At 40.8% G+C, this 288,358-nt stretch overlaps 1 protein-coding gene across 2 annotated transcripts; it reads left to right on the forward strand.

Annotated features, from left to right (window-relative positions):
* The first annotated feature begins 61,321 nt into the window (after positions 1 to 61,321).
* F13a1 (coagulation factor XIII A chain) lies at positions 61,322 to 234,299 on the forward strand. 2 transcript variants are annotated; one of them, XM_076939184.1, is made up of 15 exons: positions 61,322 to 61,407; positions 64,139 to 64,286; positions 78,638 to 78,826; positions 114,392 to 114,643; positions 130,546 to 130,664; positions 133,858 to 133,965; positions 155,240 to 155,414; positions 157,822 to 157,960; positions 184,590 to 184,693; positions 186,361 to 186,449; positions 196,721 to 196,874; positions 204,221 to 204,508; positions 209,857 to 210,017; positions 223,838 to 223,974; positions 232,496 to 234,299. In XM_076939184.1, exons 2-15 carry the CDS (start codon positions 64,157 to 64,159, stop codon positions 232,647 to 232,649), a joined length of 2,199 nt encoding a protein of 732 aa, XP_076795299.1. In that variant the 5' UTR covers positions 61,322 to 61,407; positions 64,139 to 64,156; the 3' UTR covers positions 232,650 to 234,299. The 2 variants fall into 2 exon arrangements, with proteins under 2 accessions (XP_076795299.1, XP_034367047.1); XM_034511156.2 differs by lacking the exon at positions 61,322 to 61,407 and adding an exon at positions 62,333 to 62,481.
* The last annotated feature ends 54,059 nt before the right edge of the window (positions 234,300 to 288,358 follow it).

Below are 288,358 nucleotides of genomic sequence, written 5' to 3' on the forward strand. Positions count from 1 at the left end.
AGAAGGTGATAGAGGAGGACATGTACTGGTAATATATGTGCACACACATGGATAACACACATACACACACAGACACATACACACATGAGACACACACACACACACAGAGAGAGAGAGAGAGAGAGAGAGAGAGAGAGAGAGAGAGAGAGAGAGAGGAGAGATATCATATGGAATGCTTAACCCAACTGCCAACGGTTGTATACCTTTACTGTGATGTTTGTACAACGATGAAATGTCTAGCAATGCATTTCTCAGAACATGCCCCCATATACCAAACCATCATACTACACACCAAATTTTGTTTGGTTGTTGTTACTGTTGTTGATTAATCCTTCATAAAACCAAAAATTAAAAAAAAAACACATAATACAGAAATTTGACTCTAGCTTCTTCAAAAGCATTAAAGAAACATCAATATGTGTTTCTGGCATTCTTGACAAACCAGGTAAATGAAGCTCCTTCTGGTATATGACTTTTTTTTTTCCAGATTCTCTTTCTGCTCCATGACATCTGACTCCTGAGCTCAGGCTGACATAACAAATGCCACAGACAGAGAGACTTGATATAAATGTATTCCTCATAGTTCTGGATGTTGAAATTCAAGATGAAGGGAAGAACAGGGTTGGCTACTTCTGAGTCCAATCTCATTTACGTTTAGGTGGGCTTGGCTCCCTCTATGGTCACGTGATCTTTTCTCAGCATATATATGCCTCACAATTCTCTGAGACAAATCGTCTTAGCACCTCTCCTTAAAGGCCATTTCTTTAAATAAGGTTCCCTTTGGGGTTAGTGGGAATTAGGATTTCAGCATATGCATTGGGAGTGTAATTGAACCCTCAACAACCTTCATGTGTGATTTAAATTGTATATGCAGGGAATGAAATTAGAATTTAGGCACATCAAAGAACCCCAAACTACCACAGTAGAGGTGAAGAGACCCTTGTCTGTTTTAGTGGCTGAATTGGGACTGAAATGGATGGGCTGTCCTCTGGAATATTCTACAAAGAAGGGAAGAACACAGAGGGCAATCCATTGAAACAAAGACACAGTAGCTTATTCATGTCTACTCAGTGGATGACAGGATATGTCCTTAGCTGTTTTGCAAAGAATCATTGGTTATGTGGACTGTTGAGAGTCATTTTATGACTGAGGTTTTGCAGCCATATGAATCTAGGAAATTGGAAGAAAAAAGGGAAAAGTGAGAAAGGATAGAGAGGGGAGAAGAAAGGTATAGGGGAGGGATTGAAGGAAGAAAGAAGAAAGGCTGGGAAGAAGGGAGGGAAAGGAAAGGAAAGGAAAGAAAGTGAGGGAGAAAATGTATTTGTGGCTTGCTTTTATTTAAAAGTGTTAATCCATCGTAAAGTGTGTCCTATGGATGTGTTCCTCTTGTTTTCTGGATGGGCCCTGCAGTGAAATAGCTGTGTGGGTGGCATTTCCACCTGCGATTCCTGTTTTATGTGGGAAATGAATTTGCCTGTTAGGTGAGAAGCAGTGGGAAAGAAGCAGGCTTTACTGTGCTGTGATCTCACCTTGAAGTCAAGAAGGATAATGGCTCATAAAACTTTGGAGTGGGAGGGACAAGAGAGTGAGAGAGCGCTTCTCCTGATGCTCTGGTTGAGAAATAGCTGAGCATGATGGAAGGCTGCAGTGGCTAGGAGGGCTTATTAAGCTTGAGGTCATGAGCTGAGAGCTGCCTTCAACCATGGAGCACAAACTCATGTTGTTGGGTTTGCAGACTGCATGAGGGGGATGATACAGGAATAATGTGACTCTTGTTGGTCATTTCAAGCAAGGAAGTCTGCCCAACATTTCCACATGCCTCATTACATCTGCCCTGAAGATAGCTATAAACTTAGTTTTCTGGCTGCCCCAGAGCTATCAGATCTTTTTTTTCTTTTCTTTTCTTTTTTTTTTTTTTAAAGAGTCATGAAATCATGTTTTTCAAAACTCTGCTCACCTTGCCTACATTTGGCTGAATAAAAATTAAGACTATAACATGAATAAATTCTGAGAGTGGTGTCCAAGAATCTTAAAACACTTCACATCAACTGGGTTAACATATGAATTTGAAACCTTTTAAATACTGAACCTTGAAACATTTGAGTTTTAATGGTTATAATTAAAAGCAACTTGATGTATGGACGTTTCTTCTTCTTTGTTTCTTTTCTGAAAAACAAAATTATCCTAGAACTGAGTTGATGGAATATGAGTATGAAAAGTGTATCTTTTTATAAGGTCATTTCTTCATTTGCACATTCATTAATTCTAGAGCACAGGAATACTGTGTCACAGGAAGGTCGATCAACTGCCTTGGCTTCTAAGTTGAGAGGACTCATATTCAAATAGAGTGGGTTTATCACCAAGTTTTCAGACAGAAAGTCAATGATGACAGCAATATGCCAGCCAAGTATCAGCAGAACAGTGCCCAAAGCAATGGGCTTTCTCTTACTGCATAGAGCACAAATGAGGCTACTTGTTTATCATTGAATAAACTCCATGTATTTTTTTAAATTTAATCTTTAATTTAAGAATGACTGACTTGCTAAAGTTAATCAGTGAAAACACAGAATATGCCCTGGTGTATTAATTACTTTCCTATTGCTAAGATAAAGACCATGACCAAACAGAGCTTAGGGAAGAGAGAGGCTGTTTATTATTAAACAAAGGGTTGGAGTCTGTGATAGCACAGGGAATGCATGGTTGGCAGGGGCAGGAAGCTGGGGGCTCACATTTTGAACCACAAACATGAGATGGAAAGAGCAAACTTGAACTGGCTGGAGTTTTAAAGTGTCAAAGCTGACCTTTAGTGGTACCCCACCTCCTACTCTGCCACACCTCCTAAGCCTCCCCACCCATTGGTGACTACAAAAGGCAGATCATTCAGACCCCTTCATTTAGCACAATGAAGTCCACGTTTGTATGTTTGATTGCTTTCACTCAAAAATAAAACAGAACAACAACAACAACAACAAAAACTTAAGTTTTGTTTGTTTGCTGTTTGAAAAGTTGTGTCCCAGAAATCATTGGCCATAAGTGAATATTAAAATGACAGTTTTAAAAACATTATTAATGTAATGTAATAGATGGATTGGACAGAACAATAAGAGAGGGAACAGAGAGGAAGAGAAGGAGGAGGCCAACCTTTGATGGGCAGAGTGTATGAGATAGAGCCTGGAACTCTCTTTCAGATAAAGTCAGCATCATTGGCCAAGTCAGTGAAAAACTCCTAAAACCTGTGGTGTGACAGAAACGAAGCCAGGGGATAGTTAGTTAGTCTGTCACATCCCTGGCCATGAGTTATGTAGGGGTCCAGATGGCTTCTGTTTGGTTTGGCTCCTGTCATGTTATAGAGCAGTGGATATCATCAGTTAACTGAAGGAGTAAATCTGAACCCCAAGTTTGTATTACTGATTCCCATTCTATGCTCAAAAGCCACATACACTCAGCATGTGCTCTACCACTGCCATCTCCACAGCTCAGAAGCCACTGGCTTACCTTCAGAGACCTTGAGATTTATTGAAATGGCTCCATCCCACTCACGGTTAACAATCCGCTTGTTTTTAATTTATACACACGTTAACGTTTCTTTTGTTGCTTCTGATTTTCCATGGATTATGCAGGTTTATTTCTTAATCCAAGGGTTTACTTGAAAGTGGATGCAGTCTGTAGAGAAGCAACGATTAATGGTTTCAGTATGGCCGTCTCACACTTAGATCTGCAAAGGAGGCTTACTTTTCCAGACACAGAAATCTATTTCTGGGGATCCTTGTCCACAGAAGCTATGGCTTATGAGTTGTAGGTCAAAGCCCACTGAAGTGATGGAGGTCACAAAGAAATTGTTACACAATTTTGGTTTGGATGTTGAAAAGAACTGGCCTGTGGGTTAGTTATGACCATACTCTGTTTAACTTCATCTACATAATTTCTATTTTTTGTCCACTTCTGTCTGCATAACACTTTTTTGCATTCTGGATCCTCCTCTTAAAAGAGCATCCTTATAATGGGCTTGTAGAACCTACAAAAGAATTTCCTGAGGCAGTCTTTAAAAGTGCAAATTACAGAGCTACCATGTCGAAAATGTCTGCTTTTCCCAGCTCTGTATCCTGAGAGGCTGGCTCCCATCCATTGTGTTCTTGACTCCTTTGCTGTCTTTCTTCTCTTGGCTTCAGTGAAAGGAGGCCCCGGGAAGATGCAAGAATGACAGAGACCAGAATGGACACACTTTTTCCAGGACCGTACACCACAGCAGTGACAGCGGTGTTGTCTTGTCTGCTTTTGTTGGAGGGCCTATAACCAAGAGTCCAACTCTCAGTGGCTTGGGTGACTCAAATTCCATGCCTTGACTCTTTAGACTAAGGGCAGTAATGGCCCTCTGCTGCCTCTGTCTTGGCACTCCTAACAGGGCTTCTAAACCTTGCCCATGTCTAAGGGCTTTGATTTGACCTTTCCTTGACCCACCTGAGATGAGTTCAGTCTTCTTGTATCCTTATCAAACTCAGGTTTGACAAGTCAGACTTTGCTTTGGGCCCCAAATCATTCCTCATTTCCTTTTCTTTTTATTAGTTCTAACTGTGGTGAGATAAAGGAGACAGATTGTCTATTGTCTTAACTGATTTGGAGTGTAGAGGTCAGTGACGTGAAGCGCCTCATGTGGCTGTGCAACCATCACTACCACATTTGGGTGAATTGGACAACTCCATGGTGGTTAAACTGTTCTTTATACCTTATAGCTGAAACATTCTATGTGGCTTAATTAGCATTCGATCTGGGGTGGCTTAAGCTTCATCTGGAAACTGGCAATGTGTGTAGATGCTTTGGGTTGTCACAGCTGGGGTGGGAATACTCGTGGCATCTCGTGGGTAGAGGCTGAGATGTTGCTAAACATTCCTTCGATGCAACAGGACAGCCGGCCAACAGGAGATTTACCCAGGTGCAAATCTTTAGTGACAAGGTTGAGACACCCTGTCCATGGGGAGACCCTGATGCTCGTGAGAAGCATCCAGGCTGTACTTTCTCCATAAGTGTGCTTAGGGAAAATCAAATCTGTGAGCTATATAAGGATATTACAAAAAGAGTGAACAGAGAGCATATGTTGAAATGCTTTCTCCCCCTTGTTCACTGTACACGATTAATGGGAACTACCATTTCCCAACAGGCTTCATTTATGATGATGAAATAAGCTATAAATGAATGTGCTGAACTTCATAGAGAGTAGAAGGGCTCTATTCACAACATCTACCATACTCCTACTAGCTAAATGTCAGCATGAAATGTCTGTCTTCTCAGGTGTGGTCTCTGCATGTACTCTGAAGGTCCATTGTTAAAGAATATCGGAGAGATGACTGGAGAGATGTTACCATTAGTGTTAGACATTTCATCCGAAGGGAAGCTGGCCATGCATGACACTTTTGAAACCTTATGTGAAGGATGGTGGTAGAGCTATTGCTGTGACTTGGCTTCCCCAGATCTTGGCTATAGATTTCATCTGTTGGCACCCTTGACTCATGACAGCCGTAAACACACTGTATACATATATACGTATAAGCTGTAACTCTTCAGGACAGGATGCTGGAAATCTTCTTGTGCAGATGAGTCCTAGGAAATGCCCATGTTCTATGGCAGGGCTCAGCTAATAGGCATTGGTAGCAGTGGGGAGATCTTAGAAGTAAATGTCACCTTCATGCTACTTGGTCTCCTCATCCCCTTTCCTAACGAGAGGCAGGTGGTGACTGAATGCTAAGGAGGTTCGCTCCATGCCAACCTGGATGTGTTTCATGTTTGAGAAGTGCAGGATGGATAGTGGAGGGGGGGGGAGTTAAGAGATACCACAAGCATCCTATTCCCATGCTCCAGTGACCACAGAGACTAATTGCTGTGTTAACAAGAAGCAGGCTTTATTCAGACTTGCTGGATCAATGGGCACATTCAATTTTCTACAAGCACAACATAATTCTGTTTCTGTCATTGCTTGTGCATTCCAAAGAGGCACCAATCAACGGAAGTCCCCAGATAGCAGCAAGTCCCTATTGTACAATCTGGGATACCCCTGCTGCAGAGGAGAGCCCAGTAGCTGGTGGCAGCTAATGTTGTCCTTGACTATTCACTGTTAGAGCTTCTCTTTTGTGTGTCTACCTATAGAGTTTTGGAATTGTTTCAAATTCAAAGTAGATGTGCCAAATGAATCCGGAGAGGCTGCATGAACATCCAGGACCATTAGTGCCAGATGACCACGGGAAAGGAGATCTCGAAGAGGAGTTTGAAAGTAATCGAGAAGAAAGCAGCCAGCATGCAATTTCAAAACAGATCATTTCTCCCCTTCATAGACTTATTTTTTTTCACCAGGTCCCAAATGGTCTCCTAACTCCCCATCTGAGTCCTTCCAGTTTGTTTACTAGCCCAGCCAGGTTCATGATTCCTAAGCCTGAGTCAGCCCAAGTTATTCTTCTGCGCAGTTCCTTACAACAGTCTTATCTAACTCACCAGACTCCCCAAAGCCATTCCCAAGGACTGCAAGACTGTGTGTTCTGGCTTTATCACTTCCTGACCCTGTTTCCTCTTCATTTACTCTGCTATGACTACCTTCCCGTCCTTGGGGTGCAAGCCATCAGAAAGTCTTCCTTGGGAGTCTTTGTACTTGGAGGGTCCTATGCCTGGGGTGCTCTTCTCCTAGTTTTCCACACAACTGTCTTCTTCATTCAGCTTTCCCTCCAAGTTCCCTTTCTCTGAGTCGGCCTTGTACAGCAGCCTATAGCACACAGAGTAGTGGCCTGGCCTGACTTAAGTCTCAGCAGCATCACTCTGGTTGGGCTAGTGAACAGACTGGCAAGGCTAAGATCAAGAGGAGGCCAGTGGGGATTCTTGAACAATACAAGTCAAAGCTGTTGGTAGGCTGGATTGAGGTCAGAGCAATGAAAGTAGAAAACATGGCTGGACTCGGAGAGTACTATCTCCTCAGCTTTTCTTCCCAACAATTCTAATTATAGGATGTATGTGTGTGAGAGGGTGAGAATTGTGTGTGAACTTATTTAGTATGAACTTAGTTTCTTTCTAGGCTCATATGTTAATAGACCTCTAGGCTAATTCTATACATCATTACTGGGGCTAATGTGCTATCCTGGTTTTGCACTATTTGGTTTTTATACCCAGCAGTGGAATGGTTGTCCTCCTTTTAGGTTAACTTTTTTCAGGAATCTCCCCACTGCTTTTGGTAGTGACTGCACTAGTCTCTCTTCACCCAGAGTGTAGGGGGTTCTTTACTTACTATCCTTACCAGTGCTTGTATTTTCCTGAAGCTAGCCATGCACTAGGAGCTTATTGGAAGGGATTTTCTTTACCACCTATATGCTGTTGTTAAAAAAGAATCATGTCCATAAAGGTATCTGTGGACTGTGGAAATCTCAAGATGCCACCAACCTAAGTGCTCACAACCTCTGACACAAGGAAAGACTAGTGACTTCAGAATCCCCAGACAATGGCCAGTTAGACATGACCCTCCCCATTTTCCCTATGGATGCACTAGACTTGGACCAGCTGAAAACACAGTATCAGAGAAGACATTTGAAGGCTGGGCTAGGGACTCAAAAGTCTAGCTTCTGACTTAGATGAGTCATAATCTCTTTGATCCAGGGATTTATTCCCCCATAGATCCACAGTTCTTCTTCATATGCTGACAGCTAGCTTTTAACAACACACAAGGGTAATTTTGTAGTCTAAGTTAATATTTTTTTTTAAAGCATCATAGGTCACCATTTGGTCTTTGCTTATCAAAGGAAAACAAGGAAACCAATTACCTACATTACTATAGTTCAAATTTATCACACCATACATCAAAAATACTTGACAATAAGTAGTCAAGGAAGAAATAATAATGGAGACAGGGAAAGTAATTACTTGGGAGAATTGTAACTTGATTATCTAGCACTGTCTTCAGTTCCCAGATTTCCTTTTGCAGTGAGTCAGCTATGGAACCCAGTGGGTCTAGGCACTTCAATGTTTAAAGAAAGTAGGTTGGATGCTTGAGGTTTGCTGTTGTCATTTAAAACTTGGCATGTGCTGAGCTAGGCTGGAAAGACAGCCTGTTGAATAAAAGTACTGCACAAGGCTGACGAATTGACTTCTATCCCTTCACATATACCTCTCATTAACAACAGCAGCAGCAGCAGCAGCAACAGCATTATCAACAATACAACTAAAATAAGGATTTTAAGATAAAGAAACCTTGGTATGTGCTATTGCATATTAACAGTATGCCATGATTTGAAGATGAGTGCCACACTTGTAGTGTGTCCTAAATGTATCTTGTACCACAGAGCTTTAATTATGTGAGCGTAGTGTACCAAAGTGACCACATCCTATGACGAAGAGGCCACAGGCTAGACTGTATGTACAATAAGGCTGAGTCTTACTATTTCAAGAACTTGCTGTTATAGAAAGCGCTTGTGTCAGATGAGGCTGTTATACTTCCCTGATTTCATTTCCCATGAGCACTTAATTTATTGCTATTCCTCAGATTACTCACTATTTTTAATGGGGCTTTTATTTGAAGAGGCTTGTCCACTGAGGTACTCCAAATTATAATAACCAGTATGATGGCACAGTGTCCTTTAAACAGTTTTAGATCTATGGACTCATGATCTCTCTCTCTCTCTCTCTCTCTCTCTCTCTCTCTCTATATATATATATATATATATATATATATATATATATATATATATATATATATAAAATCTTAGGGGTGGCTGGAGTGATTATTTTACAACCCAAATTAGGCTGAACATCTGTAAGATATGAGGTGAATTTAAACTCCTAAAAGAATCCACCAAAAACCAGAAGATACATTGGTCTCAGTAATCCAAAAGCTGTTCAACAAAGGTGAAGTTTATCCAGGCCTCACACGTGCAGACAAGGGGAAGATCACCTTCATTGTTGCTAGCTTCAGTTTCTGCTGGGAGCATCAGAGCCCCATGTGGCTCTGTCCTAACCCCTCTTCCTGTCCCAACAGTATAGATTGCATTTCATTTGTCAATTACTGCTTCTGAATGTGGTGCCTTTACCTCTGAGGCTCTGTGCAGTTACTACACTTGGCTCATCACTGTCATCAGCATAATATGTATAAGACATTTCTAGAAGATCAGGTTATTTGAGCCTGGCAGTGATAAGTCTTTCCTGAAATGGACCTTGACTAAGCTGGGATGAAGCCTTAGCAGACACTTGAGACTAATTTTTCTTCAGATTGGTTAGAGTTGGAAAGCTATTACTTGTAGTTAATAATTTAAGAGTACCATGTGTAGAAATACAATAATGCACATTTAGGTTTTCTTACCTTATAGAGTGCACCATATGATAAAGAGATGAGAAAAGATTAAGTAAACCTGGACCCATTACCACAATTTTTTTTATGAACCATTTCATATAATCACTATGCTTTTGATCATTTGGAATTTCCTAGAACATGTTTGATAGAAGTCATTGTGCAATGTGAACTAAATACTGGCTGAAAATATACAGCAGCCCCAATCTACTAATTTTTCTGCTTATAATACCCTGAGTCGGCTTACAAATATTTCCCTCAGTCAGTTTGCAGATTCTTATTCAGGAGCAGACAAAGAAGTAAAAGTATGGCAAGCTGATGAGTCTCTCTTGTATAATGTTGTCCTCGAAGCTTCAGAGGACAGATGTGCCAATGTGTAGATAAAGTTCAACACATTGATTCATTCTACCAAAAGCTAAGCTCTTGAGAAACCCTATTTTCTTATTCAATAACATAATGTAGCCTCACTTCATATGCTTCTAAGTGACTTGAATGATCTTGTACTCGGTGTATATACTGTGATTTATTTCAATATGCCCCCTTCTTTATGCAAACAATAATGCAGTTAGCATCTAGGGGAATGTGTATTTACATACTTAAACAACTATTTCTATAGAATAAATTTCTGGAAGACAAATTTGGGTTTTAAGGAAATGTATATTTAAACAATATTAGGCATTACTAAAAATCTTTGTTTCCACATTCTTGTCAACTCTGGATATCGGCATTTTAAATACTTATCAACTAGTGTTTCAAAAACATATTGTTTTTGCTTTGCTTAGCATGTATTTGATTAGTAAAGAGGCTGAATATATTTTCATAAATTTACTAGCTATTTTTTATTTCTTCATTTGAAAGTGACCTATTTATGGTCTTGGTTCATGATCCTATTTTTTTTCCTCACTAAGTCAGGTGAGCTCCTTATATGTTATAGAGAAAATACTATTTTGTTACATATGTTGCAACTATCTTTAAATGATCAAATATTGATTATAATGAAATATTTCTACTAACATCATCCTTACTTGATGTTCTGGACAAGTCCCACATATTTTATGAAAAATTTATTAAGGACACATTAATATCATTATCAACAAGAGGAAAAACTCTTGCCTAAATGTAGAATTAATAAAGAGGTATAAATAACTTTTAATAAGTATGAAAGGCTATGGAAATAACCAGAAGGTTACAACCTTACATTTTCCCTAAAAATTCTTGGAGCATGGACATTTATAAAGACCGGAAGTCTTATATCATTAATGAAGACAGTTCAGCTAAAACAGAAAAATGAAACATAACTGTTAAAAATATATCATTAACCACCATAGGAATGGAATATAGTATGAAAAGGACATGGATCATGCCAACACCGGGCTCAGCACCCATCAGTCATGCCACATGCTCTACATGTATCCATTTCTTCCTCTGCAAAGTACACATCATTATACCTGAGTTGTAGGGGATTGTGACTATCAAATGACAAGTAATGTATAGAATGGGAGTGCACACTCAGTAGATGCTCAGTAACCCCTCTTGTTCCCTACCTCACCTGACATCTTATGAGAAAAATAAGCAGCATGCCTACAGCCACTCGACCGTGACACAGACATTTAAAATGTAATATCACCAGATCAATAAATAGAATAAGTTTTTCCTTGAAACCCTCAGTTGCTGAAACTTCTCTCTCATGGGTACACTGAGCCTGATCTGATTTCCTAGACTGAGGTTGAAATTATAGTCTTTGTAAAATAATTCGCAGCCGCCGTCCATGTTAAATATTTAATGCGAATGCTGAAAATGATAAGTATTATGGTCCATAAACTATTCAAGGAACCCAATAGGCTGACCACAGTCCAGGAAATGGATGAAGGAGCTTGTAGGTATGGCTGGTGCTCCCATAGGCTGTCTTTTGCAGAGAGAGTTAAAGGTTTGGGGGCATTCATCCTCTCAGGGATAAAGAGCAGACACCTGTGATTAGTCACATCAGTTTGTGCTCCTCATATCGAGTGATGAAAGGTACTTCACCTCTGTGGTCTCTCTCTCCAAAACCACAAGCCCTGTCTAACCACAAGGAAACTACTCAGCAAATTGTGACTGAGAGACCTGGCCATATATACCTGGCCAGAGTTTCTTCAAACAGAAAGGGTCACAGAAACTAGAAAAGGTCTAAGAAACTGTCACAGCCCAAGAGAGCCTTGTAATAGATAATATATGTAATAGATATGTAATATGTAATAGATAATAGATGGAATAGATAAATGTGGGCTGTGATGAGCAATCTTACCTAACAACTTAACTGGATTGAAAAGTAACAAGGAGATTTAAAGAGCTCATTTTGTGTGTGTGTGTGTGTGTGTGTGTGTGTGTGTGTATGTGTGTGTGTACGTGTTTCCAGAGATATTAACTGAGCAAGGAGGCATACGATGAATTTACCCAGACAGCATCACATAGCCTGAGGACTGTGTAATAAAATGAGGAAAATGGTCAGAGCATTCTTTCTCTCTGCCTCCTGGTCCTTGTGATAGAAGGTACTCCTCTCCACCATGCCGTCTCTACCATGACTGACCAACACCACTGAAATCCAGCCATAAGCCCAAAGAAATCATCTCTTCTCGATTTATGTCAAGTGTTTTGACACATGCCAAAGTAACTAACTCATACTCAAATAACTCGCATAGGATCCTGCATCAGAGAATGGGTAATTCTAACTAAAGTGGAATATTTAGTTGATACTAAGATAAATATCAATACTGATTCATAAATTATGAGGAATGTAATAGAGTAATATAAATCTTAATCATCGAGGACACTAGGTATGTGGAACACATGCAAATTCTTTTAACATTTTGAAATTTTATCTTCAAGTTTAAAACTATTGAAAACTTAAAATTAATTTTGAAAAGAAAAATGGCTCCTTCAGTTACTATTCTTTTGTTTGTTTGTTTGTTCGTTTGATTGTTTTTTGCTTTTCGAGACAGGGTTTCTCTGTATTGCCTGGCTGTCCTGGAACTCACTCTGTAGACCAGACTGGCCTCGAACTGAGAAATCTGTCTGCCTCTGCCTCCTAAGTGCCGGGATTAAAGGTGTGTACCACCACTGCCCCTGCTCAGTTACTATTCTTTTATTCCACTCCAGTATATTACCTCAAAAACAAACAAAAAGATTTTTTTGCTGATACACCTGTGGACATAGTATGCTTTCAAGAAGGTGACATTCCCTGTTTCAAATGTTTACTTTTCTGATGCCTTCCCACTCTGTGGATTAACCACTGTTTAGAGGGCCTATATCAGTGCAGGGTCATCAGCAGATGCTTCCCAAGAACGTTCAAACGATGGAATGATATGACCACTAAGATCATTCTTAAGCAACCTCTGAGTTCTTGAGCAACCACTGACCTTGTCATAAAGTGACTCAATTTTGCAAGAAGCCAGTCTGGAGAACAAGTGGTGGGTGGGGCCAGTGCCACATTCTGCCAGTCCTTATGTGCAGATCCAGCTCAGCTCAGATTCACATTTACAAAGGTAGTAAGTCAGTTCTGGACAGAGACGATACAGCTATGCAGCCATTCAGACTTGTAACAGTGGCATGGCAGCCTCCTTCTCTTGGCCTACAAGTTATGGTTGGCTCTTGCATGATCTCAAATACAGGCAGAAATAATGACTCAAATTTAAAACAAACAAACAAACAAACAAACAAACAAACAAACAAATCTCTTAGCCAGATAGCATGTGTGGAAACTGACAGCATTCCATTTAAGTTAATGAACCAAAGCATTTATCTGAGTAATTGACTAATGTAAATTTTCACATTCAAATGAGTTCGCATTCCAAGCCAATCTGGCATGCTCTTCATCTGTATACCCCAGAGTACTGTAATGTTTGCAGAGTATGTGAATTATAAAGATGTATCGGCTTTCTCCCATAACACTGTGTCTGTCTGTCTGCCTCTCCCTCTCCCTCCCCCGTCTCTCTCCCCTGTGTGTGTCTCTGTGTGTGTGTGTGTGTGCTCACGCATGTACTAGCAAGTACAGCATGCTGTAGGTGCTTGGATATGTTGATGACTAATAAGGTTGAGTCAGAGGAAAGAAAAGAGGGAAATATTTTGTATTTTCTGGTCTTTCCAAATCAATTTTTAAAAGAAATTGTTGCTTAAGGTTTTCTTTTATGTTGATGATGAGAAATGGTGGGGGTGGTGCATGCATCCTGGCTTCTCAGGTCCTGAAGATGATAACAGAAGGAACTCAGCAGGTCTGCCCACTCCTGTTGTTAATTAAAGTATTTTCACATTCTCCAGGGTGTAATGCACTCTGGGCACCGAGCCCCAGAGAGCTTTGTGCAGCCTAATGATCACGTATTCAAATAAACACAGTTGGGGGCCACTGGGGAGTGGCATGGCTCATCTCCCCCACCTCATTAAGGCTGCAATGCTCTGCAGATATCTGAAATGCATGGGCTCCATTTCTTATGAATAATAAATATGAGGCTCTTGGTTCCTCAGCACTTCAAGGTAGGGTGGATACCTCTTCACCCAGCTGAGACCTTCATGGGGTAGGGAGTGACATTTTCAGCTGCGTCTTCATAGCTGCATTCACCATAAGGTACCTGCCCAAGCAGACTTACTCTCCTGTCTGCATTGCTCTGAGTCTCATCTGTTGGCAGCAACTGTCTGTGTATGGAAGAGAAAAGGATGGGTTTTTCAACATGCAGTGTTCATCCAGACTGCTAAGCTAAACCGCATACAGGTCTCCTGGATACTTGGAATTTCAGTTGAAAGCAAACAGGGCAAGCTTACTATGGAAAAATCCCATAATAAGAAAAACAAAAAAACAATAGCAAAATAAAAATGGGAACCAAAAGACAGACATGATGACAGGATTTTGACACCTTGTTTATAAAAGATTTGGACTCCAGTTTCAGTGACAATAACACAACACAACATAGGCTAACAGGATTTAAAACATAAATCTTATTATATATTTCATGTCACAAAGTGTTATGTATATATGCAAGTCAGTCCTCGTAGTTTTTCTCACTAATTTTGCTGTATGACCTGGAGCTTGTTCCATAGCCTGTCTGGCCTTTATTATCATCATCTGTAAAATAGGGATACGGTAGACAGTTAAAATGTTATGTAGTTTAGAAGATTCAATGGGTTATCACCTATAAAGGTCTTACAATTGCAATATAAGTGTTTGTTGACATATGCAAATACATCTACATATATTATCTCTCTTATTTCATTGGGTTTTATTAAAATATATGCATACATATGTGATATAAAAACTAACAAAGGTGCAATGTATAAAATGTGTAATGTATGCATGAGCTAAGTGACTTAATACAAATATATGGTCTTTGAATGCCTCTGTCTTCTCTCCCCACACCTTATTTACAAGAGAGAATCTCATATAAACACTGGAGATCTAGTGACTGATGGCTTCATCCTGGCTATGGGAACCGAGGGACTCAGATTTAGTATCATGTACTGGTAAGTGCCTGGGAGAAATATCAGATTCAGAAGGAGTGGAGGGCTGGGTGGGAGGCTTGGTATAGTGTCTTGCTGCCTTGCTCAGCCTAGGTTCCATGCAACATTTTCAGTGTGCACACCAATGTTTATAAACTTTCATGCCCAAGGGTCTCCTTCCTCTTGTCCCAAGCTCAGTGACCTTTGCTGGTCTCATGAGCTCTGGGGAGAGACATCTTTATTTTCTCTTGTAGGGCAAAGCTTCAAGTATCTCTACTCACCTTGGCCTCAGCAGTCCTACCCCCCACCTCTACATCACACTAACATCATTTCCAGAGGATAAGGACATGTCCTGGAATCTATAGGGCAAGTCCATAGCCCCATCAGTATGACAGAGAATCTATGGAGAGTGGCTACAACTTGACCTAGAGACATAAAAGTTTTTTTCTAATTCTATGAGAGTTCTCAACAAAATTTTAAAACCTGAGACAGGAGCGTTCCTCCTTCTTGATTCTGTGGGCTAAGCTGAGGACAGAGGGAAGGGAGAGACAGTCCAGAAACAGAGGAATGCCTGTGGGCCCATTGGTGACCCAGAGCATCTGTGCCAACAAGAAGATGTTTCCCTTTCCCCTACCACATGTCTTCTTGAATGCCTCTGCCTTCCTTCCTCACAGGAAGATTGACAGATGGCTACCTGTGTAGGTGTCCTAGCATCTGATATGCCCTCATTTCTGACTTCACCCTGCTCAGTCCACTAGTACTCAGAAAAACACAGCTTTTGGGGTTCTGATGGCTTCATCCTGGTTATGGGAACTGAGGGACTCAGATTTAGTATCATGTGCTGGTAAGTGCCTGGGAGAAATATCAGATTCAGAAGGAGTGGAGGGCTGGGTGGGAGGCTTGGTATAGTGTCTTGCTGCCTTGCTCAGCCTAGGTTCCGTAGGAGGAGGAGGCAGGAACAGAGTCTGCCCTTGGCTCCCAACAAAAAATCAAGGCACACCAAGGTCCTTTCACACAAACCAGCTTTCCAGTGGCAGAAATGAGACCAGCACAACTCTTTGCCATCAGGGGCAGCTGGAGCCAAGTGCCATGAGACTTGTCCTGTAGATATAGTGGATACTACTTTGGGATTTCAAGAATCATTATAGACTCAGAGCCTGAGATCCTAGCTGCAGGAGGCCATGGTGATTGTGTGCTGGGCACACATCCATTTGTAACCAGTGAAACTTCATGGACACCAGCTATCCCCAGGGTCTTTTCTTCTCTCATCAGCCCTCACCAGCCACCCTTCCCTAAGGATAGACAAGACAGAACACAGGGCCTAACAATGTGGGAGAGGGGCAATCCAGCTCTACTTTCTTCCAAAGAAGTCACTGCTCTGTTTTCTAGAAGAAACCTGTGGAAAACTAAGAAACTCAGCTGTTGCACACTAGACATTGCAAGCCAGCTACATTTGCTCTCCCTCAGTGGCCATCATCATCCATGGCTATAGGTATTTCAGAGTCCACAGCCAGAAGCAGGAGGAACACTATGGCCTTGCACGATATGCATGGAGATAGTTCAATGGAACATTTCCAAGAACATGCCCTGGAGCCAGACTGGGTCTGGTTCTCTCATTCTGGTACTACGATGAGCTTGGATGAATTTTGGCCAATTGTTTAACCTGTATGTGTCTCATTTCCCCTCTTCCTATGAGCTTATAAGCTGGAATCTCCTTTTTGACCATGGCAGGGATTACATGTGAGATTCCATGTGCAAATCTGAGGTGAACTGTCCTGAGATCTGAGATCTATTAGTCCCAGTGTGTAAATACCAGCTTGATGACAGGGAAGATATTCTCCTTGACTGTGTGTATCAGAACCAGGTTGTTCTGTGCTCTGAGGTCTAGTTTCCCCAACTCAGGAAATGGGGAATCATAGTGATAAAATAGTGTTTATCTGGAAACTGTCTAGGAGAATACAGAATTATTAACCACTGGGGTGGGGACTTCAGATTAATGATAGAGCACTTGTGTAACATGCCCAAGACTCTGACTTACACTAAACACTAGAGGGGGAAAAAAAAAAAAAGAAAGGAAATTACCAGTAATGAAAAGAAAGCAGAGACTAATTTAAAACCCAAATGTGCCATGTCCTTTTTTAGAATAATGTCCCCAGAAATTCTTCCTACCACTGTCAGCAGGGTCTCCTTTCTGACTGAATGCACTCTCAGTGTAACTGAACCAGAGTTATGAGGGAAAGCAAGCTGCTTCTCTCTGCCCCTTTTGGTCAAGGTCATTCCTGGACAGGCCGCCGTGAGCTTCCTTAGGGAGCTCAGGAGCTCATTGTACACAGTAGGAACCAAGAGCTGCCACTATGTCCGGACAGTGACCAGTGATGTGCTAACTAATGCCCATAGCCATGTCTGTCAGTTTCAACCCCATGTTCACAGTGGGACGGCAGAGTGGGAGAGACAAAATGTAAGCAAGACAGTTTAAACCCATCCTGGACACAGCAGATCGCTGTCCTAGTCTGTAAATCAGAAGGTGAGGCCAACCTCGATGGTTGAAGACCTAGAAGCTGACAGTTCCTGTCTAGTCCACACTCCAGGAGCCTGCTCTCTACTTCCTGACTAGATGGCTTGGTTTTTCAACTAACACTGGACCTGACATAGCCCCTGCTCAAAGCCTTTAGTGAATGAGCTAGGGTGTTTGTTGTGGCCCAAGCTGACCCACATTTAGGGGCCAGAAATGTTGAGAACTGCTCTACCCCACGTTTGGGGTCCAAAATGTCCCGGACCATTCTGTCATTGTTGGAACCCGCACTGCCAAAAGCCTTGGGGGCTAAATTATTAGCCTGCACTGCCCCAAACAGCTTCTGTCTGCGGGTCAGGGTTCAGCAAGAGAGAGAGAGAGTGAGGACGGACTCGAAGAATGGAGACCAGACAGAGTGTAATTCAATCCCGTTTATTCTTCAATCTCTCTTCCTAGTCCAAGTCCCAAGTCTTGAGTTCCTAGTCCCTAGTGCCTCTAAGTTCCAAGTTTCTTCTTCCAAGTGCTAAGTGGCTAATGTCTAATTCCAAGTTCTTCCTCCAAGTGCCTAGTGCCTAATACCTGTTCTTCCAAGTTCTCTAGTCCAAGTGTCTTCTTCCTCAATGCCTAATTTCTACTCCAAGTTGTACTCATAATAATTTCTTCTGTCTGCCTCTCACCTTTTATATGTCTCACTTCTAAGCCATGCCTTTAGGTCACGCCTTTAAGTCATGCCCTTAGGTCTTGTCTCTAAATCTGATCTCTAAGTCATGCCCTTAAGTCACACACCTTTAATCTCACACACCCAAGGAAAGATCCTGGGTATCTAAACCAAGATGTTATCAGAGTGTGCTCAGCTGTTGCAGGCTATTATAATCAAATCTCTTATTAGGGTATATGGCTCAAGATGGCTGCAAAGATGATATCTGCCTTCTGTCGGCTCCCCACAGGTGTTGGCTTGATGCACATTTGTTGTCTCAACAGCTCCTAGAGCCCAAGAAGTTCATGCCAGCCTGGACTATTGATGGAGAACCTGTCTTAAAACCAACATAAGCAAACATAGACCTTTGATAGTTCATTATCCCAAGAGAAGAAATGACAAGGGCATTGTAAAGGTGCCACAAAACGTCTCCACAGTAGCCACATCAGACACCTCCAGTCAGTCGACACTCAACCTGCAATCCAAACACATTAACCTATCCTCCTCTACCTCTGGGGAGAGTGGGAGACTCTGCTCACATAAGTTTCCCCTTCTAAAGGCCCAATTAGAGTGAGACTATGATAGAAAAAAAATCAAATCAAAACAAACAAACAAAAACCCTTAAACTTTATATTACATCAGCATTTAGAAAGCAGAGGCAGGGCGATTGCAGGTCTTAGCCTAGCCTGGATTATACAGCAGGCACCTGTCTCAAAAATAAAATAAAATAAAATAAAATAAAATAAAATAAAATAAAATAAAATAAAATAAAAGTGGACTGGGAGATAGCACAGTTGTTAAGTGCTTCCCTTGAAGCACAAGGCTCATGCATAATCATGACTGAAGTGTTGTCCATAGATGTCTTCCCTGGCCAGACCCGCTGTGGGGAACTTGGTGAGACTCATGCTCAATGGAGAAGAGAGAACCAGACCAGGGCATCCAGGAGCAGCCCTTGGTGTGCAGGATCCTGCTTAATTCAACTTAATGGACCCAACCCTCTCCACACGGGTAAACTCAAAGCAGATGAATTCTGGGAAGTGGGACCTGCTAGATTTGCTTGATCTCGAGCAATTTCTAATTCAGGAAGGAAGTTAACCAGATGAATCAAGTATCACAATGTTACAGAAGACTTTGAGATCAAGAGGTTGCCTGAGTGGCTCACAGATGGCTCCCTAGCATGTACAACTGGACAAACAGGATGGATAAATGGGCCAGCATAGACACTCTGTGCCCTCAGAAGCTCTCTGGTGCTCCTAAATCAGTGGTTCTTAACATTTCTAATGCTGCAACCCGTGTTGTGGTGACCCCCAACTGAAGCAGAAGTTTCTGGATATGTCAGGTGATGCAGACTCATGTGTTGTTTTGCTGAGGCAAGCCCATGGGAAGACATATGATGTTTGGAGAGAGTATAAATGGGACTCAATGGACAGTGACAGCTTGCTTGCACAGCTAGCTTTGAAATGCTTCGTTAGTCTTGAGAGGCACCACAGAGAACTTCTCTTGGCATTTGGTTGCTCCTGGTCACTCCTGCTGACTCATGCATATTTGGTGGAGGCCTAGCTGTTTCTGCTGGATTATACCACTGCTGCTGATTCATGTTTCGTATCCTGACACTACTGCACTGGACTGGTATCCTGACAATGGAGATTGGAATTGCCTCAAAGAACTACTTCTACACATGTTCACACCCCCTTGTCCGATTTACCATCTTTTTTTCCCCTACCTCTGGACAGTGGGCTAGAAGGGGGGCCAAAGCTTTTGTGACCCCTAAAAGTAGGTTTTAAAACCTAAAAGTAGGTTTAAAAAATGTAAGCCTATACCAAAGCATAAAATTGATTTCATTGCTACTTCATAACTGTAGTTTTGCTACTGTTATGAATCATAATGTAAGTATCTATGTTTTCTGATGGTCTAAAAGAGTTCAACCCTTAAAGGGGTCTCAGCCCACAGGTTGAGAATCATTGAGAATGCTTGGAAGAAGAAATAAGTCCTGGGTGGAAGAGAGGTACAGGATGTTCCAAGCAGGAAAGAAGCAGAACCAAGCAATCTGAGAACTGCTGAGAGTCCGAAACCCCTTACGTAATGGAGACAGGAGAGAAGACTGATGAGCCAATGTCAGACAACAAGTCTTCATAGACAGGATCAGGGTGACAGACACCAGGATGAATTTTACCCTAAAGTCAAAGAAAAGCCACTAGCAGAGTGGAGGCAGGGCTCTGAAATGGGCACCTGCAACACTTCCGTGTGTGTGTGTGTGTGTGTGTGTGTGTGTGTGTGTGTGTGTGTGTGTGTTTGATCCTGAAGATGGAAGGTGGAGCTTTGACCAAGCACAATAGGGAAGCTACCCACTGCTCAGCCACCCCAGTGCAGTTTTGCATGGCTTTCCTACTCCACTGCAGAGGAAGGAGTAGAGGGATTGGGATATGGGGTTGGAGATGGTGGTGGTGGTGGTGGGAGGTGAAAACATATAACACACAAGGTCTTCACAGTTTTCTGAAAGAAACTGAAGCCCATAGAACAAAGCTGAGGGGACATAGACAGAAAGCAGTAAGAAGGGAAACCTTCAGCACTTGGTGACAGAAACATGTGTGGGATCTCTTAGGCAGAAGTCTCAATGGAGTCTGGTAGCCACAGGCATGTTGGGTAGAAGCAAAGAAATTATCATCATAGAGGAGGAGATGAAAAGCAGACAAGTACAGACAGCTACCAGGGATACCTTCTCTTGTTCTTAATATATTCAATGAATTCTCCATCACTTTATCCACAAACAACAACTGCTCTGTATATACAATAGGATATAAACAGGGCAATGCAAAACACTTGCACTCGCATGTGCGCATGTGCGTGCATACACACACACACACACACACACACACACACATGGAAGGGCAGTGGGGAGGGGCTTCTGTGTTGGATGGAGTTGTGTGCACAGAGGACATGTGTGGGAAAATTTTGTGAAGAGCCTTGCTGCAGAAGAAACAGCCCAGCCACCTCCTCACTCCTCATCCCCCACACCTGTCCACCCCCCACTCACCCCAGAGGCAGGGTGACAATCTGTCAAGCAGGGCCCCAGGGAAACTCAAAGGAAGCTGGGCTCCCTGGGAACTCTCCAAGTCCTCTGTAGAGTTCAGACCCAATCTTGAAGGCACCAGGGTGCTAGAAGTCATTTCAAACCAGAAAATATCAACAGACTATGAAGAGAAGTTTGGAGGTAGGGAGGGAAGGAAGAAGAGGGGGAAAGGGAGGGAGGGAGAGAGAATGGGGAGGAAACTCACTTATGTATCTGGCCTTAACTCAGTGATGCTCCAGTAGAGATGAGAGAAAACAGCATTCCTAGACTCAAGAGTGTCAGGTCTCAGCTCAAAAGGCAGAAAAACACAAGGGACGAGGACTAGGATATCAAAGCTTGTCACTCTTAACCCAAGGCAAAGTACCTGACCTGGCTTGCAGAGTAAAAAGTGCTAAGAGAATTCCCCCGAGAAAAGATGGAGCTGGTTTTCTGAGTGTGTATGAGGACATGTGGAGGAGACCAGGAGGAGCAGGTATTTGTGACACACAGCAAGGTCTCTGCATATTCTGTCAATCAGACAATGGCAATGGGAAAAGCCAGAAATGAAGAAACTGTTTGTGTATCCACATATACCACCTTCCCAAACCACAAGCCACGAGCTACCGGCCATCGGCCACCAGGCTTGTAGCCTTCATTTGGTCCAGATATACCTGAAGATTTTCTTCATAGAAGAGATGTCTCATAGGGAGATACTGTAAGAGGGTTACAGGGTGATTCTGCTTTATGACAAGAGTATCTCACATCACAGAAAGCCATGGACCATGAAGGAGAGGACCTTATGCCCTCCAATCTAAGACCTTTGTTGTAGCAACTCAAGACTTTTGCATCCCCATATAGATACTTGAGCTGGTCACCATAAAGATGTAATAGTTTCCCCCCTACCACCCAGTTATTCTTTACTCAGTGCTGTGCTAGAACACTGACTCCTGGGTACCTTAGGGGAATGCTGGTTCACATTTCTTTATTACAACCCTATGCCATCTCAGAGTAGACCTTGCAGTCTCCATGAGTCTCCCATTTGTTGTGTGTATGTGGGGGGGGGGGAGAAGAATGTGTGTTGGGGTTCCCAGTTTTTGTTCTTCTAGGTCCCATGAGATGGCTTTGCTGGAGTCAGCTATGTCTCATCAGAGACATGGACCTCTACTTGAGAATGTTGGGAAGTACTGGTGAAGAAAATGACGACAAAGCAGAAAGGAGCATCATGCTCCGATTCCAGACAGAGCCAGGCAAAGATGGTGTAATGTCAGGGAAAGTACTGCTAGCATCCAGCTAGTGGTGTTCCTACAAGTCTGATGATTGAGGTCCAGGGAGAACTAGAAAGAGTCCTGCAGGAGTGGCATCATTTTCTATTTGATGATCTGTGTTTTGAGGCCAAAGCTATATATAGCAAAGGCTCTAAGATGAAAAATAACGAAGCCATCTGTGAACAGCACACTGCATGGACCAAGTCAGAGGAAGTAGCACCAATATCATAAAACATTTTATGTTGTGCCAGTCTAGGCCACTTTCAGCTTTCTAGGACAAAATGGTTCTCTGTCCTCCAGAGATCCGTCATTAGAAAAAACAGAGGAACAACCCAAAGAGCATTTCTCTGGAAAGCCTCACTAATGACTTTGGCAATTATGCCGACTGCAAAAACAGGCGCAGTGAATTCAGACACAGCGAGTAAAGTCACCAACATGCCACTACTAAGAGTTATGATAAATGTGTCTGAGGAAGATCACCAAACACACATGGATCCTGGAAAAGCAGCTGCAGCATATCCATATTGAGTACAAATGTTCCAATAAGTGAAAAAGAACCATTTTAAGACACTGCCCTCCTACCTCAGGGATCTTAGGATTCCCCCATCCTTTTCAGCCTCCAAAAGTCCCTCCCCATGACCCTAAGAAATGTCATGCCAGCTATTTCATCCTGAAGTCGATCTACTTGGCAACAGCATAGCAACCAAGAGACATGGGTCAGAAAAGAGTTCAAAAGAAATCTTCCTTGAACTGGGTATGTTGGTGGGTTTCTAGCCTGCTCATGCTACCAGCATCTCTCATGCCATGGCAGATCTTTGGATTTTTCTCTATTTGCCATCTGCAATAGTGGCAATCTGCCCAAACCCAGCTTGGATATGCTCTGCTGTTTTAATAAAAAAGATACCTTCTCAAAAGCCATCTTTAGGCTGTCCCCAACATGAATTTCTGTAGTGGGCTTAAAGAGAAACTGTATTCTGAAGTCTAAGGACACTTATACGTGAATCTCCTTTTGTCACAGCATTTGTCATACAGAACATTTGGCAAAATACTCCAGGAAACATCTTCTCATCAGATCTCAATGATAACTGGGTATGAGCAGTGTATCAAGGAGATTATGAAGAGAAATGAATACAATCCAAAGGATACTAGACCATTTTCTGCTTGCCAATGTTGTTTTTATAAGGTAATTATTTGGGGGTATTAAACAATATTTAACACAGTGCGTATGGCTCCAGGCATTCTTTGCTTGCTTAACCCAGCCCAGAGTGAGGAAATGAATTTACAGAAGAGCTTCCCCTGGTTGTACAATTCCTGATTGAAAACTGCTGTTGGATATTTAGAGGGAAAAATCCTGTCTGTCTTGGGAAAGGTTTCACTGAGATGTGCCACCAGAGAGAATACCTTAGTCTTGCTTCCAAGTTAGTGATTCCTTTTGAGACAGGAGCGAAATGGGCATGTTGATACTCCATGAAGGAATGAGGTGAAGAAACTAAGCCAAGAAGGCAGAGGAGGAGAACCTGCCTTAACCCTCATGGACATTGAGTGACCTTGAGCAACTCAAGATCGTTTAACCCCAAACAACGTTGATTCAACGATCTCTAAAGATGCAGATATTAAAATGAATCAGTGTACTGAATCCAAGCTGATGACTAGTACTGTAGAGCATAGAAATGTTTCACCAGAGTGTGCCAGGGCTTCATCTGGTACATGTGTACCCAGCTACCTGTCCACAGATGCAGCAGATGCTTCTGAAACCCTGTAGGGACAGTGGTGCTGCTCACAGCCCTGCATCAACTCGATTCAAAGCTTTCTTATCTCAGAGAGGTAACTAGGAAAACTCAAACAAGCTCATCTAGGATGTAGTAGTCACTCAAAAAGAAGAAGAAATTCAGAAATTCAACCCCTCAATGAGGGGTTAGGCATGTTTTCAAGAGAGGTTGTTGACGGCAATGTTTCTAACCAAAGGCACTAAGAAGAAAAGCTTTTCTGATGATGATGAAAGTCATGTGACACTTTTCCCTAAGTTCAAGCTGGTGGTCATTTCTATGACAGGGTCATTTCAGTCACCAACCCTTTAGTGAGGATACACCTGGACAGTCCTCACCACAGATGGAGGAAGTTCTCAAGTATTCAGGGACATAATAAAACTATTTAGAGCCTAACACAGGTGACAGGAACTACAAATGGTCTTATCTCAAGGGCATTTATTCAGAGAAATAGAAACAGTTGTGAAGGTGCCCTCTTGCATGAAGGGGATTAGCTAAGCTGGGGTTTGTCTTTATAGATGGAGGAATGAAAGCTTACTGATCACAGTCTGGTCATTAGGATTGAGCTGAGCAAGATAGTGCCATACTTGACACCAAGCCTTGACCTGAGGGCTTACTCTCCCAGCTTACGTTTTGTAGATGCACCCATAACTGGGTTACCAGCTAATGCTCAGGTGGTGCCTTTTCCTCAGATTTCAGAACATTTTGTATTTAAATCACTGAAATATTTTCCCCAGTATATTGTACTTTTTAGGTGCAAAAGGAAAAGGAAGAACGTTTTCTGGCTTGAATGGTCCAGGCTTTCTGAAATTCTTGTCCCTTGGCAGTTCAGGGCAGCAGCCATATGCATTCTATAAATCTTAATTTTCAGCAAATGGTTGAGAAATAGTTTCCCTAATTGGAGAAAAACTATCCCTTAAAAAGAAAACAAACATCCAGATGAGAGGGAAATAAATCAGGTTTCCTAAGAGGACCTCCAGACTCACATCCACATGTTCCAAGATAACTCTGAGAGGATATATCTTCCAGGAGGCTGAAGGACCCAGAGCTGTGTAGACAACCTACAGAAGCCCATCTTATTCCTATTGTAACTCCTGGAGATACTCCACTCCTCCCTGTAACATCATAGAAAGTAGACCCACACTTTGCATGTAGCCAGCCATGGAAGAAGAGAGAACAGGGTAGCAAGCTTGAGGTCTTGGTTTCAGGGAGGCCTTATCCATCTGTGACTCTGAATGGTATGACCAGGCTCTATGCAGGACTAGCAGTGGAGTCTGATAAAAGAGAAACAAACCTCTACTCAAAAGGATTTAAGTTCAACATAAATCTGATATCAAAACAGGAACTGGGCTAATAATAATACAAGATATTTGTTACCATGATTCCTTTTAATAAGATACCTTGGGTAGATATCATTAAAGATAGTAATTACTAATGCAATCCTAAGCCACAGGAATTCTCCTTACTGGAATTTATACTAAAAGGTTTATCATATAATATCTGAGAGACTTTCTTATTAAAGCATAGGACCAATACTGTTCTGAAATTTTAGAGATACCAGCAGATAGTGAAAGTATCATGGAAGTGGCCTATCTATGCTAGCAATACAAGGGCAGTGTTCTGAGAAGAGCATATCAGAAGCAGAACTGGGGACTGGGAGAGATGAGACAGAACAGAGAAACAGTAAGAAACTACTAATCAAAATGTGAGAAGAAAGCAGGCAGGGTCCTGAAGGAAATCATATACAGTCTTTCCATGAATCTGAGACAGTGACCATTCTGTAGCATCGAGTCAAGTGTCTTTACATGATAATTCTAAGAACTAGCCTTCTGATGTGGCTAGGGTAGAGAAAACTAGAGTGGTCAAAGGCCATGGGTACTATAGCATCATAGTTCCCCCCTCCCCTCCCCGCTCTCATTCATACATACACACACACACACACACATGTATATATGTATACATGTATATATGTATATATGTATATATGTGTGTGTTTCTTTCTTCTTTCTTTCTCTCTCTTTCTTTCTTTCTTTCTTTCTTTCTTTCTTTCTTTCTTTCTATACATTGTCTCACCATATAGCTTTGGCTGTATTGGAACTCACTATGTAAACTAGGCTGGCTTCAAACTCACAGAGATCTATCTGCCTGTCTCTGACTTCTAATTGCTATAGATTAAAGGCATGCACCACTAAACCTAGCTGATACCATAGCTTCTAATGCCTGTCTTGGCTGATTCTTCCTACTGTTGCATTGACATAGAAGGCCCTAGGAAATAATTATGTGGACAAAGAAAGAAATGTTTGCCCATTATAATGACTTTGCAAAGGTGTCTGTGTTAAGAACATGCTCCATAAATGCTATTGGTCCTTTCAGAATGTGTACTTCTGGTAACATTTGCTATCTCTGAGGGAACAAAAAAGTGCCTATGTAAACACCAGAAAAAAGACAAGTTTGTGGGTGACTTTTTCTAGATCATTAGGGTGAAGTGGGGCAGCACAGAGGCACTTTTACACAGAGATACAGCATGTTGACACATTGGTGGCAAAATCTATGCAATGAGAAGGGAGTGTTTTTGCGATGATGTCAGCAAGATGAATGTTACCAATCAGGACACTGAAAAGAAAGGCTTATCTGGAGAAGGAGGAAAATCTGTGACCCTTTTCACTCAAGCCCAAGCCAGGGGCCCTTTCCATAGCATCAAACAGTCATGTGTCCTCCAAGGATAGAGCTGGAAACCACTCCTTTAATATAGACATATCTGCACCCTTCTGGCTGTACACAGCCACTTGCTTAGACATCTTTCCAGACATTCTCTTTCTAATATTTTCATTGATTATGTTTCCTTGCTATATTAGTGTAACAACTGATACCGTCAACAACATACGGTCAAGACACAGCATCACTTGATTAAAGTATTTCCCTGCAGTCCTGATTCTTGGGTTGCGGTCAGCCAGGGGAAGATTACTATGAGTTCTCTTTTCTCTCAATTTTATAAATTTGTGATTGAGAGATGAGTTTAAACGTTTGAAAATTCTAAGGAGTCACAAAACTAGAAGACCCAAAACAGTGACTACCAGGACTTCATGGGTAGTCGATAGCTCTGGTTCTCTTACAGAATTTTTCCACCCTCTTATCCCAAATGACTTATAGCTTAAATAGAGTTTATATCCAAAGACTGCTACATTTCATACACATAGACATTTCCCCTCTCTCTTACTTTATAGGTTACATTGGGGACATTTTCTGACCCATGAATATATTACCATTTCTTGCCAATCATAACATTCAGAGGTGTGCTTCTTCATTTGTTTTAACTACTCACAAGTAGAGAGTTCACTGGAAGAAGGGAGATGGCAAATAACATGCAGGGACCATCTGCTGGACTCTCCAGGGAACAGGCTTCAGGGGAAAGTTGGATAGCAGCTGTCTGAAGAGGTGGATGATGGCTGAGTATCTCTAGTTTTAACAGCAATGTAACACTGGGAACTTTCCAAGGCAGGAGGAAAAGTCCAGAGTGTCCCAGAGAGATTGGCTCAGATTGGAGAGTTCCTTACCCACAGTAAGGAGCAGTGCCAGGAGCCAAGCAGCAGGAGCAACAGCTTCAGACAGGCTTGCTCAAGAAGTCTCCACTTCCCCTTCAGCCATGGATACTCTAAGAGCAGGAAACAAAGGGAAGAACAGACAGATGGGACATGGCAGAGGAAGAAAAGGAACTGTGAAAATCCTCTCTACTGGACATTCACCAGAGAAGATGAGGGTGACATTTTGAAAAGAAGCCTGCGGAGCCAGTACCTGGGTAGCCTAGGTCCCTCTGTGAACTACAGTCCTGAAAACTCAACCAAGAGTCACAGGCTATATGCTGAAACTTGACCTTCAGAATAGTTGTTAACTGTGAGAAAGAGTCCTTAGATCAGAACTAGGCAGCAATCAGCAAAGTGAAAACCTGGTTAGAAACAGAGTTTACAGGACAACAGGTTCGAAGCTGGAGGAAAGGAAGAGGGAAGCACTACGGAGGGGTGGAGCCAGTATTTGCTGGTGTCCCAGGGATTCCTGGAAGACATCTGGTCTTTAGTCTATGTTAGAATCCTGAACATGTTGGATTTAATGTCAGCCACAGTAACAGGACAGATGAATTTGCCAGTGAGAGTAAGGGGAAGTGGGAAAGAAGCAGTTTTCTTCCTCCATGGTCATTTATGTTGGCTGCCACCAGGACTTGTGGCCCAGATGTAGGGTGATTCTTCCAGGTTCAAATAATCAGATTAAGAAAACCCCTTACAGGAGTGTCCAGCAGCACGGGTTTTAGTTGATTCCAAAGGCAGACAAGCTGACAACCAAAATTAGGCATTATACACATAAAATTAATAAGTTAAAAAAGATATTAGACAGATTTTAAGTAAATATATGTGCACCTTAGCTCTTGCTTTAAAAAAAACAAAGAAGGCAAATCACAAGTCAGTAGATAGACATAATGAAGATAAAGTCAGAAACTAGTGAAACGGAAAAGAAAAAAAATCAATACAAAGAATCAATGAAACACAGCCAGATCTTTGGAAAGATAAACATTATTGACAAACCTTTAGTCAAATTAACCAAAATGAAGAACAGGAAGACCCAAATTAATAAAATTGGAGATAAAAAATGATATGACAGAAGATGCCAATTGAGGTAACGACACCATTAGAATATCTTAGGAACCCCTATTTCAGCACACTGGAAGGTCTGAAGGAAATGTATGCATTTTTAGGCTCATAGGACCTACTCAAAGCAAATAGCAATTTTAGGTAGCAGCTTAGCTACATGTACAGTAAGCAACAGGATTGAAGCTGTAACAACAACAATAATAAAATCTCCCAATTGAAAACATCTAGGTCCAGATGGATTTGCTGCTTAATTCTATCACATCTTTTAAGAGCTAACACCAATGCTTCTCAAGCTATACCATCATTTTGAAAGGAAAAAAAATCTATAAAAATCAGTATTACTCCAAATGCTAAAGACACATAAAGATAAAATTTTAAATTCGTAATTTTTGTTTTATATGCGTGGGTGTTTTGCCTGCATGTTTGTTAGTGCACTGGCTATGTACCCAAAGAGACCAGAAGTGGAAGTGAAATCACAGATGGCTGTAAGCCACCATGTGAGTGCTAGGAACAGAACCCACTGGAGGAGCAGCAAGTGTTCTTAACCACTGAGCCATCTTGCTAGCTCAAGATACACTTTTTAAAAAGTAAATCATAAACCAGTCATAGTCAGTTGCACCTATGAACATAGATGCAAAGGTCTCAACAAAATGTTTTCAAATTGAAAACATATCAAAAAGATATCACAAAGATATCCTCCAGTGCAGTCTCACTGGGTATATTAACCACACTTGAGAGTAGGCCCCATGCCCAGTAGTAGATGACGAACACAAAATGGACTCAGTGGTGTTTTCGTCATCACATTGATTTGTTTGGACATTGTTTTTGTCTTACTGGTCTTTTGTTTGTATAGAATGTTTCATGATTTTATGTTTTTTGTGGATTTATGTGTGTTTATTTTATTTTATTTTTTTTGCTTTTAAAAAATAGATTTTGTCTGGATTTTTTGTTTGTTTTGAGAGAGAGAGAGAGAGACAGAGAGAGAGGGAGGGAGAGAGAGAGGGAGGGAGGGAGAGAAAGGGCATATATAAAATTGTGTTTGGGGGAGTGAGGGAAGAGCTCAGAAAGGAGAAACCATGAGCAGAAAAATATGTGTATGAAAAAATTTTTTAAAAAAAGAAAGAAACTTGTATCAGATGCTAGGAAAAATTAGTATGACAAAATAAGGATACTGTATTGTTTAAAGCAGTTTTAGCATTGCCTCTAGGTACTACTTACCACCTGTGGCTGTGGCCTGGATTGTCCTGCCCTTTATAATTAGAGAGCTCGGTGTGCAAAGATTTCCTTTATTACACTGACTATGCCAACCAGATGTGGACCTCACCTCGTAGCTAGTCACCCCCATATTAAGAGTCCTGAGTGTCTACATGAATCTTTTGTGTTACAGTATTTACAGTCAGCAGAGATGCTCCTTATCCTTAGGGCATAGAAGTGTCAGAATGGCAGGACAATGATTTTGGCTTGGAAAGTCTTCTTGGAAGAACTTACTTCTTTACTTACCCAAACCAACTGCAGCCTCGCCCCTTTGATCTTTGCAGGTAGAAAATTACACGCCCGGTCTAAATTAGAATTAAGTAGTTGCTAAGATTCTTTGTCAGTCAGGTTCCCTCTGTTCCCTTCACCTCTGTGGGTACTTTCTTAATATTGTTGTAACGTACTGTATGATCTGCAGATGTGCCACGTGTAATCTTTACTATATTCCACTAACCTGTAATATATTGGACTTATATCTTTATCTAAAACCCTTCATGTTTACAGAATGTTTCTTGACAGAATTTATTGGCATATATTGAACAGTGTATATGTGCTTTTGTTTTTTTATATATAAACCTGGGATGATTTCTTATGTTGTTTGGTTTTCGGGCACTAAATGGGTATGTATGAGGTCCATGCTATTTTTCTATGGAGCTAAAAGAAGAAGAAAAGAACCCTACAGGCCAGAATTGCTGGGATGCAGCTAACGTGTTCTTTACAGAGAAATCATTACATTAAATACTATGACTGCAAAAGAATAATGACAAGAAGTTAATAGACATAAAAAGAAAAATTATATTAGTATTGAGTGTTTGTATCCCCTGAATAATTCATGTTGAGGCTTGATTCTCAGTGCAGAAGTTGAATATTTTCTATCAAATTTGGATTCTTGATAATATGTGTGTGTGTGTGTGTGTGTGTGTGTAGGGATAAGTTATAAAAGAAGGGGTGATTTGTATGGGAAAAGGACAAAATGGAAATGGGGGTGATTATGAACTAATATCAGCTTATTATTTGCTATAATAATGTCATAGTGAAACTCTTTACTCTGTTCAATGAATATATGCTATCAATATATATGTATATATGATATAATTATAGTATTATTTAATATAAATTGACTTATATAATCATCTGTACTATTACAGTATCTTATAGCATATTATATATTACAAATTATTATATAAGGATATATATTTTATTACATGTGTGTGTGTGTGTGCACAGAGTGTAGGGCACACATGTCACACTGTACCTGTGATGGTCAGAGGACAACTTTCAGGAATTGTTTCTTTTTGTTCACCATATGTTCTGGGAGAGTGGACTCAGGTTGTCAGGTTTGGTGGCAAGCACCCTTACCAGCTGACCCATCTTGCCTGCCACAAGGGATACTCCAGAGGCCGGAAGAACAAGAGGAGATCTACATTTTACAGCCTCTGAGCTGTGAGAGTACCTATAAAGAAGTACTTCTGAGCATCTGGAGGACAGAGCCAAAGCTAAGGAAAAACCGCCCAAGAGGCATAGGTCTTAACCTGCTGAAGCCTCTGCCTCTCAGTGTGGCAGAACACACCTTGGCTCCCGAAGAGGACTGTTCTTTTTTCACAGGTTCAGGACTGCTGGGACTCACACCTGCAATTCATCATGACCATAGGCTGAATGATGGCACTTACCCTGCTTTCCTGACAAAGCAGCAGTTTACATGGCTCCTGTCTGAAGAGGTATCTCATCCACTGGAGGACGCCCCCAAGGTGGAAAAATTAGTGACTCCTACACTCACAGACTACAAGTCTTTCCATCACTAATAGACACCTGCTCCCAACCCCCAACCCCACTGTCTATCAGCTTTCCTGAAATCAACCGTTCATAAGTGAGAGAAATATCAGAAACTGCTGCTTCCACAAGGATGGTTGCATATGGTATGGGTACCTCAGAGATTCATACCCTATAAGGATCGGGTATGGTATACATGAATGTGTGAAATGTATGGCACAAGATGTGTGCCTATGTGACGTGTATATGTTTGGAGGATAGATGTGTGGGCTGCGCATAGCATGTATGCATATTTGATATGTGGGCAGGATGTGTATGATAGTGGGAATGTATATATATATATATATATATATATATATATATATATATATATATATATAGTGTGTTGCACGTGAGCATGTTGTGGTATGTACTTCACATGTGTTTGCATGGTGGCTCTGCAGGAATTTCTGTGCTTTTTTCATGTTAAAGAATTTGGCTTTTTCCCGACTGACCCTTTAGTTCATACAGGCATCGCCCAAACAGCTCTCTAGCACCTGAGGAAAAGAGGCTTCTGCTTGTACCCTCCCCATTTCCTGGATATCAGACCTTGAAGTATTTATCAAATCTACAGTCACCCTCATACCATTCAAGGCAATGACTCAGGACTTGCTTAAAGGATCTGTGCAGAGCAGACATGACTCTGCTTTCTCACCAGTGCTTGGGTACCATTGGAAAGGAAAGCTGGCCGGAACATAGGATAACAACAGCATAACAAAGGATAAGTATTTAAATTGCTATGCTACCCGAGGTTGGAGCATGCTACCTAGGGACAGCGGTGCTGACAGATATGAATGGATGGATACAGATATGGGTACCGGTGTGGACAGTTTCTTCTCTGCCTGTCTCATCCAGCCTCAGTCCTACCTTCTTCTCCTCATGAGCCTTCCCTCTCTGCATCTTTTCAAGTGAGTAGCCCCTTTCTCTGTCTCTACACCCAACCTTTTCCCTTTTCTTCCTCTTGTGAGTCCTGCTTCAGGGACTCACTTTATAGCATGTTCACTTTCTTGTCAGGGACTTGATCATGTCGGAAGCTCACACTGACAGCATTTGGGGAAATCCCCTGAGTTACAGCCACCTCTGCACCCATTTTCTTAGGACAGATGGTATTTTGTGACAGCTGCCAGGTTTACCAAGACCTTCTGAGACTTGGGAAAGATTCAAGTAAAAGCAGAAAGCCTCCCAGGGAGAGGGTAATGTCACTGGTCTCAGTTCTCTCAGTTTAACAGCAGATCTTTTTGATTCAGTGCCCGATGGCCCCTCCTGTGCCTGTCTCTTTCTATCCATATGCTCTGGGGGAAGCACTTTGAAAAATTCCAAGATCTTTTTTTTCATTTAATTGGGAACAATTTCCTTCATCGTGTTTACTGTACATTTCCACTTTGGCTGTGTGACATGCTGTTCTCAACTTCCTTCTCAGGGGATTTTCAATTCTGAAAATGAATAGGCTTCTTCTCCCTTACTTTCTTTTAAATAAAAATGATTCTGCAGTATCCCCCAATTTGCATCTTGTATGAGTCCTATACTGTGGATCACAAACACTTCTTATTTTGACCATCTACGTTTATGAGACTGTCTCCAGCACCCTCTTTGAGAGTTTGGGAGGTCATGTGTCCCACTCTGTTTTGTGTTGCCATGGCAAAATACTTCAAACTGAGTGGTTTTTTTTTTTTTTTTTTTTTTTTTTTTTTTTTTTGAAGTTCATTTAGTTCATAAATTCTATAGCTTCAAGAGGATGACTCTAGTACAGGCCTCGAGATGGATAAGATGACATGGGGGGAAGACCACAAAAGAAAAAAATAGAGGTCTAATGATGAGAGAGGGAGAAAGAGTGTGCTTCAGTCAAGTTACCTCTTTGGTAAGCAATCCATTCTCATGGAAATTAACCTCATCCTGAAAGGACACCATTAATCCCTCCAAGTGTGGTGCTTTCCTGACTTAATTATCTCTTATAGGACTACAACCTAAGCATCATCAAGTGGGGACATTTCTAGCATATTAACTTTGGAGGAGGGGAGAATGATGTCCAAAACATGACATCCTGAGATGTTCCAGATCATCACTAACTAAAGTGATCTTTTACAACATTTGGACCAATCCCATGAGTCTTTCTACTCTTTGTATTGTTGGGGGGCTTGTCTGAGAGCCGCCTCTTATTTTGTCACAGACAAGTAAGGACAGTTTGCTGTATGACTGAACAATCATTTAAAGATCTTGACTGCCGGGCGGTGGTGGCGCACGCCTTTAATCCCAGCGCTTGGGAGGCAGAGGCAGGAGGATTTCTGAGTTCGAGGCCAGCCTGGTCTACAGAGTGAGTTCCAGGACAGCCAGGGCTACACAGAGAAACCCTGTCTCAAAAAACCAAAATAAATAAATAAATAAATAAATAAATAAATAAGATCTTGACTAAAAATGTCCTTTCAAGCCTATATTGTCAGCAATAAAACAAGCAATATTTAGAAAGCCACTTGCTAAACAACTGTGATTTACAAAAGCACCCGTAACTGTGAATACAGCACACACACATAGAAATAGTAGTGATTAGAAATAGGAGCTGTAGGACCCAGATGATTGATATCAGCAGCATAAATTGGACTCATTTCTAGTCTTTTAACCCTAAAGCTGGTTCTTGGCAGGATTTTACCTGGAATAAAGGTAGGTCTAGAAATATTTGGCATCAATACCACAGTCACTAATGTAGTACTGTTTTTGTTGTTGTTTCGTTTTGTTTTCCAACTCCAATGTAGTATTCTCAAAGTTCTTGACCTTTAAGACCTAGACCCCATGGAAATAAAAGAACCACATTATTCTAGTTCTCAACTTCAAAAGATTGGAAAACTTTTCTGCTTAAAAGGGATAGGGCCTCTGCAGGAGATGATACCTAGAGGTTAATTTTGTTTTGAAAGCCTTCATGTATATCAGAATGGAAAAAGAAGCAAGTAAGCATTCTGATTGTATTTTAAACCCACTGGATCTGTTTATTTATTTTTTTTTGTAAAACGTGGCATGGAATGTTGGCAGACTTCTTCTCATTCTGTAGCACACCACACAGACTATTCTCTGGTTTTCAGAATAACCAATCACGTAAGGATGATGGGGTTGGGTTCATCAAACACACCAGTTCACAGATTTCATAAACTTAACTGAGACAACCACCAACCATGTGTTCTCAGAAACAATGGGGTGAGGAAATACATGTGTAGCAATAACCAGACAAAAATTGGTATTGTTAATGGGCATTACACTAAAATGAGGTGAATTTTGAACCACTAGGAAAAGGCATTGATTTATTGTAATCCCAATTTTACTTCCTGGGAACAATCTTCTGAAATCTTAAGTCTTGAATTACTATCTTTCAAAAGATATATAATTTATTTTTCTATATTCTTTTGACCACCGGCATATTTTTTTAAAGTTCAAAAGATTAAGAGTGGTCCTGTGAAGAATGTGCCCCTCCACCATCACAAGCAATACCATGCTCCAGTGATGGTCACCAGAATTATTTTCTTTTGCCTTTCATTCAAATTTAGTGCCTGCAACGAAGCCCCAAACTATAGGTTTAGTTTCATCCATTTTCTAGCTTTGTGCAAAGCTTTTGTGTCTTTTTTCATTAGAAAACTACAGTTCATTCCCCCATCCCACCTGCTCCATCTGTGAACACACTGTAAGTTTCTCATGGGCATAGGGAGTCTAAGTTTGGGCAATTATGACTGGTCCTTCTGTACACGTACTTTGGTACATGGGCTCTTGCAGTCCTTTACAGTTGAGAATTGAATTGCAGTGGGTAGGGCTTCCGGGCAATGTTGCTGTGCTAGGTGTTACTGTTATCAGTTGCTTGCTGGGGGCGGTCCTTCTGTTGCATATCTATAATGTTTTCACCAGTTTTGTGGGTAGATGTTATTATTGTATTTGGATATTATTGCATTGGATTGAATTTTTAAAAAAAAAAAAGTAATAGCAATGTTGAATATCAATTCTTGTACATAAGAGGGTCCTCTTTGTAATACAGTACTGGGGAGCTAACCCAGCGCCTCAGGCATGCTACAAAAGTACTCTCCTAGATAGTTACAACCCCTGTATTATGCCTTCTAGTCTAAAATGCTTGTTCAAATATTTTGACAGCTATTAGTTAGATGACTTTGATCTAAAACAGTTCATAACAACTTTGTATATTTTATGTTTTATCACTTGTATGTGTAATCATTTTTCCTCTGGCTCAGTATTTTTAATCTTTTTTTAAAAAAAGATTTATTTAGTTATTTTATTTATATTGAGTATGCATGTGTGCATGTGTGTATGTGTGCACGTGTATGCATGTGTGAGTACATGCATACTCTCTTGTGTATATGCATGTAATTACAAAGACAAGGAAGGGGCAGTCAGATTCCTTTAAGCTAGAATTATAAGCATTTGGGGGCATCTCATTGTGGGTGCTGGGATCTGAATTTCCATTCTTTGGTAGAGTAGTAAATTCTTTAAACTGCTGTGTCATTGCTCTATGGGCATATGGATTCTAAGTTTGAGGGGGAGAGAGAGAGAGAAACAGAGAGAGAGAGAGAGAGAGAGAGAGAGAGAGAGAGAGAGAGAGAGAGAGAGAGAGAGAGAATATGAATCTAGGAACCTATTATGAAGATTCTCTTATTTTTCTGAAGCTTTCTTTTTTCCAGCATTGACATGCACATTTTTACTTGTCATTGGCTGGATCTCAAGGAGGATTCCATTTCATTTTCAGTTCCGCATGGGTGTCCAGTTGGTTCCTTACGTGCATTCCTGGAACTCAATCCTCCCTGCAGCTTCAGCTAATGCTTCCATCCCTGACACTCACGCCTTGGTTCTGGATCTGGTTTCTGGATTGGACTAAGCAGGAAACACCCCCTTCAGAATCTTCATTTAAGGGGTGTGTGTGAACTGTATTCTTTTAGCTGTGGAAGGGGTCCACAGTGAATATCCACCTTTGATGCATTTACCTTGGCTTTTGTTTTTTGAGAAACAACACGCTATTTATTGTGACTTCCAAGGTGAGCATGTAGCTTGAGTAGAAAGGTGTGGACCTGAGAACATTAAGCACCTCAAATCTGGAGGCAGGGCAGCAAGGACCTTCTAATTACCTGTGCAACTGACTCCACAGGATCCTAAAGGAAAATGCATGGATTTTCTCCATAGTAACATCACAGAACTCATCTCTTGGCTGCTTTCTACAACATCAGTCATGGTTCTAGGAACAGCCACTGTAAAAGGCCAGCTTCAATAGGTCTGGGGAAACTGAGGCAATGTTGACGATTGATCACTCATCAGACTTTTCTCTAAGGGAATAAAGCTTGACTCGCTGGGGCTGGCACTCCTTGTGACCAGTGAGACTCCTTGAACTCTTTTGGGGCAGCAAGAAGGAAAAAAGAAAAGGGGTGGGGGAGAATCATAAATATACATACACACTCGTGAGTGAAACAAGACATGCTCCAGCAACTTCACACACATACACACACACACACACACACACACACACACACACACACACACACACACAAATTCACACATTGCATGGATGGAGCAAGCCTCTAACCACTTTACAGACACATCCATGCATTTTGTGGATGGATGGGACAAAGTTTCAACAATTTCATTTTTTCTCCACAGCTTATATATCTCAACAAAATCTTTTAAGCAAAACAAAATCACAGTGTGGTGGCATTCTATTTTTCTTTAATGAGTGATTATTTAAAAACAGTATGTTTTCCAATACCTTTACACAAATTGTTTTTATGTATTACAGGTGAAGAAAAAGACAAATTATACCCAAGAACCTACATACATTCATAACTAAGCAACGTAGATCAACAAGATGTAATCAAGCAAGGTAATTTTCTCAGTCAGTTTCTCCTTACTGGCAGGCTGAAATTTGTAGTTGCAAAGAAAGAATTAATTATTTTAGTATTATCTTAGAAAATAGTCTTATAAAAAATCTTAAAAGAATCACAAATCTAAACTTGTATATAAAAAACAATCAGTTATTTCTTCTTTAAATCCTCAGGGTGCACATCTACTCATTAACAAATTTTTAATTAAAACATACCAGGAAGCCGAGGGCAAAAATGGGGACAAGGAATTAATCATCACCTTGATTACCAGACTGGCCTCAGCAAAAGAGTCATGTCAGCCAGTGCTAGTCAGGATGCCATTGTTCTCTTCTTCTCTGACCTTAAAAAATCCCTAGCTCATCTATTAAGAGTGTGCCTTTCTGAAGTTCAAATTGTTTTTCTAAGATTTTCTACATCAGAGCCATTAAAAAAAAAATCTTAACCTAACTAATAATTTACTTCTCTAAATTCTTTCTATAGGTGGTAGTCATTGCTAATAGTCTACATCTCCAAGCCCTTTTCAAGGGTAAAGATTGAATCATTAATATGTTCCAGCAGCAGTGTTTCAAAAAGATCAAATACTATTATTGTGAGTGCCAATGATACTGCCCAGTGATGGGGCTTAGAATCTTCGAACAACATGTAGATTGTGAAGGACTTGAAGACCAGGAGAGCCAGCTGAACAATGCCCCATAGCAACATGAAGTCTTCAGGACATCCATCATGATTGTGCTAGATAGTAGCCCACATTCCATGGGTTCTAAAGACCTTTCTTGTTCCTCTTGCTCTGGCTTCGACAAGCCACCTTCTATGACTAGGGTTTCTTGCAAAGGTCCTTCTCCCATAGCAGGAGTGGTAAGTTCCCGAGGTCTATTGCTGGCTGTGGTTTTAGGGACCCCCAAACAGGTTTGTCTCTTTGCTTCTCTCTAGACCTGAGGATGAGGTATGAAAGCTTATGATTAGTCAGCTTAGGTTCCTAGGGGAGGGATTGAAACAAGGATGAAGACCCACACTAGCTATGCGGGCTGTATGTTTGCATCTATTGTTCCTGATTTGATGGCCAATTAAAAAGCTATGGGAACTTCTATGTGCAGACTTGAAAGTACATCTCTGCCTTGGAGATTAGATACTCAAGAAATGATAAAAGCTCCACGATGTGACTGATAAAGGGTTTTGTCTGGTCTTTCTGTTTGCTTTTAGTTTTCAGTCTGCAAACAGGGTTACAACTGGATGAGGCCAAGTTCATAATTCTTATAACTAACAACCTCCATGGTCTTAGATTTTCTAAAGGTGTGACCAGTGCAGGGCAGGGTGGTTGATCTCCGTAGTCAGTGGACATTCTTTCTTTGAGATAATGAATAAAAGTTCTAGTGAGAAGAAGAAGGACTTAGTTTCCAGAAGAATGTGGGTTCATTGCAACTCTTAATTACTGCTTTCTACCTCGAAGAGCTCTTGCATAGTGATGTGAACTTACCAATGATATTTTTTCTGTTAGAACCTTGAAGCTGTAGACAAGCTGGTGATGACATCAAAGTTACACCTATTGTTGAAAATGGCTCCCAGTGGTGATCTCTCTTCAGAGTTGTGCTTGAGGCCTGTAAAATATGTCACACCAGACTTGTATGTTCTGTGGGCAACAATGACTTCAGGATCTTATCTCAAGTCTTGTAAAATGATTTCATCCTGAAATGTCCCAACAGAGATTAACTCAAGCTGAAGCACCAGTGAGTGCTGGTCATGGCTGAGGCCAAATAGAAATATTTTATTTGCTTTTTTAAAAAAATGTGGCAGCATCTATTCCCTACTGTCACCAGGTATCATGAAGAGGGATTTTACTGAAAGCTGTATTCTGTTCTCTGTGATGTATATAATAATGAATATTGTAGTTTTAATAACCGGAGACTTTTCTTAGGGGCTTAAACTTGGTTCAGCAAGTCATCTAAGTATAGACACTCCTCATATTCCTTAGAAGGTAAACAGGTCTATAGTGTTGAAGTAGCTACTCAATAACTGATGCAATACTTCATGTGTAATGCTTTTATGAAGTTACATGTTTATTATTTTGGAAAAAACAGAAAGCTATTACAGACTAATAATAATATCATTCAAAGGAAGAGTCTGTGTACATTGGAGATTCTTCTAAATGTCTATGCACAATCATCTTGTTAGTTTACATTAAGATGGAATATGATCTTTCAGCTTACCAACTCAAAAGAATTGATTAGTATCAGGTTCTCTACACATTTAAGTCAATATTGAACATAGAGTTTAAGAATTCTCTTGTGGTGAAGGGAGAGGAAATGTGAAACAATATCCTTTCTGATAACCATTTTAAGTTGTAGTAAAAGTTACCTGAGGCCTTTGGGGAGGGACTAAAAAAGCAGCAAGTTGTGGACAGTGTATACCTGGAGGAAGGAAATTGTGATGGACAGGTTACCTAAAGGCAGACATTGAGAACCAGATGTGTACAAACCAGCTATCTTATGATAGATGGATCAGAAGACAGTGCCTACGGCCACCATGTAATCTGGAAAATAAGGAGGAAATCTGGCAAAACAGAGAGCATAGAAGAAAGCCCCAAATTATGCAAATAAAATCTACTCAAACCTTTGGATGACCCTTGAAGTATGTATTTATGAACTAAACACCAAAACTCAAGATGTCACTCTAATGCAAAATTAACTAAGCAGAGACTTCAGCCACTGCTGATCATAAATGATCCAGGATTTAAACTCTGAGTTATGTGAAATAATTTCTAACATGAAAAGAACTCAATAGAATCCATAACTTCAATAAATTATCATAATTCAATGTAGGATTACTATAACTAAAGAAGCAGCAGGAAGGACCACAATCAAGAGAAAATAAACAGAAAACAAATGGATGGTTTAGGTATTAAAATAAACAGACAACTGTTCTAAAGCAATTATTGTAGCAGCGACTCTAAATAGTAGCCATTATGCCTGCATATATAGGAATTTTACATGGGAAACCAGTAGAAAATTCACAAATAGGAAAAGAAAGTATAGAAAAGAAACAAATGAAAATTTTAGAACAGAAACAAAGTTTGAAATAATAAACTTGCTGACCGGCTTAACAGCCGAGTGCTTTGACTAAGGCCCCGTGGCTCTTTACGAATGACTTTTCTCCTGTGGTTCCACCCTGGCTAGGTTGAGGTTCCTCCACTTTGTTCTTCTCCATATTCCCCAGTTTTCAAGGTGTCCTCCAGACCTCTATCCAGGTACAGAAATGTGTCATTTCTAGACGTCTTAAATTGGGCACATTCATTTTTCTTTCAAATCCCAATACGGATCGCTAAAGAAACCGAGACTACATTCTGATTATAACACTGACATCTTTATGTTGTCTGCTCTGTTCCCCTGGTTGTCTGCAAAGGGCATCTAAGATCAGAGAGAGATAGGTGGCCTTCACAACAAGGAATGAGAAGAGAGCTGCAGGGACCTCTGTTTGGTTCACTGTGTGGAAAAGCAGAGGGCCCTTTATGTGTTTGAGGGCCCAAGTCCACTTACCTGAAAAGGGAATGTGGTCCAAGCCCTTGTGAAAGGGAGATGAGGCAATGCACAGAGATGAATACCGCCCCACGGCTCATAAGATGCAATGTGATGCAAATATAATTTCATTTAAGTCATCCATGAAAGTGCTTTGAACAGTTAATAGTACAGACCACATTGTGACTGTCCTCAGAGGTAGCAGGTACTGTGATGGCTTCTGTAGTGTGGGACTCTCAGCCACTTCAGTTTCTGAAAAGAAAAATCATAAATGTGATGAAAATCACCAGATGTTCAGATGTCCCCATTTCTGGAAAGCTTGGCAGACAGTGTCAGAGGTGACCATTGGATGAACTGGAGGCCAACCTAGTAAAGCTCTCAATGTCTTAAAGTGACAGCCAAGAAGGAAGATGTTTGGTTTTTTAACTATTTAGCATACCATTTGCAAGTTCATAGATAGCCCATAATGCTCATTGGAAAAAGCCTGTATTCAGATGTAAGACTGAATGAACATTTAAAAGTTCTTATAAAATAATTTAAACTTGTACTCCCAAAATAACAATTTTTATTTCATTAAGATATTAAGAACACACGTAGGCAGCATTAATCTCTGAATGTGTGTGTGTGTGTGTGTGTGCATATGTGTGTCTGTCTGTATGTGTGTATAAGTTATCTTCCTATTCTGAAGTGAATGAGCAAGCCAGTGTCTTGTTTGGAAGCTACAGATAAGGGCCTGTCTTAGTATGTTTTTGTAAGTGCTTTATCTCCCGAGGGAGAAGCAAACTGAAGGTTGAAGCTTAAGAACAGAAACATGGCATGACACTCATCAGTCCTGAAAAATTAAATGAGATTTCTTTCAGTTTCTGCAAAACCTCATCCAATTAGAGTTCTGTAGAATGATAAATTGTGTTGTGACAGAGGAGCCAAGTTCCACCTCAACGTTTATTAATTCCCCCCAGACCCCCCTCCACACCTGAGTTTACTTTTAGTGCTATGTCCTTTTTACCTAGCTATCTCACTATCCAAGTGAAATTCCTATCTGCTACCCTTCCCTTCTGACCCTACCGTACATCATTTATTTAACTTATCCTACTGAAAGGGGGTAAAGGGTTTGTTGTAAGTTTCTATGTTAGACTTGGGATCTTTGGTATCTGTAAGACATCACTGTGTAGTGAAGGCAGAGAATTTTGTGGTTGTGTTACAGAAGTTTATTAACTTGCTGCATTTTGATGAAAATGTGATTCAATAGAATATGGCTTCATCTGTCTATAAGTGGAAGTGTGTGAGCAGGCTAACTTTGTTGAGCTCCTGTGTTGGGAAAACACACCATGCTTATTTCTTACCCTATTTTTTCCCCAAGGAAAATTTGCAAATCTACATGAGTTCTCGGTCTACTCATAGACTCTGAGATGGTCAGCTTTGACAGCATGAGGAAACCTGGTATTATCTAGGAAGAGAGTCTCAGTGAGGGATTATCTTTCAAGTTGTCTGTGGACATGCCCAATGGAGATGGTCTCAATCAGGTTAATTTACGCAGGAAGACCTATCTTACTGTGAGTTGCACCATTCCCTTGGTAGAGAGCTCTGAACTATATGAGTAGAGTAATCAAGTTGAGAAGAAGGAAGCATAAATGCATTTTTCTCTACTCTTGACTGTGCATATGATATAACAAGCTGTCTCAATATCCTGATGCTGTGTCTGACCAAATGATGGACTGTATTCTGGAATTATAAACTAAGTAAATCCTTTCACCCATTGTTTTTTTTTTTGGGGGGGGGGGTCTGGGTATTTTATTACAGCAACAGAAATCAAATAGAATAGACCCACCAGCTAGCAACTAATATCAAAGTAAGAAATTCTAAAGAAGTCAATACTTTCTTTTACTTTTGTAAAAGGCCCTTCTGTTCTTCTCTTACCTCAGACACAGTGCATGAAAGGGTGACTTTGTGTTTATGCCACATAGGTGAAGGTGTGTCTAAGATCAGAGGGCCCCCAATGCTCTTTAGTTAAAGAATCATACTCATGGTAAAGTCACATTGAGAATAACCAAAGTGTGGTGGAAGAAGAAGAATTTGTATTTCAGCTCAATACTCATTCCTTCTTTCCTTTTTTGAAAGGCAACACTTATGGTTCCTGAGGTATTTTCTAAGTCCACAGGACTGAAGGGGGTGACACAGTTCAGTTTGTTGGCTTGTCTTACAGATATTCCATTCTGAGGAATCACAAAGAACCAAGTCTTCTCCTCTCAAAGAAAAGTGGGTACTTATTCCCCCTCAGGACACAGCAGAATGACTCAAAACATGAGAGGCTTAATGAGGTTCACCTGGCCCTGAGCTGGAACTCTGGAATGTAGACAGTAACTGAAGGAACCTGAATAAGAACACGACGTTATTATTCTAGTCGCCACTTCTGCATATTGGTGGGGCTTAAACTTAATCATTTTGAAAATAGCTGTGTATACTTGAGTGGACTGTTCATTTATTTATTTCGGTCCATTTTCCTGAGGCAGTTTTTAGGGATGAAGACATTCGCAGGGGAAACCTCCCTGGTTCGCTCTCGTGAGCGAGTGATTTATAATTTAACGTAAATCTTTAATGCTACCATATTAGCGAGCCAGGCAGTTCTATCTGACCTGTGACCGCTGAGTTTCTTCCATGCTGTACCACGCTTCAGAGAGATACTGTTGCTGTAGGGAGGCGGGCAACACCCGTAACCTATAGACTGTTTCTCACATCCCAGCTACAAGCTTCCTCCCTCACTGTAAAATAATCGTGTGACGTTTGGTGATGTGTTTAGGCTGTGCACATTTGCAATGTCACAGAACCCAAGATTTCCCTTATCTCTGCCAATGAGCCTCACATCATGAAGGCAGGAAAGGAGATTAGCCTCCTCACTTCAGTGACTTGTCGATTTGTTCCCGGTTGGAGACATATCTGCCTAGAAATATCAAAACCAGTGACCTTTTGGGTGTCAATTTGTTTCTCCATCTGTCCCATGATGCCAAGATGTGAAGTGGGGCTAATATAATCGAGCTGTGCTTCCCTCCTTCTGGGTGTCAATACATGGATTTGAGAAACTTGAGGTGCTTTGGCAATTTCGTCTCGTGTTCTGCCCCTCCACTAGCATGAAGTTTGCACAGATCTCTGGGTATTGCAATAAGCCTAAAAAGCTGAGATTCCCCACCCAGCTCTCCTTTCTACGCTATGATTTCATTCAGTGTCTTCTAATATTTGAGTCCTTTTACAATCCCAAATGAAATTATCCACCTGTTTTTATAGCTGTGGAATACTAATTTCTATGCTTCACACTGGAACAGGAAGAATGTTTTGGGGAAAATATTTTTGAATTCGCATCAGTTTTGTCAGATAGAGAGCTGGGCGACTGTAGCCTGTTACATCAACAATCTGGGAAAGAATGCTGTATGCTTATTCAGCCTCAGGCTAGGAGATTTAAGTGAGCAGCTACAATCTTAATCAGTCTCAGGAAAATATTACCAGTTTAAAGTACAAGTAATTTGAAGCAAGCCACGGCGTTTTTATAAACCTACATTTTACGCAATTTTTTGACCCATTAATTTTTGATGTGTGCATAGGAACAATGAGGATGAGCCTGTCTGTATATGGTCTTTATTTTCTGTATATTATCTCTAATTAGCCCTCGATTTTGTATGTGACAAACAAGAGAACAATTTTCTTTCATTTAAAAACTTTAAAAATTCTGATTCTTGTTCAGGCTATGTCTTACACATCCCGGAGTCTAATGGATCAATATTTGGACTTCTCACCTTTGACTACCTATCTTTCTAGTTTAGGTTTTTTATCTGAGTACATTCACTTAGCCCCTTCATGTTCAGCTGGACTCCAAGATAACCAATCAGATTTTAATCCTGATTCTGGTGAGGTATCATGGGGGTCTGAAAACCATCATACAGACACAAATTGTCCTGACACATCTTGTCTTCCCTGTAGTGATAAGCTCCTTGAAACCCTAGACTGTGTCTTACCTAAAAAATGAAATCTAGCATAGATGCTGACATACATGGTAGGAGTGAGCTGGGGAACCCAGACATCAAGACACACTCGCAAACGAGTTGAGTTTTATTTAACTAGAAGTGTGTTCTAAGACAGTCTAAGTGTGTTCAGAAAGACTATGATTCTCAGGCCCTTTGGGAGTGTACATCACATTGCACCAGTGTGTCTGTAAATCCCAGTCGTGTTTGAGGCTAGAAGCCCTGAGGCCTGGTGATCTTCACAGCAATGGTTCTGGATTTACTGTGTTTCAATTTTGTCTTCTCAAGAAAATTCATTCTTCCATTCCTTCCTTTTGTTCCTCTCTCCCCAGCACCTTCCTTTCTCTTTTCAGCTCCCCCTACCTCCTTCAGACTCTTCTTTCTTTGATTTCTTGACACCTCCTACCCTGTTGTTTAGCCGGTTGGTTTGGGTGCTGGATATCACAACACAAGAACATGAATGCAAGGTCCCATGCACATCTTAATACGTGTTCTATTGATACCTTTCATCTTTTCTGATCAGATATTTTCTTTGTCCTGTGATAAAGAAGTTGTTTGCATAGCTGGCATTCTTTTATACTCTGATGACAGCATTAAATACAGTCACCGGTGACTGGCTCTGATGGTCTCTCTATCTTGTCAAATGTATGAGCAGCTCCAAGTCACTGGCGTGAGCGAATATGATGGCTTGTTCTTTGGGAGGCCAGAGAATGTGCTTCCAGATTGGTTGGCAGTTCAGGCCATATGACAACGATGCTCATCCTATGCCTTTAAAGACTCGTACAAATGTAATCTTTGCTTTTTGATTATTTTGGTGTTCTATTAATGAGAATTTAAGTTTGTTTGCAAGTAATTAGAAGTCAAACAGCACTGTCTTCAACTAAGATGGCCCAGGGCTGGAATAGGTGTGCAGATTTATTCAAATCTGCTTCTTGAGCCAAATATGATGATGAATACCTGTAATCTCAGCCCTTGGCAGGCTGAGCCAAGAGGCTACTTAGGTCAGGGTCAGCCTAGGTCCCATAAAGAGACTATGTCTCAACCAAAAGAGGGAGTAACAAACAAACAGACACTCTGCTTCATTCACCAGACTTAAGGTTTTTTCCACTCATGATCTGGAGATCAGTTACTGTAGCTCCAACCACCATGGTGACATTCCATCTACTAAAAAAGGCAAAACAAACCAAAAACCCACGTGGCTAGCTTTCTTAAATCAATCCTATCTCCCTCCCTCATCCCTCTCTTTCTCTTTCTCTTTCTCTCTCTCTTTCTCCATTTAAATCTTCTTGTCCATAGTTCAGTCATCTGGCCATAACTACCTACATTAGGAAATGTATTATTCTCACAGACAATTGCCCAGATGAAAAAAAATTAGAGGCTCAGTTTTTATTATAGAAGAAAGGGAGAATAGTCATGAGTGATGCAAGTTGGCAGCCCAGTTCTGTGCCCAAAGCAGTTCTGTGCCAAGAGCATCGTTAGACAGAGAAGAAGAAGAGAAGGCAGCTATGTGAGGTATCTGGGATGGTATCTGGGGAGTGCCAGGAAAAGAGATGTTCTCATACAGTTATATGAGAGACCCCTGGGCCCATAGCTTGGGGCTTTGGCTGCAAAGGCTCTCTTCACTGGAGCACCACTTTGCCTGCCTAGCAGAGTAACTGCTGTCTGCAGCTCTGTCCATCCAACAAGAAAACTGAGAACCCCTTCCCAGAGTCATAGACATTGTTGAAGAGAGCTCTCAATTGTCTTCTTATACAATGTCAATGGAAACTGTGATTCTTATGTCTTGCTGCCTCGTATGCATCCCTGGAGACCTGATTCATTACCCAGCATTTGCCCCTTGAACCTCTATGTGGCCCGAGGATTAGGCTTCATTTAGGAACAATTGAACCAACGACTTCCAAATGAAGTCACACATATTGTCAGCCTAAGAAGAGGAAAATACACAGAACCCAGATGGGCTCCTGAGAACCAAGGGAAAGAAAAACGTACATTTAAGAGATATCCATTAAGAGGACATTCCCAGAGAATAAACAAAAAAAGACATGAAGAGATGGATGGCATCATGGGAAACTCACAAAGCCAGAATGAGTGTGTGTGTGCGTGCGTGCGTGCGTGTGTGCACGTGCACACACACACACACACACACACACACACACTCACATAGAGAGAGAGACAGAGACAGAGAGAAAGAGAGACAGAGACAGAGAGACTGAGAGAGAGAAAGAGAGAGAGACAGAGACAGATGAAAGAAAGACACAGACACACACACAGACACACACACACACACACACACACACAGAAAGAGAGAAAAATTTGATCTCCAAAAGGTACTATCTATGCCTTAAATTGAGGATTGTTCTGAATGGCATAAAGAAATCAAATGCTACCCTCTTCTATCATGCCCGGGACAGGAAACATCACTTTGCCTGATATCTTTTTTTTTTTTAATGTGCTATTCATTCAGTGGTCACTTTTGTTGTCAAATTGCCAAATAACTCATTTTACTTAAGCAACCTCTGCTTAATAATAATCCCAAAGTGTCAGAGCAATGCTGTTCTAACTTTAGCACAATATTGTTATAACTGTTTGTGTGCTGCTATTATTAAATACTATTGATCTCTTGTTGTAGCTAACTGGCATGTGAAGCATCATTATAGGTATATATAGAGAGGGAAAGCAGGCAGTAGGGCTTAGTACTAGTTCATTCCAGGTATCCAATGGGGGTCTTTCCTTTGGCTACGGAAGGACTGCTGTGTATAAAGGGGCAATAGGTAGAGCATGCATAAACATACAAGGTAACAACTTTCCCAAGACCAACAGATTGCCTGATGGCTGGACTTGTCTAAATCGTTTCACCCAAGAAAGTTTTAGATGTCCCTGGGGATCTAGTACATAAAATAGGCATAAAAACCAAGCAATTACTTACAACAAATTATAAAGAAATCTACTTAAAATATCATTTAGCATATATATGATTTCACCATTTATTAATGATTAAAGTAAATTGCCATACTGGTGAGTTTTCAGAGTCTATTATTGCTATTTTTAATCTTATAGTTGTCAATGGTTAGAATACCAAGTCACATGAATATGTAGTAGAATATGGCAGGTGTATGTTTAGGGCCATTTCTGAAATTACTGGAAATTCTTCTCAGATCACAAGTCAAATTTTACTAAAAAGTGATGAATGTGTGTGTGTGTGTGTGTGTGTGTCTGTGTATGAAACTCAAGTCCACAATTTAGACATCAGCATTTAAAACCAAACACTCTAATACAATACATTATAATAATATACTAACTTGATATTTATGTGCTAAGGAAAAATAGTGGGAAACTATTAAAAAGTCTTGTTTTTCCTCATTCCCTCATTATATCCTATAAAGGCAGAAAATATTGTATGGAAAATAAAGACACTGCAGGGTATTATAACCTGGTCTGGAATTGACTCAAGGTATTCAAGAAGACTTTTGTTGGCTTTCTAAGGTATGATGTCACATGCCTTGCAAAGTGCACATGCCCTGTGTCCATAACCAAGATTATAGTGAAGTTGTGTGACCCAGCGTAGATGAGTCCAACCAGAAACTTCTCAGATGCCTACCATGTTTGATTCCAAACTGCCATTTGATATCTCTAGAGTGCATTTAGAAACTTGGTGTAATTGGTCTTGCTATACTATCTTGTTGTCTAACTTGAGTGTGTTCCATATCTTCCTATAAAACCAAAAATTTCTCAATGACTTTCTTGGAACAGGCTGCTCCAAGTGAATACACTGGTGTAGCTCCGGAACCCTCTTGGGTAGGAGATAAATTGAGACCTTGCTCTTACTTTCCCAATCAGAAAGTTCCCAGCAATCTGCATGCATGCTGCAGTCTGGGAAGTTTGGCCCTACTGACTCTGGCATTGTTCTGGGGTCCTAGAATTGCTCAGATACTTGCAGAATAGATTGATTGCTTCCCTTTGAGTGAGCCTAAGCTTCAAACAGAAGCATTGTCTTTGGTCTTCAAGGACTAAATAAACACAACAGAAGGAATATTTCTTTGGCCTGAGAACACAGGGTAAAAAGCACTGAGAGACAGCTCCTTCCACACATTCTGCCTTCACACACAGACTTCAAGGAAGGGAGATGGTGATGGTCTGTGAAGACAGAGTTAAATACTAGCAAATTCACAGACTTTATAGTAGTGCTGAGCTGTCTACCAGATGGGAAGTCTTGCAGGATAAAGGACACTAATGACCATGGGAAGAGCTGCTTCCTAAGCAGGGGCTGCATCAAAAGCAAGATAAAATTGGCTGAAGAAGTCTCAGCTACCTTTGAGCCAAAACAATTACTCTAACAAACCCCTGAGGTATGCTGGCCACGTGACAGATGAAAACAGGAACACAGCCTACATTTGCCTTTCTCTTTAAACATGGAAATGGATGCAAACTCTGCCCATTGCATACATATAGGGCAATGTATACAAACCAATTGGAGGACTCAGAAATAGAAAATTTTACTGGGGGTGATCATGCATGTGGATTATAGAGGGTAAGTGGCTCACAATCACTATAGAAATAGAATATAAACTTCCAGTCTACTTTTTTAAGGAAGTTCAAATGACTGGCTTCTTTTTCTTCCTCCCCTTCCTCTTCTTCCTCCCTGGACCTTCTTCTTTTTCAGAAAACACATGGAGTTGACAAAAATAATGACATCTGAAACTATCTAAACTAGCTTGCAAGGAACAGAAACTCCTGGTGAGCAGCAACTCTGTAAGCCAATCAGTCTATATCACAGTACATCTTGAACAGTCCATGGATCCTGCAGGGAAAGGGCTGCAAGAACATTTCTAGAGCACTATAGCAACTTAGTGGTTGTGTTAAAATGTCCAGAGATGTTCTAAAACCAAGTCCAGGCTATAGCTGGAATAAGGACAAAACTCCTGTGTTCCAATGGGCTCATATCATATATAACCAAAGGGCAGACTTCATTTTCAACAGGTCCTACCTTTGCTTCCCAGATCCCAAACTTTTAAGATTCCAATTGAGATTACAAAATAGTGTCCAGGTCCCACTCCTACCATGGCTCTGGATGAGATGACACTGCTATGAAAACACTGGTCACAAATCCAGACAAGAGCGGTGTATGAATTCCAATAAAGCCCAATCTTCCTTCCCAAGGAAAAACACATTTAAGAGTGCCCCAGGATGTAAGCCTGACGCTGACGAGAAACCTGGTAAACATATTAATACCACCTTAAAATATGGCTTGTGTCATAGAACCATCTTGGCAATTAGATACGGCAGTGCAGAGTAAAGAACTAAACGCCAATTATAGGTCCCCTGGCTCTGAGGAAACTTCATAAAAAATTAATGCTGAGTGAAATAGAAACCATCTGAACTTCAGCTGGCAAACATGTGGGACTCATTGTGACAACCAAGGTCCAGAAACAAAGAACATTTTCCGTTATTGTTTGTTAAGCTGGGAAGGTCTTTTGTCTTAGCTTCTGAGTGTGCTGAAAAGTATTTTCAGATTAGGAACGTGTCAGGAAATGAGGGTGAGAGTGAGGTTAGCAGCTGGCTGTTGGATTGGGAACAGATGTGTGTTCTTATGCACTCTGGGTGGCAGAGGTGGTCCAGAGGATGTGAGCAAAAATCTATAAGGACAAGGCTTGTGTGTGGGGGGGGGAATTAAGGGTTGGGAACTCTCAGATTTGTGATAAATGTTGGTCTTCCTCACTGTTAAGCTTGAGAGATAACTGTAGCCTAGAAAGGACGATCTCTAACAAGTCCCCGTGCCTTGCCAAACATCATGTGTTAGTCATCTTTCCATCACCTTGACAAAACTCTTGACATGCACAACTTGGAAAGGTGAAAGCTTGACTTTGGTTCATGATTTCAGAGGACGAAAGACCACTAACAGTTAGTTGCTTTGTGTTGGAGCCTAGAGTGAGGTAGTACAGCATGATAGGAAACTGCTCATCGCATGGAAGCCAGGAAGCAAAGAGAAAAAGAAGGAACTTGGATCCTCATACTCCTTCAAAGACATAGCTCATGTGACTTAAAAATCTTTTCACTTGGTCCTATTCCCTAAAGGTCCTATTACCTCCACAACAAGCCCTTAGCATTCAGAAATTGGAGAAGTATTTAAGATGCAAAGCATCCCAGTCACCTCCCTGTGCAGCAGAGATATGATGAGTGGTCTTAGTGAGAGTCAAGCAGAAAGAATGAAAGGGTTTTATAGGGTGCAAGGTACTGTGCCTCTGGGGTACTGATACTTTACAATGTATCATGACTGTTTTCTAGAATCAAATTAAAGACTAGAAGGGCAGTCTCTCTCTCTCTCTCTCTCTCTCTCTCTCTCTCTCTCTCTCTCTCTCTCATTTTTTCTTTCTTTCTTTTTTTAGTAAGTGACAGTACTAGAAAACCATGGGTTTAAGTGAAGCAAAACAATTCTGATTTCTTTCCTTTGCCTGAGGTTGCCTGTCTCTATGATAGGCGTTCTGAATACAGTCTTAGTATTTGTGGGCTTCACATCTAGGGGTTCATATCTATCTATAACTGTCCTCCAATCAAAAATATTCTTAAAAATTGTGTCTGTACCACAGTCATTTTTCTTACCATCCCCTAAAATTACAGAGTAACAACTCTTTCCACAGCATCTGCATGATAAGAAGTCTTATAACTCATCTGAAGGTGATTTAAAGAACAAGGGTGCACAGAAGTTCTGTGCAAATACTAAAGCACTCCTCACCCCAATTTTTGCTCACAATTTATTTTTCTCCATAGGATTTTTTTTTTATCATCTTATCCATTATAAAATTTTACTTTCTTATTTTTCCATATTTATGAGAATTTCATACATGTGTGCAGTGAGATATGGTCATGTCCCCTGACACACCCCTCCCAACATCAGGACCTCTTTTTGATAACCCACTAAATTTACTTGGTCCTGCTCATGTGGGTATGAGTGTGGGGCTATCTGCCGGAGTGTGGGAATCCTATTTGTGACTATACCCTGGGACCTGAGCATCTGTGGATCTTGACTTTGAGAGGAATATATCAGAAGAAATCTTTGTGAATACCAAAAGACCACTGTAATATATGTAAAATACATGTACATGTATAGTATGTGCATTTATAAACACACACATTTATATGCATATAATTTATCTCATATAATTCCTACATGAATAAAAGGCTATCTCTATGGAAATTAAAATATATGAAATACGACAGGTAGGGAGATAGATAGACGGATGGATACATTAGATAGATGTAGATACATACATAGATGATAGATAGATAATTATAGAGAGATGATAGATACATACATATGTAATGGATGATAGCAGATAGATAGATAGATAGATAGATAGATAGATAGATAGATAGATAGATAGATTTAAATTTAGTACAATGGGAAGCTGTAGCAACTGTATTGAATGGGTACCCAGAGAAATCATGCCACATTGACTCCTTGATTGATTTTATTGTCTTGATTTTGTTTGTCTAAGGTGCGCTTTATCTTTTTTTCCCTACAACATTGTCTCTCTTGATCTGTGGCCTTTCCTTGTTTCTATGTTTATGCTGCTAAACCCAATACAGGCTGGGAGAAGACAGACTGGTGGGCATGGCCCAGACTATTGGTTAGATTTACCACATCCTTAGGTACTTAGACCAATACATCCAAGATCAATATCTGAAAGATAGTTATGTCTTTGTCTCTGCAAATGTCTTCAGATTAAGGATACAATGTAGACTTTCGGGTCTGGTAAATATTATTGATATAAAGAAAACATAGCATAGCAACCCAAAGAAGCAAGGGGAAATAAGCAGCAGCAACTGGGTTGTAAAATGGGCACTGACTTCCATTAGGTCAGTTGGTGGAGTGGGCATATCTTACCTAATTTAGAATTACTATGTCGGAATAAGGCATTTGAGAGAGCATAAACCCTTACGTGCACTTGCATTTATTTAGCAATTTCTTTCATGAGGATTTTAGCCTTGGAAACCCAAGCGTAAAATGAGAGACAGACTGTTTAAAGCAGGAGATAAAACAAAAGCCAGTTCTCCATACGTAATTCAACAAAAGCCTTTACTTTCTCAGTCTGGTCAGCAACACACCCTGCTCTCACTGATGCAAGTGATTTCACCGACTTTAATTCATTAATTAATCAACATGTATTTCTACACACACATTATATGCCAGATTAAGTCCATAAAGAAATATTTGCCATGGAAGTGAAAGATGAAATATTCTGAAATCTAAGGAATTATGGGGGAAGACTTGTTGATTAAATTTCATAAGACTGGCTTTTAATACAATCTTTCCTTCTGAACTGTATGCCTTGAAGGCAGACAACATCCCTTATTCATCACACTGCCATCCAATAGAAGGTGCTAGATAAATATTTATTGAATTAATGTGTTTCACTTATCATTGATGTGTAACGAAGTACCCCAAGGCTTCATGGATTAAGCAGTCATTTTATTTCATTGCTCACAGCTTTATGAATGTTTGGGTGTGCATCAGCCAGGCAGTTTGTTTGAGCTCCATATGCGGTAATTGGGGCTACTCTCTCTAGCCATGTAGCCCTAGGGCCCCTGTTTCTCTAAGAATCCTCTTGGATTACTCCTCAAGCCAGCCAAGGGTGCAGGAGTCAGCCTCATGAAGTTTTAGGAGCCTAAGATTATGAAACAGAAACTGAGAAAACCTTGTGTAGCTCAGGTCCTGAGCTAGTACAGTCATACCCATTGTGCCCATTATTTATGATATAGAGCCACTGCAGGAGGAACCACAATAAAGTGTGACTACCAGGAGACATAGATAAACTGACCCATCTTTGGGAAATCAGCTAACATAGGGTGAATCCAAGAACATAACCACCAAAGAACCCTTCATATCTGAGGGGGGGAATGTTCTAGGCAAAAAGAAATACTTCATAAAGCCATGTATCCATGTGATAGGAGAGAAAAGATGCCCAGAAGGGGCATATGACAGGAGAATATGGTGGAGGGGCACAGGGCTCAGAATACTTCACCTCCATAAAACCTAAAGGTACATGACTTTGTAGAACTAAGCGTACACATTACTAGATCTATTCCCCCAACTAAAAAGTTCTAATGTTCTCAGTGTCAACGATTGTGGGAAACCAAGGACAATGAACTGTGCTTCTCATGACCATCACAGACCTTTCAGCAAACAACCCCATACCATTAGCTCACTTACACTACTGAAGTGGGCACACACGAGAGAACCCTAACACAGTTTCTCACATTCTTGCCGTCTCTCTTTTAGGCAAGTTATATTTTGCATTACCTGAATTCATTAATAACAATTTAGGAATGATTTTATATGTAAGATAGAAATGTGGGCATTATTCCAGTGGATCATGATACATGTCCATATGACATAACTAATGTGTTAGGTGCTGTTTTTACCACTTACAGTTAGCTTCATGAGGGGAGAGATGCCTTGTTCAGAAACACTTTCACCGGAAGGGCTCGGGCAGTTATCCGAAACTTCACTGCAGAAATTGTCAAATGAGCATCAAAGAATGGAGAACTCGCCCAGTTCTCTGGTGGTGTCTTAATGCCTGTGCACGATTGTGCAACGCCTTCAGAAATTCAGATTATATCCAGAAGTTCTGCTGTCAGGAAGCCCCTGCAGAACATCACGTCCTCCCACTTCCTGCCAGGCCCTGCTACAAGTTACTCTTTCAGCTTCTAGGTTTCCGTGCTGGTCTCTGCTCATACTCCCTCCACAAGAGTGCTGTAAGCCTGGTTCTGGTGTCTCCTGCCCAGCAAGAAGTGCCACCACAGCAGGAATCCAACTGGGCCTAGAGAAGAGAATACTATAAACTAGAGGACCCCTCAACTTTCTCCAATATGCCTCACTGAAGAGTTTGTTGAGATGCCTGGCCAAGTTTGCACAGGGAACCTTACCTAGGTGTGGGCTTTCAAACTAATAGTTCAAGAGCCGGCCTGTCATTGTTCATCTACTGGCCATGGTTTATCTAAAACCTTTCTTTGCTCCTCTCCCCAGACAGCTTCCTTGTGAGATTCAAGAAAGAAGACTTTTCATTTGGTTCAGGTAGAAATAGACCCATGGGGATTGTCATATATAAAAGCACACCAGCCCAGGATCAATCAACCCCCACTGATAAATGTGAGCTGCAGATGAAGTTCTCCAAATGACTCATGAACTGAAGACAACAAGAGATGCCACTGATGAGGTGATTGGCAAGTTAAATAGTTGTTCACCTAATAATGGAAAAACAATGACAATGATTACTAAAAAAAAATATAGTACTTATCAGGGGTGAGTGGAAGTTATTCACTGTACAGCCATCCACCCCCTGTACAAGGATTGTTTAGAACTGGCTTTACACCCAGGTGGGTACTCTCTCTGATCTTCATAGGCTATGGGAGATGGTGTTTCGATGACCACTTTAAATGTAACGTTAGATGATGTGTTCAAGGTCATTCAGAGAGTGGTAGAGAAACCTAGATTCTAACTGTAAACACTGCAAAGCACTTACTCCCTGTTTGGTCAGCACCCTGGTAATTTGGTGAAGGGAGTGTTGTTTGTACAGCATGTTTATTATCTGGTTCCAGTTGTGGTTTTTAGTAGCCACTATTGTTAATTAACACATCTATAGCAAATCTGTGGAATTACTGTTGGGTTTCCCTTCTGTTGCTCATTCTTCTTCATGCATAACATTGTGCTTTCTTTTGTTTGCTTACTTGAGATGGGGCTTTCTTCTGTCTTGGGCTGCCCTTTATTTATAAACCTTCTGTCTAACCTGATAAAGTGCTGAGAATACAGTCATGGACCATCATGCCTGGCTATGTCTCATCATTTTGATTGATATTTTTAAGTAGCCTTTTATTACAATGTACAGTTTCCCTCTTGCAAAGAAAGAGAGCTAGGGGGTCAATGGGTCAATCAGAGCTGTGAGCCATCATGCTCAACTAAAGTTAGAAATTTTATGTTATGTGTATTTTATCAGAATTTAAAGGAAAGTGGTCATATCCACAGTGATTATGTGGGCTGTGCGTTCTTGATTCCCCCAACTGGCCTTCAGGGTAACCTGATATGGGTAAGCAGCCCAGTTACTAGCTGGGAAGGAAAGTGAGACCACTGACAAAGGAAAGCCATGCCTAGGGTAGACCACACAATGAGTAGACACCTGGCAGGCAGAGCTGTCTCCAGCATGGACTTACTATTTCATGAAAGGAAAAGATGGCAAAGAAGTAAGGGGGGAGAAGAAATTTGTAACAACCTTCTTGGGGCTTTCATTGTTGGTGTGAAAACCTTAAGGGCTTCTTTATAAGAAAGAGTGCACGAGGAGCATCATTTACTGTACTGGCTGGGTTTGTTTGTCAACTTAATACAAACTAGAGTCATCAGAGAAGAAGACACCTCAGTAGAGAAAATGCCCTCATGTGATCCAGATATAAGGGATTTTCTCAATTAGTGATCAATAAGGGAAGGAAGGCTTAGCCCATGCTGGGTGGTGCCACCCCTGGGCTGATGATCCTGAGCTCTATAAGAAAGTAAGCTGAGCAAGCCTTGTGAGACAAGTCCGTAGGTAGCACCCCTCCATGGCCTCTGCATCAGCTCCTACTTGCATCCAGGTTCCAGTCCTGCTTGAGTTCCTGTTCCAACTTTCTCCAGTAATGGGCTATGATCTGGAAGTATAAGCCAATAAATCCTTTCCTCCCAAACTTGCTTTTTTGGTCATCGTGTTTCACCAGAGCAATAAAAGCACTAAGACATTTACCTTCCCCACCTGATCGGCACTGTGGCTGGAACACAGCTATAAACTTTTCACCCAGCCTCACTCTGATCCTCTCTGTCATGACACCTCCTTCTGGAGTGGAAAGTTTCCTCTGTAACTCTTCCAGCAGCAAGGGCAGTGGAGGAGAGAAAACCTCCCAAGAGGTGGATTTTGATCTTTCATGGCAGAGGCCAGGACATCTTTGTACAAGGGCAGCTGTTATTTATAACATTCTCTCACTTCCATCTAGAAATCCAGCTCTAACCAATGAAGGTCCTATTCAGCAAGGAAAAAAAAAATAGCAGCATCCAGACATGACTGGGTTCTGTGTTTGTTTGAGATGTGAAATTTTGCAGGTAAATCAAACAGTGTTTGCTGGAACATTCATTACCTGAGCAAACACAGGCCACCTCCTGTGTATTACCATGCTGGAGAAAGATGGTGGGTTCTTTAGTAAGAATGGTGTCAATAGCATAGACATGAGAAGTCAGAATTAAGGAGTTAAGGTTTTTCCCTCACCCCAAACACCTTCTGTTTGCTCCTAATTCCCACAGGTGGCTCTGTTTGGCTGATGGGAAACAGAATCCCTGAGTGGTTTAATTTCTGCCTGCCCTTGGGAGAGACAGGGTGGTACAGATGTAGCTTTCTTTTTGTTTCAGAACTCAGAACATTGGGATCATGACCCCTTGCTGCAGAAGAATGAGAAAGTATCTGGCTCATGCAGGAAGAGCTATGCTTGTCTCGTTGGTGGTCTCATCTGGACCCAAGGATGCCCGGAAAGCAGGTCTGAATCAGACTGAATTTGGTGACTCACTGAAGATTCCTTTTGTTCCAGGTCACAGTTGAGGTCTCAGCAGGCATCAATGTCCAGAAAAGGAGTTTGTTGGCTGGCTGGCCACTGATCCAAACACTGGAACTGCTCTTCTGGAGGGCTTCTAAGGGATTTACCTCCCTCTGTGATGGGTTCTGCAGAAAAGAATCCCACAGTGACCTCCAAACTGGCTGCCATCTGGGAACCTGGGTTTCAGGAATCTTCTTGGTATTCCTCAAATGATCAGTACTACCCACTGTGACTAAACTCAACAAAATATATGCTTTATGGAGACCACCTGCTTCCCCATTAGAGTCTAGAAGGAAGGTTCTTAACCTTCCAAGTGCCATGCTCCTCATGTTATGGTGACCCTCAACAATATAATTATTTTTGTTGCTACGTTATTGCTGTAATTTTGTTACTGTTATGAGTCATAATGTAAATATCTATTTCTCTATAGTCTTAGGCAAACCCTGTGAAAAGTTCATTCAACCCCAAAGGGGTCTTGAACTCAGGTTGAGAACTGCTGGTCTAGAATCTGTTGGAAGATGCCTACGTGACCAATTCCCAGTAAAAATCCTGACCACAGACTCCATTTATTTCTCTGGTACACACCATGACACATGTGTGGTCACTGCTCATTGCTGGGGAGTCTGGCACATCCTACGTGACTTGCATGGGATGTCCACTTATGGACCTTAACGATGGATATTTTTTTTTTTTTTTTTACTGTAATAAGTCAGTCACTAGGACAACTAAGCCTGTGGGAGCACTGAGACCTCACAGTATTAGCATAGGGTCTTGGGGACCCTAACACAGGGATGTGAGCCTGATGCTGTTTTCTAAAGCCCTTTGCCCTCTGAAGGCTAAGTGATTTTCACCCAATTTCAGCAAATAGGGGGCAATTTAGAGCTATTGGACAGACAGGGAGAAACAAGCAAAAAGACAGACTGGACTAGTCCTGACCTCAGCCCCTGTTTCCAGTAACGACTGAATCTCAAGCTCCCACCAGACAGACTCCTGGGATCTAGTTCCTGCCACATAACCTCCCGCCATATGCTGACACCAACGACTTGGTTTTTAATTGTGGGGTTGACTCACCTCCACTGTTTGCCCTCCTGTCTCTTCTATCACCTGTATAAACAATTCCTCTGTGTCAGGCTCTCTCTTTAAAAATACCTAATGTGGTTTTCCTTTTTCTAATTTGAACCATACACTATAAATATCTTCTCCATGCCAATCGAAAGGCCTCTAGATGTGAGGGACATCATGCCACCCTTGAAGACCTCAGTGTTCACATAGACTGCTTCTGTATATATAAGATTTGCCGGCACAGCTCAATGTTCATTCTACGATGAGAAACTTGTTCTGACTCCTAAGTCACAGGACCACGAGGCAATGCTTTAAACTATATAGCTCTGGCCACATGCTAGGATTAGTGCCTCCTATACTGAGTTACTGACTGTCTCTTGAGCCCAGGGAATCCATCACATTTATAATGTTACTATATTGGTGGCAGAACACTATTAAACTAATGTGTGTGCATACCCACTGAGCTGTGAGTTTGGGGGCCAAATGTGGTACATTTGTGATGGTTGTGGGGTGACAAGTATGTCTTGAATGCACAGCTCATCTAAAGGGTTGACATGTGTAATCTGATATAAAATGTGCAAGCATGACCATGCTCACCCAACTCCCATATGAGTCTACCAGACCACTGTGGCATCTTCACTCAGATCTTCTAGCATGCAACAGAGAATGATGGACTTTGCATGGATATGTTGAGCCGTCTCTCTCTGGCCAGAGTCCCTGTCATCCAATGGGACTCCAGTAAGGGACCCTACAAGTGTCAGGAGCACTGTTATTAGAAAAGCACTTGCAGGACAGCTGAGCCATTGGAGCCATGATCAGGGCTGTGAACGGGGACTAGTTTTCTAGCAAGTAGAGAAGGATAGGAGGAGAGAGTTTCTAGCTTGGAGCTCAGAGTAGGAAGTTCAATGACTGGGGTAAGGTGTGACAGGGAATCGGAGCAGGAGATGGTATGACCTGAGAACATAGAAGATGTAGTACTCAAAAGGAAAGTAGAGTCTAGATCACATGGGGTCTTTTTCAGTTGATGGTTAGAATTTACTTTGAAAGCAAAGTTAACTAGCCACGGAGAAGCTTTGGGCAAAGAATCTGAATCCAGATTAGAGCCTTTCAATGCTTACTGTGACTGCATTGTACAGAAAATTGGGAGGGTTACTGGGGTAAAGAGGTAGGTTCAAGACTACGTCTATCTTTTAAAAGATAGAATAAGAAAAATCTGATGAAAGATTAGATTTAAGACTTGGAGTCCGGGCTGTCTGGTATTTGTAGCAATATTCAAGGCACTGACATTCACTGAGATAGGGAACTCTATGATAAGCCAGGTCTTCAGAGAAAATTGTATCTCGCCATTGAGATGATGACTGTGGGCTACCACTGCAGTGTGTCAAAAGAAGGGGACAAACAGTCATCCAGCTGGGGGAGTCAACAGCTCTGGAAAAGATCATGGCTCGGGGAGATGCCAGGAGATACATGAGGTAAAACTATCAGAGTTGCTGGATAATCAAAGGATAGCATGCTACATTGAAGGGAATGGCACAGTGTGCAGCATCCCAGAGACCACAGGAAAGACCTTCAAGGACAGAATGGGCAAGACAGATCAGCACCTCAAAAGATTACAAACTCAGTCTTCTTCTTTGCCTTGAAGACAGATAATTGCAAGTGCTCTCCTTTCAATGTGGCTTTTCTTCTCCAAAACTTGGGTTGAAATGAGGGCCTCTGTGTGATACCATTGAGAGTTGATTAGACCCTTAAGAAGTGACTAGGTTTTTAAGAAAGATCAGCGTAGCTCTCATGGGACTAGCTTAATTAATATGAGGACAGTTCACTAAAAAGCAAGGCTGACCTCATATTTTCTCTTTTCTGATGTCTGTTTTTCCTCCTGCTTTCTGCCCCAGGAAGACACAGTGTAGGGTAGACAATGTCCTTTTACTACACCTTGCAGTGTACAAAATAAACCTACCCTCTACCCCCTAAAAAAGAGAAGAAAGCACAAGATTTTTTGCTAGAAGCTAAGAATATGACAACACTATGTTCTTGGGCTTCTCAATCTGCAGAGCCAGAAGTTAAAAAAAAAAAAAAAAAAAAAAAACGGTGATTTTTTTTATAAATGTCCCAATTTCAGGCATTTTGTTACAGCAACACAATGCATTAAGGCAGATACTGTTTCTTTGGTAGTTTCAATATAATAATGGTGGTAGAACCTAGAAGTCAGAGGCTTGGTGACAGAGGAGAGGGGAGAGAATAAAAAATGACCAGAGGGCGTGAATTGAGAGAAGGCATTTTAAAATGTTGAAGGGACTCAACTTGAAATTGTGTCATTGGTGACAGGAAGCAGCTGTGAGGAGCTGGAGCTTGAAGGCACAGGAGGAAGAGGGGATAAGAGACACACCAAAGCCCTTGAGAAAGTAGCAAGAAACAAGGCAAACATTTGGTTTGGACAGGAGAAAGAAGAAGAGGAAAAGGAGAAGGAGGAGGAAGAAGAGGAAGAGGAGGAAGAGGAGGAAGAGGAGGAAGAGGAGGAAGAGGAGGAAGAGGAGGAAGAGGAGGAAGAGGAGGAAGAGGAGGAAGAGGAGGAAGAGGAGGAGGAGGACTTTTTTATTTCAAGGGTAAAAAGGAGGGGAAATATGGTAAAATTCCAGACAAGTACACAGATTTGGAAGAGAGATGGAGTGGGAAAAATATGAATTTGTAACTAATAGCATCTCTTGTCTCCCTTTGAAATGTGAAGATCATGTGTCAGGGTTAGACATCTGGAGACAAGGAGGGGACTTAGATCTGTGGTTGAAATCAGTGGCTTAAACATGTGGCAATGTCAAAACAAAGATAGGCGAAGTCTGGGGTGGAAAATTTTCTTTCTTTTCTCTGTAAGTCTTGAAGATACACCAGAATGGCTTTGAGGGAAAACAAAGTGTTTCTAACTTAAGTGACACTCTTGAGGGTATCTGCCCATTGTTACTGACACTGGACATCAATGTGGCTGTCCTTCAGGAAGTCCTGTGGTTAGGCTGGGGCTGGGGCTGGGGCTGGGGCTGGGGCTGGGGCTGGGGCTGGGGCTGGGGCTGGGGCTGGGGCTGGGGCTGGGGCTGGGGCTGGGGCTGGGGCTGGGGCTGGGGCATCTGTGGGGAACTCAGGAGGCAATTTTCTTTGCACAAGACCAACTCATTGCTCTTGCTTTATGCACGGTCACAACTGTTTGTGTGACCGGTCTATGGAAAGGCAGATCCTCTCTTCTGTCAGCTCACCACCCTTCTGCATGACAAGGCATTTCCACAGGGAAAGAAAATGACCCTTTAGCCCTTCTGGAGGGTAGGAGAATGGCTGGCTAACACCCCACTGCCATTTGCCAGTTACTAGTAGCAGGCAGAGGACTGACTCTGGGGGAGTGAGGAGATGCCAGCATAGGAACTTAGGAATTAACTGGGTATGGAGGCAGGAAGGGGTACATGCTAGAATATCAGAACTGAATGGCAGAAGTACATGGAAAGTCCTAGAAACACTGCCCCCTCCACCAGCTGTCAAGAAAGGGGAGGAGAAATTCTCTGGGATGGGGAGGAGGGTGGGAGCCGTTAGGAAGTTATTTAAAAGCCAGCTTTCTGGTCACTTTGCCTGAGTCCTTTTGAGGAAGTACCCAGAGGGCACACAGGGAGACTACCAGAGCACCCTCTCAGGAGCACAAGCAGGTAAGAGCCCCTTAGAGCTGCACTAAGCAGCCTGTCCCAAGCTGTGGCTGTCCTCTGAACCTACATTCTGTGTCCCCATAGTGTTGGGGAGGGGTCAGAGGCAGCCCCTCTCTCTAGCTCCAGCCCTTTACCTCTCTAAGAGGGACCTTCTTTGAACTTGACCATGCTATCCTGAGAGCACAATTAGCCTGGTGTAGAAGACTTTTAAATGAGGACAGGAATGAGGTCGCCCTTCCAAAGCAAGTCGCCTTTTCTAAGGGAAGCCAGCTGTGGAGGTTAGAGGAGAGGGTAAGGTCACCTGGGAATTCCTGCCTTCCATCTCAACACTGGGGCTGAACTCAAGTTCCTTCCCTTCTCTAAATCTACTGAGGAGACCTCCCCCACCTGCACTCACCCAGTGGCCTGCACTTCCTGTCCTGACTAGCACCTGGAAAGTTCTCTGCTCTACTTGCTCTCTACCAGAAGGCTGCCTGGCTGCCCAGCACTGCTCCCCACACCCTCCTCTGCTACTCGCCTCTAATGACTAGTCAGGATGTTTTTGCTATTTGACACCAGGAGGTTTAGTTTTCTTGTTTTCTCTGTCACCAACCCTTTTTATTTAAACTCTTCTCCCATCTTAGCTCACCAGAGATTATCTGTAAAACCTCAAAGGCATCTATAGATACTCATCGTTGTCTCATTTTTTTCAAGAACCCTTTTCTCCTCCAAAGACCAAATACCTAACCAAATAGTCCTGTGCTCAGCCTTGTTTTCAGGGCTCCATTCATTTCTAGAACAGTCTAATCAAGTTGATTCCATAATGGCAAGGCTTCATCTTGCAAGGGTGTGCCTGGGTTTTGAAAACAGCCAGGTTGCCAGGAGTCACTGCACGGTGAGCTAGGTGAAGAGACAAAGTCCCCTTTCATTTTCGACAGTTGGTCAACAAGTCCTTATTGGGCCTTGAAGGTAAGGTGTGTAGTATTTAGACTGGCTGGTCGCCTGCACAAATGCCAAAAGAAGAGCAGGCCGGACTAAGTTAGAGCACAGCCTACTCACAATTTCAATTGGACCTAACTATGGCCTTCATTCCCCATACCCTAGAAGATTCATGTATGGCATACCCCTAATCCCAATATACTATAAGCTCTCAGGAAAGACATGCTGTTTTCATGACTGGTCAAGCTACCTAAGTCCCAGCTCATAAGAAGCCCTCAGTAAATTGTGACCAAATTATATGACTGGTGCAACAGCTTTAAGGGATTATCTTAATCTGCACATGTTTTCATGAGTCTAATCCCCACAGTGACTTAGGTTTGGAGAGTTTCCCTGAGATGAGTTGTTGCATGTACCTATAAACACAGGCTTTGGGGTGCTGGCTGAGGAAAGAAAAATTATGCTGTCTGCAATCTTTAAAGATTTTTTTTTCTTCAAACAAGCACTCTCTTGCTTTCTATACATTTTGACAAATTCAGACTCTTCCTGAGATTCTCAGGAGACACACTCCATCACTAGGTTAATCCACACTGCCATCTCCCAGTTACCATTTGTGTGTGGCTTACAATGTATTGTCTGGAAGCTGCCATGCAAGGTTGCATCTCTGCTTCTATTTTAGAATCTTGGCCACAAGTGGTACCCATTTCATGTTTCTGTCCCATAAACTCTCTTCTCCCTTCCCAAGGATCCAGTAAAGCTGAGAATGTCAGATACTCCAGCAACCACCTTTGGGGGGCGTCGAGCAGTCCCACCAAACAACTCCAATGCAGCAGAAGTGGACCTCCCGACCAAGGAGCTGCAAAGCCTGGTGCCCAGGAGCGTCAACCTGGAAGGTAAGAGGAACACACCACTGTGTCTAGCAGAGTCAGACCTCCTTTCCCATGAGGGATCTGTATGAGAATCCTCTTTCACAAATATTTACAAAAATATGCCTCCTCATACTCTCTGGTATCCACCCAAGAAAGGCTCCAAAACTCAAGCTGTAGAAATACCAGACAACCTAAAAGGCATTTCCTGATCTTGTCACATACAGAAGGCACTTCTTTCTACTTCTTAGCCATTCCTTTTACACAAGATGACGCTGGAATCACCAAGGGCCTCTTCCACCTCTGATGTTCTTTACTTTAGAGAATGTTCTCTTGCTGGAAGATTCCCCACTTCTATAACATTGTCAGTGTTTCTGACTGTCTGGCTTGCAACTCCTTCCTTCTCCCTCCTCCATCCATTGCTCTGAATCTCACAGCTGGTGAGAGGTGCCAGATTCTGACAGTAATAGAGATGGAAGCCCTCAATGTGTCTTCTGAGTTGCCAGGGTGAGGGGGCAGGCGAGGCAAGCTGCTTCCTCTGCCTCCTCCTGAGGGACCCACTCTGGGTTCAGTGACCACCAGATGACCTCCTTTTGGCCCTGTCAGCTATGACAGGGTCCAGGTACCAGTACTGGCTTGGTGATACACAAGCCATTCCCTTGGAGAATGAGCAGGGACATTCAGACTCTTGTCCCTGAATAGCACCTAGCTGGCAGCACATTGTGGAATATCATTTATGCACCAAAACACAGTTTTGCTCCTGTGGGCTTTCAGTGCTGTATTTCATGGGGGTGGGGGGGTGTGGGATAGACATCTACTGCTGAGGTAGGTACAGACAGTCACTCAGTGGCTCTTAGTGCCCAAGTACTAACTCTTTCAACTAAGTGTTACATTCTAAACCCCGACACTAAAGCCACAGAACCAGGGTATACAACCAGCTGGACTCATTATTTTTTTTTTTTTTTGGTCAGGTTAGAAAATAAAAGCAATGAGTTGATATTCTTTACTTTTTTCTGCCAAGACCAGAAGCTTTCCTTTTTTAAGGAATGTAAATAAAATTGGAAAGCCTGCAGACATCAAACTATCCCATGGGTCACCTTAGTGTATTCAGTTTTCTTATAAAATTCCCCTCCGGCAGAGAAGGCACTGCACTCTGGGAGAGAGGGCATTGGCTCTGGAAGAAGGCAGCCATAGGAAAAGAAAGAGGAGGGGCTTCAGGCACCCCACCAGGATTCATGAGGAGACACATGAACCTCCGTGCATGTGATAAAAGGCATAAAGAATTCCTGCTCTTGGAGGCAGAAAAGGCAGCTTCCCATCTCAGAAAACATCATCTAAATCCTCAAGCCTTAATTTTCTCATCAATAAAATAGAGGCAATGCCTACTGTGCAGGGTGTTCCTAAGAGCTGGATAAATATTGCCTGTGACAGCATCTGACCCATGCCACATGGCCAGTGATGGTCTGTTAGCTGGAATGTGTGGATGATCCTTCTCCACCAGGGCATCACTAATGGAGCACCAAAGGAAATTATAAATTTGAGCCAGATGTTACCAAGAACACATACAAGTTCATCAGAGCACTTAAGGAGGTCAGTTCTTGTTGTTGTTGGTTTTTTGTTTTTGTTTTTGTTTTTTTCTCTTATACCTGAGATAACTGGTTTTTGGCAAATCTTCCTTTGGCAGTAGAGATGGGGGAATATTTCACCTATTTTGAAAAGGCAGCCTTTGTTTACTTTGCAGTCATATGTCCACAGCCCACATGACATGAGAGTTGTGCCCAAGCATCTCTCACACAGGAAAGCGAGGGGCAAGTGACTGCAGCATAAGCTGAATGGATGAAAACAGTCAGTCACTCACAAACTGACTCACCACGCCAAATCACTATAACTCATTAATAACGTATTTCAGTGTGTGTTTGTTCAGTGTGTTTTCACTGTATGCTGTAAGGACGTGATCTCTGAACCAAGAATCATAGCTGGGGAGTCTCAAGAGAGCTAGACCTGAGAAAAACAAAACAAAGAAAAAAAATACCAGCAGACATACTGTCTGAACCAGGCTATTATTCTACAGACTTCGAATTTCTGTTTCTTTGCCTAAAAAGCACAGAGTGGGTTTGGCACTAAATATATCAAGCCTCTCCACCTCCACCCACCGAAATCACCTTCATAAATGGACTAATGAATGCCAGAAGAGGCAGGTTGTGGCATTGGTTTAAGTAGTCACTTCCCCCAGTGGCCACTAGTGGACCCAGGAGCGCTTTCATCTCCACTTAGGAGGGCTCTGACTCCAGGATCCCAGAGCCTTTGCCCAGTTCTCCATCCCCACTGCCTTCAACAGCAGCTTTTTCATTTTGAAATCTCCCCATGTAAAACTAACTGAGCAGATGAGAAAAGCAAGAAGAGGAAAAAAAAATGACCACATCAGCGCTTTCATTTAAATTAGGTCCATCATCGTGAATACTGACTGTGACTGGGAAGTATTCATGAGTCTCCAGAATATATCCACATGTCTGGAATGTGGCTGACCTGTAGAGTAGCCTTTCACCACGACTGGGCATACTTGCTTAAGAATACTTTTATTTGAGTGGAGCATGCCTTATTCCCAACCACTTGAAAGGCTGAAGCAGGGAATCACTTCAAGGCTAGCCTGGGCAACATAGCAAGGGCCCTTCTCAAAATATTATTTTAGTAAGGTTAAAACAAAACACATCAAACTATATAAACTCACAAAATGTCTCCAAATGCATACTATAGTATTTTTAAAAAATCAGAAATATCTGACATTATAATGGAACCTCAGAGGTAAAACCAACTGTAAATATGCCTGGTGCCATCACGTACTTTTAGAGATCCTTACTGTCCCTCTGTGTGTCCCATAATTGAAAAATTATTATGGGTATCTGCCTATATTATTTAAATTGATATTAATGTGCGTATGTGTGTCTGTATGTGTGTATATGTATATAGATGTACATGGAGGCCAGAGGTTAATGTTAGCTATTGGCTATCTTCCTTGATTACTTTTCACGCTATGTATTGGGGCTCAGTTTCTCACTTAAACCTAGCTTATCAGTTTGGCTACTCTATCAAGCAAGCTTGCTTTACGGATCTCCTGCCTCAACCTCTGAATTAAGGACTAGAATCCAAACTCTGGTCCTCATTCTTATGTGGCAAGTGTTTTTACCAGATGAGCCATCTTTCCAGGCCCATATTGGCATCATTTCTAAATAAAATGTCTTACATATTCAGTTGGTATTTCTGCAAAATCTCCCCATAGCCTTCCAGGTCTCAAGTTGTGTGTGACTAGAAATGTAATGCTTCGTAATACCACTTCATCCTCCTGGGCTGTGGGACTCTGTTACAGAGTGGCCATTTATAGCAGTACTTAGAATATTTACATGGCAGAACTATTGGGTTGGAGTCAAACAAGGAAGCAAGGATGGCCTGAAGAACATTTGAATGGAGGCAGGTCCAAGAGTTTTTAGGATAGTAGAGTCTAGGTGTTTTTCTGAGAATTTTTTTTTCTTCTACCATTCTTTGTCAGAACTAAGCCAATCTCTTAATGAGTTAGTAATCAACTCCTTGGTGCCAAGGAAGCACTCTGAATGTGGGGATATTGAAAAAATGAAAGAAGCATTCAATACATGACAGAGAAATGAAGTTATTAAGTGAAGAAGAGTTCATCATCACTCAGTTCAAAAAGCTATATTTGTTGTCATTAAAATGTCAGGAGTCTATTTGGAGACAGAAAGAGAAAGTCAATCTCTTACTTTAAGTGACTTTCATTTTAAAAACAAACAAATTCCCCAAAAGAAACCAAACAAAAGCTTAGCAAAGATCACTGTAATTCAGTCTAATATTTACTGTAATTGAAATGTAGGCTAACTACAGTACAATGATGGAGAGACAGGTTTTATGGTTGAGTAGGGGAAAGGATAAAGAAGGCTTCCAGATACCAAAGACATGTTGGCTGCATCTTGTAAGATGGCAAAGAATGTTCCAGATATGCCCTGCTGAGCATGATAGTAAAGATTTTAATCCTAGAACTTGGAAGATGAAAGAAGAAAGATAAGCAATTCAACATCTGCCTCTGCTACATGATGAGTTCAAGGCTAGTCTGGGGAAGTCGGAGTTTTTTTTTTTTTCTCTCAATAAAATAAAAATAATGAATAAAAGCAAGGGCCAAGCCAAGTGTGGTAGTGCAAGCTTGAAATGTCTGTATATGGGAAGCTGGGGTCATGATTTTCTGGTCAGTCTGTACTACATACAGATGATATAAACCACATGTAAAATGAAGAAGAAGCAGTGGGCTAGAGAGATGACCTCCTGGGTAAGAGAGGTTGATGGACAATTACGGGTGCCACAGCCTAGAGCCCATGTAGCTAATTAGGCTTTCAACACATTCCCCTAACTCCAGATCTTAAGGTGAGAGGAGACAGGAGGATTGCTGAGTTTGTCTGTTTCCAACCTAACTGAGAAAACTTGAACCTCAGGTCCAGGGAGTGACCCTGCCTTAAAATACATGCACAAGAATACATACCACCACCTCCTCCTACACCCTGCTCCCCCACACCACCTGGCAGGGAAAAGAATAAATACATCTCTCGTTTAAAAGATGAAGGAAGAAAGGATGAAGAATACATGGAAGATCATCTCCAAAAGTGGTGAGAATTGGCTGAAGGACAACGAAAAGATAAGCCTTAAAAACTTGGCAGGGGTCACGCTGCAATAAGCATTGAAGACCCTCCTTTCCTTCCATCCCACAGAACACAGGAGACTTGCTGTGCACTCTCAATAGCCGATTTATGTTTTATACAAGTAATTCTCACAGTGAAGAGAAAATTGAGAGAAGATATTTCAGGCTAGAGGAGAGGTAGACCAGAAGGTATTTAGCCCTTGAAAAGGTGTGAGTCTCATTTCTTTTGCTTTAAGTTTTGTGAAGCATTTAAGGCTACAGGACATTTTGGTAGCAACAGTTTAAATAATAGCTACTTTAGAAAAATGTCTTTAATTGTTCTAATTAGACTTTCTCCTTGTGAGTCACCTAAAGATGTGTGAGGAAAAGACTTCCTGAGGCTCTTTCTACCATAAACAGACCTACTTCCTCATGCATAGCATTAATGCCTATAGCTTAGTAATAAAGTTACCAAAGACTGCAGGGAGAACTCAGCTCACCAGGGAATTCCTAGAATATGAACCTAAACATTTAACTTATTTCAAGATTCCATCTGTGACAGGTATAATCATTCTCAGAAGAATATTTTTTTGCAACCCAGGGAGAAGATAATTCACTTTTTTTCATATTAGAGAGAGAGAGTAGGAGGTTGGGGAAGCAGCTGACTCTTGAGGAGAAACGTTCTTTCTTTAACAGCCCATTTTCTGATGTGTTTGGAATTAGACTAAATTGTGTTAGGTAGACTTTTTGAAAGCTGTCACTTTGAAAGGGCAAGCTTCCAAGTTTCTAGCCATAAAATATAACTTTAAAAAAAAAAATGAAAGAAAGAAGAAGTGGCTTCCCAGCGAGCTGTTCCATTTTGCTAGGAGCTGGGCTTGGACAGGGAGATGTGAATTCATTTGCTGCTTGTGGTGAGTGAGCCATAAATGCTAAGAAGACTCTTTCTATCTAAGTTATGTCTTATTAGGCCAATAAGCAAAGTACAATCAATCCACCAGCTTAACAGATGCTCTCTGAGTACAATACACGTGGGGAGGGGCTTTAATAAGCAAAGGGGAACTAGAATGCCTTATGTTCTTTTATACATGTGGCCATGTTTCTTGGTAACCAACTGTGCTCCTTGTTATAAGGATTCTGCTTCTGTCTTGCCTTGTGTGTGACTATTCATGATCAATAAGAGAAATTTATCCATTTGGTGGCATTGGAGAACTCATCTCCTCCCCAACACTGACTTTCAGTGCTATGATTTGGATGTAGTTTGTCCTTCATATGCTAAAACTTGGTCTCCAGTGTGGTGAACTGAGAGGCAGGGCTTACTGGAAGGTCCTTATGACACTGTGGGGGTGCGGGAAGGGGAGCAGGGGTTGCCCTTGGAAGAGATTAAAGTCTTACCCTGAGCTAGTTCTCATGAAAGTGGGTTTTTATAAAAGGTAAAGCCTGGCCATGCTATCTCTTTCTCTTTTGTCAAGCTTCTGCCTTGTGCCATGTCCCTCACCAGAGACAGAATATGTGATTTAAACTGTTAGCATCCAAACACCTTATCACTCTTCTCACCTCTCTTTTCTCTCTCTTCTCCTCTCTTTCCCTCTCCTCCCCTCCCTTCTGTCTTCTCCTCTCTTGTCTCCTCCCCTCCTCTTTTTTCTCCCCTCTCCTCTGCTCTCCTCCTCTTCTTCCCCTCTCCTCCCTCTCCTCCTTCCCCTTTCCTCTCCTTTCCTTTTCTCCCCTCTCCTCCTTTCCTCCCTTCCTTCTTCCCTTTCTCTCTTCTCCTCCTTTTTTCTTTATAAAAACCCAGCCTCAGACATTTCTTACAGTAATGAGAAACAGATTAAAATACCTAGTTTTTCCACTGAACCATTAGAAGGTTACTTTGAAGAGACATGAACATGGCTGTCATTTTCTATTTCCAAAGAACAAGCCACCTGGTTTTATCATTCCACGCACCTTACACATTTGACTGCCGTTTTGAACATGATTGCTTTAAACCTTTTACCTATCGGAGTGGCTTTTAATCTTCCACACCTCAGCCAAGTTTCACTTTCATGTCTTTTTTTTTCCCCCAAGTCTCATTTTTTAAATGAAATGTTTTTCTTCATTTAGATAGTTTGAGGAAGGAATCTGAAAAGGTTAGATTTTTATTTAACTTCATCCTGGTTTCTCCTCACTTGGAATTCAGCCTTTTCCTATGAGTTTTCCACTTCCTTTCCAAAAGCACTGACTTATTAGGGTGATACTGTAACAAAATAAATAAATAAAAGCAAGTGAAAAACATGATTTTTTAAAAATCCATGCTTAAAATTAAATATTCTCAAAAACAGTGCAATAGGTCAAATACATACATACACACACAGACACACATACATACATACATGTATACATATCAGATATATTTGATGTACCTTGTGCCATTTGCATACACATAATTATTTCTGTATTCTTATTTGTATTAAGTGGGTAGTATGGCTCATAGGCCTTATTATGTTCAAAACAAACTCTATGTATTTATTTTCACTAAGAAAAGAAAGTCTGCAAACATAAGGTAGGTGTGTGTGTGTGTGTGTGTGTGTGTGTGTGTGTGTGTGTGTTTGTGTGTGTATCTGTCTGTCTGTCTGTCTGTCTGTCTGTCTGTCTGTCTTTGTTTTAGGCTTGTTAACTTAACATTTCATTAGCACCTTTACTTACCCTTCATTCCAAACAGCACGAAGTCATGAAGTCATGCTGGCCTAGTCCATTGTGAAACAAAAGTTCTCACTTGGAGGCCTTGGATTCTGTAATCTTAGTCTTCTCCAACAACTGGTTGTTTTGAGAATAAACTGCCTGATACATGATATTAAAAGAACTGATATGTTTTCTTCTATAGTTAGTAAAACAATTCATCTTAAAATGAAAAAAAAAAATCAAGACCTGTGTAAATGTTTAGTGTGAGACTCATTTACATGGAAAGTGGCAGGCCTACTGGGACTTTTTCCTGCACTTCCCAAGACATGAGTGATAAGATGTCCAAGGCATCATCTTATCTTCCAGGGGTTTTCAGTTCTGTATAAAGGTAAAATAAAGTTCTTAATGGTGATCTACACCGACTTATTAGGTGTTATTCTAACACTGGAGTAGGGATGGACTTTTCTACCCGTGGAGTCAGAACAAGAAAAGCAAAGGTGTCTGAGAAAATGAGAGATGAGCCTAGGGCCAGGGAATGCTTCTTGATGTCTCGTTCTTGATGGGATATCAGGGCCGTTCTTCCTGGGTGCCTGGGATGCCCTCCCAGACACCGATTTCTAAAGGTTAGAACTCAGGGACTGCCCAGATGTTAGGAGCTACTGTTACTGCTATTGACTTCTAAGTGATTAGCATGTACCAGACCCCCAGATATATCATCCCTTCCATATTCACACCATCCCAACTATACTTTGCAGATGAGGAAACTGAGGCCCAGGGAGTTTATGCAGCTTGTTCAAGATCATAAAGACAATGTGGCAGAGATAAAAGGTCCCTACAGTTTGGTTCCAAATCCTATGTTCTTACCTATCATGCTATTAAAACACAGTAGCTTAAAAATATCCAGTAATTCTTTTTAAAGATTTTGTTTTGAATTTCATATATGTATGTCTCTGTGCATGCCTGTGACTTCACTGTCTATGGAGGCCAGAAGAAGGCATAACATTCCCTGAAGCTGGAAGTAAAGGTAGTCATGAGCTACCCAGTGTGGTGTATGAAACTCAATTTGGGTCCTCTGCAAGACAGGACATACTTTTAACTCATGAATTGTATCCTCACAACCTTCCATGGCTGCTAACCTTGCATAATTACAGAGTAGTGAAGCAGTACAATAAAATTATGCAAAATATTAAAATCTAAAATGAAGCTTTGCCATAGCCACTTCAGAGCAGAGACTACTGGCCCATAGAAGTTTTGCCATGCACAGTACCAGTGCTCCAGCAGATAATCTGGACTGCCTTTGGTAAGGCCAGATTCTTTCAAGCCACCAAGCTCCCTGTTTTCCAGTACCCACTGGTATCACTCAGAACTAGCACTGCACTATATAAGGTTCAACTGACCTTACTCAGACTCTCTAGATGTTCACCAGGTTTTTCAGGCTGGGGTGTGAGGTAGAAAGCTGGATGAATTCCTCTTTCTAGGGCATGACATAGAAATCTGGGTAAATCTTCATATCTAGCTTTATTTTTCTGCATAGATAAAGCTGCTTGAAAAATTAAGGCATTCGAATTAATAAACATTCTTTCGGGGAGTTGATCATAAGGGAGGAAAGGTAGTAATTTTGGAGGCAAGTGTAGGGAGTACGTTAGGACCTATATATTCATTCCCTACAGCACAAATCTATTTTTCCCCATACTTGAGATTTTTCTTTAATTTGTTTTTAGCACACAATGTAGACACTTTGAGCTAAGTGCAGGAGTGGCAGGTGATTGGCTCTAGCAGAAACTGATGCAGAAACATGATTCTTAAATATTTTTAAAGGCCAGAAAGCTGGGGTTGGACAGGTTGGAAGGACCACAGCAGTTGTTTCACAGACTCTGGTCAGTCAACACAGATGGAGGAGGGAGGTATAGAGGGTATGGCTGGTCCTCATCACTAATCGTTACCCAGAATGAGCAATAGCTTTCTAATAGGCCCTCGAGACTGACACCATCCCAACCCTATTCCCTATTTTGTCCCCAGAAGAGGTTTAACTTGTATGTTTGGACCTTAATCATCATGTCAGTTTACCATTTTGGATTCTTACTGTATCCTCAGTACAAAGTCAAAATCCCTGGACATGGTCACAAGACCTGAAGGAGCTTTGGCCTTGTGCTTTCACTGTGTTCCTCAAATCACTCCAGCCAGCCTACTGCCTTCTGGCTTCTTATGTGATCACTCACACTCTTGCTCGAGCTACCCTCCTCTCTACACACTTGTTCCCAGCTGTCCTGATCAGCATTAATTATCAACTTGACACAGCTTAGAATCATCTGAAAAGGGTGATTTATTATCTATTTATCTTTACTGGATTGATCTTCAAGTATATCTATAAGGATGGTCTTGAATGTCTTAACTGAGTGAGTGAGACCCAGCTCATTGTAGGAGTGACATTTTTTAGGCAAGAGGTCCTTGGCTATACAAGAAAGCTAGCTACACATGAGTTTGTGAGCAAGCTCCATGTTCTATGCTTCAAGTTCCTACCCTGACTTCCTTCAATGATGGACTGTGACCTAGAAGTGCAAGCCAAATAAACCTCTTTGTCCCCTAGGTTGCTTTTGCTCAAAGTGTTTTATCACAGCAACAGAAATGAAAGTAGAACCCCATCTTTCTTCTGGGAAGGGGTTCTCCCACACCCCTTCCCAGAATCCTAAATTTCTCTTATCATTTATGCCCCTTTTGGTATTTATCACTGTGTTTACTTAGTGATTGTCTAATAAATACTTGTATTACTACCTTGGATGACAACACCCAAGAAATCTGTACTGTAGAAATCTGACTATAGTGAATAGTAAATGTACTGAATCCACACTTAAGGTCCCAAATGATTGTGAGAACATAGAACAATGAGCCAACTCTACCAGTGAATGTATCATGAATTCATGCAAGGCTTTAAAATGGAGCCACAAAGAAGAAAAAGCAGTTACAGAAGTAAATGTAGTCAAATAGCTACCCAGGTGAGAGATCTGTGGGCGTTTGGGTGTAACTGTAATCCCCTATTGATAGAAATGACATCAGAATGTGTTTTAAGGGTTTTGCTTCAGCAGATGATTAATGTAAATCTATAGTAAGCTACCAGTGCCCAAGGATGCCTGACCTGAAGAAACCAAAATATGCTTTTTTATTTTTACAAGATCTACTGGTTTCATTGTAGTTTATTAGAAAAACTACAGCCAGAATAATGTATATTAGTCAAGGGAAAATTCTTCCTGAGAAAAACTAACAAAATTAGATCTATTATAAAACAGGATTTATAATACTCTGGGAATGACTCCTTAAAGAGGAGGTTAAAGGTTGAGATGCTTTTACTTAGGGAGTGTCTAAGGGTGGTCTCTAAACTTCAGAGTAGCAGAGGGACAGAGACTTGCTCTGGATCTGTATGGTAGTCCAAACCAGTACTCATGGCCAGAAGCCAAGAACAGGGGCTCTGAAGAAAGGGTGTTCAAGAGTGGCAAAAGAACACTCAAAATCAAATCATAAGTTTAAGCTGACAGAGTGTGTTCTGCTCAAAACAGCTTTCTTCAGAAAGCTCATCCAGATTATCTCATAGACCAAAGCCAAGTTGTTTATTTACATTCAGTCATTTGATCCAAGTTCTCTTTTGATTATCCTACAAATCAGCATTCCACGACCCCAGCCCCCTGATTCTTAGAAAAAGACAGCAAATACATCTTTTTTTTTTTTTAACACTGCAAATAAATTCAAAGATCTGTTTGCCTTTGTAAAAACAGACAAATTTAGCTGGTGGTGTCCCATCCTGCAATTACTACTCTCACCACACCTGGTCCTGGACCTATACCCGCTCTGTCCCAGGCTAATCTTGAACTACAGAATCTGCCTGCATGTGTAAGCACAAACAATAAACTTAGCTGGGTGGGATCTTGCTCTGAGATCACCACTCCCTAAATCTCTTTATCTCCTTCCTTCGTATCTTTCTGACAATCTGGCTCATACTAGAGCTGCCTTTCTTCTTTTAGGTCTATGAAACTCATTATACAATTCATATTTACAACCTTATATTTTGCATAGTTGAGCAATTATATATATTTTGAACTCATGTTTTCAGAGTTCTTTCCCACAGTCTTAAGGGCTGTCCTGAAGGTCATAGAATTTACCATTTTTGCTAAGGACATAGATACACCCTTTCCTTCCAGATTTGTGCTGTCTGTAATTATTATGGAGTCATTAACCTTGACAGACAGGACATTCCCCAATAACCTTGGCAGGGAGAATATTTCCTAATAATCTTTCTTGGCAGGGAAAATATTTCCCTGAAGAATATATATATATATATATATATATATATATATATTCACATATATATTTTCACATATATGTATATATTCATATATATAATATATATTCACATATATTTTCACATATATGTATATATTCATATAATATAATATATATAATATATTACATAATATAATCATATATATATGATTATTTTTACACAAATAAACCTCATGCCCAGTAACCATCAACATTCATGGAGGCTTATACCCTATTGGGTCTGTTCTAAGGATGGGCACCATGTCACACCATTCCTTTCATGACCATGCAGGACTTAGCAGTCAGAAAACCCTCAGGGAAGTATATGTCAGCCTATCTTGATAATGGTAGAGTTGTATAAGAATGGACTGTAAGTCTCATGAGGTAAAGGTTGCCCTGTTCACTCAGAGACAAGATTTCATGCATAGAGATGGCTCAGCCATATCTAGATGGCCTACCAAATGGTCCATAAGGTACCTTTACCTCTGAGATTCAGTGAAATTGTGATATTGAGGGCTTTCCTTCCACTGCTGTACATGAACAGAGAGCTGATGAAACCATTCTGATATTTTTGTTTTTAGATGATGATTAAGAGTCACTATGCTGAGGAAAAGGAGCAGAAGAGTTGATTCATAAAGTCCCTTTAGAGAGGGTTTTCCATCTCAGTGTGTGTGTGTGTGTGTGTGTGTGTGTGTGTGTGTGTACACATATATGAAACAGAGAGAAACAGAAACACAGAGAGAAACAGAGACAGAGAAATTTGTATATGTGTGTGCTCATGTATGTTCATACACAGTAGTGCATGTGTATGTGAAGATCAGAGTTCAACATCAAGCATGCTTTTGAACCATTACTTTTTGAGACAGGGTCTCTCACTGAACCCGGAGCTAGATTGGCTAACCAGCCATTCCCATGGATCTGCCTACTTCCACAGTTGTCCATTCCCTGCTCGTTCTTAAGTTGCTCTTACATTGGACTTGTGGCTTTAATAAAGCCATAGAAGTTAGAAGAAAAGGCAGCATGGAAAAGAGTCTCAAAAATTATACATCTGCAGCTTTCAGTTTAAAGGAAAAGTGCTCTTCAGAGCCTCCTGTATGTTAACAAGTCTGAGATGAGACAAAAGTGAAATCACCTCTTGCACTTTGCCTATCGAGCAGCAGAGTCAGAGGAACATGAAGTACTCCACCATGATGAACAGGCTTCATCAGAATTCATGGTCTGTGGACCACTGTAGGTTAATTGTCCCAGTCTGTGCCAGGTACATGACCAGACCCACTCACTATAAATATAATCTTCCTAGAAAATTTCTGGGTACCAATATTGTCATTTGAAAGGAGGAGAGAACTCAAATCTGGAAGGAAAATTACCATATGCAAGGAATTTTGAGACTTAAATTTTGACTTGGTTTTACCCAAACTTTGACTTTATCAAGAGTGTTTCAGAGACTGTTGATCTTAAGAGTTTGAGAGAACCTTAGTGTGCCCAACTTAAGAAAAAAAATAGAGCCTAAGGGGATTGGGAGTCCTATGTAGAATTCCTGTGTAAAGCAAAGGGGTTTGGGGAGTCCTGTAAGGAGATGTCTACACCAGTATTCAAGATCATCAAATGCACAATGCTTTCTGAAATGCAATATATCTCCAGCCATAGTAGTAAGGCATCCATCAAGTAGCCAGGCAACTTGGAAAACTGAAGCCAAGCTACCTGACTCAACTTTCCTTACATGGAATTTCAAAGATGTATACAGAAACCGATTCCCCCAGTCAATCTCCTAAACTACATTGTAGACGTTCCTGTGTGTGATTATGTGCAGAAGGAAATGAAGAACGGCACGAGGGGAACTCACCTTTCTCTGGTGCTAGTATGTGTCAGACAATCTATAAGTCTCTGTCACTCATGGAATCTCATGTCACCATCATATATGTAAGCCTCCGTGTAATGTAACCTAACACATGATTCTGTAAAATAAGTGAATATATGCAATATATGCAAAACTATATGAGTAGCAAACATAGTTGATTTGTTTATTCCTGACTCTGAAAGACAGGGAAAACTGGAAAATTTTAGCATCACAAAGACCAGAGTATGACACATAGATGGCTCATTCAGGAGCCAAGGATGTGTGAATCTGATTCTGCCTATGCCAGTGGATGTGGTCACAAGGTGTCACACAGAAATGCTGCCTTCCTTTCTAGAGCACAGACCTCCTCCCCTCTCCCTGCCTTTGAGCAATCAGATCTACTTTTAGAATTACAGTAGGAGGACATTTGACCCTTCCTAGGGTAGGAGGGAAGTTTAGATTAATGGCTGGCTTTGTCCCTTTGAGGCTTTGTCAGATTTGATCCCTCCTTTCAGAAAGATGGGGAAATTGAAGTGGCAGTCTCACATAGGGAGGGACAATCATGACAGGAAGAGCCCGACTTAACAACACCCAGCATGAGACAGAGAATCTGAAGACTTGAACTCTGACTCCTGCTTCTCTGTGTCTAGAACTTTAAACTAGGCACCCTTCTCTCCCAAAATGAGGATCCTGTGCTCTGAAAAGAATTCACAGGTGGGGAGAGGTTTTTAAAAGAATCTGTCTTCCCAAGCAAGAGGCTGATTCTCCAATCTGCTGCCCCTCCCCTTACAGTTTCAACCAGCATACTTTCATCTAGAAAAAAGTAAGCTGGGTTTTCAAGTATGTGTTTAGGTCAAACATATTTAATGGTTTTCTTACTTTGCTTTCTGTGTGGAACAGATTACCTGAACGTCACAGCTGTTCACCTGTTTAAGGAGAGATGGGACAGCAACAAGATTGATCACCACACAGACAAATATGACAACAATAAGTTGATTGTCCGCAGAGGGCAAACTTTTTACATCCAGATTGACTTCAATCGTCCATATGACCCCAGGAAGGATCTCTTCAGAGTGGAATATGTCATTGGTGAGTGCTGCCTGCCTTAGCCATGATACTAGGGGTCATGCTGCAGAGAGAGGTGGGCACTGGCTTGATTATACTCTTTCCTTGCACCGTATTTAAGACTGCTTGGAGGAGTGATTAAATTGGCCAAACATCAATTATTTGAAAGTCTAGCATAGATGCATGTTTAGTGAAAAATTATTTAAATGAGTGTTTTGTTTTTCTCAAATGGTTTTGGCATCTTACAGTTGTGACTTGACTTTAGAGTGGTTTAGTTGGTGTCGTAGGCCGGGAGCATTTGCAAACCTCAGCGTTTGATCTCCACATATGGAACCCCAAAGTGAGTTCTGCATGAAAGCAGTGTCTGACAGTCCACAAGAAGAGCATGAAGCAGGAAAACCCACTGACCGCTTTGTGCTCTACTCTTGATGACTGACAGTGTACATTTCCAAGGTTCTGGAAAGTACCATTTAGCTTTGTTCCATTGATTCTCAAATCAATTTGGTCTTGTTTCCTTTTTACAAAGTCACTATTATGTGACATATTTTAATAGACATTCAATATCCACTTATGGATATTGAAGAAATACAGGTACAAAAAAGCAAGGGTGGCTTGAAGTAAGGAAATATATCCATACACTCATCCGAGCTGAGGAGAACGCCAGGCAATCATATTGATAGTAGCCGAAATAAACAAGCTAAAAAAAATCAGCTGGCCTTTTCAGAAAGAGATCATGTTTGCTCCCAAACAGGAGCTTAAGAGAGAAAGAGTCTAAAACTACAGTTATAATCAGAAATAAGACAGAAATACCTGCATTCACTGTTTATTTACTAAACAGCCCAAAGAAAGCATTGCTGTATGGTTTGCAGAAAGAAACCATGCAAGAGGGATATCTTCTATAAACAATGGGGAATAAGAGGTAAAACTATATAATTTTGATGCTTTTATGAGCATACATTTTGATAACATAGCAAGGTAAAAGGAAGGAAGGAAGGCACAGTTCTAAAACTTCTTAAGCTGGCTAGACAGAGACGAATACGAGAAAATCACACCCTTTACTCCCTTAGCATTAAGCACTTAGAAATAAGAAGTGTTTTCCTATATAACGGTAACTGCAATTTTGGAAGATCAAACTAAATCTAAAAAAAAAAAATGATACAAATCTATATATGTGACATGAATACTATGAGAAATCAATGAGAAAGACAGACATATTCTTAAATGAGAAGTTTCAGTATGCGTCTAATAGTCTTCCAAGATGTTGGTCAAAAATTGCAACACCCCAGCTAAAGTAAAGCATGAGTTTTGTGTCCAACTATGTAACTTGGTAATGAATTACAGGCTTTGGACTGCTGTGCTATAAAGAGACATTTTGTTTTGATTTGGTGTTTTCAGATAGGTTCTTAATATATAATCTTACTAAGGGTTATTTGGGCTGCTCTTGGGATAAACACGTGTGAAGGAATACAGTGACAGGCAAAGGGAAGAGTTGTAAAACAAGGTCACAGAGGCTCAGTGACCTCCAAGCTGTGTAGTTGGAGTAGGATATGCAGAGCTGCCCCATTGCAAGGAAGGGTGTGAGGCCTTCTTCCCTGTGCATGGTTGGTTCTTGGTTCTTGATCGCCCATAAGGAACAGCTGTGATCTTAACACAGTAACTTTCCTGTGTTGGCAGCAAGGCTCTAAGAGTGGGTCAGCTATGGAGAGCTGTCAGCCACTATACCTTCATAAAAACAGATAGGTCTGGGCAGCATTCCACACTACTACACTGAGATCTGACATCTTCAAACAAACAAAAGAGAAATTGTATTGATTTTATTTCTTCAGCATAAAAGGAGAAAATACATAACTCATCCTACTTTTAAGATAAAAACCTATATATAATCAACACTAACATGTATTTGCAATCCCGCTTAGCCTCTTTCTATTTTTTAGCATTAAATGCTGTTCCATTGTGGTCCTTATGAGAATTATTACATTAGCGTATTTTCTGATTCCAAATTTATCATCAATATAAGAACAAAGAAAGCAACAGAATTCAACTTTCTACTGTTTAGTAGTTGAGAAATCACCCACACATTAAAGAAGACAATTAAAGAACCAGGGATGGGGGATTTGTCTTCTGTTCTTTTTCTAATTCCTGTCATTGGAAATGTCACAGGGCTATTGCAGCAATAGATCTAAGACTGGGATAGGCTGGAATTTCTCCAGTCCTTATCATTTTTCATCTGGAAGGAGAGAATCTCTTCTTTTAGAAGGCTTAGGGGCTGGTGAGAAGGCTCAGCAGGCAGAGGCACTTGCTGCCAAGCCTGATGAGCTGAGTTAGATATTCAGACTTCACATGGTGGAAGGAGATAAGTGGCTTTCACAAGCTGCCCTCCCCACACAAAATTACATGTGAAAATGCTTAAATTATTTTAAAAAATGACAAGGGCTGAAGAAATGGCTGAGTGTTGCTTTTTTTTTTTTAAATTTTTAATTGGATATTTTATTTGCATTTCAGCTGTTATCCCCTTCCCCCATTTCCGGGAACCACCTATCCCATCCCCCTTCCTCCTGCTTCTATGAAGATGTGCTCCCATCCACCCACTTCCACTTCCCCACCCTCAAATTCCCCCACACTCGTTGTCGTCCAGCCTTCATGGGGCCAAGGACCTCCTCTCCCACCTATGCCCCACAAGGCCATCCTCCCCTACATATACAGCTGGAGCCATGGGTCCCTTTGTATGTGCTCCCAGGCTGGTAGTTTAGACCCTGGGAGCTCTGGTTGGTTGGTATTGTTGCTCTCTCCATGGGGCTGCAAACCCTTTCAGCTCTTTCAATCTTCTCTCTAATTCCCCCAATGGAGGAGTGTTGTGACCTGATTCAACTCCAGCTCCCATCTCAGCAAACTCACAACCACCTGTAACTTCAGATCCAGGGAATCTGATGCCTTCCTCTAGCCTCTACACCCACCTGCATTCGAATGCACATGCACATGCACATACAATTAAAGTGCACATAATTAAAATTGAAATTAGTCTTTCAAAAGTAGAAGGTGCCAGGCATTGGTGGCACATGCCTTTAGCCTTTAATCCCAGCACTTGGGAGGCAGAGGCAGCAGGATTTCTGAGTTCAAGACCAGCTTGGTCTACAGAGTGAGTTCTAGGACAGCCAGGGCTATCCAGAGAAATCCTGTCTTGAAAAACAAAAACAAAACAAAATTTAAAAAAAGAGGGTTATGCACAATCGAATATATCAACAATGTTAGCTGAAGTACTCATTTAAAAAAAAAGAGCATATTACTAGTTGCAGAATGTTATTTCTATGTTAAAATTACACACACACACACACACACACACACACACACACACACACACCTTCCTGCTAATTTGCTTCCAGTTCACAGTTAGTACTATTTTTATTATTTCCTTGTGCTTCTCTGGGGGTTTTGTTTACAGTGGAACAGGTTAATACTAGGGAGTGTCCTTTTGTTGCTCTCCTCAGAACCTAGGTCTTATTTAGGAGTTATTCTGCCTTCTAACTAATTTCCTTCCTTCCTTCCTTCCTTCCTTCCTTCCTTCCTTCCTTCCTTCCTTCCTTTCCTCTCGTCTTTCTTCTATCTCCTTCTCCTTTCTTCCTTTCTGTCTTCCTTATTTAAATACACATTTAATATTTAAGTGATTCCTTTTAAAATATTTATAAATAGTAATAAATCTAGAGGCATTGGGTTTTCCAAGGAGAAGGTGTCCAGGAAAGTGCACAGGAAAGTTTGGGCATTTCCTCTGCCAAGGTTTTGCAAGCATGTATTTGACAACTGCATTCATTAGCTGTATGCAGACACAGCCAGATGCAGCATTAGGTGGGAGGTGTTAATGAATTTGAAGAGGTGGGTGTGGCTTTCTCTCTCTCTCTCTCTCTCTCTCTCTCTCCACCTCAGCCTGCAGCAATGATAAATCATGAAAGCTGGAACAGGGTGTTAACTGCGGCTTTGATAACCTGTGGCTACGGCTGGGACTTGTGAGCAGCTGGTGGTGTTAATTTGCTGTTACTTTCACATGCCTCTCCCTTCTTCATATCTAGTTGAGAAAGAAAAATGAATCCTTTTCAAATCACTACTATTATTAACACATATTAATTGTACGAATGAATAGGTCTGTGATAGTGCCACACATGTATACACTGTGACACAGTTACTCTCCTCTGCTAGCTCCTATTCTTGCCCTCAGTCCCTTCCAATTCTACTTTCAAGCCATTTTTTTTCTTTTTGTTGTTGTTGTTTCCATATAGTCAGAAAACATGACACTTGTCTTTCTATATGTGACTTATTCTTAACACACACACACGATTTTTTAATCAAGTCTTCTGCGATAGACACCGTGGTCTAATTTTATATCTTGGCTGTAGTAAATAGCGTTGCAGTACATGTGGATATACAAATTTTCCTATGGCGCCCTGACTTGGATTCCTTCAGGTATGTTCCTGGGAGTGGGATAGGCAGATCATAAACCTAATCTAGTTTTAATGTTTTTACAGAACCTACCAACATTTCCTGCATGAGCTGTAGTAATTTGTACCCACCAATAGCCGTGAGTTCCTTTCCTCACATCCTATCCAGTATCTGCTGTTGTTTTTCTTTGGTTTTGTTTTGGAGATGAGTATTTGGCCTGACATGACAAAGTTACTCCAAGGAAAGAACCCTTAGTTGTGTCTTCACCAGCTCTCCTGACACAAGAGAAGGCAATTACACAGCCCTCTAGAATAATGCTCTGATCCATGAGCAATGTCTTCCTCCCTGGGTTCAATTACAGGGCCCCAGAGAGTTGAAGCCAGGACTTCAGAGCCTCTCTTAGCCTTTTCCTCAGTCTCATCATGGCCCCTGTTGCCCCATGCTTCTTACTTCCTTTTCTGCTGAAAGCGGGCACAAAGATGTTAGCAAGATCAGAACCTCTTACCAGTAAAAAGCAAGAATTTCCTAGAAGCTTCCAAGAAAGCATTTGTGCCTCGATTGCTCCTTTCTGGGAAGGTGAACCTGTGAACATGTCTTTCCCTGGTTATATCAGTTACTCTTACATGGCTGCCACCCATACACCCAAGAAGACACTTACGGGGGAAATTGTCTTCTTACCCACAATTCAGAGATTTTGTTCAGGCCTCTTATCTCTGCTGACTTTGAGCCCATGATAGAACAGAATGTGTGGAGGAGGTGGCAGTTCAATTTACTTATTGTAAATGTCAAGCAGAAAGACAAGAAGGGACTGAGGATCAGGTATAACCTTTGAAGGTAGATTCCTATCTAGTCCTCTACTCTGTCTAACTAGAACCCACCCCCTCAACTTTCCAGAACCTTCCAAAATAGTACCACCACCTAAAGACCAAGTGATCAATACATGAGTCTATGGGGACATTGCTGATTCAAGCCATAGCACCAGGTGTTTTCAGAAAAAGGTCATGGGAAGGCTAAGAATGGGCGTCATACAGGCTGGGTTCCCCTCCATCTGTCACCCTGTGAACACAGAGGGGTAGCCCTCCATGACAGTACCACTAAGGTAAGTCATTTCTGACTGTAGCCATCAAGTGCACAAGCATTTTCAGGCCTAGGTCAAATGCAGACATCCTCTATATATCTTTAGCCCTACAGTATGTCAAAATATTGTCACCAACATTTCAATGTCTATTTCTCTCATCTCGTGAGTAGCATTTACTAAGAGTCAGCAAGGTATTGGATTCTAAGATGGGAATGACGTAGAGACGTCTTGCTCATGATGGTTTCTTTCAGCATACATCATGTGAGTATAGAGCATCAAACCCAGAGGAGAGATGCTCAGGGGACAGAGGATGAGATCCTGGAGGAGGGCAACAATTGCAGATACAGCGGAATTTGTTTCTGCATCCTGTGATTCAAGAACTATTCAGGAGGCAAAGTGAATAAGACTAGCGTGAGGTAAGAGAAAGGATGAGTCAAGTATATCTCCCGTGTTCTTGCTCTGATGACAGAGAAACAGAAGAAAAACGTGTGTGTGTGTGGGGGTGGGGAGTGATGACAATGGCAGGGCTTCCCATTGGTGACTCACCGGCACGAGGTACTTCAGCACAGGCTGTTGCGTATTTCCCAAATACTTTTTCCTTTCCGGACATTGCTGTATGGCCACCACTTTTCAGATGACATCAAGATTGAAATGATTAAACAAACATGTCCAGATGGACCTGAAAAGTATGGGGGCTGCTCTTTGGAGTTTTTGAGTGACTTTCATGACTACGTGTTCAAAGACAGTCTGAATATGGAGTGTAAGGGTGGTGTTTGGGTTGGACAGAAGGAAATTTGGATAGCAGACACATCTAGATAGACAAGTTCACTCAGCAAAAATCAAGTGTAAGCAGGGGACAGGGACTCAAATCTTGGGGAGAACAACTTTAAAGAAAGTTGCTAGAAACTAGAGTCCTTGAGGGGGAAGCAAAGGCCAAATAATCTGAGAAGCAGGAGGAAATCAGGGGGTGCACACTGAGAGTTAAATGCCTTAATGAGACAAGAGTGACCAACGTTAGACTTTCCCACTGGACTCAACAGTTAGGAAGACATTGATCACTTGAATGACAGAGTGACTATAATGACCTGAAAGTAACTGAGGTGTGAGGTAATAAATGGGTCAAAAGTGGAAAGTAAAGTCTTAATGGTAACTAGAGACACAGGTTAGAGGGAGAGAGTTTTAGTTTGGTATTTATTTTGGGATGAGGAGGGGCTTTGTGCAGTAGGCAGAGGGGGAGGAGTCAGGAAAAAGGCTCAAGGAGTCAGAGAAGCTTTGAGTTCCTTCAGGAGAAGCATAAATCATTGGCGCGAGTGAGAGATGAGTAGAGCACAGAATCTTTTGTGCTCACAGGATGCAGGGATAGGTAGGTAGAGTGTAGTTGTTTTATGTAACAATATGAGGTTGCCTTGCACTGTGCTCATGACTCCAAGTTAGTCAAAGCCTTTAGAGGTGAACAGGCACTTCACAGGCTTAGGGAAGCAAGTGATCTTTCTCACATTTATGTGCCAGTGTATTTTGCATTATTAAAACACAATACCCAAGGCTTGGTACTTCATAAGGAAAAAAAAGGGAGTTGTTTAGACCACTATTTTAAATGTCTAACATCAAATTGATTGGTCAGCATCTGGTGAGGGATCCATTCACTGTATCCCATCATTGGAGGATGACATCATAGAAGGAGCATATGCAAGAGGGAGAGGTCTCTGAGAAGAAAGCTAGAAACTGGCAAGGATCAGTCTCGTCATTTCACCCTTCCAAGGCCAAATCCTCAAGAACCTAATCACCTGGCACTAAGCATTTTGCAATGGTTTCACCTCATCCTGACACCATCACACTAAGTACTAAGCTTCCAGCACATTCTTTGGGGAACACATTAACACCTCATCCAAACCATTAAAGTTGGAAAGCCAAATCTTTTAGTGTTTCCTTTTTTTAATCATTCATAAATACCAGATAAAATTATCACATTGATGTGTGCTTTTCACACATATAACATGGTTTCCCTGCAGAGAAATTTCCTACCCCAAATCTCGTAGAGGAATAAGTCAGAGGCCATGTTGTGTCTACACTTTATGCTTCATTTCCTGAAAAGGGGCTATTTCAGCATCTCGAAGGAGCACTTCCATGGGGTGTCATTTCAAATCTCTGCCTCTGTGAGTTTTTGCATTGACAACAGAAGTGCTTATTCCTAAGCATCTGTGTGAAGCATCAAATAATGGCATCTGAGAAAGTAGGACAGTGTTTGCCAGCCTGTCTTCCCTATGGACAACTGTCACGAGATGCTCCCTGGGAAAAGAGAAGAGTTTTGTGGTCAAATGCATTTGGCTCTTGCTGTGATTTGTGCCTCTGCAGTCACCACACACATCTGCATATTAGAGGCTTCACGTAGTCATGCAGTCAAAACACAGGTCTAGTTTAGTGGAATATTTGCTAAAATTGTTTTACTACAAATGCTACCCTAGTATGTTTTTATTGTTATAATACCCTTAAATAAAATGCAGAACTCACCCCTGGAAGTTCGAGATTCCAGCTGGCTATTATCTTTGCTCTATAGAGCACTGAGCAGGGTACTCTTGAGTGGGTCTGTAGTTTGCAGATAATGCTCAATATAATATCCTTCTTTACAGTATGAATGTTGAGTTAGCATTCATATTCAGGAATTTTCTTTTCAAAAATGATTTTTAAATATCCTTTTTATAGTAATAATTTTATCATCCACATTTTTGTTTGGCTTCTTTTGTTGTAATGCTTATTTTTTGTTCCTTTGGAATATGTTTAGTGAACACACATTGAACAATTTGTATGAGAAAGCGCCAGACTGGGATCAGATCAGATAGAGATCCTCTGTCTTCACAGGGAACGTGCTCATGGGTGACATTCTGAGCGATAAGATGCTCACTTCCTGCCTATGAGGGGGTGACCCTGTGATCAGGGGACAGTGTGAGAAGTGGGATGCTCACTTCCTGACTCCAAGGGGCAAATCCAAAGTCCTCAGGACAGCCTGAGAAACAGAGGTGGAGTTCAGTGCCAGCTTCTTGGGGGAAGCTGTTTAGAAGGCAGTGTCTCACTGAGCACAACTCAGGGAATCCCCCCAGGAAGAGCTTTTGAAGATGGGTCTGAAGTGGGTGGTAGTGACTATTCTGGGACACAGGGTGCGAAGGTCAGTGGGGCATGAAAACTGGAACAGATAAGTTGTTTTGTGCCACTTGTTAAGAAGTTCCCATACTGTTCTATAAATAATCAGAAGCCTTTGTAGAAAGGGTGTTAAGTAAATTGTTAAGGAGATCTGAAACCAAGAGCAGTGGCTGAGGCAGGAGGATTGCTGTAAGTTTGAGGCCAGCCTGGTCTAGAGTAGGACCAGTTCTGAAGGGGGAAAAATGATGCTGGTTTCTGTACAGCCTTAGGTACTAATCTAATTGGAGTGATGAGGGGATGAAGAAGGGTCAGATACATACAGAAAAGCTGGTATCACATGGATGTGCTCGCTTTGATGGAAGCCCCCAAACTGCAAAACTCGGGAAAACTCAGAATGTTTGTTTTCTGTTGGAATTGAGGAGGCCAGTTTATTGTATACAGATGAATAAAGAAATGAGTTTAACTAATCTTGGCAGATCACTATGGAGAGGCCAAAGCAGTAGGGCATACTTGATCCTGGACTACAACATCCAAGCTTCCAGTAAAAAAAAAAAAAATCCCCATCCCTTTCCTTTATAAGTTAATTCTCTCAGATATCTTGTTGCAGAGTAGGAAGCTAACTAAACCAACTGATTAAGGATTAAAGAACATAATTTATACGAAACGGTCTTTCATGCTAACAACAAAACTGGAAATTTGAAAACTGAAACAGGAAGGGCAATAATAATTGCCAATGAAGTCTGGGAAGCCAAGTTCACAGGGATTATGTAATAATAATAATCAGTAATATGTTTGGAGAAATAGGCAAATGATTATTTCTATAGATGTTTCTCAAAAGAGATATGAATGGCCAACAGACATGTGAAATACATTATTCATCTCTAATCACCAACACAATGTATTTTAAAACCACAGTTTGTATCTGTCACCTGTTAGAATGGCGATTATCAGAAAGTTGACCAATGACTAGTGCTGGTAAGGATGCTGAGAGAAAGGAATCCTTGTATATTGCTGGTTGGGGTGTAGATATTTTTTCTTTTCTTAACATTTTATTTATTTTTCTTTATTCACTTTACATTTTGCTCTCTGCCCCCACTCCTGGTAACCCCCTCCCAAAATTTCCCCTATCTCCTTCTCCTCTGAGAGGGTGGAGGACCCCCTGGGTATCTCCCCAGCCTGGCATATCAAATCTCTGTGAGGCTAGGCACATCTTCTCCCACTGAGGCCAGACAAGGCAGCCCAGCTAGAAGAACATATCTCATAGACAGGCAATAGCTTTTGGGATAGCCCTCTCCGCCAGTGGTTTGGGACCTATATGAAGACCAAGCTGGACATCTGCTACATAAGTGTAGGATGTGGGTAAAGGGAGAATAGGTCCAGCCTGTATATGCTCTTTGGTTGGTAGTTCAGTCTCTGAGAGCCCAAGAGTTCAAGTTAGTTGACTCTATCGGTCTTCCTGTGCAGTTCCTGTCCCCTTCACGTCCCACAGTTCGACCCCCAACTCTTGCATAAGAGTCATCAAGTTCTATCCATGGTTTGGCTGTGGGTCTCTGCATCTGTCTGACTCGGCTGCTGGGTAGAGCCTCTCAGAGGTCAGCCTTTCTAGACTCCTGTCTGCAAACACAACAGAATATCATTAATAGTGTCTGGTATTTGTGCTTGCCCATGAGTTGGGTCTCAAGTTGGGCTGATTATTGATTGGCCACTCCCTCTGGTTGAGATGTAAACTAATAGGCCATTGTGGAAAACAGTATGGTCATTTCTCACAAAACCAAAACCATAGTTATGTGGTCTCTGAACCCAAATTCTAGATATTTATCCACAAGATAAAATAAATATGCTAAAGTGAAATGTGCAGTCACATGTACATTTTAATATTATTCATGATTGCTAAGATATGCAACCCACCTAGATACTTACCACAAAACATGGTACATGTATGCAATGAGATACTATTATGTTCTGTCCCTTGTAAAACCATGGGTACAACTGGAGGACATCATTCTAAGTGAGATAATACTACCACCTACAAACAATAGTTTCTCCCATCTACAGCTTGAATCTTTTATAAGAAATTTTTATTTTTAGTTATGTGCATATGTACCTATGGGTAGATAAAGAGGCCAGAAAAGACCAACTCCTGGAGTTGGAATTACCAGTGGTTGTGAACCATCCATACCAATATAGTTGGTAGGAGCCAAATGCAAGTCTTCTGCAAGAGTAGCAAATACTGTTAACCACTGGGCTGTTTCTCCAGTCCTGCATGTTGAATAGTTTCATAGAAACCAAGAGTGAGTGTGTTGTTAGTAAAGTCTAGAGTAGGAACAGGAGTAAGAAGAGGGAAGATGTACATCAGGGAGGACAGTTTCGGTCACATGGGAGAAAGGGTATAGTGACCAGCTGCTTTGAACAGTGGACCCCAGTCAATAACTTGCATGCTTCAAAAATGCTAAAATACATGGACTCTTGGTATTTTTATTACAAGAAGTATAAATTGGCAAAGTGTTGACTATGTTAGTTAGCTAGATTAACTTTGCTTATGATCAAATGTATAAAAAAAATCACATCGTGTCCTTACAAATATCTATAATTATTATTTGTTAATTCAAAGTATATTCACCTATTAAGAAGAAAATACTTTCAAAAGGCAAACACAAACTACTGATGTCCTGTCTTTTCTTTCCTGGGGGCAAAGACAGAAGCCCTGAGTTTCTTAAAAAATACCCAGTACTCATGCAGTGTTCATGCATAGGACTTAATTAGTTCAAGTAGGAGCCCTGGCAACCCACAGACCAACTTCTTCTTGGAATACCTTGTATATAGTTCTAGTTTGAGTGGTAGAGACTGTTTGAGGTTAAAGTAGGAGGTACCAGTGCAATGACTGGTTTTGTGTATTAACTTTACACACATTAGTGTCATTAGGGAGGAAGGAGCCTCAGTTGAAAAATATGCTTCCGTGAGATCTAGCTGTAAGGCATTTTCTCAACTAGTGATCAGTGGGGGAGTGGTGGGTAGTGCTATCCTTGGGATGGTGGTCCTTGGTTCTATAAGAAGGCAGGCTAAGTAAGCCATGGGAGGCAAGCCAGTAAGCAGCACCCCTCTATAGCCTCTGCATCATCTCCTGCCTCCAGAATCCCTCCCTGTTTGAGTTCATCACTTGACATCCTTGGGTGGTATACACCAATATGGAAGTGCAAGCAGAATAAACTCTTTCCTCCCAAATTTGCTTTTAGGTCATGGTGTTACATCTCAGCAGTTGAAACCCTTACTATGATAACCATTACCCAGCTCTTAGTATCTAAGGCCCTACTGCGTGTCTTCTCATCCATCTTAAGAGTTAGAAATGGCTATCCACACCTTTGGCTATCCTCACCTTTTTCTCTCTCTAGGACTGCTTTCTGGTCTTCCCACCCTCTTCTATAATGAGTCCCTCTCCATCTTGATCTTTTTCTCTTTTTTGTTATTACCTTTGTATGCGTGTATACATACACACACACACACACACACACACACACACACACACACACACACCTACACACACATAAAGACACACACACATACATACTCAAACACACACATACACACACACAAAGACACACACACACACACAAACCCTGGAGGCATACTCGTCTATGCATCTCGGCCAATAAACACAAGTCTCTAAGCAAAGTTAAGGTTCCCGGTGATCAGAGTCACCAGTGAGTTTTACATCCTAAATGCTGTATGAATAGCACATGCAGGAAGGACTGTGGGGGTTAGAATGAGATTTCACCTGTACCTCCTTCCATCCCTCTTATTTTTCCCCTCTCCTTCTTGGTCCTCTAATCTGACCTCACCCTTGCCTCTCTATCCATCTCTAAGCTCAAGTCTTAACTGTGGTCCCTTGTACTTGTGAATTAATAAGCATGGCTCATTAGTACCCACAGAATTGAAACTGTATTTGGTTAGGCAGTTGTAATCTGAACTGAGGCGTGATGTGGTACAGGCGCCACTGGATGTTTTGAATAATTTTAAGACATCTTTCCAATATGAAGTGAGGGCTGAGAAAAGTGGGAAAGGATACCTAATGAAAACTAATGTGCCAACCGTCACACCTTGGTCTTACGGCTCCCATCTGAAAGGAAGCGTCATGTAAGTGGATGGAAAACTCACTAAAGAAAGGCACTAAATGGACTAATTATTCATCACCCTTGCCCTCTGGTTTCTCCCTGAGCGCGCTGCAAGGATTGATGGGGGATAACCTGAAGCTCTTTCAACCGCTTAGTGATAGTTGCTTGCTAATAAGATGACCCAATTACCAGCCTTAGTCTGGATATTGCAAATGCATAGGCAGCTGCATCTCCATGGTATTTCTTACAGGAGGACAACCCACATAAAGTGCACTATAGTAGCAGCCAGACTGGCTGCTCGAGATGAGCTATAAATAGCTGGGCGTGTCTTTGGCCAGCCTCACCTCTTGGGATCTCAGCTCCCTTTCTTGTCCTGTCTTTCCTAGTCGTTCTGTAATGGGTCACTCTCCATCTCTGTTTTCCCACCCTTTCCTGTTTTCACGTGCACAGACTTGTGTGCCAGGCATAGATGGTTATGAATTTATCCACTGACTAGGGGAGGAATGAGTCACTGCATGATGCTGGATTGAATTATTCTATCTGTTCAGAAGAATTTCTTTAGTTTTCCAGGCATCCAGGATCAGGGCTCTGGGCTTGCTTCCCTGACTAGGCTAAACATTCTCTTGGCCACTTTTCTTTTGTTTACCATGCTAAAGGTTAAACTCGGGGCTTAGTGTATACCAGGTAAGCACTCTTCTGTGAGCTCTATCCCCAGCTGTTGATTGGTTGTTTGTAAGTTTCTTAACTAAACTACAGGAGAGATTGTGGTGGTTCTTTCATTTTCACAATTTACTTCCCTTCTATTACTGTTTACTAGCCTTTATAAGATCACAGGTAACATAGTTCAGTGAATTTGTGTAGCACGACGTCCTACTGTGTTCTGCATTTTGACATCTCATAGTATGTATGTATGTATGTATGTATAACAGAAGTTTAGCAAGCTACACTATCTTTATTTAGCTTGGTGGAAATTAGTTCACCTTTAACTGACAGGTAAGAATTGCGCAGTTTCCCAGGGGATGGGGCAATGTTCGGGTACATGTATACATTGTAGAATATCAGCTTCACACACCTATCTTTTCAAACATATTTCTTTGTGATGACAACATCCAAATCCCCTCTTTGACCAATTTCATTTTCACAATACATTGGCATTGGCTATATCATCCAAAGTATTCCACCTATTTATCTGTATCTTTGTCCTCATTAGTCAGTCTCCATATTCCTCCTTTTTCCACCCCTCCCTAGGCCCCAGTAACCAGAATTATACTCTACTTTTGTGAGCTTAGCTTTTTCTATTCTATCTGAGTGACCGCATGTCTTATCTGTATTTCTGTATTTGGATCATTTCTTTAAAATTGTGAATCTAAGCCCATTGGTGTTTTTGGAAATGCCAGGATTTCATTCCTTCATCACTAAATAATATTCCATTGTGCATGTGAATTATTTTAACACTGCTGGAAAGGATGTTAAGGTACAAATGATTGTTATGCATGTTCTTGGGTGCACACCAATGTTCTAAACCCGTTTTTAGACCAATGGTTCTCAACTTGTGGGTCATGCTAACCCTTGGGTGGAATGACTCTTTTACAGGGTTTACTATCTGAAAACAGATATTTACAATATGATTCATAACAGCCATAAATTTAGTTATGAAGTAGCAAAACAAATAATTTTATGGTTGGGGGTCACCACAACATGAGGAATGGTATTAAAGGGTCACAGCATTAGAAAGGTTGAGAACCACTGCTTTAGAATCAGTTTCAACTAGAGTAATAGGAATTCTGGAAACAGTTACTCAACAGTTAATTAACAGGCTAGCAGTCTGGAAGGAGACTTCAGGCAAGAGTTGAAGAGTAAAGTCTCAGACAAGGCAGGTAGGTCTAGAGAAGACAGTTGAGAAATTGGGAGCATTTTTTGAGGGTAAGAACCATTACTGGCCTCTAGGTTAGGACTTTGTTCATAAAAGTCAAAGGGCTAGTTTTCTGATGCTCACCAGCTTCTAATGGAAAAGAATTACTTCATGACTAAATCGCATTTCTATATTCAGAGCTTTGGCACCACTCATTCTTCAGACACAGACATGGAGGTCAATTCTGGAGAGGCTGTGAGGACTGAGTCTCTATAATGGAGCCAGTCTGCTATCATTACTTGGTTGGTAACTTATTTTCTGATTCATGATGATGCGCTGGGACATCTGGATTCTCCACACAGCACATTATTATCCTCCCCAAACATTCATTTCATTGTGTTAGAGTCCAATGCAAACCTAGAAAAACTCTTTTATTAAATGATCAGAATCTTATTAACATGATCAAATCCAATTAAGTCACCATTAGTTTCCAAGAGCATTTCAAATCAGCTCAAGAAAATTTTCAGGCCTCTTTGGAGACAGGAGCTAAGAAGATTTTACTGGGACCCATTTCTTCTACAGACTCACCAAAGTGCCTGTGGGAAGGCTCTAGACAGGAGAGATAGACAGCCCATCTAGAAATACCATAATTCCATGCTTGACATTGTGAAAGAAAACATATTTTTCAAAATAGAGGTTTCTGGGGGAGATATGTAAAATGATAATAAGATGAGTTATAATAAAATCAAGTATTTAATTTCAAGCATTCATTTAAATAGAAACCAGGAATTATGTTCATGAGTCTTAACTTGAGCAGCTGTTATCATCTGCCTAGTCTGTGCTCAGGTAGAGATTCAGCTATATGAATGATGAAATAGGAAGTGCTCCCAGAACAGCAGGCTGAATTCATCCATTGTGGCTATGCTTCTGGATGGAGATATATTGACAGCAGTTTCCCTAATTCAAAGAGAACATCCTGTGACAGTAGCTTGTCCTTTTCTGACAGCTCTTGCTCATACATTTACGCAAACTGGCTCTTTCAGATGACTGGCTGCTGCTCTAGAGAAAGCAACATCCTAAAAACACACGAGCTCTCGATGAGGAAATGTGGAGAGACAAAGTGTGAAGTTTAGAGAGCTAGAACAAAGAGCAGAAAGGGTTAGGCACCATGAATCAGTGGTGGCTAGAAAGAAGATGCTGAGGGTCGGATCTGTAGTTAAGGCAGAAGGGAAGAGTTGGAAGAAGAGACAACTGTGTGTCCAGAGTCAACTGTGTGATGAATTACTAAAATTAGCCACTCTGATAAGCATGTTTCTATAAATACTTTAACACATATCACTGCTCATAGTTAAAAGTGATGTCCATCACAAAGTACATTTCATGAAATAACAACATAATACTTGTTGGGGCTACACAAAATTATAGTCACTTTTCCCACCATACTTACTTTGCATATCTAGAAATCGTCTGCACCCAATGAGGAGTTTAGATACCCCCCCCACACACACACATGTAAGGTTACCCAGGGTCTGACAGAACTGAGTGGGCCATAATCTAGAACATGAAAAGAGAGAGAGAGTTTTGCATGGGTGATGGGAATGCTGACATATAGAAGAATTTAAAGAATTGTTGTTAACAACCCTAGGATATCTGAGTATGAAATCATAGAAGTTAGTAGACATCTAGTGGAATGAGGCAGGGTGAGGGGAGGGAATCTTATGATAATGAACAATGTGGACACATTCCCAAATGTCAAGAAAACTCCTATTTCTATAAGAGAACGCATAAGGAAAGCATAACATTTTATTGGATAAGATGTATCCTTGGTTGGCCCTACAATTGCATGGTAGTTGCACTCATCAGAGGTCAGATAAAGCTGAGATGCTCATTTAAGATGGAAACATGGAGGGAGAAGAAAACCTGTCTCTAAGCAGTGGTTTCCTGAGCAAACAGAAATGGAGCTAAGAAACAAATCCAGCAAGTACTACAGACAAAATATGGATCCTTGCCCACCTTTTCAAGGTAGAGATAAGAGTCCCTCCAGCCACTTTTGCCTTCTTTTAGTAAAGAGCCAAGCCTGCCTCTGCTCCTGTCTGAGATATGCAGGGTATGCAGGTTGCTGTAGACATTCAAGATTCTGGGTGGAGTTTGGTTGGTTGAGCTAGTAGAAAATGTAAAATGACAACATACAGAGGAAATAGGCTTCACTGATAGGAACTACCAGAAACTTGGAGCAACAAGAGGATAAATGGTCCCAGTCACATGCCTCTGAGGCTCTAGCACTCTGTGTATAGTCCAGCTACAGGAAGCATGTGCAATGGATATCCAGGAATCTAGGCACTATTGTCTAAGCCTCTAAACCAGTGGTCCTCAACCTTCCTAATGCTGTGATGCTGAAAAATGTTATGATGACACCACAGATATTGCATGGAGCTTTCTGAGAAGTTCAAGCCACAGACTTCTTCTGACCTAGCCTTCCCTAGCAACAGTGAATCTCTCCACATGTTGTCCCCCCTAAATAGCCACATTACAACTTATTCCAAGAAAGTTGATATCATCTGATAGTAGTGACAAGAGTTTGATTTATTCCTAACCTTTTAATATCTATGAGAATAATTTAAGTGACTCTCACTTCATGTTTATACTTTGTAGTTAAGAATGCTTTAAGCTTCTAAAACCTAGCATATCATGGTTTTATTCACTCCATAGGATTCGAGGAGAGCACAGGGTTGTTCACATTCCATAGACGATGCCTTCTTAAGGGATCTTTTCAGAAGTCTGGCCCATGGTCCAGCCATGAATACTGGGATAAGCCAATAATCACTATCTGATTTCCCATGGTTCTTCACCAAAGGGAGGAAATAGATGTGATGAGCTCAGACTAAGTATAGTACAGGCAAGGCAACAAACTGGAGATCTTTAATGTGAGAGCAAGAGATGGTTTGGAGAAGCAAGAAGAGATAGATTATGGACTAAATGTATGTGTCCTCTCCAACTCTTATATTGATATTCTATCCCCCAGTGTGATGGTATGTGGAGGTGGGAATTTTGAAGATGATTATATCATGAGGGTGGAGCACTTATGAATGAGATTAGTCCCCTGCCCAGGAAAGGACAAGACCAGACATACACACTTTATTTCTTTGCCAATCACATGAGGATATAAAGAGAAAATGCCATGGATCGAGAAGTTGACCCTTACTGGGAACTAAATGTCCCAGCACCTTGATCTTTAAGATCTCAGCTTCCTGAAGTATGAGAAACATTCCGAAGGAATTTAAGTCACCCAGGCTACAGTATTTTGCTAGAGCAGCCAAGCTGATGAAGATAGGCATCAAGGAATGAGATGTCAGGCCCTTCCTGCAGTCTAATAGAATAGTAAAGTATATGACACTTTTCACTGTGGGAGTGAGTGGCCTGCAGAGAAAGACATCAGCAGGACTTTATTTGGGGGGAGAGGGTGCATTCATCTTCACAAAGCTCTCAGCCCCTGCAATAGAGGCACTGAATTTTCTGTTTGCACCATCTTAAGAACTGATGCTATTTTAAGTCCCCTTTCCTTGTCTGGGAAAAATAGAAAAGAAGCATACTTTTCTCTCCCAGTCTCATAACTGGCTTCCCACAGCAAAATCCACACTTGGTACTCCACACTTTAAAATTAAGTTGACAATTCCTTCTAGGTTGAACAGAAAGTTAGTGGCCAGATAGACAAGAACCTCTAATATTCTGAAGAATTAATTTCACGAAAGAGATGAAAAATGTTTCTGTGACTAAAGTGACAGAAACGAGGTGGTGGGGACAGCAAGGATGGCATTTTCCATTCAACAGCTTTCTTATTTGTGCATCATACTCCCAAGGGAGAGGAAATGACACATTGCCTCCAGGATCTCATTTCAACCATCTCAATCTTCCCCAACTCTTATATTTGTGAAACAAATTGCTTTAAACATGTCAAAGACACTTGAGTTGAGTGTTAGCCAAATTTTAAAAATAAAAGATGATTCACAAAGATAGCACTTGTGTTTGTAGACTTCAAGATGAAATTTTGAAAAGACAAAAAACACAGCTAGATTGTTTAGGGTGTAGGCACAAGGTAATAAATCTTAGAAATTAAAAAGGAATTCCCCTCACACATTATTTCTGGTAGATTTAAGGGTGACCCTGCATTGTGGGTGATCAGTCATCTCTGTTTGGGAGAATTGATAAGTTACCACTCATACATTGATTCTTCAGCCCTTGGGTATGGTCTGTGTTCTCAAGCTTAACACCTAACTGGGTGCTATCTTATCCACTCCTACTAGTCAAATAGTATTCTCTCAGAGATGACATCTCTTAAGGAAAGAGTCTTCCCATGCCTCATGGTAAAGACAGGGTGATCCCTGGGGTCAGATGATAAGAAAGGTATCCCACCAAACTGTTCTTTTGAAAGACTAGAACTCATGTACTAGATAGAGGTCAAGAAATGTTATTTATCCTAAGAACTTTAGAGTTGAATCCATGACAGTTGAAAACAATGAAGGACATGAATGTGTAGAATAACTGAACAATAAATATGCATGCACATATGGAACTGTTTTGTTGCACAACATTTTGTTAATTTTGAAGCAAACTTCATTTTGCAGAAAATTTGTAAGAATAATGTGAAGTTCTGTTTTTATTCCAGAACCATCAGAGTCATTAACCTCACATCCTACCATCTGTGGATTTAAGCATTTTGTTTGTTTGCTTGGTTTTTGTTTTTGTGTGTTTCAGACAAAGACATTCTCCTATATAAGCATGGAGATCATGATATTACTGTAGATATCATGTAATGGCATTAGTTTCAAAACCCATTTGAGTTTTGCCATTGTTTAATAATGTCCTTTACAGCATGGAGACCTGATCAAATCTAGGACTACATAAGACATTTATGTCATGTTTTGTATCTAATTTCTTTAATTGTCTTCAATTTGAAACCAATTCAGAATAGATGTACTGTGGTTTGAATGAGAAATGTCCCTCATAGGTACAGACATTGGACATTCAGTCTCCATGAGGTGGAGCTGTTTGGGAAGGCTATTGGGGGGAGGGGTGAAGACTTGGTGGAGGAAGTATGTCACTGGAATGAGCTTTGTGACACTATTCTTTGAAACACTATTTCCAGTTTATTCTCTCTGTTTCATGTTTGCTGTTATGTTGTTAAAGGTGTGATCTTTCAACTTCTTGTTATTACTATCATGCTTTCTGCTGGCTGCCATGCCTCCATCCTGCCATGGTGGACTCTCATCTCTCTAGAAACATGAGCCAGATAAATTCTCTCTTCCTTAAGTTGCCTTTGGTCATGGTGTTTTACCACAGCAACAGAAAATTTGCCAATATATGCTGTATAGTCTTCCCAAGACATTCATGACTTGATACCTGTAAGGATTACAAAGTGGAAATCTTTAGTATGCCTCTTGCCTCTCACTTTGAGGTTTTGAATGATATTGCCTCATGATTAAAATTGGGTCAGGTCATACACTTTTCTCAGGATGATCACAGAAATAACACTGTATTCTCAGTTCATCATCTCAGATCATTTTTCTATTGCTTTAAGAGAAAACTTGTACCAAGAAAAATGTGTGTACTTGGCCTATCATTCTGGAGGTTGAGAAATTCAAGATAAGACAGCTATATCTGATAAGGTCCACCTTTTATTGAGGCTTTCACAGATCCCTGAGGCAGCACATGACATCTTAGGATAAAAGATATGCATGAATGACAAGAGCCAATCTGGCTTTTATAACAAACCTACTCTTGGGATAATATGTGAGTGGATCAAATCATTCATGGTGGTAGAGCCCTCATGAGTCTAATCAGTACTTGTAGGTCCCACTGCTCCCATATTTTAATGCCTCACAGTGAGAACTAAATTTTAACATGGTGTGTGTGTGTGTGTGTGTGTGTGTGTGTGTGTGTAGTTTCTAATTATAAAAGCATCCTACCTAGTTACACACAACTTTTTTTTTGCAAGTCCTCCTACTGTGATGTGAATTTTCATCATTTCATTAAGGTGCTAGTAGAGTTTGGGTACCTCAACCCAGGAAAGAGACTTAGAAATTAGCATCTATTAAATCCATTAGACGTTCACTAAAGAGTGCTATTATGATCAGCTCTATGGAAAAGAGAGTATTGGATCAGTGGGAAGTTGGGTTGCCAGGCAGTTGCTGATTCCATGTGGACCTTTAGAGATGACATGTTTCTTTTGTGATTCCCTAAGATGAGCAAAACAGGACTGGGCTCTGTGCATATGCTGATGAGTTACTGGAGGTTAGTTTTGCCTAGAATAAAACTGTCAAGATGAGACAATTCTCGTCAACTTCAATTGGCCCACCTATGACCATTTTCTTTCATCACTCTCAGAGGGGATAAGCCTTGGTCATTCCTGAAGGGAGCTCTGGGCGCAGATCACAGGGTCCAGCACAGTGGTAGCTGGTGAGCTCATCCATTTAAAAGTGACTCTTTGTTCCCTATGTAATTAAAAAGTACTACACCAGAAAGCAAATTATTTCAATTACTTTGTCAAGAAAATGTCTAATAATAGAACAATGAACGGGCATCGGTATGAATTCTTGATATTTCCATTTTACTGAGTTACTTACATCTGTTATTATCATTCCTTAAATTGATATTCAATCCTAGATGCTGCCAGTTAGAAAGAGTTCTAACTGGCTTTAACATCCTTACTTCCTTATTTCATGCACACCGTATTTCAGGCTTGTTTTGTGTTTGCCCTACCCTACTCTCGGAGTTCTACTTCTTTACAGTAGAAAGCAGTATGGAGATAGCAGGATATTAGTTCCTCATGTGCTGGCTAGTATTTTACCTCCATCCAGAATTTCCCAATATATCACAGGCTACCTTGTGGTTTTTCCTATGGTGCCATGCTTATGGCAAGTCCTGTTTCTTAACCTCTGCTTTTCATCCTTAACGCTTTTCCTGATTCATAGCCAGAAAGGCTATGGATAACATTCAACAATAGTACCACCTGAGAGCATTTTTAGGTCTGCACAGTGGTCCAGGTGCTCTTTATGTTCATGTTATCATTGTTGCTGCTATCATCCCAAATTATCAAAAGTATAGGACTAAAAACCTCAAAAATGTACTATTTTCATGTGAGGTATAATAATCATGCTAATTATGGTTTCTATTGCTGATAAAGCACCATGACCAAAAACAACTTGGGGAAGAGAGGGATTGTTTGTTGTCACAGTCTATTATTGGGGGAAGTCAGGGAACAAACTCAAGCAGGAACCTGAAGGTAGGAACCATGGAAAAGGCATGGGGGAATGCTCAATCCCCCTGTCTTGTTCTGTTTGCTTCTTTATATACCTGCTCAAGCATGGCACTGCTCACAGTTGGCTGGGCCCCTTCACGTCAATCACAATCAAGAACGTGCCCTACAGACTTGCCTACAAACAAACTGGTAGAGACATTTTCTCGATTCAGGTTCCCTCTTCTTAGATATATCTAGGTTTGTATCAAATTGACTAATAAACCAACCAGAACAATGATATTTGAATGTGTGAGAAAACTGTACTGATTGCCTGATAGCTAGTCTCTTCCCCTTGAAAAGGAACTTGGAAATCCATTGCTGTACTCCAGCCAGGACCCTGGGCCTTGCATCTGAAAATGTCTCAGTAAAGCAGATTCCATATGATGGGAATAAAGGACAGAACCTCATGCTTTTTCTGCATTCAATGTGATGATCAGGATTCTGCTATGGAACATTATTACATGAAGATATTAAGGCATTATTGCCTATGAACAAAATATGGTGGTGGGAGTTTAGACAAAATTCCCTTACTGTGACATTTTTGTCAAATGAGTGGATGAGCAGACACATCATGGATGATCAAATCATCCTCTTCTTTTTGCACATAAAAAAGTAACTCATCGGTGACTTTTATTCAAGCAGACCTTGGGCAAGTCAGTAGGTAAAAAGAAACCAAAGGAAATAAAGGTTTTAGGATAATGTCCAGAACAATCCTCGTCTTCTCAAGGCATCTCTCCACAAAGCTCTACTGGTCCAGTGTAGAATTCCACTGATTATATGCATGGTAATGATCTCTCCTGTAGCTATGTTCTTTACAAAGACCAGTGTTAAGGATTGTTCTTTGTATGATGTACTTAAAAATAAGCAATAAACAACTCTTGCAGTATCTCTAAACATCCATAGTAAGCAATTAAGTATCTATAAATATGCAATCAAAAACAATCTGAGGGATCTCTAAAGAAAGGGCTTACATTATGATGTCAGCATCCTCAAATGTCAGAGATCTCCAGAGCCATTGCGTCCTTCTTCATGCCTAGGGAGCAGTCAATGGAGTTGCATCCCATGGATGATTCTTCCCCCAGCTGGTGGCAATTGTACAAACTGAGATAGGGAGTCTGAGAGCATTGTGAAGTGATACGAGGGGCTTATTGACATCGTATCTGTCATCAGGTGACAGGCAGAGAAATGCTCCCTAAAATGAACAATGTGTGAGGACTATGATACCTTTTCCCAGCTTGCTTACCCAAGAAACCTCCCAAGAAGGTGTGAGGTTAAATTAAATGTTGTCTCATCTACTAGCTACTCTTTTATCTAGCAGCTCCATTGTCCATGAGGCCCAAGGTCCACTACAAAAGAAGCAGCATGTTTGGGGCTAAAGAAATGGCTTAAAAATTAAGAGTACTTGTTGCTCTTCCACAGGACCAAAGTTTGGTTTCCAGCACCTCCATTAGGAGGCTCACAGCCACCTGAAATTCCAACTTCAGAGAGTCTGGCACCCTCTCCTGGCTTCTGCAGGAAGCTTCACTCATGTGGCATACACACATGTATACACACACCACACATATACACACACCCAAATAAATTTAATTAAAATTAAAAATTAAGTAAAACCTTTCAAAAAAGAAACATAAGGTTGATGAGCTACTCAGTGATGGACTACATCTTGGTTCTTAGGACTTACTACATTTTTCTTTTATTTCTTGAGACTATAATATAACATCATTTTCTCCTTCCTTTTCCCTCTCAAAAAACTTCCTATATACCCCTCCTTGCTACTTTCAAAATTATGCCCTCTTTTTTCATCAGTTTATACATATATGTATGTATGTGTGCATTTCTAAATACATAAATACAATATGATTTATGTATTGATTCTAAATACAATAAATACATAAATACAATACATATATATATATATCCTCATTCTTCTCTTCAGTCCCAAATATTTTTGACTATTATGTATTGAGAAGCCAATTGGTGTGCTCTTTCCTGGAATGATGATATGGAATAAAATGGACTCTATAGGACCATAGAGAATGGTACTATTAGGAGGTATTGCCTTGGGGTCGGTGTGGCTTTGTTATAAGAGGCTATGACTGGAAGGTGAGCTTTGGGGTCTTATAAACTCAAGCCAGTTTACGTCATGCTGTCTGCTGATCTGGATGTAGAACTCTCAGCTCCTTCTCCAGGACCACATTTGCTTGCACACTGCCATGCTTACCACGATGATGATAATGGATTAAACCTCTGATGTTGTAAGCCAGCTTCTATTAAATGATTTCCTTTGTAAGAGTTACCATGGTTGTGGTGTCTCTTCACAGCTATAAAACCCTAACTAAGACTATTTCTCTAGCTCCCAGCATTCCTTAGTTGCCTATAGTTCTTTGAGTAAGACTGAGACCTGTGAGCGTTCCCCTGTCCACATTAGCACGTCTCTTGATGTCATCCTTGTTTAGCTCATGATTAGGTTATCATGTTTTTAAGACGTTATGCGTGTAGCTTCTGACATTCCTAAGAAGACACAATTTCACAGCAAACTCCATGTTCCTTTGCCTCTTACAATATTTTAAATATGCCCTCTTCCATAATGATCCCTGAGCAGGAATGGTGTTGTAAATGTTTCACTTGGATTTGGGCCCCACAACACTGCATTTTGATTGATTGTGGAATTCCATAATGGTCTTTGCTGAAAGGAGACACTACCTTGATGAGGGACAAGGACTACACTTAACTCTGGGTATAAGGACAACTATTTAAAATGTCAGAGATTATGCTGGCTTAGTACAGTGGTGGATGTGGGTTCTCCTCCATGATCCATGATTTCACTAGCTTTGTGTAGTTGGCTAGGTTTCCAACTCCAGGCATGATTTCCCTTTTATTGAGTGTGTTTTAACTACACTTGGAGAGTTGCTGGTTATTGTCAAGGTATTCTTGTCACCACTGTATTCTTACTATGCCGTGGCAAGCATTACTAGAAGATGATAGGTTTTAAAGAGGAGATAGTGGCTTGACCTTTCATATTGTTTGTATTTTTGCAATGAGATCCAGCCATGTAAATTTCTCTTGATAGTTCTGGGCTGATGTGGACAGAGAAGCTTTGCACCAGAATTGAGAATATGCTAACAAACCCTTCACAGGAGCCTCATGTTAGATAACCTGTATATCTGATATTTACATTATGATTCATAACAGTAGCAAAAATAGGTTGAAAATGGTTTAGGTGGAATAAAGTCGGGGACACAAAGGACTGGTCTGGTGGGAAAGATGTGTATTCTGGTTCACGCATGGAATAAGGGGGTATATTTGGGATCCAAGGAGGATGTGTGGAAGGGAAGATCAGGCAGTCTCACCTGGTGAGAGCCAGAAGAATGTGCAGGATCTTCTTTAATACGGAGGTTGGACATGATGTGGGAGGGGTCTTTGGGCTAGGAGTAGGTAGAAGCCTAGAAGTAGGTTGCAGTGCAGTCAGAGATGGCCAGACTAGGGTAGATACTGGATGTGTGACCTACACTAGATCTAGGTGGTTGCGGGGGGGGGGGGGGGGTTCAAAAAGGGAATGATCTGTTGGGAGCCGACTTTTAGCAGAAAGCGGCTATCAGCTTTGCAGCCATCTCAAGCCATATACCCTGATGTGAGACCTGTTTTTCAACAGCCTACAACAGCTGAAGCACACTCTGATATCCCACATGTTTTGTTTTGCTGTTTACTGCTCCCAGCTGCAAGGCGCACGGTGGTAGCCATGCCTGCAAGGCATGCGGTTCACGTGCTATCCATGCATAGATGCCTGTAAGGCTTACGTCATATCCACACCTGCAAGGCACATGGTATTCACCCGCTTACAAGGCACATGACAAAAGCCTATAAATACCCCAGATTTCCCTTTAATAGAGAGAATACAGGAGACAATGAGAGAGACAATAAAGGAGAGAGAGAGAGAGAGAGAGAGAGAGAGAGAGAGAGAGAGAGAGAATAAACGAGACTTGAGACTTGATCAGACCCTCTGTCTTGTCTCCATTCTTCGTGTTGCTTGCCCCACACTCTCTCTCGCTAAACCCGGACCTGCGGAACAGAGCGGGCCATTACAGTTTGGCCGCCCAACCTAGGGCAGCTCAGGTGTTACACTTTGGCGCCCAAAGTGAGGCTCCAGTAAGCATTACAGTTTGGCGTCCAACGTGGGGCAGTGTGGACATCAACATTAGTGGCCCCCAAAGTGTGGAGAGGGCAGACCTCAACAATGATCAGGCAAACTCCCTGGGATAGAGCCTGGAGAAAGATGATCTAACTGGGTGGACAGGTGAATGTGGCATGTGAGAGTCCAGTGAGTTGGGAACAGGCAAAGTGGATCTGGGCTAGACCTAGGAGAAGGATCTCTTGGCCTTTTAATGTTTATTTTTGTTCCACCCATAATTGGTTGAGTCTGTGGCAGTGGAAACTCACTTAACACTTGCTTGTGTATATTGCACATACATATTGCATGCCAAAGATGAATAATTGTTGTCAGCATTGGCAGTGATTTGTTCCTGTTCCTGATGCTGTTGCCATAAAATATTAACAAGAATCGACTGTTTTGGCTAAAATGCCATAAGTCTGGCTTGCTTCATTCAGACAAGTTTATTTGCTAAGTCTTTGGTGTTATTCTTGCTAGTTAGCGGTCCTTGACTTTTTAACTCAGCCACTGTGACTTAAACTAAATGAGCTTTCCTCTTAAGACTTACAAGCTTCATTCTGCTCATACTATAGATGCAATGTGTCCTCTTCCACACCAATAAGTGGAGCTTTAGCCTCCTAGGATTGTCATTTGGGGAAACATTCATTTCTTGTGGTTCATGTATGAGAAAATTTCTTAGGTATGGCCTGATTGTAGACTATCTGGGATATCACTGGGATTGGCATATCCATCCCAAGTTTGCCCTATCTCTCTTATTCCTTGGATTATTGGAGGCCAGTGTGAGAGGGGAGAAAGCAAGAAATATAGGAATAAGGTTTTTTTTTTTGGTTGAAATACCTGCCTACCAGCTGGGACGGCATGAGAAGAGAGTCAATGTATACATCTTGATGCATGCTCATGGAATCCAATACAAAACAATAAATTAGACCTTTGTCACCAATACCCTCCTTTTTCCCTATGTCTCTGCATCCTCAAAGATTGTGACATTTAACAGATATATAGAACCTTACTCCATGAACCCATACCAGGAGATTGTTGCAGGTTACTCTACAGACACTGGCAATGTAGGTGAGCTTCTGGCCACAGCTTTAATGCCCTCCACCACCCAAGTGAGTTTCCATATTCCTAATGCCTGCTTCCCTCCCAGCTATGAGAAACAGCTTTCATCTCATAATATAACCAATGTTTCTAAATGGCCTTTCCTGTGGCTATAAACATTCAGTGTTCTCTCTAATGTCTTTTCTTTCGGCAGAACTTTCATTACTATTCTTCAGCGTCAGAATACAATTGGAGGTCAAGTGATGTTCACAGCAATCTCCATTGCCTTCCCGCCATCCTCACACAATGTTCTAAGTGATCGTTTTAAACAACTTAAGCCATCCTGGTATCTTTTTTCTTGTAACTTTTTTTTCAATCGGAATAAAATCTAAACATTGACCTAGAGGACCTTCAGACCTTGCTGCCCACAGTTTCCTCTATTCCAGGCACAGCAGCCTTCTCCAGTGCAGGGTACCTTCTTTATCTGGGCCATTGCACTCACAGTAACACTATGTTCCCTAATGTTTATATAGCTTGTTTCCTTCCCCTTTTCATGCCTCTGTTCAAATGTCCTGCTTTCATTAAGTGTGCCATGATCCCTGTCACTCTTTGTCCCATTTACTCTTTCTGGGTTCCTCTTTGACATAGCATACCTCCAGTTATTTACTGTCTGTTTACTCTCTATACTACGCATTCTGTGGCCATATCTGTTGATGTTACCATATTCTCAGCACCTAGAACTCTGCTGAGGTTTATTGGGTGCCTAGACCATACAGCACACAATAAATATACTGTGAATGGAGTGCATCCCCAAATCAGGATTGATCAGCAGGCACTTCTTTACTTCTCATGTGGTTATGCTCAGACTTTAAAAAAGCATGACAAAACAAACAACAAGCAAAAAAACCCACCAAACAACAACAACAAAACACCATGGGTGTCATGAGTTTTCTTTGCCGTTGTGACGTCAGTTATTCTGTGATAGTGGAAAAAATAGTACAGTGCTTGGGCTACAATGCCCTTCCCATCAGTGACAGCTCAGTTATCCCCTATAACTGCCATTCTATAGATGGAAGAGATTAGTCAGATAGTTATCAGATCGCAGATCATAATTTGAATCTGAGTCTGCTTGAACCAGATCTTTTAACAGAGAGAGTAATTTCAGGGTGAGCAAGTAAGGATTAGAAAGGGAGTTTATTAAAAAAAAAGAAAAAAAAACATCTTTAGCATAGATCCTAAGCACAGATATTAACAGAGAGAAGGATGCTTGGAGAAAGAAGAAGGAAGCAAAGCTAAGTGTGGATACAGGCTTTACATCCTACTTAAGTGCCTATAATGTTCCAGGATAATGTTCCAGGTGCTCACAGGTACAAGGCACACAGCTGTAGAGAAGGCAGTCAGGCCCTGTAACCCTGGGACTGGCGAGTGAGCAAGCTGCGAGCATTGCAAGGGAGGGTTCCAGGTTTCCAGGTTTCATTTTGTAGACCTCTCTCTCTCTCTCTCTCTCTCTCTCTCTCTCTCTCTCTCTCTCTCTCTCTCTCTGTGTGTGTGTGTGTGTGTGTGTGTGTGTGTGTGTGTGTGTGTGTGTGTGTGTAAATAATGCTGTAAGGAGTATTTACAAAGGGAATTCTCCAGAATTAGGAATGAGGGGGAGCGCTGAGAACTCCAGGTTGCAAATCCCATGCAAGCACAGTTTATTTACTGTGTTTGACCTCGTTGTTTGAGATGTCTGTAGAAAAACAGACTACCTCAGTAGGCAATGTTTTGTTTCATCAAAATGTCTAGCCTTTTCCAGGGCAAAGAGCAGATTAGAAACCAGGACTTAGAGCCCTGTTCTCTCCCAAGCTCCTCTTCCTGTGTCGTTACAATTCTCCCAACTGTCTATCCAGCCACAGTTAGACCATAGAAGGTATTTCAATGCTTTGAGGAGCCCCATTTTCAGCCCCTCCAAAGGATACAGCCCAGTCACCTTTGCACATGGTCAAAGGTCCCCACAGTTCTTACCTTTCCAGGTCAGCTGCCTCCTTTGCCACAGAATCTTCAGCTCTTTCTTCCCTACCATATGTACCATATTTTGATTTGCCATGGGCTAGGAATAGGTCTCCTTACTTTGTCCACTGTGTGAGTTTGCTTTCTTGGCAAAATATCAGATATAACCAGCTGGAAAGGAGAAGGATATGTGGCCTAATGGTTTCTGCTCACACAATGGAGAGGGTATTGTTAGAGGGCAAGGGCACATATGTGCACATGCAAGAAGAGGCCAGAGGACAACTGGGTCTGCACACACACACATACAGGTAGGCTGGTACTGCAGCTTAGAAACTAAGTACTCCACCAACACATCTACCTTTGTCACTATGCCCCAAGCCATTTCCTCTGGGGACTTTTCTTAGATGTCTATGACATCATTAGCCACCACCTCTCCTGGGTTATCCCTCTGTCTTTCTCATGGCTCATTATCCCAGCCGGGTCTTGGAACCATGCTGGTTCAGGAGACATTTCACAAGATTATATCTTACATCAAAAGAAGCCTCAGTCACTTGGAAGACCTTGAAAACAAGAAAAATATAGTTAAGGAACCACCATCTACCTCATATTAAGGCAGGGTCCCTCACTTAGCCTGGAGCTCACTAAGTAACCTAGGTTGGCTGGTCAGTGAGTCCTGGGGGTCCTCCTGTCTTTACCTCCACAGTACAGGGATGACAATTGTGTACCACTATGCATGTTTTAAGTATGCTTTTAAGTGAGTTCTAGGGACTGAACTCATGTTCACATCACCTACACTTTGCCAACTGAGCCAAATTTCATAAGGTGCTGGGCAGAGAACTGGAGCCTTGTCCATGCTAAGCATGTGTCCTAACACCAAAATGTACCCCCAAACTTTGAACAATGTGACTCCCTCCTCTCTACTGTTACCACCTGGCTTCTGTACCTTATTAATTATTTCTTTTCTGGGAGTAGTGTTTTATCTTTATGGCTGCTAACCTGGGATCTTACTATTACTCAAAGACCTACAACATCCTGGTCCCTCAGAACTCCTGCATAGTCCTGAGACTGTTAGAACACAGTTCACGTCCCTTTACAAGCCTATGGTATTCAGACTTCCAGTCTGGCCCAGGCATCCTGCTGTCACAGTAAGACTTCTAGAGCCTGTTAGGAGATAGATTTATTATTTAAAATGTGAAAGATGTGTCTTGGGCAAAACAAACAAATTTGATGGGAAGATGAATCAGCTTCATGAAACTCACATTTCTAGCTAGAGAGAGGATGTATTCCTACGTTCTTTAGAGACCAACCATTTTAGAAATGGGGTCTATGAGGAGGTGGAGGAAGAGCTCAGCCAAATATATGTTCATATATGAATGGAAACCAGGTCTGAAAGGGGGAAAAGAAGGCACTATGAGTCTGTGGTTTATGTGCAGGTTCTTTGCAATGGATTGTTGGCTTGAGACAGACACCACATTCCAGAGTTTCCACAATCCCTGCAATGTTCTTCAAGGGTGAGATCCAGCCAAGTCCCAGTGACATTTAAGGGACCATACTTAGTGAGAAGCATTGAGGTATTTTACGGGTTTTCTACAGATGGCACAAACACATTCAGTTTAGTTTAATAGGAGAAATGGATGTTTAAGTAGACATCAAAGAAAATAGGATTTTCCTTGGACTTCTTTCATAGTTAAAAAAAAAAGACTCATATGGCTAAGCATTTACATTCACCAAATCGAACATAATAGAACAGTCTTAGAGGTAGTATGTCAGAGAGGTGGCAAGAATGTGTGTGCCCTGAGTTACTGACCTCATTCCCTGGCATTAGAGAGCCCAGTGATTGACAGGTGTTTTCTGGCCTTAGTGAAAATTTGCAGAAAAATGCATGTAATATATATATATATATATATATTACACACACACACACACACACACACACACACACACACACACACACACATATATATATATATATATATATATATATATATATATATATATATATGGGATTTTATTTTATTTAGGGCTAGAGAGAAACAGAGGGATATGGAAGACAGATCAAGAATGGGCAATAGATAGGATATGGTGGTGGGCATGGCCGAAGTACACAATGTAATATAAAAATGTGGTGAACTGCATCCTTTCCTGCCTTGTGGACAACTAATATATATGCTAACAAAATAATAATGTATGAAGGAAGCCAACACTTAAACATACTCTCATTTTTAGATGTTTTGAAAAGATAGCACCAATTTGAAGTGGGTGGGAAAGAATGCAATTGGTAATTATAACCCCTACTTCTGTTCAGTAGTCTAGCTGTTAAAAAAAAATCATTGTTAAATACAAAATGAAGATTATTTGCAGGATCCTCTGTTTCTCTTTTCTATTTGCTTGCTCTCATTTTGCTTGAACATAAAGTTGTGCAGTTTGGGGGAGAAGAAGATCTACATGGGTACTCTACACTGCTAGGAAACATATGTGTGGGTATCACCTGTGTAAAACTGTGTTTCATACCTAGGCCTGGCCATTGACAGCCATGCATGTTGATGGATGGGTGTTCCAAGCTTGGCCTGATGGTGGTCTCTAGAACGTGCTTCCTCCTGAGGGTGAGAAGGGCTATTTAGTGCAATGAAATACTACTCTGCCACAACTTCCTCCCTCACAATTCAATCATGGAAAATCCTTCCCCACTGCTGTCACTGAAATCATTACACTCAGAATTAAACATGGTGTAATGGAGCCGCTGACAAGACCCTGAGGTCCTATTGACATGCCAGGTCTCACATTAATAATCAGCTTTTCTGTGTAGTGGAAAGCAAAAGACCTGCAAATTGGAGGCTGGTTTTTACCTCCCTTTGGAAGTCATGTAATCACTGCCTGTTCCTGATTCTTTTTCAAATGTTGATTTGCAGCCATGTGAGTTACCAGGTCAACAGGGCTGCCCAGCCTTCTCCCTTCTGTGCCCAACCTTCCTTAAAAACCTAAACCAAATCTGCCATCACCCCACGCCTCCCATGCCTTGCACTCTGCCAGCTCTGCCTTCTCATCCCTTTGATTCATACTTTTGGCTCACACATCTGTTATCCACCACCACACATTGGCATGTTGTCCTTTCCCCCATATTTCTTCTGGTTTTGCAGCTGTGTTCTTCCTTATACTTCTTCCATAGTCCCCAGTCCCTTCTAGCATCTTCCACCTGTTCCATGAAGGCTGTGAGATGCAGAGCAATGTGAACAGTCTTCACAGTGAATGACAGTGGTCCAATATTTATTACCCCCTCTACCTAGTTAAGTGACATCCAGTCCTGACTATGGATGGACCCAGTGATGCACAGATGGGGTGCAGGCATTTATAGATGCTGTGATTTAGTGGATTGTAATGGCTGCATCTTAGTTTCTTCAAAAATAGCATTTCAAAACTTTCTCTTCTTTTCGAGCTCTCAAATTCTTTCTGTCTTTTCTTGCACAGTGTTCCCTGAGCCTTGGAGGAGGTTATGGCATCTATCACTTATTCTCAACCCCTACCTTGTTCATTCATGGATGTCTGCATTAATCATTGTGTTCACTGAAAAGAGAGACTTCTCTGATTAAGGCTGAGTAAAAGCATAAATATTTAAAAGAGAAGCTTGGCATTATGGCAATTTAGATCTACAGAAATTCTCAGTTCTCCACTATAGCCCATAATTTTCCTCACCATGAGTTTTCAGCCAGGTTTATAGGCATGTATTTCTTCCCATGGAGTGTGTCTTGAATGCAATGAGAAAGAAGTTGGTTGCCCCGATAATAGTCATACCACTATCGCAGAAGTGGGTACATCTTGACTGGCAGGTTTGTCCCATTGATCATAGATTTCAAAGCCCTTTAAAGTGCCATACATTTCAAATATAGACTGGAATTTGGAAGCATCAACTTCTGGAAGCACTTCAGTAATTGAATAACAGATCACATCTACCTGAAGGGTTTGCCTTTAATGTCTGCACTAGGTCCAGAAACAGTGATGGTGTCTCTGGGGAGCAGCAAGCTATAGAAAGGAGGACAACTTCACCCCACAGTCCTGGCATGCACAGGGAAGAGGGTGGCACAGGAAAGTAAAGGCTGGAGGGGGAACAAGGGCAGACAAAGGTTACTTGGAGTAAACACACTCTTGAGGGTAGATTGATACAGGAACTCCTTGGAGGCAGAGCCAGTGTATCCTCACGAGCATCGCTGTTTAGACAAAATCTGCAATGCTCAGATTGTATTCTTGGCAAAGAACCATGTATGAGTCTTTATTGGATTATGATCAGTGTATGTGGTACTTTTACTGAATGGTGATTAACTGATACTTCTGACACAGAAATCCTTCTCCCTCATACAACGTCTCCTAAATAAATCATTGTTTTCAGTAAAATTAAGCAACCTTATAGAATTACACAGCGGTAACCTAGGCAACTACTTCCTTTTGAGTGCTTGGATATATTCCTATCTAAGGACTCTGTTTAGACCTTAGTTACTACACAGGCCGATGTTAGCTGTGTTTGTGAAATTTCCTGTATGTAGCATATATAATTGAAGTGAATAGACATGGCTCTTGAAGATTTCTGTGTGCTTACAACCCAACAATTTACAAACTTACTAGATTTGTATCTCTTTAGAAGTCAAGAAAAGAGAGATTTGTTCTACCTTAAAACAGCTAGAAAGTTGATCTTCCCTGCAAATTATACAATAAACTAAATTATAGGCCCAGGGTTTAAAGAATTATGTGAGGCTAACTTTCTATTTATAGCTTAGAAAATCAGAGGAAATTTAATTTTGAGGTTAAAGACTATGCAATAAGAATTTGACCCAAAAATGGAAGTAATAAAAGAAAATAGCATATGCATAGCTTATGCATAAACTATGATGAGCCTAGAAATATTACAAAATGACCTCCTATTTAATCTTTAGTTAAAATGACAGTTTAAGATTTTAAGATACTTATTATACATGATTAATTATGCACAAAGGATTTTTACAAAGACCTCGGCCTGGTTGTGTAAGCCCAGGATCCTAGTTACTCAAGAGACATGAAGGCAGGACAATTTGCAAGCTCAAGGCTATTCTGGACTATAGATCAAACTCAAGAGCATTCTAAAAGACCTAGCAAGATCCTACCAAAAACCAAACCAAAACAACAATAACAAAATCAGCCAAACATATAAACAGACAGACAGACAGAAAATATATAAAACCCAGTGGGATGTCACTCAGTGTAAAGCATTTATTGCATTATTTCACTTTGTCTCTCTGTGAACTCATTATCATCGCTACTATCCTCACTTATAGATGGAGATAAAGACAAGAGAAAAAAAATGCAAGCATGAAGGGTGCCAGGGTGAAAAGCATCAGAGCCAAGATTCAAACTCAGCTCACTTCCCAGGAGAACTTCAACTCTGAACCGTAGTCTATGGCACCAGTGGGCTGGCAGAGAACGTTGGCTTGGGCTGATTGTACAAAGGGATGCATGTGAGCAGCCTGTAACCCATCGCAGGAGGTAGCAACACAACAGCAATGAATTTAGAATAAATGAAATTGTCCTCTGCCACCCAAAAACAACAGTGTATAGTAATAGTACTCCCACTTTGAAGTTTTTATTTAAAAACTATTATTCTTTTTTTTTAACAGTAAAATTTCAGGGCCTGATAGCACAAGGTACCATGTAAACTGTGTTTTACGTTGAATTTGATATTTCTTCATCTTGTTTGCATTCATCATCTAATCAGTGGTGCGATTTAAATCTAGTTTGTCTCCTCCCAAACACATGTTAAAATTTAATCTTCGTTATGAGATGCTATAAGAGTTGAAACCTACTCTGAGGGTGGGAGCCTTTGGGAGCAGTCAGGATTAGACAGGGTCGTCAAGGACTACCCTTAGATTAAACACTAGTGACCTCGTAACAAAAGAAAAAGAGCATCCTTGTGACACCCCAACTTGTGTCAGGATTCTGCAGCAAGAGCTCACTGATGTGGCCCAAAAGAAGCTTCTTTTTTTTGTAAGTAAATTACCCAGTCTGTGCTATTATATGATCAGCGATTGAAAACAAAAACAAAAACAAACAAACAAACCCAGACTGAACTATGAACTTGTGTCAGGATTCTGCAGCAAGAGCTCACTGATGTGGCCCAAAAGAAGCTTCTTTTCTTTTTAAGTAAATTACCCAGTCTGTGCTATTATATGATCAGCGATTGAAAACAAAAACAAAAACAAACAAACAAACCCAGACTGAACTATGAACCAACAAAAAAAATCTTCCCAAGAAGTGGGAAATGTATCTTTGTACATTTTTTAGTAGTCGTGGTAAATCTGAGCCATGAAGAAATTAGGAAAATCAGCTACTATCACATCCCTTGGCAGCAGAGGTGAAATTCATAGTCACTGAAAAACTACAAGTCAATAGCATCTTCCTCCTTCTGCCACAAGATTAGACTTGGAACAAGAGGGGGTGAGAAACCTTTTCATCCCTGTTCCTTCCTTTGCCTCATAGGTCGCTACCCTCAGGAGAACAAGGGCACCTACATCCCAGTGCCTGTCGTGAAGGAGCTGCAAAGCAGAAAGTGGGGGGCTAAGGTTATCATGAATGACGACAAGTCTGTGCGGCTTTCCATTCAGTCTTCCCCGGAATGCATCGTGGGGAAATTCCGCATGTATGTTGCAGTCTGGACTCCCTATGGCATCCTGCGTACTCCACGAAACCCAGAAACAGACACATACATTCTCTTCAATCCTTGGTGTGAAGGTAAGGGGCAAGTATTCTATTTTCTCTTCTTAAAACGTTCCCACAATTCCAAAGCATCTTCTATGAAGGAGCAAAAGGGTTTTTCCAAAGAACATGTCTCTTTCTGACATTATTAGTTACGTTTGTGTTATGAGGCCAAATACATGATTAGAAGCAACTTGGGGGAAAAAGGATTTCGTCTGGCTTATGGCCTGGAACAAAATCCACCAAAGCAGAGAAGGCGTAGCCAGTCACAGGGCTTGCGCAATCAGAAAATGAGGAGAGACACAAACCAGTGCTCAGTTGAGTTGGAGTTCTTTTACACCTTTATTCAGTTTTGGATCTCCCCCATGGGATAAAGACACCACATCTAGGGTGGGGCTTTCTGGCCTCAGTTAAATTTCTCTGGAAATGTCTCCTAATGATTCTAAATCCAGTCAAGTTGGATTAATAATCACCCTGACCTACACTGTTTTCTCAAGACTAAAAGTAAGAGAGATGCAAAATTTATCCTCAGTATAAGTGAACTGAATGCTGCTACAGACTTGTTTCAGGAATTAATTAAAGATTTCCTAAAATTGCAGAGTGAGTTCCTTATGGACCTGTGGTATCATCTCAGTATATTATTTGTTCTGTAAGAAAAAAAAAAAAAAAAAAAAAAAAAAAATTGACTTATTAAACTCGACATTCAAACCTAATAGAACCCAAGACTCTACTTAAAAAAAAAACTTCAACTATGTAAGTTGTAGAACTAATATTGTCCTAATTCAAGAACAGAAAGTCTACAGGGACCCCTACATAGTTGTTCATGTTCATGGTAGGTCTACATTTTACAAATCTATGGCCTGCAAATACAGACACATAACTATGACCATATTTTAACTGTATTTTAACATTCTATTACCTAATCTCATATTATTTTTAATTATTTCCATATGCTGCTGAGGCTTAACCTAGTTATATCGAGATTACTCAGTTGGGTTCATTGAGTTCCCTATTAAGTCAATTTAAAACCTCAAACCACACAGGACTTTCTCCCCTTCCTCGTTTCTCCCATTCCGGGCCTCCCCGCTGTTCTCATACACAGTGAGGACTGGGAGGGTCATCTATTGCTAGATCTGTGGCAATGGGGCAGATTGATGTCTAAGAGCTGAGGGCAGGAGAATGCTCTTATCAGACTATTGGAGTTGGATTTATCACTCTCCAAGCATCTTCCAAACACGAATCTGTGCTATTTTTATTCTGTATAACCCTTTGTTTGAGAAAATTGCTTTGGCTCTGGATTTTCTGATGTTGTAATAGTCAATAACAAAGCTGTAGTGTTTTCTACTTCTGTTAAACATACACCCAGATCTCTGTCCTTTGGCTTAATTCTTCCAAAAATCTTAGTGCACACAACCAAGCTCATGCTGCCCGCACCCCCACCCACCAGTTCTCACCATCACCTGCCCAATACTTTATCTACACATACAAGACCCATGGTCAAGGTTGATGAGAGCAAGAGATGTCATTTGGGCCATGTGTTGCTCAAAGATGGAGTCCTGTTTATAGAAGTCTCATCAATTATATATTAGGTATTTTGCAGCTGGGACATGGCATGCTATTTGCAGTGAAGGGGAACAGGGGTGCCAAACAAGGAGCTGAATTGGAATTGATAGCAGAAACGACCAGCAAGTGTGTGAATCTAGAAAGGTTAATCAGAGTGCATTTGAGGGTTATATAGGCCTAGAGAAGACACATTTTCGAGAGAGGAAAGGAAGTACAGTACAGTATAGCCAACATTTAAGAGTCCAGCAGAAAAACCGGTAAAGATAAAAGAAACTGAAGAAATGTGTAAAAAGGCTAAAAAATTCATATTTTAAAAAAATCCACATTTATAAAGTTAGTCAGGGGGTTGTAACTGCCAAAAGACAGTCATGGGCTTCATGTCACTACCCAGGATGTTTTTGAGGAATGACACAATTTACCCAAGTTCAATTTGTTCACAGCTTTAAGGATTATGTCATTCATGTAATATGTGGTCACTCCCTTTGAGAAAAAAAATAATCTAGTGGTTTGGCCCGACATAGTGATTTTCCAGAGGAGCCATCCAAGGTGGAGACCTTGTGACTTTTAACTGCCTCCCTGCTCCCTTGGTCTACTCTTGTGGGCATGATAAAGAGCCTCCAGGTACTTGCATTTAGAATGTTGCTTAGTGACAGTGTGTCCTGTGCTCTAAATCCCAAAGATCGTCAAATGATTCCTAAAGCCATAGTTGAGGAACACTGGCTCTCGGCTCTCAAGGCAAATCAGCCTGGACAGGATTGGGGAATGAGGTGAAGGGTCTGAGAGAGGTGGCCTAGGAATCTCAGGGATTGGTGATCATGGCACTTGCATGCTCGTAGATGCTGATGCACTAACAGGGGATCCACTGAGACCCTAGAAAGTGGTTCATAAAAGGGATGGACCTTAGTGGATCCAAATAACTAAGTGGAAACAAATATGTAAGAAGATAAACTGTGGAAACAGAGTCAGGTGGAGCAAGGTGCTGGCAATAGGGCATTCCTGGTGTGACAGGGAGGTGACTAATGTGACAGTGAACACTGGGTTGAAAAATTGCACCAGCACACACAACATCTGAGAGAAAATATTCAGCTGTGCTCCTGGGGGCACTTCGGGCTGCTTCCCATTCATAGGCAATTTATCCTACTTAATCACCAAATCATTAGTGGGGATCGATAGCAACGGCAGTCTGGTAGGGCCAGGAGTGGATGCAAGGAGAATTCCTGCATAGTGTTTTAAGTCAATGGTGCTAACAGAGCTTTAAGTCTGTTCTAACTGGGAGCTCTTCCCTGAAATGTTGGACTCAGAACTGTTCCCATAATGGCAGTAGGAGTGAGTTGAGCACTTACTGTGAATTTATCTTGTGTGACCACCGAGGAACTATGAATTATTGAATGCATTTCACTATTTAAATGTCAAATGTTCCATTTTAGTACTGTGATATTATTGTCAATGAGTGAGTTCTGAAAGATTTAGATTTCTAGAGACTTTTGTCTAGCACCCTGGGTCTGTATTTAGTGTTTATTTGGGTCATATCAGTATTTGTGTATTGACTATACATTTCAGAGGGTTCTCCCCTCTTGATAACTTGTCCCCATCCCTGATTTTCTCTTGTTTAATTTAACTTCATATTCCTAGCATCCCACACAGTGCCTGGATGCATAGTTAATGCTTCATAAATGTTTATAACATTTATTTAATAACTCCAACTAAACAGATGTAGGTTCACCAAACCGTATCACCACCACAGATTAGACATAAATGTAATCTCAGACCTTACCATATTGTAAAGAGAAAAAGAAAAACACATAGGGGGTTGGTTGTTGAGCTGCACGTCTGAATAATATATATGTGGATTCCTCTATCAGTATCCAATTCCAAGTTAGCTTCTAGGATTCTTGTCTTATTCATTCCACAAAATTTTTACATTTCCTTTAAAGCAAATAAATCAAGTTAATTTAAAGTAAAGAAATTAATGCTTGTCATTTATTGTTTGTTTTTTGATAGAAATTAACAAATATGGCCAGCCTGTATTTTATTATTAAAAATCTACCTTTCAATATTTGCTTAGTAATTGCACATGGTCATTAGGACCATTTGGTACAGAACAGACTTGGATTCTCAGAGGAACAATGACAAATAGCCCCTGCTCATATAGGCCCTTGAGCCTACATTCAGAATTCAGGCTAGAGCCATTTATCCATCCATCTACTGATGTAGATAGTGTGTCTTGCCCGTGACCATGGTAACACAATAGCCTATGCAGTGAACAACAATATTGGTTATTAATTTGCAGATATTAAGGACTCTGTGCTTAATTCGGCACTAGGGACAGGCACTAAGAATGACTGAACTTTGGACTCATAAAGATACTAACAGGATTTTACAAATGAGGTGTCAATAAAATCTAATTACAATTGTAAAAAAAAATAGTGCTAAAGTAAATCATGGGCAGACAAGAGCATAAAACAGGATCCTCTGACCAAGTTGGAGCTGAAGACGGAGCAACCAGTGGTTTGTACTTTACTCAACCCTGAGAACACCACCACACAATAGCACTTCAGTTACTAAATCAGCTCTCAGTATATTATAATGCTGTGTTTGCTTAGACTCAAAAGCCCACAAAGTAGGGACAGATTATTATCTGTAGAAGGACAAATAAACTCTAGCTCTACATGGCAATTGCAGCCGGACCTTTGGGCAAAAACATGCACATACCTTCAATTCTCTGAGGCTCCAGACTCTACTTTAGTTATAGAAGGTACTCCTTCCTTCCTTCCTTCCTTCCTTCCTTCCTTCCTTCCTTCCTTCCTTTATTTTTTATTCTTCTCTCATACACTACATCCTGACCACAGCTTCTTCCCAGCTAACTCCCATATCCTTTCTCCCAGATCCACTGCTCATCAGTTTCCTATCAGAAACGACCAGGTCTCCCAGTGATATCAACCAACACAGTATAACAAGATACAATTAAGACAAACCCTCATACCAAGACTGGATGAGGCAACCTAGTAGGAACAAAAAGGTTCTTGTGAGCAGGCAAAAGAGTCAGAGACACCTCCACCCCCACTGTTAGGAACCCAATGCTAACCCCAATCTAAACAATCACAGCATGTATGCAGAGAACCTAGCACAGACCCATGCAGGCTCCATGATTGCTACTTCAATCTCTGTGAGCCTCTATGAGCCCTGCTTGGAATTAATGAGGTAAGGAAGATAGCTAAATCACTCATTCCATCATCATTCTTTCTATACAAAGTGAGCATCATTCCAAGTGGTACTGAAATCAGAAGAGACCCCAGGCATCTCACAGGAACATTTCTACAAGATGGTTCTGGAAGGTGGGAGGATGAAAGACTTGTGTTTACTGCTATGGGATAATTTTCACACTCTTCAAAGTATGTGCATAGGTTATATCTTCCTAGATCGTGTGTTTTGGAAAAACGTGACCTTTGGCTGGTTGTGGTGATATACAAGTGAAATCCAAGTACAAGGCTGGGAAGATGATACAGAATTACTAGTTGAGGGCCAGCCTGGGATACATGCTGAACTTTTTTTTCTCTTGAAAGAGGAAGAAGAGACAAAGTGGGGATGAAAGGAAAAAAATAGAAGGAAATAAAAAAGAGGAGAATTGGAGGGGAGAAGACCTTAAGGGAAGAGGAAGGGAGCGAATGACAGGCTCACCCTCATTCACCCAAACCTATAGTTGGAGCTTGGGGAGTGTCTGTCAGCTGAATTGATGAACACCACACCAAGAGGCCAGGATCAAATTGTGATGCCCATATTTCAAAAAAGAAACAGGCCTCCTGATATCACAGGAATTAGTAAAAATCATCTAGAAAATTAGGAAACAAACTGGGACAAACACTTGGGTGTCTGGATACATTTATAGCAACTGTTGTATTTTTCAAGACAGAAGCCATTTATTGGGCTGGTTACGTTTATATCAACTTGACACAAACTAATGCCATCAGATTTGATTGTGAGCATGTCTGTGGGTCATTTTCTTGAATAATGATGGATGTGAGAGTGCTCAGCCCACTTGGGCAGTACCATTGCCATGCAGGTAGTTCTGGGTAGTATAAGAAAGCAGGCTGAGCAAGCCATGGGGAGCAAGCCAGTAAGCCATGCTCCTCCATGACCTGCTTCAGCTCCAGCCTCCAGGTTTCCTCCTTGAGTTCCTTGAGTAGAAGGCTGTAAGAGAAAGTAAACCATTTCCCCCACAAGTTGTTTTTGGTCACAGTGTTTATCATACTAGAAAGTAAACTAGACTATGTATCTAGAGAAACATTTAGATGGCCAGCAGACACAATTCTGTGCGGCCATTTGTCAATATTGGAAAGTCATACAAACACACAAAAGGAAAATGAGATTGATACCTGTAAGATCAGATGAAAACTCTTCTTTAGGAGAAAAGAAAAGGAAATTAATGCATGCCAGTACAGGCACAGTTCCCTCAGAGGGTACAGCTAAGCAAAGAATCCCTGACATTTTCTTTGTAGGATTGCTTCATGAATAATAGTTTACTTTCTGAAGGCACATAAACTAAGAAGTCCTCAATCAGCCAAACCAACAAAGTAGCACATACCAGATAAATTCACAAAAGGGTGCATGTCACAGCACCATGCACCATGTTTTTAGAGAATGATAATGGCCTAGTCACTACAGACCCTCTAGTGTCTCATTGGTCCCCTTCTATACTGGAGTTAACAAATATAAGGCAAAGGACTCCTGAGTGGCTATAGTAGATTGTCAAGATAGAAATGGTTTGGGACCTTCCAGAATAAAAAGGTCAGATTCTGGAAATGACTGACTTTATGATTCCAGTGTGTTCTATTGTCAGAAGCAAAAAGTTATCTCTAGCATGCCTGCAGGGCACACAGCCAGCAGATGATCCCTCTTCTGATTCGCCTCAACTTTCACAAAAAAGGGATGCCAACCAATGAAAGATAGGTCAGCCAAAGGTTCCCTGACCCTTCCTGTGAATCCATGCCTTCTCCAAAAGAGTGACTGATATCTTTTGCCTTTTTGAAAGGCTGGAGACATTGTTATTCCTAAAGGATTAGAAGCAAGACCAACCCTTGATGGAAATATCTTTCTACCGGGCCATGGTTTCTTTGATCCTTTAGCTATTGTCTTGCTAAGCCCATACTCTTAGTGGTATTAGACATGGAACCTGCTTTAACTTTAAAAGAGTGTAAATACCAGGAATTTTTCAGCCTATACACTGATGAATGGCCTCCTTCTCCCAAAAGGCCTATATAGATACTAAAAACCAATGGGCTTGGCATAGGGATGCCTGAGATTAGGTTTATATGTGAGTCTTAAATTTTTTTGTAGCCCACAATTTTATTTTTATTTTTTAACTACCTCAAAATTCTCAGCAAAGGAACAGTGAAATAAATGAGGTTGTCATTCTTTACAGCTGCCACATGTACATTGTTAGTCACCCTGAAAGGGTAGGTATTTACAGGGCATTCTGAGGTGTTCTGGGACAGATCTACCAGGGAAGACAAATGGAGAGACTGTGTCACATCCACCAGTGGCCCCCTGTATAATCTATTTACCTCCAAATTTAATCTCAGTGAGGGTTCTTTGCCAAAGGTTACTGAGAACCCATTTCTTAGTAGACCCAAGATAACATTTGGTTCTATTAGTCACCTACACCTAGCTTCCTCTCTCTATGGCCTCACCCAAAGCTCCCTTACACATACTCACTGGCCATCACAGCCAAGCCATCAAGCAGTCCAAATTGTGGGGCTTCTAGAACAAAGATTAGTTGTTAGTTTGTTTTCCTTATGCACAGTGTCCATGTGGCTAAGCAGAAATCAAATCTCCCTTGGAATTGAAACTCACTCCTCTTCTGAAACCAATCCAAAATATTAAAACAAACAAAACCAACCACCTACAGCCAAATATCTAAACATAAACATGATTATATTTTTTTTATTTTTATTATCCTGTCTAAAAAGTGAGCTTGGTGAGTTTCCATAGTGAGGTACTTTTTTTTTATTCATTTTGAGCAGCTGCATTTTAAAGGTACAGAACTACATAAAACAGGGGACATAAAGTTCAGCCTTCTACCTTTAATCTTCTTTTAAAATCATAAATAAATTTAAAATTAAAATTGGGGTTTCCCATTTCTTGCCTTGTTGAGGATTCATGATTATGCCTGCCTGGTTTGAGGTAAGATTTAAATCAGGGTATCCTGGTGTGGGTCACAGAACTCCGCCTGTTCACAGATTTCAGATTTATAACATCCCATCAATAGTAACACCACAATGGTAAATTCTTATTTTCTTGGACCTCTCTTACAATCTAAGCTAAAAACATTGTCTTTATCTCTCAAATGTGCAACAGGCATTTAATCACTTCTTACTATGTGTGTGTACTCTCCTTTCCACAGTGCTGAGCACCAGGGACAGTGACCTACTGTGCTGATAGTATGGGAGACAGTGAACAATCAAATCCTGGTTTCAAATCTCACTAACATTGTAGCCTTGGGAAACTGACTTGCCTGGCCCCTGCCTCAGCTTCCTTGTGTGAAAACTGGGTCTAGTGTAGTAACGTTCTCACCATACTAATTTTCATGAGTTTCAGTGAGTTAGTTGGGATAGGGTTGGTAGTTTCTTTGTGCATTTTGGAAGGGGTGATCTCATATGTGGCCCTATCTTAGCCTCAAATTAACAATCTTGCCTCAGCCGCCTGAATGTTGGAGTTATATAGAATGTTGAAAGTTTGTGGCAAATACTAAATATATATTTGTTTAGTAAATGATCACATTTGTAGTGAGTGAAGGGCCATCTTCAAGAAGTAGAAAAAAAATGTTCCTCCAACACCATTGAAAAATAAGAAATCAAGGCTTAATCCAGCCTGGTATAAGAAAACTTACTTTCTAATCATATGACAGGTAATGAAGACATGAAGATGTTGATAATTGAAGCCTTATTGCTCTTAAAGAGAAATTAATACATCCAAATTGGGCATAAGATGGGCAGGGTGGTATAAGTCTATAACATCAGTACTCGAGATTCTAGGTAGTAGGATGTTGAGTTCAACATCAGCCAGTCTACATAGCAAGACCCTGTTTCCAAAACAAAGACAAAGCAGTTGGACTTTTTAACCACTTAGTAAATAGATTGCATGTAGTTTAATAAATAAATAAATTAATTAATAAAACAAATTTGTTTTAATAAATAGATTGGATTTAGTTTCACTTAATTGCAAATATGTTTTCAAAATCACCTTTTCTGATAATGAAAGTTTTACAGAAACACAAAATAGATCTGAGGAAACATCTCAGTGGGGAGAGCATTTGTTATTCAAGTGTGAGTTACTGAGGTTCAGATCCCTAGCACCTTATAAATGCTGGGTAGATGTCAGACTACTTGCAATCCAAGCACAAGCAGGTGAGCCAGATGAGCTGAATCTGTAAACTCTGGGCTCAGGGAAGAGACTCTGACTCAATGAATAATGTGAAGAGCAACCGAGGGCACTGGATATCAACCTGTGCCCTCCACACACACCTTCACACTACTGTGTGTCCCTACACAATTGCACATACACGGGCATGCACACATACAATATGGCCCCCCCCAAAAGAAAAAGAATCAGTACATAAAATAAACTCAAATATCTGTGAATCAGAGAGAACAACTATTAATATTTTGATGTATTTCTACCCATTTAATACATTTTATGGTTTTCATTTTAATTGAAAATTAATTAATGCAATATACAGTCTTTAAGAATATGTACATACATTCACATATATGACAAAAAGCAAATAACCATATTTCAGTCTTATAGAGAAAAACAACTGTATACATATTCCAGATTTTTTTTTCTGAGGTAGTGTTTCTCTATGTAGCCCTGGCTGTCCTGGAACTCACTCTGTAGACCAGGTTTGCCTCAAACTCAGAGATCCAACTGCTTCTGCCTCTGCCTCTGCCTCTGCCTCTGCCTCTGCCTCTGCCTCTGCCTCTGCCTCTGCCTCTGCCTCTGCCTCTGCCTCTGCCTCTGCCTCTGCCTCTGCCTCTGCCTCTGCCTCTGCCTCTGCCTCTGCCTCTGCCTCTGCCTCTGCCTCTGCCTCTGCCTCTGCCTCTGCCTCTGCCTCTGCCTCTGCCTCTGCCGCTGCCTCTGGTCTCTGCTTCTGTCTCTGCCTCTGTCTCTGCCTCTGCCTCTGCCTCTGCCTCCATAGAGTTGGGATTAAAGGTGTGTGCCACCACTGCCTAGCTAAGCATTTGTATTTTTAACCACAATATAGTTATATACTTTGCTTGCTTCCCCACACTATGTATCTTGGAGTATTTTCTATACCAGTGCATACCTATTGTTTACAGTGATTTAGATAACATGTAGTTTTGAATGCATATATTTTATACAATTATGTTTCCATAGATACTCAGAAACAACATTACTTAGTGCTAAATTCACATTTAAAGTTTGCATAGATACTACCAAATTACTCCTTTAAAAAGCTATGGTATCAGTGATGGAGGATGGTTAAGAGAACATACTGTTCTTGCAGAGGGCATGGGTTTAGTTCCCAGCTCCTAAATGGTAGCTCCCCCCCCCTCTCTGAAGTCCTCTCTTGGCCTTTTCTGGTAGTTGCTTCTCTCTCTCTCTCTCTCTCTCTCTCTCTCTCTCTCTCTCTCTCTCTCTCACACACACACACACACACACACACACACACACATTTAAAATATAAACAACCCCTTAATAAAAGGCATCATGTCTTATAGAACAGACACAATATGGAATAATACCCATTTCTTCTTACCTTTATCATTGTTGGGTGTTACCATTTGTTTTAATGTTTGATGGTACAGTAGGAAATCATGACTATTTTACTATTATTTTAGCTTGCATCTCTCTGATTATTAGGGAAGTTGAGCATCTTGGCATACACTTAATGTGGATTTTGCTTCTGTATGGTGTATTATCTGGAACATGTTGAGGAAGCTGAGAATTGAAAGGAAGAGATACATGCAGATCTTAAACCTGTCAATATGCTTTCATGTCACAGGTGAATGAGATGTCACAGAAACTTCTTTCCCATGTAGTTAAGCAGTAGTCACAACACCATGTAGTGATCAGATAATCATTGCTCAAAGATTTTTTTAAAACGATCCTTCTATATATTAAGATCTAATGCATATCTAGGTGTTATGTGTTGCCATGCCAATACTAGTTTTAATTATAACCCTGCTTCAGTTAGTTGCATTCACAGTAAGACTCTGTAAATTAGAACCAGAAAACCTGGGGCTGGAGAGATGGTTCAGTGGTTAAGAGCACTAACTGCTCTTTCAGAGGTCCTGAGTTCAATTCCCAGCAATCACATGGGAATTAAACCACAACCATCTGCAATGGGGTCTGATGTCCTTTTCTGGTGTGTCTGAAGACAGTAATGGTGAATACATAAAATAATAAAATAAAATAAAATAAAATAAAATAAAAAGAACCAGGAAACCTTATGGCATGCAGAGATAAGCATTTGTTCTCAGGGTCTTGGTATTGGGATCATCTAGACAGGGCCTCTAAACCAGTTAGTTTTACTTCCCATGAGAGATTCTCCTCTTCTTGCACAACTATAAAGACACACATTGTTGTATCAGCGGGTTTACCAGAGTACGTTTCTCTAAAGGAAACAAGAGAGGTATAATGTCACATGGCTCTGCAACAAGTACATGCATTGACATTCTTGTTGCACTTCTGCTAAATCCCCATAAACCAAAGTTAGCCAAAGTCAGAAGGAATCTCCCACCATCTCTTTCTTTTTGGAAAAAAAAAAAAAACATTTTACTCCGGCAAAATTTTCCAAATTCTTTGTTTCAGTTAAATTTTTGAGTCAACATTCTAAAGTCTGAGTGACGTGTTGGTTGAGTTCATCTTGATTGTATTGATGAATTCAAATCTTTTGAATTTTTACATCCAATTAGACACTTTTGAATGTTTTCACTTAAGTTTTCTTTCATATCCATTGGGAATGCTTATTTTTACTATAAAAATTTTCAAACAAACTTGAAAGCAAAAAAAAATCTAGTACAATGAAATTCATTTATATAGCTTCCAAACTTGATGACAATCATGCCATACATATACATGTATACACACATAAAGTCATGTGGCACACAATCATATGTTTTCCAATGACCGACTTGATATACAGTAATAGTCCCATAATGTTATAGCCTAGCGCCATTATAACTGCTTTATTTTCCATGAAAACACTTTATGACTTTCAGAAAATAATAAAGATGGCTAATTAACATCTCTCAGAATGTATTCCTGTTGTTGACTGTTATATGACTACATAATTATGTTAACAAAATCAACAAGAGTTTTTGATTGCCCAGTCCTTAACCAAGTTTTACCAATCTAAAATTTACTTTACAAGTTTTTGTTGTTTAAAACAGTGTCTATAATTTGAAATTTTTGTCATGTCTTCAACAATCATCTTCTTATTTATTTGTTTTACCACAAACTTATTGCTAAAATGGCATTGCCATATAGAACAGACCATATTCATAGTCATGAAACGTGTGCTTGTAACCCACTTGGCATTTTAGATATAAGTAGTTACTTATATCTAAAGACTAGATAGAATTCAATTTCAAACATTCTGGATATTTTCTTGGTAGTGTAAAAATACTTCCTAACTCATGCCAAGCATGTATTCAGTCAATAGATATGGATGTTTAGATAAATCAATAGAATTTGATTTTATTGCACTCATGCATCCATTACAAGGCTCTCCTTTGGGCTAATGATACCAGCTTACTCCTGTAATTTCATTGAAAATTATAAATAGCCTTGTCTAAGTCTGTTGTTCCTTCAGTATTAGCGTGTTAGTTTCTCAGTGTTTCCTGATTTCTCTGTGTTCAAATTAGTAAGCTGTTTCCTAGTACTTTATGAACATAGCCAATGTACTCCGAAATCAATATTAATTTTAAAATATCGGAAGTCTTCTACTCTTTTACAGTGACTATTGTTTGTCCAGCATTAACTACTCCTAGGTCATAGCCTCTGGGACCGTGGTTGGTTTCCTTGTTTCCTTTCAGGAAGAAGAGTTTTAGCCTAGTCTCATGTTTCTTGACCCAATATTGTAATAAATTGTTCTTTTCCATAGCAATTTATTTTGCCTTTTTCCCTAGTTACTGTTCTATTACTGTGAGAACACAACATGACCAGGACAACTCTTATAAAAGAAAGCATTTAACTGGGGACTTGTTTACAGTTTTAAGAAGGTTGGTGTATGATTGTCATGGTGGGAAGCAGACAGGCATGATGTTGGAACAGTAGCTGAGAGCTTTACATCCTGATTCACAGGCAGCAGGCACAGAGAGAGAGAGAGAGAGAGAGAGAGAGAGAGAGAGAGAGAGAGAGAGAGAGAGAGAGAGAGAGAGAGAGGCGGCTCTGGCCTGAGCTTATTAATCCTCAAACTCCACCTACAGATATAAACGCCTCCAACAAGACCACACCTCCTAATCCTTTCCAAATAGTTCCACTGACTGGGAACCAAACATTCAAGCCCCATGGGGCTTATTTCTTTCAAATCACTATATTTTTTCTCATATTTATCTTGTTCTTGAACTTTTTTATCCAAGAATTTCTCAGTTCTAGGCACGGTTATGGTGTTCTTTCTGGACTCTCCAACAATTTTCATTTGGTATACATATCTATATACACATTTTCAGTCATTTCAAGCAATATGTAATAATAATGCAAGTATATGGATACAGGTTTTCACACCTGACTGAACATATTCCACATTTGTTTTGTTTCCACATCTAAGTTTGGCTTTGTTACAGACACACTTCCTATTACCATTAAAGTTTCTTTCAAGTATATTTCAATGGCCAAATATCTCTTATATTGTGGGAAAAATGGAGAACATTTCAGGATTTTTTTATTTCTTCCAAATATTTTTGATGCACCTCTGAATTATTTTCACTGGATAGATAGATCCAAGCTCTATACTTAAGTTTGATCACTACCAATGAAACAATTGCCAAATTGTTTTTTTTTTTTTGAAATATTGTAGCTACTATCTTATCAGTAGATTGGTAATATGGAACATATTAGCTGGTACTGGGTCTTTTAAGTTTAAATATACTATTATACATATATTTATTATAAATGTCACTTTTATTATTTTACTTTTAGATTACTATTTAATAAATTATGTTTGCTGTATTTATCTTCCATTTGCAATTCCCTCTTTATGGACTGGCTCTCATTTTCTAATTTTGTTTTGTGTGTATTTTGAGAAGTCTTTTTCAATTTACCAGAATTCTTTGCATACAGGAAAATTTTGCCAATAACAATATGAATAAGTAACAATGATTTTTGGAAGTTTTTCTCTAATTTGTCACATGCTTTAAAGTTTATAATACTATAAAATACAAAAGTTTCAAGCATACAAGTAAATATAATACATTTCCTTTGTGTTTTTAAAAAATATTGTTTTGATTTAGATAAAAATATATCAGGTAGAACCGAGGGAGTACATAGTGCACAGCTCTAGAGCCGGTGTGATGCTAAGGACAGGAGGCTCACAAGAGATGGGGACTGTATGGTGAGAGAACAATCATGGAGTGTGTGTGTGTGTGTGTGTGTGTGTGTGTGTGTGTGTGTGTGGTGTCTGTCTGTGTGTTACATGAATCCATGAAAATGGGAAGCAAGATGCAAAGACTGGGAAGAAAGGCGACAAGAAATTGCTGGAGACTACATGAAGGAATTCCCAAGGGTTTCAGTGAAAACTGCAGGAGAGGGTAGGATGGGGATCAAGCAGACCCCGTCAGACCCCACTGTGCTTGTTATTCCCCCATGATCTCCTTAGTTGTCATGCAGACTCTGACTCTCCAAGATTAAGGGGTGTGGGAGAGGACACAAAGCCATAGAGGACTGATATTTTTCTCAGGTCACCAAGGATACTGATGTTGCTTATCTTTCAGCCATTCTTGGAGGAGTGATGGGGTATGACTTTGGTTGCTATGAGAATCATTAGGGGAAGCTAATAAACAAAGCAAACTCTTGATGTCTGCATCTGATTCTACCCTGGAGTTCAGACTTAGTTGATGCAGAGTACAGCATGGGCGTGTTTGGCAGTTTGCAATGCAGATGGTTTGAGATGTTTTAGTCCATGGTCACTTAGACCATCGCCTTTGGGCTGTCATGAAACAAAATATTGTGGAAAAGTGCATGGTGAAGAACCTGTTCATAGTGGCGAGAAAGGAAAAAAGAGAGAGGAAGGAACCAGAGTTCAAAACCCCATTCAAATGTACTCTCTCAGTGACCTCACTCCCTTCCTTAAGCCCATAATGTATAAATACTCCACCATCTCCTGATACTGCCACAGGCCACAGACTAAGCCAGTAATGCATAGGCCTTTGGAGCACACTTAAAATCCAAGTGTGCTCAAATAATTTATTAGCATCAAATAAGGGACTTATTTATTTATCCTTTGAGAATTTCATTGCTAAATCTCTCCAGGTGATTGTAATATTCAGCAAGAGTTGAGCATTACTCCACAATATAGAGATTTTTGTAGTGGACCAGAAAATGAAGAAGACATAACTTTAAAAACTAATTAATATAGAGATGGGAGGAGAGCAGAAAGATGCAATAAACCTTACCCTCAATCAGAGCCAGGACTGACTCTGTTTCAGTTAATGCAAATTTACCTGAGTATCATCTACACCAGGATGATCCTGCCAGTGTGGAAGATGCTTTTCTAAGTTTGGGAATATGTACCAGACAGATGGATAAGTGGGTAGGAGCAAGGTCTCCTTGAGATTAGAGCCACCAGAAGGGCTTTGCAATGGTTGAAGCTAATTGAGCATGCTTGTTGGGCTCACACACCTAGCAATGCATCTACAAGGACTTTTCATTAAGAGATAACTGACAGCCTGCCTCCTCCTTCAAATCAGTGGGCCACAGTGAGGGATAGCAAATGATGCTTGCACATGCCAACATGTCCCAGATTTATTTCAAACATCCTTTTCAGTTGAGCTACTTTTAACTTCAGTAGGTTGGAAATTTGCCTGAGCACCACCGCGGAATCTGATTGTGAGTCCATGGAGCACCTGCATCATAGAATGTTTAATGAGACATGTCAATTTAATTGTGCTTCAAGACATCTAGAGCCAGAATTTGTCAGCATTTTGCTGACAAATGTCCTCATTTACAGACTGATCTTTGGTACTGATTATGTTCGGTGTGGCTAAAAATATTGGGGAATGAGCTATGCTTTGAGAAACAAAACACTTATCTTTTCTCTGGGTGGATTGACTCTCAGTCTCGAAATGGCATGAACTTGCAGGGGGTTGGAAACAGAGTGGTTGGTTAAAGGTCACTGTGTTCCCATCTTGATGCAGAGGACGCTGTGTATCTGGATGATGAGAAAGAAAGAGACGAATACGTACTGAATGACATCGGAGTGATATTTTATGGGGACTTCAATGATATCAAGAGCAGAAGCTGGAGCTATGGCCAGGTGAGCCATTTAAAAATTCGTCACTGTCAAGGACATTCTTCCTTAATATTTTTTGTCACATTTATTACTGCCGGGTGCCATGCATCGATATTAGAAAAGCATAATTTCCTGCTTTTCAGGATCTGAGACTCCAAGACAGAGTGCATGGAAGTGGGAACTTAGAGACAACTGCATAATTTATCAGCTGGAGCCACCAATCTTCCTCTTATTACAAATGTCCCAGAGATCGGGAGACTACGGATAACACAGCAGTCACTGAGTTATTCTCTGGCATCTTAGAATCCATGAAGTCTCATTACTCAACCTGAAATGGGCTGAAAGTTTTTTTGCTTATAGAGATATTTTTTAATGAAAAGAATATAGCAGAGGGTATGCCAAATTTAAAGGAATACTTTCTTAAAAAATGTATTAGGGTTCAGCGATATGGCTTGGTGAGTAAAGACACTCACTATCAAACTTAACAGCCTGAGTTTGGTACAGGACCCCACAAGGTAGAAGGAGAGAATTGACACCCCCAAAATTTCCCTAAACCTCACATGGGCACTGCAGCACATGTGCTACTCCCACTTCCACACACACACACACACACACACACACACACACACACACACACACACACACCACTATACAAGCAAAAATGTAATGAAAGAAATTTTAAAAAGAGAAAATAAATGAATATATTTTAAAGTGCTAGTGCATCTATTAACAATAGTTGTTAAGGAAAGAATATTCCAAGGATATCTCACCTAGATTTTTTTTTTCAGAAAATATGCAGAGGTGGTCCGATCAGTTGAAATCTCAAATTACTATTTGAGAAAAATAGTAGGTAACGATAATGAATCTGTTTCCACAGATTCATACGTTTTGTGATCTAGACATACCAGTTGGTTATCAACAGGAAAGGAATGAGTGTTTTATTCCTCAGAGGAGTCTGTTTGGTAGAAATGCCTGGAACTGAGCAGTGTTGCTCTGACTTTCTAGGGAGAGATTTCTTGGTATCTGACTACAGAAGGTCCCATGATATTGTTGTGATTCCTGATGTCCATATGGAATCTCCCCATATCCCTTACACAGTGTAACTGTCAATCCCATCAAGAACTCTTATCACCATCCACAGTTTAGGTGATAGCTTCACCTTGGCCCCTACAATTACATTCTGTATTCAGGCTTGCCCATCTGCATCTCTGATGTCCTGTCAAAATATAGTCTATGGTACTTGATTTGGTTTTTAGTTCATGTCTGGCCCTCTAGTCACCATCCTAACTCTTTCTAAGTGGCATGCAACCTTCATTATTGATTGTCTGTTACCCTTGCCTCGAGTCCCATGACCTAGCCTTTAGGTGCTTCCTTTTTTTCTGTTGCTATAAAAGAAAAACTGAGGCTGGATTCTTGATAAAAAAAAGGAGTTTATTTATCTCATTGTTTTGGAAGCTGAAGGTTCCAGATTGGGCAGTTCCATATGATCAACCTCTACAAAGATCCCTTTAATGTCATTATAGTTTAATGGAGAAAGAAAGGGAGAACTAACCATGCACATCACAGGCCAGGCACATAGGCTAGCCTTGTTGTATAACATCTCTGGAGAGAAGCAATTCACTCCTGGAGACTGCATTCATCCCTTCTCAAGGCAATCAGTGACTTCAATAGCTCACCTCAGCCACTCGTAAAGGGTCCATCAACTCAGTGTCACTCTTCTGAAGACACACATTTCCAAACCACACCAGGTGTGAGGCCATTTATGATCCTAACATGATGCTGTATAGGTAGCTAGTAAAGGGGGAAGTCATCAAAAAGGAATCAAGAAGAATTAGGATGGCATCCCAGCACAGTCAGGGCATCCCAGTACAGTCAGGTTATACTTGGCAAGCGTGACTTTGAGTAAGCAAGGGCTCTGTGTCATTATTCAACAAGGCCATCAACTTAGATCATTCTGACAAAAAAGCACGACAAAGTCATTATTTGCAGAGATGCAGGGAAACAATAATTTCTCTGATGGTGTCATTAATGCTGGGGTTACTCACTAACACAACTAAGATAGGCTGTTAGGTGAGACCCAAAATAATGGGTTATCCATGAAAGTGATTATTTGCACTCCTAAATTACATATTATATTGTATATCCCAGCTCTCTAGGATACATCATATTCAGCATTCTAGCTAGATTTAATAAGCAATTACCTAGTAATTAGCCATTAAGATTGTAGTTTCTGTCATAATACTTGGGTGGATAATATTCAATGTTTCTATATTGAAAGGAATTTTCTACTATATTTATAGTACAGTGGAGCTAAAATGTCCTCATGCTGTCATTTTTAAAATTTAGCTTTTATTCTGTTTTAAGAAAATTCTAGAAGCACCTGTGAAGAGTGTTTCTTTCTAAGAAAATTGAACTGGCTCCCAGCCTCACCCCTACCCTCCACCATGTACTAAAATGCTTCTCTAAAATGCTTGTCCTTCCAGACTCTAGAAATCACCTTGTCTCAAAGCAGGCTATCAAGGAATTTCACTACATGTCTCCTCCTGTTTTACACACAAGGAAGAGCTGGAGTTCTTTCCTGTGACACACCTGACAATCATTTACGTTCTTTTATTTTTTTAATTGAGAATAGATTTTTCTTCATGTGGTATATTCTGATTGTGGCTTCCTCTCCCCCAACTCTTCCCAGATTCTGCCCACCTCCTCACCCACCCAAATCTACATCCTTTCTTAGGCTTTTTGTTAGGAAACAGACTGACATCTAAAAAAAAAAGAAATAATAATAATAATAAAATAAGAGAAAATAGAACGTTGAGTTGCTTTTGAGGTCCTAAGGCTTCCAAGTGACTTTGGGAAATCATTGTGCTCTGGGCAATGCATCCATCTGTTGGGAGGATCTTAATGAACTTGCACAGTGTCCTAAAGACTCTTGAGTCAGTGTGTGGTCCTTGAGTACATTGGCTCTCTATTGGTTCTGTTCAGATTTCTGGCTTCCCTTTTGGTTTACCTTTACTTTACTGAATTTTTTTTTTTTTTTTTTTTAAAAAAAAAAAAAAAAAGATGCATTCATTCTCTTCAATAGTTCACGCTAAAGGTTAGGGGTGGTCCCTCTGCATTTCTAAGCAGCAGGCTGTGATGACATTTTATTTTTTCACACAGCTCTTCTTGTCTTGTTGAGTGAATATTAAGTAGTCTCTCATCGTTATCTCCCAAACAGTTTGAAGATGGCATCCTGGATGCTTGCTTGTATGTGATGGACAAAGCTGAGATGGATCTTTCTGGTAGAGGGAACCCCATTAAAGTCAGCAGAGTTGGATCAGCAATGGTAAGTAGCAACGCTGACGACTAAGTCTAGTGTGTGGGCCATTGATGTCAGAATAAAAATTAGTTCATAGAAAGATGTTGGAATAAACAGTAACTTAACGTTCATGTGTTAGGTTTGAGTTCAGGGTGCCTGGTTGTTCTTGAATTCTCTGTCTCTCTTTTTTTTTTTCACTTGCTACAAAATGAAAATTTTCACTCAAAGATGTACATGGCCCTGCTTCATACAAGATAATAGATATCATTATACAACTAAATACTTATTCTTTTATCATGTTTTATATATGTATTTTATATGCGTGTATGTATATGTGTGGCTTCATGCATGTGTATGAATCTGTAGGGGTCAGTTCTTCTCTTTCCATCTTATGTGTCTGGGGGATTGAACTCAGGTTGTCGGGATTGGTGCCATGTGCCTTTAACCACTGAGCCATCTTGCCAGTATCTGAGCAGCTAAGAATCTCTTGTCTGGAGATTATGAAATGACCATGACAAAAATGCTAATGACTGTAATCAAGTGATCAGTCAGTCAAACATAGAAGGACTGCTCATTGTGACATGACTTTTCTCCATAGTTACACTTGTGGAAACAGTAAAGAAAACAAACGGCTAAGGCTGGGGAGATGATTCAGTATAGAACGTGTATAGAGGAACCAAGTTCAATTTCCAGACCCACATCAGGGAGCCTACAAGTGGCTGTAACTTCAGCTCCATAGGATCTGATGACCTCTCCCAGCCCCCAAAAGCACCCGTACCTCTGTGTACAGCACCCCCAATACACACACACAAATAATAAAGATGAATCCTTTATAAACAAATAAATACTCAATGAAATCCTAGTTTCTTTGCAATGGGACCACACTGCAGAGCTTTACCTCTTACTAAGTGGGTGTTGGTTCTTCCCAGAAATATTCTAAGATAAGTGAGTGACTGTTCATGGCCTCCATCATTTACACAAGCAAGAAAACAGGATGGGGAAAGCTTGTCGGTGATTAAGCTTTTGCCAGAACCTAGGTCCACCAACTCCACCTGTGAATGCATTCTCCCTTTCACACAACTCACTGTAAGGGATCCCAAAACATCTACAATAATGCAACAATCCCCTGAAGGAACAGTAAAAGAGGAGCTAGAAGGCCATGACCAAGAAGGGTAGGATCAGGATCGGAAGTTAACTAAGGACTACCTGGTCCTAAGCTTTACTGCATCCCTAGCACTCAGACAATCATTGGTATTACATTTGGTCCAGGAGCACAGTATTACTCAGTTACAATAGGACACATTTATGTCATAGGAAGATTAAATGGAGAACGTCGTTAGATTGCCAATGCCCTTACATCTTCTTTTTTAAAAAAAAATTCTCCCTGGACGAATTTTATCTTCAATTTTGTTTTGTGCATCTTTTGAGCCAAATAAAATCAGTTTTGTTGACACATAATTACATGGCTAGGGAAGATATAACGTGTATATTCTGGCTAGATGCTAAAAATAGTGATTCTGATTTTAATAAGAACTAAGGTACATGGAAATTTAAGATGTGCTGGATCTGACAAAATAAAAGCAAAACCTAACATCTGAAGAAAGCTTGGGGCTGGAGGCACAGCTCAGTGGTAATAGCTTTGAGGGTCTCCTAATCACATGTGAAGCTTAGGGGAGGGGTACTCAACCCCTGACCCCGAAATAATAAACATGTCTATTTAAATACATAAAATAAATAGTTTTGTTTTCTGATGTTATTTGCATGGCATGATGTAAAGAGTACTAGTCCTAAAGGCTTTGGGAATCTCAGTAGAGCATCATTGTACAACACATACTGGACCTGGACCTGTTCTTTTTTCCTTAATTTTTAATTCTTTTTAGTTTCCCTTAGAAGTAACCATAACATGTTGCAGTGAAGAGAAGCAAGATGGAGGAGTGATGAGATATGAACTGTCTCTCTCTCTCTTTTTTTTTCCTTTTTTTTTTCTTTTTTCTTTTTTTTATTAGATATTTTATTTACACTTCAGATGGCATCCCCTTTCCCCATTCCCTCCCCACCCCCCTTAGGAAACCCCTATCCCATGCCCCCTTTTCCTTCTTGCATTTATACATTTTTTAAAAATAATGTTAATCATAGGCTTTATAAGTTTGGAATTCTTCAATCAGAGGTGTAACCCACTGACCAACCTAGATATAACAACTATCTTTGACTGGTGGAGATACTTGAACCTCTGCCTCCCTGTCTCCCCCATCTTTCTCTCTTTCTTCACCTAGCTTCTCCTCTCTTTCTTCTTCTCCTCTTCTTACTCCTCTTCTTCCTCTCAGTACTCCTCCTGTCTCTCTCTCTTAAGCATTCTAAAATGACACGGTCTTCAGCCTGACCTTACGCACTCATTCTGCATGCTTCTACCAAATGCAGAAATCACAAGCCAATCCAAAGCATCACAAAAAGAAAGCAAAGGAGACACTCTAACCCACACTGTCTGCGGCTGTCTCTGACCAGGCATAACACCAATTTAAATTGCCTCAAAATGTCATTAGCTCTAGAGAGCCTCTATCTAAAGTTCTAATTTGGAAAGTGATCATCACAATTACGAAGCCTGGAACCAGAGAGATAAAATCTGCATAGAGAATAGTGTGGTTGAGGTTTGGTTTGCTTTCTGGAGGAAGTGACCTTGGGTGTTAAAGGACAGAGGCACTGCTCTAAGCAATTTGAAGCGATATCTCCACTTCCCCTTAGTCCCTCATGCCACTGTTCTCAGTACAGAAAGCTCGATAGTTGGAAAAACCCCTTCACCTCTGTTATCCCCTTTAATCCTCAGAATAGCTTTTGTGAGTCTTTCCAAAATCTGTTCAGCTGTAGTGATTTTTAAAGGTAAAACACAGAAAAACAACTGTTTCTGATCGTATAGACAGAGCCTACATGATCACTGGAAACACACAATGGGATTTCAGCATAAAGTTAAGCAAAGAACAAATGTGTGTGTAAAGGGGGATGAACTTCTAATTTCTCAGTTAAAGATTTACCTTAAAATGTGAAAAGATTCATTTGGAAACTAAGGCAAGGACAAATTTGAAGCTGGGTGAATCCAGCCAAACTCAAACTTCACAGTTGGATGGCCATGTTGTTCTCCTGAGCTGCCCCCAAGCCCCCTATAGTTTCCATGTCCATTTCAAATGCATCTCATCCTTGCCACCGGACAGGTGTGCTGGAACAGAGGTACATGAGATGTGTAACCCTTCCGGAAGGACCACATAGACCATGCATGGATTCTGAGAGATGCATGTGACCGGCAAATCCTTCCAAAAGACTACAGACTCCATGCATGAATGTCAGATGCATATGGCCTGAGAACCCTTCCAGAGGACCACAGAATCCATGCATAGATTCCAGGAGTTGCCTGTGGTCTGCAAGCCCTTCCAGAGGACCACATAGACTATGCATGAATTCCAGTTCATACACAGTGCAGTCACTGCAAGCTGAACTTTCCTGATACAGCTGTTCCTGGAAGCCTCTGGTTCTGCTATGAGCCACGTGAATCAGGGAAGAGCACTTAATTCCAGGACCTACCTCTCCCTTTTCCAAATGAAGCTTTTTCTCTTTAGCCAAACACCTGAAGTTCTCATTTGCCTTAGTAAGGGTTTTATTGCTGTGAACAGACACCATAACCATGGCAACTCTTGTAAAGGAAAATATTTAATTGGGGTTGGCTTACAGTTTCAGAGGTTCAGTCCATAATCATCATGGCAGGAACATGGCAGCATCCATGCAGACATTGCACTGGAGAGCTAAGAGTTTACATCTTGATCTGAAAGCAGCCCAGAGAAGAATATCTTCCACCCTGGGTGGAGCTTAAGCATAGGACTCAAAGCCTACCCCCACAGTGGCTCACTTTCTCCAACAAGGCCACACCTACTTCAACAAGGCCACACCTCTTAATAGTGTCACTTCCCATGGGCCAAGCATATTCAAACGACCAAGCAAACACTGTTAGCAAGATCTGTTTTGTTCTTCTAGTGAACATTTTCTTATTTTTTCTTTTATATATTCAGTACCTGCTCCTGTTATTTTTGTTTGTTATTGTTTCCCTTTGGCAAGAATGTGGGGAGAGTTGATGAGCATCTGGAAGTCAGGAGGTATTGGCCTTTCCCAAGGGAAAGAACAATCTAAACTCCTATGATTTTGCTGTCTGGAGACTGGGCCTGAAATGTTATGGTCTCATAAGGATGAAGTTTTATTTAAAGTCACCTAAATATCGAATGCTACATTTTTACTAATATTATATTATAGGTACATTTAAAAGAGAAAAGGGGGAAACAGAAAATTAGGCAAAGAAATTTGTTCTAAGTTATACTTCCTCCCTTTAAAAGCCTTTGTGTGCCTTGCTTCCAGTGTGACAGTACCCTCCAAGAGAATTGATGGGAAAGCTGAGGAAAAGCTACAGATGAGCTGTGCCTTATGAAAAAGGCACCTGACACTCAGTTGCAGCCCTGTGTTGCAATGAAGCATCTGGATATGGGCTCTGAGACCCCAAGGGACATAGGTTCAGAGACCCCAGAGGACAGAGACCCCAGAGGATATGGATTCTAAAACCGCAGAGGTCTCTGAGACCCCAGGGGACCTAGTCTCTGAGACCCTAATAATAAAAACATTTGTGCTGTGATGGATTGTAGAAAGAACAGAGCAGTCCTGGAAAAGGGGGACCACTGTGACACTAGTCTGTCATTACTGCTGGTGTTTTCCTGTCAAGCCTGCTTCTGGTCCATGACAGATTGGCTCTGGCACCTTCCCCAGGGGATGCAGCAGCTGCTGCAGATACCTGCCTGCTTAGTCACCATTCAATCCCTAAATGCCTTGCCTACACACACTTTGTCTTTGTCTATAGAAGATCTATATCAAAATCAGCTCTAGAAGACTCTCCAGGGGTCTTTGAGACAAGAACTCAGAAGCCTTTGGAAGTGATGTCATTCATTCAAGGTCATGTGGGAAATAAGTGGCTGAGCTGGAATCAGCCACTATCCTTTCTCTCAAAACACATTGCTTCAGAGCGTCTCTGCCAGCATATTGTTGCCAATAGCACAATTACTGTATCGAATTGTGTGGCTGTCACCTAGAAAAGAACAAGTCCCTAAGAATAGGTGGATTTCAAAAGGGGGATAAGTGAAGAAAGGCATGAGTCAGAAGATTTGAGTCTTGGGGTCAATTGGAAAGAGGTCTCCAAGAGGATTAGATGCCAAGTGTGCTGTGGTACTAGAGTACCATGGTACTATGATGATAACGGTGATGGTGTTGGTAATATGGTGGCAGTCATGGTGGTTATAGTGGTAGTGACATTGATTATGGTGTTAGTGATGGTGCTGGTCATAGTGACGGTAATAGTGATGACCATAGTGAGTCAAGAGTGGTATTGGTGACAATGGTCATAGAAATAGTGGCAGTGATGGTGAGCATGTGCTTAGGGTAACAGTAGTGGGAACTATGGTGGTGCTGATGATAATTATGATGATGTCATAGTGATAGCACTTAAGGTAATAGCAACAATGATGCTGAGGATGATTGTGCCGAGGATGGGAATGGTAGTGATGGTGGTAGTGGTGGTGGTGATGATGTAACAGTGACAGTGGTGATGATGGTGATGTGGTAGTGCTTATGGTAATGGAGATGGTAGGCAAGGGGATGTAAGGAGAATTATGGTGAGGCTGAGGGTTGTGGTGGTATGGATGTGCTGATGGCAGCGATTATGGCAATAGTGATGTTGGTAATGAGGGTCATTGCGGGGAGGGTGGGAACGGTGGTGATAGTGATGGCAATGTGGTGATGTTACTAATACTGGTAAATCTCAACTCACTCATTCAACAAGTATCTGAGCATTGGGGAATGATGGTGAACCAAAGAGAGATTTTGCCCTCACAGAGCTTATAATGTCATGAAAAGGACAGACAAAGAAATAGAAACTCCAAGGCAAGCCAGGAAATTTTCCGAGGGAAATAATCATAGGATCATATGGTAGCAACAACACTAACAACAACAAGACCTCTGCAGGTCAACTGCACACTTTCTGGGCCTATGCAGAGGATCGAGCTATTGGATCAGAGGGCAGAGGGAGTACTTGACAAGTAGCTCTGCTGTCATTCACAGAAAGTCGTTATCCATGGCCAATCTTCTCTGCAGATGACTGGGTACCAAGTGCACTGGAGGGAAGTGAAGTGGGAGGCGGGCACTGAAATGCACTCCTCTGGGGCCACTTGCTTTGCAAGTCAGACATTAGTTTGCCCAACTGATAGTGGTTCCATGGTGTCTCAACATTTATAGTCCCTTGATCCCAGGATCCTATATTTTGATTCAGTTATGTTTTCTTTTAAGTTAAACTGATGGAAAACTTGGGAAGACGAAAAAGAAGAAACAAACATCAATAAAGTTACATATTTTGAATTCCAGTGCTTCACACCTCTGTCAGACCAGACTGCCCAGCCTCCCTTGAGGTGTGCACATTTATTTTTAACCGTGTACTTTTGCTAATATCAAGCTATGATGCCATCATTAATCCCCATTAATGCCTTGCTCTGACTATGCCTTTAGGGAATTAACTTGAGATTGAACTTTTTCCACCAATCGATGGTCTGTGTAGTCTTTAGTGCTATTTAAAAAAAAAGTTGGAACTACAGCTAGTAAATCAAACTGACTATGCTGCAGGCAGGTCTCAGGTTCCTCAGACCTTTGCAACAATAGCATTGCAGCTTCTGGTCCTCGGGCTCCCAACCACTGTCAAGATCAACTGAAAATAAGGCCCTTCTCACTTTGCCCATCTTTCTCCATCTTTACTCTTTAATTCTTAGACTATGTTTCTATCTGTGATAAAAACACAGTTACATCATCGCCACTTTGCTATGTTGCCAAGCAACTCCACAGGGGATGGTGTTTTGTTTTGTGTTTTTCTTTCTTCCTTTCTTTCGATTGGTTCCTTGCCGTCTTGAATGATGGCTTTATGTTGAGCAAACATTTTATATTTTTGTGCAATAAACCTCAATTACAAATATCCAGATTACATGTTAAGATTTGCTCAAGTAAGGATCCCACACCTGCCCGTTTCAAATAAACCCTAAACTCAGAAATTGATACACAAAATCTATTCTCTGGCCATACAACCAGCCATGGTATAGCCCCTAAAATTTTGAGATTTGAAGTTTGAATTTCTAGGTTCGAAATTTTAGATTTGTACAAGGAAAGACCCAAATTTCTCTTTGGTCTATAAAGCATACAAAGGCCCCTTTCTTAGACCACAGAGAGAGACTGCGGTCATTGTCCTCTACCTTCCAACACCAAAGAATCCTTACATATCTTCTCGTGTATTCCTTATTTCTTAAACATGCATTTACCAAAACGCATGATTAAGTAAAAATGACTATTTTCCCCCATTCTTGTGCCTCATTTATATAGTTGCTGGTCAGTATTCCCAATGGTGGTAGAGGAAATTACTAGCAGATTATCTGTGCGTGCACAGGGATATGAGTCCATGCCACCTCTGAGAAAGGAGAGATAAAGCTTCAATTGGTACGTTGTAAGAATTATGTATTCATCATTCACGACTTATTTGCAAATTCCCAGTTTCTTAGCCATTGCTGGATAAAGGCTCCTGGAAGATGAGACCCTGTCCAGAGTTCCATGCCTTCAAAACTATTAGCTTTTATTCCCATTGCTACAATCTCCCATGGTTCATGCACATACAAATCAGAAAAGGCATTCTTCATTTGGAAATGGCTGGAAATTGCCAGCTAACTGCTAGTTTCTGAATCCTTACAGTGAGGACACAACCAAATCAGTAGACACACCCATGAGACACATTTTAGAGAACCTACTAATTGACATTAATGAGGAACTTGATAGCAATCCAACATGGTGAGATTCGAAATTAGAATGAAAGCTGAAGTCAAGGTTTTCCTCAAGGTAAAAGGCACCAGTGGATCCAGAAGGATCAGGGAAATTTGGGTGATTCAGGGAGATTAGGACAGACCCATTCCCATCAAAACACCATGGGTCTCTCACTGCCAGAGATTTTCCTTTCTGTTTATTGAAGATTTTAAACAATGACACATCTATCAGAGAGCAGTGGGAAAGTGGAATTTTATCTAGCAGAAGTTATCTGCATAGCTACCTGTAAGACAGCATGTCTATTCCTTAGATAACCAATGTGCAGATGGAATGGGTGGGGGCATCAGAAAGTCAGTTGACCTTATCCAAGGTCACAGCACTGGAGGTGGACCTCTGGATGCCTGACCTGACAGATGCAAACAGAATGTTATACATCCCTGAGTGCATCTTCATCCTGTCCTCTGTCCATAGCACATGTGCTCCTTGGGAGTAAAGATATAATTCCTCTCACTGGCTCCTTCTGAGTCAATTCAGGTGGGGGCAAGGAGGGACAGTGAACTGTTCAGACTTCATGTTTTCCCCTCGTGGTAAAAGCCAGCAATATAATGAAGTTTCCATTTGTGGGCAAACAGCTTGGCTTCTCAATTATCAAGGTTACATTTCTTATGCCTGTTTGTCCCATATTTTTGGAGAAAAACAGACATTTATTACAAGCTATTTCTCCAATGTGATAATCATAGTCAATCTAAATGTCTGCTTCCTCCGAATTGCTTCCTGGAATGAGTTTCAACACAGCATCTATTTTGTAATCACACAGGCTATTTCTGAAGCACGGGTGCTTGCTGTTCAGCACTCCCTCCAAGCTGTGCAGACGGAGCTGTTCCTGTCTCCTGGGACCAACATCTCCAGGACAGATGGCTACAGTGCAGCATAGCCTAGGGGTCTCTTGGGACAGACACTTTATGCCTTCTTTATTTCCTTTTCATCTTTCCCCCTTTCTGTCTCTTTCTCTAGCTTCTTTATATTTCTTCTCTTACATCTACCCCTTTCATTCTAATACTTTTGACAGCTTGTTCTACACCAGTGGTTCTCAACCTGTGAGTCACAACACCTTTGGGAATTGCATATTGGATATTTACATTATGATGCATAACAGAGGCAAACATTATTACAGTTATGAAGTAGTAATGAAATAATTTGATGGTTGAGGCTCACCACAACATGAGAAACTGTATTAAAGGGTCACAGAATTAGAAAGGTTGAGAACCACTGCTCTATACCAACTAGCTCCATAGCACACAGTAGGGATACAGTGATTGAAAAGAGACAATGATGAGCTTGAACTCAGTTTCCATCTTTATTCTCATTAAGTCATTTCACACATGGGTAGTAAGAAACAGCATGGCCAAATCACAGTCCTCAGTTACTAATTCAAGAGCTAGTTATTTCCTGTAATGGTTACTATGAAAAGTAAATCTAAGTACCTACCCTTGTCAGGGTGTATACACACACACACACACACACACACACACACACACACACACACACACATTCATAATAGTAGTTATGTCAGTTAAGTCTTTCATTATAGGGTTGTATAAGTTAGGGTTAGTTATAAGATATTTTTAGATTAAAGAATTATACAGTTAAAAAATAGCTATCAAATGTATAAATATAATAAGTGGATTTTGAAGAAAATGAAACTCAGCAAAATATAGACGTTTCCAGGACTTCCCTTGTCTTTCTCCTGGTTGGCCTGCACCCCAAGGACTGCTGCCGTGTGTCCTTGCAGTGGATTAGACACACCTCCTCTGGCACCTCACATGACTAGGTCCACGAAGATGGAGTGAGACTGGCTTCATTCACTCCATGAATTGTTACAGAATTCTATTTCATGTATTTCAACTTATCTATTCATTCATCTGTTGTTGGACCTTCTAGATGATTCCAATTTGGGATGATTACACGGCTGCTGTGAACATTCCGAATAGGTCTTTTCAATGTTTTTTTGCTAACGTATATTAGTTATATGTAATAATGGGTTCTATATGACATGTACATACATATGTATGGTATGGTTTGATCATATTCATCCACACTACCTTCTCTTATCCTCCCAACTTCCACTAATTCCTTTCCTCTTCCTAAGTAGCTCCCATTCTAGGCTCATGTCTTTCTGTGCATGTGACCCAAGATGTGTCATTGAGATTGTTTACAAGAGCGTGGGTGGGAGCATGTGTGTCTTATCAGCAGCTATAGCACAGAAGAATAAAAGTCTCTCTCCTCAATCAGCATCTGAGTGGAAATCCTCAGGGAGAGGTGGGACCTGGTAAGGCCCTCCCCATCCCAAGACAAGATGCTGGCAGACCCATTCTTATGGAGAGCACAAGCAGGTAATTACAGCAGCTCTGAGTTCAATGGAACAATGGGCATACTGTGCCTGGAAGTCCATTCACCCACCTGCCCTGCCTTCTTCTGGCTCTTACACTTTACGCCCATTGTTTCCTAAGGTTCTTTGAGCCTTGGAAACAATAAAAATGTTCCATTTGGGGCTGAACTTGCAACATCCATTTATTCTCTGTACTTCTGATCAGTTAGAACTCCCTGAAGTCATCATTGACCACTGCGCAGAGAAGCTTCCCCAACTAAAGTGGATGACACTATTCTATAGGTGCACACACAGTTATTTAGGTGTCAATATGATGGACACACCATGTACATTTAACAAAACAGCAGTAGCAGCTTCCCCATTAGCACCAGTGACCTCTGTAGCCACGGGCATGATTTTTAATTGAAAATAGGTTTTTGTTTCTTTGTTTCTTTGTTTAATCCACTACATTTTGATTATGGTTTATCCTCCCTCAGCCCTGCCAAGATCTTTCCCCCATTTTCCTACCCACCCAAATTGACATCATTTTTCTCTCCCAGGCATCTAAATAACAATAACAACCACAAAAAATAATAAGATAAAATAAAATTAACACGAATATGAAGAAACAAACAAATAAACAGAAAAGGAGCCAAAGAAAAAGCCTGAAACACATATATAGACACCGGCACACACATACACATTTACACAAACAAAAATGCATAACAATAAGATATATAAGTGAAAGATTTGTAAGGAAAGGGGAAAATGCCTAGACAAAGTCTTGTGAGACCAAAATACCTCCAAAAGTATCATTGATATCATTTGTGTTGGCCATCTACTACTGGGCATGGAGCCTGCCCTTAGTGTAGTTTGCATGACCAATGAGACTCCATTGAAGAAGAATGAGTTTTTCCTTTGCCAGCAGTTATCAATTGGAGATAGATTCTGAGTTAGGAATGGGCTTTTAACCAGACTTACAGTACTGGTCATGGATTCTTTTCTGTGTAGCAGACATAAATCCAATCAGTAAGTGGTCCATTACCCCAAAACAGGCCTGGGACTGTAGCACCTGTGGACACATTGTGCCTGTCTAGTTGGCATCCTTACACACAAGGCCCACAGCTGAGTGGGATATTACCCGCAGTTCTCTCTCAGCAGCCTCCATGGGGCCTTCCATCTTTTTAAGTGCAAGTTCTCATATGTGTGGAGTGAACATCTAAAGCTGGAGCGGCTGTGTTACAGACTATGTATGTGTTTGATTTTGTGAGGTGCCCCTGGTTAGTCAGACATAATAGTCATACATTTCACATTCCTCCAGAAACTTTTGACAGTCTACTTTTCCTGCAGGTTTATCTGTTCTTGGTGATTCGCCAGATCTAGTGTGTGAACGTAGCTGCATCCAATTGCTGTTTTAATTTTATTTCCTTGGATGAGTAGCAATGCTGTGCACTTTTCCATATACTTCTGGCCATTCACATACCTCTTTCAGTGCCATGTCTTCCCAAGCCAACGGCTGTTTTCCTGATGGGTTGTTTCTATTATAATTACAGAGATGCTATTGTTGTGTGTATACTCTGAAACCACTCCCTTTCTCAGATACATGTAGAGGTTATTTTCCACCAGACTATACTTTGTTCTCTCTCTCTCTCTCTCTCTCTCTCTCTCTCTCTCTCTCTCTCTCTCTCTCTCTCTGTGTGTGTGTGGGGGGATGTGGGAGGCAGGAGGAATATACTGTAGTCCCAAATGGAGTCAGTTCTCACTGTTACATGTGTGTCAGAGAGTAAACTCTGGTCATTCCTAAGAACTTATTTAAAATGGTATAAAATCCAAATTTTAATGTATTTTTGTTTGGTTTTGTGGTACTAGGGATCACATTTAGGACTTAAGAGTGTTAGGTAAATACCCTACCACCTGGTCACACCACCAGCTAGCTTCAAAGAAATAGTTCTGCCTAGGACACATGTGATTTTTACAAGACATAAATATATTATTGCCCTGTGTTTCTTTTGAAATACAACTTGGGCTTTTGTATGCTGATCTATAATCCATCTTGAGGTCTTTCAATGTGATGTGAGGTAAGATCAAAGGTTTTGATTCCCCACAAATTTATCTATTTTCTTCTGAAAATACTACTGGAAATGCTGTTCTTTGTTTAAGCCTTTCACTGATGTGATGGTTTGGTTAGAAATGGAATGACCAGATGAGGCTGGAGCAACTGTAGACTCTGTTGTTTGTCTTTCCTTATTCCAGTACAGCAGTGTTAGTTACCAAGTTGCTATAGCAAATCATCAGATCAAGATCCCCTCATCTTGCTCTTTCAGTATCATTTTGGTCATTCTTGATCCTTTGCACAATGTGAGAACCTTGTCTACTTCAAAATGTCACTGGGTCTTGGTATAGAAAGGAAATGTTAAACTCTTATTTTTTAACTTTTTCACTTTACATCCCACTCACTGCTCCCCTCCCAGTCACCCCCTCCCACAATCCTTCCCCCTTCCTCCTCCCCTTCTCCTCTGAGGGGGTATGGGTCCCCTAGGTATTCTCCACTCTAACACCCCTGGGTATTTTTCCCACCCAGTCTCTTCGAGGCTAGGTGCTTCCTCTCCCACTAAGACCAGACAAGGCAGTCAAGCTAGTAGAACATATCCCATGTACAGACAACTTCTTTTGGTAAAGACCCCACAACAGTTGTTCTTGACCCACATGACAACCAAGCTGCACATCTGCTACATATGTGCAGGATGGCCTAGGTCTAGCCCATGTATGTTCTTTGGTTGGTAGTTCAGACTGAGTGCCTCAAGGGTCCAGGTTAGTTGACTCTGTTGGTCTTCCTGTGGAATTTCTATCTCCTTCTGGGTCTGCAAGGAAATGTTAAACTCTTGTGGGCAATGCCATATCCATCCATCCAGTGGAACTCCCTGAGTGCCATGCAAAGGGCCCCGTGTGAGCAGAGTAAGACCACCACAGTGACAGGGAAAAGATTCCCCATGAAACCAGCTGGCTTTTACACAAACAATAGGCATGCTTGGTAATGAAATAAAGGGGCTCCAGTGTGGAAGGGCATTGCAGAAAGGCAATACAACATTCCAACCACACCCAGGCAGAAAACAGCTAATTACCCCCCATCCGCCATCTTCCCATCCTGACTGTGAAAATCCAAGATGGCGCTTGGATTTCTTTTCCTTCATATAAAATGTCGACTGTGGTATTTATAAATGCCATGAGAGCCCAAAGAGGGCCAGGGTGAAGGAGTCAAGCAAAGGAGAATAGAATTCCTGCAGCTCTATTTCTTCCTTCTTAGGTATATTTGCTGGGTTGTCTGCCCATGGATAATCCTTTAAGAACTTCACCTTCGACTCATCGCCCCTCTCACCCTTACCATGTAACTTGCAAAAAAAAATTTGAGAAAAACAGATCTCTATATACCCAGATAAATGCGCCTTCAGAACCAATTTTCTACACTTGCTTTGTGGTGATAGTAATTGAATCTAAATGTATAAATGAGAAAGAAAACAGCTGTTAGTAAGAACAGATGATGCTGTGGCCCTCACATCAGCACTTGGCCCTCCCTGATTCACTCTCAATACAGTCTATACAAAGCCCTAGGTGTGTGGGACACAGGTGGTCTGCTATGCTTATGGCTAGTCACCACAGTGTTGTAACTGAGGACTTGTGGTTTACAAAACCCGGAAAGGATTTATACTAGGAATAATCTCTCTCCTTCCCAAATTTAACTACATACCTCTTAAGAGGGTACGTGTTACCCCAAATTCATATTCACTGTTTTAGGAAACTGTTTGCAAGATTACATATAAAACTATTTTCAAAAAGTTACAAATTCCTAGCCTTTAGGAGACCATAACTTGATACAATGAAATGTAGCAGTTCCTTAGCAGTTAGCCTGTTTTATTAACAGGCTTATAACAAAGAAAAGTCATTTCATCATAGCCATATAAAATGTGCAAACTAGGAAAGAGAAATCCCTTTACATGTGTTAAAAAAGAAACAGAAAGCAAATTCTAACTATATAAAATGGAAAATCTGGGCTACAGGAAATAGGACACTTAAAAATGTCAAATGTCTTCACTTGTCAGTACTGCTCAGACTTCATGGTTATCACTTTGTCTTTCAAATGGTGCAGAAAGCAAGTTTATTCTTACTCTAGAGTGGAAGATTGCCCAGTATGGTGCTAAGAAGTAGAACAGACCACTGTCATCATCTGTGCTCCCTCAGAACCAATCATGGCTAGCCAGGGTTTCCCACAGGAGCATAAGTACATAAAAGCAGCTGTGTCACTGAGAAGCCCACCCCAGCATAGGTGAGGACTCATAAAACTACATCCTCAGAGCCCTGCAGAACTGCACACAGTCACAACTGGTAGCTCTGAGAGGCCTGGTGGATCTTGTAACTTTTTGAGCTGAGGCTTCTGAATCATAGGAGTTGTTCTTCCTCCTTCTAGGGCAGTGGTTCTCAACCTGTGGGTCAGGACTTTTGTGGGGGTTAAACAATCCTTTCACAGGGGTTGCCTTAAGACCATTGAAAATAACAGACATTACTATTCAGCAGTAGCAAAATTACAGTTATGGAGTAGCAATGAAAATATTTTATGGTTGGGGATCAACACAACTTGAAGAACTGTATTAAAGGGTGGCATTAGGAAGTCTTAGAACCATTGCTCTAAGGGAGAATGCATCATTTCAGAGAAAGTAGCTAAAGAAACCCCACATTGCCCGGCCCCCTGGTGGTCTACTTCTTGGATGGCTGAGTCTCTCTCCCCTCCTTATAGAGCACTGCTTCTGCCCGCTCTGTAGCTGGAAAAAATAGTTTGTTCCCTCAGACCTAAGTCATGAATTTGGGATAATAGCCACAATAGGCACCTTTCGTGGCACACGATGGGAGCTTTAATCACCCACTCCCTTTTAGTAAATACTTCAGAAAACATAGATATAGTAATTAAGAAGAACTTGGTAACCAAATTTTCATTGTAGAATTGAAAATATTTGATTGATAAACATTCCTACTCCTAGAGTTTTTTTTATAAATGCTTTCTTTTTGCTTAAAAAAGAAAGCAAAGAAGAGAAAAGTTGGTAATAAAAGTAAAAAAGTCCCACTTCTCTCAAAAAGGAATCCAAGTAATTTGTAACAATTTAAAGAATAAAATTGAAACAATATGTCCATATTTTCCCGCATTACTTCTGGATAGCACGTCTTGTGTCTATATGCCTGATAGCAAGCACTCTCTTGTGTCTATGTGCTGAACGTACCTTACCCAGCTTCCTATCAGCTACGTCAAGTCTATGTCTCAGCTATCCCGACCAGGGTTACAGTGAAGATGAGCTGAGATGTCTCTTTGACCTAATGATGTCAATGCCTTGGGAAACTGTGATGATTTGTATATGCTTGGCTCAGGGTGTAGCACTATTAGAATGTGTGGCCTTGTTGGAGTAGGTGTCACTAAGGGTGTGGGCTTTAAAACCCTCATCCTAGCTGCCTGGAAGTCAGTATTCTGCTAGCAGCCTTCAGATGAATCTGTAGAATTCTCAACTTCTCCTGCACCATGCCTGCCTGGATGCTGCCATGTTCCTACCTTGATGACAATAGACTGAAACTCTGAACCTGTAAGCCAGTACCAATTAAACGTTGTCTTTATAAGAGTTGCCTTGGTCATAGTATCTGTTCACAAAAGTAAAACATTACACAGAAACAGACCCAGAAGTGTATTAATGCACTGGGTAGTCTTTCTTTCAGGAGCTTCCATCCTGACCACCCAAATGGCTGTGCTAATTCACATTCCACCAACACTGTAACAGAGTTCCCTGAACAACCTGCAAGCAGCTACTCCAGAGATGAGGCTCCTCTCACCCCCACAATTATTTAATGTTTCTGCTTGGCTTTCAGTCCCTTATCAGACATATGGTTTTCAAATGCTCACCCAATCCATAGGTTGTTGTCTCTTCAGGCTTGTGAGTCTTAACTTCCATGAGGCTTCCTGACCTCTGATACCTAGTTGCTCTATCTGTCTTTGTTGAACCAAATCTTTTGTCTAAAAAGTTTCCTTTAGAGCTATGCATATATATATATATATATATATATATATATATATATATATATATATATATGTGTGTGTGTGTGTGTGTGTGTGTGTGGTTTTTGCTGTACTCCATTGATCCATTTGTTTGTATTTGTACCAAATGGCATCATACTATTTAAAGAATTATGTTTAATTATATTTAAATCCTATTTAATTATATTAAATCTTACTTTTAGCAGAAGAAAATACTGAATTATACAGAACGGAAAACTTAAAAAATAATGTCTCTTCATAACAGATATTTCCTAACAGTTTCTTCCAAAATTAGTTCAAATTATGAAACCAATTAGACATAAAGTAATTATGTACTTTTGAATTATATTTTAATTTTAGCTGGTTTCAATTAACTATGAGAGACCAACCCACTGAGTCATTAGCATGTTCTTTCCTTTTCTCCTTTGACTCTTTTATCTCATTTCTTTTATAATCATTTTAGGTCCTACATTTATAAGCTTTTCAACTTGTTTTGGAGCTGTAGCTCTGAAGGATGCTGAACTGTAATTGTTATGGAGTTTATGGTTCTTACACTCTCTGAGATCCTTCATGATTTAGACTTTATGTTGCTTGGCCTTATCCTTGTGCAGCTTGGCTCTGCCTAACATCCGTCAGACACCTATCTCTCAGGACAACGTGAATAGTAATTGGCAGTGTTTTGTCACAGAATGGTACTGTAGAGACATCCGAAGATGGCCCGATTCCCTCAATTTTTGCTGAGTGGCATTACTTTTGTCTAAATGACCAAGCAATTTTTTCTTTATTCAAAAGTTAAATCTATTATGAGTTCTAGGTTAGGGGCCCGGGTCAAACCATGGACTTTCAGTGTAGATTCAATGTTCTCTTGATAAAGCCAAGGGCTCTAGAGTGTGGTCACACCTTTGGTTTCATTTTGAGGGTTCTCTACTTTAAGGACACTAGTTATCTTTGCGTTGTGTCATCTGGAGAGCTCTTAGGGTCTCTCTAATGATGTCTGTCTTTTTCATTAATAGTTTTTGATTATCTCATTTCTCCTCAATGTTGTTTATTTGCTTTGAGCACTGTCTACTCTGTATCTCAAAGCTAATGATGCATCATTATTTCTGAAGTGATATTTTTTGGTCATCCATATGCCCTTTAGATCTCATTATAGATTGGGAGAAAACGCTTCATGCTCCTTAGTTTTCTTCTAAGTAAGAGCGTTGCTTTTCCTTCCCTCCTTCCTATTTACTAAGTCTTGTGTTCTTCTTTTTATGTATTTATACACAGTTCTTCTTTGGGTGTGTTATTTGTTCTGATAGATCAAATCTGGCTCTTCTTAACCTAAGATGAATTTTGTTTCTCCTGAGACCTATTGTTCTTAGGGCACTGTACCTCATGATCTGCTCTGAAGTGCACTGGGAGACTGGAGCAGGGATGAGCAAAGACTGGAGCAAAGGAAATGACTGAGGGGAGGGGTCACCTTTCTTAGTGCCCTATGTTCTGGTCCTTCTTTTAGGATTCTATCAGTTTTCATGCAGAACCTTGGCCCCGTGAGGTCACACTCTTAGGCTTTCTGTCATTTCCATATCATAGTCACAGAATATCTGACTCTTTTGATATGTGACCCTTTCCCATTCTTTTTTTTTTTTTTTTTTAACAGAAATTGTTTTCATGTCTTTGGTCAGAGCAAGACAAAGATGCCATTATAATTCCAGATTTTAAAAGATAGATGAAACACTGTAGCACTGTGTTGTTTCCCCAGTTTTCCCGGCTTCCGAAGGACCCGGATTAGATTGGATTCTGGACCTCACTGCTTCCCTGTACCTCTCACGGTCCACATCTGCTTTAGGCACTGGGTGTTCGAGTTTCCTGTAGGATCTTATACCACTGATATTGCTGATAGTAATGTTCAGGGGTACTTTTTCATCTTTCTAGTTCTGTAGGCATAGTGCGATGGAAATTTAACTTTTAATTTATTTTTAAATTATTTTATGTGTAGACATGGTTTTTGCCTGCTTCTATGGTTGTGCACCATGGGCATGCAGTGTCTTCAGAAACCAGAAGAGGGTGTTAGCTTCCCTGGAAGGGTGTTGAGAAACAACCCTGCGTTCACGGGAGGAGCAGCCAGTCTTCTTTTCTCTGAGCCATCTCTCCAGCCCCCGGAATAGGAATTTAACGCAGCCATATCAATGTTAAAAATTACTTCTGGTCGGTAGCCCCAGGTTCATACTGTATGCTGGATCGCCAATGACTCAAAACCATGACATTTGAATCTGCCCCTGGTCTAAACTTGAGTTCACAATAGGTTGTTTTAACAGCCAACTCTAGCAAGTAAAAGCCCCAGCATGCCCTTGGATTGCCCCTCCAGCGTATTTTGTTGTCTAGAAGGGGCTATTTTACTTTAACCCTTTTCATCTGTCACGGAAGACATACCTCGCTCTGTGAGCTCCTTAGAAATCAATGTTCTAATTAGAACACAGTAGCTAATCTTGCCGAATGCTAATAAGTGAGAATTGTGATTTATCTAGCAAAGGGGAAAGCACTCAGCATTAACAATGAAAAGGTCTGTAGGGAAGAGGGCTATTTATTTCTTACTCTTCTCCCTAGGTAACTGGGTTCAACTTTATCCTATCAGTAGCCTTCTATTCAATGGTTATCTATCTGAAAATCATACATCAGAGCCACAGTGTAGGGACTTTTATTTCTGGGGTCCATAAACTCTATTTTACTTCTCAAACATAAGGTACCACCTCTCCAGAAAGACCAAGGCCTACCACAGACACTGCCAGTGTTCCACCACAGCTGGCACTCATTTCCTGATATTTAATTCATCTGCAAGGACAAGCGCTGGTCAAGAATAGGGTCTGAAGAACTGGCTGAAGTAAGTTCACAACAAAGCCTTGAGCTTGCTGGTAGAGGTCTTTAAGAAACTTAAACGCATTTTTTTTTCCTTCTACATTCAACTCATTAACGAAGTACTGACCAAGAGTCTTCATTCTAACCTGACTGGACACAAAGTCAAAGGTAGAAATAGCATTTCATTCGGTCCTGAATATTTTTGTGATAACCATACAAAGGTTCCCAAGCTTGTCCGATTATCTCATGACATCGCAGTTATTCAACTTTGGATGACTTTTTCTGGACAGCTTGAATGGCATCTCTTCTGCAAAACCCCAGATGATGGGACCATCCTCCAACCGATTCTCCTCTCCTTTGGCCCTCCACTCTACCTGTGTGTGCTTCTGTCTTCATCATCAGGTCAAAATACACTCCCACACACTCAGCTTCTGCCTCTTCTGAGGGAAAGGCCTTATGCATAGTCAATGTCCAAGGCCTGCATGGTTGTTGAGTATAGACCTGATTATTGAATAATTTTGGATCACCAGCTCTTTATTCAGACTTGCTGGAATTTAGAAAGACACATTTTTATACATTTAATCTCTGCCTTCTGGGAACTCTTGAAGCATTTCGGAATAAGAGTCCTTTCTAGCCAAGTAGAGCATCCCAAATGGAGAAGTCCAGGAGGCTGCTGACACTGCTGATACATAGAAACTCACCGCACTTTTGTATCTCTTCTACGGGTTCCACAGTCTAATCACACAGCTTCAGGGCCTGTATTTTGCATCGATATCTAATTAGTGTCTTCTCACTGTCATTCAGGACTGGGAGGAGCTTGACATTATGCATTCTGATGACCTCAGAGAACATGATTACTGGTGATTCACAAACCACACTCTGAGTATTCACAATCACTGTCATGCCAGTTTTGAGACAGCACCCAATTTGAATAGAATTCCCACTGTTCCTCACCTGGATGCTGGCTACAATTAAACTAATGAAAGCTCCATTCCAAGAAGTAGATCCACCAGTGTCCAGAAAAAAAAAAAAAAAAAAAAAAAGCAAGCTTCCAGACTTAGTTCTATTTTCTAAACATCAACTGTCTTTGCCCCTGCACGTTAGGTATACTAGATGTTTCTGCTCTAGTATCAAGTGTATATCAAGGATTCCCCAAATATTCTAGATTGCCAGTATCAGTTTAAGTCTCTACTATACTAAGATCTCAGACCTCCTAGGTAAATAGAAACACCTTGTAATATAATTATAAAAGTAGGTGCTGAGATGTAATTCAATAGTAAAATACTTACCTAGTACAAGGCCTTGGTTTGATCAGCAACTCAAGTACACACACACACATGCGTTTGCATGTACATATACATACATGTTGGGAACATATATGTACAGGTAGAGGACAGAGGAGGATATCAGGTATCCTGCTGTGTCTTCTCCTTGAACCATTGAGATAGGATCTCAAAGAGCTGCAGCCAACAAGACTTCTGATTCTGATTCTGATTCTGCCTCCCACAATACTGGCCATTTCCAATTTTTAACATGGCTGCTGGGAATTTGAACTCAAGTCTTTATGCTTATGCAGCAAGTGTTCTTATCCACTGAGCCATCCCCTAAGCCTGAAGAGTATTTCTTTAGTGAATTAAAAAAAAGAAAACAAAACAATGATGTACAGTGCCTATGGAAGTCTATTTTCCCATTGACTCTTCATGGTGTCTTTAGCAACTGGTATTAACCTTTGTAGTTTGAGAGCACCCACTATTTACCACAGAAGTGAAAGCACCCTCATCACTGATTTCCATTTGTCAGTTGAGTCCCCCCCCCTAACTTCTCCTCTTTCAGTCTTTCTTTTATCTTCTCCATGTCATTCTGGGTCTAACCAAGTACCTGATATGAATCTTTTTTCAAATCGAATTGAGAAGACTCTTCTTATTCACCATTCAACTATGCTTGATAACATGTTACTCAGAAGGTAGTCTTGAGTCTTGGCCATCGTGTCTTCCATTTGCACACTCTGGTCTTGCATCATTACCCTTGGTGATAACATGATCAATTGAACAGGAATAGGAAGTATTTTCCCCACACAGGATTCATGGACAGCACTAGAACCCTCAGCCTGCCCCACGCCAATCTTCTAAATGACCTTTATTTTTTCATCTCTCATATAGGTGAATGCCAAGGATGATGAAGGTGTTCTTGTTGGATCATGGGACAATATCTATGCCTACGGTGTCCCCCCATCAGCTTGGACAGGAAGTGTTGACATTCTACTAGAATACAAAAGCTCGGAAACACCAGTTCGATATGGCCAGTGCTGGGTTTTTGCTGGTGTCTTTAACACATGTAAGTGTCCAATAGAGTAATGATTTTTAATGTAACAGAAATTTCACTCCAAATCACTTTATCTATAAGCTGGTAAGGAGACTTAACAGCTCCCATTGGCTCTATAGAATTTATGGGTGACTATTCTGGGATGTAGTCACTGCATAATTAAATTGTGCTGGGCCAAATATGCTCACATCTCTCTGACGACAGAATCTTTATGGGAAGAATGATAGACTGCTTCCTACATGATCCATCATCTGCCACCCAGAGCAACGGAGGGTTGGAGGGGCTGAGGAAGGGAGTGGGCAAAGCATGAGCCATTTTAAGAATTTCTTTTAAAGATTAAAGAAAACCTAAAACAATAAAGAATAAGGAAAGACAATTTCTATTTTTTTCTTGAAACATTATATAAATACACTTATTTGTTATTGATGAGATGTTTTGTAAGTTCTTAAAAGCTTGTCCTAGATATGAAAAGAATAGTTAGGTCATCTCATCTTCTTCCTCATCTGTAAGTCTCAGGGGGAGCCTCCTCAGTTGGGTATCAGTAGTCAATAAGCATCTTCACCTTCCCAGCTTCCCATCTGGGACTTAGTCCATCCAATGTCCAATCTGCCCAGCAAAACAGATGGGAACAGAATAATTCTCTTTAGTCTTGTGTATCATTTTACCAAATAGCACTTGCCTTCGTCGGCCCAGGCAATGTTACAGTTAATTCAGTGGTTATTTTAAAAGGCCATTCATTTCACTATGTCCTCACTTCAGTAATGATTTTCATTCACACAGCACTCTTCTTGCCTCAGAGAAACATTAAATTCAAGTCAGAGCATCCTTTCTGCTTGCTCATTAGTAAACAGTGCTCTGCCTAGTTAGCATTTTAAAATAAAATTTTCAAAACCTGAGAGTAGGGGGGCTATAGGCTTGGAGAAGGACACTTTTTAAAATGAATGTGAGACCCACCTATTTTAACACAAAGTTGTCGCAGTCCAGGACCTAGTCCTGTTCCACACAAACAGAAGTGACATTTTTAAAAATTTGTTGTGATTTCATATGGCACCATCTGAATAAGCATATTTTTTGAGCCTTTTGACTGTATTCAAAGACCAAAGTCATGTTCATTTCTTGGGAGCAGTCATCCTATGGGAGGCTGCTCATGTCAGACAGAAGCCTGAGCTTCCTGGTGGCTGAAGGTTGGAAAGCATCTCTGGATGCCTGGGACTTTAAAGCCAGGCCACTCCCATACACTCATTTCAGGAAACCATAAAAAGACCCAGTCCTTCACACACCTGAAATTTCACTGCCGTAGCTCAATACCTTTGGGTTTAGAACCAGATAAAATAGTGAAACCTTACATCAATGTATGCTATTTGCATAAAGGATGTTCTCTGTGCTTGAGGACCGGCTTTGATGTCAAATTAAGCAAAGATGGATCTTCACTATACTATAGAGAGGTCACAATAGAAGCAAATGAGAAAGAAAAGTTGGTGGTAGGAGGAGCTGGGACCCCAAAGTCAGCCTTTACTGTCTTAAATTACTTGAGCACATCCCCTTCAGTAATAATATGATCTAGTGCCCAGCAACTCACATTAGAATTCACCAGAAATAGAACATGAGTGTCAGTCATTATACTGGTGACTAGACGCTTCCGAGGATTGTAGAAGTGAGAAGCCAGTGGTGGCTGTCACCCTGTTGTTTGGTGCTTGAGGCCAAGTCATTTGAAGGACAGGATACCTCTACTAAACTCACATTTGTACTTCCAAGGTTGTTCTGTTGAAAGGGCTGGATAGTCTTTATTTTAAAAAATGCTAAATTATTCTGATGGAGAGGGGGGATAAAAACAAGCCAAGTCATTAATCTTAAAATTGTCAGCTGAATTATTTCCAATGAGCCCTGATGTCTGGTGTCCTGGGAGTCAGAAAGGGCACTTGGATTAAGCTTAATCAATAGGTACATATGGCAAGAGATGCACCCTGGTAATTTATTATCTAACAACTAAAATGACTCAGTGGTGTCACCCTGCATAGAATGGTGCAGGAGGAATCTCATCCAGAAGTAGCGTGTCCCACTAAGGACCAGCCCTTTACAACCCTACCTTGAGATAGGCTTTCTAAAAATGGTGTTTTCAGGAACATGCTCTCTTAAGAGGATTAAATCGCTGCTATTTTGATGAGCTTGTGGTTAGAACTAAACAATTAACAGAGGGTTATTGGGTTTCTGTTAGAAATGATTTTGTTGTTTGTTGTTCCCAACGCAGTCTCTCTTCAGCCCTTGGGGGACTGAACAAGACACACTTCCTCGGTGGGTGTGGAACATCTGAGGAAGGGACCTTTACACAGTGGGGAGGAAGGAAGACCCACAGAGAAAAGGATTCTTCATGGTGTTTTGTTATATGGGTTGTGTCTCACGTGATTGTTGTCGCTCACAGTTTTAAGATGCCTTGGAATTCCTGCACGAGTCATTACCAATTACTTCTCAGCCCATGACAATGATGCCAATTTGCAAATGGACATCTTCCTGGAAGAAGATGGGACTGTGAGCTCCAAACTCACCAAGGATTCAGTGTGGTGAGTTTGACTTGCAATGGCATGGGCTGGTGTTAGGTAGGAGGGCCATTCCACGTGGGCTACAAAGCAGATACTGCCAAGTGTTTTTCTTTTCCATTTTAAGGATATTTCAGTTTCACAGGTATAAATGTCTTATTGTCACAGAATTTCATCTTAAGTGGTGGCAACTATTATTGAGCAGATAATTCGGCCCTAGTGATGAAAGTCAATCATCTCTCTGTACGAGAACAGTCGTTAAAGCCATGAGCACAGCTAATGTACATGCCTGGGTTGGCTCCTCTATAGCACATGACGAATACTATGGGTGATGTGGACTGCAGCCAACATTCACATCTTCCCACAGTTTCCTATGAACCAATTTATGTGCCTGTACAATCTTACATGTCCTAATGGTTTTAATCAGGTGAATGACACAAGATCGCTCATTTGCAGATGTGGAAGCTGAGGCCCAAACACATTTGTATCCTGGTCACGTATCTTGTAAAGTGGCAATAGACTTCTCCAATTCTTCACCCCACATATTTTTACTTCTGAAATATAGAATGACTCTTTGAATATATGGCTGAACTTGGCCTTGGCTATAGGCCCAGCTTTCATTTAGAAATCAAGGTGAGGAAAAGGGTAAGATTCCTTCCAAACACCAATGCATCTTTTACCCTGCAGTGCAGTACCGGAAGCTGGCCATCCAATGGGGAGTGTAAGCACTCAAAGAATGTTGTTGTTTGTAGCGATCCCATCAGTCCAATGTGGCACACTTACCTGAGGAGAAACTCCTCTGAGTCCAAATGAAAGGATGTTTAGGAAACTCTATGTTGAGTGAAATTGGGACATAATTTGAGCAGTCACCAGGCATTGAACTGGGTGAAATGTCCCAGCCAAAATTGTGTCCTGTGTAATCGTTTTTCACAAGTCATAAAGCTAAAGCGCTGTCAGTTGTAAAAGCACCCAAATGGGGATAGTGGGAAGTTACAAGTGCATTGTTAAGAGAAATTAAAAGTGAGAAGTGCCTGAAAAACCTGTATCATGGGCATGGATTGGCTTTGGGAGCAGCATTCACTCACCAGTACCTGTAAGTGGTCACTGGAGAATTCTGAGAAGAGAAATGGCTGAAGTGCCCCCAACTCACAGCAGCAGGTTACTATGAATAAAACATAAAACCTCTTATTTGAAGGAATGAGCTGAGAAAGGGTGCTAGAGGGCCTGGGCTAGACAAAGCCTAGCCCATGGAAACTCAACAGCAATTCTAAGAACCATTTAAACCCGTGAAATTGCAGCTCACAGCCCTGCCTGTCTGGAATGGCCAGAACAGACCAAAATATCAGTCCATAAAGCCCACTGTCAATGGTAATGGCAGAAAGAGAATGATTTTGTTTTCTCTGAGGCATGACAACACACACACACACACACACACACACACACACACACACACACACACACGGTCCCTTTATATAAGCAACTTCAGTCCCCTAGTTTCTTGATGCAAATATCCCTATGATAGGTCCCTATGAGGAACCTGTCATAGAGTATAATGAAATCCTAAATACAGTTGGTATAAAGTCATGGAGTAGACAGATCTTGTTCTTTCTATCCAGTTGTTTTTAAAATCTTGTTCTGAGTTTTGTTCCTTCTCTCAGAGTCTTCCTCTGATACTCTGCTTAACACATAAGACTTTGATCCTGGTCTGGCCAGCAACATCCTGAGTACACACAGTGCTCTGGACTTTTCTGCCCTCTCCTGATGAGACTTGGGGGAGTTGATGTATGGTGGCTAGGCATCTCATTGATACTGGCCTGTGCTACCCCAACCTGAGACATGCTGAGACCCCAAGGACAGGGACAAAAGGTCTCAGTGTTTTGACTCTACTGAAGGCCAGCTGTGTGACCTTGAGCAAGGCAGAGTTTCTCTGTGCCTCTTTCCTCCTCTAAAGTAGAAATGACAGAAATCTCTATTTCACTCAGTACAGAGCCGAGTGTAGCAGGTGCCTAATGAACACTGGCTGCTGGGATCACCTTCTTTATTAGATGCGCAGCTGGAGTCTCAGGGAGGCAATATGTTGCCATCCTCCTGAGTACCTTGAGAAACTCAGAAGAGAGGGGTGCCCAGTGTCCTGAGATGACTGAGACTTTTGTGACTTTGGGGTACTTTTAAAGAAAAGGCACATGTGTCGTGCCTGCACAAACACTGCTATGCTTTATAAACTATGTGTGTTCTAAGAAGCCACACCATGTCAAGGACTCTCTTTGCTTGAGGGATTGGTGAAGGCTCTCCAGGACATATCAAGCAGGATGTGATCATCACAGACACAGACACACACACAGACACACACACAGACACACAGACACACAGACACACAGACACACACACACACACACACACACACACACCAAGCTTTGGGTTAAGCTATTATTTGCTGTTTGGTGTTGAGGAAAATGACGTCACAACTCTGAGTTTCGGGGTCCTCATTATCCTAGCAACTACCATTTCCCAGTAGGGTGACTGTGACAAATAATTAAATGAGACCATGCACACAAAGCACAGGTTGACCATGACTAAGCCCAAAACCCAACTGTTTGAAATAGTACACAAATCCAGAACTTCACATGTACATGTAAAGAATTCCATGTCTTCTCTCATGTGAGACTCACAATCAAACACACTGAAATATGCAGAAGCACCTTCTGAATGTACATGATATGTATGTGACACATAGGTGAAGTTCAAGCCAAGATTTGGATTTTATTTCCAAGATACCTAATTATGCATATGCAAATGCTCTAAAATATGAAAAGATCCAGGGCATCTGGTGCTGGTATAGTGTTCCCAACCTGTACTAATGGCAGGTCTAATGCTGATTAAAGCAATGCTTGCCAGTGGTAGAAAGAAAAATTTATCTGGGGATTGGAGTAAGAGACCAATACTAAGCAGAGGCTCAAGCATGAGTAGAAATGATTGCTGGACATTGGCTGACTACCCAGAGGTCACTCTTGCCCTAGTTGTCTAATGCAGTTCTGAGAAGCAATCGCTTCCACTCAGCCCCATGGACATACCTTCCTCAGTAGGCTCCACTGTTCCCACCAAAGGATCCTACCCCACCTAACTCCTCACACTTCAGTCCCATTGTTCAAGGTCTGTGCTAAGCTGATTTGTCCATTTAGGTATCGATGACCCAGGACATCTCGCCTTTCAGCATTCAGCCAGGTTTATGACTGTCCAAACAGGAGGCAGACCAGCAGGGCCTTCCAGAGGGCTGGCTTAGTCATGTGCAAGGGCCCGTGACATGGAGCACTAAGGGCAGGTAGCTTAGCTTCTGTGTCCTGTTTGCAGTCTTAGGTCCCTTGTGTTCGATATTCACCCTCGGGGGTGTCTGAAGGGTGTGTAGCATCTAGCATATCTGTGAGTCATTGCAGGCAGCTTGCTGAAATGGCTGACCTAGCATTGCACTGCTGGATTATGGGACTATGAGGGCCTCTCTAAGAGGGAGAGTCAGTTCGTGCTCGGAGGACGTGACAGTTTCATTGTGCCTTACAAGAGCGTTTGGCCACTTCATTATTTGCAGGTCACATTGGAGTAGGAAACAATTTTAAAAGACAGAGATGGTGGCACTTATAGGGTCATGAAAGGCACTTCATGGAAGGGCTTCCCTCCCGCTTGGTGCAAGTGTTGCCTTGTGTCCCTTGGCTGGAATGAATGGAGTCTAGTTCAAGGAGCCTTCTTGGAAAACTATACCATTCTTCAGAATGCAGCCCCCATCAGGGAAGCACTCTCTAGTTTCTTTTCTTCTCTTTCTTTCTTTCTTTCTTTCTTTCTTTCTTTCTTTCTTTCTTTCTTTCTTTTCTTCTTCTTCTTCTTCTTCTTCTTCTTCTTCTTCTTCTTCTTCTTCTTCTTCTTCTTCTTCTTCTTCTTCTTCTTCTTCTTTTTTTGCATGCATGCATGCATTCAGCTGAAGGCAGGAGCAAAAGTAAACAGTTCCTTTTGGAAAAACAGCAAAATGCTAACCAAACTGAACAAATACCACTTTCTTATGCTACAAAACCATGACTGTACTACACATGACTGTGTCCAAAGCTCATGTGCTGAGGTTATAAGACAAGGTAATCAGGTTGGCTGTTCCCAAGAAGCTCCTAGTGTTCCCCCAGGAGAACACACATGGAGAATACCCAACATAAAATACATGGAGGCTCATAATATGCACTGGGAAGCAGAGACCAGAAGGGGAGTTTCATTCTCAGCCCAAGGAAGCAAGGCTGCTCTCCTGCGAGGTGCTCATAGACTGAAAGTCATTATCCTCCTTCAAGCTTCTGGCTGTGCTGTTCAAAGATGGAAAGTCCCAGGAAGTGTCCTTAGTGCACAGATGAAACCTAAGGGTGTATGTCATTAAAGGTTCAAGAGCTGAACTGAAATGGCCCAGACATTAGCTACTTTAGGGACCAGGCAGTCAGGCAGGGATGAACCTGAATACAAGTATCGTGTGTTATTATGACCATGGGTATTGAACCTTCGGTCCATTTTCACTCGTTATGTGGGCTTTGTAGCCCTTCCTGTATGGCAGCAAGAGTCCCTTTCTTTTCATGCTGCATCTCTAAAATAAACAATGCCCTCTAGCTCTGCCTCTGCAAGAGCAGATTGTTCTTGCTGGCTGGGATGAGACTGAATGACATTACCAGTTATCGCCACCTCTCCTTCTTCCCCCATAATGCTGGCCAGTTATACCTTCTGCCTCCTTGAGGAAAATTCAGCCCTTGCTTCCTGATCTGTTTTAGAGGAAGTTGAACATGCTTCTAGAGTGTCACTTAGAGCCAGCAGCTTCACTACCTCCTGAACAGTGGCTCTTCATTGTCCATATCCCATCCATCACTCCTGCTCCAGCCTTCTCAGTGTGCTAGAGGAAGCGCAGCAGCCCCCAGCTTAGCCATGGTTTCAGTTACCACCATTGACATTACAATGGAGTGAAAGCACCTCAGGGTAGTCCAACCACGGTCACATGTGTGCTGCAGAAGCTGAGAACCCAACAGTTGCTGGGCCCATGAAGCAGGATGCTTCAGTGGTCTCAATCTGGCACTGAAGGCCTGGACAATTCCTGGAGAGTCACTGGTTCCAGTCTGTACTGGAAGGCAAAAAAAAAAATATGGAAAAAATATATGTGTATTATATACATACAATGTACTGAGAAGCAGAGAGACCAGAGGGGGAGTTTCATTCTAAGCCCAAGGAAGCAAGGCTGCTCTCTATATCTTACACACACACACACACACACACACACACACACACACTGCAAAGCAGTGTGACTTGATCTGCCTTTAATTACCTGGATAACCTTGGCAAGTTACTCAGCATCTCAAGACCTTTACATTCTCATATGCAAATGTAATACTTCAGTATTAATGAGTTATAGAGTTCTTCCCAGCTTCAAAAATAACTTTATTTTAATAAGTTATCCTATTCTTCCATCCAAACCTTTCCTGTATAGTTCAGCATTTTCTGTCACTTGCTTTGCATGAAGGCTGCAAGCCTGCACGTGGCCAGGCTGTGGCCAGCCTGCTCATGCATAGCGATGTCTGCATGAACTGGCTTCACATAAGTTCCCTGGAGGAAAGAAATAGAGCAGGGGGATTTCAAGAATGGATTGCAACTGTTAGCCAGCTCCAGTGCATCTAAAACAAATTTAAAAAGGAAAGGAAAATAAAGCTTTCTTCAATACTTTCTAGAGAGAGTGTGGTTGCTATTGCCTCTACTTTTGACCTCAAATTGCAAATCTTCCTGTGCACTGAAAGTGTTCATCACAAAGCGCTGGCAAAGCACAGGGTTCTGATCTCTCATCTGAAGGCTCACCCTTCTACAGTTCTAATGCCCACTGCCCCCGGTTGATGTTCTATATACCACAAGCACATTTTTTAAAATTGCCTGTACTGCCTTTACGTTAGCTTAGATGTGCTGCATATTCCTATGAGTTGGATTCATATACTGCTGAATCATCTTCAGTTTCAATCACTGTGGAAAATAGAGTGATCCGAAAATAAATTCCAAATAAAATCGTATAGAAGAAGAATCCCGAATATAGACTGAACTGCTTAAAGATGTTGGAGGGCTTGTAAAATTATCTCACCATGCATGCAAGTTACTAATTCTGACACTGTATCCAAGATGTTTGTTTTCAAACATTATCTTCTTACCCATATTTTTGGCCAACTGACTCTTAACGACTATCAGCGGAAGCTAGCCCATGAGCTCCACCATTTGCAGACTGGGAATTTATGCTGAACATGTACCAGCATGTTCAACAAAGGACTCACAGTTACTTACAAATTTAGCTCCAAAGAATAAAACACTGTGGGCCACTTTCTGGACATCATCCCTTGCTCTAAGTGATGGCTTGTTTAACCTGCTCCATCTTTTAACAGCCTTCCCGAGGTTCCTATTGTTGTCCTCATCTAAGATGAGGAAACAGATGCAGAAGTTAACCAAGATACCACTCAGTAGGTGTCAGATTAAATTACAACCCCATGGACCTACAGTAAGAGTACCTTCTTTTTATAGGCAGGGTATCATTATTGGAGGAGAACTCCAATAATCTACTCCTTTGAAGTACACAAATCAGTATTTTTACTCTCTTCAGCATTGGGTAACCTTCATTACCTGGCACATTTTCTTCAATCTTAAAAGGAACTTTCTCATTTCTCCAGCCCCTGACGGCTGCTAGCTTTCTCTGTTCCGTTGCAGTGGCTGATATGTACATTTCATATGCATGGAATCTTACACTGTGCAGCCATTTCTGTCTGGTTCCTTTCACAGAGCATGCTTCGCATAGCTCATCCATGTTGGAGCATGTGCTAAGGACTCCTTTTACCAGTGAATGGCAGTTCCCTGTGAGGACAAAGCATGTTTTATTTAGTGGTCCACCCACTGTCCATTGGAACTGCTTCTGCCTGCTATGAACAATCCACTCTGATCAGCCATGTAACAGTCTTTGTGAGAGCTTATGTTTCTGGTTTTCTTAGACTATACATAGTTAGGGTAGCTTGGTCATATGGTGACTTTACATTTAACTGTTGGAGAATATGCCAAACTTATTTCCAAATCAGCTTCACCATTCTATATTCCTACCAGTGGAACATGAGGGCGCCAACTTCTCCACATTCTTCCTTGCCAAGGTAATAATTTTCTTGGGCTCTATTTCATTTTAAAATTGTTACAGACTTCCTAGTGAACATGGGTAGTATGGTAGATTAAATGTCCATTCCTCTGTGGACTGATAATACTGAATGACTTATTTCTTTTACTATTTGTGGGGTTTTGTGTTGTTGTTGTTGTTTTTTAATAGCTTTTCAAACTCCTGTCCAATTTTAAATTGGGCTGTCAGTCACCACACTGTAGCTGTTAGTTACATGTTCTGGATGCAAATAAACATTTCTCTCTAATCTCTGGGCTTTATTTTTTGCATCATTAATGGTCTGTTTTAAAGCAAAAAAAAATGATCTATTTTTATCAAAACCATTTTACAGTTTTCTCTTTAGTTGCTTATACTTTCATTACCACATGTAAAAAATCATGTAGTCAAGTCAAGGTCACAAACACTTGCTCCTCTGTTTTCCTTTTTTTTTAATTTATTTTTTATTGAATATTTAATTTACATTTCAGATGCAATCCCCTTTCCCCATTTCCTGTCCCTAGAGAACCCCTATTCCATCCCCTCTTCTCCTTTTTGCTTTTATACATTTTTTTAAAATGTCAATCAAAGATGTTATAGGTTTGGTAATGCTCAATAACAAGATGTCCATACAATCAGAAGTGTAACCCAATACCCAACCTAGATATATCAACTGTCTTTGACTGGTGGAGACACTCGAACATCTGCCTCCATGTTCCTCACCTCTCTCTCTCTCTCTCTCTCTCTCAACCTAGCTCCTCTTCTCCTTACTCCTCTTCTTCCTCTCCTTACTTCTCCCACCTTAGCTCTTCCTACATATCACCCTTCCTGTTAAAATAAAACTTTTCTCTCAAAATACAATTAGAGCATAACTATACCAATTTGTGTCAGTAAGGTACAAGATAGGCATAATACCCAGTCCATCATTTTGTTGACTTAACCAAAACCACTGTCATCTCTCCTAACTAAGAGACTTAGTTCTGAACCTGGCTTTTTTCTTGGCCTTAGAATGAATGTCAGCAGAAAACCATCCTCTCAAATCTTTTCTCTCAAAGTAAATAGCCGGGATTGGCTATGAGACTATAAGTCTTCAACCCCATCAGAAATCCAGAATGACTGAGTTAACTGAAATTATGGGAAACACAAAGTATAGCTTCTAAAATTTAGCTAATTTATAGAGACTGCTGAACACCTGGACAGTCCCTATACTACAGAATGTTGGAGCATCTGATCTTCTGCCTTCTGGCCCAGGATCATCTGACAGACTTAGTGATGCAGAATTCTTAAGGACTGATTACTCTGTCTTGGCAGATATAATCAGTCGACTATTCCACAAGTGTGTCCTTTTCTGGACAGTAATTTGTCTGTAAATGAAAAGAGGCAATTCTTGCCTAGTGGCTGTCTCACCACCACGGGAGTAACTCCAAAGATGCTCAGTTTCTTCTTAGAATCCAAGACAGAAAGCTGTCAGGAACAGACAGGTCTCTAATTAAAATGAACATTAATACAGAAATGTTTGTAACGTTAATTCAGTGGACTTCTGAAGTTTTGAAAACCAACTATTCATGTAAGGCAATCTAGACTGTTGTCTGTTAACTCCTCTCAGCTATTTCTAAAGAAAATATAGAAAACACCCTAACAATAAATTCAGAGCCATGAATTTGCTATAGGCCCTTAACTCACAGGCTAACCATCTCAAATCAGTTAGAAAAGTTAAAGAAGGACTGGGTCTAAGCCTTGTATTCCTAAATGTGTTATATAGGCACAATGCCTATGAGAGTAACAATATTAATCTCACTTTTATGTCAATAAGAAGCTCGTACCAATGAAAACCTTAAATTTGAAATCAAAGTAAATTTGTACCATTTAAGAAATTATAACTTCATCTTAATAACAATTATACATATTTCTACCAATAGGTTATGGCTATGCAATAAATCCTAGCTAATCCTCCCTGTTCCACCACAACCACTACTTTTCCCTAGAAAGACAGCCCAATATTAACCACCTTAGTTTCCAAGACCAGGGAATAGGGGCGCCAACTCTTCATTAACTTCTTCAAGGTGATTATGGGCATTGAGATATTAGAAGAGGGGTTGGGGGAAGAATAAATTGATAAGCCTCTGACGCTGTGTCTTCACTGCATCCAGCTGAAATTTTAGGACATCAGAAGTTTGAGCAAGTCTGCTCAGCTTTCTTGATGAGTAGATACACCAAGGCTGTGTATTCTGCAATATACAATTCTCAAAACAAATTTTAGTATCAAGATAATTTTTGTTTGAATTTTGGAATCTAGTCTTCTGGTGGCCTGCCTTTGTCATGTCTAATCCATATAATTCTGGGAGTTTCTATGAGGGTGTGCTCCCACCAATCTCCCATTCCCGCCTCCCTGCTCTTGAAATTCCCCAACACTAGGGAATTAAAACTTTCAGGCATCAAGGCCTTCCACTTCCCCTGATGCCTAACCCCTTACCCCATCTCTCCTCCTCCAATTACTATGAGGGTGTGCTCCCACCATCCTTTCATTTCTGCCTCCCTGCTCTCGAAATTCCCCAACACTAGGCAATCCAAACTTTCAAGCACCAAGGCCCTCTCCACTTCCACTGATTCCTGACAAGGCCACCCTCAACTACCTATACAGGTGGAGCCATGAGTCCCTCCCTTTGTGTTCTAGGTCTGGAGATTTTAGAATGGCTACTCCAGCTTGTTTCATAGGACCATTTGCTTGAAAATTTGTTTTCCAGCCTTTTACTCTAAGGTAGAGTCTGTCTTTGTCTCTGAAGTGTGTTTCCTGTATGCAGCAAAATGCTGGATCCTGTTTACATATCCAGTCTGTTAGCCTATGTCTTTTAATTGGGAAGTGAGTCCTTTGATGTTATGAGATATTAAAAAACAGTGATTGTTGCTTCCTGATATTTTTGTTATTAGAAGTGGAATTATCTTTGTGTGGTTATCTTCTTTTGGATATCTTGGAAGAGGACTACTTTCTTGCTCTTTCTGGGGTATAATTTCCCTCCTTGTATTGGAGCTTTCCCGCTATTATCTTTTGTAATGCTGGGTTTGTAGAAAGACATTGTGTAAATTTGGTTTTGTCGTGGAATATCTTGGTTTCTCCATCTTTGGAAATTAAGAGTTTTGTTGGGTATAGTAGCCTGGGCTGGCATTATGTTCTCTTAGGGTCCATATGACATCTTTTCAGCATCTTCTAGCTTTTATAGTATCTGGTGAGAAGTCTGGTGTAATTTTGATAGGTATGCCTTTATATGTTACTTGGCCTTTTTTCCTTACTGCATTTAATATTCTTCCTTTGTTTTGTGCACTCGGTGTTTTCATTATTATGTGACGGGAGATATTTCTTTTCTGGTCTAGTCTATTTGGCGTTCTATAGGCTTCTTGTATGTTTATGGGCATCTCGTTCTTTAGATTGGGGAAGTTTTCTTCTATAATTTTTTTGAAGATATTTATTGGCCCTTTAAGTTGGGAATCTTCACTCTCATCTATACCTATTATCCTTAGGTTTGGTCTTCTCATTGTGTCCTGAACTTCCTGGATGTTTTGTGTTAAGAACTTTTTGCATTTTGAGTTTTCTTTGGCAGTTGTGTCAATATTTTCTATGGTATTGTCTGTACCTGAGATTCTCTCTTCTATCTCTTGTATTCTGTTGGTGATGCTTGTGTCTATGACTCCTGATTTCTTTCCTAGGTTTTCTATCTTGAGGGTAGTCTTCCCTTGTGATTTCTTTATTATTTCTACTTCTATTTTTATGTCCTGGATGGTTTTGTTCAATTCCTTTACCTGTTTGGTTGTGTTCTCTTGTAATTCTTTAAGAGATTTTTGTGTTTCCTCTTTAAGGGCTTCTACCTGTTTACCTGTGTTCTCCTTAAATTCTTTGAGAGTGTTATTTGTCCTTCTTGAAGTCCTCTATCATCATCATTAGAAGTGATTTTAAGTCTGAATCTTGCTTTCCTAGTAATATGGGGAATTCAGGACTTTCTTGTGTGGGAGAACTAGGTTCTAAGGATGCCAAGTACCCTGGGTTGCTGATGCTTATGTTCTTGCATTTGCCTTTTGCCACCTGGATCTCCTTAGTACTACCTGTCCTGTCTCTGACTGGGGCCTGTCTTTCCTATTATCTTGGTTGTACCAGAACTGTGTGGGATGGCTGTTACTACTGGGATTAGAGCTGGAGCCCAAGATCTGCTCAGTGCTCAGGCACAGACAGGAAGGAACCAGTGCTCCAGGCCAGGAGTGACTTCCTGGGTCCTAATGGGTTCCAGTTACTCCCTGTTTTAGGTGGGTGTTGCTGTCTCCTTACCAAAGATACTGCCTGGGTTAGAGCTTCTGGAAGGCCTGCTTCCTCTGGGTTCTGTGAGATTGCGAGCAGAGCTCCTGCCCGGGATCTGCTCAGTGCTTGGGCCCAGACCAGAAGCAGCCAGTGCTCTGGGCCAGGGGTGACTTCCTGAGTCCTAGTGGGTCCCAGTTACTCCCTGTGTGAGGCGGGTATTGCTGTCTTTTTACCTAAGATACTCCCCGGGTTAGAGCTCCTGGGGACCCGCTTCCTCTGGGTTCTGTGAGATTGAGGGCCCCTTTTGAGTTTTCTAATTTTAGATCTTACACAAGTATCTAGGACCCATTTTAAATAAACTTTTGAAAGGGAAAATAAAAGTAAGGGGAAAGTTGCTGAGCGCTGCCTCTAGCTGTTGTTGAAAAAAAATGGCTATGTGTAGAACTGTTTATACAAAGTGAACACCGAGTCAAACGAATAAGAACAAACTCTGAGTTTGGAACTTTTCAATAAGTTTCTAGAAAATATAAAAATATAACAATGGGAGTCTAAGGATCTTTGAGGGAGATCAACCTGTTTTCTTCTCATCCCTGAGCTTCTAGGTTATAAACTTCTACTGAAGTTGTTTTCAAGACTGCCATGGATGTAGGGAGAGAGAGAAGGTAAATGAAACCGAGCACAGATCAGAGCTCTTATGGAGATTGACATGACTTTCTTGAATAAATACCACTCAGCTTGTTGCCAGTCTTATGTTCATTGCTAGAGTTCTAGAAAAAGCTGGTCTTTTTTTTTTTTTTTTTAACTAATATTGTTGTTGCCTTTCTACCATTGTGGAAGTGCTTCCCAAAGTCTATTCACACACACACACACACACACGCACACGCACACACACACGCACACGCACATGCACACGCACACGCACACACACACGTATGTCTTCACAGACTCCAAAAGAAGTCATCAGATCCCCTAGGAATGTAGTTACAGATGTTTATGAATTGCCATACATGTGTTGGAACCCAAACCCATTCTGAAAGAACATCCAGAGCTCTTAACCACTGAGCCATCTCTCCAGCCCTCTCAAAGTCTATTCCTAACTCTACTTACATGGGTCCAAATGGAGGAATCCCCCAGACCTTCAAAGGGATTATATTGTATAGAGATATTTTTACCGTCTACCTTAGTTTTCTTTACATATGTACCTAAAAATATGTAATGCATAGTAATGAGTCATTTAATGATACAATCAGGGAGAACAATTACATAAGCTTAAACACTGTAGGGCAATCAGCAGAAGTGGCCTTGTAGAGCAATCAGGCATGGTGTATGAGATCTCTGCAGCTGCTGCTGGTGTAAAACAATGTACTCTTTTACAGTAAACTTTAACTTTTTTTATTTCTTCTTTGAGATTGACAGGAAGAAGTGAAGGTCAATTTCTCCCTGACAACCTTTCCCACACCCACCTCCTAACTTCTCTTCTTTTTTTCTTTGTAACAACATCCTGAGTCCAGTTAGTGCTGTCTGCATGCTTATGAGGGTGGGGCAGCATTCGTTGGAGCACAGGATGCCTCACAAGGGCTACATCCCTGGAAAAAAAAATTGGCTCCCCCTTCCTCAGCAGCCATCAACTCCCAATAGCATCTAAGCTAGGTGTGGGGCTCCTTCCCATTTTGTTGGAATGTCCACTGGCTTGGGCAGGTCTTGTGTGGGCAATCATGGCTGCTATGACATCACAAGGACACCTACTTCTCACCTACTGTTGAGAAGAAACTGGTTGTAGAAGTTTCTCCCAGCATCTGTCTCTCAAAATTGTTCTTCCACACCTGCCTTTCAAGATGTTCCTTGACCTTATGGAGGTGGGGAGACTGATGTAGATGCCCCATTTAGGACCAAACACTCCATAGTTTCTGCACTTCGTCCAGTTGTGAGTTTCTGTATCAGTTGCCATTCTCTGCAAAAGGAAGCTTCTCTGGTAAAGGCTGAAAACCATTAATTTATAGGCACAGAGACAAATATTTAGAAGACAGTTTGATACTGTGCCCAGTAAGCAAAATAATAACAGGAAGTATTCCCTTAGGGTAGAGAACTGCAGCCACAGGTCCTCTGCCAGGTATACAATACCAAGTATGAATTCTGCCCTGTGGAATGGCTCTTAAATCCAATCAGAAAGTAGATGCTTACTAAAATAATAATCACTCCACTACTGAGTCAGTGAGCAGACCCTTGCAGGCTGGTTATTATTAGAGTTTTCAGGGTTCACCGTTGTGTAAGACCGTTGACTTACCCCCACCCTCAGCAGCCACACAGCACCTTCTGGTACTATGAAAGCTGACCAGCAAAGGAAGAAGAGTCCAAGTCAGTATCAGCTTTATTTTGTCATGTCCTCTGATTACACTGAGTAGCATCTTCATAACCAGATTCATACCAACTGTCATATAGTCAGATTCTGCTGGGTAAGCAGGAGCAATGATCATAGCTTATATTGTTTGGGGGCTCTCTGATCAATTTGAAGGGAGATATCTAGAATTTGGTTTTCATGTGGCTTTTCAAGGATTCTTAGTGTTATTTAACCCCTTCTCTCACCCTCTCCTCTGCTCTGCCATCTCCATTTAAGCTTTCTTCTCCATTATTCTCCTTTCTGCCTTCACACCACCTGGGCCCTGATGTCCCCCTTCCCTTAAGATATTTCTTCTCCCTGACAATGGTCCCTTGTTTCTTGGCTACTTCAGACACTCCAAGTGAAACAAAAACTAAACTAAACATTAAAATCTAAGGTCCAGCTGAAAAAGACAAATAGACAGACAGACAGACAGACAGACAGACAGACACAGAGACACAGAGAGAGAACCCTGTGTTTGTCTTTCTTGGTCTGGTTTAGCTCACACAATATTAATTTTTCCAGTTCCTATCATTTAAACTTTGTCAATCAATAAATGTGTACTATAAAGTAATGTTCAAGATATGGTACTGCAATACATAAATCAGTATTGGAATTGCTTGCTGTCATGGTCACATGGTATGTGCAGTCACATGTGCAGTGCTTTTGTCAGATGGCCAATCCTGTAGGTTACTTTATACCTTATCACACAGACAAGTGAGAAAGGCAGTGTTGTAATATATGACATCACTGCAAAAGAGTAACTTTTAGCTGAATATTAATGATAAGTGTATTTCCCATCACACATGTAGTCCCCCATTAAAGTGTTGTTATAGGACACATGACTATACACATACATAAGACTTTATGTCTCCATTCCTACTACATACTATTAAGCATTACACTGAGCTTTTAGAAGTTATGTGCTCACGAAGCTGTCTATAGATTCCATTTTATTACAATAAATGGATGTTAGAAAGGGAACACTTGTCTGGGGGAGAGTATTGTTCTTTAACATTTCTAGAATCTTACATTAGACTTTCTTTCTCTTTCTACCATCTTATTGGGATATCTGCAACAAATCCTTGTAGCCCATGTACTGGTCATCTTGCCAGACAGTGGACAAAGAGGATATTACATATACTTCTTGTGAAATTTGGTTGGGTGGGAAAGAAGTTGGGTATCATCTATAAAAAAACAAAACCAAGTGGTAAGATATTTTGATTAAGAGAATTTTAGATTCTTGGTTTAACCTAAGTTCTGTCTAAGAGAAACTCGTCACCTACACCATTCATAGTTGCCAGAAAGAAAGTTAGAAGCTAACAAACTATGTGTTCTTAAGGCTAATTTCATTAAATAGTTAATAAGATAGCTTTAAAATGTATTTTAAAATAACAGCTATAGATATCACGCACTATGGCCCAGCCAGATAAGTGTGTTTATCCTTCATCAAAGAAACTTCTCTGCAACAGAGACCACTACAGAAAATCCCATCTATCAAAATGCAGAGAGCACGTGAGCATGGCACCCAGATCCAGTTGTTCCATTTGCAATGTGACTCCTGTACCTAAGGTTCAGGGAACATTGCATCAGAGGGAGCAGAAAGATTGTAATCATCAGAGGACCAGAAAATCTGCTGTGAGATTATGTGTCCTGGAAATGTCAGGGAAGCTTCAGCTGTGATACCTCAGCAAAATGGCTGTCTGAGTGCTAACATGGAAGAGGAAAGTCTAACAGGGCCCCCATCTGTACACAGAAAACTACAGGAACTAAGGAAGACTGAGAACACCAGAAACGGCTATGCAACACCATGTGGTCATCTCTAAAGTCAAATTTATAAGTAATATTAAATGAATTGAACAGGTTGAATTCATATATTTAGGCATATATGCATATATATGTGCATATACAAAAATATTTAAAGGAAAAGAGGCTATGCTTTCAAGAGGGAAAAATGAGTGGTTACAGAGAATGGACTGAAGATATGAAAGGATTAGGAAACAATATAATTATATTTTAATTTTTAAAAATTAAACAGAAAAAATAAATTTTTAAAAAGTAAAATAAGAGCTAGCACCTTAAGAATAATTATTCATAAACATCCTTATAATGCAAAATAGAAACTTTGGAACCTACGGAGACTGTTGACTGGTTTCTAATCCTCTCTGATAATTATGGGAAAACTTGGACCAAATTTATTATAGAAAGTTTTTATGCATTAGAGTTATACAAATATATATCTTCAAAAATCCAATCTCTTCTTCATTTTCAGCCAGGAAGGCAATTTTGAACTTGCTATGCCAGAAAGCGTGATGAACTAAACAGGGTCTTATTTTCAATATGAATCTAGCACAGGGGTAGGGGAGGGGCTTCCATTCACTCTGACAAATGCAAATTAATATGAATAGGTGCCACTTTCTTGAGCATTCTGGGCTTTGTTTTCATTGGGTTGCTTTTCGGTGGTCTGCTTTGGAGCTTCTGTCTGTCAGTGCTTGATTTTTTGCTTTATTGCGTTTCATCCTCAGTCTCTTCCACTCACTGATAGTATGTTCAAAACACAGAAATCATGAAAGAAGAAAAAATGATAAATCTCTGTGATCATTCCCTAATTTTATAAAAATTCCTTTTATGAAAACAACTGTAAATTTTTCTTAATAAATATTCAAGATACCTGTACCTAAAGGTTAGGAGTGGAATAGTTATACTCTCAGAACTAATAAATGGCATGCTCCCAAACGACTTGCTAAATAGACTCAGGTTAAGTTATACTTTATTTTTTTTCATAAAACAGTTGAGTTCTGCAGTGATATTTAGGACACATAAATAATGATGTCCTAGAAGAGCCAACCTGGCCTTTAGAGCCAGGGTTCTTATTTGGTGGCACATCTGGATCAGAACAGTTGCTAATGACCTTGATAAATACACCAGTTTTGTCTTGGGCATCTCAGCACGTCCCCAAGTCCACTCGCATATGTACCTTCTCCCTATCTGTGTCTTTTGTGACTCAGGAGAGTATAATTGACTTTTCAGTGAGCATAATATAATTCCTTGCCTTTGTAGTATAAACTAGAATAGGCGCCTTCATTATCCCCTCCCATTTTTTGGATACATAATTGTTTATTTCATGGCATCCTTCACTAACCCCATCTCCCAGAATCATCATACAGGCTGTCAAGGCTTGTTCAGGTTGCTCCTAACTGCTAAGAACTAAGGCCATTGTGTTTAAAAAGAGGAATGAACAGGCTGGTTTCCACCAGCCTAGACCTCTGGCCTTTGATTGACATGACCTCAGGGAGGATCCAAGAACTCCTTCCCAGCCCTAGCAAAGGACAGCTACATTCTGAAGGAGTTCCCTGCTCCCAGCTTCCAGCTTCATAAATAATTTCCCCAGCCTTCCTTTGAACAGTTTGATTCTGCCATCTCACTTCCTTGTAATTGCCTAAATGTCATGGTTTTCCTCGATCTCCACTTTCATTTCCACCTTGAAGTGTCTTGTTGATAATTCTCAGAGTCCACCAGATTGTTTCCACTTACTGGCCCCAATCCCTTCCCGCTCTATCCCACTCCCATCCCCTTCCTAGTACCACACTCCAGGTATGTTGTCACGTTTATCACCTATGTCATGACTATATTGGAAAATCAGCAGACCCGGGGATGCTGGGCTAGCTCCATCTGCCACCCAAACACAAATAATCTGCAAAGTAGCCCAGTGCCTCCCTGCCCTCCAGCTCCTACCATCTTCACAAATGAAAGAATTCCAAATATTTGGCTCACACTTGAAATTGCTCCAAGGTCTCTCTCCCGGGGCTTTCTCTGAATCTAATTTATGTTATCCCATGAGCCTTTATGAAGCTACACAAACAAAATTATAAGCCTGTTTCTTCTCTTTTAAGAACCCTTTCTGTGAAACTTCTCTGGAAGACTATAAATGAGCTAACCCTATAGGGTGTTTACATAATTAGCTAAGGCTATGGGGTGTTTAATGGTTAGCCAAGGCTATGGGGTGTTTAAGCAGTTACTCAAAGCTAGGAAATATTTAAATGGTTAGCCAAGGTAAAGGTTTCTTTCTTAAATTAACTACTTTGCTTTTTAAAAAAAATTCCTAACCACATGAATCCAGGAAACCCAGCTACATTCTCTGTCCAGCTGTCCTCCATGCCATAGGTTACTGTACCTCACCATCCTGATGACAGGCCTAGGGCAGACCTTGACTACAGTTTAACTTCTGACTTAAAAAAAAATAATCATCTTGGGCTGGTGAGATGGCTTAGTGGGTAAAGACACTTACCACCAAGCCTAACAATCTGAATTTTTTTTCTCCAGGATCTGGTTGGTGTAAAAAGAGAAATGACTTCTGCAATTTGTCCCGAGATATCTAACAGTCTTGGGCAGATAAACGTGCATGCACCTCCCCTACACACACACACACACACACACACACACACACACACACACACAATGAAAAATTAAAGTATTGATATGAATTTCTGGAAAGAAATGTATACATGCTTATTATTATTATTCAAATATTGCAAAAATATAGAGGAGCAAGGGTCACCCCTTTTCTAACTACTCAGGACATTTGTAATATTTTTGATCATCCTTTCATGTCTCTGTAGATTGCGTGTATTTTTTATTACTTCATAGTGAAGTTTTAGACTTTGCAGCTTAACCCAACACATATTTACTGTCAAGCAGTTTCCGAGAGTTGAGAATGTGACACAGGTTGACTGGAGCATTTGCGTGGTATCTCGAATGTGTGCTCAGACTGTCTGCTGGGGCTGCTGTCCAGTCTGATGCTCAGAGTCAATGAGCCACACTGCCCACAGTGCTCTGGAGTGTAGCTTCTAAACATCATACGCCACAGACACTACTCCTGCCTACTTCGGCTTTAAAATGGTTTGGTCACTTATTGGACAGTTGGGTTGTTGGAGTTTTCAGCTTTCCCTTCTTGTAAAATCATTCAAGGATAACCATTCTTAGGTCTTGAATTTTGCATTTATGTTGTTGATTTTTTCGTATAAATTCAAAACAAATAGGTTTACAGGATCAAATGGTAAACTAAATCAATGCTTGTGGCTACTTCTGGAATACAAATGAGGAAAGATAGATAACTAGAAAGTAGCAACATCACCAAAAAGCCCATTCTGATGTGGGTAATCATGAAAGTTGGGTCACTGGAATTCTTTGCCCAACTTCAAACAGCTTTAGTCAACAGGGTCTTCCCAACAACTGACTATTGCTTTCATAATCCTTTCAAGGGATCTTTCAAATCTCTTAAGTTTCATGAATTTTCTGAGCCTTATAAGTTTTATTAACTTCCTGACTTGTCCATTGCTGTGATTAAAAACACCATGACCAAAGCAACTTGGAGAGGAGAGGGAAAGCCAGGAAGGACCTCAAACATGTCAGGAACCTAGAGACAGAAGCTGTTGCCAAGGCCATGGAGGGATACTGTCTACTGACTTGCTCAACCTGCTTTCTTATAGAAGCCAAGACCACCAGCCCAGGGATGGCACTAGCCATAATGGGCCTCCCCCATCATTCATTAATTTAAGAAAATGCCCCACAGGCTTGCCTACAGCCCAATCTTATGGTGGCATTTTCTCATTTGAGAATCCCTCCCCTCTAATGACTAGCTTATACATCCTTCTCTGGTTGCAAATCTTTCTCTGGTCCTGGCTCCCAATCCTGTTGAGTTAGCCAGTGATGAGATGAGATGAGATGAGATGAGATGAGATGAGATGAGATGAGATGAGATGAGATGAGATGATATATATGTGAGATGATATATATGGATATGATACATATGTGATATGATAAATATGGATATAATACATATGTGATATGCTACATATGTGATGTGATATAATACATATGTGATATGATGCACATGTGATGATGCATATGTGATGTGATATATATGACATAATACATATGTTATATAATACACATGTGATATGATACATATGTGATATAATATATGATACAATACATATGGAGGAAAGGAAGTGACTTACAGTAGAGCTTTTCATCTCCATCATCATGATCCCCCAAGAAATTTCATTTTCATTAGAACTTTCATGAAATTTTCATGAAAGTTATTTTAATTACTGTTTATTCCTTCTTTAGAAAGAGACAATGCAAAAACTACACAACTTTGGAGATTTGTAAGCCTTTCAATGTTAAGGACTCTGAAACTTCAGCAAGAACTTAGGTTCCAAATATAAGATCTACAAAACTATGAAACCATGAATCTTTTATTATTATTACCATTACTGCTGTTCCTGCCATATGTTCGTTGTAAGAAATGACGGGCTTTGGTGTGACATCCCTGTGTGGGCAAATAAAGCATTTTGAACATTCCCTCTTCTGTTACATCTTCTCTCTCCCTCCGTCTTTTCGCTTACTAAGTTCTCCCCTTTTTATATTTTTTCTCCAAACATTCCCAGTTTTTTTTTTTTTAAAGCACTTATCTCTCGGAATCTGGGCTATTTCGTTCAATGTGATATTATCTAGTTCTATACATTTCCTGCAAAGAACATGATTTTTCCCCTTTTTTTGTAGCTAAATAAAACTACACTAGAGGGCGGGGCTGTAGCTTAGTACTAGCGTGTTTGCCTAGCATGTTCATGACCCCTACTTTGATTCCCAGCATTACAAGCAGCAAGTAAATAAAATGAGAAACTCCAGTGTATATATACCCTGCAGATACCCTCACAATTCTGCCCATCAGTATAGTGGCTCTCTATCTGAGGTTTCACTTTTCATGATTTCAGTTATCCCTCATCAACCACAGTCTATTAATTAAATGAAAAAACTCTGGAAATAAGCAATTTAGATTTAAAATGTTTTTCTTTTTACATTGTAAAGTTGTGTTTTATGTATGTATATATATAAGTATTTTATTTATGTATATATATAAGTATATTTATGTTAAAGTATATGTATATATCTGCATATGGCTTTGTGCACAGAAATGCAATACTTTCAGCCCTAAAACTGCATTAGATTCCCTGGAAGTCAACTTATATACCTCCATCCTACTGTTAGCCATCCAATGTGGGTCTTCTGCAAAAGCAGCAAGTCCACTTAACTGCTGACCCATCTCTCCAGACCCTGAAATTCATAATTTTTAATACAAGTCATTCAGAGTAGCATGATGAAATTTCACATTAACCTGCTCCATCCCAGCCAGGATATAAATGACAACATTATTGCAAATTTTGTTGGCAGTGTGTTTTTATACTTATCCTACTGAAATATTTCATACTCGGTATGACTATGTGGTGGTTTGAACACAAGTGACGTCCATACACTCCTGTGTTTGAATGAGTAGCCCATAAGGAGTGTCACTATTAGAGGCATGGCCTTTGAAGTAGATGTTGTCTTGTTGGAGGAAGTGTGACGCTGTGGGGACAGGCTTTATGGTCTCATATATCCAAGTTATGTTCAGTGTGGCAGTCTTCTGCTACCTGTAGATCAAGATTCAGAACTCTCAGCTACTTCTCCAGCACCATGTCTGTATGCTGCCATGCTTCTCACCATGATGATAATGGACTCAATCTCTGAGACTGTAAGCCAGCCCCAATTTAATGTTTTTCTTTATAAGAGTTGTCATGGCCATGGTGTCTCTTCACAGCGATAGGAACCTAACTAAGACAGGCTGCATAGGAAACACTACAGTATATGCCAGATTTGGTATTGTTTGCTGTTTTAGACATCACCTGGAACACATGCCGTGTGAATAAGAGGGTCATCTGTACCCAGCACCTTCTCACAACAGATCTGTCTCCAGAGGGAGAGCATGAGAACGAGCAAAACGAGAAGTAGATTCATGTTTACAGCTGCATTAGTCACAATAACCAGAACATGGAGCCAGCCTTGATGCCCATCCATAAATAAAGGGTAGAAAGTGTGGTCTATATACAAAATGGAACTGTAGTCAGCCATTAAGTAAACTGAAATCATGACATTTACATGGAAAAATGGGTAAAAGTAGGAATTATCATATTAAGCAAAGCAACCCAGACTCAGAAAGATAAACACCTCTTTTTTCATGTCAAGATCCTAGATTTTAAGAACTAACCCGGTATTTTAGTTTGTGTGTATTTGGAGGATGTAGGTCATGAAAATAGAAAGGAGGCTGTGAAAGGGGAAATGAGGACTGAAGGAGGGCGGGGGGAGGAGAAGTCAGAAGGGATAGCAGCACACATACCACATGAAAGCCTAGTGGGGCTCAAAGGGAAGGAGGGAAATAGGTTAATTTTAAAAAAGCAGATTCACACCTGCTACAAATCCCTGAAAATTTCCTGCCAATGTCGGGCAGCTCAAAACCACCTGTAATCTCACCTCCAGGGATCCAACACCAAATTCTGAGTGTTTCAGGTGCTACACTTCCAAGGACAAAGCCATACATACACATGAACCTTCACATAGTGTAAATTTTTACAGTGCTGTAAAAATTGAACCTACACATATGTGTAAATTTTTACAGTGCTGGACAGCTGTCTCAGCAGTTAAGAACACTGGCTGCTCCTCTAATAGACCTAAGTTTGAATCAGCACCCACATATCAGCACCCACATCCCAGTACCCACATATCAGCTAAAAAATAGTTGACTAAAATAGTCTGTAACTGCAGCTACAGGGATTATGAAGCTCACCTCTGACTTCCACAGGCACTAGAAACACACACACACACACACACACACACACACACACACACACGGTACATAGACATAAATGCAGATGAAAAACACAACACATGAAAATAAAATAAATTCTAAAAAATTAAAAAATACATTTGAAATCTAATTTAATCCCACAAATGCATGTTCAATGTGTAATATTTCCTTATATTATTATTTGATGATTTAATTTAAAAAAATAGAAAAGTGTTAGTGGAAGTTTATCAGGCTACAAAGAAATAACATTCGGAAACTTCCATCCTCAGAAGTGTGTGTGAATTACACCAAAACTAAACTAAATTTCAATAGGCACAAAGTGCTTGATAACGGCCAAAACCAAGTTTTCCCCTTTTTGTTAAGTACCTCTAGAAGCCATTTAAATATTTAAAACAAAGAAATTAAATGCTTGTAAATATAGCCTGTCTCATGGGGAAATTTAGGATAAAGCAGACCAGTACTTACGCTGAAATGAGAGCTCCCAATGCGGCCCCCTCCCACCTGCGCAAAGACAGCTAACTACATTGTGGAGCAAAGACACAAGCCACTGGCCTTGTCACTCACTGCCAACAGGAGTACAGCTATCAGTCAGTCTCCCTACGGCCTGTGAGCTCCTCACCCTGTGAGGAAACTGTTCAAACACAAAGAGCATCTTAGCAGTAAATAAAACTAGGAGCTGGACCTCATAGGTAAGCAATTAGGCAGCACACTGAGAGGTAACATTCCCCACCTCCTGGCCATTTGAAAAGAAGTATTATCTTTAGAGAAATGTCTTCGCCTGAGATCTGAAATACAGAGTATTTATCTTGTCCCGGGCTAACCTTGCCAAGAAGAGCTGCATTAAATAAGGATAATCTAGATCCTATTCATCTTGGGGGTGGAGGGGTAGAACATGGAAAAACATGGAGAAAGTAGGCTACTGCCCACTCTGCCCCAGAATGTCTTTTTGCTGTCTTCTTTGGTGCATCTGCCTCTCTTCTGGAGCTAGACAGGCAAGGTGTCACACAAAGTGACCATCCTGAGACAGAGGTTATTCTCTTTGAGAACCTCACCTCTCACTCCTGCTCAGAGACCACACATCATGGTCCTCACCTCATCCTTACTTCCTTGGAGACCTGGCATAACTTCCTACACCCATTCCACTGACTGTCCCTGGCCTCTGACACTTGACCCTTTTTAATTGAGACCTTATTCCCATTCTCTTCCCACTGGCCCTTCTCATACTAAAAGTGCCAATGGGTAGGAAGTAGGCATATGTCAGTCATGCCTAATGTTAACTACTCATACCCTGCTTACTTGTATTGTGTTATGCAATAGCCCTTGACTCATTATTTACTTCCCCCCTTCAACACTTAGATCCCTCTTTTAGAATACTTTACTGCACTCTGTCCCTTCTTCATCAGTGGAATTTTGCCCCACTCTGTTTTACCCGCAAACACTCCAGCTATCTCTTTGTCAAATCCTGAGTATTGCATGTATGAACAGAATGCCTTTGGGGTTTAAATCCTGAACAGTCAGGCATCTGAAGTCCAGAATGACTGTTCATAATGCTGATGGTTTCATATCGAGCCATTATCTATTCTGAAAAGTCACACAATGTCAGTAGTTTGTACATGATCCCATGTCTCTCTCGCAATTCTAGCCATTTCTAATTGGGTCAATCAAGAGACTCTAATATAGTCACAATGTCACAATCTCCCCCTTTGCCAATATAAACTTTGCTCTTTGCTTCTTCAATCTTTTGGGACACACATCTTCCTTGGGACTTGAGGTGTGCCTCTGTTGGTAGAGTACTCACCTAGCATGCATGAAGCCCTGAGTTCGATTCTCAGGTATGATAACCCTGGTTTGTAGTCCCAGCTCTTCAGAGGTATAGAGATGGATCTGAAGTTCAGGGTAATCCCTGACTATACAGAGAAGTGGTTCTCAACCATCCTTATGCCAAGACCCTTTAATACAGTTCTTGTATTAAATACAGTTCCTCATATTTCAGTGACTCCTCAACCACAAAATTATTTTTTGTCGCTACTTCATAACAGTAATTTTGCTACTGTTATGAATAGTAATGTAAATATCTGTGTTTTTTGATGGTCTTAGGCAACCCCTGTGAAAGGTTTGTGACCCACAGATTGAGAACCATTGAAATAGAGAGTTCACACAGGAACTGGGGTTGTACCTTCAGATGAGTTTTCTACCTCCCTTCATGGTGATGACTGTCTTTGTGGTACATAAATTATTGGAACATTATTGTAGATTATTGCAGGGTTCCAGTGTGTGTATGTGTATGCGGGGGAGGGGGGACTCTGCCAAATCTGAAGACTGAGGCCACAAACACATTTGTACATTTCATTCTGTTACTTGAATTATTTCAATAGCTGCTAATAAGGGTAAAGCACATAAATTAATTTGACTCAAAATGACTTACAATTTTCTCCTTACCCATGCAACGATTCAGTATTAAGAGCATCGACTATAAAGGTCTACCATTGACCTATGTGATCTAAGGTTAGGTTCTCAAATGCTCTATGCTTCCTCCTGTGTAAACCAGGATAATTATGATAGAATTTACAAGGGTCAGGGACTATCAAATGTGTAAAGATATATACAAATTTTTATGATGTAGGCAAGTAGTCTTTGTTAGTTGCATCCCCAACTCTAACCAGGTTTTAGTACCTCAGACATACTATAGCCACTACTTTTTGCCTTAACAAATTGGGTTTTTTTTTCCTCTTTGTCAATCTGATAACTGCCTCTTCATTATTCAGGACTCAGAAAAACTGCTACCACCTCTACACAAACTTCCTCAAGGCCCTGAGACCAGCCATCTGTCACTCAGTGATCCTATGACATCCCCAGTAAAATTTGATTTTAGCACATGTATTTTCATTAATTATATTTCAAAACCTGGGTTCTGTTGTTTGAACACTTACATATGTCAAGCCCTGTTCTAAATGTATCCCATATTTTCTTAATTAGACCTTGCCACAAACACACAGCATGTTTTAGTAGTTGACAAGTGATATATATATTGTTATTCCTTATACATTGTAAGGTTCTTTATGAAAGACTCTACAATTCATACCCTGATCATCTTTGACTCAGCAGTACTCAGCAAAGCGCCCTGTGCAATGTGGGTATGTGATTATGTTAGAATCTCTTGATTGACCCAATTAGAAATGGCTAGAATTGAGAGAGATGGGACCATGCACAAACTACTGACATTGAGGGTCTTTTCAGGAGGATGGATGATGGCCAGGCCTGAAACCATCAGCATTATAAACAGAATGAGCAATAGCCACTATTAAATCCTTATTACTATATGAACATTTTCCATGGTGCTCACAGGTTAATGTGCTCTCGTTTGATTCTCTACTGTCATATAATCTCAGGTCTTTCCAAGGACATAATAATACAATTCATGATGACATTTCATTTTGTGCTCTTGCTTCAAGGGTCATATGCAAGGTTCTAGAGAGTTTCAAAAGGCCTCACCTCATGGGGTGCCTCCTTTTGGTGAAGGGTAAAGACACATTTGCCCTGGTAACCTTTCCTTCTCATTGAACATCAAATGCAAATTGCCACAGATTTAGAGAATTATAATCAGGAGCTAATGTTATCATTTCTATGATGACAGTTTAAGACAATAAACACAAATAAGTATTACTAAATTGTTATAGAATACGCTTCATGTAAATTGAAGCCACATGAATAAAGGAGATAAATATTTAACTTAGGCTGACATTTCTTCCCTGCCTTTGACCATCTTAAGAGCTCTCTCTCTCTCTCTCTCTCTCTCTCTCTCTCTCTCTCTCTCTCTGTCTCTGTCTCTGTCTCTGTCTCTGTCTCTGTCTCTCTCTGTCTCTGAGGATGGCTAAGATCAAAACTGTTACAGTATCTCTGAATGACCTTGAAGCTGATTTTAGCAGAGGGAAAGCAACAGTCCAAAGGGACCCCAAAAGATGCCAATGGGAATTCATAGACCACAAACTCAAATCTGGAGACACAGGCAATCTCCGAAGGCTCCAGACTGAGCTTGATCTATTCAAGTAATTTTAGCATAGACTTGAGGTCTCTCTTTGGTTGCTAGGAGCTTGGGGTGTAGTGGGAAGTGTAACCTCTTCAGGGTTGTCTCCTTAGGAACTACCACTGCTGGAATGAGGCATGGATGACAAGGCCTGATCTTCCTGTTGGATTTGGAGGCTGGCAAGCTGTGGACAGCACACCCCAGGAAAACAGTGATGGTAAGCCTGCCTCTTTCCTATTCACTTGACTGCACACCTAGGTGTGTGGGTAGCATCTTTATTAGGAACCAACACTAGAAATGTGCTTGCTGGGCACGCATACAGGATTAACTGCCTGTCAATCAAAGTTTAGTTTGTTTCAATAGTCAGCTTTACCCTGATTGTTTTACAACTTTTCAAAAAAGAATATAACTTATATAATTCATCTACTCTTGCTTTGATAAGCAGTTTTGAAGACAAGGGCAAAAAAAAAATATATCTGGGTAAGCATTTTTACTAGGGCTATAAAATAAACTTCAGCCCTCCCTGATTCACAGTGATGAGATGGTAAAGACTAGAGAGAAAATAAAGACATTGAAAATAATTATAAATCACCCATTAAATTGACGTTCCTTTAAAGCCTGATGCCTCCTGATGTTCAGTTTCTAAACCTGAATGGGTAGATATTCGTCTTCTAAGTTTCCTACCTCAGTAATCAGCAGCAATTGTGACCAACCCCAGACTTCTCTAGAATCACACTCTTTTTAACACAATGATACACATCAAGGGACTGTAGACCCCAGGCACATTCATCTCTGTTCTCTGGTGTTGGTCCAAGATGGTGATGTCATACCTCTTCATAGATACAGAAGGATTCAGTCTATAGCCATGATGACACCATGCTGTGATACTGGCTTTTATGGGGAAAGTGTCATGCTAGCTGGACTGTAGAGTTTGAGGAGACTCAAGGGGAACTAATATCAGCTGATCTCAGAAAGAGTTCTTGGATGGCTAAAGTTTAATGGATTTTAGAAACATAGACATGGCCACGCTGAATTGTTAAATAAGGATCATTAGCTAATGGACATGGTTAGTGTCCAAGCCTGACAATCATTGTAAACAAAACAATAGTCAAAACAAGGTCAATACAACTATTGAGGAGGTATCGGATCTGGTCCAAGTTATACTTCCGATGCTGTGATAAACACCATAATGAAAAGCAACTTAAAGAGGGGAAGATCATTTCCAGCTCACAGTTATAGTCCATCATAAAGGGAAGTCAGGGTAGGTGCTCGAGGTAGCTTGCTCAGTCTCTTTTCTTATATAACCCAGAGCCAACTGCCTAGGGATGGTACCACCTACAGTGGACTCAGTGTTCTGACATCAATCACTGATCAAGAAAATGCCCCCACTGACTTGCCCATGGGTCAGCCAATAGAGGCATTTTCCCAGCTGAGGTTTTCCTCTCACAAATGACTCTAGCTTATGTCAAGTTGACAGACAGACAGACAGACAGACAGGCAGACACACACACACACACACACACACACACACACACACACACACACTCATAAAACAGGATAGGTACCAGTTGAAGGGGGGATACATACATAGCTTAGTGCATAGCGTTGTAGTCAGCAGAACAGAATTACAAATACTATTGCCCCCATATTCTTTTCCTGGCCTTCATATCCAGGATTGGATTGACCTTTCTAATAGAACCCTTTTGACGATACACATTGGTCATCTATCTCCTGTAGCCAATGGAAGCATTTAGGCAAAGTCAGTGGTGAAGCTGGGGAGTACTGGTGTCTGTAGGACTGCCTAAGTGCTGTGTGCTGTCTCATGGATGGGAAGAATTGGAAACTACAAATTCACATTGCCTTCCTCTTTGTTGTGTGCTACAGGCATGTACCGATGTGGCCCTGCCTCCGTCCAAGCCGTTAAGCATGGCCATGTCTGCTTCCAGTTTGATGCCCCATTTGTGTTTGCAGAGGTAAGTGGAAAGCTGGAGGCAAGTGCCATTTTCCACCACCATCTCTTAACACATCAAAGAGTTAGACACCAGGTTGCTACTTCTCAATTTCCCAGGTACATCGTGTATGCTTCCTGTCAACCAGACATTCTTCCAGCCTCGGGTTTTTTAAAATGCTAAATGCAATTTCTACTTAACACTTTCCTGTCTTGAAGTTTTGAAGTTGTATTTCTACTAAAAGCAAGAGATTTGCAAATCTGGGTTTAGTTCTGGGCACCTAGGAACTGACATGGATAGTTCTGAAGACATTAAATGATGAACTGGATTTCATTTTTACCCAATTTAAACTTGGTAAAAAGTGGTTTATGTGTGAAAGTTTCAGAGTATGTAACTCCCATCTAAGACTGACCCATCAGTACACATAAATCAATATACACACTACCAGCAGCAGCAGCAACAACAGCACCAGTAGCAGCCAAAAAGAGAAGGAAAGGTATAAAGTGCTATTCAAGTAGAGAAATTTTGGCCACTTAATGGGTTGATAAAGATGTTAAGTAAAGGGTCTAAGATTCCAGAAAAATAGGGTAGGAGCTAGAAGGACAGGAAGCAGTTAATTAAATCAAGGTGAGAGACATCAGGTAAAAGAGAAGACTGGGGAGTCTCTTGGGGTGGGAGTGGGGGTATTAAAGGCTGAGATGCAGAACTCTCTTGAGGTATACTTAGAGCAATCAGCACCAGAATGGTACCACTTCCGTATCCAGCTCTTGCTGTACAATCACTTCATCTTCCATTTGATGCTCATAGCAATCCTTTTTAAATGAGTATTGCCACTCTCCCCATTGAACCAAAAGAAAATCAAGGCAAAGAAAAGCAGACAGACTAATATCCTTTCCCCAGTAATGTAAGCTCATAAAGAGATGTGCTGAATTCTGAAACCGAGTGGGCACTTGAGTTTAGCCTGGCTGTCACTCCAGAAGGAATAAGTATCTTTTGTTTAGCTCACACCAGGGAAAGCTATGCGGAGCTCTGAGGTCCAGGTCCTTGGGGTGTATAATCCTTGGGTGGGAATATGTCAGTAAATCTAGTCACACAGCAGTAGTGAAATGTGGCAATACCAAGAACACGTGTAGCTACTATATTGACAATATAGTCAACATAAGATTGCATTCATGCATGGAGATGCATTCACTGAGAAAATAGAGCCAGAAACTGAAGGATAGTACACACCCTATTACTCTAAGTCAGGAAGTAGCTTGGTAAACATGATTCCCTGTGCAAATACAGATGGCCCCTGACCCGTGATATCTCCACTTAAAACCTCTAAACATTGTAATGGTGCAAAGCAATGGTACAAATTCATTAGAAATGACACTTTGAATTTTGGATTAGGATCTCTTCCTGGGATAATCATACATGGTCAGATCCTCTCAGGTGACACTGGGTGGCAGGAAGTTGCCACTCCCAGTCAGCCCCATAATCATAGGGAAAATAACAGACACCTACAGTGTGCCCTGTCACTCAGCTAAGATGTCCTGTAAGGGAGGTATAAGAAGTGTATTTTCAGCTTATTAAATCTTCTATATACAATGAGTTTAATCAATATGTAATCTTATCAAAAGCCAAAGAGTATTTGCCTTTTGATATGACCATGGTTCTAAGAGCAGAGTGCTGTGAGCTTACAGGGGAAGGAGCAATGGTTCCTCAGACCAAGGAGATTAGGAAGAAGTCAAAAGAGCCTAGTGAGATGGTCCAGTGAATAAAATCATTCACTGCCAAACCTGATAGTGTGAGATCAGTCTCTGGGGCCCACAGAGCAAGAACCAATTCCTTACAAGTTGTCTTTTGACCTCTATAAGCACAACACACTGCACACATTAAATAAACAGAAAAAAAAAAAAGGAATTTCCAGCAGAGGGGAGGGGTTGACCTAAACATCCAAGTGCTTAGTGTGGTCAGCTAACAGTGGTACAAACTCAACAGCACACTATTGATGTATCAGGGTGTCAAATAAAGGTAAAGGCTAAAGAACGTCCATGTGGAGACCTTCACATCCTGGGAAGTCAGTCCTTTTTTTCTGTAAGCTAGGGATAGTTATCTGTGCCAAGAGGAATCAGCCAGGATGCTGATAGCCTGTGGAACATGGGCTGGGTGGAACTGTCACTGAAGTTAAAAGACCTACCAGAGAGCTTGGATTGTCTCTCTATGACAGAGATGAAAAAGGCTTTATGTCACTCTAAGGAACAAACAAACACACAACTTGCAAAAATATCTTAAGGGAAGTATGATTATATTTAGGCTAGTGATTATATTTAGGCTAGGTGATTCCTTCCCCTTTGTGAAGGGGAAGGAATGGCAGCTGAGGCAGGAGCATGAAGCAGTTGGCTACCTTACCTCAGGAAGTCTACTGGTAGTAGGGTTGGCCTACCCTGAGCAACTCACTTCCTCCAGCTAGACCCCAGCTCTCTTAAAGGTTCCACAGCCTCTCCAAATAGGGCTGCCAGCTGGGAACCACATGTTCAAACACATGATTCTGTGAGGCATACTCCCATTCAAACGATAACAAACCTGAGCTAGGCAAATGGCAGTCACCAGGAAAGAAGGGATAGTATTGAGAGGTACGTGGGTGGCGAGTGTCAGCATTTAGACAGCAGAAACCACAGATATAAAATCCACAGAAGGAGTGCACTCTATCTGCCATTGCGGTTTCTAGAAGCCTCTAGAAGCCTCCAGAGACCAGCCTTACAGTGCTTGGAGTTTTATCCATTTGATTTCATTTCGAGATTTGAAAATCTGTACAAACCTCCCCTGCTGTCATCTGACAGTTTATGACACTCTGAGAATCTCTTAATGGGAGATTGCTATGAAACCCATGAAGCTTTCTTTTTTATACTTTTATTGTGCTTTATTGCTAGAGAGAAGGGGAGAGGATGGCCCTCCTTGCAGTAGGGAAGGTCCTAATAGCTGTTAATGCAAGCACTTTTTGCTGTTATTAAATATAGATCAGGGTGTTAGGAATGTCATCAGGCTACACAGATAATTGCTCCTTCCTCACTGCTGCAGAGGCTTCTTTGCTGTGCAGGCTGTTGCCTTAGCTTGGGCTGAACCCCAGGTCCAAGCTATTCGTCCGAGATGTATGAGCTGCCTGAAAGCATATGAGGTACTTTCTCTCAAGATGTGCTTGCTAGGACCCCATAGGGGTGAGCAGGAGATTTTAGCAACAGAGTCTCAGTGACTCAGGTTGAGGCTGATGAACCCTCCCTCCCTCTCTCTACCTGTGTGTCATCCTTCCTCTTCCTACCTGAGGGATGTCAGCAGGTGGCTTGCCTGCTCTTGCTTCTCAGCACGCTGACTTCCCAGCCATTTCTCACCAGCTTCCAGACCATCCAGCTCATTGATTAATTGTCAGCTTTTCCGGAACTTTCCTTGGTATCTGAAATATAATAGAATCTGAAAGGGGAAAGATACATGGAAAATGGCCCCTTTCTTCTCTCTCACTTTTTGTAGAAAGGGACAGGAGGAAGCATGTCGGGCATCCATACCTGGGATTCTGTGCCCCTCCTTCCACATGCCTTCTTCACATTGTTGAGTTCCTGTAGGTCCAAAAGGATCCAGGTGCCCCTTCATTCCCTAACACACCATGGCTCAGGGCTTCTAAAGAGATAAGTACAGAATTGAATGCTTTTATGTTTCTATGTTCACCTGCTCAGTGGTCCTCAGTAAAGAACTGCTTCATGGGAAAGATCATTCTCTTCTGCCTTAACTGTATCCAATGAACTCTGCTGCTTTCTTTATACCACCTCATTGCAAATGGACACACACATACAGAGATGCACATAAATATATAAACAGCTGTGTGAGTCTCTCTCACACACACTTTTCACATACCACAAACACACAGAGATACATACATGCACACAAGCATGCATGCATGGCACAAGCATGGTTTACACACACATACTATACACACGCATGTACACTTGTAGGTCTCAAACATACATACAGCATATACACAAACAACACATTACACACATTCATGAACACACACACTCCAGGTCAGGTGACCTTTTCGGTAACAGTGATGGGTTTTTTGGACCACAGTGACTCCCTCTCCAGAGCTCTGCCTCTCTGGCTCTGTACCATCAATTCTCTATGGCAGCCTTACAGATGCTTCTGGGAACTGTTCTCATCTCAAGCCTATCATTGCTTTCTCAGAGTAAATCTGTTTTATAAGTATCTCCTATTTGGATCAAATACAATTTATCCATTCATTCAAATAATTCATAAAATTCAAGGATTACTTTGACTTATCTTCTTAACCTTCCTCACATTTTTTCCAGGAACGTCTTCAAAGGTGTCTGAAGTCCAGTCCGTCTCACAATCCCCCAGCACTAGCCTCTGAGCTCTGCCTGTACTGAGCTCTGTGATGCAGCCTCCCAGCTTACCTCACTCTCCCCCTCATCCTTCTGTCCCCCAAGAGTCAGTCAGAATCACTCTTTGAGCTGTCAATTAAAATGAACCTTCCAATGGATTCCTATCATCTTTCATTTAAACTGAACATGAATTTTGATGAGTGCTGTGTGGTCTAGCCCCTGGGTTCTCTCCCACCCATACTTTGTTCATTTCCCTCTAGCTCTACTGGGCTTCTTGCTCTTTCTCTTCCTGTGTCAGTGTTTCTCCAAAGGAAGTGCCCCACCCCCATTACTCTCTCTCCCTTTGGTGAGAAATTAATCAGTTGAGGTTTCATGTGCTGTTTACTTCATATCCCTGTTGTCCCCTCTTCAATAAGGCTTACATACACATGCAAATGCACACACACACACACACACACACACACACACACACACACACACTCATGCATGTGCACATATACCTGGGATAGAATCTCTGTACAGATTCTCTGCATTCTCATCACTAGGAGCAATATCTGCTGCAATGAATGAATACATATATATGTACATACAAACACAAATACATGTATACATACATAATACATATATACATACAAACATGCATATATACATATATACATACATAACACATACATGCATATATACACACATACAAACATATATACACGCATACATGCATACAAACATACATACATACAAGCATACATATTTACAGACATACAATAAACAGAGAACACTGATATAAACATTATCTTGGAGATAAGGTCCCAGCTGCATCTTATGCTAGGAGTTTTTGTGGCGAACAAGGAACATGTATGACACTGCAGAGAGCATCCACAGCAGGCCCAGCCTCCCATAATCACAAACTACAAATGTCAAGTACAGGGTGAGTGTTTGGCAGTTGTGTCAGGAGGTACCTGGCTAAGCAGGAATCCAGGTCCTCCATATGCTTTAGGGGAATCAATGCTTTCTCTGTAGCCTGTAGCAAGGTTGTTTCTATAGATAAATGCACAAAGCAAAGAGACTTTATCCTGGGGTCTTGAACTTGAAAAGTCATCTCCATACCCAGTAACAAAGAACATGGAGTACACCATGCTGTGGGTGCCAGCAACAAATTTGCAGACATCTTCTGACCTACTGAGGTTCCAGCCTATCTCCTTGAGCCCCCAGGACCTGACAAACAACACAACCTGTACAGAAAACACCATGTCTGACCAGAGGCAAGAGTGCTATGATGTGAAGACAATGCCAGCAGTCATGGCAGGATGCCTGGCTCTATGTAGCCATAGACTTAGGTGTTCACTAAGTTTGATTTCCATTCAAAACAAACAAAAGACAGCCCACAAATACAGAAGATTCATACACCAAGTTTAAGTACACACCTGTAATTCCAGCCCTTTGGAGGCTAAGACCAAATCAGAAGCCAGCCAGGGCTACATAGTGAATGCCAGGCCGAGCTGAGGTACACAGGGTAATCAAAAATAAACATCAAAAATAAACAAAAATAAACAACAGGCACTGGCAGGATGGTTTGGTGAGTAAAGATGCCTGCTACCAAGCCTGATAACAGGAGTTCAATTCCTGAAACTACACAGTGGAAGGAGAGAGCAGACTCTTGCAAGCATCTCTGATCTATACAGATGGCCCTCCTGATACACAAAAATAAATAATTATTAAAAACAAACATCAAATCTTATGTGGTTCTCAGCCTTTCTAATACCGAGACCCTTTAATACAGTAGTTCTTCATGTTGTAATGACCCCCCAACCATAAAATTATTTCATTGCTACTTCGTAACTGTAGTTTTGCTACTGTTATGAATTGTAATGTAAATATATGATATGCAGAATATCTGATACTAGACTTCCAAAGAGGTCACAACCCACAAGTTGAAAACCACTACAGTATACAATACTATACTATACTGTACCGTACTGTACTATACTAATACACTATGCTATACTGCACAAGTAGTACCAATCTATATACTAACCCTTCAGTCAAAGTCATTATCTATCCCATGGTCAGAGGAAGTAGCACAGCTGCAAGTCATTTATTGCAGGGTACCTATGCATAACCACTGCTGTAGCCTAGGCAGTTGGCTGCAGCTTGGGCCTATCACCTGCACCTTTTTGAGCACCTAGATTGTTCATCTTTAAACATGGATATAGAAGCAAATGCCCCAGCGGTTGGACTGAAAGCATGCTGATGTCACTTTGCCTCTGTCTCGAGTACACACGAAGAAATACTATCTCAGCCTCTTGTCACTCCTCTCCTCTTCCCACAAGGGACAGTGTTGACCTGGGGATTCAGCTCTGTAAGTTTCTTCAGCCATAGGTGAGCAGAGTCCAGGACTGCATCACTTCACATTTAGCCTTATCTTCCTGAGAAACTAAGCTGTGGGGAGGGTTGGGATTGAGGAGATTGCTTATCCTCACTGTTCTGAGAGCTTGAATGTAGGGAAACAGCCATCATGCCTATTTTGCCTCCTACAAAAGGAATATTAGCATTCTGAGGAAGTTCATTGAAACACCCCCAAAGAAGAAATGTTTCTTAGGTGATTGTCTGTCCTTTCTTGCTCTGCTTTCAGGTGTCCCATCTCAGTCTTTCTTTCCATCAAGCCCCAAGCTTGGTGGTGCCTAGGTGGGAGAAGACGTATACAATGAAGTTCAAGGGGTTAGGACCATCTCAGGACAAAATTCAAGGGGGTGGGGTCATGGGCTAGCCTGGGTCCAAGTATTAGGACTAGCCATGGACGACTAGGCCGAAGTGAAGGTCAAAGGGACAAGGTCTTGACCAAAGTGAAAGGTAGAGGGAAAAGGCTGTGGAGCAACCAACGTCAAGATGGAGAGAATGAGCTGAGGATGGGCTCAGGGACTGTACCTCTCCAATAGCTCCCAGACACCAGCCCACAAAACTTTACTTGCTCTGATGAGTCTTGGTGCTGACATCCTTAGCAAATACATACTTTGGAGATTGATGTTTGGGGCTTCCATTGTCACTGAAAAGATGTCTTGAAACACTATGGGCCTTTACCCGGTGTTCACTACACTTCCCTTAGCAGAGCCAGAGTCGTGTGAATTCAGAACATTTTATGAGGTAGTATGGAAAGTTGTTCTCTTTAACCCCACGTTTTAAAGTTAGGAGTATATCATTACATTCTCACCTTTATTCCATAATGGCCATGTCCGTTTAAGTCAGTTAGGAAATTTTTAGGTCATGTTCACATAGATCTTATCCCACTCTGGACAAAAAGATTCCTATGAAACTAGCAAGACAAGAGTGATGGATTTTCATGTTACAGAAGCCATATCTGAAGTTCACAGTGATTAACAGGGCTTCCTGCAGGTCCACACCCAGCATTGGAGCTCAGGCTTCCCACAGCTACTCTCTCTGGACCTTGAGGGGTCTTGCACCTGCCCACTTTCCTCTTTCCTTCCCTCTTTCTTCAGCTCATTGACTCCTATGCACCTTGCACATCTAAACATGTTACTCTTTGCCCATCTCCACACTAGTCTATGTACCAGCAAAGAGTCTTGGAGTTATCACTGTGCTTAGAGTCCTGGATACCAGAATTTCTCAGGCCTGGGTATTCATTAGGATCATCTGAGACCATTTTTAAAATATAATGTATTTAGAACCATACCCAAGCCTCTTTAATCAGATATCTACTTGTTTTTCAAGTTCCCCTAGGTGATTCTGACTCCCTAAATCTTCCCTCTCACTATGTCAACTCTGTAATGGAAGGACCAGATCTATTTTGTTCAACATTAGGGCTCTGGCACTTTGGATGCTATCTGAGAAAGCTATTAAATAATACATAATTATTGATAACATTTACTGAGTGTTACCTCTATGCCAGGCACGATGGTAAGTAGTTCACATGCATTTATTTCATTTAATTTTGCCAGTAATCCTGTGAGGAAGGCACTTTTATTATCTCACTTAAAGGAAGAGGAGCTAAGCTGGGAGAGGGCTGGAAAAGCAGATACCAATGACCATTGGCAGTGTTGCTGACCCCCTGATAATACATAGAACTACAAAATGGGGTGTATATGCCCCATAGTAGGGACCCATGGAATCACCTTAGCACTGCCTCTAGAGAGCACAACAGGGACACAGAACCTTGGAAGAGCATGGGTTCTGCTTCGTCCCAAGGCACTGTCTCAAATTTCTACAGTCTCCTTTATATGCTGAAACACCAGGAATTGTCTGAATTCCTCCTAGATGGCTTAATTATGTATTTCAACTAAAGTACATCTTGCTACAATTGACACTGTTAATATGACTGAAACCAACAGGGTTTTTTCTTATGTAAGAAACCCTGAAGTGGGCAGTCCAAGATCAGTCCCTTTGAATGACTTTTTGGGCTTGTAAGCCTCTGTCCTCTCTGCCAGCCTCTCATGGATGACCAAGCTTTTCTGCCCCAGGCAGTCAACAGCTCCAAGCAGTATGTCACTCCCAACGAAGACATCTAACGGAGAAAGGGAGGCAGACTCTCCTATGTTCCTCTTTCCTTTTGTAGCAGTTAGGTTGGAATTCTTTCCAGGTAGTCATCCAGCTGACTTTTTTCCCTTCTACAAGTAGGTTTCACAGCCTTCACTAACTTAGCAGGGTCCAGAAAGGCAAGGAATAAACCAGATGCTTCCAGTTTTCCCAAACAGGGTTGAATTTAACAGGAAGAGAAAGGAAAAAAAAAAAAAAAAACAAAAAAAAAAACCAAATGTTCACTGATAATGTGCCTGCCTCAGAAGTTCTTCCTTGGATTATGAGTGATCCAAAGTGCATTCCCGTTCATAAGTTTTAAAGCATCTTTACTTTTATTGGTGTGCCTGTGTGTACATGTGCATGTGTCTGTGTGTGTCTGTATGTGTGTCTGTGTCTAAATGTGTCTGTGTGTGTGTCTGTATCTGTATGTGTGTCTATGTCTGCCTGTGTCTGTGTTTGCATGTGTCTGTGTGTGTGTGTCTGTGTCTGTCTGTGTGTCTGTTGAGATGAGGTACATGCATGCTATGACATGTATATGGCAATGAGAGAACTCTGTGATTTCGGTTCTGTCCTACTCAGGTGGTCAGGGAAGAACCTTTATGGGAAGAATCATAAACTCTAGCCCCAGAATGTTTTTAAAAAGAGCTTGTCCAGTGGCTTTACTACTGTTAAAGAAGGGAGCACAACAATTCTATGCTCTGGATTTCTACAACATGAAACATTAAAAATTTTGGAGATGAGAAATTTGCTTTGGTTTTGTTGTTGTTGTTGTTGTTGTTGTTGTTGTTGTTGTTGTTGTTGTTTTGTTTGTTTCCTAACTGAGCCATGGTATTTGTACAACTGTGTGTGGTTTGAGATGACAGTGTGTGATGACAAATGATGACAATAATCCCTGTTCATCAATCAGTTTATGTGTTGGGAGCTTTAATATTCTTCTCAACATTATAATATACAACACAGATTGTATTAACCAGAGCCGTAGAAAATCTGGAAGGTGTTTCTTCTCTCTGACTGAATGTTGGTGCCCCCGACTGAACTTTTCCATGCCTTCCTCTTCGTTTCCTCGTCTCTAGTAACCCTGTTCTATTCTTCTCTTCTTCAAAGCCAATGTTTCAGTTTCCACAAGTGAGAAGGTGTAGTATTTGCCTTTCTGTATCTGGCTTATTTCACTTAGCATTATATCTTCCAGCAGGACCTGCACTCCACTGCTACAAATGATAGGGTTTTGTGCATTTTTATGGCTAAATAGTATCCTTGTCTATGTGTACCACATTTGTTTACCTAGTCACCCACTGAGTAGCATCCATGTTAATTACATGTTTTAGCGATTGCGAAGACTGCAATTAAAAACAAAAACATTTGGCGATGGTTAATGCTCTCCTCTTCTGTTTCCAGGTCAACAGTGATCTTGTTTACATTACAGCTAAGAAAGATGGCACTCACGTGGTGGAAGCCGTGGATGCCACCCATATTGGGAAGCTAATTGTGACCAAACAAATTGGAGGAGATGGCATGCAGGATATCACGGATACTTACAAATTTCAAGAAGGTAATTTACTACAGCCAAATGTATTTTTTCCCAATTCCACTTAGTACTTTTTCACTGTCAAGATGAAATATGTTCCAGAGAATGCCCTGGCATCAGCAGCATCTGACATTAAGGGCAGAAACATAAACTCTCACAAGCAGCAGACACCCACACTTCTTCATTATTTTTCTTGCTTGTTTTGAGCAAAATTCCCTTTCCCTTGGCTTGTGAAGTGAGTTTATTTCTAATTCTATTTCAGGAGACTAGAATGTATTCTTGCTTATATGAACCTTAATTTAAGTAATCCCATTAGAACATACTATCTGCATTATTTCAACTTAGTTACATAATAGAAACTTAAGTCACTACTTCATATTTGCTAAGTAATCTATGGATTATTTTTAACACAGTGTTCCATTGGGTTGTCATGGAAACTTTCTGATATATAGGATAGATTGTTAAGATTGTGCCATCTTAACTGTAAGCTAGTTTCAATTACAAAGTAATGCTATGGTGAGGGGCTGGTAACTTTTATTGTAGAGTACTTTTCAAATGGTACTATTGTGTTCAGTTACATCTAAAGCAGTACTGTCCCCACAATCCTAGCAGTGAACAGGACACTGTTTCTGTCCCCACACAAAAAGTAGGACCATTTTAAGTGAAGGCTGTGGGAACAGGGAAACACATTGAGTCTTATCAAAAGAGCCCAAAGAAATGAAGAGTGGGAAGGACCTCATTTAAAGAAATTAGACTGGAGTTTCAGGAAATAGAACCATAGCCAAAGACAGGAAATGTGAAACAGTTCTAGAGGTTAAGGGTACCACAGACCTCAATACCCCTTCTAGCTTAAAATACCCATCCAGCTGCTCAAGGATGCTAGCTGTCTTGAGAGCAGAAAGACACAATATCTTTTGGAAATTGTTCACCTCCAGAAATTCTTAAGAGTGGCATTTATTTTAGTGAATGAGTAAAGATTATGACCAATTAGCATATACTAAATACTCATTGCCATTCCTGAAGTGCTAATGTGTGTGTGTGTGTGGGGGGGTGTTAAACGTTTTCTGCTGCCTTCTTGCTCTTAGTTACCAAGGTGCTTTGCATTATAAAGACAAAGCCTACTGGACGGAGACAGGTGTGCAGGGTTGAAGGTTAGAATTTTTGTCATCTGAACTCGTGACTCTTTCCTGTTTTTCTGAAATGGTTCTGTCTCTGCTTTTGGCAACCATCCACTGCAGGATAGAAACACACAAAAGAAAAACATCTCTCCCTCCTCGGTGTTTTGACTTTTCTCTAGAAGGAAAGTTAAAAAATGATATAAACATAATAAAACCAAGCAAGTAAGGGATGCCTTCTCTTACAGAGATGCAAAGAAAAAGATTTGGAAAGCAAAGGGGAAACTCCTTAGAGGATGGGGAAGAAACTAGCTGGTTCCACAGCGGCCACTTCAACAGCCTGCTTTTAACCCTGGAGCACACTCACCCCACATGAGGCTGGGGACACCACACCCGTGCTGTGTGCTTTCTGTGGAGGAAAGCAGAGTCCAGTCCAGTCATGCCAGAAGGGAGGTACTATGACATGGCATGGACAGATGACTCAGGTGCAGAGAACAAGCAACCAGAAAGGGCCCTGAAATGCTCACAATACTCAGGACACAAACCGTGTCCATACCATGTTGATATCCGAGCAGAATGAACAAAACAATTCATTTGTTCTCATTCTGATAAACTGGCCCCCTTAATGCCATGAGGTCATGATGTATCCATTTATTCAACACACTGAATTGGAACCTACGGTGTTCAGTGTGACTGAAACCTTGAGTCTGAGCTCAGTAGAAAAGCATTTGCCTTGTCTGAGTCCCAGCACCACCAAAACTCCTATTAGGCCAAAGAATAAATAAGAATTTTGGGTGGTATGGGGAAAGAGTTCTTTGGGAAAACGGGTAAAGCAGAATGGTGGTGAGAACTGCTTTTCTTTTCCACTGATGAGATCATAGCGAATGCGTGGTGGATGAGAGGTGAGTGCACCATTCCTGTGAGCAGTGCTTAGCCTTAGGATCCGATGCGAGAGAGGGGCAGCAGTGAGCAACACTGAAGAGAGGTGAGAGCAGCCAGCAGAGCGCAGCTACCATTAACTGTCAGCCCCAGAGGTGACCGTGGAGGCCAGATAGGAATGGGGCAGGATTAGCCATTAAAAGAGGAAGACACACACCTGTGAAAGAGAAACTGAGGATTGGCCTGTGATATACAAGTGTTAAAACACATTGTTCAGCTCATCATGAGGAAAGCTACTGAGGTCCGTGGTCCTACTCCTTAGCAAGAAGATGAGACTCGGGGATAGGGTGGTATATGTTTTGAACCAACTAGAACTCCTGATACATGTGATTAGTTGTGAGAGACATTTCGACCACCTTCTGGGCTAAGATTTGATCCCAAGTGGAGAACTCATCTCTTGATCAAAGATGACACACATACACCACATTCTAACTGAGCAAATAGCCCAGTGGAGTGCTATTCTGAGACTCTTGGGACTCCATCAGCATGTAGTGGGGAAAGAGATTGATTATTGATGTCTGCTCCAAGTATACAATAAATGCCAGCAGTAACTGCTCCTGGCTATGGATTTGCCACTCTGGGTCTCAGGGTGCATTTCTTGTAACTTCTCTGAATCTACATATTCTGAGGATGGATACTAAAATGTGGAGATGAATGAGGACAGAAAAGAAACTATACAAGATGCAGGGATGAACTGACAAACTGTTAAATTGTGGAGAGATTATTTTTCACTTCAGCTAAAACTTAATACCAGTTTTAACTTTTTTTTTTTCAAAATATAAGATTAAGAAATGTTAAAGCTTTGAAAACCAGAATTCTGAAAATGTTCTGAGGCAATATGTCCTCTTTTTATGACAGTGTCTGGACATGTTCCCTCTTAACTCTACTGCATCCATTACTCTGCTATTGCTTCTCTCTTTCTCCCTCCCTCCATCCTTCCCTCTCACCTCTCTCTTTTTCTCTTTCTCTCTCTGCCTCCCTCCCTCCCTCCTTAACTCTTTCTCTTCCTCCAAAAAGCACTTAGGCATCTCCTATGTTCAGATGATTTCTTCCAACAAAACCATTTGCAACATTGTATCACTTAGTACACATGCCCATTCTGTGCATCTGCCGACCGACATCTTGAGAGACCCGGGGAGAAGGGTGTGGAATTATACATATCTTGTCTGTTCCTTCCTCTCCAATGGACCCTATCTGCAAACAGAACAGGCTTGAAGTGAAACAGAACACTCTTAACTGCACAGAATCATGTGGGATCAGTGTCTGCAGGTACCATCCTGGTTACCTAACTTCCTGATGATGTTCAGCCCTTTCTTGACATCCTTCTCTTCCTTCTATAACAGCACCCTCCTCTCTCCACCACACCTAACCCCTGTTGTGTTTACTGCAGCACTCACTAGGCTTACCTTTCTCCAGTTCACTCCAAATGCCCCTTGATTCTGGCTATCCTCCATGGACCCCATGCCTACCAAATTTATACTCTTCCTGGATAGCTGTGGTTGACTCTCACAGATGTAGTGACCATTCCCAAATCAGCATCTCACCCCAGGCCTTATGTATGACACAAAAACCTGAAGCTGAATCGTCACAAAGTCTACTCCCTCCTCCTTCTCTCCACTCCCCTGGCCTGCCCACTCATTCTTCACTTTCTACCCCAGTGAATACAACCATTATGCACCCACATTTAACTACCACAGAATTAGGTAGCGAATCCCCGTCTGAAGCAGCCCTCAAGGGCATCTCTTCTCTCTGGCTTCACAGCCATAATTGAGACTAAAACAGCACCCTGTGTAGAAAACCTTAATACAGAGCCTGGCACATGATAAGGGTCCAGTATGCATGAGGAGGGTCCAGTATGAGTTAGTTTCACCTTCTAATAGTAATGTTAGCACTGCTACCATAGTGCTTGGGTATTTTAGACTACATTTTTGCCTGGAAAATTAGCCGAGCTTACAAACCCCTCCTGAGTGTAAACCTTTGTCTCCATGAAAGTGCTACTCTGTGACATGTAATCTTGAGCCCATCAAAGCAGAGAAAATAGCCTTCTCGGTACCTTCAGAACGATCCAGGAATAACCCCGAAAGCCTCACTAGCTGACTTTTTGGTCTTCTTGCTGTACCACCTGATCATCCACAGCTGCCACATACAGCCACCAGATGAGCAGCTGCCACTGTCCCCAAGTAGCCACACTCTTGCATGCCTTCTTGTCTTTACCCACTGTGCTGAAAAGAGGGCTCCTGTGCCACCCAGGCAATCTAAGGGTGTTTCATGTCTCACGTCTCTGTCTCCAGGTTCCACATGACAATGTCTATCCTTGTACCTGTGATCTACAAGTTCATATAAATCTATAAGCGACAGCCCTTCACTTATCCCTCTATAGCCATGAGTGAAGGACACTTTCGTGGTGATGCCTAGCCCAATGTGTGTTCCCAGGACTCCAAAGTTGTGACATAACCAAAGGGGTAGTCACAGGGCTGTGCTCTCATGGGTCAGCTAAGCTGAGTACACTCTACAGCAGTTATTGAGACAAAAGTTCTGCCTTGTGCTGAAATTAGCATACCTGCAAACCTCCCTCCTCCAGATCCTCGGTGCCTGCAGGGACTAAGTCCTAGTGATACAAAGGTCACAAGACAGATGGTATTCCTGCACTCCTAGAGTCTGTGTTTCCAGAGGGAGGTGACATAGCACAGAGCAAGTACTGTTCTGAGGAAAAGTAAAGAAAACTGGAAACTCGTTTGGCATGAGGACTGGGGCCTGGGGCTGCATTCTCAGAGTAATGAGAACTTTGGAAGAGAGGATGTTGAGACTATGGCCAGGACAATGAGAGGATGCTTCATCCAACATGAAAGGACTAGTTCAGAAAGCAAAGTTTGCCTCTAGATAACGTTTTACTGGTGCTGGGACACCAGAACACTCATAATAACTGCTACAAAGCAAGGACAACTCTCTCGTGCCCTGACAAACCTTGCCATTCTCTCTGGCCTGGAATGGCCTGCTAGCCTGCAACTGCCTCATTCACAGGACAGGAGGAAGATGGAGTCTTCGCTGTCAGACCAGCCTCTCAGGTTGCTCAGAGCACAGGCCTCCCATTGCCCCTTTCTCACACCTGGACCAGCTCAGTTCCTCTCTCTCAAGGCAGCCTCTCTCTGGTTCTTTGTTTGCTGCTCCAATGGACTTCCTGTGCTTTGGCTAAATGCATACTTGGGCTTCATCCAAAGTGATAATTGTTAATGCTCTGCTTCTCACGGATCTGTTTTCCAGTTGATCGCTGCTAAAGTAGTTTGCTGAACTTTCCAGGCTGGGCTCTCCCTCCTTCCTTCCCTTCCTGTCTTTTTCCATTGGCTTCATAAACATATGCCAGAGCCAATTCTGGTTCTAGACCTGTTGTTCCTGGTATGCTCTTGCAGTCTTGACAGAGATGTTTATAACACACACACACACACACACACACACACACACACACACACACAGCCCTGTAATGTTACATACCCTTATATTACATTAACATTATATTAACATTCATGGTGCCTAGCTTGTGGTTTTATGAGGCTTAGCAGAGCTGTTGCAAGCAAGCATGCATCCCATGGCCTGCCATGTGATTAGCATTTAGTGACAGTTTATAGTATCCATTACCCTCCTCACCATTATTGAATTTAGTTATTAATTATTCGACTTAATTTTTAGTATAGTAGAAGAGAACATCTTTAAATTAGCACAATTAGAAAAGCGAATGTTATTATCTTAAAGTGATTTTCCCACACCCAGCCATTCTCATACCTACTTTCATAAGCCAAAGAATTTGTCTGCATCTTTTCATTTCTGTCCTCCACCATGAAAAAAAGCTATCGAGAGAGATGCTTAGGATAGAAAAGAGAAGAGCCATCCATCTTTTGTATTTCTAACAGCCTGCCCCTGCAGCCAAGTACTTTATTCAAACTTTGGAGGCATTGCTATTCTATACCTTGTCAGGTAGTCAGGGTCTGAGCACAGCCCCATGTGAGGCCACACTGAGGTCTCTGCTTCCTCTCCTGCTCTTCCTATTTTTCTCTGTGTCTGTGTCTCTGTCTTTGCTTCTCTCTCTTTCTCAGTGTTGGTATGTTCCCTCTCTGTGTCTCTGCCACCCTCTCTCTTGTTCACTCTTGTGTGTGTGTGTGTGTGTGTGTGTGTGTGTGTGTGTGTGTGTTTGAAGAGCTGCGTATGGAAAAGTACCTTGTTCATGCTAACAAGTGTTCTTCCACTGAGCTGTATTCCCAGCCCTTGGTTTTTGAGGCAGAATCTCACTAGGTAGCTCAGGCTATTCCTTAAACTATCTTCCTGCCTCAGATTCCCAAGTGCAAAGATTACAGATGCACACCACCGTGCTTACCTTCTCTTCCTCTCTTTCTTTCTCCACTCTCCTTCTTTCTCCCTGGAGCAGATCCTTTCCCTCTCTTGCCTCTCTATCCCCACTACTGTCCCTCTAGAAACTGGCCATAAACCATTTTGCTCAAACCATACCTAAGCATCCTACTGTATCAGGACAGAGCATCAATCAATGGTGGAGCTTCAAATCCTTGTGCTCAGTGAGAGGCAACTGGAAAATTTAGAGGTAACAAAGTTATAGGCTGAGTACATTCGTGAGCTCAGGAAATATGTTGACCTCCAGCAGGTTGAGTTAAGCTTCATCCATGAGTCCAAGTCAGGAGTCCTTGGGAAGGAGATGAACAGTTGACCAAAGCCTAGTGCCTTGACAAAGTATACTTTTGAGGTTGCTGGGCACTTCTGGAGGTATAGCAGGACATAGAAGGACCCATCCCAGCCTGAAAGTCATCTCAAGAAAGAGAAAATGGAATGAATTAAATAGGAGAAGGATTGAAGGGACACATAATATTTGGGTACAGAAAAGTCCGTGGCTGATGGAAAAATCTATGACAGGAGGTGGCATAGCAAGAGGCCACTATCTCCTAAATCTTTGCTTAGATGACTCTAAATTCTAACTTCCTGACAGAGACTCAGAGAGAAAAGCAACTTGGCACCTGCCAAGCCCAGAAATAATGACCCTGATTAGCCCACTGGTGAAAACCTCTTAGTAGCCTTCCAAAGAGATATATCCTGCCTGGACACCACGTATTCTGGCAGCCTGGGTTGCCACTGCCTATCTGGAAACTTGGTTTTGACCCAGTGATAGTGGTTATGCCTACCTTTCTATGAGAGAGAGGTTGACTGGCTTTCAGAGGCCATCAGTCAGCAAGGGAGGCACAGAGTTCATTTTGGGTCAATGTCTTCCCCAAGGAGTGTATTGCCTTTCCCCTTTCATTATCTGTGGATCTCTCCTAGGCCAAGAAGAAGAGAGACTAGCCCTTGAAACTGCCTTGATGTATGGAGCCAAGAAGACCCTCAACACTGAAGGTGTTGTCAAATCAAGGTCTGATGTGAACATGAACTTTGATGTGGAAAATGCTGTGTTGGGAAAGGACTTCAAAGTAACTATCACCTTCCAGAACAATAGCTCCAATCTGTACACCATCGATGCCTATCTTTCTGGCAACATCACCTTCTACACTGGGGTATCCAAGAAAGAGTTCAAGATGGAGTCCTTTGAAGTGACACTGGATCCCTTGTCCTGTAAGCGAACTAATGTGTGGGTCTCTCCAGGACTTGTTGCCTGGTTCTGTGTCTTGCTGTCAATACAGTCAAAGCTCTTGTTCTCACCAGATCTGTGTTAGGGGCCACATTGAGGGGGCAGTTCTAGAAAACACCCAATCCTCTTATCTTCATGACTCTTGAACAGAAATGAATGCTGAAATTTTCTAAGCCTAGAATACCATAAGTTGGAAAATTTAATAGAAATTCATCTTTTGATATGTGTAGTGTGGTCTATGAAGCCACAGCACCAGCATCTCAAGCCTTAGGCCCCACTAGACCTCCTGAAACAGAACCTGTATTTGAGATCTGAACTTGCCACACAGACTACAGCAGCCTCAGGCATCTTCCGTGATTCCTCTGTACCTTACATATTAAAGCAGAGTCTCCCACTAAACCTGAAGCTCACCAACTCTACTTAGCCTATTTACCTAGGATGCATTGGGCATCCACCTCTGCTAGCAGTTACAGTCAGTCACCATGGCTGACCAGCTCTAAGTGGACATTGGAGATGTACACTCTGGTCCTTTGCTGTGTGGAAAGGGCTTAATACACTGAGCCACCCCAGCTCTGTCCCCCAAAGCTAATGTTTTATAACTGAGCAGCCTGATCCAGGGATGACCACTGGAAGAGGAAGCCTTAGAGATACTAGGTACCACCTCAAAGTCCGCTCAAAGCCATCCCTAGTAGAGTCTCTTTCCTGTTCATTCTCCCTGCCTCCCATACAAATATCTGAGCCTTTCATTGTCATAAGAATTTGGGATTCTCGAAGCAGGGCAGGACTGACATGCTGCAGCATGCATTGGAGATTGCAATTTTGAAAGGTCTCGTTTTTTCTGAGAGTATTCAGTGGACAAGATATTCAGCCCTAAATTGGATACACACACACACACACACACACACACACACACACACACACACATTATCAGGAACAACTATAGGCAGAGAGCTGAGTCAGAGAAAACTGGAAAGCAGTTGGCAATTTGGGGCACTGTGTCTCTGGGCCCAACATGTGGTCCTAAAAAAAGAAAAGAAAAGAAAAGAAAAGAAAGGAAAGGAAAGGAAAGGAAAGGAAAGGAAAGGAAAAGAAAAGAAAAGAAAAGAAAAGAAAAGAAAAGAAAAGAAAAGGAGGTATAGAAGCAATGCTATTCAGAAAGCAGAGGCAAGTGGGCAGGCCCCACCCCACCAAGGAGCCAATCACACAGCTCTGTTGTTCCTGTGCTCCCTAGCCCCAGCAGAACCAGAGATGTGTTCCCAGAGAAAATGAAAAATTATTCCTAAAAATTCGGATTCCAAGAAAACTAAATTGAAAAAGGCGAGTATTTCTAACTTTGGTGATGTAGCTAGCAGTCGAGAAATTATCATGGCATTTTCTTTGCAAACTAGATTTGGCTTTTTTTTTAATCCCAAGGGATAGGAAAGGCTTCTCATCCAAAAGAGTAGTCAGCATGAAGGGCTGAAGAGGAAACGGCTCCCATGCTTCCTGGGACCAGGCAAGCACGTTGATTCTAGGAATTAGAAAAGTCTGAATACAAGGCATGACTGTGTCACCTCTAGATGTGTGTCCCCCGGCAGGCTGCCTAAGTGAGCTGGGCTCTCTCCCCTCATTTGTATATGGGAACAATATCACCCACACTACAGAATTGTTAGCCCATTCCCTGCCAGGCCAGTGTCATGACTAATCTTGATCGACGTACGTGGGAAGAGGAACCTCATTGAAGAAATTGTTTATTTCAGTTTGGCCTGTCAGCATGTCTGTGGGGCATTTTCTTGACTGCTAACTGATACAGGAGGGCCCAGCCCATGGTGGGTGGTGCCACCCATGGACTGATAGTCCTGGACTGTGTAAGAAAACTGGCTCACAAGCAGAGGAAGCAAGCCAGTAAGCAGCACTCCTCCTTGGTCTCTGCTTCCATCCCTGCCTCTGGAGTCCTACCTGGAGCTCCAGCCCTGTCTTCCCTCCACTGTAGCCAAATATTCCTTTCCTCCCTAAGTTATTTTTGGCCATGGTATTTTAACACAGCAACAGAAAGCAAACTGGAGCATCCAGGTTCTAGCATCTGCTGGACACAGGGAAGTGCACATCTTTGCCGAGTTTCTGGTCTTATAGAGGAAACAGGCAATAAAGAAACAAGCAAACTAGCAGATGTATCACCTGGTTATATGTGTAATAGAAAAACGCAAAACAGACTAAGAGGGAGAGGCATGTTGGCCTTGTAGGCATTATAACCACACAATTATATATATTTTATTTATATTATTTATAATATATATTATAGATATATAAATCTTTATATATAATATATTGTTTATAATATATAATATTTAAATATATTATTTAAAATAATATATTATTTATAATATATAATATATAAAGATTTATATACAATATATTATATATATATATATATATATATATATATATATATATATATATATATGAAATAGGGTGGAGAACAGCAACCTGACAGAGGTTATTCGAGCCAGAAGAATCACATTGGTATTATAGGATATCTAATGTGCTCAATGAGACACAAGGGATGAAGAACTATTCTTGTTTGACTTGGCTTGATCCTCAGTGTGAAAGCTGATGATAGGAGAAGGTGGAGCCTTTAAAAGGCAGAACCTTGCGGAAGATAACTAGGATATGCAACCCTAATTGACCTCGGAAGGGTTGGTACTGGTCTGTGGAGTGAGTCAGTTCCTGGGAGAGCAGCTTATTATAAAGTAGAGCTATTCTGTAAGCATGGCCCCTGTGCACATGGCCAGTTCCCTTCCTGTTATGCCAGCATCATGCTGTTTGGATGCTCCAACCACTAATATTATGAGACAACTAAATCTATTTTCTGTATAAATTTCCAAGCTTCTGTCATTCAGTACAGTAACAAAACCAGACTGAAACAGGAACAAAAGCAGCCAGTGAAAAGTAATGGGCTTAACACATATAATGATTACCCCTCATACACACTCGGGCTTTATTCCCTGCCACCGAGCCTGGCCACCTGAGTTCCATCCTCCACATGGAGGAAGAAATGAGCAAACCCCTGTAACTTGTCTTCTGACCTCCACTCACACACTTGTGCCCACACACAATGATAATTTTCTAAATTACCCTAAAAAGAAAGATCACCCTGGCTGCCGTGAAGAGGCTCAAAGAAATAGGGATGAAACTTGGAGACCAGTTAGGATGTTGTAATGGTTGTTCAGCTGAAATGTGGCGGTCGTGTTGACAGTGCTAAGAACAAGTCCTGTCAGCACATGTTCTGAAGATAGAGTCCACCTGGTGGGCCTGTGCACATGAGAGGAAGGAGCGGACGAAACTCCATGACAGGTGTGAAATGCCGTGGCATTCCTGTTACCTTCCAACATAGTGGGAAAATCAGGCTGGGTTAATATGGTTAAAGACATAAAGGTAACAGAACCTAGATCTCCCTTGGGCAAGGACATTGAACCAATGGGTGTGAACTGAGGCCCTGAGTGGAATTGTCTATAATCCATCACATCTCTCTACACCAGCAATAGAACACAGCCTATTTCCAACCTCACATGCACCCTTTCAATCTTCCTTGTCTCCTTAACCCAATTAAAACACAGACTCAAGCCATTCTCTGGCTGCAGAAGCAACACGACCAGCCACTACAGCCTCACACTTGCTCCTGGGCCTTCCCACTGTGATGGATTATATGCCCTCAAATCATAAGCCAAAATAAACCTTTTCCTCTGCAAAAATTAAAAAATAGGAGGATAACTTTATATGAGTTAATTGATTAGAATGATGTAATGTATTTCTCTACATTACATCTCTTAGGTTTGGTCCCTACGTGAATGATTCACGTAGGGACCAAACCTAAGCCCAAGTCGATTTTAATACAGCTCCATCAGTCAGACCACCCAGGGCTTGTCCCAGATAACTTCAAGGGAATTAGAGCCTCAATCTTCTTTTGCTAATTTACTAATTAATGTAGATAGGTGGCATCAGTTGCATGCAATAAAATGCATGTTGCAATCTGAAGTAAATCCTAGTCTTTTGCAAAATCACACACGTCTGACCCTAATCAAGCAGTCTTCAGTGCCTCTATTGCAAATAAAGTTTTCTAAGGAGAATGGGAAGCAGACTTTTCAGATTGGTGATTAAAGGGAATGTGTGGGCTAGAGTCAGCTTGGGAGATTTGAATAACTTAAACCACCCAGTACCTTCAAAGGTGTTATCATTGTCACTTGGCTATATTTAGTTTCCTTTGCTTTTTGGAAGAGATGAGGCAGCTCCAGCCTGTGTCTCCCTTGGCTTTCCCCAGACACCATAAATGATGTTGGCAGCCGCCCATCTCCACCACTCATACAGTGAAAATCTATTCCTCCTTCTCTTGCCGCGTTTAATAAAGTTTATCTAGAACAATTTCTTGTGCAGTGGCAAAACATGGCACTTATATAATGAACTATTTCAGGAGCACTGTTCTCTGGGGCTCTGGTGCACAGCCCCATTTCTTCAGTGCTGTGATTGAGAGAATGGTCTGCCTCCAAGAAGAAGGGAGCCCTGAGGCTGAGACTATAAGTGGTGATAAGAGCCTCTGCAAAGACGAGTACAAGAAAGATGGTCAAATCTTGCTACCCTAAGGACAGCTAGTAACCAAACTCTTTCCCCTAAGAAAAGCCAGAAGAAAACCACTGTTTATTACTATCCCTGGAAACACCAGGAGGCAAAATGCACTGTCTCTATGGACATACATACCTAGACTCAGCCTGCAGAGCTGCCCTTTGGGCTCTAGAATCCTGGGCTATGGGAAACGGGGCCACAGAGTGAGTAAATAGACCCAGGCTACAGATACAACTCTGCATCCTCAGTCCCCATGGAGATTGAAAGGGGAATGGGACCATTTCCCATCCTCTTTGCCATTCTGCAGGGCTTATCCTCTACCTTGAAAGCTAGCAGTAGGGTTTCAACACAGAGGCCTTCCCAATCAAAGAGGAGAGAGGGGGCTCCATGCTTCTTTTCCACCATCTTGGGATTACCTTGGCCCAGGTCAAAGCCTCCATGATGGAAGCTGCTAGGCTCCACCTTTAATATCTCTATTTACGCTTTCCATTTTACAGCAGCAAAAGCAATGCTTGAAAAGTTTGAGAACTCTTTTCTGTAGTAAGACTTCACTGACTATTACATTCCCAGCGTATTCTTTCTTCACTCATGAAACAAGATTGACTCTTTGTACTGACTTTTGCTGTGTTCCTGGTGAATCCTGTGCTAACGAGGGGAGGATGGGAGAGAGAAAGTAAGCCATATCCCATCTCATCCAGATCTTGATGGCAGCCTTGTTGGTTTTTCCTCCCTCCAGTCAATAAACAGGAGGTGCTGGTCAGAGCAGGTGAGTACATGAGCCACCTTCTGGAACAGGGCTTTCTGCATTTCTTCGTCACGGCACGAATCAATGAGACCAAGGATGTCCTGGCCAAGCAAAAATCTGTACTGCTGACTATCCCCAAGGTCACCATCAAGGTCAGTAAACGTCACATCTCAGACAAGAAAGGAGGGCAAAGTGCTTAGTCAGGTAGCTAGACTGTGTGTGCATGTGGAGGGAGGAGGGGGTGTCCAAAAGACATAATGGAGCTAGGATCCTCCTGTTCTTTGAAAGAAGCAAGCCATTCTATATATAGTCACGTACATGTAACACTCCTCTTCTCTCCTTATTTAAATATATAGATGTGACTGCAGATATAAATATAGCCTGTGGTATAAACACACTTGTGGAGGAAGATAAAGATGTGTGGCAGAGACAGAGACTCAGAACTCTCTGTGTCTTCAGAATAAAGTGGGTCAGGCTTGCAAACTACATACACTGTCCCGTCTGCATTTGGGGCAGTAATGTCATTCGCTGAGATGTGATTGTATGCAGTAGGATGTGAAAGCTGAAGTGTACAGCTGGAAAGCAATAGCTGAATATACATATGCCATTATAAGCACCAGCTAGATGAAAATATAGAGGATCCCAGTTTTCAGAAAGTTCCTTTCTGCTTTTTCCTGTTCACAGTCCTCCCCACTCACCAAGATGACAAGTTTTCTGGCTTCTGTCACCATGTCCTGTTTTTCTCACTTAGTTCATGGCTTTAGTTGTGCAGTGAGCACAGTTAGTTGTCCAGGTAGTACAAGAAGATATTTCTTCTCAAATTGCTCAGGGGGGGTTGGTAAAGGAAAGCCAAGGGAATGGGTTACCTGCTTCTCAGCAGCAAGGCTAGCTTCTAGTGGCATCAGTAGACATCCTTACCAAGACACCTTCCAAGTACTGGAAGCCAAGCATCCAGGCACTTTGGAGAGTGGCATTTTATGCCATCTGGATATGGCCTTAAAGAACTTCCTTGATGTCTGGAGAGCATTCGTCTTGTAAGAGACTGAGTGATTAGTATTAATCCTCCTAACATTAAGTATCCTAAAGTAACCAGGTAATCTAAGTGGTCTCAGAGATGGGGCACTGGGCAGGAGTGAGAGATGAACCTTGTTTATCACGAACCACTGCCCGCTTGCCTGCTTGCCTGCTTGCTTATATACTGGGCCCTGGCAGCTGCTATCAATGCATATCACATCTATAACTCAGATTTTAACATTCAATAACCCCTACAGATAAGCAGTATGAGTGTTTCCACTTCATACTTGAGAAACCTGAAGTGCAGAGAGGCTGTAAAACTTGTGCAAGATCGCATCATAGATGTAGAGCTAGGTCTCCAACCCCAGCAGTCCAGCTACAGAAGCAGAATGAGAACTGCCTTATCCACTTCTTCTCAAAATCTGGCTGTGTGTAGATGGTACGTGGGCCACACCAAGATGAGGCTCACACAAACCTGAATATGTATAGAGCCAATTGAAGAACAGAATGTCAGCGCCTGTACCTCTAGGAAGGTCTACGTCATCCTCTCTCTTCTGTTCTTGAACTGCAGCCACTTACCATAGTTCTGTTGTGATTGGTACTGTCAGCACAACCGGCCTTAAGATGCAGAATGCAAATAAAGATGTATAGGCTGAGGGGAAAATCAGAATGCTGAAGGTGGGATCAGAAACAAATGCTAAACAGGAAAACAGGCCACTTGGGTTGCTCCAGGAGTGCCATATTGCCACAAGAGCATGAATTCATTAGCTCGGGGCACAGGGACCACAGTAACAGGAGTCATACTGACTCCCTCATAGTCAGAAACCTTGAAGATGTCCCTCTGCTGCATAGCAAAGGCATCTTTTGCTGCTCTTAGGGGGATGTTAAGCAGAGCCTGTGCCCATGCTCATATCTCTGCCTTTCCCACCAGAGGCAGTTCTTATGTTCACCTCATTATAAATCTATGGCTTGTCCCTGCCAAGATCTCAGGAGAAGCCTTTCCAAGCTGTGAAGTATTCAGACCACAGCACAAAATAGAATTTAATTGCACCACTGATAATAAAATGTGTGTATAGAAGAAACTGATACCTTTGATCTTTGGGGGAATTATTAATTAGAAAAGTTGGATATTTTCTATTTTTTAGGTGTCTTTAAGAGCAACTGAACTCCCCATGGCAGAATAACAGAGGTCTCATTCCACAAGTTAGTAGACCAGGGCAGGACTTGAACCAGGTTTGGTTTGGTTCAGTTTGGGTTAATTTCCATGACACAAGCAGGGATGTTAGTTCTGGTAGAAACTCAGAGTCAAGACCATTTCCTGGGAGAGAAGATCTGATACTGTCCAGGGTTAAGCTTATCTGGAAAAACTATAGATGAAGCATTGGCACACAGCCTTAACCATTAAACTCCACTAATTTCAAGGTTAAAGTAAATCCAAAAAGGAAAAGAGATGTGCCAGGGGAAGGACATGCTACTCAGATATCACCCAGCTGTGACAGGTCTGGATTTCAGAAACTATGGGTAGTATATGAGGCACCTGTGACACAGGAGACATAGTGAAATAGAGCTGTATCCTTCCAAAGCCAGTCGCACACTGGAAGTGATAGAGAGAATGAGGAAGGCAGGGAAAGGACTTGCTGTTGGGGTGCTCTTAGATAGTAAGAAAATACTCTGTTGGACTATTGTGTGGGAGACCACTTCAGAGAACTAAGTCACAGAAATGGCATAAAACAGGAACCCCCAAACACACTAAAAGTAAAAAGCCCACAATGGTTCAAAACATGGTCCAAAATTACCTATGACATGTCACCTCACCAAATGTTAGGAAAATGCTAGAATACTTTGGCCGTTCCTCTGAAGCAAGGATGAGTTTACAGCAGACTGAGCTTCTCACAGATGCTGAGTATGAATATACCAGGTACAGGGTAAACATGAAAGAGGTAGTTAGAAAGACAGATTCTTCCAGCTTTATTCTGCAGGCAAGAGGAGCGGGAGGCTAGCATGCTGATAGTAGTGACAGCAGCTGAGAGATAGTAAGCACTGGAATTTTAGTAATGCCCTTGTATCATTTTATCTGAGAGGTAGGTGTTACTGTAACCTTCATTGTACCAAAGCCCAGAAAAGTTAGTGCCTTATAGCACAGTGACCAAACCATGAGTCCTGTAACCAAGGGAATTTAAAGGTGTTTTCTCCACAGGACACCCATGTAACCCTACCAAGTCACTGAGCCTCCCAGAGTCTGTTTTTCTACCGAAATGAGAATGGAAATAGCAATTCTTACATCATGGCACCTTTGTGTTGACTGGGCCAAGGTTGTGTGATGACAACGTCACAGTAAACAGTTGATGCATGCCACTGGCTCTTAACTATAGTTACTTCTCTTCATAAGTGACCATCTCATGGACATAAGTAATCAGAGAAAGACAGAAATCTTCCTCCCAGGTCTCTCTTGATGTACATGTGAGACTTCTGGGCCACACTGTTCTTCACACCGGGACTTCTATAGGAAGCAGGAGCAGTGGCAGCATGAACAGGAAGGTTTGTGGGTTGCAAAGTTGGCAGATCACAGCTCTGATTAATTATCAAGAATTTAGTTCAAGGGACTAAGCTGTCTTCAATAAATGGTTATCATTCCACCAGCAGAGATGGAGAAAGAAATATGTAGATACTAGAGGAAACCATGGGAAATTGTGTGAAGGGTTGGGTAGACCACAGAAATAGCTTTGTTTAGCGTAGAAGTTGGGAGCCAGGCAAGACTAAAGATAGCCTCAGCTAAGCATGTAGAGACATTTTGAGTTGATTCTAGAATGTGTTGGATGAAGCTTTGTCATGGGCTCCATGAGCAAGGCTTTGGTGGAAACTCTGCCTCTCAAGAGTTATACAAAGTCTTGGTTCCAAAATATTGCCTTCTGAGACTCTTAGGTTTGACCTCAGAAATAGAGATGCCTGAAAGCTAGAATCCAGATGTTTTCCTCCCATCTCCCTTTTCAGTGCAAATCTAGACATTCTGGGTTGATACTAGATCTGGCCATCTGAATCTAAGCTACCATTCACCAAAACACATGGGCCTATAGCCAGGTTCATACATCATAATGGGCACATCTCGGGCTTCATTCATTCCCATGGCAATAGAGGCTGGGTTTGAGTTAAATTTGTCCCCATTTAACTATGCCCAGCACCCACCACTCATGAGTCACGGTGTGTGATCCTCATATGGGAAATGGCAGGGGGAGACACTCATTAAACTTTAATGAGCATACATCTCTTTTTCCGTGCTATCAAAATATTTTGATGAGAAAAGTATATTTTATTAAAAGCAGACTTGGAATTTTTCTCTGCCTTCCCATGTGTTGATTGTCAAAAGCTGCTTTAAGTCTTGGGGAAAAAGGCTCCCCGGCATTTTCATTGTTAATAAGCAGTTGCCTTTTGGAGAAGAGGGGCCACAGAAGGAAGCAAGCTGGTCTGCAGACTACACACACATTAGACAAAGTGCTGTGACCCACAGTGTGTGAATAGTAATTTAACAGGGTTCTCTGGTTCTCAACAATGAGGGCTAGTGATTCTCACGATGGGCAGCAGCAACTGTACAGGAAAGTAGGCAAGCACAGTGCCAGGGCAGGCCTCCAGGCCCACACGCCCACCTAGAAGGCACTGAGCTAATAACAGCTTCACAGCTACCATGGGGATGGTAAGAGTAGGTCACATGAGAAGTTCCACTGCTGAGCCCCTGAATAACATCCAGAGAGGGCCCCATCTCATCCAGCACGTACACCTACACTAGCTGTGTGCATCCAGGCTCAGAGAGACAAGTCTACCCACTCACCAAGCCCATAGCTTGATGAAAAGCTTCACCCCCTATGTAAAGGGAATACTTCCCTACCTGGACAAGATATGTTGTGATTCAACCCTGTGTCCATTTCATCTAACTCTAGATACTAGCAATGGTTTGTCTCAATAATGATCATACTGGTATGGTCCATCTAGAGCCTCTCATTAGATGCTATGCTTCTTGCTGGGGTTGCCAGGCCATCTTAAAACCCTGACTCTGCATGTCTCTGTAATAAGGCAGGGATGATGCCAAGGGGCCCTGTTCCTCTAGCATCCTGACGTATACACCTGTGTCTCAGATGGCAAATTAAAATTGGGGGAACCATTTTGAAAATAGACAGTGTCCTGAATCACTTGACCGTGTCTAGGTAAAGGGTGATAAGGCTTCTATTTGCTCTACAGGAGCCTGAATGTCTCAGGTTTTTCATTAATGGCAAGAAAAAAAAAACAAAAAAAAACGTGTTCTTATTAGCCCTGAGCCCCATGCTAAAGGCTTCAGAGCTTTGACTACTTTCCCTTCTCAGTGGGACAAACATGTATATAATATATGTTATTATATATGTTATATATATTATATTTTGTTATGTATATGTGCATATATATCATATGATATATACTTCATATATATCAACTAAAAGGAGGAAAGGGTGACTCTAGCCCACAGTTTCAGAGTGTCAGTCTCTGGTCAGTTATTTGTGCTGCACAATGACTGGAACATGTAGCAGAGAGATACAGTATTCAGGAAGAGATGAAAGTAGAAAGAGACCTGGGTCCCAGTATCTCCTTCAGGAACATACTGCTAGTGACATAACCTTCTTTCACAAGCCCTAATCCTTAGTGTCTCCACATCTCACACTTGTAGCCTAAGCCCTCTGGGAGACATTTAAGATCCAAACCATATTATCCTCCATGTTTCCAATAAAAAAATACTCAAGTTAGCCTCCTTGCTCTACAGTGACTCTGGCACAATTACCAGAACTTAGATCCCTTAGGGGGGATCTAAGGGCAAAGGAAGGAGAAAGGATGGAAGTCTCTTCTCCTCTCCGAAGTTGTCTTTTCCCAGAGAATGCCAGATGAAGGACTTCTGCCACAGCTTTCTGTGCTTACACCTATTCACAGCTGTTGATCAGAGAGGATCACAGCTGTGCAGGGAGACAGTGTAAATTGTGTCAACAGAGCGGGTACACTCTGGACTGTGTGAGCTCCAAGGCTCTGATGTGTGCACTCCTGTCTCACCTCTCTGGATGGCTAAATAAGTGTTCACGTAAAAAAGAAAGTGAGAAATAAGAAAGAAAAGAGCAACAGGGATTTAATAGCCCAAAGTAAGGAAATGCTGGGCAGGGTCCTCATATTACTAAGTAAAAAGCACTGTAAGTCATCTGTGTTATTATTAAACAGAGCTAGGACAGAATATGGTTAAGCAATGATCTAGTGCCAATTGCTTTCAGGTCTCAGTCCCCTTCTTACTGTGTGAACTCAAATATTTGCCACACCCAAAGTGCAGGTTGCTCTGTGAATTTCCTGCTTGCTCTTGTCTAAATCTTAGAAGAGACAGACACACAAAGGAAAGCATCTGGAATAAGCAACCACGTCTTACCCTGAAACTCTATGACATGTAAGCTACTGGATCTCTTGTTAAAAAGTATCTCCCCAAAACTTTACCCTACATAGAAAATCCCATTATCGTTCGGTAATGTACCTCAAGGCCCCAAGGCCACCTTGTCACATTTCACACCGGTGAGGGAATCAAATTCTTTCCTCGTAAAGTCAAAAAGAAAAAGGTGGGTGGTAGGTGTGTTTTCAAATATAGTTCAGGGTCAACTTAGAACCGTTGCTCTCAAAGGATGGTTTAGCGATAACATGAAAAGCTAACACTGCAAATGATTCTTCGGTGGGTTGCTATTTTTATCTCATCTGTCAGAGATCACAGTGTGGGTGGTGTTTCAAGGAGAATGTTTTAAGTCAGAAAGACCTAGATTTATTTCCGGTTCAGTTCTTCCAATTTACTAGCTCTGGTTAGCTTTTAAGTCTTGCTTTAATCCTAAGAGAATAGAGGTAATAATAACAATGTGAATCTCCAAGCCCTTAGAGCTCCAAGGATTCAATGGCCAAAGTAGAGAAAATGATGGGCAAGGTCCTCGTATTACTAAGTAAAAACCAATGTAAGTCATCTGTTGTGTTATTGTTATTAAACAGAATTGGGACAGGATAGGTTTAAGCATTTACCTAGTATCAATTGCATTCATGTCTCCTTTTCCTCCTTATTGTGTGAACTTAAGCAAGCTACATAGCTTCTCAGTGTCCCCATTTCCTTATCTGCAAAGTCACAGTATTTATCCACACTTCTTGTATAGATTGACTTGATATCTATAATTCTTGTATAGATTAACTGACTTGATACAACTTTCTACACTGACAGATATTTTAAATCCATACTGTCAATGTGGGGTATATTAGTCACAATGAGGTTTTTGAATTCCCCCCCCCCCAAAAAAAAACCATAGCCGGTTCCATCAAAATCAGAATTTTCCAAATTTCGTTTCATTTTAATTCATTTAAGTCTAACATAAGCCACCTGAGCTAATGACTACCATCTTTGTTGGCATGGGCTTTTACATGGCTTGAACTTGGCAAAACTGTTGGCATAATTTAGTAAATGACAGCCTACACGTTAGAGGAGAGCAGTACCCACCCTGCAGCTGGTGAGCAGTTTACAAACAAGCAACAGCTTATTTCCAGCAGTGACCGTGGGGTGAGTAGGAGGGAAGAAATTCAATTTCCAATGATAGGTGGAGGACATGATTGAAAGCACTTCAGATAAGGGTTGTTAGGTGAATCTAATAAATCCTGTGAATCAAACTGCCAACCCAAGTCATTTTCATTCTTTCTCAAACTTTTCCTTTATTTCAGTTCTCTCTCTCTCTCTCTCTCTCTCTCTCTCTCTCTCTCTCTCTCTTTGGGGGGAGGGGTGAAGAATTGTTTTCCTATTTCTCAAAGGATCCAAGTAGTAGCGCTCGCTATCCTGACCTTCTGTGCTGGGTGGAACTCAGTCCATCAATATTAACCCATACAGTTACCTTGGAAAGACATATGGTGGGTTGAGTTTCAAAAATAGATACTTTAAATAAAATTAGTTATTAGTTACTTTTCTGTTGTGATAAAGTACAAAGACAATCTATAGAAGGAAGAATCTCTTTGATTTACACATCCGTAGGAGTAAGAGTCCATCATAGTGGAGAAACATGGTGGTAGTCAGTGGAAGCAGGATGCTGAGAGATCACATATGCTCAACCACTCTTAGAAAGAAGAGGGTGAACTGTAAATGGAGTGAGACTATGCAGCATCAAAGCCCAACCCTAATGATGTACTTTTTCCATCAAAACTGCACTCCTAACCTCCCCTCCCCACCACAGCACTACCAACTTGGGACCAAGTATTCAAATGTCTGAACCTATGGGAGACATTTTTCATTTAAACCACCAAGGCAGTAAAACATCAGAGCCATGAGCTGTCTATAAAAACATGAGCCATCTTCAAGGACAGCATGTCCTGGGCTCTTTTCTCTGGTCCTTGTCCTAAGCATATCTCTCTAAATCAGCAGGTATGGTGCTGTGCCTTTTCCTACGATCTTATGGATTTTCATAACGCCTCCCTTTAAGGCTTTATGAGAACAAGAGAGGAGGGAGGAGGGGAAGGGGAGAGGGAGGGAGAGGTAGGGAGAGAAAGGAGAGAAAGAAAAAAAGAAGAAAGAAAAGGAAGGAAAAAATAAAGAAAAATGAAATGAAAGAAAGAGAGAGTAATATTGACATAGAAATGTTTTCACAGCATTAAAACAAAGAGGAGCTGTTCAGAACACGGGAAGAATTCAACACAGATTTTTTTCCCCCACAGATACCATTACATCTCCTTAAGTTAATAAATACCATGAAAGTGTTTTATTCTATTCTAAGAAAAAGGGAAGAAAATGCCACTCAAACTTTCTAAGAAGGACTGTTGAATGTTGAACAGTTAAGTATTGTGCTTAGGTTGTTCTGAGTTTTTATGATTCAGCATCCTCTTAACAGTCAGGGACAGGAAGCTGTTACTTGGGGGACTAGAGACAAATATAAGAGAGTAGATACCAAACCTTTGTTAGTTGCAAAACAAACACATAACAGCCTAAACAGAGTCCTCCTCTATCAACCACTGCTCTCCAGCCTCCTGCTAGTGACAATATTGATGTACCAAACCCAGACACTAATTGTAGAGATAAAACCTAGAAATAAAGTAATTGGGTGTGACACATGAAATTAGCCAAAAAGACTCTGTACTGTGATCATAATCAGATCTAATGCCCATTCACAAAGGCAAAACACACCAGGCAACCTTTCAAATACATGTTGGGCAGTCCTAATCCCAAACTCCCAAAACCAAAAATGTCTAAGCTCCAACCCACCATGCAAACATATTCCATAGTTTGGAGTATTTCACAATTTTGGATTTTTTAAATTAGGGACAGTCAGCTAGTAAAGTGTATATACAAATATCCTAAAAAGTTCATAGCCTCTTATATCTAAACTTCTGGTCCCCAGCAATGTAGGTAAGGAAACATTCCTTGTCCTAGTCCTCAGTGAACTAGAAGGATATGTTTTTCCACAACCCAGAAATAGCTCAGCATCATAGAAATGGTTCCTAGTCTGGGCTCATGGATCCTGAAAAATAATGGATAGCCCTCATGGTTCAGAGTGAATTCTCTGAAAATGCATTTAGGTTGTGCTGGATATGTCTATGCTGTACAGAGAAAGTGTTAATAGCAGCTGGCAGTGTTATTTTTTTTTCTAAATATTATTACTATAATAATTATTGTTGTTGCTATTAATTAAATTTGTTCTTTGACAACTTCATACATGCATATAAGGCATTCTGATTACTCTTGGCCCAACCTCTATAATCCACTTCCTCTCCTGTCAACCCCCCTCCTTACATTTCTGTCTTTTTATTGTCCTGTGTTACTCACTGATCTGATCTGAAGCAGGACCTCTGTGTGACCATGGGTGTGGAACTATGCACTGGGTCATGCTGGGCTCGTCTTTGAGTACACGTTTAAAAACAATGGCCATTCCTCCCCACAAGTCCATCAGTAGCCAATAGTTTAGCAAGGAGGGATAGTACTCTATGAAGCCTCCTAGATCTGCGAGTCACTGTTGACAGGCCCGATCCAGTATAAGCTGGAGGCAACTTAGATTCTTTTATTAAGAGGCATTTGGTCATCCTTGTGATGACGATGGTGAAGGCAGTTGTACCAAAATACTTCTCACAGAAAAAAATTAGAGTCACCATAGCAAACATTCTTACCAATAGTGTCAGTGTAGTCTTTTCTAAGTTAGGGAAAGCTATTTTTAAAATTCCAGCGGGTTATTTTAATTAGATATACTAGAGCATTAAACTGAAGACACCATATGAGACACACAAAGGGACCAAGTCAAAACACCTGGGAAGAAAGTGACAGATTCACTCTTTTAGCACGTCAGTAGCCAAGGATTTCAAGGATGAAAGCTGGGGACAAGAAAAGACTTTGCTTCCCAAGGAATATTTGGCAATTTCTAGATATTTGTAGCTGTCATTATTTGTAGGGTGTTGTTGGCTGTTGGCATCTAGTAGTTAGAAGCCAGAGATGCTCTTAAATAATTTCTTGCCACAAGACAACCCCCTTAGTTGAGATGCATTCAGTCCAAAATGCCATCGGTGCTGAGGTTGGGAAACCTGGTCTCTAGTTGGCTGTTGGCTTTGCTACAATCTTTAGACCAGGTTAATGCATTCACATTGCATCATCCTAGAAGCTACAAAAGTAACTTCCAGCCATGGCTCAGGCCCCATGTTTCATTAGTTGGCCTATCTCCTCATTGAACCTTAGTTATATTCAGGTTTGTTAAGACTCCTGGTGAGCCTGTGGATATCAGAACAAAGTAACTTTGGTTGTTTGGTTACTATTCAATTGTTGTAGCTTCCAACACCCTTGGTCAACATGTCCTGAGTTCTAAGTTGAAGCTCTTTCATAGAAATATTTTAATCTTATTCTGGCCAGTGACTTCAAATTTTCTTGGTAGATACTTATTTAAAAAAAATAAAAGACAGCACCAATGATTCTTCCTCAGATCTTTTCCTCTTTAAGGGATCATTTTGATATGAATATCTTTTTCCTGAGTGCCTTGGAGCTGAAGGAAATGCAGTCTTTGTGTGAGAATTCACATGAACCATGCTTTTCAATGGAACTGGTCCTTAGTAATGAGCCTGACTGCTCAAAAGAAACAAAGTACAGACTCTAGCGTCTGGGCTTCTAGCTTCCTGTTCCAGAGTGGGCTGAGATCTCTGTAATTGTAAATTCCCACTGGTTAAAGTAATGACCTCTTCCCAGCATACAGTCCTTACCTTCAGATGTCTCTACTTCTGTCTCCATCATTATTAGCTTGCTTGACCCTCAGTGCCCCTAAACACTTCCTAGGAATGTGGTCATGAAATAAACATGATGAATTGGCTGAAAGTTTTATTTTTATGATAGAATGTTTTGAATCCCAGAGACATAAATTTAGTCACAAACCAGAAAAGCAAAACCATAAGATTTTATTCTCAGCTGTAAAGTCGGCAAGCAAGGGTCCTCTTCTCCAGGCAATGTTCTTCCTCTTAATCTCCATTCATAAGAAAGTTTCATATCTGTGTGTGTGTGTTCATATATTATACACTGACTAAAGAAAAAATTTAATAATGGCGGGTTATTACATAGAAAACTCAAGCAACCAGTAAGTGCCACTTTAAAACAATTCCCCCAACTTAATATTTGTTGGACACAGGATAATTATTCAAGTCAAAAGCAGCACTGATGTTTTCAGAAGCTTGAAATGTGATATCAGGGCAACTTGCAAGCTGGTTTTTGTGCATTGTCTCCCTCCATGCCTTTGTTATTAGGATAAAACTATCATCATCATATCATCATGTCATCATTATCATCATCATCTTGTTCTCAAGTGAATTTGGTTTTATACAGATCCATCTATTTGGCATCCCAGTTTCTAAGTAGTCAATGAAATCTTTATGCCTTTCCTACCCCCTAGGAGCCCATATAGCACGAACATTACTTCAGCTTTAATCAGAGAGTCTTCTTTTGGTGATGAACAGTAGTGACCACAAAAATGCAGGGGTGTTCAAGGTGCTGAGAATAAGTTAGAATTGAGTATTCATCTGTGAATTTCACCTGTAAATGTGTCAACCCTTTTAAGGCTCAGGTAATCAAGGAAGGGGGAGGGCAACATAAGAGTTGGAAGAAGAAGGGCTATGAACTCCTGACCTCTGGGCATACATAGCACAGTCAATACAATCATAACTTCATCATACTCACAGAAGCAGTCAACAGTCAGTCATGAATCACAGAGGTTCAACCTGGGCTCTACTCTACTTCTTCCTCTAAACTATTGGCTGCTGATGGATTTTATGAGAGAGGCTGTCATTATCTTCAGGTGTGTGCCCAAGTAATTGTTATCACCAGCTCCCAGTGGACAGTTTCAAATCTGTCACACATGTGTGCTGTTTAACTCTTGAGAGTGTCAAAAGTAACAAAAAAAAAAATCACAGTAAAAAAAATTGTGAATGTGGAAATGGGACTTATAAGGAGGACTTATAAGGAGGGACACAGTGAGAGCAGAAGGGAGATTAAGCAGGGAGTTATAGCAATTAGAGTTAATGTTATACATGTGTAAAATGGTCCAAGAACAAGCTTAATAAACATTTTACGTTTTAAACTGCATTAAGATTTCATCTTACCCTAGTTAGAGTAGCTATCATCAAGAAAACAAACAACAAATGTTGAGACTATAGAGGAAAGGGACCCTCATATGCCATTGATAGAAATGTGTACTGATGCAGTCACTATGAAAATCAATATGGAGGCTTCTTAGAAATCTAAAATTAGTGTTACCATATGGCCAAGATATACAACTTCTGGGTATATACCTGAAGGAGTTTAGTCAGCAGACCAAAGAGATGCCATAACAATAGCAAAACTGTGGAACCAGCAGCCTAGATATCCATCAACAGATGAGCAGATAAAGAAAATAATGTATATATACACCACATAGCAGTTTTATTCTATCATAAAGAAGATGTCATCTGCAAGAAAACAGATGGAGAGGAAGATCAATATGTTAAATGAAATAAACCAGACTCAGGGAGACAAATATCGCATGTGTTCATCCTTATGAGGAATCTAGATTTTTTCTTAAGCACAAAACTGAAAGGAGACTATTTAAGAAGAAGGTGAGCAGCAGGCAAGGAACAGGTAGAAAGAAAGGTATTAGTGGGTGTCACCAAATGACATTATATGTATATATGTATATAGAAACATGGCATAACAAAGCCTATTATTTTCTATAATTAATAAGGTTAGTAAAAATAGAGAAAAATAATTGAGATAGTCATCCAAGACCATAACCTAAGTAACTGTATCAGTAGCATAAACTCTGTTTTCTATGAATCTCTGTCAAATACCCGATAGTCTGGGGGATTGTTTTGGGTAAATGGTCCAAAAATAGCCTCATGTTCTCTGAACTTTTACCCTCATGGACTCAGACATGGCTGCAGATGAAAGCTCTCACACCCATTTTAGCATGGGTGTTCCTTTTCTTCAAGCCCAACGAGGACTCTCCTTTGGGGTTTTTCTAACACATCTATGAGAAAGCACAAGCTTTTGCAATATTTCCCTGCCTCTTGACTTCTAAAATCCCTCGTGACCTGTGCAGGAAAATAGAGTTCTTTCCAAAAGCAGAGTTCACCTGGATACCCTCACTTTGAAAATCTGTTGCTCCACAGGACACACTCCTGCCTCCTGCTGACAGAGAGCAGTTGTTGGCCACAGCTATTAACCTCAGCTCTAATTAGAGGAAGTTTTATAATGAGTAAAAGAGTGGGATTGTAATTAGTACATCTTTTCCTCGTTAGATATTCCTCAGTTGAAGCAATAGACTCTCTCCCTCTCATTGGTGAGTTGTTGAGGAGTAACCACACTGTAAAACCTCAGCAATAAGAGAAAAATGCTGAAGGAGATAGCAGCAATGTCGCGTTGTGGCTGATGAGCTGTGTTGTCACCTAACTTGTTTCACAGGTCCGAGGCGCTACTATGGTTGGCTCTGATATGGTTGTGACTGTTGAGTTCACTAATCCTTTAAAAGAAACGCTACAAAATGTCTGGATTCATTTGGATGGTCCTGGAGTGACAAGACCCAGGAGGAAGATGTTCCGGTATGTATCAGGACAAGGAAGGAAGCAGTGAAAAGATAATGGATCTCTGTCTACCTATCTGTCATCTATCTATCTATCTATCTATCTATCTATCTATCTATCTATCATCTATCCATCTACCTACTTACCTATTTATCTTATATCTTTCTACCTCTCCTATCTCTTATCTTGATAGATAGATAGATGATAGATAGATAGATAGATAGATAGATAGATAGATAGATAGATAGATAGATAATAGATAAATAGATTGATAGATGATAGATAGGTGATAGACAGATAGACAGACAGACAGACAGACAGATAATTATATCTAATACCACTGCAAATATATAACAAGTTTCCGCTTCTTATGAACTATTTCTGTGGTAGAAACAGGGTTGCTCTAACACTTCTATTAAATCCTTTAAACCACCTTACTGAGGTAGATGCAGGAATATGGGACTTAAAAGAGGTAGACTGGTGCCAAGTGGTAGTGGTGCATGCCTTTAATCCCAGTACTCAGAAAGGAGGAACAGGCATATCTCTGTGAGTTCAAGACCAGCCTGATTTACAAAGTGAGTTCCAGGACAGCCAAGGTTACACAGGAAAAGCCTGTCTGGAAAAACAAACAAACAAACAAACAAACAAACAAACAGAGGTAGATTGGTTTGCTCCCAAGATACATATGAGAGTAATCAAAAGTCTGAGCTAAGGTAGTGTATTTCTGGAGTTCAAGTTAAGATTATTTTACTACACTACCTCTTCAGGAATCAATCAATGCTAATTGAATATCTTCAATGTTTCAGAGATGATGGGGAAAGACATCCCTTTTCATACATAGGTTTTTGTCCTTCCAACACCATCCTTCAAATTTTACCAACAGTCACTGACTAGAACTGTTGGCCTCCATTGTTGCTCTTTTAGTTGAGACTGAAGAGTTCTAGACTTTGTCCAGTCAGTCTTCAAGGCCAAAACTACTTCAACCTATGTAGTAATATGAATAGAGTTCTGCCTCTTCGATGCCAAGTATCACTAGACTACAACCAGCAGTTCTGTCTCTGTAGCCTCATTTAAATGGTTGGTGCGCACACGATAGCTCATGCCATGATCAAGTAGTTCTAACTGTAGAAACAGCATGCCCTTTTCTATCTTTCTGTCTTACTGATGACCCTAATTTCTTACTAGAACAACATAAGGCCCACTTAATTCATCTGGTGGCTTGAAAAGTTTGTAAACAGCTTTCTTTTCTTCCTTAATTCTCCCCCACCAGGTACCAAATACTTGTCCTTACTTCATCTTTCCTACCTCTAATGTGATGCTCTCTCCCTCTCTTTATACTCCAATTTATCAGTGATCCTCTTAAAGCATGACATCTAGAATGGATCCCAATCTCTGAGGTTTATTACTTTCATTTCTACTACAAATAAGTCCCTGTCAACATCAATCAATCTAGCACATTTCTTGGGAGTGACCTTCTAAGGCATAGAAAAGGAACTGGAGGACTCTGGAAACTGCCATATAAACCTATATGATGCTGGGAATTTTCCCAATGCCCTTGGTAGAAGTCATCCTTCCCAGTAAGCTGTAGTACAAGTTCCAGGCCTCACTCAGACTTTCTGAAGTACCTTTATAGCTCATAAAATGCTATCTGCAATTGCAGAACTTACAACTTTTACATCCCTTTATCTCAGAGTAGCCTTCTTGCAAGTGCAATACACAATGGAGAAAATTATTTGAGTGCTTTAAAAAAAAATGCAAACACAAGCCATAACAGCCTCCTATGCTAATAAGAATGTTGCGAGGGGAAAAAGGAATTAAATTAGAAATCAACGCCAGCCAGAGGAAGAGGTCAATAGCAATAGCCCTGTTTCTGTCAGAAACAAGAGTCTCCCTCACCCATTCTTGCACCTTCCCGCTCCAATTAGATACAGGAATTGCTCAGGCAAAGTGAAACATGTTCTCTTTGCTGAACAGTCGCCCGCTGTATCCAATTTTTCCTTCTTAGTAACACAAGATTTCTCTGGTGTGCCAGAAAGTTGTGTTGTACTGTTTGACTGTCTTGAGAATTCTACCTTGATCAAGGCAAACACCTGATAGGGTTTGTATAAGTTACCTGTAAAGTTGCACATGAAAACATTTGAGGGGAGATAGATAGATAGATAGATAGATAGATAGATAGATAGATAGATAGATATAAACAAAGATATAGATGATAGATAGATAGATAGATAGATAGATAGATAGATAGATAGATAGATAGATAGATAGATGGTTGGACGGATGGACAGACAGACAAATAGGAGTACATAGAGCAGCACAACCTAGGACTTGAACCTTATGAGCTATGAGCAGGTCTTTAACTTCATGAGTAGCTTATGCCAAGCACTTCATTGTAGTAATGGAAAGCTAACTAATACAACACAGAAAGGGATGGCTAAATCCCATAAAAAAGATGATCATCATAGTTAATGACCTAGCATATGGAGGACAGAGGTCAAAGCACACAGAGTCTAAGAATTATTTGCTTATTGTTAGTATTTGGTATTGTTAGGTAAATCAAGGAAAGGAGACATGAAGCCAGTCCTCATAAGGAAGATATCCTCTCTACACTTTAGCTTAAAGTACATTGAAGCACATATAACTGATACCCAAGTTAATGACAGATGAGCCGAGGGCAGGCAGATGGGGACTTCTGTGTTCATCAGACATTCTAGTGACTCTTTGAAGTTATATATGACATTTATTACTCAGAGTTCTGAAGCCAAGGAAGTCTAAGGTCAAGAGTCAGGCAATTGGGTTCTAGTTGAGGACTCTCTTCTTGGCTGGCAGATAGCTGTCTGTCTCCCTGCCAGGTTTTCCCCATAGTGGAAGAAGAAGTAGGTAGGCATGCTGTACCTCTCTTTTCTAAGTGCTTAAATCTTATCACAAAGGCCCCAGTCTCCCAACCTCACCTGATTACTTTACAAGAGCATTATCTCTAGACATCATCATATAGGGGTGGGATTTCAATAGGTGTATTTTTGAAAAAACAATACAAGTATTCAATCCATATTAGTCCTCAATCTCCTATGGAAACTCAGACTTAGAATATTACTCTTTCCAAACAAGAAAAGCTTTCTACATCAGAGTCAGACACAGAGGCATGGGTGGCAGAGAGTATGAGATGGCATCAAAAGAATTTGTTTTCAAGACTCACTTGAAAACCTTCTCTATTTCTTCCTGCCTCAGGCATATACTTTCAACTAAGACTGGAAGCAACCAGCACCCACTTCTATAGGGCCAGATAATTAGAAATATCCCATTGTGCTTAATGTTGATGAGATCTAACCTAGGAGTGCCAAATTCATGTAACTATTTGAACCTCCTGTATAATTCTATAAGCCCTATAGGATTCTGGGTTCTTAATAGTCAGTAAATCACTACCTTCATCCATCTCTCAGATCTTTGTCTTTTTCATATCCAATATAGAGAAGCTCTCAAGCCTGAAGTAGGAAGAACCTAGGACAGGAACTAGTGAGCAGGGAATTAGAACCAGAAATACAGAGAACACTGCCATGTCACCATCCCTACTTAGTGTAAACTGACATTACTTAGGGGTGATTTACCTTCTGGCACCCCCACTCTCAGCCCTTCTGTCTCTCACCTGCCTCAGGTATTCCAAGTTCCTGCCTCCTGGTGATCCTGGGCTTTTAAATTTCTGTATTTGATACTTCCAGAATATTAAATAATAATTCTTCTAAATTAGTTTTTGTCTTTAAAAGCATGATCAGGTTCAATGAATTAATTCAAGAAAAAAAAAAAAACTCCCAACATGGTGATCTGACATTAAACTTGAGTTTTCAGAAGCTAAAAGCCAGAGGATGAACCGCAGGTGCTTGCAGCTCACTGTGATGATGGCTGCATTTGCCTGCGTGCACTTGGGATGATAAATGGCCGGTACATCCTGATGGCTCAGCACATTCCTCAGCATCATTTTTCACGACATTTGTACCCAGGAAATAGGTTTATTCCAACATTATTCCACTGGCTGAAATGAGCAAACTATTTTTTTCTTTCTTCGAGGCATGTATCCATAAGCAAAATGCCCCCACACATTTCATATCTGAGTATCTTCATCCGTACACATATTATATGGGTGATTTTGAGAATAATAGCAAAGGAAGAAACAAGGCTGAAGATTTTGTTTCTGTGGGAGGTAATTTCCTGCATTGCACCAGTCCATGATAAGCCCGATGCAGGGTAACTGTTTTTTGTTTGTTTGTTTGTTTGTTTGTTTTGCATAGTAGGACATTGATGGATATATGGAAAACCATAAGTGAGAGAATGGGTAGGTCCAGGTAATGACAGCAGAGATAGTTCAATACCATAAACTCACATTTACATCGAATTATTCACATGACACTAGGAACTGAGCCCCTGAGCACATGCAGGCAGAAGGGACTTCCCTAAGTAAAAAGGGCTCAGGCAGAGCAAGCGATGGCCACAAAGGTGGAGGTGACATTGATAAAAAAAAAAAAAAAATGGTATGCTTCTACCATTTTTGCCACAAATTAGAGGGTAGAACAATTCACTTTCCTGACCTGCTTCTTGCCCTATTCAGTGGTTAACGCTCAATCACCTTTGTAAATTGTCAATGTTTTTCAAGCTTTGAATCATAAAGTCAATTTGAAAACATTATTTATACAGAGATTATACATTTCATAATTTGGAAACTGGTTGAAATAATGTGGAGAGCCATATCTACAAAGAGCCAAAATGAGAAAAATATTAACTTCTACAAAATCAATTCGGACATTTTAATTATCACTAGAACCGAAATACCTTGGGCATTGAGAGTGTTTCCATGGTGTTTCTCATCCACTGGGGATGTACAGGGGGAAAAGAATATTTCCCATTCTGTGTTTGGAATGTGATGCTCTTCTCACCACTATGGCAAAATAGCTGACAGAAGCCACTTAGAGAATAATTTATTGTGTCTCACAGTGTCAAAGGCAGGAGTCCATCATGGAGGTAAAAGCATGGCACCTTGGCTCAGTGGCTTTATTCTGGGAGCTTGTCGGAAGTGTTTCTCACCCTGTGGTAGATTGGAAAGCAGAAAAGCAAAGACTGGCCATCACTTTCACATCAAATGTCTCCACAGCAGCTGGGGACTGGGAGCCCCAACTACTGGGGAACATTTCACACTGAAACCATAATTGGAGCTCATCCCCTTCCTGTCCCAGAGCATGTGGTAGCACAGACATCTGGAATGTACATTGTTTTTGCTGACTTTAGGTAATATTTTGATGGTTTAACTTTATACAAAAGAGGTCAAGGAAAGGCATATGACTCCATATGCCTCTCTTCCTTTGACCTCTGTTTAAAGTAATTCTGGAATCCCAAAGGCAAATGGGAATTCATATGACTGCAGTGTTGGGACTACATCTGACTATCCTTGGCAGTGCTCCTTCCTAGCCACTTCTACCACAGATTCTGTCCCAAACTAAGCATCACCAGAGCACCTTTGTGTCTCCAGTCTGCTCTAAATGTCCAGGAGAAAGGGCCTGACTCTTGACCTTGAGACCTCTCTTGGCAACTAGTGGCATTGACTACAAAATCTCTTGGTACTGTAGGTTCTTCTTTTGCTGGGCACAAGCACTTTTTTTCTGGTCCCCTGACATCTCTGACATTCATCATCCTCCATCATCCTTTCCTCATCCCAGTTTTCCCACAACCCCATCTCCGCTCTCAAGCTTCCTATCCTGGTCATTGATGTTAACAGTAATTCTTGTCTGGCTCAGTCAGTCTGAATGTGACCCTTGTGTGGCTAACCCCCTGATAAGAACACCTTCCTTTAACTGGACTGTGGTGGAGCATACCTATAGTCCCAACACTCAAGAGGCAAAGGCAGGCGGCTGTTAATCTGTGAGTTAGAGGCCTGACAGAGCCAGTTACAGAACATCCATGGCTATCATGTCGCAAAAAAAAACAAAACAGAGAGGAGAGAGAGAGAGAGAGAGAGAGAGAGAGAGAGAGAGAGAGAGAGGGCAGGCAGAGAGACAAAAACAGAGACAGAGAGACAGAAACAGAGACCGACAGAGAAGCAGAGAGAGAACAGAGACAGAACACTTTCCTCACTATAGGTGGGTAATGACACACAGCTCAGAATCATGCCTTGCTAATTCCTTATTCCCTCCTTTATTCTCACTCTTATCTTTCTGTTAACCAGGATAAATGCCCTGTAAGGAGAAGTGAGGTATCCTGCTCTCTCAAATGGTCAGATAAGCATTCGTTTATGCACAGCCATGCTCATATGGTGCTGACCCAAGCAGCCGTCCAGGCTCACACACCACTAGGGGAAGACAGTTTGACACAGCCTACTCACTAAGGCCATCAGAACTTGCTTGCGATCCCAGTTAGCAGATTTACTAATTTATAGTTACTGACCCACCAGCCATATGGTGGTGTTTCTTTCACTTTCTGCTGAGCCCTAAGTCAGGTTAAAGCCCAAGGATTGCCCTTGCCTCAATGTCACCAGAACATGATAATCTGGTAAAATATCCATCACACTGAATTTATCTGGTAAAGATTATAGACTTCTGCCTATCACTGAGCAAATCCTTTGTCTTCATATAACCAAATAAAAGGTCTGATGCAGCTAAAACTGTCAGCTGATACCTTCTGAATCTTCCACTCCATGCCCAGTGATATTTGCTAAGATGTAGGCTGTTCGCAAAGTTTGTTTCATATAAATCTTTCAACAATAGTTCTATGGGGTTATCACTCACTATGTTATTCCCACTTTACAGACAAGACAGGAGTTTTAAAATGCCCTAATCAAATGAGTCTGGGACCCAAGTGTCCCAAATCCAGGGTTCAGAAGCTTGTGGTCACAAGACAGTTTTTGTGTCATCTAGACACCAGGCACTGCAGACTGCTTATAGTGTCTGAAATTTTTATGTGATTAAATCAATTCCAATTTGCTTTTCTCTCTATAGCTCCAACTGACAAGCAGCTGTAACTGTGAAATAAAACCTGCATACTATACTGTTTATTTTGGAACCCTGCTATGACCAAAATGGTTTTCTTTGGTATTCTTATATAATCAAAATTTCCATTTTTTTCATAACATCTAAATATCCATAATTACTAAATATTTACAGCACCTTTGGGGCTCCAAACCCACCAGAGCAATACTAGCATACCAGTGAGCCATTTGGAGCAGGTCTACCCTGGGCAGCCTGTGTCAAGCCACCTCCAGGTGGAAGCAGTCAGCTCTTGTGCTCTAGTCTGTTGAAAGTTCCCAATTTTGCTTCCAGATGTTTAGGATTCTGTGAAATTCAGCCTAACCTGTAAGCAATAATCTAGAAAGAATCTACTTCTGCTCTTCTCTTCTCTGGGCCACTAGACTCTGTGATTCTAGTGATTCTGTAGGTCCTCTAGGACCTCAGTTTTATCATCTATAAAATAGAATATTGGATTAAGTCATTTCTGACATGCTGTACCTCTATAAGCCCATGAAAAGAACAAGAAGATTGTGTGTGTGTGTGTGTGTGTGTGTGTGTTTTCTTATGTGTCTGTGCTTACTTGCACTTGTATGTGAAAGCCAGAGGTTAACACAAGCATCTGCTTCAATAACTCTCCAATTATTAATTATATGTTGAGCAACAGTCTCCCATTGAACCCCAAACTCGCTCTTATGGCTAGTCAGGGCAGCCATTCAATCCTACAAATTTCCTGTCTCAGTCAACCGTGGGGTTGCCACACCCACAGTTTATGTATGTATGTATGTATGTATGTATGTATGTATGTATGTATGTATAATTTGAAATAGGTTTGGGAGAGCCAGACTCTTCATATTTTCATGGCAAGCACTTTTGCTTGCTTAGGCATCTCTCCCGCCTTCTTTTGTGCTGGTATTGTTTAACCTCCCTTCCACTCTCCCTGAAAAAGGCTGTCCTGGTTTCCAAGCAACCCAATATTTGTCATCCCAAAAGGTCAGAAAGCCCAAACCAGGAATCCTCCTTGGTATAAATTTGCAGGAAACGCTTCATATGGAACCAGTCAAAGTCTGCCTTAGAGAAATAAAACCTGTGGAAAAAGCACAATAGCCATATAAGACATCTATTTTAGACTGTCTTATGAAATACAATGTTTAGTTATAATCCAGGGAATGGAACATACATCGGTCAGACCTCAGCACTGTCCACTTGCTAACTATGCAATCTTGGAAAAGTGACCTCCCTGGTTTAAGTCTAAAGTATCTGCCTAAGGCACTGCATATACATGAATTTGTGTATATTATCTCCTTCCAGAATTCTATTTAAGGATGTGTGAAAAGCACCCTGGTGGTGGCCAGCTTTGCACAGCCTCACAAAGGGACCTCAGATAGATCATGACTTGCTGAATCAGCCAACTAGACTAAGGCACCTAATGGGTGGTCCTATAGCTGTCATCAGCTGAAAGAGAGAAGGAACAAGTATCTCGGGCCTATTTCATACTCCATGGTTAAGATGGGAAACTGGGTCATCAAACTTTCCTCTGCTTTTTATGTTTTCAGTGAAATCCGGCCCAACACCACTGTGCAGTGGGAAGAAGTCTGTCGGCCTTGGGTCTCTGGCCCTAGGAAGCTGATTGCCAGCATGACCAGTGACTCCCTGAGACATGTGTATGGAGAGCTGGATCTGCAGATTCAAAGACGACCTACTATGTAAATGCCCAGGAGGCTCAAATGGGCCAACGCACATGGCCTATTGCTGTCTTGGCTATGGAGATGCTAATGCGAAACATAGCTCTAGCTCTTGCTTTAATTTGGGTGTGAAGACTGAAACAGATTCCAGCATAGAGATGCTATGTGTTTCATAGACACGCCTTTCCAAACAGGCTATTGGACAAGGGAGTTAGATTTGAATTGTTCTACCTTCCAAAGGATCTGAGCATTAGCTTTAATTATGCTATAATTAAGGCTTCGTAGCTCATACAAGTGAAAGTCATCATTTATCATTGCAAATGACTACAGCTCTGCAGATCAGAGGGCTTCCCTTGAGCAGGGTGATGTGCCCAATACCTGGCCTCAATTAAGAATTCTGATTCCCCACTCAGTCTTTCAGGAGTAACATACTCCCCAAAGGAAAGGGCATTCAAGATTGGATCCTTACAATTCTATTCCCCTTTCTTGGAATCAGGTTGAACGGTCTGTGTTAAAATATTTTTTCCAGGAATTAAGCACGATATCATTTTTCTTCTTGGCAAAGCCAGAGTAAGGTCTTTCATCTTGCACCTGCAGCCAAGGAACTGCCTGCCAAATTTCACAGATTACCTTGTGAGAAGATGTGGCCCCACATTAACAAATTGCATTTGTGGGGAACTTAATCACCTAAGAGGAGATAAGGAAGCAGGTGCGGTGCTCAGATCTATTAAATAATGTAGTTTATGGAGCATTTTATAGGTGTCACACTGTGTCCTGATCAGCAAGAATGAATAACCTTACTTTAACCCTTTCTCTGGTAGAGAACTAGAAAGTAAGGACACTGATTTGGGATTGGAGAAATGAGGAATTAGCATCCTTGCTTGGTGATTATACTTCACCTGTTTCTCTGAGATCATTACATTCACACAATAACACTGACAAAAAGAAAAACAGCTTGAGAAACTAGCAGATTTAGTAGACATCTGGAAAATGAAACAGATTCTGATTCTCCCTTTTTCTTCATATTTCCTATATCAACCCCTTGCCTAAACCCTTGAGTGTTGAGAGCTAAGACAGATTCAGCGTTGTAAGTGGCCAGCAGTACTCTTGACCCAAGGACAGAGGACACCAAAATCCTTTACCTTATGCACCAAGGCTCCAACAGACAAGATTACTGGCACTTATTTGTATGGCAGATTTATTGTTGGAATTTCCCATTTAAATGCCTTGGGTGTGATTTAGGTCAGGTGACTATGAAAAAAGAACAAAAAGGAAAGAAAGGGAGAGAGAGAGAGAGAGAGAGAGAGAGAGAGAGAGAGAGAGAGAGAGAAAGGAAGGAAGGAAGAAAGAAAGAAAGAAAGAAAGAAAGAAAGAAAGAAAGAAGGAAAGAAAGGCTGTAGGAGGGAAGATGTGGAAGAAAAGAATACATAATGTTCTAGTCTGGATCTGTGCTCTGGTTTACTTTTAAGCCATTGAGAGGTTCCTGAGAACACAGTACTAACCCCCGAGGTTCAGCAGATTCTATAAGCATAACTCCATGAAGTCATCTCCCAGCACTAGCATCTAATTCCAAATGAAATGCATTTTGCTAGACTTTAAAACAGCTTAACTTAGTATGTTGTTATTAATGAGAGTGTAATCGATGCCTATAATAAAGTTAATCTGATTACATGTGCCCAGAAGTAAATGGTCTTAATTTTTAACACTACATATGACTAAACTCAAACTGCCTGCAAACTCTTCTCCGTCTGCCATGCATATCCCACCCTGAGTAGGAAGATATGCATTCACCCTTTAGGTAAAATGACTAATAGTTATTGATGTTGCCATTAGCACTCCTCGCCTTCTCTCTGCATTTTGCTACTATTTTCACCGAAGAAGAAAGTTTGCAGGCTTAGCTTAAAAACCAGCTTCTAGCAGTTGAAATTTCTCCATAGATACCTGCTTATCAACAAATTCACAAAACAAAATGATGAGTAGGCAGACAGGCAGCATAAACATCTGTCAAAATGAGCATCTCTTGTGGTATTAGAACAAAGACAGAAAACACATAGAAAGTATGTTCAGGAGCACCTATGTTCATGGTATACATCACTGAACAATTCCAACACAGATAGGGCCTCAAAATTTTTCTCAGTCCTAAGTGGCACCTGCCACCTGATCTGGAGTGAGCATCAAGATGAAGCCTATTCATCACACCCATGTTAGAACCAGCCATGCCCACTGACACTGGGATATTACAATGTACAATAATGCTATTGGTGTAGGAATCTTGTCTCCCAGTGGTCAATGTAGTCAAGGCTTAATACTTTGCATGGTCCTACTAGGAGATGATAGAATCATTTGGAGGTGAGATCCAATGACAGGTCTTCATGTCATCAGAGAAAATGCTGGTACTCAGTGCCTTAGACAATCTCTTACCAGTCATGAGGTGAGTTACTTCCCACACCCCCCCCCCCCCGTGTTATTGACTCACCACAGACCTCAAATCAGTCAATCATGGCTGACACCGATGAACTGTGAATTAAAGGAAAATTGTAGGCTTAGATTTTTTTGAAACCTACTTTTAATATAAGTTCTCAAATACTTCAAGACTCCTTCTAGCCCACCCACCTTCCAAAGGTAGGGGAGAGAGATGGTAAATAAGACAAGGGGATATGGACCTGTTTAGAAGTAGTTCTTTGGGGTGATTCCAATTTCCATTTGTCAGGATACCAGCAGTCCAGTTTAGTAGTGTCAGGATACCAAACATGAGTCAGCAGCAGTGGCACAATCCAGCAGAAACAGCCAGGCCACCACTAAATTGGCAGTGACCAGAACCAGTAGGACACTAGGAAAAGTTCTCTACCTTGCGTTTCTCAAAGAAGTGAAGATCAGCAAAGACCAATGAAGCAAAACTAGCTATGCAAGTGTGCCATCACTATCCATTGAGTCCAAATTATACTATCTCCAAACATCACGTGTCCTCTCAGGGGTCTTGCCTCAGCAAAACAGTAGTCTGCATCACATGACACAACCAGAAACTTCCACTTCAAAAACTTACCTCAGCTATTTGCTACATTTTGAAGCAATGATAAGAGATAAGAGATAAGAGATGAGATAAGAGATAAGAGAGATGCTGTTTTTCAACGACTGTATTTTAACAGTGTTAAAAGGTAATTTGTCTCTAGAAATACCAGAGACTGTGGGTTCAAGCTCCTGCTTGTGTTCAGCTTTGATGATTTTGAGCAAATCCTTTTTTGAGTTCAGCGCTTCAAGAAAGAATAAGAGTAACAATAGTTATATGCCCACAAGATTCTTGTAAGGGACATGTCAACATTAATAACATACAAAATGGATAGATAGTGAATACATAGGTGTATAGATAGATGATAGATAAATAGATAATTGATAGATTATTGATAGAGGATAGATAGAGGATTGATAGATGATAGGTAGATAGATAGATAGATAATAAATAGAATTACATGAATAAGCATAGATTTTATGGTTTTTCATATGCTTCATCAATCTTGTAAAGAAAACAACCAGAACTATTTCTATCCTACAGTGAAGGATCCAGGGAACTGCAAATTATGACGAGTTGATCTTGGGAGATAACAAGCAATGAAAACAAACTTTGGTTTCAAGATAGACATTCAATGTACATTCTTCTGTTATCTCCTTGGAGTTTTAAGAAAATAGACTGAAGACTAACTTTTATACTGAAGAGCTTCAGAATAGCACAAAGACATGTACACATATAGGAATATAAGGAGTAACTGGGTTTGGGTTAGATTCACTAGCAACCAAAAAATCCCACATCATTCCAACTGGAAGGCCATCAATTATGAATGTGTATCCCATGTTACTATAAAGTTCATAGTCAATCAACCCAACTATCAAGGCATTCACGTTTCCTGTCATCTAGCTGTGCTCCTGTCATCCAGTCAAGTATCCAGCCTTCCAGGCAGCTGCCCATCTTTTTCTCCAGTCACACATGTGTGTGTAATGAGAAGTGCATGCCTTCTGCTCAAAAAGTGGTTACCAGGCGAGAGAGAATCAAGACAGAAATGCAGAACAAGGCAATAAAACAAAAGCAGGAGCACAGGCATGCTACGAAACAAAAAAACAAAAACACACAAAAAACCCAACAACAACAAAACCAGAATAAAGAGAAAAGGACAGAGGGACACCTGAAGATGTCTTCTCTTGTTTCTATAACAAAGGAGGAGAGGCCTAAATTGAAACTTGAAAAACAAAATAGAGGGTTTTTTGGTTTTGGTTTTGTTTGTTTGTTTGTTTGTTTGTTTTACATAAAAGAGCTTGTCTGAGGGAGGGAAAAGAAGCAGGGCCACAGTTAGCTTGTGTGAGAAGACGGTGAAGTACCTCAAGGTAAGAAGTGTAGGTATGGGTTAGAGTTGAGCACTGCCAAGACAGACTTATTCCTTCTGAGCTGTGTTTTAGAACAGAACTGAGGCCAGGGTGTGTGGAGTGGCAGGCCTGAATCACAGAAAGTAAAAGGGTGTGGTACTGAAGATTATGCCACAGTGGGTTTCAGGAATAGGAAGTAGGGTATACTACTTGTGCCCTAGTATAAGACAAGATGGGAGGTGATGTGTTGGAGAGGGGGGTGTTAAAAACTTGTAAAAGTATGATACACAAGTTTCTAGCAGGTAAAATTGGGATAGCCAGATAAACATGATGAGCCAAGACCACTCACTGATGGCCCACAATCTTGTTGAGAGAACTAGGGTTCCTCTGCCTTCCAGAAAGTTCTCCACTTTGGTACCTAACAGAACTAATTGCTTCTGAAGTACGTCTTTCCTATCCTCACTTCCCAACTTTTTCACATGAACCTTTACCTTCATCAATGCCCACCTTTCTAGACTAAAAACAAAAATCTTTATATTGTATCTGTAAGAATTCACCTTATAAAATCAGATATTAAAGAAGCATTGCTTTTGCTTTAGGAATGGTGCTTATCTCGATTGCCAGGATTCATGCCCACTGTCTTCTAAACTCTCACAGCAATGAACATCTCTCAGTGGCATCTTGAAAACTTATCATTGAGACATCTCAGGAATTCCCATTCTTTTTCATACTAAAGGCTGTTCTAGACTTAAGTTATTAATTGCCTGAGAGATGCTTCATCAGTTCTGAGTCTACCAATGGCATCCTGGTGCATATTCCCTGCTAGTAAAATATACATGTAATATTCCTGTAACTCACAATGAGTTCTTTTCTAAATTAGGCAAATTTATTAGGAAAGTACAACATAAAAAAGAAACCACAATAGGATTTAGGATTTTTTGTGTAAAGGAGGTCTGATTTTAAATGACCAAAAGCTACTGTTACTCTTCACACTGAAAAGTGGAGTCCATACTCTAAGCACTATGTGAACAAGGCCTATGTTTGGGAAAGTGGCAGCTTTTCTTTTTGTGCCTTAGTATCCTTGCTGAGATGGTCACATGGAAAAGCCACATATAGACACTAGTCCTTTTAGTAAAGCTCAAATTAGCACCATCAAGTCACTAGTATGACAATATACTATATTGAACTTCCAAGCAACCTGTCACCAATGCATGTCATTAAATGGCTGCATTCAATGCCACTGAAAGTAGAATACCCCTGACTGATCTGCCCCAGGTCCTGTATACCTATCCAGGGTATAGGGCAGAAAGATCTGTTTTCGCTCAGTGTTGAGAATATTTGTGAAATTGGGAGACTCAGCTAGCAATCTGAGGGCAAACAGACTAACATTTTACTTTAATGAAGTGCCCAGCAATTTTTAACTTCACTAGCTCTTTCTAAGGAATACACATGGGTATATATGTTTTATCTACAAAAGGCATCACATATTTCAAGATACCAAACATGATTTCCCAAGTGTAATAGACTCTTCTCATTTCTGAATGTATTTTTATTAAAATGTGGGGTTTCTGGCACTTTTAACAAGATTTTGTGAGATGCTGTTAAGGTCAACTGGAAGAAGAGAGAGAAAATAGTCACAATATGAAGGATGACCATTGTGATGAATTGAATAAGAACACCCCCATAAGCTATATATTTGCATGCTTCATCACCAAGAAGAGGAACTGCTTGAGAAGAACTAGAGGTGTAGTCTTGTTGGAGAAGGTATGTCACCAGGGGTGCTCTGGGAAGTTTCCAAAGCCCCGTGCCAGGTTCTCTCTTCTCTCTTCTCTCTTCTCTCTTCTCTCTTCTCTCTTCTCTCTTCTCTCTTCTCTCTTCTCTCTTCTCTCTCTCTCTCTCTCTCTCTCTCTCTCTCCCCCTCTCTCTCTCTCTCTCTCTCTCTCTCCCCCTCTCCCTCTCCCTCTCCCTCTCCCTCTCTCTCCCTCTCTCCCTCTCTTCCTTCTTTCCTCCTTCCATTCCACTATCTCTCTACCTTTGGATATAAAGCTCTCAGCTACTGCTCCAGCGCCATGACTGTTTGCATGCTGCTATGCTTCTTGCCATGGTGGTAATAAACAGCACTCTGAGGGTTTAACCTGAGAGTGCCTTTCTTTTATAAGACTTGCCTTGGTCATGATATCTCTTCACAGCAATAGAACAATGACTAAAACAACTATCCTTCTCCAATCATAGGAAACAGGATTTTTCCACCAAGAGCCTCAAAAATATGGCAGATCTTTTATCTACGAACCCAATTTGTCAGAGATTCAAGTATTAAGAGACTGTCTGTCATAGTAAGGGTTGTACTGCTGTGACCATACACCATGGCCATGGCAACTCTTATAAAGGAAAGGGTGGCTTACTTTTTCAGATATTTATTGTGATGGCAGGAAGCAGGCAGACATGGTACTGAAGAGTAGCTAAGAGTCTACATCCAGATCACCAAGCATCAGGAAGAGACTGTCACACTAGGACTGGCTTGACCATCTGAAACCTCAAATCACACCCCCAGTGACATACTACTTCCAAAAAGGCCACACCTACTTCAACATAGCCAAACCTCCTAATAGAGTCATTACCTATTGGTCTATAAAGGTCATTTTTATTCAAACCACCACACTGACTAAAGTTCTGATCATAAATTTGTATTTCAGTTTTCTCCTTGTACAATCTAAACAGGCTAAGTCAAACAATTGAAAAGCAATTTGGTTTTATGTGAGTAGCACAACCTGAGTATTCCGTATCTGAAAGGCTTGAAACTATTTTTTTTCATATTTTGGAGTATTTTAATATATATTAGAAAAAATCTTGAAGGTAGGACCCAAATCTAAACATAACATTTATTGACTTTTCATATAACACCTTATATACATAGTCTGGGGGAAACATGAAACAGGATTTTTAATGATATTGTGCATAAAGCATTTTGAAGGTTTTAGGATTACTGCCATTGTTTTCTTTTTGTTTTGAGATCAAATACAGGACCTTGCATATGCCAAGCACACACTCCACCACTGGAATACACCCACTCTCCATAAAGCAAAATTGGGTGGTATAGAGTTTTCAACTTGGGGTAACCATGTCAGCATTTTTTTCAGATTTTGTAACATTTCAGATTTCATGGGTTTTTGCATTAAGAATGCTACACCTGTATCTAAAATTTGTAGCCTCTGGATTAAGGAAACCTGATCCAGAAACAAGGGCTTTTAATAAGGGTAACCCAGAATCAAGCCTCAGGAGTAGGAAGCCAGTCACACTCTTAGCCTGGTGGACACAATGACCCAAGAGCAGTCTTGCCCTTTGAAATGGTGTCCTCAAGGTTCACTGGTAGCCACAATGGGAAGCCAGGTCCCTACACAGCCTCTGACCAATAGGCCTTCATGCTATCCATGACCTGTAGGACAATGATGTCCCCATGGTCACTGGGACACATCTATCTCTTCACATCCTTGCAAGCTCTACTGTTTTCCTGTAGGAAGCCGCTGTTAACGGTGATATAATGTTCCATTTCAAGATGGCGCTGGCCTCGTGTCTTCTCCAGATGTAAACAATTATCTGTGCAGCTGCAAAGGCAGGAAGCGCGCCAAAGTCACTGCCAATCCCGAGGCGTAATATTGGGTGGTGAGCGAACAGCCAATCAGAAGTGAATACGTCACTCTAGGGTGTATTTTAAGCTAGGCCCCTTCCGCGTCTCAGCCCTTCCACTCCCTTCCGCGTCCTTCCGCGTTTTCCACGTGTGTGTTACAGATTAAAGTCCTCGTTTGCAGTAACTACCCAAATACCGTCTCTCGTGTTTTTCGTCCACGGGCGTGGGGCGACACGGGAGGCGCGCGTTATATTTTCCTCTGCAATGAATAAACCTCAGAATAGAAGGTTCAGCTCTACCATTCATTGCAGTTTCTCTCAGGAGAGATAGCCTTACCCTTAGAAAAGGCCTCTGTGTTGGAATCACAGCACTTACCATGGGTTTAGAATGTTTTCTTGAGAATTGCTTCTCAATGAGGACACATCATACCAAAACTTGTGGGACTCCATGAAAGCAGTACTAAGAGAAAAACTCATAGCTCTAAGTGCGTACAAAAAGAAAATGGAGAGAGCATACACTAACAACTTGACAGCACACCTGAAAGCTCTAAAACAAAAGGAAGCAAATACACCCAAGAGGAGTAAACAGCAGGAAATAATCAAACTCAGGGCTGAAATCAACCAAGTAGAAACAGAAAGAACTATACAAAATATCAACAAAACCAGGAGCTGGTTCTTTGAGGAAAATCAACAAGATAGATAAACCCTTAGCCAGACTAACCAGAGGGCATAGAGACAATATCCATATTAATAAAATCAGAACTGAAAAGGGAGACATAACAACAGAAACTGAGGAAATTTTAAAAAAATCATCAGATCCTACTACAAAGCCCTGTACTCAACAAAACTGAAAATTCTGGATGAAATTGGCAATTTTCTAGACAAATACCAGGTACCAAAGTTAAATCAGGAGCAAATAAACCATCTAAACAGTCCCATAACAAGCACTAAAGAAATAGCAGTCATTAATACTCTCCCTGCCAAAAAAAAAGTTCAGGACCAGATGGTTTTAGTGCAGAATTCTATCAGACTTTCAACGAAGACCTAATACCATTTCACTTTAAACTACTCCACAAAGTAGAAACAGAAGGAACACTACCCGATTTATTTTAAGAAGCTACAATCACTCTCATACCTAAACCTCACAAAGACCCAGCAAAGAAAGAGAACTTCAGACCAATCTCCCTTATGAATATTTATGCAAAAATACTCAATAAAATTCTCAAAAACCGAATCCAAGAACACATCAAAACAATCATCCATCATGATCAAGTAGGCTTTATCCCAGGAATGCAGGGATGGTTCAATGTTCAGAAATCCATCAATGTAATCCACTATATAAACAAACTCAAAGAAAAAAACCCACATGATCATCTCACTAGATGCTGAGAAAGCATTTGACAAAACTCAACATCACTTCATGGTAAAAGTCTTGGAAAAATTAGAAACTCAAGGCCCATACCTAAACATAGTAAAAGCAATATACAGCAAACTAGTAGCCAACATCAAACTAAATGGAGAGAAACTTGAAGCAATCCTACTAAAATCAGGGACTAGACAAGGCTGCCCACTCTCTCTCTATTTATTCAATATAGTACTAGAAGTCCTAGCCAGAGCAATTAAACAACAAGAGGAAGTCAAAGGGATACAAATAGGAAAGAAAGAAGTCAAAATTTCACTATTTGCAGATGATATGATAGTATACTTAAGTGACCCTAAAACTTCCACCAGAGAACTCCTAAACCTGATAAACAACTTCAGCAAAGTGGCTGGTTATAAAATCAACTAAAATAAATCAGTAGCCTTCCTCTACTCGAAGGATAAACAGGCTGAGAAAGAAATTAGGGAAATGACACCCTTCACAATAGTCACTAATAATATTAAATACCTTGGTGTAAATCTAACCAAGCAAGAGAAAGACCTGGATGACAAGAACTTCAAGTCTCTGAAGAAAGAAATCAAAGAAGATCTCAGAAGATGGAAAGATCTCCCATGTTCATGGATTGGAAGGATTAATATAGTAAAAATGGCCATCTTGCCAAAAGTAATCTACAGATTCAATGCAATCCCCATCAAAATTTCAAATCAATTCTTCATAGAGATAGAAAGAACAATTTGAAAATTCATTTGGAATTAAAAAAAAACAGAATATCAAGAACTATTCTCAACAATACAAGAACTTATGGGGGAATCACCATTCCTGACCTCAAACTGTATTACAGAGCAGTAGTGATTAAAATAAAAACAAACTACATGGTATTGGTACAGAGACAGGCAGGAAGATCAATGGAATAGAATTGAAGATCCAGAAATGAACCCACACACCTATCATCACTTGATCTTTGACAAAGGAGCTAAAACCATCCAGTGGATACAGAACAGCATTTTCAACAAATGGTGCTGGTTCAACTGGAGGTCAGCATGTAGAAGAATGCAAATTGATCCATTCTTATCTCCTTGTAATAAGCTCAAGTCCAAGTGAATAAAGGACCTCCACATAAAACCAGATACACTAAAACTAATAGAAGAGAAGGTGGGGAAGACCCTGGAACACCTAGGCACAGGGAAAATGTTCTTGAAAAGAACACCAATGGCTTATGCTCTAAGATCAAGAATTGACAAATGGGACCTCATAAAATTGTAAAGCTTCTGTAAGGCAAAGGACACTGTCAATAGGACAAAACGGCAACCAACAGATTGGGCAAAGATCTTTACCAATCCTACATCCGATAGAGGGCTAATATTCAATATATACAAAGAACTCAAGAAATTATACTCCAGACAACCAAATAACCCTATTAAAAATGGAGTACAGAGCTAAACAAAGAATTCTCAACTGAGGAAAATCGAATGGCTGAGAAGCACCTAAAGTAATGTTCAACATCCTTAGTTATCAGGGAAATGCAAATCATAAGAACCCTGAGATTCCACCTCACACCAGACAGAATGGCTAAGATCAAAAACTCAGGTGATAGCAGATGCTGGCAAGGATGTGGAGAAAGAGGAACATTCCTGCATTGTTGGTGGGATTGCAAGCTGCTACAACCACTCTGGAAATCAGTCTGGTGGTTCCTCAGAAAATTGGACATAGCATTACCTGAGGACCCAGCAGGAGAAGGGGGAATTCAATAGGGGGTTCCTGGGTGGGGAGGTATGGGGTATGAGGTAAGGGAATAACATCTGAAATGTAAATAAAATATCCAATAAAAATACCACTCCTGGGCATATACCCAGAAGATGCTCCAACATATAACAAAGACATGTGCTCCACTATGTTCAAGCAGCCTTATTTATAATAGCCAGAAGCTGGAAAGAACCCAGATGTCCTTCAACAGAGGAATGGATACAAAAAAAATGTGGTAAATTTACCCAATGGAATATTACTCAGCTATTAAAAACAATGAATTCGAGAAATTCTTAGGTAAATGGATAGAACTAGAAAATATCATCCTGAGTGAGGTAACCCAATCACAAAAGACCACACCATGGTATTCACTCACTGATAATTGGATATTTGCCCAGAAGCTTGAAATAGCCAAGATTCAACTCACTGACCACATGAAGCTCATGAAGAAGGAAGACCAAGTGTGGGTGCTTCGGTCCTTCTTAGAAAGAGTAACAAAATACTCAAGGGAGCAAATATGGAGACAAAGTGTGGGACAGAACCTGAAGGAGGGGCCGTTTGGAGACCATTCCACCTGGGTATCCATCCCATGTGCAGTCACAAAAGATAGACGCTGATGTGGATGTCAGGAAGTGTATGCTGACAGGAGCCCGACATAGCTGTCTCCTTAGAGGTCTGCCAGAGTCTGACATATTTAGAGGCAGATGCTCACAGCTAACCATTGAACTGATCAAGGGGTTCCCAATGGAGGAGTTAGAGAGAAGACTAAAGGAACTGAAAGGGTTTGTGGCCCCATGAGGGGAGCAACAATACCAACCAACCAGAGTTCCCCAGGGTCTAAACCACCAGCCTGGGAGAACATAGGAATAGACCCATGGCTCCAGCTGTATATGTAGGGGAGGATGGCCTTGTCAGGCATAGGTGAGAGAGGAGATCCTTGGTCCCATGAAGGCTAGATGCCAAGTATGGGGGAATTTGAAGGTGGGAAGGTGGGAGTGGGGGGTAGGTGAGGACACATTCTCATAGAAGCAGGAGGAGGGGGGATGGGATAGGGGGGTTCCTGGGTGGGGGGGTATGGGGTAAGGGAATAACATCTGAAATGTAAATAAAATATCCAATAAAAATATCAAAAAAAAACAGTTGCTTCTCTGTTTACATTTGCTCTTATTACAGAGCAAGTGTGTGTGTGTGTGTGTGTGTGTGTGTGTGTATCTACACACAGAGAGTACAATCCGAAGCTACAGGTGAACTCCAGGTGTTATACCTCAGGAGTCATCCACTTAAGTTTTTTAAGACAAAGTCTCTCACTGGGACCCTCAGCTCACCCATTTGACTAGACTAACTAGTTAGGGAGCTCCTGTCCCCACTTCCCCAGTGTTGGGATTACAAGTACAGCCCCCTGCCTGTCCTGTTACAAGGACTCTGGTAATCTTTCTTACACATGTTCACATAGTAAGCAATTTACCAATTGTGCTACCTCTCCAGCCTCTGGCAGCTTTCCTCTCGTAATGGCATGTTATATCCATTTATCCTTTACTGTTTCTGGTTCTAGTCCATGTGGTTAATATTATCCATGCTTAAAATTTGGACATATAAATTTTATAGACTTCAGATGTCAAGGACACCAAGTATTTTACTATCCCCAAAAAGGGGCATAAAGGCTGAACTGCCAAGGGTGGTGGCCTGGTTCTGATAAATGTGCTTCTTGTCTGTGAATTCTATTACAGATGCAAGGCTGAGCTTTTGTGTATTGTTCTTTTGTCTTGACTGTAACAGTGAATTCAAAAATTATGACTCCAATAAAGGAATCTGCCGTTTATGTTGATCATTACAAAGAAATGCTGGGTATTTTCAGTAATATCCCAATTAGCTTTATAGAGTGCACAATGCTAAAAGCTCATATAGATCAACCATATTCTTATGACATAAAGTTGACTAATAGGTATAATATAATAAAACCTCCCTCTACAATGAAAAACAATAGCTTCAATGATGTCTCTGCTGGCAATGTTAGCCAGGAAATGCTGGCTGATTGCTGGGAAATTTGAGATTAAAGAAGAGCATAGGCTAGATACTCAAAGACTAATATAAAGACATTACACTTCAACCATTTTTTCTTTAATTGTAACTCCCTCCTAAAGAGTCTAATTTAAAGGCAACCTGGCGACTATGCATTCTAAGTCCTTAATGTTTTATTCTGCCAGTGCTGGTAACACATAAAATAAGGGTCCACAGCATAACACTGTACCTTGGATTTTAAAAATTAACACTTCATATAATTAGGTATCCAGAAGAGAGCTTCATTCTTCTTACTTTAGCAGTATTGTTAGCAGTAGAGCACACTATTAAAATACCACGGCAGGCATGGTCCTGTGCTACACCAAGAAGCAGCAAAGAATCCTGCTGAGACAATGAGATGAAAGATAGGCCCTGTTCTCTGCTGGTATAAATTGGACCAACCTCTTTGGAAGCCATTTTTGCCATTATATACTAATTCTCAATGTACAGCAAACCACTGATTCCACTCCTAAATGTGTGCTATAATGGAATATATAAGTAACTTGTGGCATACTTGCACAATTAAGTTACATATATAGCAGTAATAAATACTTAATAACATAAACATATTCATATGAAATATTATAGAAAGAACTGTCATCTAACCTTGAAAACAAGAAGCCAGATGCTAAAACTGTGCATGCTGTAACACAAGTATGTTCAATACAGAGATCAAAAACAGACATACCCAATCAGTCAGGCTTAGAAGTCAGGCTAGGGATTGACCTTGGCAGAAGGATAGTAACTAACCAGGGACATGAGAGAATTACAGAGATTCTGACACTATTCCCTTTCTTGCTTGGAGTACTGAAAATTTTCTGTTATTGTTTTATTCTTTAATACTATTGAAGCAAACTATCCCCCAAACTTCATTGCCTAAAATACCATTCATATCTCAAAGTCACTGTGGGTCTAGATTTCAGCTGTGGACAACAGTGTTCTCTGCTGCAAGGCTTCTCACAAGTGGCCATCATGATAGCCAGGAGTTTGGGCTTTATCTGCAGGCTTGACTGAAAAATGCTTTATTTTTATGCTTGCTCATGGACTCCTCATAAACTAATAGGTTATTACTCTGCTCCTCTCTGGCTGTCAGCTGGGTGCCTCTCCCAGATTCTTACCAGGTAGGTGTTTCCAGGGGATCACTTACAATTTGACATCAGGTTACATCACAATGAAGAAACAAAAGTCAAAGACAAGTCATGCAAAACAAGCAAAATCTGTAAGCTTAGATTTTCAAAACCTACTTTAATAAGGGTTTTCAAATGCTTCAAGCCTCCTTCTAGCACACTATGCAAAGGTAAGGGGAAAAAAAGATGGTAAATAAGACAAGGGGATGTGGACCTATTTAGGAAGAGTTTTTGGGGGATTCCAATCTCCATTTGGCAGGATACTAGCAGTCCATTTCAGTGTGTCACCAAAAAATGAAACAGCAATGGTGGCATGAACAAGACCCACTGGAATGCCAGGACTTCTCTGCTGTGCCTCTCTCAATGAAATGAAGATCAGCGAAGACCCAAGACCAGGGAACAGTTACACAGCTAAGCTACTCAAGTGTCCCCATCATTGTCCATTGAGTCCTACTTATACTGTCTCCAAACATCACACATCCTCTCATAGGTCTTGCCTCAGCAACACATCACATGAATCGTCTTCAGTAAAACATCTTGTGAGTCTACATCACATGACACAACCAGAAGTTTACAAATCACAAATCTTGTGACATAATCTTAACAGAATAGATAGCCTATAATTTTTGTTATATAGTTATTAAAAATTAGTCACCCTGAGAAGAATTTATGTTGGACCACTGCTTGCTAAGTATCTCATCAAAAGGAACAAACAAAAACACCAAAAAGACTATCAATTAACAGGACTTCTAGCTAGGCCTTATCCATCCCTTTCTCCTCTTTCCGTCCTTTTGATTATCTTTTCCAGGAAGGGTAAAGGCTTAAAGAGCAACGGAGAGAAAGAAGAGAATGCTTGTGCAAACAGAAGGCCTGAGAGGCAAGGATGGAAAGAGGTAGCTGAAGTTGGAACTCTGATCTTTCTAGCACTGGCCCCTTGGACTACCTCTGCTCTGGTTACCAAGCTCTCAAACCTATCACCTACGAGCCATATATCCCTTCTGGGTTCCAGTCTCCTGCCCTCTGCAGCCACATGAAATATAAAAATTCCAAGTTGTATCTTCTGCATAATAAGGTACCAGTGAAGTAAAATAATAATAATAATAATAATAATAATAATAATAATAATAATAATAATAAAGGCCCAGAGTACAGTTTATAGTCAAGAGGAGGAAACTGTACAATGACATGGAAATTAACAGATGAGGATTGTTGGGGACCATGATAGTTATACATTAATAAAATTTATTGGAAAACACTGTATAATTACCACCTGGTCTAAACAATGGTTTCGACATTAAACAATGGATGGCTTACATTGCCTTCCTTCTCAGGGTTATGCTAATAATGATAGTGTTTCAATAACCAGAGACTATGTGCACTGTTTCTTGGGACGTTTCACTCCTGTCAGAAGATGTCAAGTTCAAGGCTGACTTCTTGAAAGAACTACATGACCAGCCCCAGATAAGCCTGTTTAGCCTGTCAGAGACTCCATTTTTTGGATAAGAAAGCAATGTGAGGACCAGGTACTATTCTGTAATCACTGCACTGAGGAAATTAAGGAAGGAGAATGAAAAGTCTGAGGCCAATGTGGGCTAAATACAGCCCAGACCACATGAGCTGCATAATAAGATTCTATTTCCAAACAAATAAAGACAATGTCAAGAAGTCAGGGAGAGGGAGTCTCTTTCTCATGGCAATATTACACTATGGTGTTGGCTTGGAAAAGATCAGAAAGGTAGGACTCTACTATTAGTTTTTTACTATCTCTGTTGGTATTTCATACTATTACGTATAAAATCAGGTCAGTAAGGCAGAGGTTATTCAGCAGATCATGTTACCCACTTTTCATCAAGGTAACCATTTCTTCCATTCCATTGCACCTTATCATGGCCTCCATGACCACTTCTACAAAAGACCTGAAGTGTACACTGACTTCCTTGGGCAAATATATCTAACAATGGCAGGTGACTAAAATAAAGCCCTTCCAGGCAAACATCTAATTTCCTTCCTAAACCGGGTCCTGTGTTTTAGGTTCATACATTGCTATGTACCTGATACAGAGTAAACATTGTTGAGTAAATGAACGGAGTAGGAAACCCATATTCTTCTCCATAGTATTCCATTGCCAAGGCTGTTTTTACTCCCATTTCTCATTTTCTATGCCACTCAAGTCCTAAATCCACTGTCACCAGGCAGTTAACTGCCTTCCCACCAGTGACTTCAAGTGTTAACCTACATAAAGCATCCAAACTCAAATAATATCAAAGAGATGAAAAGTTAGTATGGAGCATTACCATTGACATCAATATGGAGTATCACCATTGACATCCATATGGAGCATCACCATTGACATCCATATGGAGCATCACCCCTGACATCAATATGGAGCATCACATTGACATGGCTCTTAGGAGTATACCTTACTGCCTGTCTATGACCCCTGGAGAAGGAATGTCCTGAGTCACCCTAGACTGAATTATCCTAATCAAGTGTACTAGCTTGTTTTGTGTCAACTTGACAGAAGGTGGAGTTATCACAGAGAAAGAAGCCTCTCTTGAAGAAATGCCTCCATGAGATCCAGCTGTAAGGCATTTTTTTCAATTAGTGGTTTTAGTGATCAAGGGTGGAAGGGCCCATGTGGGTGATTCCATCCCTAGGTTAGTAGTCTTGGGTTTTATAAGAAAGCAAACTGAGCAAGCAAGCCAGTAAGTTACATCCCTCCATGGCCTTTGTATCAGCTCCTGCCTCCTGACCTGCTTGACTTCCTGTCCTGACTTCCTTTGGTAAAGAACAGTAATATGGATATGTAGGCTGAATAAACCCTTTTCTTCCCAACTTGCTTCTTGGTCATGATGTTTGTGCAGAAATAGAAATCCTTACTAAGACAAATTGGTATTAGCATAGTGAGGTATTCCTGTGACAACCTGACCATGTTTGAGGGAGAACTGTAGAAGGACTTTGGAACTTGGGGCTAGAAGAGCCATTGGGTGTTAAGAGCTCTGTGGGATGTTCTGTAGGAGCTTGGAAGATAATGTTGAGAACAGTGCAAATAATGGAGGCTTGGCTTGTAAAATTTCAGAGGGAAGATTAAAACTCTTATCAGAACCATTGCTGTTTTGATTGTGAAGATTCTGTGGTTTTCGTTAGCTGGGGTTGAAGAGTCAGCTGTGATTAAGAAGATACCAGAACTACTAAAGCAAAACCTTTGCATTACTGGGACTATTGATGCTGGTTAGCTGGAGCTAAGAAATAAGTAGTGATTAAGAAGAAACCAACATCACTGAGAAGAAATCTTCTGAAATTGTTTTCTGAAAGGACAAAGAGGCTGTGTTTCAGAGATAGCCTCAGTTGTACCTTGTGCTGTGGCTGGACTTGGTAATGTGTAAGAGTCACCCAGATGGTACTGGTTTTGAAGTCATGAAGAACAGCTGAGGCGTAGTATTGTGAGAGGCCATGGAAGACCATTGGTGAAGGTGCAGCCTCAGTTCCAATTAATGGCCCAGGACTGAAGGGATCATGCAAAGGATTTGAGGCTTGGCACCATGAAGAGAGCCTATGAGCGGCTATTGGTGAAGCCTCATTACAGTGGAAGACAGCAGTGTTTTGGAGATGCCAGTACCATGAGATGACCACCAAGAACAGCGGCAGCAGTGGCATATAGGCAACTAGAGCCTAAAAGACAAGCTGTGTGCCACAAAGAGCAGAGCTGGAGAAGTGACCCAAGCCTTTGGAGGAGCCCTTCTGGATTGTGAGTGGATTGTGAGTGGATCCCAGACATTGATTGGTTAGAGTTTGATTTTGCTTTTGATTGTAACAATGCCCTGATATTTTCCCTCTTAAAGAAAGAAAGTATTTTAATGGAGCCCACAGTTAAAAGACTTTGAATTGTAAAAAGACTTTAAATTTTAAAAGAGATTGGATATTTAAAGGGACTGAAATTTTAATATATAAAAAAATTGTAAAAACTGAGAGACTTTTAAAGCTATTTAGATCTTGGGGATGGATAAGAAAGTAAGGGTTGAGGCTTAATAGTGGCGTGTTTGTGTGTCAGGTTGACAAGGGGTCAATTGTACTGGCTGGTTTTGCGTGTCAACTTGACACAAGTTGGAGTTATCACAGAGAAAGGAGCTTCAGTTGAGACAATGCCACCATGATATCCAGCTGTAAGGCATTTTTTTCAATTAGTGCTTTTAGTGATCAACAGTGAGAGAGCCCATTGTGTGTGGTGTCATCCCTGAGCTGGTAGTCTTGGGTTCTATAAGAAAGAAAGCTAAGCAAGCCAGGAGGAAGCAAGCCAGTAACATCCCTCAATGGCCTCTGTATCAGCTCCTGCCTCCTGACCTGCTTGAGTTCCTGTCCTGACTTCCTTTGGTGATGAACAGCAATGTGGAAGTGCAAGCTGAATAAACCCTTTCCTTCCCAATGTGCTTTATTGTCATGATGTTTGTACAGGAATAGAAACCCTGACTAAGACATCAAATTTTCTCAATAATTTTCCTCCAATTTTCCCATTCACAAGACAACCATAAGAAAATCAGAAAAAACATTGTCCCCCTATATATACTGGCAAAGTAGCTGTTAAAAACTCTGCAGAAAAGCCACATGAATAACCAGTTAGTTTTGAGCTGATTAACAAATTACCTCTTCATGGGTTTAGAAGTTATAAATATTTTTTAATAAGAGATGAAAGTGGGGAGAAAATATGTGGGAGAAGCAGTGACAGCTATAGGAGGCTGAAGTGGTTATGATAAAAATACATTGCAAACATTTATGAAGCTTTCAAGGAAATACATATATATATATATATATATATATAACTTTATCTGCAATTTTTATCTGATCTATTTTTTGTCATTATCATTTCATAAGTATTAATGCATAGATACGTAAATATAATCTACTGAGTCCTTGTAAGGTGGCATGAATATGTAAACTTCAGAAAAAATCAATTTTAATGTGTATCTTTTAATCAATGTTCATAATATTTTCCACCAAGAGTGGATAAAAGTCTGTGTTTCCATATCTACTTTAAAACTCTTTATGTCTTTGTAATAAATCCATTTCAAATGAAAAAAACACTCTGCAGAAACCATTATCCCACTTAGAGATCCTTGGGTTTCTGGAATAGGGTTTCATGAATTTAGAGGTGAAAACATAAATGGAGAACCTAAACTCTCCTATCAGAACCAGGCACCATGTGGCAATCTTCCCATTGGTACTGTCTCCAAGCATCTATCAAACTATCAGTCAAAGTAGTGAATGCCCCAACTCTGGACATATCCAGGAAAAGCCTGGCACCCAGTGCATCTATCTCAAATAGCTTACTGATGTTGATAAACTATGTCACTTCCAAGTCTATTGTTTCAATTCTGCTTTTTGATGAATACTTAAAACTTCATCAACATTCTGAACTGAAATCTTCACTGTGTCATTCAGTCTTTCCTATGACGCTGAAGGCTATTATGACTCTGTTTACAATGTGTGACCATAAATAAGAATTGTACTACCTTATCCAGGGAACAAATCAACCCCTAAGTTGTGTCTCATTAGAATGCCCTTCAATCCAACTGTTTGTATGATATAAAACAATGTGTTCTTGGAGTGTCAATAATAAAAGATGGAAGAACTAACTAAGAAAAAAAACAATAGATTTCCCAATTCACTAGCTGAATTTCAAGACTTTCAGCATGGCAGCTAACACCTGATTTTTCATGATAGTTGCCTTCCATCAATAGCCATGGGATGTTGCTATAAGCAGGAAGAATAAATATCTGGGCAACAAATAATATTATATTTAAGTCACCAAAATAATTTTAATTACTTTTATTATATTCAATGTGTGAGTGTGGAAGAGAGAGAGAGAGAGAGAGAGAGAGAGAGAGAGAGAGAGAGAGAGAAACACAGAAAGAGACAGACACAGAGACAGGGAGAGAGATAGAAAGAGACAGAGAGAGAGCATGTGCCACATACATGTGTCTGGTCAGAGACAACCTGCCAGGGTCAGTTCTCTACCATGTGGGTCTCAGAGACTGGGCTCAGGTCATCAGCTACAGCAGCAAGTGCCTTTACCCACCTACTGGCCCATGACTATGAATTATATTAGTTGTTTAAAACAAGTAGATTTTTCAAGAATACATATGTATTAGAAGTATACATTTCTTGTAAAGGATGCAGACATCTATGTGATAGTACCATCTATGGCTTACCATCATTCAACATAAAGATGATATTTGAGATAGACAAGAAAGAGAAGGTAAGGCTGGCAGGAAATGCTATTGGAGTGAGCAAGCCAAACCACATAAAATGAGATGGAGCCTCTGCTTGCTACCATGAGATGTGGTAGTAATTCTTCTATGGAATGGGGAGAGCACTAAGCCAAAATGTAGACAGCAATAAGAATACCTGCACCAAACAATGGTCACTATGCAATAGAAAGCAAAACTTTCATATATATCTAATGTATATTATAATTAGGGGTAAGGTACCAAACTGTCCCCTATTAAATAGCTAAGCATCCATAGTATAATGTTGTTCTTGGAATTGTTGAAAGGGTTTGTTTGTTCTTCAATCTTGGTCCTTGGGGAGCAGGTTTCTCATGCTTTCCACACCAGGGAGTGGTAAAGGGTATTCCATTGCACAGAGCTGAGCTGGTTCAGCAGGTCTATTGTGCTACTGAGGGTCATAGAAATGAGACTCCTGTTCAATGAGCCATAAAGCACTTAGGGTTGATGATATAAACTTCACTGTCAGTGTCCGTTATCTTCCCAGAGTACAGGAAACATCTGCCCTACCCTGAATGAGTACAGGTTCAAATTTCATCCGGCCTTCTCTGACAACAGCTTTCTGAGAAAGGAAGAGGATGGCACTGCAGATATGCAGATACCTCAAATAGAATGAAATGTAGATGCTTACTATTTCCGGGTTTTGTAAGAACCATGGTCTCAGGGAAATATGAATTCAAAGAAATAATTCAATGATTAGAAGCTTCTTAGCTGGGGAGATGGCTCAGTGAATAAACCACACGTGGAGACAGAGAGAGAGAGAGAGAGAGAGAGAGAGAGAGAGAGAGAGAGAGAGAGGAGGAGGAGGAGGAGGAGGAGGAGGAGGAGGAGGAGGAGGAGGAAGAAGAAGAAGAAGAAGAAGAAGAAGAAGAAGAAGAAGAAGAAGAAGAAGAAGAAGAAGAAGAAGAAGAAGAAGAAGAAGAAGAAGAAGAAGAAGAGAGGGATGGAGGAAGGGAGGGAGGGAGGGAGGGAGGGAGGGAGGGAGGGAAGGAGGGAGGGAGGGAGGGAGAAAGGGAGGGATGGAAAGAGAGCTGCACACTGAGGCCTGAGCATGTATAATCCCAGACTACAGAGAGCTGGGATGTTGAGACAGAAGAATCCTTAGAAGCTCATGGACCTGCTAGTCTTGGCTATGAAGTGAGAAGACAACAAAGAGACCATTTCTCAAATGAGCTGGAAGATGAGGACTAATGCCCAAGATTGCCCCCTGACCTCTACATGCAAGCTGCAGTGTGCTGTTACCTGCATCTGCCTACACCAATGTTAGGGGACAGGGACTCAGGGTGAGTGGAAAGGCAGGAGTCAAGAAAAAAAAGAATAAAAATATTTTTTTTAGAAAGAAGCCTCCTGGGCTGGAGAGATGGCTTAGTGGTTTAAAACACTGGCTGCTCTTCCAGTGGTCATAAATTCAATTCCCAGCACCCACATGATAGCTTACAACCATCTGTAATGGGATCCCATGCCTTCTTTTGGTGTGTCTGAAGATAGTGACAATGTACTCACATACATAAAATAAATAAATAAATTTTAAAATAGAATGAAGCTTCCTACATTTGAAAACTAGACCTGGCACTATACCATTGGATATTAAATACAAGGATACCATTTGATGAGGACTGAAGGACCTGTGACACGCTTATGAAGACTTGCTGCCCTGATACATGGACTTACTAAGGTTTCTTCATTCACATTTGCCTTCTCCTGCCATCCAGGGAGTCTCTGCCTCACCCACGTAGTTCCTGTAGACTTTGACATTCTTGTGCTTGCATGTGAACAGTGTTGATGGAACTCTTGGAAAGGACACTAGTATTATATACATCGCCTCCTTAAAAGGGACCAAGATAGATAATACAGAGCACAACAGTAATATCAACCAGAAAAGTCATCAAAAACATTCTAACTTTGGACATTAAGAAATCCTTGGCTCTGAAGATGAAGTCTTTCATAGCAGCACATAATTTTTTCCTTTCTTCTTATTATATTTTTAAATGATTTCTTTATTTTTGAGATTATAATATAATTACATCATTTCCCTTCTTTTTTCCTCTCTTCAGATCCTCCCATACACTTTTAATCTGTGTCCTATTTTTTCAATATTGTTGTTGCATGAATGTGTATATACATATATACAGATATATTCCTAAACATAGCCTGTTCAGTATGTACAATGTTACTTGTATGTAAGTTTTCAGAGCTGACAATTTGATATTGGATAATCAAGTGGTGTGCCTGTAATGGCTATTCCTAGTTGTCAACTTGACTATATCTGGGCTGAACTACAATCCAGAATTAGAGAATTAGAGGGCTCATCTGTGATCTAGATCTTTAGGCTAGAAGACACAAGTTTCTGATCTGGATCTTAGCATAGAGATCTTAAGGCATAGTGGCCATGAGAAGCTTAGGTCCAGGCAAGGTAGTACACATCTTTAATCCCAGGAGACTGAGGCAAGGAGATCTCTGAGTTCAAAGTCAGCCTGAGACAAAGCAAGTCCCAGATCCAGGCATGGTGATACACATCTTTAATCTTGGCCACACCTTCTGCTAGAGTTTTACATAAGGACGTTGGAAGAGGGAAGATTCACCCTTCTTCACCTGCTTGCACTTACTTGCCAGCACATCTGTTGGAACCTACTGAAATAACTAGCCTTGTGGGACTGACCAACTACTAGATTCATGGACTTCCCATTCACAGCTGACCATTGTTGGGTTAGTTGTACTACATACTGTAAGTCATCACAATAAATTCCCTCACTATAGAGAGACATTCCATAAGTTCTGTGACTCTGGACAACCCTGACTAATACAGTGCCCTTCCTAGGGAAGACTATTTCTCCTGATCTTAGCATTTCTTATTAATTGTTTTTTGCATAAGGTTGAGTTCTCTTTGTCTTTTTCTCGTCTACTTTGGCTTGTCTACTGTTGTCTTTGCTCAGCTCACGTTTAGGCAGTCATGTTGGTGAAAATTTATGGGTGTAGCTTCTGAAATCTCACAAAAAAAAAATGCCCTGATTCTCTGGCTCTTGCATTCTCTTCACCCCCCTCTTCCACAATGTTCCCCAAGCCTTTGGTAAGGGAGTGGTTTTAGAGATGGACTTCACAACTCTGCACTGTGATTAGTTGTAGCTTTCTGTTTACATAATGAAGAGAAGTCTTCTTGATGAGGGGTAAGGACTACATTTATCTGTGGGTATAAAGACAAATATTCAGAATGTAGATAAGAATTATACTGATTTAATAGGAGACTGGCTGCAAAAACCATGATTTCACTAGCCCTGGGTAGTTGGCTAGGTTTTTGGCACCAGGTACAGTTTCTCTCTTGTACAGGTCTTAAGTCCAAATAGACAGCAGTTGATTAACATCAAGATATGCATGTCCACTACTGCACCTTTAGGGCTATTGAGCCATGATGGTTGTTGGGATTCGGAGGTGACATAGCTTAGTAGAACTGTTGGTTGAGTCCCTCTTTTGGAAACATTCATCGTGCCTTCTGGTACCATGAAAGCTAGTTCTCAGGGAGGAGGCATTCAGGTCACTTCCTTTTTAATAAATTACTTTATTGTACTGAAATGTCAAATAAAAGAACCATGCAGGTAGGTGAAGAGAGCTACTCTCACAAACACTTTTGGGGGCCCAAACTCTGTATATCTCAATTAACTTCTGTAGACTAGTCATCCTGAAGCCATGGAGCTTCCTGTGGAGATTTACACTTCTACTATCAATTACATTTTTATATACTTATTCACCACAACAGATAAAATAAAAAATGACAGACTTAAAGCAGAGGAGCCGTTAGCTTTGCATCCTCTTTCATGACTCCTGTTGTCTTTCACCCGTGTTCCCTCCTCCTTCATCACTTAAAAATACTTTTTCTGGTTCTCCTTTTTACATATACTATACCCAGGCAGAGGTTAATTGATATTTGTATTCATTTCTTATTAATTCCATTATTTATTTCTTGAATAGGAAAAGTGGAAAAATATTTGAAAGTTAAAGGATGACAATCTGAGTTTAAAGGTCCAGAATCTTTTGATGGTCAGATAATCTGTTCTATAAAGCAGAGACAATGGTTTTGTCATTTGATCACGGCTACTACGTAGCATCATTTTACTCTTAAAGTAATTCATTTTATTCTTTTTTTGGCCAGTGTTTTTAAAAACATAAATAGCAACTGCATACTAAGGTTTACAAATGAAATGATACCTTCTCAATGTGCAAAATCAATTTTCTTTCTTATTGAATCGCCTATGGCAGTCTTAATAAACCATTTTGGAAGGCTATCCAGGTAAGAGGAGTGGATCCAAATGCTCTGTATAATGTCTAAATTTTTTTCCACATTGCCTATATATGTCTTTGTATGTAACAAATTCTCAATTAGAAGTAGGTTGAATTTAATTTCATTTTCATTTATTGGACAGACTCATAATCCACGTGGAAAAGAATTCTTCAATTCTCTTCCTGACACTACAGAAATAACATAAATGCCCTTTAGTTCTTACCACTTGTATGTGTTTGTTCCAAAGGCCATGGACTTACTGAGAATGAAAACTATTTTGTGCTCTTCAGTGTGACTTCATGTATGTGTTTGAAATGAATTGTTGTGCTGGGCAGTGGTGGTGCACACCCTTAATCCCAGCACTTGGGAGGCAAAAACAGACAGATTTCTGAGTTCAAGGCCAGCCTGGTCTACAGAATGAGTTCCAGGACAGCTAGGGCTACACAAAGAAACCCTGTCTCGAAAAACAAAAACAAAACAAAAAAAAACCAACAACAAAAATTGTTGTAAATGAAGAATATCTTGCAGCACCTATGTACATAAGGGTTAGGTCCAGTGTAAACTGCTTTAGTTGATCAAATTACTGAATGTTTTTAACACATATATTACATGTGTTAAACCTTTGTGGGGTTTATCTCTAATGTGAGTTTGTTCAAATCTTTGAAAGATACTCAAAGAAAAAGCCTTTTCTAAGCTGAGTATATACTTATATACACTCAGGCTCTTTCCCTTGTAAAATGTTCATGATATTGAAAAGAACTTGAATAAGTGACAGCATTAGTGTGTGTGTGTGTGTGTGTGTGTGTGTGTGTGTGTGTGTGTGTGTGTGTTTTCTCTCTATGGTCAGTTTTTACATGTACTTGAATGTAAATGTGACTCCTGAAGGTTTTCCCACATTGCTTACATTCATATTAATTCTTGCCAGTATGTTCATGCTAGATAGAGCTTTCAGGATAACTCAAGGCATTCCCATAGTCCCTAAACTTAAAGAAATTCCCTTCATGGTTCACATATTCATAAGTCTTGTGTCCAATCTTAACAATGATAGGCATATTTAGACATGAAAGACCAATGAAAACTTGATGAACATCTCATTCCACAAGGAGAGTTTTGATTCATACCAGGAACTATAGATTAACTCGAGAGTCATCCATGTGGACAGTCTTTATGTTGTCTCTAACTACACCACTTCTTCCATATCTGCTGGAGTTTTTATACTTGTTTTCAGTGTTCTGATATTCCTGTGTTGTTGTTGTTGTTTTTTTTTAATAACATCCATGTTCCTACAAGTCTACTGTATCACATTTCCACTAGCGTTTCTGCTAGGAAGGAACCAGCAAAGTCCATTTTTTCCAGTCCTGGAAGCTGAGTACTCCAAAGCTGAGGCCAGCATAGGCTACACAATGAATTCAAAGCTTATCTGGCTTTATACTGACCCCCTCTCATTTCTTGATTCTGGGGTGTCTGAATCCTCTACAGACACATTGCAGGTAATAGAAATTGCAGAGCAGCAGAGACCAAGTCACGTGGGACACTTCTCAGTAGCTAACAGAGGTCAGAAAGTATGTCTCCTTTAGGAGTTTGAATGTTATTATTGGCAAAAAGAAATGTATTCACAAATTATCAAGGTCAATTTTCAATAATTCTATAGTTACAGCCGCAGAGCATCTGCCAAAGGAGAACACAGATGAAGTAACAAAGGCATTAATCTCCATCTGTTGCTCCATACCCATAAGATTTAGGATCCATTAAGCAAGGATAAAAAAATTGCACCTGTAATGAGCATTATCAGGCTTTTCCTCATGTCCTTATTCTCTAACCAACACCATAGTGACTATTTGCATGATGTTTACCTCATATTTGGTATTATAACTCATCTGAAGATGATTTGAATACTATAGGGGGATGCACATAACTTCTATTCAAATATACACCATTTTATAGAAGAAAGTTGAGCAGGAAAGGTTTTGGAATCTTTAGGAGTTCTAGAATAAATCTCCTTCAGATAGTGAAGGATAATTATAATTTAGTTAAATAAAATGCATATTATCTTAGAATTAAATGCATGAAAAAGATAAAGGAGAGGGGTTGGGAAAGGGAAGTTGGAATCCGCAGAAGAGGAAGTAGCACAGTCACAGAAGAACTAGCCCAGAAAGGCCTCCGTAAACAACAACAGTTGGGTAAATACATGAAGAAGAAAGTGTACACTTCTCTAGTAAGTGCACCATAAGTTGAGGGCATGGGCAGAGTAGGTTTTAGGGGAAGTGAGCATGTGGGTCATTTTAAAAATCTTAAAGAGACCAAGAAGATAGAACAGAGTGCATGAGAAGATGGAAGGTGATGTCAATGAGTTACTGGACGTCTGACTACATAGAGCTTTAGAGCCATCAGGAAGACTTGTTTATACTCTGAGGCAGACCGTGGGAGTGTTTTTTCAATAGGAAATTCACATGACCTACCTCCATTTTAAGCCTGGGATGGACCCAGGCTGTTCTGTTGATTAGGAAAAAAGGGTCAAGTAGAGATAGTGAAGCCCATATTAAATGCAGACAGACAGACAGACAGACTGACACACACACACATGAATAAAGCAAATCTGAAGGAAGGAAAGAAGGAAGGAAGGAAGGAAGGAAGGAAGGAAGGAAGGAAGGAAGGAAGGAAGAGAGGAAGGGAAGAAGGAAGGAAGGAAGGAAGGAAGGAAGGAAGGAAGGAAGGAAGGAAGGAAAGAAGAAAAAGAAATGCAGTGAAGTTCACCAAATTTCATGACTCAGTCTTTAGCCCTAAGGTTTATACTTCTAAGTTAGGAGGTTGACAAGAGGAAGGAAAGAGCAAGGCACCAAAAAAACAAGTCTATCTCCTCCCTGTTATTTATTTATTTGTTTATTTATTTATTTATTTATTTATTTATTTTAATTGCCAGATAAAGATAATGTTTTTGTCTGCACAATACAATGCTTTAAATTATTATGGAATGATTAAATTTAACTAATTAACAAATACATTTCCCTCTGTAGTCACTGTTTGGTGGTGAGGCTGTGTCCTGCCTAATTTTGTGCTAACCTGACACACACTAGAGTCACAGAGAGGAAGGTGATGCAATTGAGAAAATGATTCATAATCTAGGCTTTAGGCAAGCCTGTAGAGGACGACAGTACATTTTAGGTAAAGCAAGGGTAGAGAGGTGGAATCCAGTGGGGGCGGGGGGGGGGCAGAAAAACTTGAACAAAGAGGGGCATGGGAGTTTGGAATGATGTATGAAAAGCCACATGGAAGCCTACTAGCTCAGGCTCACAACCCACTTAAAAGTACAATTGGAGAGACTGTAGAATGCATGTATGTGATATGAAAGAAGAAAAGTAAATATTAGAGGATAAAGGATTGAGAGCCGGGGCAGGGAGATGGGCAGAGGAGGAAGAGTGAGTGGGTTAACCAAAACTAAGGATTCATGAATATGCATCATGGAAATCCTCTAATAAATAGGCTAATTTTGAAATATAACTTTTCTTTTAAAAATAGTTCTAATAGAACCACTCCACATTCATGGATAATGGTACTTCTATAAAGCATGGGTGATCATTAAACAAAAATTACAGTATAAGGTCTGGGATACCTCCCTAGCCATTATTGATCAGGGAAGCTCTAGAGGACTCCAGAATGACTCAAGCTATTGTCATTAGTCTTCTTTACCACCATCACTACATGGCAAGGTTCTATTGATGAAGATAGCTATACACTTTGGCTGTGGGATGTGGAGACGTCATAAATAGATTAGGAAGCCTCTTCCCTGGTGGTTAGTTTTTACAGTGCCAGAAGGTGCTATACAGGCTTCCAGGGAAGAAAAAGAAATCAATGGCCTTTTCTTTTAAATTTCTTGAAAACATTGCACATGAATATTATATCTACATCACCCACACTGTTCCCCACCTCTTCCATTTCCTCCTTTTCATGACCCCTTCTGTTGCGGCCCGAGCTGCCCCACATTTGGGGGCCCAAGTGTCTCGGACTGTTCTGTCAGTGTTGGAACCCTCACTGCCAAAAGCCTTGGGGGCTCAATTGTCCTGCACTGTCCCAAGCAGCTCTGGTCCACGGGTTGGGGTTCAGCAAAAGAGACAGTAAGGACGGACACAAGGAATAGAGATCAGACAGAATGTGATTCAATTGTGTTTATTCTTCAGTCTCTCTTCCTAGTCCAAGTCCCAAGTCTTGAGTTCCTAGACCCTAGTTCCTAGTCCCTAGTGCCTCCAAGTTCCAAGTTTCCAGTTCCAAGGTCTCTTCCAAGTGCCTGCTACCTAATGCCTAATAACTAACTCCAAGTTGTACTGTCTAACCTAATTCCTAGTTCCAAGTTGTACTCTCTGAAGTGTCTAATAATCTGTTACTCCAAATTGTTCTGAACTCTCCTGTCTGCCTCTCGCCTTTTATATGTCTCACTTCTAAGCCATGCCTCTAAGTCACACCTTTAATCATGCCCTTAGATCTTGTCTCTAAATCTGATCTCTAAGTCACGCCCTTAAGTCACACACCTTTAAGTCTCACACACCCAAGGGAAAATCCTGGGTATCTAAAGCAAGATGTTATCAGAGTGTGCTCAGCCGTTGTAGGCTAATGCAATCAAGTCTCTGGTCAGGGTATATGGCTCAAGATGGCTGCAAGGATGATAGCTGCCTTCTGTCGGCTCCCCACACCTTCTTCTAATATTATTGTTATACTTATGATCACTCATATGCATGTGTGTCCAGGACACTTCAGATTGGCCAACCCATATAGAACTGAGTCCCTAAAGAAATTTGATTCTTCCTCACTCAGCATCAATTGACAGTCTGTAGCTCTTTACCTAGGAGTACAACCTTGTGGAATTTGCCCCATTCACCTTGTCACATCAACTGATGTTGTCATTATGCTGGTCTTCTTCAGGCAACCATACTGAGAGTTCATGGGTACCATTTCCTTGTCAAAAAGATAACAGTGGACTTACCATGCCAAAATACCAATGTGTTGTTGTACCACAATATGTGATCTTGCACCAGCAAGATCTTCTTACTGGTGCAATGATGGCTTGATTATTATTAGGTAACCTGTTGGGTGCATATCACAAGGTTCTTGTACTCACGGATCTCCAGAGAAACCAGAAATGTTAAGCCACAGGATTGTCTTTCTGATGGGAAGATGAAAAACCTGTTCTTCCATCCAGAAAGCTGAGAATTGGAAGTGATCGAGAGCCTGGTGATCAACTTTTCTATTGACCCAGGCCATATTAAGCTTCTACAACCAGGACCAGAGGTAGCTAGTAATCTAAATGACTCTTATAGCCAGAGGTTTCCCCAAGCTCCTACAACTAGAACCAGAGGTGACTAATACTCCAAATGACCTCTACACTATCTGTATGGCTGAGAGCAGGCCAGACCCTTAGGCCCTTAAGCTAGTACAGGTATACCTATCTCTAGAACCCATCTTCTTGGAAGAAATGACATATACCCCTAGTTGAGTTTCAACATAATTACACTTCCTTGTGCACCAGAGATTGTATTATACCAGGAAACTTTTTCCAAATTAAATAGGCTTTAATACACTGGGATTAAACTACCTGATATTAGACTCCCTGAAGTCTTATCCAGGTTGATGAAGTCAACCTGTACTGGGTTTCCACTATTCTCTCTTCCCGTGGTTTGCTTCCTGTGGTATGACACCTGCAGGGACCCCAACAGATAACTAACTGCTCTCTGGTTGAATTTGTAACCTGCTCCACAAGAAGAGATCTCATACCTACTACTATAACCCTGGTTTAAGCCCATATCTAGGGAGGTCTTAGGCCCTAGAGCAGAACCTACTGTTGTTATTTTGGCAAGAGTTCATATTGTAAAACTGCCTGCTAAATACTTGCGTTTATGTCCATAGAATTGGGCTCCTCTCAGTCTTGGTCAGAGGAGCTGTTTTTGCAGCTAGTGCAGAAACACATAGTTGGTCAAAGTGCTGAGAATGAAAGACTGAGTGTTCAACAACAAATCAGGCATCCCTGTCAAACCCACCACTACCAAAGTGCATAGAGCAAGGTATAAGGGGAGACAGAAAGAACGTAAGAGTCAGAGGGTGGGGAGCAGTTCTGTGAAAGGCTGTGTTCTGGACCTGACATGCATATTGCACTCATAAATTGGTACCAGCTCTGGTTATTGGCCCATGACCTGCACAAGGTAAAGCCAGCCAAAATTATAGCACAGGTGACAGAGACATTCTCAAGGCCTAGCCCATACTAAGGAGTTATTGGCTGGTGATAACTACTCAAGAAGGGAGAATCATTCTTCTTTGAGGGTGAGGTCATCAGTAGGTTTCCCATACTCTAGTGGGCGCCCTTACATCTATACACATATTGATAGCACTTACTGGACTCAGAGAGTTATCAATAACTCTGTCTCCCTGCCTCTGTGTCTCTGTATCTCTGTCTCTCTCTGTCTCTGTTTCTCTCTCTCTATCACACACACGTACACACACACACACACACACACACACACACACACACACATCTAAACTAGTGCAGTTCTGTCTTCAGACTTGACGTGTTTAACCAAGTCACAAAACCGCCTTTTCAATTTATGATCTATGAATATAAAAGTAAAGGTTTCAAATGAAGTAACAAAGGAAGTTAGGAAAGGTGAGCTGCAAAAAGGGAGAAACCATTCCTCGATGGATTCAAAGGAGCAAAAAGACCCCCCCCCCCCCCCCCCCCCCCGGGAACTAACACTGGGAGGCTGACCTGGAAGGACCGACCAGCTTTGTGAATAGCACAGCTCATCAGCTCCCAGGAAAGGATGATAGTTAGGAGCTGGAAAGATTTTGGACCTCAGCATCATCGCTGCCATGGACTTTGTGTTTAGAGCTTGAAGGATCAAAGAGACCTTCCTAGCTCTGTCAGTACCACTTTATACAAAATGAGCAGGTGACTTTAACTGCTGATGATGGAATTCCCAAGAGTGGGTACAGGAACTTCTCTTTCAGCTTCTGATCACCTTAGAGCTTTTGTTACCTATGAAGCACATTTCTATCACAGCTGCTGCTTGAGGTGGGGTGTGTGTACCGCTGGCAGTTCAAAATCTATCATAAATGGGTTACGTGAGTGGGCCAGAAGCATAAAACAACTTTAATTACATTAGATATTGACATGAGGCCATGAAGAAAATGCATACATATTTTCATCTTGCTTCATTGTTTTGCTCAGCATAATCAAGAATTGAGAATAAAATGCCCAAACAGGGAGAGACTCATCCATCCCTGGATTGGGATGTGAAGGCATCATTTAAGTGCTCCCCACATCTGAACCTGGAAGAGTTGGGGCTCACCACCCTGCTTGTCAGCCACAGTGAGATGGTCATTTTGCTCTGAGAACATTACACAGTGTTAGGAGTTAATTTGTAGGACAAAAGCTTTTCAGAAAACTCATCCAAATGGTGCTGTTGGGCTGTTTCCGTGTTTCTAGTACCTCAGACTCAAGATCATCCAGTGTGGACACTAGACACATGTTTGTTTCCACAGTACCTCCATAACACTCTGGGCTCATTTCTATGGAAGAAATCTTTACTTTCGAGCTGGATTTTTCACGTTCTCCCTCCATGTGTGAAGTTCTCCCTATTTTTCTTCTGAGGTACTGATTAGTATGTATGAGGATAATAAATGACACCCTAACACATCAAGGACTGGCAGCTTCTATTCTGCCATAATCCCTTCAGAAATGACTGTTCACCCCATTGTTGTGAATGGCTGTAATTTTATGTTACTGCAACAAAAAGCCTCAGTCACCATGGACACAGTTTTTTTATCGTCTACTTCCTCCTAGTTGTTGAAGGTGTTGGCTACTAATGTCTGCTTGGAGCAGCTGTCTACTTGATAACTACCTTTTTATTGGAAAATTGGATACAGTCTTCCTGATATCCTTTGCACTTTATGTGGACTGTCCACGTAAGCACAGTGATCACTTCTCACCCAGCATGATTTGATGGGACTCACACCTGTGTGCCCTGAGTCCACTTATTAGAACTCCCCTCAGCAAAAGTGTGGGTAACCTGCTGTCCCTCAACAAAGGCTTAGGGGCACAGATCTCTTCTCTTTCTGGCCACTGTCTGCTGGAGGAGAATGAATGTCCTGGGTGTTTCCCATTCCTGTTTTCCCTGCTAGCACACTGCCTGCATCTCTCCGGGACCTTGAAGTGAAAAACGGTAACTGTCATTTGGCAAGCTTCTTTGAGTTACTACCCTTATGTCTCTCGCCTGACAGGCATGTTCAACTCACCCCTTCATCAGGTCTTCCCTAGAAAGTAGCTGTCTTGGTAGGAATAAACTAGGCACAGGTCAAACGAGGACTGCAAAGGTCACCTTCCAGGATAAAGTATTCTGTGGGAAAGACACTTGTGCCCTATCCAGAAGGGCAGTGGACTAGGACTGGGGGACCACCTGAAAAAGAGAATGGGGAAACAGGGATATGCAAAGAACCACAGCTTATCTAGAGTCTGATCAAACCATTATTTTAATTTTTCACAGAGGGATTATATACACATAGAGGCAGGATGTGGGGAGGGGAATAACACAGGAGTGTAGGTGTTCTCAGTGGGAGTACAGATAGCTTCCAGAACAGAGTGTTGGCTGGGTGAAGAAGCAGGGAACAGGTCACTATGACTCTGTGATTCATTTGTTCTTATCTAAACTGGTACTTTCCACCAAGGCTACCTATCTACAAGGTCTATAGCTATCTGTTCTAGGGTTAGTGTTTTCCCACGGAGACCAAGACCTTGTGTTAGTAGGCATGTATGACTAACTTAGGCCTATGGCTGACTTGGGCCTTCAGTGTATAAGCAAGGTTACTCCCAACACACTTGGGCACTGGACTTCCTGTCATAACAAAGTTAAGCCAGTGAAACATGTATTATAAGTCCCATGGCAAACCCTAGGATCAGGGATGGGGCTTATGGCCACTTACTTCCCAGACAGAGGCCTCTAAACCAAACTATATTTGGCGGTAGAGCTCAGTGGAAGACTCTTTGCCTAAGATGTCCAAAGCCCTGGGTTCAACACTCAGCACAACAACAGCATAATTAAAGCAACAAAATACCTACCAACTTTTAGAGAAATAATACTTGTCTGAGAAAATATACTGAGAAATAAAGCCTTGATTTTGTTCTGTCTTTGCGTTGCCTCTTGGAGTGTCGACTGTTACCCCACCTTTCATCTTAGCAGATTGGGAAAAGTAAAAGTAACAATCTCAATTGTTTAAAAGTGAAATTTATTATTTGAAAATGAAAATATTATGAAATGGGATTTTTACCACCAGCCTGGTTGTAGTAGATGGCTTGGACAAACTCAATGTTGAGTAGACATGTTAATCTGTGTTTATTTCTCTCAGACTCTAACAACCAGCTTACCTGGATCTGTGCCATAGTTTCTACACACAAGGAATGTTATCACTCCAAGCAGTCTCTGGTCATTCGGACATGGAACAGTCAATTCACAGAACAAAATTTCTGTCTTTATTGTCACCAAGCAAGGAGGGGCAGAAAATATAAACACTATTATTCAGCTGTCTCACAAATCCTCACAAAGATTACTGCACCTCCCACATTGATACTACTTGAGAGTATACGTGTTTTAAAAAAATACACTGGTTTTTCCAATAGTCTGGCTTGGCATGCAAATGATACTTAAGGGTAGAACCCATGCCCAGCAGTAGATGCCCAACACAAAACAAACTCAATGGCATTTTTGGAGGTTTGGGGTTGTTTGTTTGTTTGTTTTGTCTCATATTGCCTTATTTGGGGACCTTATTTTAACCTTATTGGTTTTGTCTTTTTTTTTTTTCGCTTGTGTATCTTTGTTCCAGATTTTGTTTTTAGTGTGTATGTGTGTGTGTGTTTCTTGTGTTTTTTTTAAATTTTGTTTGTTTTATTTGACTGTTTTATAAAGAGACAGAGAAAGAAGGTGTGGAGTTGTCTGGGTGAGGAGGTAGAGAAAATCTGGGAGGAAATGAAGAATAGCAAATAATAATACAAATATATTGTATGAAAAGAGATTTTCAATAAAAATAAATAAGTAAATACCTTAAATGGAAATCTTATTTTATAAATCAAAATCTTGATTTTATAAATCAAATCTTATTTTATAAGATCAAAAGAAAGATTGAAAATTACTTAATATATTTTATTCAATTAAATCCAAATATATTTTATTCAATTAAATCCAACATGTAAGTCAATTCATTGATTTCTTTTGCCAACTACAACAAACTACTGCCAACAGAAAGAACTAAAAGAATAAATAGTCACACCTTCACGCTCACACCTACAACCCCAGTATTGAAAGGCTGAGATGCAAGAACCACAAGTTTGAGGCCAGCCTGGGATGCACAGCTAGTCTCTTTTTTTTTTAAATGTAAATTAAATAAGTATTAAAAGAAAAACAAGACAATTATACTACATTGAAGTCAGAAATATAGAACAGTCCTCACTGGGCTGAAATCAAGATGTTGTAACTTTATTCCTTGAAAGTCCATTAAAAATATATTTTCCTTCCTTTTCCAGACTCAAGCAAGTGTCTGCATTCCTTGGATTGTGACTCTTCTCCTACATAGGCACGGAGACCTTCTTCATTTAAAGTTAGCAAACCTGATAGTATTTACCCCTTTAAAAACCCCTGCCATATAACAGAACATATTCATGTGTTCTAGTGACAAAATAGGTGTATGATGGGGAAAGGGCCTACCACAGGCAAAATAAACCTTATTGGTGACACACTGCATTAATCTGCTGTTCACATTGTCATCAAAGTTTTCAGTGTTTACTGTTCTGACTAGTCATGTTGCAAGTGCTCAACAGAGCCTAGGCACCAGGATGCTCCTCAGAAGACTTCTGTGTATAGAACACTGAGAAGCTCTGGGGTGACCCAAGAACAAACCTCATCTTTTTCTAGGTTATTGAGATGTATTTCTAACATCTCCTCCTCTTATCTCCTCCCCTCTCTTCTCTTCCTTCTCCTCCTCATCCTCCTTTTATCTTCTTCCCAACCTTACTCTCTCTCTTTCTCTATATAGAATGAAAGAAGAAAAATAGTTTTATAAAAACATCAAAAAAAAAAAAACCAAAACAAACAAAAAAACATCACAACTAGTTTTAGTTTGTTTCACCTGTCTCCTCCTCCTCTCCTCCTCCTCTCCTCCTCCTCTTTCTCCCACCTTGCCTCCACACCCCCACCACATCTGGTCTGTTGGAACATCTGGACTCTGCTATCACCTGATGAGATGTTGCACCTGCTCATGTGAAACTCTTTTCTGAGTGCATCTTCTCCCCGTACTTCATGGTACTCAACAAGAGAAAACCGGTGAAACCATGCCACTATATTAGTTACTTTGCTGTTGCTGTCATCAAATACCCTGACAAAAGCCAACTAAGAAAAAATGGTTTATTTCAGCTTACAGTTCTAAGGGGATTGAGTCCATCAGATTTCATGGCATGCTGACAGGAACAGGAAACTGACTGATCATACATCATCTTTACACAGAAAACAGAGAAGGAAAACAAGAAATAGGTGAAGTTACAAACTCTCAAAGCCCACCACCAGAGACACATGTCCTCCAACAAGACTCCGCCTCTTACAGGTTCCATATCCTTCCCAAACAGTGCCACCAACTGGGGACCAAGTGTTACAACACATTAGCCTATGAAACATTTCTCACCTAAACCACTATATCATCTGAGGATGTGATCTCACTGCTATCTTTGTTGACCTCTATGCTAACCTGGGTTCTCCAGAAAGAAAATGGAAGCAGCAATATAAGTCTATACTAACATCCCTTGATGTCTTCTGGGCAGTGAATGCATTCAGATACTCAAATCTAAGACTAATGAAGTCTCTTCTGTAGATCATCCCACTTAATGAACCCAATCAAGGTAATCTATTACAACCATGACCAGAAACTAACCTAATCAAGATGATCCCTCAAAGCATGCCCAGAGGCTTGCCTCCTTGATCCTATTGAGTTGACAATATTAATTGTCGCATTCATGGGATGAAAGTGTCAGTATGTTAACTACATATCTGGGCATCATAGATCAGCCAAATTGACATAAGCTATCATGTTTTTTTGAGCACTTCAAGGTTAAAAATTATTATAGTCTCATCTTACTTTCTTACTCACCATGAATCATGATAGTGAGCCATGATTACTCAAGGAAAGTCCCAAGAAACATGGGCTGAGTTCAGTCTCACCAAAAGATCTTCAAATAGACAGACATCATTCAGCCCCAGGCCAGACTCCATAGGGAATGCTTCCTGTCTTTTTGCCATGCTTGTCTATAAGTAGTAAAAATAAATACCCTCAAAAACAATTACAGATGCTCCAAATATCCTTGATACTTAAAAAACAACAACAACAACAAACAAACAAAAACCGTCAAACCACAGCTTGAAACATCAGAATAACCAAATACAAATATGCCTGACCAAAAAAGCCCATAGATACAAAAAAAAATCTATGAAAACTTATTTGATCTACTTAACTGGGAATTTTCCCAGGGCTGAGTTCCCTTTGCTTTCCACATGGAGCAGACAAAGCACAAGACAGTGCACAAACATATGCAGAGGCTCACATCAGAATGGAAAGCTTGCTAGTAAAGACAGAGATGAGCCACTTGGAGACCACATCCCAGAATCCCTGGTCAGCAGGGCAGAGATGAATAAGCATTTGGCCAGCTAGCTGTAAAGCACTGGGGAATTGTAAGCAGGAAGAAGTGAAAAGGCAAATCAACCAAGCTTCCCCATCTGTAGAAGGCCTCCTTACTGGAAGAGATACAGCTTAGAGAGAATCACTTCCTCTTTTTCTCTTCCACTAAGGCCCATATGGTTTTATAATGGCATTTTAAGCTCTGTTAATGTGGGTAATGTAGTTTGGAGAAAGCAGAAAGGTCCAATTATAAGAATCAATAGATTGTGTGGAAGGCGAACTAAAGCCTCTATTAAATATGAAGCAGGGCTTCCATTTCAACCAGAACTAGGCCAAACAAGGAAACTGAAACCCTGGCGTGAGATTGATGTGAGGGGGAGAGAAAGGCACTGCAATTTGATTCATTCATTCCTCCTCCTATTGGGAGTCCTTGTGTAAGTTATATTAGCTGAGTAATCCCAGGCCCAACCAGTACATACCACGTGATGGTGTTAGTGAAGCCATCTCCGACCCAACCAGCACAGAACATACGATAGGTCTCCAGTACATATTTATTAAACTAATGAATGGAGGAGAAGTATGTGGATGATTAGGGGTGCCCTTCTTTATCCATTTCTTTAATTCAGTCCTTTCAAAATGTGATCCCTCATTAGTATCAGCCATTTCACCAGGAACTTAGAAAGTTAGAAACCTAACTTATGAGTTAGGTTTCCTAACTCATAGATAAAATCTCAAGAGTCAATGTTCCTCAAGATCTACCTAATAATAAAAAGAATTTGGTCCATCTTGTTTCAGGAATTCAAATAGCTAATTGAAGCCTTAACCATCAGGGAAATGAAAGGCAAAACTTTATGAAGACTCTATTTCATCCCAGTCAGAATGTCTATCACCAAGAAAACAACAATGCTGGGTAAGGTGTAAGGAAATGAACCCTGCTGTTGAGAATGTAAATTAATCCAGCCATTATAGAAGTCAGTATGGAAGACCCTAAAATTAAATGTAAAACTATCATATAGTCCAACCATATCACTTGTAGGTAGATGCCCCCAAGGAGTGTAGAACACATATGATGGACTTTTACCTCCATGTTTATTGCTACACTATTCACAATAGTCAAATATAGAGACAACTTAGATGCCCATTTATAGATGGGTGGATAAAAAACAATGTGGCACATTATAATGACATTTCACATAAAAGAAGGGAAAATGAAACTGAAGATAATCATGGTAAATGAAATAACAAACTGGGGAAGTCAGCAGTACGTTCTCCCTCATATGAAAATCTAGATTTAAATATCTGTAACGCACTAAAAAAAAGGTAGAAGGGGCACTATTTGGAGGGAAGTGGGGACCAATAGAAGAGGACGAAAGAAGATACAAATGAATATGAGCAAAGTACAATGTTGTCATGAGATGCATAATTTTGTACAAGTAATATAAACTACTAATATAAAAATGTGACTACTTTTGTCAAACAAATATCTGAGTATCAAAATCACCTAACTCCTTATTTGAATCCCTTCTCACTTCCTAGTTCTCTCTATCTCCAAAGAAGCTGGTAAAGGATGAAGAGAATCATCACTTTCCTTCCTTGTCAGCCAGATCCTTTTATCCATCTTCATCCAGTCACCAATGTGTCTCCGATTAATCCTGGTATTAAAATGTGCCAAAGACTGGCAAGAAAAAGAGATGTATTGCCTAACGGGAATACATGTGATGGGCACAGCCATAGAACTTTCAACTTTGGCCTCCTCTGCCAGGGCTAGGCCTCTACCTTGGGTTGCTTCATTGATTCCCTGGTCCCTATCAGTACTTTCCCTCCTTGGGCCCCCTTCTTGGAACTATAGACAACTCCTTAGGGTAAGATTATAGAGCTGCCTCCTGGTACACATCACTGTGAGTTAGTAGGGAAATTTTTCACTTTGACTAAGCATCTCAGAATGACCGCTGCAGAGTAGTCATTACAGACCACTACCCTCATTCCAGAGCCCAATACTCTGCAGTTTTTCACCTTCCGCAGATATGAATAAACCTCAAGTTACCCAAGAGACAAGCCCAAACTTTGCCTGGCTCCTGTCATGACACTCCAACAAGTCTCTCCAAAGGAACTTGCTGGCTTCTACCACTCTTCCCTAAATTCTCAGCTTTCCGTGTTCCAGCCTCAAAAGTGAATCATAGATAAATTGTTAGCAAAACCTGTATACATAAATCTCCTGACTAATGCTGTCATGGTAAAACATTACACGCTACCTGATTTGAAAAGCAAGCAATCGTTTCTCAGAGTTCTGGAGACTGAGAAGTTCACAGCAGATTCAGTGTTTGATGGTGAGCTGTTTCCTGTTTGTACATGGCTGTCTTCTTGGTGAGTCCACTCATTGCTGAGACAGAAAAGAAGCCTTGAGATTCTTACAAGAATGCTATTCCCATTCTTCTGGATTCTACCCTATAGCCTCATCTAACCCTAATCACTTCCAGTTACGGTAATTTTGTGGGTTGATTTAACTAGATTTTGGATGCTTGGAGAAGTGGTAGTGTTTTTGTTGCCGTTGTTGTTGCTGTTGTTTTGTTTCTTTTTTGATTTGTTTTTGTTTTGGTGTTTTCAGAGAAGACTGATATATGGATCAGCAAATTAGAAATAAAGGACCCTCCCCAATGTGAGTCTGTTCAATGTGCCAGAAGCTAGACCTTCTTTTTTCAGAGCAGTATTTGTTCTTTCTCAGTGTTGTCCTTGCACATTAGATTCCAAGACCTTTGGCACCCAGGCTCTTGATTTGCATGGCAGCTCTTTTAAAGCTCTCTTTAAAAGCTGCGTTGCTGTCCCCACCTCTTGGTCTAGGGCCTCTAGATTTTTAGATGAAGCCACATCACCTAATTCTCTGATTATCTGGCTTTTGGTCATCATGTAACTTCCAGCCTCCGTGATGCTGTTAGTCAACTCCACATTACTATAACAAAATGCGTAAGCTAACTTGGGCTGGGGGAGCTTGTCAGTGTTTTAAAAGCTTTAGTCCATGGTCAGTTGACCCTGTGGCTTTGGGACATGGTGGGAAGCACATGTTGATGAAACTGTTCAGATCCATGGAGTCTGAGAATCAAAGAAAGAGAGAGGAGGTTTTTATATCCCTTACAGATGCATATGTCTCCAGTGGCATAACTTCATCCAACGAGGTCATGCCCTTTGAAGTTATCAGCATAGGCCAGAACCTTTGAGAGATACCCACATCACAACAGTGATCAAGCTAGCCAGTATATATGCATATATATGCATATATACATTTTATTTCATTTCTCTGAAGGTCCTTACAAAAATGTTCCCACCACATTGGGCTTAGGGTCTTAGAATACGAATTTAGGGAGAGTGTGAGCATTCAGTTCATTGCAGGTTTTCTTTGAAATTTGCAGCTGGCTGAGACCTGTGGGATCTCAGAAATATATGTCCTGTACATATAAATAACTGATATTTATACTGTGTTTTTCAGTTTAATAAGGTACCCCCCCAAAGTGTTAGAGATGCAATGGATGAAATGGAAATTAATATGTTCTGTAAGAAATAGAGATATTTAGACTTTAGAGATCTAAAAGAGAGAAGGAACACTTACTAATGGGAGTTGGGATGCTGTTAAGAGTGATTGCTACAAATACAGGATTGTTGAAGTTTTTCCACAAAGAAGCTCTGGAGATAGCCCTCTATTCAGACATGCCACTGCTCTGCCTTCTCCTCCCAGCTTCCTCCTCACCTCTTATCTCTCTCATCATGCTACTTTGTTTTCATCAACTTGATAGAACACTGGGGTCATATAAAAAGAGGGGATCTCAGTTGAGGAAACTCCCCCATCAGAATGGCCTGGGGCATTTTCTTAATTAAGAATTGGTGGGAGAGCATCCAGCCCACTGTGGGCAGCACTACCCATAGGCCTGTAGTTTGGATTATATAAGAAGGAAAACTGAAGAAGAAGCTATGGAGGGAAGCCAGTATGCAGTGTACCTCCATGGTCTCTGCTTCAGTTCCTGCTTGAGCTTCTCTCAATTAGGGACTGGTTTGGAAGTGTAACATGAAATAAACCCTTCCCTCCCAAAGTTGCTTTTGGTGGTGTTTTCTCACAACAGAGAAACAGACTAGGACACATACTATTATGGCCACCATTTCTTTCCCCATAATACTTTGTGCAGCATATCATGCAGTACTCAAGCTCTGTGTAAAACATTCTTGAAATGGATACCAGCTGTCAAACTACAGCTTCCAGGCTTTAAGCTGAGCGATAGGCAACAGTCTCTTTGGCCAACATCTCAGTGATACTACAGCCCCAGTTCTTATACAGCAAGAAGAAGAACATAAATGTGATGAAGTCACACCCTGGTCTCTAATTGGGAGCTGCCACAGTGGACTGGGACACTCTAACATAGTCTAACCAAACCTCAGACCCAGCCAGGTCAAATTCCTGTGAGATACACAGAGGGACTTCGCTTACCAGACAGCAATTCTCCCAATAGCTGGATTCTGAATTGCTAAGTCCTGAGAACAGTGAAAGAATAATTTCTATAATAATAATAATAATAATAATAATAATAATAATAATAATTTCTATTCTGTATCTTTTGTCTATGACTAAGACACCTATAGATATGGTCAGAAGAGCTTGCATAATTCTAATTCTCCCATCAATTAAATTTAAATGAATTTTCTGACTAAGAAGGAATCCAAAAGAATCAGGCTCTGAGGACCCCGAAGAACTCCATATACCCGCCCCCCCTTCATGTGTCTCACTGTAAACCCTTCTCCAACAATGTTGTGATCTTATGATCTCCTCTCCAGCAGGTGTCTGCAGAAGCCAGTGCACAGAATGTCTCTACTTAAGCAGAGATTTCAAATATTGATAACAACTATCACTCAATGTGCAGAAGGCCCTGGCCTGAAGACATTTGAGTATTCAGCGAAACACACAAAGTCAATTGCTAAACTGTACTCCACAACTAGACTCTCCATATGGGGCCAGTAAATAGAGCACACGAGTAATTTTACCACACAAGTAAAATCATTTTCAATTGTACAGTGTGTCTTCTCCGTCATGCACAGAGACGGTTTCAACATGCCTTCCTCAATCCCTTCCTCACAACTCACCACAACTTCCCCAGTGACTGTTTTGAATGGAAAAAAATGTCCAATCTTGACCTCTGAACCAAAAGACTGATGTTTTCCCAAGCTTAGGACTCTCTCCACTCCATGGAAAATATCTTAACCCACCCCCCACCCAATTCTCAATGAAGATGTCACAGTGTATTCTGAGTCACACAAAGTTCCAAATCTTATATATTGTGTTTTATATTCTATTCAGATTATGATCAAGTTTAATTTATAAAATTAGGCATAGTAAAAGTAATAACAGCAATCATAGAGCAATTATAACAATATATTGCAATAAAAGTCATGTAAATGACTTTCTCCCCAACCCCCTCCATCATGGTCCCAGTGACAAAGGGTTTATTCACTTTCCTGGAGGCTCAGAGGTGAGCAACTTGTGCTCAGAATGGCAACTAAGAAGTATGGTTTCTTTGTTTCTGGAATTTTCTATTCCATTTTCAGACTATGGTTGTCCATGGGTGAGGGGAACTGCAGCAACCGAAACCACGTGTAAGAAAGACTGCTATGCTCATTTTCTCAGCTTCTCTTTCAGCAAGATGTGACAATGTGGTCTATGCCCCGCTGGGGTGGCCCTGTCCCTTGTTTTAGAAGTCCATAGTCCAAGGAAGCAAAGATCTCAAGCTTGTCATTCAAAGACAGTGACTACAGAAGAGATCTCAAGTGCCAGGAGGTCTGGTGTGCATACTGCAGGGTCCAAGCCTCAGAGGCAGCCAGGGTAAAGTCAATACCTAGGCTTGTTTCAGGGTAGGAGTTTGAGCCTGGCTCTTCAGATCTCAAGACTTCCAAGTGACTCCATCTTCCATTTTAAGGCTTGATTTTCTTCGGAATAAGAATCCCAATTGACACAGTTTCCTAATCTAACATCTCAGATCCAACTGCTCTGTAATTGAATTCTATTATTCCCTAAAACCTGTTATATATTATACTGTCCATTTTTGCCTGGTGGCTTCACACATACTGTAGCTTCAAAATGATCTCTAACTTCCTTCGCTCTCTTTCCTCAAGCATCGGTTTAGCCAGCTGAAATTGCTGATCTTTCTAGATAACATCTTCCTCATTCATTCCTTCTTTTTCTTTGCTCAAAACCTTCTCTCGTCAAGCTAACATTTGTCCTAAAGCAGCCAGCAGTATCCTACCTATTCTTCCTGCCTTCAACTCTATTATTATGGTTAATAAGTACCAATTGTGCAAGTTAATGGAGTGTAGTGTGATATTTTGCATATGCTTACAGCATTGTAGTGATCAAATCAGACCTCCCCTTCTCTACCACCTTCTCTGAACATCCTCCAGGCCTCCTGATGCCTGGTAATCACTGCTGTGCTTCCTGCCTGTCTTAACTTCCACGAATGAGAGAGAGCAGGCTGTGATTATCTTTAGAGTCTTGTTTATTTCACTTCATAGAAAGTCCTCCACTTTCTTTCATGCTGCTAAAAAGGCATTATTCATTCTGATTTAGAGCCGATAATATTCGTGTGTTGTTGTGTCTTCTTTATACAGTCATCTATGCTCTACCTTAGCCATTGTCAGTAATAGCACAATGAAATTGGGCACTCAGGTATCTTTTTATATGCTACTTTCTGGTGTCATTCCCTTTGGACCACATGGTAAACATATTCTTGGTATGTTAAATGTAATCCATACTTTGTACCATGAACAGCCCTTCATTTTCTGTGTATTTTTATTTAAATGCCAAATAACACTATTTTTTATTTTGTTACACTCTGTTAAAAATCATATAGAGGCTGCCTAATCCCATAGGCTAAGGTCAAACCATCATAGCAAAACCCAGAGACCTACATTACCCTTTGATTTTCCATTTGTATGTTGCCTCTACTCTGACCTCTCATTAGATTGGATAAGATTTTTACCCTTTAATGGGTCTTCTCTGGCTGGGCAGTGGTGGCACACACCTTTAATTCAAGAATTTGAGAGGCAGAGGCAGGCGGATTTCTGAGTTCAAGGCCAGCCTGGTCTACAGAGTTCCAGGATAGCCATGGCTATAAAGAGAAACCCTGTCTTGGAAAAAAAAATGGGTCTTCTCTGAATAAATAAATCACTGCAGATTGTGGGTGAGCAAGTCAGACCTTGGTGACATCGCAGGAGTTGTGGACCAGGTGTTCAAAGTGAGTGAGTCAGAGATGTATCCCAGATTTCTCTGTTTCCTGAGTACTTTTCTGGCCATAGAGACAGTGATGTTGGCATTTTCTTTCCATCTGACCCTTTCCTCACCTAAAACTCAATCTGCCAAGCCTTATCACCCCCTTGATGCATTATGTAAATTGATAGTGTTCTGAAGAAACAGCAACTGATAAAGATCTCAAGCCTGAATTCATGGGCTAATTTGAAAGGTTTTAAATCTCAGTTCAGCCACTTCCTGAGCAGGAAAATAAATTCATTATCTCTTTGTGTTCAGTTAATGTCTCTGTGTCTGTTTATTAGCAACCTGGCAATCATAACAGAACCCATCTACTTAGGGTCAATATGCAGACTGAATGGGTGGGTAGACAGCACTCACACTAATGTCCTGGCACTGCCCACCTGCTTATCAATATTGCCACCGGACTTTCTGTTCATGGAAGCCAACCAAATGTTCAGTCCTTGTTTAAACAAATTGCAGTTGGGTTTCTCATTCTTGTCCTAAAAGACACAATCATAACGAACACAGGAAACAAAAAGACCACAAGGGCAGGCTTCCTTTTTCTCATTTTTACAGTGTGTTAGTGAATTCCATAGCTGAAAGGCATATGGTTTTCTGTCTCTCCTTGCTATTTTAACCAAAGGAAAGTAAAAACAAGCCTACTTATGATTACTAATAAATATTTTTGCTCCTTATAGATTCAGAAACTATACCCCTGCACACACAAATAATATAAATCCTCTAAATGTCTTATTTATCTACTTTACTCTTAAGTACTCCTTTTTTGCACTGTGAAATGTATTAATAATGTAAAAGTGTTAAAATAAAGCTGGACAAACTAGTGTTCACCTGTAAATCCCAGAGCATATGAGACAGAGGGAGAAAACCTGAACAACTTGAAGGCAGATTTGACCTACATAGTGAGTTACAAACCAGCAAAGGCTACATAGTAAGCCTTTATCTCAGAAAAATGGGGGGGAAATTACCACAAATAACAAACATGCTGCTTTTCTTTCTGGAATGCTTATAACTTATTTTCTATAACAGGCCTTTAAACCATCAGGAATTTGTCTGTGAGGAGAGTAGGAGAAAGGCATCTGATTGACTCTACTCCCATCTAAACAACCAATTATAGCTACATCCTGATTAAATAAACTGTAAAGTATCTTTTATTTCGCCTGATAAAATTGTCATCTTGAAGACTTACTGGCTCTGTCCGATAACCTAGACCTGGTCCTGGTAGCTTCTAGCCTCTGTAAAATCTTATCTAGGTCTAGAATGTTTTCAGCCTCTGAGACTTACAGCTGAGTAAACTCACCCTTTCTAGCTCTTTCTGAACTCTGCCTGGCGGGTTCAACTCAACTGGCTCAAACTTCTCTCTAAGATAACTGATTCTGTCTGGCTTTTTTCTTGGCCTCTGACTGAGTCTGCTTCGCCTCAAACTAACTCTGGCAAATTGTTCTAATCTTGTGGCTCCTTCTCATTCTCTGGCACGTTCTGTAGTCACTTGTGTCCAGCTTATTCTCTCTTCAATCTGCCTCTGTAAAGCTCTCTCAGCAAAACTGCCTTCCTCTCCTTTTCTCTCTCTTCCCTGCTCTCTTTTAAGTAGTCACTTTTCTGTTCTCATGAGAGTTGGGCATATCCTATTCTGTCAAATCTTTCTCTGATTCATCACTTTGTCTGCCACTCAATTAGACTTCACTTTCAAACATGGCTGCTTTCTTCTACAAGCTAACTTTACCTTCATTGTTTGTGATTAAAGGTGTGTATTAAGGGTTCATCTGTATTCTAGCCAGATGAATTAAAGGTGTATACTAAGACTGAACCACCCCACAACTAGAAACAGCATTTTTTTTCCAGTAATCAACACAATCTCTAGGGTCCTAGTGTGATCAAATATCCTGCAACAATAAGCAATCCATATTTCCTTTGATAATTTGGAATACTTGTTTGTCATTTGAATTCCAGGATATTTGCAGCCAGTTTCCAGATTATTTACTATGTCACAGATTCACCAGTGACTGTCCTTTATACAGACTGCACACTGGAGCCATAGGTGGTGGGTGAAGCAGGGAGTGTTCAGCATCACTTTCTGAGAAAACACTTCCTTGGATAACTTTATCATTGTGTGAACACCAAACCATGTGCTTAAATAAACCAGAGCCAACTGCACACCAACCCCATATACAGCTTCCTTCCCAATTCATCCTTGCAGAACTGCAGAGTTTGTCTTGTTGCTCTGGCAATCACTCAGTACAATAATTGACAACGTCTCAGCAAACAACATTACTTTCCCACTAAATCAGTAAAATGTGTCATCGTAGGGAAGTTCTTGGATTTCTACTTTCTTCCATCTTGTTATCTTGAATGACTGCTGGGTTTGTTTTCCTTTTTTGTTACCTCACTTTGCTTATTTGTTTTATCTACTTATTGCAGTGTTTGGCATTGAGCCCAGGGCATTTCACATGCCAAGAAAATGCTCTATCACTGGGCTATATCCCCAGCCTCAGACGATTGGATTTTAATAAATAAATATTTGTCCTATCTTGAAATGATCACGTAATTTCTTTATAATCTATCTACATAGTAAACTGCATCAACACATACATTTTTTTAGACTATTAATGTCAAGTCACTGTGCATTCCTTGGTTTGCAGGTACTGTCACTTTATTTAGGATTTTTCCTTGTGTGCTGATGAGTGGGAGCTTTGCATACTTCCCTCGTGCATAGTGCCCTTGACCAATCTTTATAACAAGATTATACCAGCCTCATAAAAGGAACTGGAGAACTTGCCTTCTATTTTAATCACTGGAACACATTACATAAGACAAGAATTATTGGGCCCTTAGTACTTTATGAGAATAATTAATGAAATAGTTTGGGCCAGAATTTTTAAGGGGAAATAGCTTATTCTTTTTTTTTTTCAGATTTTTAAAGTCAAAGGACTGGTTATCTCTGTATCTTTGAGCAGATGAGCAGGGGTTATATTTTTCTAAGAATCTCTTTCTACTGAATTTTCAAACTTACTGACAAAGATTATCTTAGGTCTTAAAATGCACAATTACCAGACTTAATTCTTTTTATTTCTAATGTCACTTTTGGTGACATTGTTAATCATAAGGCTCTATATTACTAAAAGTTCTCTTTTCCTTCAAAGAAATTATTTTGCAGATGACTTGTTATTCCATTTTAATTTCCTTTTGATTATTTCATTCTTTGAGTTTATTCTGTTCTTTTTTTTCCTAACTCCTAGAGCTGTATCCTATTTTTTTTTTTCACAAAAGAATTTTCAATTTTCAATTTCTTTTTCTTTTAAACTTTATTTAACGATACGGTTATATCTCAAAATACGGCTGTGGTGGTTTGAATGAGAACAGGCCCCATAGCCTCATATGTTTAAATACTTGGTCCCTAATTGGTGGGACTGTTTGGAAAGGATTCAGAACTATGGCTTTATTGGAGGAGATGTGTCACTGGAGGCAGGATTTGAGCTTTCAAAAGCCCACACCCATTCCCAGTTAATGCGCTCTCTCTCTCTCTCTCTCTCTCTCTCTCTCTCTCTCTCTCTCTCTCTCTCTTTTTCTCTCTCTCTCTTTCATAGTTGTCTCAGGATGTAAGCTCTTAGTCTCTTAGTTATTGTCCCAGTGCCTTGCCTACTCTCTGCTGCCTTACTTCCTACCACAAGAATCTCTCGCCCTCTGCAACTTTAAGCCTTAATAAGCTTTGTCTCCAAGAAATTGCCTTGGTACTGGTATTTTAGTACAGCAATAAAAATTAAGTAAGACAACTACTCTTTAACATTAAGAATTTAGTTGATCAAAGCTGTTTCACTCTTTTCTAGAGATGCTTGGTCTTCTATTGTGACCTCTACTGACAGAAATCCTTTGAATTTGTGGTCATTGTATAATTGATGGTAGTGTCTTTCTTTAACTGATCTATAATTTTACTTATGACAAAATATTGATATCAGTAGATAATCTGCATGATCATAGTGTTTCTGGGACTTTTTTATTTAGCTTTTATTGATTCTTTGTGAATTTCATATCATGCATGCCAATCCCACTCATCTCCTCGTCTCTTTGTACCTGCCCTCTGCCCTTGCAATTCCTCCCCTACCCCCAAGTGAGAGGGGGGGAAATCTTGTCGTGGAAGCTGTAATGTGTCACAGTGTGCCCAACAGTGTAGTCTTTGGTCCACACTGTTTTACTTGCAAATGTTCATTGCAATGAATCACCAGTCTGGTTCAAGAGTTCTGACTCCTGCTATATTATCAATACTTTGTGAACACTTCACAGTTAGATTTGGTGGAGTTTTCTTAACCTGATTTAAGAACCTCTGGTTTAAATAAAATTTGAGTTTCATGTTTTAGTTATTGTTAATTTAAACTTATTCTGATCACCTTTCTGCCCACTTAACCATGATATTTTAGCTTCTTTTCTAGTCTACTCGTCCTTTTCAATTATTAATATTGATTTTTCAATTCCTTGTTTTCTTTCTCTACTGATATGGAAGTGATGTGTTGTATTTTTATTTTAGTAGTTTAATTTTAAATGTGTACTTGTTAAGATAGATTCTTTCTTCTTCAGCAAACCAAGGACCTTGTGTAACCGTGTAACCTAGTCTGTACCATCTGACACATAAACAAAAGAAAGGAAGAGAGAGAGAGAGAGAGAGAGAGAGAGAGAGAGAGAGAGAATAAAGAAGAAAAAGGAAAACAGAAATTGAATCTTAAACTGAGTTTCATTTGGAAAGTTGGTAATTGGAGAGGACAGTAGATTAACATCTTAACCTCCCATCTCTAACTGGCATGTTGTACCCAAAGGGCAAGCAAAGACCACTGATCCTTTTAAAACCTAGTCGTGCCCTTTAGGTCAGTTGGTCACTCTGAGATTTACAATACTGGTCCTTTCCCCTTATTCTTTCCTCTCTGTAGCAGAGGGAGGGTTTGCAAATACCAAGACCACTGAGTCTTGCATTCTTCCTGACCTAGTTCTATGGATGACATCTAGATTGAAGGTTAACTCAAAGGAAGCCATTAACGTCATGTGCATGTAGATTTCAAAAAGAACTACAAATGTACCCTTATAACATAACGAAATGCCCTATTGCTTACACTATTTTCATTCTGATCCCTCATCTTTCCTGATTTCCCGTTGACTATACTTTGCATTCCCCTAAGCAGTCAGCTGTTAGTGTATTGTTTACTAGGGCTATGGTAGAGATGACTTATCTCTAACCTTACTTTGTCCAATCTCCTACTCATTGGTGCTCTCACATTCAGCTCCTTTATTTTCTGTTCATTCATTTCTTTGCCACAAATCATCTCATGGAGACTCATTTGCTTAGTTTGTTTTAGTTTGAAAATATCTTCATTTTTTGTCCACACATTTTAGTGTTTACCTTTCCATGTGCGAACCTCTCTGTCAATTCTTATTTCCTGTTGTCCCTTTCAACTACTAATTGGCTTCCAGCTCCTATCGTTATGGTGAAATAGCTTTTGAAATTCTGCTATTGTTCTTTCATAGGAAATTTTCTCAGATGCTCTAGTTTTTCCCCCCTTTGGTTTTAGCACTAGTGAATAATCTTACTATGGTATGCTATAGACAGGCTTATTTCTATTTCACCATCAACATGAAGCTTATTTTCTTAAATTCTGACAAAAATATTTTCCATCATTATTATAGGAGAGGCCTCTTGCTGTTTATGCCTTTCTATTAGAATGCCTCCCAGATACATGCTTAATTCCTCATTCTAATCTCTGTACTATTGATTTTGCCTTTGTATAATTCAATTTCTCATCTTTTTGTTACATCCTGGCAGTTTTGAGGTTTCTTTGTTGTTGTTGTTGTTGTTGTTGTTGTTGTTGTTGTTGTTGTTGTTTTGGAAAATTGATTTTTTTTTCATATAATATATTCTGATTACAGTTCCCCTCCCCCCATTCCTCCCAGTTTCTCTCCCTCTCCCCCTATTCCTCCCAGTCCTCCCTACCTGCTCCACCCTCTGTATCCACACTGTTTCTATTTCTCATTAGAAAATAAACAGTCATCTTATAAATAATAATAAATTAAAACATGATACAATAAAACAAAAACAAATGTTTGTTTGGGATTTCATACATGCATATATTATCTTCTTATCAAATCCACATCCAGCTCCCTCTCCTTTAACTCTTCCCCTATCCCTCCACCACTTTCTCTCCCAACTTTATGGGTACTGTTTTAAAAACCCACAGAGTCCCCTTATTGACCCCTATATGTGCACTGGTGTAGGACCATCTACTCAAGCATAGATAGCCTCTCTGGGGCTGCTTTGCTGGAGAAAACTGAATCTCTCTCCCCAAGTATCCATCAACTCTCAATAGCTCCTCAGTGTTTTAGCAGCCTTGAGTGTATGAAGGTCTTGCAGATGCTCAGTCTTTTCCATTCAGAATAGCGGCTAGAGGAAAGCTCTTCAAACATTCTACCACCATGTTGGGTCTCATTTCTTACTGATGTCTACCTCAGACATACCCAAGGCTCTGACTCCTGTTCCTTTCAACATTAAAGCACCTACATTAACTACATTAACTAGACCAGAAGGCATGCCCATCTTCAGAGTGCCACAGGATCTGCTCACACTCAGAATTTTCAGTGTCTTCTCTTTCTGGCACTGTAACTGCACTTCTCCTTTCTGAAGTATCCATTTTATATTTAAAAGAATTTATCTACTCACTCATTTTTGTGTAAAATTTTATACAATGTATTTCGATCCTCTTTTCCCTACCCTAACTCCTCACAACTTCTCCCCAGCTCCCTACCCAGCCAACTTTACGTTTTATGTTTTCTCTTTCTCAAAAAAGCACAAACAATGACAACAATAATAATTATAACAAGAAATGACAAAACAACACAAAAACCTAAAAACATGGACTTTGTTTTGTGTTGGCCAACTACTCCTGAGCATGAGGACTGACCTGAGGTGTGGTTGCTGGACCCAGTGATCTACATTGAAAAAACCTGATATGTCTCTTGACAGCAGATATCAGCTATAGTTTCTTGGTTATGGGTGGGACCTTGTGTCTACTTCCTCCTCTCAGTACTGGGATCCTATTTGACTTGAATTTACACAAGTCTTAAACATGCTGCCACGGTCTCTGAGTTTATATGACCGCAAGTCCTGCTGGAAGACAATGTCCCCTTGGAGTCATCATGCATAAATGTTTTGTCTGCATGTATGTACGTCCACCACATGTGTCCCTGGTGCCTGTAGAGGAGGTCATTAGCTCCCCTGAAACTGGAGGTGTGCATGGTTGTAAGCCAGCCTGTAGACGCTTCAAAGTAAGCTCACGCCCTCTGCAAGAGCAACAAGTGCTCTTAATCACTGAGCCAACTCTCCAGCCCCAGGTCATTTCTTTTTTTACCAATGTCTGGTGCTTGAAGCAGAAAAGTTCCAAGTTGCCTTGGCTCATAATGCTGGAGAGCCAGGAGCAACACGCCCTGTGTCTTTTAAGGTTTATTCATCTCTGAAACTGTTACCCATGGAAAACTGTGACCACCCCAGACAACATCTGTGCTAAAATTATTTCATTCATAGTTCTCCATCAATTGTTTTACATTTCAATAAAAATAACAGACTTTTGTGGGAATTTAGCAAACATATGATACATGGATTGCTCCAAATTTGGAACTACTTTAAGGAGTGGTCATTTGAGACAATCTTTCTAAACAAAGTTCCCAAGAGAGACATAAAATGTCTTTTAAGACAATTTTAACCGAAGTAATGCTTCAAATACCAGATTAGAAGTAATGATGGGCATGTTTCAGTAAGAAAGCAAACAGAGTGAGAAGCCTTGACATTGTGACAGGAGGTGTTGTAATGGATACTTTCCTCAGTGTGTTAAAAGATAGTTAGTAATTCTATGTTTCTGAAATTCCTAAGCAGTCATATCTATCTACAGTATAAAGATATTTGCATCTACAAAAGAACACATTATTATGATGGTCACATAAGATTAAAATTTCAGGGTTGGAGAGATGGCTTAGTGGTTAAGAGCACTGGCTGCTCACCCAGAGGGCCTGAGTTCAAGTCCCAGCAACTACATGGTGGCTCACAACCCTCTGTAATGGGATCTGGTACCCTTTTTTCTGGTGTGTCTGAAGATAGCTACAGTGTACTCAGACATAAAATAAATAATTTTTTTAAAAATTAAAATTTCTATCAATGATGTCATGGATGCTATTTACAAAAAATTACTATAAATTATTTAATGTATCATGTGGGTAGCAGTACTTAGATGCCCTCTTTATTATTTCTCTCTTAATGAAAAAAAAAGTGAACACAAACCCCTCCTTCAACCAAAAAGTTATTTTCAGTTGAACCTGATAAAGGAGTGAAATTCAGTTCTCTAAAATAGAGGGTCATTGAGCAAACTGACCACACTCCAGGGCATTGAGCAAACTGACCACACTCCAGGGTAGGCCCCATGCCCAGGAACACACAAATTGCTGTGTGTTGGCCAAAACACAAAAATATTTTCCATAGTTTTGTGTGTTCTTTCTTTTGCTTTGTTTTAGTAATATCTTTTGTCTTATGGGGGGGTTGTTTGTATTTTGATTTTCATATTTCCATTTTGTCTTTTTGGTTTCTTTTTCTTTAGATAGAACTACAGACTGAGAGATTGAAGGAAAAAGAAAGAGAAAGTTGGGTGGCTAGAGCAGTGTGAGGGCCTGGGAGGGGTCAGGGGATGGAAAGAATGCAATCAAAATAGATTGCATAAAGATTTTTTTAAATAAGCTGGGTGTGGTGGCACAGGCCTGTAATTCCAGTATTCAAGAAGGAGAGGTAGGCAGATCTCTGAGTTCAGGGACAGCCTGGTCTACAAAATGAGATTTTTAGGACATCCAGAGCAACATAGAAAGATTCTGTCAAAAATAAATAAATAAAAATATTAAAAACAAAGTTACAAAAATTACAACATAAGAAATTATTATTTTTAATTATTTTTAATTGTAGGTATGTGCAATGAGTATGGGCGCTTATGGAAGTTGGAGGTATAGAATCCCTCTAGATCTGGAGCTACAGGCAATTGTAAGCCACTCAGTGTGACTAAAAACTGAGAGTGGGGCCCTAGGCAAGAGCACAACATGTTCTTAATCACTGAACCAATCCTTCAACCCCATCTTGTTCTTTTCCTGCATCAGATGACATGTCAAGAGATTGCCCAGACATTCTACGCTTGTGTAAATGCACCCCATAATGGGCACTCAATGAAAAGTTACCCAGTGTTCTATTTCTTAGGACACTGTCCTACCATTAAGCAATGCAGGCTGCATGTAGTTTTCCTTTGTGGCATTTGTACTCTGCCCTGCAGGTCTCTCAAACCTGACTTAAATAAATCTCAGGTGCTGTGATGCTTAAGCTTGATTGTTAGTTCTCGGTGTGTCTATAACCATTCACAGAAAGCAATGAGTGAACACAGAACACCTGCCCTGAACATGGGCTGCATTGGGCCATAGGGTGGAGTCCAGGACTGAATAAAAATGGGAAAGCAAGCTGATCTCTGAAAGCACTGGTCTCTGGTTCTGGCAGCAGCTGTTGTATGACCAGCTCCTCACATTCTGCTGTCATGACTCCCCCACCATGGTGGGCTATACTTCCAAACTGGGAGCCACAACTCTTCCTTCGAAATTTGCTTTTGACGGGTATTTTTGCAAGAATGAGAAAACTAGCATGGGTACCACTAAAACAGAAGCTCTAAGCATTATATAAGATAAGATATATAAGGTACATAAAACATGTAGTAAAAAGTACATAATATTTTCATACATGAACACATAAAATATATATAATATAGAAAAATACTTCTTTAAAAGCACACTTTTATATACCACATTGTATTGTTTCATCAGAAAAAAAAAAATACCTGGAAGTCCAATTTCTAGAAAAGGAGTTTACAAGTCTGAATTTCATTGCCATTCGTGCAAATGTAGCTCCAGATCATCTTTCAAGGAAAATCATGATTCTCCATGATTAAAGCAGTGTTGGGATGCAAATTTTGATGGCCATAATATGTCATATATGTTTAAAAAAACCTGTTTCCCAAAGTAAAAATCAATGTATTCAGAATTTACTAAAATACTCACAATGGTGGGACCATGCATAATTTAACCACCAAGGAACCCCTGCTGTTAATGTTTGGGTTTCTGTCTTCTCAGATTTATGTTTTACATCTTACATATATTTAAATTCAAATGGCATCACACTATTATAAAAAAAACCGCAAACATATAAAATTAAAAATGAGTAAATGCCAAGCATAAGTATGGAAGAGATTAAAATTTATAATAAAGCATAATGTATAGCATCTTATTTTTAAACTAAACTCACAACAAAAAGGCCACTCTGTGCAAAAATAAAAGTACCAAAATTGCTCATGAAGAAATTAAAGCTGGCATAGAGTAATAACTGTAGAAAAATATGAGAGACAGAAGTTTCACTCCAAAAGGTTCTGGCTTTCAAATGTTTTTCCAGCAAGCTCCCCAGACTTTTAAGGAACAGAGTCCCCAACCGAAACAAACAGTTTCAGAGTCTAAAAAAGGAAAGAGCAGTTAAACCAAGTGGCTTACACAAGAGAATAGAGAAGCTGTCGGGACTGGACTAGAACGTGTGACTTGAAGGAGGAAACTGGAATAGTGACGGTGGGAGGAGGACAAACAAGGATGGAGAGCAGGGAGGAGGAGAAGGGAGGGGCAAGAACCAAAAGCAAGTCTGAAAATGCTGTAAAACCAAAACAATTACTTTGCATGCTAATTAAAGAAACAATTGACAAAGAATGAGCTGTGAACATGGACTGCTTCATTGTCCTTGGATATATGTGCTGTTGCTATTGTGTGTAAATTAGCTCAGTGAGGGAGCACTGCTAGTGTAGACACGCCTTGGGTTC

The sequence above is a fragment of the Arvicanthis niloticus genome, chromosome 8, assembly GCF_011762505.2.
Source record: "Arvicanthis niloticus isolate mArvNil1 chromosome 8, mArvNil1.pat.X, whole genome shotgun sequence".
Classification (NCBI taxonomy): domain Eukaryota; kingdom Metazoa; phylum Chordata; class Mammalia; order Rodentia; family Muridae; genus Arvicanthis; species Arvicanthis niloticus.

Bases quoted from the DNA above. Each gene is read 5' to 3' on its own strand.
- F13a1 (XM_076939184.1), top strand. From the start codon at position 64,157: ATGTCAGATACTCCAGCAACCACCTTTGGGGGGCGTCGAGCAGTCCCA. The intron at 210,018-223,837 runs GTCAGTAAACGT...CTTGTTTCACAG, and splicing joins TCCCCAAGGTCACCATCAAG to GTCCGAGGCGCTACTATGGT. The intron at 223,975-232,495 runs GTATGTATCAGG...TTATGTTTTCAG, and splicing joins CCCAGGAGGAAGATGTTCCG to TGAAATCCGGCCCAACACCA.